The sequence below is a fragment of the Candoia aspera genome, chromosome 7 (assembly GCF_035149785.1).
Source record: "Candoia aspera isolate rCanAsp1 chromosome 7, rCanAsp1.hap2, whole genome shotgun sequence".
Classification (NCBI taxonomy): Eukaryota; Metazoa; Chordata; class Lepidosauria; order Squamata; family Boidae; genus Candoia; species Candoia aspera.
The window spans coordinates 46282944-46526937 of NC_086159.1; the positions used below are offsets into that span (position 1 = coordinate 46282944).

General features: G+C 39.0%; 6 protein-coding genes across 16 annotated transcripts; 1 reads left to right on the plus strand and 5 right to left on the minus strand.

The window, feature by feature from the left end:
• Window positions 1-3055: 3055 nt before the first annotated feature.
• Window positions 3056-40115, minus strand: CPSF6 (cleavage and polyadenylation specific factor 6). 4 transcript variants are annotated; one of them, XM_063309169.1, is made up of 11 exons: window positions 39942-40114; window positions 24402-24611; window positions 23799-23902; window positions 23200-23345; window positions 21062-21235; window positions 19714-20218; window positions 17722-17814; window positions 16655-16770; window positions 14478-14631; window positions 13625-13817; window positions 3056-3484 (listed from the first exon to the last, which is right to left on the minus strand). In XM_063309169.1, the coding sequence occupies exons 1-10, from the start codon at window positions 39999-40001 to the stop codon at window positions 13628-13630; spliced, it is 1752 nt and encodes a 583-aa protein (XP_063165239.1). In that variant the 5' UTR covers window positions 40002-40114; the 3' UTR covers window positions 3056-3484; window positions 13625-13627. The 4 variants fall into 4 exon arrangements, with proteins under 4 accessions (XP_063165239.1, XP_063165240.1, XP_063165241.1 ...); XM_063309170.1 differs by having other exon boundaries at window positions 13625-13814; window positions 39942-40110; XM_063309171.1 differs by lacking the exon at window positions 17722-17814 and having other exon boundaries at window positions 39942-40115.
• A 10976-nt stretch (window positions 40116-51091) lies between these two features.
• CPM (carboxypeptidase M) lies at window positions 51092-101282 on the plus strand. The gene is given in 9 exon segments (XM_063308611.1): window positions 51092-51109; window positions 56479-56638; window positions 75708-75805; window positions 90565-90737; window positions 91628-91812; window positions 94232-94399; window positions 95986-96138; window positions 99392-99540; window positions 101011-101282. Coding segments are annotated over 9 exon segments (1326 nt in total). The 3' UTR covers window positions 101233-101282.
• A 3877-nt stretch (window positions 101283-105159) lies between these two features.
• Window positions 105160-116978, minus strand: MDM2 (MDM2 proto-oncogene). Of its 4 annotated transcripts, none has more exons than XM_063309175.1 (11): window positions 116841-116978; window positions 116286-116373; window positions 114372-114446; window positions 113782-113915; window positions 112070-112119; window positions 111651-111718; window positions 111462-111522; window positions 110452-110606; window positions 108770-108919; window positions 107556-107633; window positions 105160-105992 (listed from the first exon to the last, which is right to left on the minus strand). In XM_063309175.1, the coding sequence occupies exons 2-11, from the start codon at window positions 116367-116369 to the stop codon at window positions 105441-105443; spliced, it is 1407 nt and encodes a 468-aa protein (XP_063165245.1). In that variant the 5' UTR covers window positions 116370-116373; window positions 116841-116978; the 3' UTR covers window positions 105160-105440. The 4 variants fall into 4 exon arrangements, with proteins under 4 accessions (XP_063165245.1, XP_063165244.1, XP_063165247.1 ...); XM_063309174.1 differs by having other exon boundaries at window positions 116286-116376; XM_063309177.1 differs by lacking the exon at window positions 116841-116978 and adding an exon at window positions 116465-116643.
• A 9888-nt stretch (window positions 116979-126866) lies between these two features.
• SLC35E3 (solute carrier family 35 member E3) lies at window positions 126867-136399 on the minus strand. The gene is made up of 5 exons (XM_063309184.1): window positions 135821-136399; window positions 134296-134406; window positions 131800-131958; window positions 130089-130171; window positions 126867-129037 (listed from the first exon to the last, which is right to left on the minus strand). The coding sequence occupies exons 1-5, from the start codon at window positions 136211-136213 to the stop codon at window positions 128851-128853; spliced, it is 933 nt and encodes a 310-aa protein (XP_063165254.1). The 5' UTR covers window positions 136214-136399; the 3' UTR covers window positions 126867-128850.
• A 7599-nt stretch (window positions 136400-143998) lies between these two features.
• Window positions 143999-166350, minus strand: NUP107 (nucleoporin 107). Of its 2 annotated transcripts, none has more exons than XM_063309185.1 (28): window positions 166164-166350; window positions 165039-165115; window positions 163561-163644; window positions 163239-163354; window positions 161577-161709; window positions 160922-161025; window positions 159860-159987; window positions 158977-159025; window positions 158465-158536; window positions 157853-157941; window positions 155965-156043; window positions 154089-154202; window positions 153417-153507; window positions 152523-152599; window positions 151503-151562; window positions 150925-151070; window positions 150778-150826; window positions 150088-150157; window positions 149391-149509; window positions 148068-148106; window positions 147653-147803; window positions 147115-147221; window positions 146527-146629; window positions 146272-146432; window positions 145697-145822; window positions 145372-145485; window positions 144747-144914; window positions 143999-144351 (listed from the first exon to the last, which is right to left on the minus strand). In XM_063309185.1, exons 1-28 carry the CDS (start codon window positions 166169-166171, stop codon window positions 144244-144246), a joined length of 2742 nt encoding a protein of 913 aa, XP_063165255.1. In that variant the 5' UTR covers window positions 166172-166350; the 3' UTR covers window positions 143999-144243. The 2 variants fall into 2 exon arrangements, with proteins under 2 accessions (XP_063165255.1, XP_063165256.1); XM_063309186.1 differs by having other exon boundaries at window positions 166159-166350.
• A 6351-nt stretch (window positions 166351-172701) lies between these two features.
• RAP1B (RAP1B, member of RAS oncogene family) lies at window positions 172702-201713 on the minus strand. Of its 4 annotated transcripts, none has more exons than XM_063309189.1 (8): window positions 201693-201713; window positions 187871-187957; window positions 184975-185043; window positions 184509-184565; window positions 180837-180977; window positions 177551-177694; window positions 175997-176112; window positions 172702-173942 (listed from the first exon to the last, which is right to left on the minus strand). In XM_063309189.1, exons 2-7 carry the CDS (start codon window positions 187925-187927, stop codon window positions 176026-176028), a joined length of 555 nt encoding a protein of 184 aa, XP_063165259.1. In that variant the 5' UTR covers window positions 187928-187957; window positions 201693-201713; the 3' UTR covers window positions 172702-173942; window positions 175997-176025. The 4 variants fall into 4 exon arrangements, with proteins under 4 accessions (XP_063165259.1, XP_063165257.1, XP_063165260.1 ...); XM_063309187.1 differs by lacking the exon at window positions 201693-201713 and adding an exon at window positions 201387-201582; XM_063309190.1 differs by lacking the exon at window positions 201693-201713 and adding an exon at window positions 200483-200502.
• Window positions 201714-243994: the final 42281 nt, after the last annotated feature.

Genomic DNA, 243994 nt, shown 5'->3' on the forward strand with positions numbered 1-243994 from the left:
CTGCAACCATGCACATCAAAGATATGTGACAGTGGCATTACAGGCAGATGTTGGCATATCTAAGGACACTAATCAATTATTTTAGTTCAGTGTTTTGCTTTTCTTTTTTATGGATAAAAACAAAATACTACCTATTTTATCTAAAAACATCTATATACAGAACATCAAGTACCTACTTGCACATATTTTCCTGTCAGAAGCAGAATAAATACAGAAACCCAAACAAACTTCAGTAGGAGCCTAGAAAATATCCAGGTTTTTGTTACTGTCTGGTGAGTATGCACAATAATATATCCTGAGTTTGCTCACAGACATATCACAACTGGAATGCCTTCATTTGTCTTAATATCTTTGGACTTCTTTAAATGTTAATTGAAATTAATAATTCCCATTTGAAAATAAATTTTACTCACAAGACAAACTCTAGATTATTTAGTACTATACATCAGAAACTTTCACACTACATATATAAAAAGTTATCAAAAAAAAACCACATTCATGCTGATTTTTGGCAAATCCATTGCCAGCAATGGAAATCTTGAGGAAAAAACATGAAATCTATATACAGCAATAACACTACTGTTCAATTGTAAAAAGTAAGTTACAGAAAAGTAAGTTATGATTTTAAATTGTTTTCATTTTGGATCCTGGATACTTGAAATTGTTCAAATAAAAACGTATCCACCATGCATATCTAACTTACCTGCTGTTCCTTCAGCTTTTGGTTTTTCCAGTTTTTAGTCCAGATTCTCTGTCCACATTCTAGCTAATTAAAAATGCATACTGCATTGGAGGTCTTAGGGCTGAGACAACCACCCAACATAAACAAGCTGTTCCAAGTGTGTGACCAACTTCTCATTTTCTGATTATACTCATATTCACCTCTGCACAAAGGAAACAACTCAAAACCTTAAGGGTTTAACTTTAAGGTAAAAAAGATTGTATGGACCCAAACATCTTAATATTTTACTTCAGTCAATCTTTCCTTTTGAATTACCCCCTATTTATTTATACATATATGTATAGATGTGCGCACGCGCACACACACAGAGGCACATGTATACACACACACACACACATATATATATATAAATAAAATCAGAGGTAGGATATTGACATTTCCACATACTAATTAGGTAAACTGACCAATAATACGTTTAACAGAAGCCAATTTCACATAAAAATATGTTAGATCAATGAAACAAACCAGGAATGGATCATGAGAATGTTCAATGTACAAAAATATTAAAGGCAGCCATTATAAAAATCTCTTCAGTGAACAGTTTAACATACTCATACAACTCCAGTTATAAACAACTAAAAATACATTAGTTTGAAATAGGCAAGACTATAGGTTAAGTTGCACTGGCTGAAATAAGCACATGATAAACTGACTTCTGCAACACTGTAAATTCAGTCATATTGGACAAGCCTTCTGAGAGACATAATAAATTATTTTTATTTCAGTGGTTCTACTCTGAGCAGGATTATGTATAGAACCAATACAGCAATTTGAGTGCTTCCATGTGCAGCTAATAATGAGTGGGTAGCATATTACTATGCATATTTACTCAAATGTAATTCCATTTTCAAAGGGATTTACTCCCAGGTAAACTGAAACTAACATTATGTACCTCCTCATGTATATAATTGAAGCATATATATATGTTAGTATATATGCTTCATTTATTTTAAAAATTGTAGATGAGTCAAGGATGTTTTTTAAACTTATCTATTATGCAACTATATTAATTAGAAAGTGAAGACTGGTCATGGTTTCTTGTCAAGTTATGGCTGGTTGTAAAGTCAAATTTGATCCTGTAAAATATATATGGTGTATTCAATTTCATATCTCAGCAAATGTGTACTCCAATTTATGATGATATTGATTATATATTAAAACAGCCAGTTTGGTGTAGTGGTTAAGGCATCAGGCTAGAAACTGGGAGACTGTGAGTTCTAGTCCCGCCTTAGGCACAAAGCCAGCTGGGTGACCTTGGGCCAGTCACTCTCTCTCAGCCTTAGGAAGGAGGCAATGGTAAACCACTTCTGAAAAACCTTGCCAAGAAGGGACTTGTCCAGGCAGTCTCTGAGAATCAGACATGATTGAACGGAATGATATATATATATATATATATATATATATATATATATATATATATATATATATATTCATATTCATATTCATGAACCAGTTACAGTAAAATCTGGGGGGGAAAGTTCAGTAAACATTTAAAATGTTGACAGCTTTGAAAGGAGGAGAAATTAGGCAGGTGCAAGTAAGATTTTGAGAACTCTATTTTTATCAACAAAACTCAGGTATAATGCAAACAACATATTGCTGAACGTAAGTGTAAATCTAATGTTGAATTAGTGGAGTATATCAGATCTCCATCTATTTATTAGGACAAACTACATTAATTATTCAAGGAGTATGTATACACACCTCCTGTATGTATGTATGTATGTATGTATGTATGTATGTATGTATGTGCATTCACTGCTTAAAGAAACTGTTGGAAATTTTATTTTTTGTGGGGGGGGGGTTTAGGGAACTCTTTTATACCTACTTTTAGCTGACATATATCTGTGTATACACAACCAGAACATTTGGAAATAGGACATAACAAAAAAGTAAAGAACAGTAATCACCATAATCTGAAAATGCCAAATGTTTTTTTCTAACTTTTTGTAAATAAATATGGGGTATTTAATTCTGTATATTGCAACAGAAGTCTTCTGTACACTTTAATTCAACTTTAGCCTAAATCTTCTCCAATGGAGTTTCAGTCTATTAGGATCACAAATGTTAATTTTTTGGTACACCTTTCAGCACGTTCACAAGCCATCTATGCAAAATTAGCTACAAACTAATGATGTGATTTCTACTCTAGTATCATTAAGTGTTGGACACAACTGCTATTCATTCATCGAATACAATAAAATGATGCATTTTTAAAAAAATATGCATTTTTGTTAGAGACATTTAACACCATTAAATATTGCTGAACACAAGACGCTCCCTGAGGTGTAAACATCAAATAACTTGAACAGCTTTACACATCAGCCCCATCAAACAGTTTATTACAACACTACATCTATTATAATCAAATTGGTGCGCTTTACAGACATTATCTTGAACATTTAAACAAGAACCAACTACTATAAAAACAAGCATTTACTTGACTTTTTTTCAATTGCCTGCACATTTTAATTGTCAAATGTATATAACCAGTAATAAAGTTGCAAAAAGCTATATGGTTTAAATCACACAGGTTCCTTCAAATAAAACAGCTAAGCAACATAAAAAGTAAGAGAGCTACTGGTTACCATATATGCAGATTTGCTTTATTCAGATCTATTCCTGTTCAATTTATCCATGAATCCTTTACAGCTCTGTTCGATCACAAGAAGCAAACTGCTGGACAAGCCTCTTTCCACGAAGTTACATTTCTTTTCTGGCGAGGTGCTCCTCTTCCTTCAGCTGTAATGTGTTAAAATTTGTGATGTAGATTTTGCTAGATCCCACAGCAAGCAAAAATGGTGGTTTAACTATACATACACAAACTGCACACATCAAATCTATTTCAGCATAAAAATAAAATTAAAAATGGAAATAACAAGGATTTGTTTGAAAATCCTCCAAATCGCAGGTTGATCATTTTAGAATAATATTACAGGAAAATATAGATACCTAATTTTGTAAAAAGTAAACATGGATAGGAATGTTTCTTCAGATCAATATTCAAGAAAGTGCACATAGAGAATTATGCATCAGCCATATCGTTTTGGTACATTGTTTAACCACTTTAATTTTAAAAAATGAAACTATGCTGACAGCTAAATAACACAACTGTTAAAAACAGAAATTAATCTGACAGATAAATTATGAACAGTTCATTGCATGTATATAGCCTTTTTGTTCATGCTTAAAAGTCAGATAAACAAACAGAAAGACAACTAGATATATGCATATGAACTAAGAGGAATGTGGAAAAGTGAGAGGACCTTGGCTCACTTCTAAACATAGCTGGCCCTCAAGTATGACTGACTCTTACTTGGTTAAGCACAGTATGCAGGACTTTTATAAGCAGCAGCCACATAATAAGTGGTTGTCACTTTGAAATATCAAAGTCAACTCCGTAACAAAATCACTAAGCATTTCACCACAGTTACATTACTGTGCTATGCTCACATGGAAGACTTATTTGTGCTTCAGACACCATGAATAATGCTTTGATGTGAAGTAAATCTGTACTAAAATTAATAGATATTTAAACAAACAACCCCCTCCTATTTTAAGAAAACCAAAGGCTAACATGTTCTTTCTTTCCTTCAGGCTGTACTAGAAACTACTTTTTAAAGTGTAGTTTAACAAAAAATGTGCCCTAGTACATGAAGTCCAGAAACAAAATACTCAAAATTTATACTCCCTATCTTTGGATTCTAGCTAATGAGCTTTAAAAAAGTTCCACACTTTTTAATAACAATATTATTGTTGCATAATCTAGATAAAAATCTACAATAAATACACAAACACTGCTTGGTAACTATTATAACTATTATTAAAAATGATATAAAATACATTTATACATCACATGTTTGTTCATTCCTAAGGCCAATGCTGGCTGGAAACGAGATACACAATTTTTAATAGGGCTTACTCCTAAGTACGTTTGCAGTCTTAAAACAGAAGTTTTAAACCTTACTCTAAAGTAAGCCTCACTGAATCCAGTGGAACACAATTCCAAAAAAGAATGTTAGGATATAGTATAAAACATCAAAGCAATAATTTCAAAATTTTTTAGAACTTAAAAGTAAACTATTTGCAAAAGTACATATTGGTATGTTATTTTGTATGCAGTTATCTAGATAAAGAATTTCAGAACATACAGTATTATGCAGCTGCCATAAGGTCATTCTTACTACTGATACAGTTCAGATTAGAAAAATTAATTATATTAATAAGAATTTCAGGTGCCCTTTTCTTGAGGTGTCCTTTTCTCCCAAAATTCATGGGTTTTAGGCAGGTGAGAATTCAATTAGTTTTCACTTTTGAGTGTTGAATATTTAGATTCTTGTTCCTTCTGCACAATCAAAATTCTTTTAAAATTGATTTTATTAACAAGATAGATCAAACTGTGCATCAACTGTGGTCTGTTAAGTTAGTTGCCAATGCACAGATAGAATCTCAGTTTCAGAGGAACAAAATGACAGCTGCAAGACTATTAGAGTTTTCCACTCTGAATACAGTACCAATTAAGTATCTAAAGAAATAATAAACATGAGGAAAAACATAGTAATAACTATAATGAACTATTTCTAAAACACTATCTCATTGGTAAACACATTTTTAAGACCGTCAACAACAAATTTAAGTATAAAGACTCCAAATGTATCAGGCATTGACACACGTTCTATCCTAAACTATTTCAACATTTGCTGAAATTCAAAATTTGTGGATTTAGACTAAAATGATTTCCATTGGCATGTAATATTTTTTTAAAAAGCTATGCCAGTATGTTGTGGATTGAGAATAGTATAATACAAAATCAGACTGAAACCTTTGTTTCATATACTGAAAAAATACTGAATGATTTAAATTTGTGTAGGAGTATTGCTATTTAGTGACATTTTCCAATGTTTATATTAAAATTATTACCAGAATGATAGTATGGTTTTGATATTAGAAAGTTACTTTCATAAAAGGGGATTATCATGCCTTCTTTCTACTAAATATCCTAAAGATTCATCATGAAATATTTTCTGCAACTATTTTTATTGGCCAATTTATTTCAGCACAATTTCTACCTGGTGCAATATGTAAGTGCAAGACATAAAATCCAATAGCTTTTCCAATTGGTCAAAGGTTGTACTATGGCTTCACTAAATAGCAATTCAGTCCTTTTGAACAGTTCTCTCTACTTCTATCACTATATGTTAATAAAAATGTAAAGATAAGGCAGGATTAGGAACTGTGAGAGAGATTAGGCAGCTTCTCACCCTCTCAGCCACTTCCTACTTTCAATCTTGAGAGCAATTTATTCCCAATCTAATAATCTCTTGTAATACCAAACGCAGGTAAATTACTTCTTTTGGTTTTGAAAAGGGCAGGTAGAATTTATGGACATGGTGGAGGAGGACAGATGCAGTCTCATACAATACACAATCCTAAAACCCAACCTTATTTTTACAACTACAAGCCCATGATTTTTTAGTTTATTGTATTCAGAACCTGACAAAAAACTGAATTTCAAATAAACTTCTGAATGAGATTAACATCCATATTGTAACATAAACACTTATTTTTCAAGCATACAACATGCAACCTTAGTTGCAAACCAATATTCTGTGAATCTTTACACTTGCTGTTATATTTTAATGGATTTAAGTACGTTAAAAGGAAATGTATACTTTATTTCCTTGCAAATAAGCTATATTTTGGCTTCTCTCTTCCAAGGAAGCATTAGCATTCAGCTTTAGCATTTGGCAGCATTCTGCTTTGGGGAAGGAAAATGTATTCTACCAAAAGTCCAATTATGTATGTCTAGTTTTTCTGTTCTTACTCATTTTTACTTCTACATACAGTAAGTATTATATAGTTGTACATTCAAAATGAAACTTTGGTGATATGTCTTTCTTTGCTTTTACTCTAGTAAGAACAAATTATCTACTAGTTTTGTCTGGAGTTTGTCTATTTATACCGCTACATTACAAGAGTTCTGGTGGGATGACTGAATTCTGGCTAAGTTAAATTCCATGCACCAACATGGAATTCCTTTAGTATGGCCATTTCTCCCTTCATGCAAGGGCGAAGAACCCAGGTAGCCACAATCTTTTTATCTGCAGTCGAAGCTAGCTTCCATATCCTGTCTGGATTAAAAGCTTTTATAAAACAGTTTCCAGTTTGCATTAATGGGAAGCAGCTCCCTACTCACTCATGTGGCAGAAGAAACACAACAGCAAAAAAGATACCTTATGGATGCATAGTTGTGCATAGCTAGGATCCAATTACCTAATGCAATCAGAGTCACAATTTCACCTAATTTCAAACTGTAATCATGATAAACTCCACTCAATGAACAAAAATAGTCTTAAAATTTCATATATTTTTCTGTATTTTCACATTGAGGTATAAGAGAAACTAATAAAACTAAAACTGCAATGAATAAAATAGAACAATTCTGAGGAATTCCTTAAAAAGTTCTCAAACCACAGTAAGCAAGAAATGCAGTCCAATTTGTATTTGCTGAAAAATGAGTTTTAACCCCCTGACCCTTGTCACTTCTAAAATCGAATTACCTCACAGAAGGAAATCAGATCAACCAAATTTTGTTAAGAATCTATCAAACAAGGGAGATTGTGCTCACAACCACAATTATGAGAAAATGAAGAAAATGAATTAACATAAAACCCGTAACACAAATGTAATAGCAAAATTAGTAACATGCACAAGATTGTTATTTACTTTACCAATATAAGTGTGCACAAAATAATTCTTACTAAAACTGGTAGAAGATTAATTATATTTATAATTATGCACATTTTTTTCAACTACCAGTTCCAAAGAGCACCATTAAAATATAAATATTATAGCAAAAAAAGACATAAACCATACAATCACCTAGAATAAGAATTTCAAATACAAATATCAAGACTTTTAGGTTTAAAAGAAACATTTCCTGGCAAAGATTTTAAACAAAAATTTGGATTATAAAAGGGAGAGACATAGCTGTTGCCAACTATCTAATCCAACCAGCTCTCCTCTCTATACATTTCACTGACTTTAGAACAAGCATTGCCTCTTAGGAGAGTAGTAACAATATTGACTAATCCAGCCATATCATATAATCATTTAAATGAACATAGTTATTTAATACATCTATCCAACTCATTTGATATTACGATTTACCAGGGTCATGAACAGAATGTAACCCAGTTAAGTTCTAAATATAGGTTCATTCATCTGATATGCATCTGATACATAATTACTCTGATCTTGTATCTTTCTTTATCTGCATGGAGTTTATGCAAAATAGATAAGGAATGAAGTAGTGCAACCTTTATGCCTGGATATAGTTGTTGATTCTATTCTTCTAGATCGCATTTTATTATGTACAATGCCTATATGTAAAATGCTCAAGAGATGGAGCTCAAATTCTATGCACACATTGATCAATGCTAGGTTGTTTCATCCTCTTTTTAATTTAGTACCAAAGTTGCAAAAACTTAAATCACTGTAAGTAATCACTTATGTTCCCACTTTTCATAAGATATTGCAGCCTTCCCCATCTGGCTCAGTCTACATATGCCGGACTATGATTTCCATCATCCTCAGCCAATATAACCATTTCCTGTGCTGGCTGGAAAATGCAAACAATAACCCAACATATCTTGACGTCACCAGATAGCAAAAGCTATATTTAATGTGAAAATACAAGTATCCTTTCCAGGAATAAAACAATAATGGAACAATACTCTTCAGGCAAAGAAATTTTTTTTTTCTATACATAGAAAAGACAGTTTAAGAACATGCTTTGGGGAAAAAAAACAGAGACAAAGAAGCCACAGTTTAAATTTTATACAAATCTGACCAAGAATAATCTTTTGGTCTGTACATTCAAACTACTCTTATACTTTAATGAGGTTTGCTTATAGTGGTTTGAGAACACAGGTAAATATATTGTCAAATGGAGCTCAAATTCTATGCACACATTGATCAATGCTAGATTGTTTCATCCTCTTTTTAATTTAGTACCAAGGTTGCAAAAACTTAAATCACTGTAAGCAAGTAAGTAAAAACAGCACATTTAAACTTCCAAAATCTGGTAAGTTAGTTAAAAATCTTGTTTGTAATGCATATAATAAGCACCAGAGCTTAAGAAGTTCAAACATTTTGAATTTCCTGCATTTTTAAATGCTTATTCAGGACAAAGCACAATATCAGTGAGTAGCTCATCACATGAGATAATCTACAATTTTCATGCCTGAAGCAATTTTAGGAATTGTGATTATTACTTCTACATAATCATGTTGCTGTTAGATTTTAATCTAAATATGTGTATCATCCAACACATATATCATGATGATCTGCTGGCAGTTTGAACATGAATTGCTGGGAGTTTTGGTAAATAAGTACAAGAAAATAGATACACATCTGAAATATTCACAATTTTCTTGTACTTTTATGACAATTTACAAAAGACATAACAAAAAAAAATACAGAAATTTATGAAAACAACCAAAATAATCCAGTAGCCAGAAGTACATTGTTAAGGCACATTTAAAAAAAACCTCATTAATCACATTAAAACCATGTGAAAATCCATTTGGGATAATTCAGTGTACCACTCATTAACCTCCAAATAAGGCCAGAAAGTTACATCTGATTTCAGAGGAGCTACACAAATACAGTTAATTCCTATAGCTGTAGTAAATGTGAGTGATATCTTAGATTCAATCATAGGAAGGAGAAAACAGATTTCTGCACTTTCAGAAACTCTTGTGCAACGGTGAGCAGTAGAGTTTCTGCAGTGTATGACTCAATATATAGTTTCATACTACTCATAAAAACTGAGTAAGAAAAATAAGGCTGAGTATACTGTATAAACTTCAGAAGGCCATATAGTAATGAATTTTGGTGGTCTTTACAGAAAAGCTTGTACAAACATGAATTCCTCAGGGTTTGAGAAAGATACCTTGCACAATGCTCTTCCACCTAAGTTAGAAATATTTTTTCTCTTATGGGATGAAAAAGATATTTGACACCAACCTAATATGGCTAATTAACATATTTTATTGGAAAAAAGTAAAAATATGCACTGTGTGTGTGTTCAATATCCTCCATATATTCTAGGTTTGTACTGCAAATTCATTAAACAACTGAAGGAAAATTGTGCCACTATGCTACAGGTACATCTAGTTGAACTACTGATTACCAGAAGACACATCCAGAATTTAAGATTATGTACTGGCTGGCATGTATTGCATCTAGTTTAACAAAAACAAAGATGTAGGTAAAAATTAAGATTTAAAACTGTATCGTTTATCCTTCAATATACTCTTTGGATAATAAACTGGAGTTTTAGATGGATAACATGTCAATGTAGATGGGAGGTATTGTCAGTCACATAAATATTGCATAATTGAAATTTTGAGATGAATGCTTGGCTCGTTGTTCTATAATCAACACAGAATACAACTTTGTTCCCTCAACCATCTTCCTTTGTATTAAAACTCTAGTACCTTCATACAACACAGATGGTAAATTACATCAGGTTCAGAACTGTGCCCAAAATATGCATCTTTAAAAAATAAAAATGGGTTTTACTTCAGAGAAACCAAAGACAGCTTTCAGAAAAGATTGCTTTGAATGATGTGATTAATACACAGAACTCCATTTGTATCTCTCCTTGCAGCAGACAACTCATTCTATCTCACAATGGCAAGTGCTGCTTATTTTCATAACGGACAAGATGTAACTATTTTTATGTAAATTTCCCAGTGTCTTTCAAAACCCCAAATTTAAATCTTCATTCAAATTCCTCCTAAGAACTGTAAAGTGAAAGACTGGAATGTTATATTTTATGGTTAGATTACACATGCAAGGATCACTCTACAGTCTATTCAAAATGTTTATAAGATATAACAGTGAAGACCAAAGTATTACGTACCTACACGTAAAACCCTTTTAAATTTCCTATTATCTGACAACTAGGCCAGAAGCCAGTAGAAGTTGTACTTCATTCCATTTATCAACAATAGGTGTCTTAAATGGGATGGAAATAGCTGAGCAAGAAAAAGAAGTTCAAAACCTCATTGGGCATATGTAATAGAACAGATGGAACTTACTAGGCTTTTAACATCAAGCCTTTTATATAAAAAAGCTAGGGTGTATTCAATGTTCTTTAACTGATACGTGCAACATAATTAAATTTATTAGGAAACATGCATCTCAGGGTTACTTCAAGGTTATCAACCTTACAGACACTGTTTAAATTAGCAGGATGGTCACACGGACAAAATAGCTGGATATTAACTGTGATTTCTAAGTGTATTATTAAGCCCCTGAAACCTTCTGCCTCAATAAATGTGATGTTTAAGATGCCTTTCTTTCACTTTGACAAAGAGAAATCATGTGACCTTCCAGATGCTGATAGAGTACAACTCCCATATCTTATAGAAATTGGAGTCCAATACCATCTGGCAAACTCTGGTAATATATCACTCCCTCTGGAATTTGGGGATATGTTCCTCTAAGATAAAAAGACGATTTTGTTCTTTTCCCACCGCTGACAGACACATACTTTCACTGATAAACATGCATAAAAGGGAACAGCTTTTATATTTACAAAATGAATAGAAAAACCATAATGACTGATTCCATATGAAACACTCAAAATGTGTTTGTACAATCACTGGAACCAGTCACTGCACTAAGATCCTAAAACTACTGGCCCCCAAATCTCCCATCAACACATATAAGCCCCCCTCCCCGGCATACTGGCCCCTGTATCATTTAGTAAAATACTAAGCACTAATAAATAAGGCTGGAAGATTATCCTACTGCTGTACAGTAAATTCCTGGAACTTTCATACTTGAAAAAAGTACTACAAATTTAAGTATTTTGGACTGAAAACCTGCATTGCCCATATAAGTTTCCATCAAAAAAATCGAACAAAATCAGAAAGATATGCAAGGTTATCAAGTAAGGAACAGGGCTCATTGAAAAGTCAGTTGTAAAGGAACTTGGACTGCTTTAAAAATACTACAAATGTAATTCTTACTTGCAATTTACAAACATTTGTGAACATCCTACAAAAGACACAGATCCTGCAGATAAAATTAAATAAGCAGAGCATGCAGGTCTACAATAATATTAATTGCCATCTACTCAGAAAAGGTTAAGAGGACAATCTATAGTAAGAAAATCTAATACATTTTTCATTTTGTATTCAGTGTGCTTGTTATTATTCTTGTAAAAGTTCATGATAAATCCCATGTGACAAGTGCAAAAAATTCTGAAACTCAAAAAGATACCTGATATAATGTGTGACAACACCTGTTCATGTTCATTAGCCTGTACTTCATCAGTATGTAACATAAAGGTAAACAGCTAAGCCTACAGAAGTAAACAGACATAACCAGATATCTGAAAAAAAAAATCTGGAAGCCAGGAAATAAATGCCAATTGCTATAAGATAAAAATGGTACATAACAATGCTCTAATGAGAAACTTCAAATAATTTTTGACCATTGACAGCACATTCAAATAATTTTTCAGGCTTAAAGAAAAGAAAGGCAATAAACTGATGCAACTAGAGTCTTAAAGGAATTATAGTGACTTCTAAAAGAAAGTGGTACCAAAAAAGTAGCCTACTCTATTTGAACTAAAAACATAGAAAGCATCAACGTTTAGAAACCAAGTATTAAGCTCATCCTGTGTCTGACATTGTTGACTATACCCTACCTACTTAAAAGAAAACATCAGAAACTATTAATTACATTAAAGACCACTATACTTTTCCTTGGTGTGAAAAAAGCATGCATGGTTTACCTAGAGTGGAAAAATAGCCAAAGACAGCAAGTTGTCAAATAAAAACAGAAACCCGTATTACTGCACAGATCGAACTGTACTGATACATTGAACTAGAATCTCATTACTCTCTAGGCTATAAAGAAGTCTATTAAAAAATGAGAAGTTTATATCACCTGTTGTAATAAAAAAAATCACACTTTGAAAAGAAAAATCAGGAATTCTATACAACGCTTTTGTAGGAATAACTAATATAACAAAATATATCACCGTTTTTCAGAATTTAAACTTTCTAATGTTTAGAAAGTACTGCATTAATCACAGCTATTTTTAGTTTAATCAACATTTAAACAGGGTGTTGTTGTTGTTGTTTATAAGTTCTAAAAACTTTCACAGTGTCTGCAACTTGACTTCCACTTGCTATGGTTTTTTGAAAAGATCAGGCCTAATGCTCAAGTATATGAATGAACCCAGTGGTTTCAAAAAGTTTCAAGTGCAAACCAATGTGATCAACAGTTAAGTTCTTAAAGCCTAACCAGATAATGCAGTAGCTGACAGGACTTACTGGTGGTCTCCTCTAGCAGTGCTAGGTGATGCTTCAAAACTAGCAGCAACTGACTGCAATAGCTGCTGCTGCTTGAACTTCCTAGTTTCAACTTTGGCTTCCTATTACTAAACAAGAATTTTGTAAATACTTTAAAAATCTGTAGTTAAGAAGCAAGACTATTCTGATACTGGCTCCTGAAATCCTAAAGAAAAACTCACGTTGTTCTCCTTTTTCCAGATATTTATGGAGAGGGCGTGTAATAACAGAGCCAGCTAGATCCTACAGATCTGAATTAGCTATGTGGCAATTAACAGCTATTAAAATAAGACAGCCAAAAGCACATATCACATCCAAAAAGAAATTCATGCAATTAGCAGTAGAGGGAAAGGTAAAAAACGGTTGGAGATACCACACTTACCTGACCATACCTCTCAATGAGAACTCTGTTCAGTACAGCATATTGCTACACAATTCAAGAATATATATTCATTAAATTATTTCAAGATTAGTAAATTCATAATCCAGGAACAAATCTGCCCACCTCTTAACGATGACGATATTCTCGTTCTCTATCACGCTCTCTATCGCGGTCTCTATCGCGGTCACGATGCCTCTCACGTTCACGGCTTCTTTCCCGGTAATAATCATCATGGCGATCTCTGCTACGAGATTTATGGCGTCGGCTTTTCTCCCTTGACCTACTATGGTCTCTCTCCCTTGACCGTTCACGTCTTCTAAAAGAAATTACTTCCTTAATTCTCTCAAATCACTTACATATCTTGTAACAATAAAACTAAAGTTTGTTAAAGGCCTTGAATAAGGAGAACCTTGTCCCAGTACAGCTAAGTATGTTGAATGTGTTTTGCTAGCCCTACTTTTCTAAGTTATAAAAATGCTTTCTTATTTTAACTGCAAGGAATGACTCTCTTACTATGGAGGAGAAAAGGCAGAGTAGAATTTTGTAGTACTAATTAGGAATATGTAAATTGTTCTGGACACAAAAAGCTTGATGCATGAAAGAGTTGGTTCTGGATTGTCCATGCTTCTTTCAAAGTTTTGGTCCATCCACAGAATGAAACAAGGCTCTTTTGCTCCATGCATACAATAAAACAGGGATTTTTGCCAGCTGGTGGGCCAGCAGCAACAGCTGAGAGGTAGGATGGCAAATATAAAATATATATTTATAGTAGTTAATATGGCTTGATACACTATTGAATAGAATTTGCATATGGCATGATTAAAAATGAATTTTCAAATTTTATATGTATTTTCCTAACCAAAAAGTGAATGCGTAAAGATAAAAAGGTGCCCAAGAACCTTTCCATTTATTACAGAAATCTTCTTGTCCTACTAAAATTTAAACTTTAGTCAAGATTTTTACACAAAAGGTTTACCTTGACCCAGAACCGTAAGACTTTGATTCAATTCCATGAAGACAATCTTGCAGAGAGCTAATAAGTACTTTGCAGCGATCATCTGCAGATACTTTGGACTGTTTAATTAATGAAATTGCAGTCACCAAGGTTTCTATAGCACTTCCATATTCCGCTGGAAAATAAAAAGTGGGTGAACAGATATATGTTTGTTTAATATAAAAAACCCTATCGTCAAAATAATTTCTACGGGAAGTCCTCACTTAATGACCGTTTGTTTAGTGGTTTCGACTTACAACGGTGCTGAAAAAAATGACTTACAACTGGTGCTCATACTTATGACCGTCAGTGTCCCCACGGTCATGTGATCACGATTTGGGCATTTGGCAACTGGTTCGCATTTTTGACCATTGCAGCATCCTGTGGTCACATGATTGCCATTTTCAACTTTCCTGGCCGGCTTCTGGCAAGCAAAATCAATGGGGAACTGCATGACATTCTTAACGATCAAATGGTTCACTTAACGATTGCAGTGATTTGCTTAATGACTGCCGCAAACAGGGTTGTAAAATTGGGCCGGATTTTAATGACCTTAATGACCGCTTTGACTAGCAACCAAAATTCTGGTCTCAACTGTGGTCATTAAGTGAGGACTACCTGTACTCTTCTTCCAAAATATATTAAACTAAGATTAAAATCATACAAATATCAGATAGGCTGATAAACCTGTTCTTGGCTCATATACCTTAGATTATAAACTAGAACCTAACATGAATGTGTAGGACTCAATCATAAGATTTAAGCCCACCACTTAAAAAAAAACACAAATACTAGGGAAGAAGATTCCATTCTACAATTCCTCCTGACATTAATACTGTAGTCTCTGTATAAAAAGCATACCATCGTATGTGCCCCCTCCCCTTCAATCTGACATCATACAATACACAGATTTACTTATCCACAATTTGTACAAACTAAGCAACATTATTAGACATATTGTGCCACCTCTACTGTTCCCCAAAAAATCAAATCACTCAGTGGATTAAAGAGCTGATGTTACTTGCACTTTATGAATTATAGTTTACAGTTTACAGATGTAGATTACATATGAACAATTACAATGAAGTATGGCTATCCTTTTTTGAAACTGTTGAGTAAAAACATTTTCAACATGCAAGTATACACTTATGAAAAGCTGTTACCTATATTTATAATGCTAATTTTGTTGCTATTACAAGTAACTTCTACTTACAGCCATAATAGGGACTGGAACTTCCATCGCTAAGCGAGGCGGCCATTAAATCATGCCCAATTTTACAACCTTTTTTGCAATGGTTAAGTGAATCACCACAGTTGTTAAGTGAATCATGTGGTTGTTAAGCAAATCCAGCTTCCCCCACTGACTTTGCTTGTTGGAAGCTGGCTGGGAAGGTCACAAATGGTGATCATGTGACCCTGGAACGCCGCAACCATCGTAAATACATGCTGGTTACCAAGCACCTGAAATCCTGATCACGTTATCACAGGGATGCTGTGATGGTCGTAACTGCAAGGACAGGTCATAAATCACTTTTTTCAGTGCTGTTGTAACTTCGACTGGTTGCTAAATGAATGGTCGTAAGTCAAGACTACCTGTATATTGCTTTTTCTTTTAATTATTGTTTTCTTTTGTTCTGTTTTATTAAATAAAAGCAAAACATTTAAAAATCCAAAAAGTATTTCATAATTAAAAGTTAAAAGAATCTATGAAGTCAATGACTGGTAAAGCTTTAAAATAAGGTAAAAATAATGGGGAAAAAATTAAAGTAGCAGATACTGTACGTTAAATGCTTTCTGAAAGGATAGTTTCAGTCAGGGCTGAAAAACTAATAGAGGGGCCAAGCGTCAAGTCTGTGTCATAGAATTACACTCTTTTGGTGCTTCAGAAGAAAAGCCCCACTTCCTTGCCTTTGGAAGTTATATGTAAGAAAATAAAGCCACAAAAATTACCTCTCCAGATGAGTTTGATGTCCCAATTTTTATAGGAAGAAACAGTCCTTTAGATAAGCATAGCAGTAAGCAATAAATGACTTTAAAATTATAATAACTTGACTAGAAAGCTTTATTCCTATATTTATTTTTTTCCAGTACATCTCTCTCTGATTCACATGTAAATATAGGTTATGGAACAAGATAGTCACTAAATTAAATATACTGACCAGCGCTTGCATCTGATACAGCTCTTGAAATGGCACTGCTAGAGATAGCCCTATTTCTATTCATAATTTCTTCAAATTCTGCTTCACTTAAAGGTGTCCTTGCAGCATCTATTTCTCTGCAGACAGACACAAGTTCAACTTTTTTACTCCCGGAAACACAAGTATTTCAATATTTTTAGTATGGAATCATAAGCAAAACACATAAAAGAAAGCATTTTATTTATAATGCAAAACTTGCAAGCTAGAGAAAAAAAAGTATACTATCACAAAAGTAACTCCTCTAATTACAGTTGAAATTGTAATTAGTAATATTTATGCAGTGCTTTCCATCTTCAGAAAGCTTCAGATGCTTACAAAACTTCTGTCAATCATTGTATGATAATTCAGGTACAGAACTGAAGTTTGCCCCAATCAACAAGATATCAAACAAATATGGCCTCAACACATACACTAATTGTTTTTAAGAAACATAATGAGTAAATTGTGCCAAGCATTAATAGTATTCTATGTTCTGTAATGATACAGTACACTTAAGATAACCAAGGTGATATGCTGGCTGCACACTAGACTAATTACTTAAATTAATTAAAACTGGAGATAGAAAATGTTAACTTACTCTGATAGTGCCCCTTTGAACTTTGTGACATCTGTCAATCTCTATCTTAAACAAGATCTGAAGACTGACAATATGAACAGAGCACACTTTTTCTTCCTACAGGCAACTCTGCTATACCCAAGATGTAGTAATTAATTCCCAAGATGTAATAATTAGTCTCCTCCTCCCCTCAGCTTGTCACAAATACTAATCAATATCATGTAATTTCACTGAGACACTTAGAAAGGAGATCATGCCTTAGGACGTGATGTTAGACTATATGTTCTTCATATTCCTTCCAGCACTGTAAATTATATGGCTTTAACTGCTTTTGAGAAATCTTTCTTGCAAATGTTAGTTCTTCTGGTAGAAAGAAAATGCAGAATAAGCAATTCTATCCTCTTAAGAGCAAGAAGTGGATCAAGATCCTATAGCTGATTTAGCATAAGAGGAAATGTCTAAAAATTCATACCTCCCTGCGTTTTGAGTATTATTTTTCGTTTGTCTCCAATACAATGGCATATGTAATTGTTCTCTTATGGACATGTTATTTCCAGTGAAACGCCTATGATATATAATTGACAATTTAAATATAGTTATGGATTGTAGTTGAGATCATCATGAAAATATTGGTCATTATGTGCAGAGACTCTACTTCTGCTTTCACCACCCTCAGCCCTCCTTTGCTTATTAAATTACTATCTCTATATAAAAATAAAAATGTATTATTATTGGGTTCTTTGCATATTCTTTCAAGCAATTATGCATAATGCTTTAACTTCAGAGAAATATGTTTTATAACATTTTATATTTTAAAATTTTAGATGTTAATTCCATGAATAAATTAATACTATTGGAATCAATGTTTCAGAAAAGGCTATGCTACTTATTTAACAAATCATCATGCCCACAAAGCCTCACTGATATACTCACAACATGCAAAGACTTTTATGTATCACAATCTAAAAAAATTTGAGAGGTGATATAACATTCACATAGTAGAAATAGCATCAAAGGAAAAATAAAAGGAAATAATATAAGCCTACAGCATGTTTTAAAATGAAGCTAGAAAACAAATAAGTGGATTTTAAAAACTAAGTATGGACTGGTGAGGCAGTCATGTGAAGTCACCGTAGATATTCATATGGTGAACGCTGATAAGGGACTGTTCAAATACATTGCAATATGCCTGTGGTGCTCCTTTATTTTGTAATGTAAGGTTCCCCTATAAGCTGCCACCTGAAAAGGTTCTCTGACTCTATCAGAATTATTCTAGGTAATAGGTATTGCCAGAGAAAGTCCCTCAATGCAGGTAAACCAGACTGAAAAGAAAAACCTGTCCAACTAAGACAATCCACAGAGGTTCTATTAGAGGCCTATTCAAATTCTGTCCACTTAGTAGACTGTCTAGCCGTCTAGCATTTTGGACCTAAAAGGAAAAAGTGCTTTAGCACTTATATAATATACTCATATAGCATTTGCTGATGACTCCTTAAAACAGCTACTTCTTTTTGCAGGACTGCATGGCTGCCCTCTGCAACTGCTCTGCAACACAGGCTCCAAAGCACTTTTGTCCCTTCAAATCCAGCATAACTATCACTTAAACCTCAAGAAAGCAGATATTGAATTGTATTATATGCTGTCATGCCACTGAGAGCACTGCATCTACCAGAATAATGAAATTTAACTTTCCAGAGCAGATTGGGAATGTGTGTAAGAGGCAGGAGAAAGCAAAAGCCATGTCTGTTATGCAAGTTTAAGTTTCCCTGCATAACACTGGATTAGCTGTGTTTGTGAGTGAAGGAATCATTAAAAGAAGAATATTACAAGTTAAATGCATATCTATAGAAGGCAAGGGAGACATAACATGGTATCTCTTTCATAATATATTCATAATATATTCTTTTAAAGGTTTACATACAATACATAAAGGACAAAAACAAACAAGTATGTAAATGAAGGAAAGACAAAAGACTTAAGTACCATTTTTAATCCAACTGTGTGGTATAGTCCCTTGTGAGGTGGGTGTCACAACACCTCTGGGAAGCAAATACTGTGAGCTACATATAGTTGCTTTTGCAACTATGATCTTCCAATTTGTTTTAGCAGTGTTTCTCTGGTATGCTGTTTTAGAATGTGAAACATATTTTGTTTTTATATCCCTTTCTAATGCAAAATGACAGATTAGTTCCCCACTGCAGAGAACTCTAAAGGTTATACGCATGCTGCAGCACATGAGGATTTCTTCATGCTCTTCTATGGAACAGAAGAACACTGGAAGCCCAGAAGTCATACAGATATTCATGGGGGAGGGGGGGTTAAAAATAGGAAAATACTGTTTTAATGATTAGCCCAGATGTTGAATATTCCTTGATTGAAATGAGATAATACCATCTGAATGGGCATAAACTCTAGAATTCCCATAAGTTAATAAATATGCTATCAGTGCAAAAGAAATACGCACCTGCCTGGTGGCCCATAATCACCTCTGTCATATGGTGGAGGTCGGCCATATGGGTCTGAAGGTGGTGGACCACGACTGTCTGATGTAGGTATGCCACTGTTGGCTGGTGGGGGGAAGAAAGCTGGATTCACGTGTGGGGCAGGAGGTGGAGCACCTGGTGGTGGCCCAGGTAAGTGAGGAGGAGGAGCCAATGTAAGGGGTGGTCCTAAGGGACCAGGTGGACGAGGGGGAAAAGGACCTGGAGGTGGAGGAGGACCTTGCTGTGGGGGTGGAGGACCTGGTGGAGGACCATAGCCTGGAACTGGAGGTGGAGGACCAGGTGGAAGTGGACCCAATGGAGGTTGGCCAAAGGGTTGTCCTGGAAACAGAACTGGCGGAGGGGGACGGTCACCACGATTAGGAGGACCAGTTAGTGGAGGAGGCAGAACCTGGCCAGGTGGAGGAGGACCCGGCGGACCTGGTGGGCCAGGAGGACCTAGAGGTGGACGTGGAGGAGTTTGTCCAGCTAAAGAGGGAGGGAAAAAATGTCTATTATTAATATTCTACTGCCCATGTTTTCTCCAAATATATACAAACATTTGCAATAATTATGCTGTCTCATGTACAGTATTTATAATGTATATATTAAAAAATCCAAATAGCTGTCAAATTCTAGTTCTGCCCTTTCTAGGGAAAAGGAAGGATTAAGATTGAAATAAAAATAACAGTAATATTAATGCCATTTAATTTGTTATTTGTATCCCACAAAAGAGTTATTCAAAGCAGCCTTCTTCCTATGTCTCTTTTATTTATAAGGCTCTCAAGAATAGGCGCAAAAGGGAAGTTAAGTACCAACAGTAGAATACAGAATAAGCATACTGTCCAAGTAAAATACAAATGAAAATTATCAAACTAATACACAAGAAGCCTTATAAATTATAGCTACTATCCCATACTGCCCAGAGTCACTGGGAATCAGGTGGCATATATTATTAATATATTGTTTTTGTTGCTGTTGTTTTATTTTAAAAAAACAATTTAGGAAAGCTTCTAACAGCTTAGGCAGCTTTAAAAGAAGTTTCATTCTATTCTAAATTGACTATGGCCTCAAAAGAAAAAGCAGATTTTCTGTACTTCAATAGAAGAGAGATAATCAGTTCACAGTACAGCAACAAAACATAAAATACTTCACATTTCTTCTCCTATTTACTGCAAAGCTAAGTTATACTATAACCAAGCTTTTATGCAATATCAGTATTTCATTCTGAAATACTCCTAAATTCCAGGAACAAACTAAAAAGCCTCAAGGCTCCTCCATCTGCAAGATAACAAAACTAAGCAAAATATACAATAGTGGGAAACACTTTACCTGGAAAAGGTGGAGGGGGCCCTCCGGGTCCAGCTGGTCCCGGAAATCTGTCCCCTCCAGGAAGGGCACCTGGAAAACGACCCCTCCCTCTGTTACTTGGAGGAAAAGTTGCCCGTGAACCGCCTCCTGGGGGACCAGCTTTTCCTTCACCAGACATCTGGCCTGACTGTGTAGCTGCAGGTAATGAAACAAAGTGCTTTTTGTGTAATATGGAATTAAAAAGACTTTCAAACTGGTTCATTTTCTTCCATTTACATTTTTCCTTGCAATTCTGTTTTACAGGCTACATGTTTTTAAAACATTTTTGTTTTGTTTTGCATGCTTTTGTTAATAATGTTAACAACTTATGTTTCCATTTGGAAAGAAAATTGCACAAATAAATTTTTACAAAGAAAAAAAGAATTTGCCATTCTCTAGTTCTTTTTCTATCTACTAGAGTTTAAGATCTTAAAATAATTTGGCAAGAATTCAAGTTACTATACATATGCTCAAGGAATTAAGCGCACCCAGTGAGATTCAAGGCTTGTTTTTTTTTTCAAAATGACCCATGAGATACACAGTAGAGCTTCTGTGAGCTTTGAAAAAGCAATCCCTAAATCCCTGAACAAATGAATAAATAGCTGCTTAATTTCTGATATGATGGTCTTTATTTCTTCAGTAACATCTAACAACCATTTTTGTAAATAAAGATCACATGATACTTATCTTGATAACCATTTTTTTTAAATTAAACAACGGAATACACTAAATTGCTTAATAAGCTTCAGGTGCCTGGAATCTTCCCCATACCTATAAGCATACTAGAAACTTAGAGTACTCAAAAGATAAACAGCTTTTGGTGTAATTCTGTGGTACTGCAGTTATGTTCTACAAGACAGGCAGTAAAACATACCTTCAGAGAGCAAAGCAACTTACCCATTCAAGTAAACTATTATTTACTTTAAAGAGTTACACAGTGCACATTCTTGAGCCTTACTATTACAACATAGAAGTAAATTAGTAAAAAAAAAAAAAGTTCAAACTCAGTTGTAAAAATCATGAATATATGAACCACCACCTTCTTCCTTTAACAATGGGAGTTTAGATGTAGGGCAGTATAAAACAAAAATAAATAACACAACGTGTTACTTAAAATTACTTAATAAATCCTCTTTCAAGGATGCGCAAAGTGATGTTTTCTAAGCAACAATGTATGGATTTAAGTATCAGGTAACAGGAAAATCAGTCTTTAGAAGCAATTCCTGCTTACTGCCTTCATGAACAGGACTCCAATGGCAATTAAGATGTCTTGATTATAGTAATTAACCATATCCTGTCATCTCCATCAATTCAATGTGATTCTATTTAGAATAACTGCTAAATGCTCCAAACGATTTGCACCATGCAGACTTCAAATTAATCTACCTCTAGTTGTATTACTCATTTAACTGAGAATTATGTAGATTAATCCATTATAATGTTGAAGAAAATGTTAAGAATAAAAATTCTAAATCCTTAATTTTATAGTACCAGTAAGGATAAGATGGAGTGTATTTCAAATGCATAGGCATTCAAGCTCTCATCTTTTTTTTTAAATAGGACACATGAAATAGTAAGACTGTGCACATTTTTAAAATGATTCAGAATAAATGCTTTGGACCTTGCACACGTACAGCACCTCTTTGCTGTTCATTAAAGAAGTGTCTGTCTGACTTCCACACAAGCCTGAAAAAAGATGCCACTGCTTTAAGTGACTTGTTAAAAACACAGTGCTTTAATTTAATTAATTCATTAAAACAGTGAAAGTCAAGAAAAAATGTGCACGCCTTAATGAATGAAAGGTGCTATGCTTGTACACCATCCAAGACAATTCGTAAAAATCATTTTGAGGCATACAGACAACGTTAAAAAGCACTATGAAAACCTCGTTACTAACACTAATGAAACACGTTTCCCTTTTATTTCCAAAACATACTATTTCCAGCACTCTTCAATAGTAGTTTGAACAAAATAGACTTTCAGTAAATCAGATTGAAAGACAGCAGATTATATAAAAATTATAACCATTCAAATATATAATGTGCTAATTGATAATTCCTAACCCACCTCCCCCAAAAGTGCTGTCCACCTCATAGGAAACAGCATAGAACAATTCTTACTTTTTCTTGACTGCAGTTCAAATTGACTTAGAAACTGCTTATTACAAGGAGTTACAACAGGATTTTGACCATGTAACTCTCTTTTAGGCAACAGATCCATCAGCTTTTTGGAAGATGCCTCAGATCCCACACCTACAAGAGCAAACCTGAAGGACAGACAATATAAATTTATGATGAGGATTCTTAATAGATCCCTAAAAGATGGATAACATGCTAAACCAAGCCACATTTTGATTGAGCACAATGTGCGATCATAGACAAACATATGCTCAACTGCTTACATATTCCACTGTAACTCCCAATTATTAAACCCACACATTCCATGTCTTGTTATATCTGGAACTGTTTTCTTCCACCTCATAAATTATCTTTCAAGTTTTCCACAAATACTTTTTCTAGATTCAGTCTTGGCTGTTGTTTGTAATCTGATTCTGTAGAAATCACCGCAGTTTTCTCATTCTGTTCTCTGGTCATCTTCCCACCTATTTCTTTTCCTATTATTCATCACCATGGTCTTTCAAGAAAAACAAAATATACTGTAAGACACTCTTTGTTCTAAAATGAAATGAGATTTGTGCTGAATTTAAATGAATTCTTACCCCTTAGACTGGCCATTAGCACGGTTTTCAAAAAATTTTATCTCCAAAATATCATTTACACCAAGTGAATGAACTGCTTCAGTTAAATCTTCATCTGTGGTCCACTGCAAAACAGTTGTAAATAACATTTTTTAATGTAACAAAACAGCATGGTTCTTTTCCTAACATACCATTCATGAAAATAGTGTTCAACATAATGCACAAATATATGCATTAAAACATGACTTCTATATTTCGTATTAGAATATTTTTATCAAAATGTAACTGTTTGCTTCCTGAAAGTTGTTATATTGCCTACTCCCAGTTGAGCAAACCAGATTTTAAAAATAAATAAGTCACTAGTTCAATACACAAATCTCTAACTGCTACTGATCGCCAACCCCAAAAAGTATGTTACAATCACAGTTATAGTTCAGTAATAGTTCAGGCTCCACATGGAAAAAAATGTTCCATGTTTGCATCTACAAGTAAGTCTAAGAAAAACTCTTACCAACAAATGTTACAGAGCCTCTGCCAGTCAGAATACAGTAAGCAGTTCTGAGTTAAACTGATTACAGACTAAGAATAAATTACTAATGCAGCAGTAACTAACCAGGTACTTACCCAAGTAAGATTCCCAATATATAATGCAATTCTCTTTCCTGTATATGTATAGACAACATTTGGTGCTGATCCTTTGCCCACATCATCTCCAACAGATGGTGGAAGAGAGTCCATATAATCACGATCCTCTGGTGCATCGCCGTTATTGGCAGATGGAGAGATGACGTCGTCATACAGATCTATCTGATCGTGTCCACCATATTCAGCCTCCTAAAAGGCAATGTATAAATATTAATGATCAGTTCATATTGTCCTCTAGAGAAGTTTTTATCTGAACTCCTTTTTAAAAAAAAATTAATATTTTTTTTTTAAAAAGAGCAGCTGCACATGCTCTTTCTTTATATTTATCTTAGGGCATTTTATACTGCAAAAATAAACTCTACATTAAAATTAAGTTCAATAACATACTCAAAATATTCTAAAGCAGGATGAAACATATTTCCATTGTTTAAAATATTAACTTAAAAAGTCAAATACTAAAAATGCATAAATCCTATACAATTGCTTTATCTTATTCTTCGCAAATGGGGTCTCCAAATTTGTATTACTTTATATATTTAAATAATTATTGTATTTATTATTTTTTAATGGAGAGCACACGGGCTGCAAAGTATATACAGTGGTGCTTAAAAGTTTGTGAACCCTGTGGTGGTAAAAGGTACCCTCCCCAACACACATGCAAGCTACATTCACTACCAAACCATTGAGATGCTACCCGCCTCCCCAATATATGAACTGCTGAAAGTGCCCTTGTAAGAAAACATTCACGGCAAGCCTAATTGACCCTGAGTGGTGACAGGGAGGAGCAGCAGTCAGGAACCTGTGGCCCAGTAAACAAATTGCTTCTATTCTCCAACCATATCTCAAAGATAGTACAGCTAGCATGCTGACCTAGTAGGAAGGGATAAATATTAATAAGGTCACATGGATGGGTTTATCTAAAGCAGCCCAACATCACACTGTAAGTTCCACTGTGTCTGCCTTTTTCTCTATCTTGTCTTTGCAATGTAGTGGGCCAAAGTTATAAAAGCTCTGGTTCTGTTTTTGCAGAACGGGGTTCCGTCTCACACTCACTCTCCCCGCTCCCGGAGCTCTCTTCCGACCCAACCTTTTCTTCCTCCACTTTGGCGTACAGCACTGTCCTCTCGGAGGATGGAAGGGGCGATGGCTGCTTCGCCCTGGTTTTCCCATGTTTCGGCATGATTCGTTAACTCTCAACTGAATTACTTTCCCAGGAAGAGTTCCCGAACACAATTAGATTTGCAGCTTAATGTCAGCACCAGTTCATTTGAGCATTCACACAATAACAGTCAGGAGACCAAGATCCTTTAACTGTTTAATGAAGCGAAATGAATAGGACAGAGGTAAAGCTGCGAATGGAGAATTCCCGCTCAAACCTACATTTAAAACTACATTCCCTTAACTTGTTCCCTTTCCAAGGAAAGTATGTCACCCCCCTTCCCATCCAGGTGGTGGTTCTGGTGTATCTCTACCAGTTGGCCTTGATGTCTGCCATCATAAATGTGTAGCCATAATAATATTCACACTCCAACTTCACACCCCGTCCTTCCCAGCAACAGAGAGTCTACACCATTGATAAGGAAATGATGGAAGATGCTCCGATAAGGGGTTCTGTGAACTCTTTGATCAGAGGGATCTGACAGTAATGTACATTTCCCCACATTGTACAACATTAGAATATCTTCAACATAATATAAAAATATAGAATAAGTTAAACAAATAAAAGTAGTGGCCATGAATATTATCATTGTAACATGTCATTGCCAAGATGAACATTCCATATCATATTAAAACTTAGTGCATGCTTTATTCTATGGAAACTCTGGAATAGTTGCTAGGAGATCTATATGGGGAGTTTCCTCAGGTGTACTATTCCAAGTTGATTAGACCCTTCTAGGTTAATCCCAAATCCCTATTTTGACTCAGCAGCACATCAGAAGGCAGTATAACTTTTTCAAGAATGCCATATAACAATAGTTTGTATGGACTAATTCATAAATGTGGGCATTGTTCGCAGAGTTACTTTTTCATCACTGTCGTAACTACAAACAGTCACTGTCCAAGGGCAGTTATCCCTGCTCCTTACACCTTCCATTTTTTCTCTGCCAGGAACTTCCTTCTATTTCTAAATTGTCTATGCTTCTCTTTCTGACTAGGGATGGCAAAGGGAGGCATCTTTTTCCTTCTACTACATCAGAAACTCCCCCTTTTATTTTTGTGTGGGACACTTTCTGTATTTCCCTTTGCAATCATGTAATTGTCTACCCTCCTCCTCAGAGTCAGAACTGCTATCAGGTACAGAAACTTCACTGCTCAGCCAGACAGGCAGCTTGGTCTTGTGAGGATAGTACAAATGAAACTGGCAAAGAAAGTATGGGGCACAAACATCATCTGTCATCTTCCAAGAATATTCCATTTCCTAGAATATTCCATATCCAAGTAGTCCTTCCAATGAATAAAACATTCCACTGTCCTCCAAGTGCAATAAGAGTCCAAGATACATTCTTCCTGGAATTCTTCCCCTCCACAACTGAGATATGAGATGGGGCAGAAATGTGCAGGGGCAAGAAAGGTGCTTTTTGAGCAAAAGTGAATGATTGAAACTGGATATAGTTTCAGGTGACTGGAAGCCACGGGTGAAAGGGCACATGGTTGATCCACAGGTAATGGTCAAATAACTTGGCATCCAACATCTTAGTCCCATGGACGGAAAAAATCTGGTAGAAATCCAGGTGTCATCTCGAACACTGATGGGGAAACCTTCTTTACCATAGTCAACAGAAAAACTTGTAGGAGATATTGGCATGATCTAGTTGATCATTAACAAGGCACTAAGGAGCTTGAGGTTTCTATAGAACACAGGAGGCCTGTGAAATAGGGAAGGGCTAGAAGACATCTGGGAGAAGATGCAGGAGGTAGCCACAGATGACCCGAAGCAGCAACATTTGAGTGAAGGCACGAACAGAGTTATGAGTGAACTCAGCCATAGGGGAAAAGGTTGATAAATTGCCTAGCTGGCAGTTTACACAGCATCAAAGATCCTACCCTATTAAAGATTTTGCTCTCTTAATTTACCCTTCTGACTGTGGATGTTAGGCAGAAGACAGATGAAGCTTCACATCCAGTAATTGAAACAGAGATTCCAAAAAACACCATAAAGTGTAAGTCTGAATCAGAAAGCAGGTAATTGGCAAAGTATTACTCTGAACAAGTTACTGAATAAATATTCAGATCTCAGGAACAGAGAGGAGGCCATGACAGGAATTAAGTTGCCATATTAGAAAACAAATCATCTATCATCAGAACGATGCCCAGGTCTTTGACAAGTGATAGCTCAGCTATAAAGTCAAAGGAAATTGAATCATAAGTCTCAGTGGGAAGAGAAGACTCAACAGACCAGAAGTCCAACAATTAGAGGTTTACTACAGTGACAGGGCATAAAGAAACATAATTCTTATTAAATTATCTAATTTTATAGTTAATAATACTATAACAATCTTAATCCTATTAAACCTTAAAAAATCAAGCCTAAAAAATCATTAAAGAAAAAAGAAATCAAACAAACCTTAATGTCAATCTAAATATATATTCTAAAATAAATCTTAAAAGTTTAAACAAACTTTAAAAGCAGTAAAAGAAATCTTAATCCAAATTTTTAGAGAAAGCCTCAATATCAATCCACATACATATTCTTAATTTCTTATCCCACCTCGAAATAAACAAGAACATGTACTTGTCTCCGTATTTCACATAAAGCGTTTTTCATAAAAGCATCAAACAACCTAACTGCCTTCCTTAACAAATCAAACCCCTCAGTAAAAATCCTCCCACAAAACACAATCATTTCATTCCCAAAACTATCCCTTAGGGAAAAGGAAACATCAGTATCTCGCAAGTCAGACTGTAACTCCTTCACTAAAGTATTTTCATCTCCTGGCATTTCTTCAAAGAGCCCCTTCTCATTATCAAAAAAGATATCTCACTGTTGATAGAACTCTTTCTCTCCTTCTAAAACATCCCCAAGCAGTTGACACATTTTAAAGCAGGTATTTTCTACAATATCCCGAATATCTTGCAGCATGGCTTGGCAGGTCTCATGTAAAATCTCTTGGAAATTAGAACAAAGCCCAGAAGAAAGCTCACTTTCCTTAAGGTCATCCATTGTTTCAGGCAGTAGATTATGGCACCCCCTGGATACGCAGCTAGGACAGACAGAAACTGGTGGTTTAATGAGAGGCTTCCGAAATGTATTAGGCCATATTGACAAAGAAGCAACTATGCCAACCAGCAGCTGTGAAGCCCAGGGAAAGTGACCAAGAAACTGAAAATTCCAAACAATAGATTCAACTGATAGGAAAGTGTTAAATCCTTCAAATTAAGTACAAAAATAGTAACAGGGAGATGATTATTTATTCTCAGTCCTCCTTAAAATTTAAATGGGAAGTAAGCCAACAGTTATAAAAAAAGTTTTAACTTTACTCCAGAAGTAACAATAAGCACCAAGTGATTTGTTTCTTCTTTCTGTGGAGAGCCTCTCTTAAGGTACAAAAAGTCTTTAAAAAAATACAAATTAGGTGATTTAGAAATGAGAAAGGCTCGACCTAGTGTCCCATTGGGGCTGCAGCATGGTCTGGAAGTGATGACGTCTCCGACTCCCCTCTCCTCTTACCAGATTAGCACTGTTGGCAATCCTCAGGCTACGAGGTGACGTTCCAAAGTACGTTCCAAATGGGGTGATTCCGAGCATTTTCTAACAATGAAAATGCTCTAGGGTATCAGGAAAAGCCTGCCTGCACCCCCCAAAAGAGTCCACACTGCCAGATCTGCCCACTGAGCTCGCAGGTAGCCTGTTCAGTCGGCCATCATCTCACTGGAAGTCCTGATTGTTATTATAGTGGCCAGAAATATAGTGGCCAGTAGTCATAGGAAGGAAATATTTAATAAATGGGTTCCTTTGCGGGGGGCGGGTTGATTTGGAGGTTTATATATTTGTTTATTTTTCTTATATATAAAGGGAAGGAGCAAATTTTTTTAGTGATTTTAATGTGTCTTTGGAATGATTTACAGAAATAATGTGATTTTGGTTGGATCGAGAGTAAGGGATTGATTATGGGAATTGCTGTATATTCTTGATGAAAGTCAGAAGTTGTCCTGTAACATTTTCAAAAAATCTTTTTTTCATTTTCTGTTTTTTCACCTTTTTTCTGTAGTTTTTTTTCTTTTTTGTAGTTTTTATCTTTGCTTTAAACTTAATAAAACTTTTATTAAAAAAAAAAAGAAACATAATTCTTGACATTGGCTCTAATGATATGTCATGGGAAAGGAAATGGGCCATTTTAAATATTCCCGAATGTACAGCTGCCCAGCTGTCATGACACAACTGCAATGTATTTTTCCCTCAATGAAGGAGAGACATATGCCATTGTAGCACAGTTCTCTCTGTTCCCAGAAAAAGGGAGAAGACAGGAGACACATTAAAATAATCTTAAAGCAGCACATAAAGATCCTGCTCTTGATAAACATGACTTTGATTTGTTTAGTAAGGAATCTCCCTTCCAAACCCAAGAGTTTCACAGGATGGGCTAGGTGTCAAAGGAGGTTGTCCACAATTTTCTGGGTACAGAATGGAAGTTGGAGGAGCAGCTATAAAGTAAGAAATATTTTTGCTCAAATAATAAGGCCGCATCCTGTTCATTCTGCAAGCTAAGAATGCAGGAGATTCAAAAGTGAAGAACAGTTAAAAATTGTCCCACATGACCTCTAAGCTTTTAAGAACTTTGTAGTGTAAGTGTTCTATGTACTTGTGGTCCATACAAACATCTAAGAATATTAGTGCCTTTGAAGATACAGTGCTAATATTTTAAGGCTCCCTTGATTATCATCGTTTCTTTTGGCTGGTAGGAGCACCAACAAAAGAATGCAGAAGGGAATAGGCTATTCACAAACCCTGGAGTGGTTTGTACAACCATAGCTCGCAAGGCAAAATCAGATGCATCAGCTTGTTCAACACAGGCAGGTAGGATCTGGATGACAAAGAATAGGCTGAGAAGTGAATGCCTGCTTGAATTGAAGAAAGGCTTGCTGATCTTTGGGATCCCACTTAAGGGGAACTCCCTTTTTAATAAGATGAGTCAACAGTTCAATCACTACAGCAAAATTAGAAAACTGGCAAAGTCCTAAAATCATAATGCATCCCTGACACCTGTGGACTCTCTTCACAAAATGGACTCTCCACTGAATTCCTTTCAAATAAATTTAGTGGCCTAAATAATCCAATACAAACACATCAAAGAGCATTTCTATAGCTTAATATAGAGGATGGAATCATAAAGATACTGAAGAACTGATCTAAACTGATCAGGAAGAGCAGGATTCTCGAAGAGAAATCAGCAAGTTAAACAAACTATCAAGAACTTTGCAAGGCTATGGGAGCCCCTGGAGACCGAAAGGTGTTATTCCCCCCACTAAACAATCAAAGGAAATTAATTATTCATGACCCTCTTTCAGGTGAATCAGAATATAAACTTTCCAAGACATTTGGTAAACATTTGTGCTTTCTGCAACCTCTCTAAGAGTTCAGAAAGCTGGTTCAGGAGCTATTAATTATGACTGCACATAGGAAGACATCCTGGGGAATCAAAGGTGATACCATTATGGACTCAGAGACTACATGGATTGTCAAATTGTAGCCAGTCTGTTTCCAGAACGATTTAAAAATGTAATGGAGAGGCTAATTAAAGTTGCAGGGATTTCTGATGGTTGCTAAAAGTGAGTTGTGGAGATTCAGCACACTCTGTGTTGGGTCCTGAGTATAAGAGCCAGCCATCAATAGCCTCAAACCTTAACAGGAGACTGGTCAGGCTGGATAGGCAGAATAAATTTAAGTATGACAAAAAAATCAATGTAGTTGCATGTGGCACCAGAATTTATTATGGCCTACTGTGGCACTCTATAGGGACGCGGTGGCGCTGCGGGTTAAACCGCTGAGCTGCTGAGCTTGCCGATTGGAAGGTCGGCAGTTCGAATCCACATGATGGGGTGAGCTCCCGTTGCTAGTCCGAGCTCCTGCCAACCTAGCAGTTCGAAAACATGCAAATGTGAGTAGATTAATAGGTACCGCTTCGGCGGGCAGGTAACGGCGTTCTGTGTAGTCATGCCGGCCACATGACCACGGAACTGTCTACCGACAAATGCCGGCTCTTCGGCTTTGAAACGGAGATGAGCACCGCCCCCTAGAGTTGGACACAACTGGACTTAATGTCAAGGGAAACCTTTACCTTTATCTACTGTTGCACTCTAGTGCTCGTATAAGTCTGTAGGGTAAAAGGGATGACTAAATATTGATATACAATTTCCCACATCAGGGCTCTACTTTATTCATTTTCTGACAAGTCATAACTGAAGTGTTTAGGACATCTGTCTGCAAAACACTCCCCTCTCTATAAGTACAGTATGTTGACGTTTCAGAAGGGAAAGTCTCATGTCCAAAATGGCCAGGTTCTCCATAATATCAATACAGCCATTTCTATCTAACATTACTTCTCTTGGGCAGTTGGTGGAGATCTGCTGGACCTCTGTTGCATGCGCTGAACTTCTACTGTCCCTGATGTTGGGGGGGTGGAGAAAATGGTCTAGTGGTTAAGGCACCAGGCTAGAAACCAGGAGACTGACAGTTCTAGTCCCGCCTTAGGCACGAAAGCCGGCTGAGTGACCTTGGACCAATCACTCTCTCTCAGCCCAACTCACCTCACAGGGTTGTTGTGGGGAAAATGGGAGGAGGAAGGAGTATTAGGTCTGTTTGCCGCCTTCAGTTATTTATAAAAATAATAAAGGCTGGATAGAAAATAAAAAATAAAAAATAAATAAAAATAAAGTCATGTCCTCGCTGCCCAACTACTCACCACTACAATTCCTCAAGTGTTCCATTAATGCTCAAGCATATCTGAATGTTGTAATGCTAACTGGGAAGTTTTAATGAATAAGCTCATCCTATATTTCATCTAAGTCCCTCTCAGAATTTAAGAACCAATTAAGCCTCTTTTATTCCAGCCCACATCCCAAATTATAGCTGAAACTTAACAAAATACTCCTGCACTGATTGCTTATGTTGTTGTAGGCAACAAAATTCAAGCTTATGCTGTTGTAGTCAATCATTTGCTTGACGAGATCCTCAATGATAAGCTTTGCTATGAGCTTTGCTTAGTTATCCAAATCTGTATTGTTCTGAGTCAGAAAGCAGGTCATCCACTTTGCAGCTCTTCAATCATCTTAGTCTAATTATAAACCCTACACAGGCTTGGTCAGTAGGAAAACCATTTGTCTTAGGAAGATGTGTAGCATATATTGACCAAGGAAGGCAGTAAATTTGCTTAGATTCATAATATGTATCTAGCAGAGTAATAGATACTCAGCATCCCCCACTAGAAGGAAGGCAGTCTATGGTTGATCCTATTCTACATACTGGGCTAGCTGGTTCATCATCAGGGATAATTGGTCTGCCTGGGTTGCCACTTGGTTCTAATACTGGTGACTTGATCAAGGATTAGTGTAGTTGCCAGATGAAAGGTAGCCATCATGTTATTTCTTAAGCTTAAGGCAATGGCTCTTCTCCCAAAGTGACAGAAACAAAGAGTGGGCAGTCAAGCAGTTAGACTCCCACCCTAGGTTCCGCAGTAAATCACACTCTTGATACTCAATGGTTTGATTTCTCAGAAGACTTATAGACATGGTTCAATGAAATTACAGTCTTCATTGCAGACAAAAATGAAGCCATACACAGTAGCCGACTGCCTACTATCAATACAAAATTGATAAAGGACCACAATAAATGACCTTTAACCATTCTAAATTAAGAGACTTCTAGCATAGCACCTGATAGCCATGAACCCAAGCAGCTGTTGTATATTTACATAAGGGCTATCACATGGCCAGGGAACCACTAGTTCCTGTGTCCCTTCCTCAATTCTCCCCTATCCAGATTCTAAGAGAACCAATTATTTGGTTCTAATACATAAGACAGAGAGCCAGTGTGCTGTAGTGGTTAAGGTGCTGGACCAAAAGCAGGGAGACCCAGGAATGGAAGCCAACTGAGCACCTTTCTTAGGAGGTTTCTTAGGAATGGAAGCCACTTGAGTAGCTTTGGGGCACTCATGCTATCTCAGCCCTATACTGGGGAGTCAAAAAAATACCAGCCTACATTGGGCCAGCATGAGAGATTATGGTCCATGACCTTCAATGAAGAGGCCTTCATGCAGTGGATAGATCTGGGCTGATAATACTACTAAAGTGGGTATCTGCTCAGTCTATACCTTCCAATTTAAAAAAAATGATTTCACAAAACAGTGGTAGGTAGCACACTAGACACCCCACTTCAGTCTGTTTAAAATCTAGCATGTAAGTCAGTATAGTTATGAGCAATTTTCTCATAATATTCAGCAACTTATCATAGGTTTCTCAGACTCAAAATACCAAGAAAAATGCTATCAATCCTCAAAATCAAACAAAATTATTTAGACAGATGGCAACTTGCAAAGGCAGCAAATAAGCTTTCTTGGCTATATGCATTCTTACATGCCAAATATAGCCACATGCTCTATTTTGAGTATAGTAACTTTTGCATCAATTTCCCATTTACATTTTAATCTCTTTCACTGATTTTAAATGTGTCAGATGACAAATTTACTAAATATACAGGGAGTAAAAAGCTAAGTAGGATAGAAACTTGTTAATACTTCTATGAAAAGCCACCAAAAAAGCTTATGGCTATAGACTAGACTACACAGTTGAGAAAACATTGTGGAAGAGGTCAGGGCAATATTGCTATATTGCTGCCAAGAAAACTATATGAAGTCACCAGAAGTTGAGGTCAAGGAAGTATTTACATTTTAATCATATTATTTTAATTTAATTTAAATCAAGGATAGTTTTTGTCAAAATTCCACCCACTTCTGGAGCACAGCCCCAAGCCTGCCATTCAAAGACAGTGTACTCTTCAGTATGGAAAAGCCGCATTATCCTGGCTTAGCATAATATGTGAAGTCAGCCATTCCCTCCAATTACATTTGGCAAAAAAACCCTGTCCTTGCCAAAAAAAAAAAGTACTAAACTACAAAAAGAGAAAGAATATATCCAAAAACTATGTATCTTTTAGACATGCATTAAAGTTTAATGAAACAGAGAATTCACAGCATTCCTAATAATGCTATTGTCATTAAGGGTGTAAAAGAAATACCAAGAAACAGAATGATACATTTTGAAATGTTGTATGAGAAATTCCAAGAAGGATAAAGACTTTAAAACATATTCCCAAAAGTAACTTTGAAACTGGAAATGTAAAGTCACATACAAGAAGTATTTCTGTATTACTACTGTTGGTTTTAGTCAGCACTATGAAACAGCAATGACAGAAGCAGGAAATGTGTCTATTGTGGTCCAACTTCAAAAAAAATCCCCCCAAACCCAGAGGCGTAGCAAAATTTTGCTTAAGAGTCCAGTTACAGCAGTGAGACTGAAAACATTAGAAGAAGTGAGAGAGAAGGCAACACAATGAAAGGATGCCTGAGCAGCAAATGGAACTTGTTCACGTAACCCCACACTCAGGCACAAATGAAACTGGAACCCAAAAGAAAGTGATATTTAATCCTTTTTCATTTAATACAAAACAGCCTATAAGGACTTTGAATCCTCACGGAACATAAAATACATCCACAATCAAATCACAGATGGGTATAGAGATCTGGCAAATTTGGAATATCTTTAAAAGCAGAGTCAGAACTGACTTTCAACTAACTGTAAAACAGAGCAAGAAAAACTTCTGGCCTTGGAATTCTTTTATTTTGTCCTCTAGATTCATATGAGGAAGCAGTCAAGCAGTGTTCACAAATCATGATCAAATCAGCAGTAATATCAGTTAAATATTCTTCTGCAGGAAAATTCAAAGATGGAAATCTTTTAGTGGAAACAATAAAAAGCAAAGAAATCTTCCCAGCATTCTCAGGAATCACCTCACAAACAGGAGTACAGGTAGTCTTCACTTACTGACCAGCCACTTAAGGTCGTTCGAAGTTACGATGGTATCCCAAAAGCAGATTTCTGACTGGGGCCCGAAATTACAACCCACACAAGACCTCCGCAATCATGTGACTCAGATTCGGACATCCTGGGAGCAGAAGCCATTTTGGGTCACATGACTGCCCTTTGGTACCAGGAAGTCCTCTGGGCTTATGACGCTGGATTTCCGAGGCACCAGGCCCAGTCACGTGGTCGCAGTACTTCCAGTGATTTAGAAGCTGGCAGAGAGAGCCTTGCGTGTGCCTTACTCTACGGGAAAGGTAAGTATTTTTTCCATACTTTACTGTATGCTTGCCTTTAATTTTTTCCCAGTTTTTGTTTAACTTAAGTAGAGATCTGTATGGTGACATGCACATTCCATCCTCTGCCTAATTTCTGATTATATTTAACAATACTGAATGCTGGTTTACTGTTTTTAAAACAGTTGTTTTATAAAAATCAGGTTTATATACAGTACAGTAACAAAAGCTGCAGAGTTTACTACAGCAGGAAAAAAAGTTACAGTACTGTACAGTACCTTTCAACCCAGTACCTTTGTTCTACTGTACTACAGAACAAAGATTCCAATGAAGACCTTACGGTAAAAGTTTTTAATAATCAACCAGTAATATTAGTTGAAAATAACAGTAATATTAACTGAGAATACTACTACTGTGGCCACAGAAGCATTTCCATAGTCATGTTTTGGTGGAAAACATATGACTATCATACTCTGCCCCACACAGTACTGCAAAGTAACTCCTGGTTCGCTTAACAACCATGCCGTTCACTTAACAAAATCTTGAATCACTTAATGACCGCTCTAACTCACTTAACTGCAGTAAAAAAAAAGGTCATAAAAACTTGTCTGGACTCACTTAACAGCTGTTATGACTTACAACCCAAAATCTGGGCTCAAGTGTGGTCATTAAGTGAAGACTACCTGTACTGACTCAGTGGCATGGTTCCTACCAAAAGAACCAGAGCACAAATGAGTGAGATTGCTTGTTTTTCTGCAGGAAAAGGAACATTATAAAATTGCCTCAGGGAATCAAGATTTATCTCAATCTTAACCTTCCAGGGTACATGTGGCAGAAAAACTTGCTAGATACTCCAAGGTTTTTACTGTACCTGTCACCTTCACTGCAGTTTCACCTCCCAATGAGTCAACTCTACAATCACCATCCACTATTTGAAGATGCACCTGTAGAGCTGGTACTTCTCACTGGGGCTGAGAAACAATATGAATAGCTAGCACAGCATGTAGTTTTTTCTGCAAGTGTTAAGGACATTCCACTCATTAAATGTAACTCCAACCACAATGCTAAAAACCCAGTAATTCCATCAAATCTCATTGAGGACCAGCGCTTTACATTGATCTCTAATTGCAGTGATGTCTATATAAAAATTCCAGTCCTTGATACAGCATGTGTGGAAATCCCTGGTGCAAAGACCCAAGGCTCAGAGATGCCCAGCAGGAAGGAGCTAATCATTGATTCAGCATCCATGGAACTCCCTACAACCACGATTATCAGCCCACTCAGTTAAGGAACCTTCATGAATTTTAAGGGAAATAAGTCAGGAATTTAATTCCCTGCATCCTTAAGAGGTTGCAGATGATACAGTTCCTCTATTCAAGGAACGAGTTTGAGGAAGTCAATATATACACTGACTTGATCATGCACCCATAAAACTCTCCAACCTAGCTTGCTATCCCCAGTCATCTCCTATCCAAGTCCTAAACAGGTCTTTGCATCCTTAGCTTTTAACACCTGCTATATATTGTCTTGGCTTTGCACATTTTTGGAACCGGACTTTAGGCAACTATATATTCACACACACATATTCATATGTATATACACATGTGCCATATATTCATGGGTAGACTGGGGTCTCTAGGATTGATTTCAGTTGGAGGTGGCAACCCTAAGCCGATAAGGTTGGGGAGATATGCATTGCACAAATCTGTTTACAACTTTGTCTAATATTTAGGTTTACCTTCTGTTTGGATCAATAGTGTAAAACTATTGCCATAAGTATAATCTATAAGGGAGAAGTAGAACTTTGAACATCCAAGGATGTATTTGCAATACACTTCTGTACCTTTTAAAACCATTCTTATACTCTGCCTTCCCACTTCCCTCCAAATTTCTGGGAACTGTATCATCTTTTGAAACATCTTTGCAGTATTACCTGCAAGGACTATATAGAAGAAGTTGTAAAAATGTAGATGTTTCCTGCTATTAAAAACATTCAAATTACATTTCAATATGAGAAAGCAAGTATCAAAAACTTAAAGTGTCATATACTACTCCAACAATGAGTATAAATTTAGAATTCATGACATAACATTATATCTAACAATTGCAGATATAATAGTTCAGCTCATACTTGATATCAATAATCGTAATATTTAAAGCAGTGGGTCTATGACTTAATATGCAAACCAAGCCAATTATGCAAAAGCACAGAGTTAATCTTCCTCTGTAGAAGCACCCATACTACAGAATGTTTTTCCTTGGATTTTCTTGCCAAGTTCTACACCTAAATAATCAGCTGGAATTTCAGAGAATATTTTCTGCTAGATGGTAAGTACTCTAAATTGTTCTGCTTTGAATTGGCCACTGAAAATTTATCTTGCCTTTTAAAAAGTTTTGGATGCACAGCTTTAAATGCTTGATGATATAGAGAACAGCTATAAAACTGTAACCCAGTGTAAGACAAGGGGAAGATTATTACTCAATTATTCCAATGTCCTCCCAGTTTGCTGTAGCCAAGTTAAGTTGTGATGCAGATAGATATAGATTATTATTTACCAATCCAAGAGAATATTTGTAGCTCAGGGTTGAACTGTGGAGTCCTTGGTGCTCTCTGAACCTGGTTGTTTTCTTGTGGACGTTTCATTGCCAGACTAGGCAACATCTTCAGTGAGAAAAGGGAGTGGGGTTTGCAAACCCCACTCCCTTTTCTCACTGAAGATGTTGCCTAGTCTGGCAATGAAATGCCCCCAAGAAAACAACCATGCTTAGAGAGCACCAAGGACTCCACAGATTATTATTTCTCTCCCATGGGATTCTTTTAAAAATTATGTTACATTGGTTTTAATGAGGTAAAACATATACGCCAGCCTAATCTTGATGTCAAAAATGGAGGAAACAGAGGACTTTGAATCCTACAAATAAGCAGGATGTATATGCACTGAAATGCTCCCTGTTGGATGAGACAGCTGTCACCTGCCAACATACACCTTGCAGAGCTTTTCGTGCTATAAGAACCTAATTTCTCTAGCACCTATTTTGATAATTTCTCCTTTTTAAAAGAACAGCCTCACAGCTAACTTGTTAAGCATGAAACACAATATGAAAGAAACTGGGTTTAATAAGCATCTTTAAAATATGGAAGCAAGCAAGCAAAAATCTCAAAGCAGACAAGTCAACACATCAAACAGAAACTATAAAGATCCTTTTCTGGACACTTTTATTAAAAACATTGCTATCGTTAAAATAAGTCTCCTATCATAACAGGAGAAAAAAAGAATAGATGACTGACTATTCCAAGGTAGCAACAGAGCCAAATTTATCAGCTTTACATCATAGTGTGCTTACTCCTATCATCGACAGGGAACATAGTAATGCAACTGAACCGTTTTATAACTGTCCAATTCCACAGATTTCACAAGGAAAAATTATTCTCCCACATACGTAAAGATATACCGATTTAACCTTTAAAAATTATTTTGCGGAAGCCAATACTTCTGAAATAGTAACGGAAATGTCAGTCTGGCATAACTGACTTTATTATCAAAATCTGCACATCGAACGTTGCCATCATTAAACCAAACCTTTTTGTGGAAAAAATAAAGAAGGCACCAAGGGAACTGCAAACGATCTTTGGGGGAAGGAATTATTTTTACCCCCTACAGGTTAAAAGCGATCATCTTGATGGATCCGCAACAGTTAGGGACGCCGTGGAAGCACTTTCTCTCCTACAATGATTTTACAGCCTCTAGAGGAAAGACCGCCGTGTTTTTGCGCCGCGGCGTTCCAGCTTCCTTTTCATTAAGGGAGCAGGCGGAATGGGGAACAAACAACACAGCAGCCTTAGGGGCGAGACTCCTCCTTCGGCTCATTGTCTTCCAGCGCTTGGGAGCCTCGCGGAGAAAAGGGAATAGGCGGAGCGGAGGGGGGAAGAAAAGGCGCATTCCAGGTACGATGCCGCGCCTCTGCCGTGCGATCCTTCGGGCAGTAAGCATACCCGGTGTGCAGCCACGCCACACGCCAGGCGGGAAAGTCGCGCGGGGCCGCGGGTGAGCGCCACAATCAACAATGGCGCCTGCTTCCCCCTGCACTGAGAGGCCCGCACCAGCCACCTAGGCTCTGCCCCTTGAAACCGCAGGCCTCTCTCCTCCCCCGAGTGCCAATTCTGGCTTGCAACGTCCCCGTGGAAAGCTAGCCGCGCGGAATTTTATACCTGGTTAAACTCCTCTCCTACATCGGCGTAGATGTCTATGTGGTCCACGCCGTCCGCCATATTCCGCCGCTGTTGCTTCGCCTCCGCCAGCCCCTCCCGGCTCTACAGCTGCCGCAGCCAGCCACCGCTAGAGAGGAGGGGAGGGGGCGAGTTAGCGCTGGACGACGTCACTTCCTGAAACTAACAAGGGAGCATCCGGCGGGTAGAGGTGCGGGTGCTCCAAAGGCCCGCATGGGTGGCCACGCCCACGGGACGATAGGAGTGGGCTTTGTCCTTGTCCGTTTCTCTGGCCCGTTCCACGCGAGCCGATGGCCAAGCGAATGTTGCGTTTTTGCAGCCGCAGATCAGTTTCTCCGTTGCCATTACGGTAGAGTCCCATTGCCTTCTATGATCCTTATGTCGCGCTGTAGAGCGGCTCAGTCAGAATGCCGCCTACCTGAAGCAGAGGTTTCGAAGTTGCTGCTTGTGCTCCAAATCCATAGATGGGGAGAGGAGGAGAGTAAGTCTAGATCAGTGTTTTTCAAACTTAGCAAGCTTAAGATGGCTGGCTGGGGAATTCTGGGAGTTGAAGTCCACACATCTTAAACTTGTCAGGTTTGAGAAACCCTGGTCTTAAATTATACAAGTTTAGCAGTCCACTTAACTGGCAGCCACTTTCCAAGTCAGGAGTCTTTCTAACATCCTTAATAGTACCTGCAACTTTCTTAGACCAAAGTGTGCTTTCAGGTTTTATTTATTTATTTATCAGATTTTTATCACCGCCCATCTCCCTCATACAGGGGACTCTGGGCGGTTCACAATAAAACAGTTTAAAATTCAATAAAATCATAAATAATATCATATAAAATGTAATAAGATCCAAGTAATGGCAGATCTAATACCACCCAAAGTTACTGAACTTCTCTTCTTTTCAGGATTGTGTGGAGTGTTCGAAAGTCATGGGACAAATCAGAAGCAGTGTTGGAATAATGAACAACGTCCTGTGCATTTGCTCCTGGCCCAGTCATCTCCTTTGCAGCTTTTCCTCATCTGATGCTCTCCAGAGGCAATGAACAACAGTTCTTTTAATTTCCAGTCAGCAAAGGGCGAACCCAAATAGTCATCAAGGAAACTCAGACTTGTAATTTGAGACAGCAATAAGGATTTGAGATTAAGTTCCTGTAATACCTCCCTAGGAAATAAGCTCTTGTCAGTTCTTTGATTGTTTTAGCTTTTGCTGGCGTTATGTGTGCATAAGTAGAAAGAGCCTGGGGTGGAGGGAAGAGCAGTAATAGACAATAGTTCAAAGGAAAACACAGTGTTGCATTTCCTTGAGGAATACAAGGTAGTGTACATTGTACTTCACCTCCAGTTTTAGCCTAATAATAATAATAATTTATTAAATTTATATGCTGACTGACTTCCAGTTGGTAACACATTTTTTAAAAAAGGAATAGAAAAAACAAAAAACAGTACAAGTCAAAATAGCAAAGATGGCAAAGAAAATAAACCCAGAGGGGAACCGAAAGGAAGAAAGGGACATCAGTCGTCCTCTCATTCACCAAAGTTACTAATTTTAGTCTACTAATTCTATTGTATGACTTTTAGAGGTGTTAGATGCAGCAGAAACTGGGTCAGTTAATAGGATTTATGAGTGCCAGAACAAACAGTAACTGCATTAGAGTAGTGATTGACGGTATGTCTAGAATGACTTAGGAAGATCCCAGTGGGAGGGCACATTATCAAAAGAGTATTTAAAACTCTTCTAGTACTTTGGCACTAGTTTCAGACAAGTTAGCTAACCAGTCCCATTTCCATAAATATTGCTGTTGAGCTTCTGAGCAAAATATAATAATGCATTTCTCCTAAAGGCAGGATAAAAAAATCTAAAAAGTAAAGATTCATTATTATATTTTGCACAGAAGCTCAACAGCAATATTTATGGAAATGGGACTGGTTAGCTAACTTGTCTGAAACTAGTGCCAAAGTACTAGAAGAGTTTTAAATAATTTTTTATAAATAACTCAAGGCAGGAACCTTGAGTTATTTATAAAATAAATACCTAATACTCCTTCCTCCTCCTATTTTCCCCACAACAACAACCCTGTGAGGTGAGTGACTGGCCGAAGGTCACTCAGCTGGCTTTCGTGCCTGAAGCAGGGCTAGAACTCAGTCTCCTGATTTCTAGCCTGGTGCCTTAACTGCTAGACCAAACTGGATCTCCTTTTATGGTCAATCTAAGCAACCACCACAATTTTCTCCATAAATACAACTTTCTGTTTCCTTTCTCTTTTCTCTCACATACATACACAGCTTTCTCTGTTTTCTTCATCCTCTCCATTCTTGTCCCACTGATGCAAGTGCGCACACACACACACACACACACACACACACACCCCTATGCGGGGTGGTTACTAGGTCTGCCAGGGAAAGCCATTTTGGTGTGGTGGTTCAGGTGCTGGCCTACAAACCAGGAGATTGTGAGTTCTAGGCCTCCTTTAGGCATGAAAGCTGGCTGAATGACTTTGGGCCAGTCACTCTCTCTCAGCCCAACCCACTTCACAGGGTCATTGTGGGGAAAATAGGAGGCAGGAGAAATCAGGTATGTTGGTCATCTTGAGTTGACCAAATAGATACTCTTTAAAAAGGCAAGATAAAAATATAATAATGCGTGCTGCAAAAAGCTGGATGAGTTAGAAGTTTCTATGTAGCTGCTGCCATCTAGTGCTTGTTTAAAATGTAGCCCAGTTATAGCTCTAGCCTAGTAAGGCTGCATCCCCTGCAAGACATCTGAGAGAGGAGACTCCATCATTGCCCTGGACTTCAGTGGGCACTGGCAGCTAGGCTGGACAGTCCATCAGACAGGCAGGAGGACTGCTATCCCTTGATGACAGCTGCTATCAGAGCAGAGTGCTTTTTTCAGTCTCTGCAGCAGCCAGCACCATCATTTTGACTCGCATGCCGTGCCCTGTTCTTCCTCCATTGCTTGGCCTTGGGTGTTCAGTAAAGGAGGCAGGTGCAGATACTAGGTGCAGTATAGGAGATTGGCAGAAGGACAGCAGATGGGGACCATTATATCGAGCAGACCACACAAGGGGAAGGAGTAATATGTGGGAAGAGCCCCTGCTTAGGAGCCACCATTTTTCTGGGGCCCATTGCAGCTGAAAATACAACAACTCATTTAAACCAATTCTGATTGACATAGACCTGTTAGCTCTTTAATTGCCTCTTATGCAACTATAAATAGTTCATTTCTATTGCTTGTTACTTTGATAGCTGCTTTATTGCCTACCATACTTCACTATCTAATTAAACTGGTTCCCTCTCTCTACAAGTGTTTCAATCATTCTCTAATTATTTGGTTCAGTTTTATCTTTCCATCTTCCTTTAGTCTTTTTTTTTCACTCTAATAGATTATTCTGTGATTATTTTTGAATATTCCTACCTTGGATGTAGCGAATATTTTTGTGATTTCTCTGATTTTCTTTAAAAGATCTTGCATTTCCCCTTTTCTTGTTACATTCTGCCATTTGTTGATCTTTCGGGCTGAGTTAACTTTCCTCGTCTTTTATTGGATTATGTTGAAACTGTGTGTTCAGTAATCATATGTCCATATTGTCCAAAATTTTCATCCTCCATCATTTTGTAATATCACAATTACGTGTTCTGAAGCCATTTAGATCTTTTTCTCTTTGAAGGTTTGGAAATATTTTCCACTTAAATTTTCGCCAGAGTTTCTTGAATCTTTCCCTAGTTGGCTTTTGCATATATTAACTGCACATAATCTGTTCCTTACATTGAGCTTACTTCATGTAATAGTCTGCGTTAAATAGTTCATTTTGGTCCACCTTAACTGATTTATTTCTAAGACGCCCACTTTGGTATGCCTTCCTTCTGTTTTGATCGTTCGACCTCTTCCTTGGTTTGTGCTTGCTTTTCATGCTGCAGTTGTTCCAGTTTTGTTTTCTTCTCTTTCACCGTCAGTGACCAGACATCCTTGCAAAATTGGTCTGGTGATATCCTCACTTGCAGATCTACTTGTGTAGTTCTACAGTTTTCCCCCCACTTCTGACACGGAGTGGTTTTGTATTACCTAATTGCCATTGTGATCAGCTTCTTCTGACCTGATTTTGGAACTCCTTCTCTCAGTGGTTATTTTTAATTTCCACATTCTTGCGCTTTATAAGCAAGGGTGATTTTGCCAGCATGGCTGCCAGGTCATTGGAGCTCTTCCGCCGTATAACGGCAATAATCCCCAGAGAAGACTAAGTTAGAGAGGTTTTGAAATTTTAAATTCCACATATGGAATAGGTGTAAAGATTTACAAACTTGCCTCAGCCAGATTGTAAAAAATATAGAAACCTGAAGAAATTAATGTTTAACATCAAATTGTCATACATTATTATTACAGTAGATGTCACTGTAGCTCAAGTCTAAGGAGCCTACTCAGCTCTTTCCCCAGATGAAATCAAACATAGGAAGTCTCCGTAAATTTTGTAAAGAATGTATTTTTGCTCAGGACAGTATTTGCAGCTATTTTGCTAAATAATCATGCAATATCTTACTGATAAATCAAACATTCAGATTTTCAGCTTAAATGTATTTCCACTGAAATATTATGACACAATATCAAAGCTTCAAAATTGCCCGGCAAAATCAAATGGAACTCCAGTTCCTTTTGAAAAGAAGGAAGGGCAATGACATTGGAGAAGGACATTCAGAAAACACTTACTACAAGGTGTGATTCACAGAGGACCACATGAAATGTTCTCAAAATATCCAGTATGCCCAATGCTAGATCAGCCTCTCAATGAACAGACTATTATGCTTCTCCTGCTGCTGCTGCGCTCATCAACAGGGAAGAGTAGAGATCTGGAGATGTCGCATAAATCAAACTGATTATATGAAACTGATGAACAAGAAGAATGTAGGCAGTTGCTACAACAAGATGACTAGCTGAATGATTATATTTGTAGATATTTTATAGGTTTTCTATTAATACTTTAATTTGAAAGCAATTGTAATAGAAGTAATTATCTTAATTTCTAAGAATATATATATATCACAGGATGTAATTTTACTAAAAAATCCGCTTTCATTGGAATTTATGAATCCTTTCCTTAAAATTCTCGTATTAAACTATTTCTATGAGACTTTTTATATTTCTCATGTAAAATAAGTTTTTGTTCATAAGTTTTGTTAGTCGTACATTGCTTAGTATAAATAAATACTAGTCATGTACATAAGGTAAAGGTAAAGGTTTCCCTTGACGTAAAGTCCAGTCGTGTCCGACTCTAGGGGGCGGTGCTCATCTCCGTTTCAAAGCCTTGGAGCCGGCGTTGTCCATAAGACACTTCCGGGTCATGTGGCCAGCATGACTCACGGAACGCCGTTACCTTCCCGCCGAAGCGGTACCAATTAATCTACTCACATTTGCATGTTTTCGAACTGCTTGGTGTGCAGAAGCTGGGACGAGCAACGGGAGCTCACCCCGCCGCGCGGTTTCGAACTGCCGACAGTCATGTACATAAGATATATTTATTATGTATGCTCTTTTAAAAATACAGACACTACATTCCTGTCTCAAGAATCATTCTTAATGTTCACAAAAGGAAATCATGAGTGAAGAGATGGGTCTTTTTTCAGCAACTGCTTAAAACACATTCTAGTAGGGTCAACATTGCATTACTTGAGTGCTATGACAGCAAGAGCTTAGTTGTGGAGAACCACAAGATGGCAGTTGGCAACTTCAGGCACAAGCAGCAGATCAGCTCTGATTATTTTAGCAATTGTCTAGCTTAATTGATACAGGCATATGTTTAAGCTGTGCATATCAGATTAATTTGACGGTGTTCAGCATTAATGGAAGGACTTCAGTAAATGTATATACATGGGAGATTTACATCAGGGTCATAGCGAGATAGAGTGTCATTGAGATTCAGCATGTTATTGTTGCAGTGGCATAAATGATGGCCACGGATTGGATCTCAACCATTGTTTGTGTAGGTATCAGTTCTTAAATTTAATTGCCCTTTCTGTATCAGTACTCTTCTATTTTTTCCTGATGGCACTTACAAGATTAAGGAAGAGTCAAAGGTTCTGCATTTGGAGAACCTCAGACCTGTTAATCTGGTCTTAAAAATTTGTTGCTTATTTTTTTTAACTTGGGTTCAGTAATTATTGAGATTTACTTATGCCAAAAAAGAAAATCTGGACAGCAGCAAAGATTTAGAGTTTTCTACATTTCTTTGCTGCTGTCTAATGATCTGCAGATTTTTGCACACCAGATATGGTGGCCCTAAGATGGTAGGAAAAAAATACTTAAATTATTTTTTTATACTGTGATTAATCTAAGAGCTTACTAAGGCAGCATAATGCCACAAAAGCAGAGTAATGAGCTAAGGAAATAGGTAAATGTCCTTCACCATGGATATATGAACTCTTAACTGGACATTAAAAAGAAGGTGAAAGAAAGACTAATGAGGACAAGAAGTGAAGACAAAAGAAGAGTAGGCAGGGTGAGAATACAAATTAGCTCTGTCATAAAAATTTATTTAGGTACCACCCAACATTAGCCTTTTGGTATCTTTGTCTCCCACCTCACCATAGTTAGCTGCTGCTTTTCCCCCAGAATCAGACATAAAGCACTTTGTCTAATTTTCCTCCAAATTCATTGGAGAAATGTCTATTTTGCTAACTCCACCAGTAGCAGAGAGGGAAAAAAAATCTCCTCCATTCTTAACTTCTGTTTCCTGCCACCCTGGAGTGGCAAGTGTTAATCAGTCATCAATTGTTAGATTTTCAAGCAAATACCTTCAAATTATGAAATTTCAGGCTTGGGTGATTGTTTTTGCACCATAAACCAAGCATATTTGAAGAGATAGATCAAGATCGTTACACCAACAATCTGTAGGCTCTGGGGACTCGGGTGTGAAGAGATGCTGGAGCTGAAAATTACATACAGTATTCTCAAGCAAGAGGTTACCATCTGCAGGTGGATATTACCACCCTTTCTGGTCAGGGCATGCTCTGAGCTGAGTCAACATACTAATTGCATTTATTCTGTCTTTTCCATTAGTATGTTCTTGAGGGTAGTGAGAGAAGCTTCTGTCAGTGTAGTCACACACTTCCTTCATCACACAAATGTAGGCTCCTACTTCATTGCAGAATATGCTGTTCTCCTGTGCCACAGGAAGAATAGAACAATCTACTAGTTGTTTGTGAACAGCAGATGTTTCCAAAGCCCCCCAAATGAACAAATGCCTGGAGACTGGAACCCATCTTCCCCCAAACAGACAGAAAATGACTGAGGGTGTTTAGTTGTCACAGAATTCTGAGTGACTGTGGCAGGATGGAATGGCCAGTGACCTAATTGAGACATAGCTAAGCCATTGTTTAACTGTGATTTGTTGAATAAGGTGCAAGTCTCTGATTTCACACAAACCCTGACCAAGCCCATTATGCTCAGGATGACAGAAGTCAATGTGAGTATAGAAAAGGAATTTGGAGTAAGTTTCTGCTTCTTCTACTGGTCCCTGTATTCAACAGTCTTTTAACAGGGGTGTCTCTGTGCAATGACCTGTCCGCTAACCCTAAGCTGTCTGTTCTATTTTAAGGCATTTCATACACAAGTTGTCAGTTGTTTCAGTTTGCTCATGTCATAAGATTTCTTTCATCAATTCATTACATTTCTTTCTTAGTTACAATAACTCAAGTATATTTTGGCAGACAGGAAAAAAAACCCTTTAAATAAAAAGAACATGTTGCAGAGTCAGTTCCAAAAATGTACCTCAGAGCATGCAGGGGCACAAATATATCATTCAGCTGCAACTCTTTAAGGCAGCTGTGTTTTTCCCCAGGACAATGGTAGCTGCATGATTCTGAGAAAAGATACCGCTGCCTTAAAGAGTTGCAAACAGATTGCTTACATTCTTCCAAGTATCTGTTTGGAATCAAACCTGAAGCCTTGCACAACCGTACTAAATAAGAGAAAAATAAGATCAGTAGACACTATCTGTACTATATTCAGCTATTTAGAGAATTCTTTTTTCCCCCCCAATTTTATCTTTTTGTGAAGGTTCCAATAGTCACTCTTTCCATTCTGTTTCTCTAATAAGAATATTTCAAACCTAAGTATATCTCCTCATAAAAATTCAATGCCAGTTCAAAAGCCAACATGGTCCTTTGTTCAAGAGCAACCCAACGTTGGCTGTGTTCAAGAGCAAAGCCAATTTATTTCTGGCTTGGCTGCAAGTATTTTAAACAGGAGTAAAATCTGTCTTTTCTTCAAAAGGCTATGGCTCTGTGAAACTTGTGGGCAGTCTGCCTACCTATTTGCAGGAACTTTTGCCTGATCACTCTAGCAAATTTTTAAAAGGTAATTGACAGCTTGCACTTCCCATCATGAGAACCACTCAGATTTGTTTGTTTGTTTATGTGTCAAATGCACACAATATGAAATATGGACATAAATTGGGATGTAGGTGCAGGTAACTTCTTTTATTTCCATTTGTGTGGAGGGGTGGGAGAGAATTTTTTTCCCCAAGATCTGTGGCAGTTTGGGGAAAAGCAAGGAATTCTTTGCTCCTTGTTTTTGGTAATATGAAGTTAACAGAACAGAAGAAAGTTACAGCTTAGGAAGTGGACACAATCACTGTGTAAGCATGCTCTGAAGCAGCGTTTTCCAGCCTCAGCAACTTTAAGATGTTTGGACTTCAACTCCCAGCATGGTGGCTTAAAGTTGCTGAGGTTGAAAAACACTGCTCTGAAGGATACTTTGCCTCATTATATTACTCTAAGCAGCTAAGCTTGATGTAATAGAGAAAGAAGAGTGTAATTTTAAGGACCCCCCTCCCCCCAGTCACTAGATAGCCTGATCTCAGCCATTTCTCTCTCAGCCTTGTCCTCTCTGTTAATTTGTTTCCTGAATTCCTTTCAGACCCTTCACTCAAACATCCTTCCTGGTTTTGACATCAACTTCTTTCCAGGCACCCAACAAGGTAAAAGAAGGAGAGCAGACCACCACTATTTCAACTGCAGAAGAAGACAGGATGCATTTACCTGTATATTTATTTGCAATTTTTCTTGTCCCTGTCAGCTTGAATCATTTCATGCACATGCACTGCCCCAGCAAAGTAAGAGAGACAGCTGTTCAGCAGCTATAGTAGTCAGTTTCTGTTCTCCCCCTCCAGGACCTGGGTTGTTGCACAATCACAGCAGAGTCTGCTTTTCTCTACTTTGGGACTATTTCTGGCCTAGTGCCTATCTATCTGTTCTGTTGAGGAGGTGCCCCAGTAGAGTATGAGAGGGGAGGCAGACAAGTCAGCCTAGCGAAGTCAGTCCTAAAGTGACCTCACCTTTACCTGTTGCAGTGCCCTGATTGTTGGAAGCTTTCCCCACTGGCTGGTGACATGCTGAAAGGGGACATCAGCAAAGGCAGAGGAGAAAAACAGGCGCCTTGCTTATGATGGGCACACACCAATCAGGGCAATACCATTCAGCAGTGCCTGGGGATAGATGTAGGAGGGTCTGGGTGGGGATTGGCAATGGTGACATCAGTGTGATGCTGGTATTATGCTAACGCATGGCTGGTGGATAGTATTTTCACTCAATAATAGGGAGAGGCCCAAAGTAAGTGAAAGGCCCACCGTGTTCAATAAGTAACTGCAAATGCTATCTACCTGGCTATTATCCACCAGCTTGTAAGAATCATAGAAGCAAAAATTGTAGCAGCAACAATGTAGTTAGCTTGATTGAATCAAAATACACAGAGTAATGAAGTTGCTTACAATTATCACTGGCTTTAATAATTCTACGAATTCTTAGGGAATGTTTTTTAGGGATAAAAACACTAGAGGGCTATGGTCAATGTATATTGAATAAATCTGTTATAAAGCCATAGTCCTAATAGCAGATTTTACATATACAGAACTTAAATATAAATATATTTCATATTCATATATTTCATATTTAGTATTAGTATATTAGAAACATTTGCACTTTTATTATGGCTCTGAAACCATGTTTTATTTCCTTGAAGAGTTTTGTTGGCTTTCTTACTCTTCCTTTCTAACAGACCTTGATAGATAGTTATGCCCACAGAAACAAGATAAGGTGTACATTCCAAAGACAGCTTCTCCAGAGGAAAGGTATTGTTTAATAACCGTCAAGGGGCCCCAGCAAGGAAGGAAGGAAATTCCTAATATGGAATGATGCTAAGGTGGAGTATGGGTAACTGAGTAAGGGGTGGTATTCTAAAGGAGGAGTTGAATGGAATGTATATAATGTGGTGTAAGGAGGGGGTCCTGCGCGATCGCCCACTTAACAGCTTGCTGTCACTGCTTTTGCTCTTGGGTGAAAAATAAAGAACTTAATTTCATGCAACTGCCTGTTTCTTTGATCCCGGCTCAGAAACAAACCTGGTAAGGAAATAAAAAAATTCTAACAGTCCAAATGACCTAAGGTAAGTGAGTCCGTCTACAACTGAGCTGGTTCCTGCACAGTCAGAATGTGAATCACAACCACAAGGGCTTAGAAGAGACAAGACCCTTCCACACAAACTCTTAAGCAAAAGGCAAATACTTCAGCACAAGTTACTAGATGGAGGCCAAATATCTAAAGGCCAAATAAAATAAAATAAAATAAAAGCAGCTCATAGAGCAGTTTCACTGGGGTTAGAATGCCATGTCAGGGCAGCTAGAGGTCATCTGTGCAAAGTCTCATAAAGAGAGGTTTATGAGACTTATGAGGCTTATGAGCTAAAAAATTAAAGCAATATTTCATTGTTTTCAATGGGCTGGAGGAAGGGCGAATCTCCAAAAGTCAGGCTTATGATTATACTGTAGTCTCATAAACTGGATCAATAAAAATAGAAGGAGGTACCAAACCAAAAGGAACAACCAAGTCTTACAGTTGTTAACTGGTAATTTATGATTTTGCATATTGGGAGAACAAAACCACCTAAGTGCATTTTTATCCATCTCTGAATCTCACTCAGATATAATTACTCACATTTTAAAAATATCAGTGGAATATTCTACACCAGTGTTTTTTAAAAGTGTGGTCCTGGGACCCTTGGGTATCCCAAGACCGTCTCAAGGTCTGTGCAATCAAAATTATTCTGCTACCCTATGTTGAAAAATAATACAATATTAAAATCCCATCAAACAGTCATGAGAAGTGGTAGTGGCGTCAATTTAGATTTTTAATATGGGAAGTATCAATCAATATAACCCATACAAAAAAAAGCTCTTTTGGAGTCCTCCATAATTTTTAAAAGTGGGAAGGGGTCCTGAGAGAAAGACGTTTAAGAAAAACCATTCTTAAAAACTTACCCTTTTTGGTGGCATAAGGACATACATGTAGGTTGAACTGGGAAGCACAGAACTCCCAACAGCTCTCAGTGACTCTCTTGCCACCCCATACCTCCCCCAATTCCATTCATTCTTCATATTTGTGCTAATGCATTCCTGCTGATACAGAGGCTTATAGTGTGACTGTAGCTTGGCAATGCAATGTTATGGCTACGTTCGTGTATTTTTCTTCTTTGTGGTGCTGTAAGGGCAAAGAAAATTGAATGTAATTCACAATACAATTTATCCAGAAAATGTAACTCACGATACAATTACTCTTAAAAATTCTGTGTCAGACAGAGCAAAGCATTTGAAATTTGTTTTGCTTACCTGCAGGCTGTAATAATAGTAGATTTTGAAATCTGTGGTTCAAATCTCATGTATGGTTTATTGTTTCTTAAGAACCAACAAAAATTTATCTGATAATGGAGTCAGAAGTTGCAACGTGAGGCCAGACCTAGAAACACTTTTTTAAAGCATTTAATTATGGATATGAGTGTGTTAGCAATAAGCATGATAAATAATCTGCCAATAAAATGGCTTTCAGGAAATGCCAACAGATGATGAATGTTAATAATATTGTTAGCATTGCAGTAATAGATAGTTGTCTAGATTCATCTGTACTTGGGATGAAGAGAGAGAAAAAATTAGTAATTGTTTCTTTTAAAAAAAGAAAGAAAAGGTGCCAGTGAACAAAATATATCTTTACGGAGGTAGAGATGTGAGGTAAGATTTTTGCTGTTCAGTAGATTATTGTGAATTACTTGAATGTGACAAGGAACATTATTGCACACTTGATGATTTAGAGATAACTTATGAAAATAGGCTTGATTTTTGGAAATTTTATATATGTATTAAAGGTGGTTGCTGAATGCAATAAAAACCAACATACAATGGAAGTAAAGCATTCATTAGAATAAATGGAATCTTAGTGAATGGTTTTTAATAGATATACTGTATAAATAAATTGATAAATAATGTTTTGGTGATATTAAAAGTATGTTACAGTAGTTTGGAATGTGAATGCTGTGTACCTTTGTATGTAAACCCATATTGTGGTGTTGGCTGAGAATGTGAATTATGTGCAGCTAATGCAGTAGTGTCTGCAGGGAGGTAAAAGGAGGCACAATTGTAGTTGCAGCATTGCGATCAACCCCCACCCCTTTGGACATGCATTTGATGCCAACATCCATCTAAAAAGGATAAGGCTTTAATTGCTTGAAGATGCATCAGCTTACTTCTGTTTATCTCATGTGCTTTAACCTTTCTATGCAATTCAGTGCAAGCAGATTACCTGCATTGTTGGTTCATCACCATGCAGATGATAGATGATATTTCCTCCCTATCCTGATGCTAAAATTAGTCAGCCAGCTTCTTTATCACAAGAATAAAGAATTGAAACTCCTTGAGCTAATGGTCTATATTTCACAACAGGAACAACTCTTAAAAATGCTTCATATATGTCCTATTGTTCAATACATTTGTGACTATTTGTTAGAACAATAGCTTTGTACATCATGCATGTGATTCCAAGTGTTGGTTGCCTTAATTCATCACTGTGTGACACAACAATAATGCATTGTTTGAAAAACATTTTTTAAAAAATAGAACCAGGTATTTTCAAAGGCAAGTCATTTCCTTATCACCACCCAAGCCAGGGCAAGAAATTACACAATCTGTAATGATTACTGCTGGATTACCATCCTACTTTCATTATAGAGCTTTTAGTATCTTCTGTTCAGTATCACTGTCACAACGTATTTTACTGCTGTTTTGTTTGCTCTTCCTTGTCTTCTGCTAATCTTTGTGTCTTTCTCTTATCTATGTACTACAATAGAATTTATAGTGGTTTCACTTCCTTATAAATTCAGTTTAGGAATGACTGGGAGAAATAAAGACTTTTTCCAAAGAATGCTGAGGGGATTTATTGAGGTAATCAATGCAAGCCTGAATATACATGTCCAGTTTAATATTGCTCTCAGTTGGTCTCAGGAGAGCAGAATTGGGGAGCAGAATTGATGCAGACCATGCATTCTGCCAGCCCAATTGACTCGAAAATATTTTTGCTGCTGAGATCTGAAGCATAACGCTGTGATATATACTTGTAACCTTACCTCAGGAAAGGACTCAGATCTCATTTCCCATTGCTAATAATCCTTTACACTTACAGTAACAATAGGCAGGCTCTTGGTTCAATTTTACTGCTAGCACATTGTCATTAATGCCCATTTTTCCATGTGTGATTCTCACCTTGAAAAATGTAACACATCAATATACACATTAGTTCAATTATGTATTTGACTAGACAACCTGTGACCCATTGGGTCATCGTTTCAGAGATATTTCCTTACCAGATCCCTCAATGCCTTCAACAGTGGCAGAGCTTCTAATGTACTGCCTTCAACAATGGAAAAGTTGTTCCAAAGCCCAGGAAAGGAAAAGATAAATTACTGTATAGAGCAGGGATGAGAAATTCTAGTTTGTGAGCCAGGTTCAACCCAATGGGTAATCCCATCTAGCCTTCTTTGCTCAAAGTCATTTTTCTCCCCTAAACTGAACCTCCCAAAATGGGGGAAAGACAGGGTCTTTATTCCATCACCAGATTGTTGTCCTCTCTATACATGGATAAAGGGGTTGCCATTTGCCCATTTCTCTATGCTCGAACAGTCATGGAACAATCTGATGATTGGGGGGAATTATTTTCCTTGTAGGCAGATGGTGTCATGTCTCTGTGTGTGCAGAGAAAGAAGCTGTCCTTTTTGCTACTTGTGGAATAATACAGTAATCTGGCTATGAATAACAAAATTATGCCATTTCTTTAATGGCCCCATCACTGTTTGCTTTCCCCATGTACAACTATCCATGGAAGGGAAAAAAAACAGATCCCTGCCTCTTTAACTAGATCACTATTCTTGTGGGAATATTACTTTGGGAACAGGGAAGATTCAGGAGGGATCCACACCTAGCCAAAGATTTCACTCCTTCCAGAAGACAGTTCAGCCTCCTGGGGTTCTCCATGATTATTACCTAATGACCCCTGAAAGTTGTTGCCTCTTAGGAATCAAACATCATAAGGGTTCCGTAACAATGCCTGGAAAATTCTATAGTTGCCATTAGCTGACCAGTACACTCTTCGTGTCAGTAAGAGGGGGACCTCAACAGTACATAGTTTTGTGAGTTGAGTTAGGGTATCTATGAATACTGTGGGAGTAGATTTTGATGTTGCTACATTTCTGGTCTTTATACTGGCATATCATAATTTATTTCAGCAGGCCTTTGAGGGGTAGATGATATGAGAAGGATTTGGGCTGTGCCAGAATATAAAGCCATTGGGATTATGATTCCTCAGCATAGGTACATACCTCCTCTTCTGCATCAGTGGTTGGAACATAAACTTGGATAATTATTATATCAAATGGCTATCCATGAAGTCTAATGGATATTATTTAGTCATTGGTTGCATTATACCCAAGTACTGTGTTTGTTATATCCTTTCTGGGTATGAAATCAATGCCTTTTCTTCTTTTTGTTTTGTGTGTGTGGGGGGGGGGTAGGTCCTGAACAGTAAACACTATGATCTTCTGACTGAAAGTATCCTGTTTCAGTCCCTTTCAATTAAATAAGATATCGCTATGGAGTTGATTCATTTCCTCTTTCACTGTGTTCAGTGTTCCCATGTGCATGTTTCTTGCATTCTATGTTCTCATTGTAATTCTGTCTTTGCAGCTTCAGATTTCCTTTTCCTGCATGGCAACTTCAGCAAATAGATGTCTGATGGACTTTATTCTAGTTGTGTCATAAACACCATTAGTACTCTGAAATATCCTCAGCACTTCCTTAGTAGCACCTTGAGTGCCCTAACCTAAGAAGCCCAACATCCAGCACTATATTGTAAATCACTTTATTTTGTCTATCCATGTGGTTTTCTTGGTAAAATACAGGAGTGGTTTACCATAGCCTTCTCCCATGCAGTATGAAATGATGTATTTGCTGTTGTCTCTAAAGGGATCATCTGCCTCCAGCATTTTCCTATATCACTGAAGCCCAGTGCCTGCTTGTTTTAGCTAGGCAGCTGAGGTGACCTTCGTGTCTAGGCGACCCTGCTTGGCATAAACACGCAGCATTCTTTGTTCAGCCCTCCCAGTACACACACACAAACACACACACCGTCACAATGAGGCAGTATAGTAGGACTTGAAAGGGGCAGATAACCATACTGGCAAACATTTGCTGTCCCTACTCCCCATTCCTATCCTGCAGCTTCTGACTTGCTGTCAAATGGTGATGTTGTGATTTCAGATGTCCAGAGTATATTAAGCCATTAATGCAGTGTTTCTCAACCTTGGCAACTTTAAGATGTGTGGACTTCAGCTCCCAGAATTCCCCAGCCAGCATGCTGGTTGGGGAATTCTGGGAATTGAAGTTCACACATCTTAAAGTTGCCAAGGTTGAGAAACACTGCATTAATTAAACCCTGGTTTGATGCCCTCCCCTATTCTAAGCATCACCAGCTGATGGAAAACCATCTGCTAATCATAGCAGTGCTGTGGATTTAACTTTCTGTCAAAACTCACCATCTCTTTATGCCTCCTGATCAGCAGACTGGAGGGCAGTAAGACCCCTAAACCAGCCGTTGAAGCCACCGCCAAAATCTGCTGCTTCCCCAGTCACTGGATAACCGATCCACAGGCTCAGAAGCTTGCAGGTTTGAAACACATATTTTCACGCTGTACCCATCATGTCCTCAAGCAGGGCAGCGGATTGCCTTCAGGTTAGCTCAGTATAGGTTACGGGGGAGATGAAGGCAGTGGCACAAGGACCTGGCAGAAAAAAGAAGTTGCCAAGAGTGTTCGTCCTGTGTTCTCCTGTGTCACTCGTCAAATAAGGGCCCGCCCCTCCCCGCCCCGCCCCTCCCCTCCTGTCGCTGCGCCCAAGCACTTTGGCTCGAGAAGCCGGTGTCAGGTGCTGCCGCAGGTTTTGTGGCCACCCCAACAAAGCTCCTGGGCTGCCGCCGCCTCGGTAAGAACAAGGCAGCGCCTGGCGAAACTTGTCCCGTGTCCCTTCTCCCAGTCTCCTTGCTGCTCCCAGAGGCCGCTGTCACCGCCGCCTTGGTGCGCTCTTTCGCTCGACTAGTCTCTTAGGTTGGGTCTCTGCCCTGCGGTGCCCTCGTCCCTCCGCGCTCATTTCCTCTCTCTCCTTCTTTCGAGTAGGAGATGGGCATCTTCTCCCTGCTTCTTCTGCTGCCTTTGGTTTCCGGCTTGGATTTCCGCTACCATCACACCAAGGAGTTGGAAGCTTTTCTGAAGGAGGTGCACAAGAAGTACTCTGCCATCACTCATCTGTACAGCATTGGCAAGTCGGTGCAAGGTAAGGCTGGGCGGGCTGGATCTTACTTCTTCTCTCTCCGGGTCCGCCCGTTTGTCCAGCGCAGAATTTAGCATTTGTAGAAAAAAAGACGATAGCCTGCCAGAGGTCTGGCCTAAGCTGGGTTGCTTGGAACAGCGTGCCCTGAAACCATAGTGCAGCAGCTCTGGACACGTTGGGCTACAATTCCCATCATCCCCAGTCAGTCCTGAAGGCTAAGGGCTATCATGGGAGTTGTGTCCTCATCTAGCTTGAGGGTGTGCGAGGTTGCTGTAATTTCTCCATTTCAGGGAAAGAGGACAGCTGTTGCTTCTTAAACTTGGCATTTTACAAGTGGCCCACATGTGTCCCTCTCTCATAAGTAATCTTCCTATTCCCAGCTTTTTTCTTCACCCCCCTCTCCAATTAAAGATGAAATAAGTGAACCCTCCCTTTTTGGTCAGTTGGTTTAATCGCTAAGGATGAAATCCACAATGCTATTTTTAACAAATACCTGTGCAAGATCAGTTTTTCTTTGTTCAGAGCCAATAAATTTAAGACTGAGGTTTATATTTTATGTAAACTTTAATACAGTGTAATCCTGTTTATCTGAATGAGTGACATGGTGGCTTCCATAAATTTTGGAAGAGCATAGGCTTCTTTTAGAAGAGTTTCTGTATGTAGGTATGTTTTGTTAATGGAAGGGATTCAGTCCCAATATTACTGTGTACCTTGGGCATGGATCAGATTTTATTAATTTTGGTCAGTGACCAAAATTTGGGCATATGATTCTGAGCCTTCAGTATGACAGCGGCAAATTCATTGTTCTTTGGGAAGCTATCATATTCTATTTGGAGTGCTGATGGAACTCCAACTATTCAGTGCATTAGGGAATTGTTCTTATTTAGTATGTTTAGCCTATTCAGTACTGTCTACAAGCTGGCAAATTCATGTGCAGAAGGGAATAATAATTGTTATGTAATTTTAATTAATTGTCCTGGTGATAAAGTTTGATAAAGTTTGATAAATGATTAACTTTAAATGTTAATTAAATTAGTTTTTGTCCTGGCCCCACTCACTTTTTGGCATGCAGCCTCAGAAAAGGTTCTGTACTCCCAACTTAAGTAGATTAGTTCAAGTGGAGCATGATCTTGTTTTGCCATAAGTCATCCTGAATATGTATTGAAACCTAACATATTTGAAGGCTGTCAGGTTGGAGCTCCATAGCTAAGCCCATTTTAGTACCAGATTCTTGATTCATGCACATATTTATAATGGGTTCTGTTAACTACAATAGAGAAATTAAGCTCAAATAGATTTTACTTTCTTAGTGAATGATGAAGTTATTCTAAGAAAATACAATATAACATTATATTCTTGAAAAGTACATCATTATCCACATAAATCTGCTTAAACCGATTTGCTAAGAACAATCAGGGAGGGAGGCCATTTAATCAAGAATCAGCTACAATAATTTTGTTTTGAGAGGGATAGAAAAAAATAATAAAACATTCAAACATGGATATTGTATTTGCCCGTAAAATCAGTTGTGCAAGATAAAATTTATTTTAAAAACTCTAGGTTGCTTTTGGATTTCTGAATAAATGAATGATATAAGTGACAGTTTGTGTTTCCCCAAGAACTATTATTTACTGGCCCATTTATTTAAATGGGCAGTAAGCGTGAGTGGAATAGGAGTTTCATTGATATAGGACACTGTGAGAAAAAGGCTCAAATGAATCTTTTCTACCTAAGCCTCTCGGAGACTTCCTAAGAGTAAAAATGTATAATAAATAATACAAAGCACATATCCAAAGATAAAATAATATTAATCCACACTTTATTCATTATGTCAAGAATTGTCCTAACAGCCAGGAACCACAATGAGACAAGGAATAGGTCTCTAGTGTTTTATTACTGCTACATAACAGAGAATCCTAACAAACTGAAGAAGCGTGGGAAAACCCAGACATATAAACCCCAAAGACTAAGGTGGGCCCGATCTGTGTCTCTTTGAATGGCCACCTAATTCCTCAGTACTATGCATGCACTTTACAGGCTGGATGGGAGCCCCCTGCTCGCCATCCTCACTCATGACATCACCCTCCCCTCCAGATTTACATTCCATTTCAGCCCCCTCCCTTCCAGAGTTCCTTCCTCCCTCCAGAGTCTCATGAGAGTCCATCTCCCCCTCCAAGCTCCCATGGGAACTGGGCAATGATGGAAAGTCTTCAAAGGAAAACTCCTCCAGGGACAAATCAGTGCTGCTCTCCAGGTCTGATAACGCGTCTGGCCCAGGTGGCCGCTGCTGGAAAATAGCTAGATAATTAGAAGAGTCGTCCCCCCTCCCCCCTGGGAAATGCAGGCCTGAGGTGGAGGGCTGCGGGCCCCGCCCCCTCTTCTGTAACTGGAGTCAAGGCTTCAGGCGGGGGTGGAAGGTGCAAACTTACCAATTCCTCTGCCTGCTCATCCAAGTGAGGAATCTCTGGTAGAGTGCGAGGCTTGGGTTTGTGAGGGAAAAGCTGATGGAATCGATGAACCAGTGCTGGAGCATGTACATCTCTGGCATTCTCCCACGTGTGCTCTTCCTCAGGGTACCCTTTCCAGTGTATGAAATATTGGATGCCCCTTCCCCTCCTCCTAGAGTCCAGAATTTCCTCAACTTCGTATTCCTCCTCCCCTTCCACAATTACTGGAGGTGGGGGGGCAGTTGCGATCGTAAGGCACTTGGGGGAGGGTCTTTGGCTAGCAATGATCTGTGAAACACTGGATGGACTTTCATGGATGCTGGTAGCTGTAAACGATAAGCCACTGGATTTATCTGCTGTACCACAGTGAAAGGGCCCACAAACTTAGAGTCCAATTTCTTGGAGGGTCTGGTAGAGTTCAAAAACTTGGTAGAGAGCCACACTCTGTCTCCTACTGCAATCTCTGGCCCCTCTTGTCTGTGAGCATCTGCAGCTCTCTTGTAAGCACTCTTTGCCCTGTTCAGCTGCTCCTTTAACAACTCCTGTGCAGCTTGTTGCTCTTTAAGAAAATCAGCCGTGGCTGGAACAGCTCCCTGCTGGGAGGAGGTGGGCAACACCCGAGGGTTAACCCCGTAGAGTGCCTGGAAAGGGGACATCTTGGTAGAGGACTGTACAGAATTATTATATGTAAATTCTGCCATGGGGAGCAGGGCTGGCCAATTGTCTTGCTGATAAGTAGTGTAACACCTGAGATACTGCTGTAACCATTGGTTAATTTTCTCAGCTTGCCCGTTACTAGCTGGATGATGCACTGATAACAGGTGGATCTGGACCCCTAATGACTGGAAAAGGGCCCTCCAGAACCTGGAAGTGAACTGTGGGCCTCTGTCACTCACCAAGTGATTCACCATGCCTCTATACCTAAAAACATGGTCCATGAACAACTGCACTGGGGCTGGTGCAGATGGGAGGCCCTTGCAAGGAATAAAATGCGCCGTTTTTGTGAAAACGTCCACCACCACTAGTATGGAAGTCAGCCCTGGACCGGGGGTAAATCAGTGATGAAATCCATGGAGATTGTATCCCAAGGCCTGCTGGGGGTGGGTAGGGGTTGCAAGAGTCCTGTGGGCTTCCCTGGGAGAGGCTTGGCTCGTCTGCAGGTGTGACAAGAAGCAACGTAACCCTTTATGTCTGCAGTCATCTTAGGCCACCAGTAGTCTCTCAGAGCTCTATGGAGAGTTTTGAAAATGCCTCCGTGGCCTGCTGTTTGGTGGTCATGGCAAAGTCTCAGTACTTCTTCCCTCAATGAAGGGGGAATATATAATCGCCCACTATGCCAGAGGATTCCTGCCTCCACATTGAATGGGGGGGCAGTGTCTTACGGGCCCCTCTGGAGGTCATCCATCCTGGCCGTGGCATACGGGTCCTGTTGCTGCTGAGCTCTGACTCTTGTAAATAAGTCCTCTGCTTGTCTGCCTGCTGCTAAAATCTCTGTTTGGTTCCCCCTCATAGACTGATCAAAGTTGTGAGGTTGTAATATAGTAGCCTGTACCTCCTGGTGAGTGGTGGGGGTTGCCTGAAAGGATCGAGACAGGGCGTCTGCCAAACAGTTTTGCGCCCCGGGCATGTAAGTAATAACAAAATTGAAACAGGAGAAAAACTGGCTCCATCTGATTTGGCGTGGGGTGAGGGATCTGGTGTTTTGTAGAAGCTGTAAATTCTTGTGATCGGTGCAAACTTTCACAGGAAAGGTCGCCCCTTCTAGCCAGTGCCTCCACTCTTGGAATGCTGCTTTAATTGCTAGCAACTCCTTGTTAAAAACGTCATAGTTTCTCTCTGCTGGTGAGAGCATGCGTGAAAAAAAGGCACATGGAAGCAATGTATTCTCTGTTTTGTTTGTATATTGCAATAACAGTGCCCCAATGGCAATATCGGAAGCATCTGAATGCATTATGAATTGCTTCGTGGGATCAGGGTGTCTTAACAGCGGCTGGGATGCAAAGCGTTGCTTAAATTCTTGGAAGGCTGCTTGCTCTCTCTCCCCCCAAATGAATTTTGAACCTTTCTTCAAAAGCTGTGTGAGGGGTCTAGCCCTGTCACTAAACTTTTTTATGAACCGCCTGTAGAAATTGCAAAATCCTAGATATCTTTGTACTTCTTTAACATTTCGGGGAGGTGGCCAAGAGAGAATTGCCTGGACCTTAGAAGGATCCATGGATATGCCTTCTGTTGATACTTTATAGCCCAGGAAATGTAATTCAGTTAAATCGAAGGCACACTTCTCTAGCTTGGTGAACAGCTTGTTCTCTCTCAGTCTTTGTAAGACATTATGTACATGGGTTACATGAGTTGTAGCATCCTCAGAGAAAATTAATATGTCATCTAGATAAATGACCAGATACTTATCTAGTAAATCAGAGAAAATTTGATTCATAAATCTGGAAAATATGGCTCCTGCATTAGACAAGCCAAAGGACAAAACAAGGTACTCAAATTTACCAAACCTGGTGTTGAAGGCAGTTAGATATTCATGCCCCTCTTTCATCCAGATCAGATTGTACGCATTCCTGAGATCCAACCTGGTAAAAATGAGTGCTTTGTGTAAACGATCCAGCAAATCAGAGATTAAAGGCAGTGGATAAGTTTCTTTTTTTGTTTGTTTATCTAAAAAACTGAAATCGTGGACCACTCTCATGGGTGTCTCCTGGGTTGCAGGTGCCAACGGGTCAGGCTTCTTTGGTATGAAGAAGGTAGGAGCAGACGCTGGGGAAGTAGATGGTCGGATGAACCCCTTTTGGAGATTAGAATCCAAGTAATCCTTTAAGGTGGCTAGTTCTTTGGGAGACATGGGATATTGTTTCCTTGCTGGAATCCTGGCTCCTGGTATCAACTCAATGGTGCAATCACAGTCCCTATGGGGGGGGTAGTGCTGTGGCGTCTTGTTCGCTGAAAACGTCTGCGAAATCTGCATACTTGGCTGGCAACTGGACCCCCCCCTGCTTCCGTGACTGCATTGGCTGCTGGAGAGCGGAGAGTGGCTTGAATCTTGTGGTGCTGGCATTCCTTAGCTGGGAAGGAGATTGCTCCCGTAGCCCAGTTTAGCAATGGGTTGTGGATCCTCAGCCAAGGCGTGCCTAGGATTACAGGCACATTAAGCGATGCAGTAACATGAAGTTGGATCCACTCAGTGTGGTCTCCCGTAGTCAGTTGCACCGGTTCTGTGAACCTTCTAATCGGCCCTGCCTTGAGGGGCTGGCCATCAATGGTCTCCACTAATATGGGACATGGCAATTCTATGGTCGGGATGTTGAAGTCTTGTACGATCTGCACATCAATAAAATTGGTTGAAGCTCCGGAATCCACGAGGGCCTCTAGCTTGACCTGGTGCTCTGGGTTGATGTGCATTATTACTGGTAAGTAGTAAAAGGATTGCCTGGAATCCTCGGAATGAGCCCTCCTTAATTGATTGATGGTCTCCCTGCTGAGCTCTGTGGAGGGAGACTGACGGAGTTTCCCTGGTTGGAAGCAGAGGCGGAGATGGCTCTTGTTTCAGCTGCTTGCCCTGGGGGTCTTACTGAAGTTGCTTGGCTTCTCGCTGGGCAAGCTCTCACCATGTGCCCCTGGGCTCCGCAGTAAAAACAGAGGGCTCTCTCTCTCCTTCTCTGCCTCTCAGCCTTGGAAATAAGCCTCCTGCTCACCCCGATCTGCATCGGCTCCTCTGGTCCTGAGTGAGTGGATGCCACGGAGAGAGCTGGAAATCCTGGAAGCGCTCTGAGGGCCCTGTTTCTCCCCGGCTGCATCTGTCTGAGCTCTTCTAGCCTGGCATCTATGACCACAGACAACTGATATAAGACTTCTAGGGTAGCTGTGTTCCCTGGCGCACTAATTCATTTTTAATTTCTTCATCCAGCCCCTGTTTGAATTGGTCTTTTAATGCACTCTCATTCCAGTCCAGATCTCCTGCTAACAACTTGAAATCAGCAATGTAGATTCCCACCCTCTTGTTACCTTGCTTGAGCTTCCGAATTTCCCGGCTGGCAGTGACCTCTCTGATCGGGTCGTCAAAGTGTGCTCGGAAACTTGCCAAAAAGTTCTGGTAGTCGTTGAGAATCGAGTTGTTGTTCTCCACCATGGGAATAGCCCATTTGGCTGCTGGTCCCTTTAGCAGATTTAGGATGAAGGTGACTCTGGTTCTGTCGGTGGGAAACTCTGCTGGTCTGCTGTCGAAAAACATAGTGCACTGTGTGAGGAAGGTTCTCAACTGTCCTGCTTCTCCTCCAAACTTCTCTGGTAGACTACCCTGGGATCTCAAGACTACTGGCGGAGCTGCTGCTGCTGCTGCTGGCGCTGGTTGTGGGTTAATCGGAGCTGGTTGTTGTAACTGCTGTAGCATGGCAGCTTGTAATGTGTTGACCTGTAGATCTACCTGTTGTTGGTGTTGCTGCAGGGCTGCTGCCAATTGTTGGATGGCGAGCCGAATTTCTTGGTTTTCTGAAGACATTTCCAAATGTCTCCCCTTTAAATTCTTTGTTCCTCCCTCTTTCGATGGAAGTAGGAATTTGTTAGGATTGATGTCCTAACAGCCAGGAACCATGCTGAGACAAGGAATAGGTCTCTAGTGTTTTATTACTGCTACATAACAGAGAATCCTAACAAACTGAAGAAGCGTGGGAAAACCCAGACATATAAACCCTAAAGACTAAGGTGGGCCGATCTATGTCTCTTTGAATGGCCACCTAATTCCTCAGTACTACGCATGCGCTTTACAGCCTGGATGGGAGCCCCCTACTCGCCATCCTCACTCATGACAAGAATTCATAGAAAAAACAACTTTAAAATATGCCCACATACTGTAGAGAGTCTTCAGCAAAGGATCGTTACCTTGTTATGGTGCTGGAACTTGAGCACCTCAATGATGCCATGAGCTAAACCGTGAAGGGCCACCCAAGACGGGAAGGTCATGACAGAGGGGTCAGACTAAATGCGATCCCTGGGGAAGGTAATGGCAACCCACCCCAGTATTCTTGCCGTGAAAACTAAATGGATCAGTACAACCAGAGATATGTCAGTATACCATCGGAAGATGAGACCCCCAGGTCGGAAGATGGTCAAAATGCTACTGGGGGGGAACAGAGGATGAGCTCAACTAGCCCCAGACGTGATGACGCAGCCAGCTCAAAGCCAAAAGGACGGCTAGCGGCCGACAGTGCTGGTGGTGAACGGCGAATCCGATGTTCTAAGGATCAAAACACCATTGGAACCTGGAATGTAAGATCTATGAGCCAGGGCAAATTGGATGTGGTTATTGGTGAGATGTCAAGATTAAAGATAGACATTCTGGGCATCAGTGAACTGAAATGGACTGGAATGGGCCACTTCACATCAAATGGCCACCAAATCTACTACTGTGGACAAGAGGACCACAGAAGAAATGGAGTAGCCTTCATAATTAATAGTAAAGTCGCTAAAGCCGTGCTCAGATACAATCTAAAAAATGATAGAATGATCTCAATTCGAATTCAGGGCAAGCCATCTAACATCACAGTGATCCAAATATTCGCCCCAACCACAGATGCTGAAGAAGCTGAAGTAGAGCAGTTCTATGAGGATCTGCAGCACCTACTGGACAACACGCCTAAAAGAGATGTTATTTTCATCACGGGAGACTGGAATGCTAAGGTGGGCAGTCAAATGACACCTCGAATTACAGGTAAGCATGGCCTGGGTGAACAAAACGAAGCAGGACATAGGCTGATAGAATTTTGCCAAGACAACTCAATGTGCATAACAAACACTCTCTTCCAGCAACCTAAGAGACGGCTTTATACATGGACTTCCCCAGATGGACAACACCGAAACCAGATTGACTACATCCTTTGCAGCCAAAGGTGGCGGACATCTATACAGTCAGTAAAAACAAGACCTGGAGCTGACTGTAGTTCAGATCACGAACTTCTTCTTGCACAATTTAGGATCAGACTAAAGAGATTAGGGAAGACCCACAGATCAGCTAGATATGAGCTCACTAATATTCCTAAGGAATATGCAGTGGAGGTGAAGAATAGATTTAAGGAACTGGACTTAGTAGATAGGGTCCCAGAAGAACTATGGACAGAAGTCCGCAACATTGTTCAAGAGGCGGCAACAAAATACATCCCAAAGAAAGAGAAAACCAAGAAGGCAAAATGGCTGTCTGCTGAGACACTAAAAGTAGCCCAAGAAAGAAGGAAAGCAAAAGGCAACAGTGAAAGGGGGAGATATGCCCAATTAAATGCAAAATTCCAGAGGTTAGCCAGAAGAGATAAGGAATTATTTTTAAAAAAGCAATGCGCGGAAGTGGAAGAAGACAATAGAATAGGAAGGACAAGAGACCTCTTCCAGAAAATTAGAAACATTGGAGGTAAATTCCAGGCCAAAATGGGTATGATCAAAAACAAAGAGGCAAGGACCTAACAGAAGAAGAAGAGATCAAGAAAAGGTGGCAAGAATATACGGAAGACCTGTATAGGAAGGATAACAATATCGGGGATAGCTTTGACGGTGTGGTCAGTAAGCTAGAGCCAGACATTCTGAAGAGTGAGGTTGAATGGGCCTTAAGAAGCATTGCTAATAACAAGGCAGTAGGAGATGACGGCATCCCAGCTGAACTGTTCAAAATCTTGCAAGATGATGCTGTCAAGGTAATGCATGCTATATGCCAGCAAATTTGGAAAACACAAGAATGCCACCAGATTGGAAAAAATCAACTTATATCCCCATACCAAAAAAGGGAAACACTAAAGAATGTTCAAACTATCGAACAGTGGCATGCCAGTAAGGTAATGCTCAAGATCCTGCAAGGTAGACTTCAGCAATTCATGGAGCAAGAATTGCCAGATGTACAAGCTGGGTTTAGAAAAGGCAGAGGAACTAGGGACCAAATTGCCAATATCCGATGGATAATGGAAAAAGCCAGGGAGTTTCAGAAAAACATCTATTTCTGTTTTATTGACTATTCTAAAGCCTTTGACTGTGTGGACCATAACAAATTGTGGCAAGTTCTTAGTGGTATGGGGATACCGGGTCATCTTGTCTGCCTCCTGAAGAATCTGTATGACGACCAAGTAGCAACAGTAAGAACAGACCACGGAACAACGGACTGGTTTAAGATTGGGAAAGGAGTACGGCAGGGCTGTATACTCTCACCCTACCTATTCAACTTGTATGCAGAACACATCATGCGACATGCTGGGCTTGAGGAATCCAAGGCTGGAGTTAAAATCGCTGGAAGAAACATTAACAATCTCAGATATGCAGATGATACCACTTTGATGGCTGAAAGCGAAGAGGAACTGAGGAGCCTTATGATGAAGGTGAAAGAAGAAAGTGCAAAAGCTGGCTTGCAGCTAAACCTCAAAAAAACCAAGATTATGGCAACCAGCTTGATTGATAACTGGCAAATAGAGGGAGAAAATGTAGAAGCAGTGAAAGACTTTGTATTTCTAGGTGCAAAGATTACTGCAGATGCTGACTGCAGTCAGGAAATCAGAAGACGCTTAATCCTTGGGAGAAGAGCAATGACAAATCTCAATAAAATAGTTAAGACCAGGGACATCACACTGACAACAAAGGTCCGCATAGTTAAAGCAATGGTGTTCCCCATAGTAACATATGGCTGCGAGAGCTGGACCATAAGGAAGGCTGAGAGAAGGAAGATCGATGCTTTTGAACTGTGGTGTTGGAGGAAAATTCTGAGAGTGCCTTGGACTGCAAGAAGATCAAACCAGTCCATAGTCCAGGAAATAAAGCCAGACTGCTCACTTGAGGGAATGGTATTAAAGGCAAAAATGAAATACTTTGGCCACATAATGAGAAGACAGGACACCCTGGAGAAGATGCTGATGCTAGGGAGAGTGGAAGGCAAAAGGAAGAGGGGCCGACCAAGGGCAAGGTGGATGGATGATATTCTAGAGGTGACGGACTCGTCCCTGGGGGAGCTGGGGGTGTTGACGACTGACAGGGAGCTCTGGCGTGGGCTGGTCCATGAAGTCACGAAGAGTCGGAAGTGACTAAACGAATAAACAACAACAAACTGTAGAGAACCTTGGAGATGGTCTTGAAAGGAATATTCAGAAGCCATTACAGAAACAAGGGCAGAAGCATTTCTTAAACCCTGGGAAAGGAGATCATGTTAGGAAGAGACTTAATCTGGCTCCTTCATGACTCAGTGGGGTATAAGAGGAAGGAAAGGTCAAACACAAGCAGAGTTGGGAGGCATACAAATTTTAATAATAATAATAATAATAATAATTCTGTTACTATAGCCTATGTCAATAAAGTATAGTTATAGACTTCCTGTGAAGTCAGTTTCTTGATCTGGTGTACCTTGTAATGCTGACACATGCACATTATTTAACTTTCTTGATAGAGGCAAAGACTTGGATCATGCTTTGGAGTTGGAAAATGTCAGCAGCTTTGGTTAAAGTATTAGCCTTTCTTTCTTCATTTAGTGCCCACAAATTAGCCCTGACAGAATGTGGATAGATTGTTAATTATTCCAAGCTATGGACTCTTTATACATGTCAGAGATACTAAAACTTTGTGGGCTAAAGAAGCCCTTTATTTACTGGGGACTAAGAAAAAGTGTTTTATAGTTCTGCAAGAAACATAGTGAAAGATCCTTGGGTTAGGCAATATGAGCATGTGTTAATTCTGCTTAAATTAGAGATGGGCAAGTTTTAGCTCCAGAGCTGCAGGCGGTACATAACCAGATATCATACCCCTCTCTGCTTACTTTCAAAAACTCTGAAAGAGATTAGTTCAGCCTTTGGTGATAAGTATCTCTTCCTTCCCCACAGCATAATGCATGGGAGAGAGAGAGAAAAAAGTGTCACAGAAGGAATGAGAGAGAGAAATAGATGTCACAAAGGAGAGGAAAATGTATATGTAATATCATCCTGCATATACAGTACTTGTCTTCAAGAGCTTGCATGCAAACAGTTGCTTAACATTTTTCAACTGAACATTAATTCACAGTGTAACAGAGTGAGAATAAAGGCTATTTTACTTTTTCCTGCTTTCCTATACACTTTTGGGATGGAGCCAACTCCATCTGACAGTCTAGTTTGTTGTGGGGTTTTTTGCCAGAAGCCTGTATAGATATACTATGTCCTGCAGTTCTTTTGTTCCAGTTCACCTTGTCTTTCATATTGCAAACTACAAATCCTTCAAAAGATGTGCTTCAGAACACATAAGCATGTGCAGAGCATTCTTTTTAATTGTTAAAGCAGTTGTAAGAGTTGGTTCCCATACTAAAAGAGATTCAAGAGACAGTTATGTAAACAGCTACTGCAGACTTCCCCTTATGAAGAGATCTGCTTCCTTGCTGGTTCATCAGAAGGCTGTTAGAAGGAGAATCAGAAAGTCTCCACTCTAATGTACATGGAGATATATTGGTTCTAAAGCAGGGGTCCCCAAACTCTTTGGCTCAACGACCCTTTCATGAAGTTTCATGAACCCTGGGTAATCCTGTCTTGCCACTAGCCATCTCACCTTCAGGACTGGTGTGGAGCTTTAAGAAGACTCCAAAAGATTAATTAACCCCAATCAACCTTCCATCATTTATCAACCACCTATTGACCCCCAGCCATTTCTTGACTCCCTTTGACCCCCAGCCATTTATTGACCCCTTGGATAGTCCCATCAACCCTTGGGGGGGGTTGATGTTGACCATGTGGGGAACCCTGTTCTAAAGTATAAATAATTCAGTTTCTGGAATTCTTGTAACCTCATCCCTTTCATGCTAAAGAGTACACTGTGAGAATCATGCTTGGAATAGAATCACTTTCATTTAGGCAGCTGCCATAGAGCTTGACAGAAGCCATGTCCTTTTCCAGGCAAATGCAGTTGTTTCAGAAGCTGTTTCTGGCTGTCTCTGCAAGCAGATGCAAGCACAGTTACGTTGCTATGCAGGGAATAATATTCCCATGCATTTCAGTCTTCTGAAGAATTTACATTACCGTAATCCAAACTCCTCAGAATTTGGATCCATATGTAGCCAAGAAGGCATGGAAGAACTCAATTTTTTGCAGACAAAACACTTCTTAAGAACAAGCAAACAAATAAAATCCTAAGAGCAAACTGGTAAGGCAACATTTCTTAAACTTTCCCTGAAATATGGCCACCCAGACCCTATTTCAACACTTCTGGTAAAAAAGAGTCCCAACACATCCCAAGCAGTTTGTGCCATTATTGAACAGCTTTTATTGTTTGGAAATTTCTCTATGTCCAGCTGAAATCCACTTCTTTGTAATATCAGCAGTCTTTATTGCGGTCATTAACCAGCACAAGGCTTCTTTGTAATACAAACTCATTGTTTCATGTGCTGTTTCTGGAACAGCCCTGCGTGATTCTGCCCTGACTTCTATATGACAGCTTTTCAGATACTTAAAGAGATAATAAAATATACTATCCACAGCATTCCCTTGGACGAATAATCTGCTTGCTCCATCAAAAAAGGAGGTTTGTTTAATAAATCCATGCTGGCCGCTGCCAAAGTGCTCTTGGCTATGGAGAAGCTGGTGCTTCAGAACTCTCACTCCATCCTTTGCTTCACACATTGCTTGAGCAATCCATCTTGGCCAGGCAGTTTGTGACACCCCATTCAGTGTTGCTTACAACTCCAAAGGGGGTGTTACCCACTGTTTGAGAAGCCTTGTAATAAAGATAGAACATACTCAAGTGCTCAGCTGCAGGAGAAACAGACAGGAAGTACAAATAGGCTGGCTTACTTTGAAAAAAGACAGGGCAGGCTAGAACTTTGAAAACAGAACATACCAAACTGCAGTATTTAGTTTCTGACTCAATTAATAGTTTATTTAATGAGAAAAGGGTAGAATTCCTTTTTTAAAAAAAATTCTGTTTTTATTTCTTTCTGAGGCCTTCAGAGGCCCCACATAGTCCACAGTCTTAATATTAAGAATTTTTGGTGAAGGATAAAAATAGTGATAATTGATGTATGGTGTGAGGCTTGGGAGAAAGTTGCTAAACAGGTTTCATAGGCCAAACCTTTCCTGCAGATTAGTGGTAAGAATGCCTGTGCCATGTGGAAACAAACTGGAAACACAAAGGCAAAACAAAGAGAAACCTGTCACAATTAGAATCAGAAAATGACCTGGTAGAGATCATGCAAATACCACAGGTTCAGTTCAGTTCAATTTTATTACGGTCACTGACCAGTACATCAGGTTGTTTCTAATATTCAGAGGGAAAGGGAGATTGCAGGAATGATAAAAATAGTCCTACAGAAAAAAGTTTCTTGCCAATGATACTATAGAAGGTTATTGAAGTAGATCTGAATATGTAGAATTGTATCATTTTGAAAGTATTGTTCCTGCTGCTTAATTAATACCTGTCCCAAGTGTAGTAATACACACCTTTGCAGATTTTCATAACTATATCCGTAACTGCATGGGGAAATACATGCCTGATCTGATTCCACATTCACAGTTTACCCGCCCAACCCAAGAGGAAGGCTTGTATGTGAGCAGACAGGAAAAGATGAAGGAGCATCTAAGTCCAAGACCCCAAAGTTGAGAGAGACAAAGCCTCAAAGCAGGGTTTTTGCTTTTTATGTCTTGTTTTGCAAAATATTACTCCCAGCATGTATTCTGATGTAGTCTTTCAGGAGAGAAATTTCCTACTGCATGAAATATAGTAACTAATTTCAGGACATTTTGTGTGGAAACTTTTGTTTTCTGGTTTTGGAGTCTAGGTTACTCCCTCCTCCTATTTAGAATTGCTTTCTCCAACAGTGCCATACTCTTTGGAATGATGGGAGTTGTAATTCAGCATATCTGGGGGGCACCACTTGGGAAGAAGATAGCATTAGAGTCAGCAGCTTCTTAAGGTATACTGTTCATTGTCCACTCATTGCTTAAATGTTCATATATTTTTCTATTTTTCTGTATTCCTCAGCAAATTTTATTGCCTGTCTAGGACTCCTCCGAAATTTAAACATTTCTATTTCATTTCTTGTTGCTGATCGTCATTTCTCCTTGGTTTTCTTTCTTTTTTTTTCTGAGATACTTGACAATTTCTGCTTCTTTTGCCTGAGATTTCTCAACCCTGTTAAATGAGAAGGGGAAGAAGAAGACAGACCTAAAATTAAGATCTGAATGAAAGTTAAGCTGTGTTTGCATAGTGCAGGAAATCATAGTTAGCCATTTGTTTAATTAACCTTGTTTGTACAACACTCTGAATCATATATTAACCACACTTGGTACATTGATACTACATGCCTGGCTATATGTGCCCAATGTGTTACTCCGTCTGTTATGAGAACACAGCCCGGGGGCTTATGCATTATTTGAAAGGACATGTTTTTTTTCAAAGACATTAATAGCAAAACTTGGAGTGATGATCTTGACTGAGACTACAATATACGGGGAAAGGAAGTTTAATTCTTTCTTCCCAGCTTAAAACCCACCAAAAAGCAGTCTCTTTCTTCCATCTGCCTCTTTTAAACTTAGGAAAACTCCTTGGAGGGAGTAATACTGGGTTTCACCTACAGGGTCGCTGGGAGGAATATACTGAGCATCTGGCAGGTAAAGTCACTTGCATCTGCTCTGTGTTGAATTCCAGCCCTGATGCAAGCCCAGTGGGGGCTACAGGGTTTGAGTCTTGCATGGTTATCTGGGAGGGGTTCGAGCTCATTGAACCTGAGGAAGTAGACAGGATTCTTATAGCTGTTGGTTTGGCCACTTCTGTGTTAGATCCGTGCCCCTCCTGGCTGGTCAAGGCTGCCCAGGAGAGGACATGTGATTGGGTTTGGGCGGTGGTTAATCCCTCTTTGAGGGAGGGGGTGGTCCCGCTGGCTCTTAAGAAGGCAGGGTGCACCCTCTCCTGAAGGGGCCATTGCTTGACCCAACTAGTTTGGATAGTTTCCTCCAGTCTCCAACCTCCCCTTTTTAGGGAAGGTTGTTGAGAAAGTGGTCGCACGGCAACTTCAAAGGGCTCAGGATGAAGCGGATTATCTGGACCCCTTCATTCAGGAGTCAGGCTGGGATATCGGACAGAGACAGCATTGATTGCACTCTTGGATGACCTCTGGTGGGAGTGGGATGGGGCCAGGTGCATCCATCCTTGCTCTTCTTAACCTCTCGGCAGCCTTCAATACCATCGATCATGGTATCTTTCTGGATTGGCTTCAGGAGGTGGGGGTGGGCTGCACTGTGTTGCACTGGTTCTCCTCTTTCCTCCAGGGTTGGTTCCAGTTGGTGTTGGTAGGAGGGGTCCAGTCCATGGCCCCTACTGTGTGGGGTGCCCCAGGGCTTGGTTCTCTCGCCCCTCTTATTTAACATCTACATGAGGCCGCTGGGTGAGGTGACAATTTGGGGTGAGGTATCATCAGTGTGCTGATGACATCCAGCTTTGTATCTCCTCTCCAGGTTGTCTGAGTGATGCCGTGGATGTCCTATCTCAGTGCCTGGAGGCTGTAGGGGCCTGGATGGGGCGCAATGGGCTCCAGCTCAACCCAAGCAAGACTGAGTGGCTTTGGGTGTTTGGGCCTCCCAGTACCAAGGTTTTTCCATCTTTGGTCCTGGATGGGGTGCCACTGCCCCAGACAGACCTGGTGCACAATCTGGGGGTCCTCTTGGACTCATGGCTCCTGCTGGAAGAGCAGGTGGCAGCCGTGGCTAAGAAGGTCTTTGCACACCTTTGGGTTGTGTGCCAGTTGCACCCATTCCTGGAATGGGAAGCTCTACTCACTGTCACTCATGCCCTCATGACCTCCCGTTTGGACTACTGCAATGCACTCTATGTGGGGTTGCCCTTGAAGAGCATTCGCAAGCTTCAGCTGGTACAGAATGCAACTGCACAGGTTGTACATAGTGTCGGCTGCTTGGCACATGTAACACCACTGCTTCAGGAGCTGCATTGGTTACCGGTGTGTTTCCAGGTGCAATTCAAGGTGCTGGTTGTCACCTTTAAAGCCCTTCATGGCTTGGAACCGGGTTACCTAAGGGACTGTCTTTTCCCAGTTGTTTCTACCTGTCCAATTCAGTCCGGCAAGATGGGCATGCTCTGGGTCCTGTCAGCCAAGGAATGTTGGCTGGTGGGGACCAGGAGATGTGCCTTTTCTGCTGTGGCGCCTGCCCTCTGGAACATCCTCCTGAGATTAGGGTGGCCCCGACCCTTTTGACTTTTCAGAAGGCCTTGAAGACCTGGCTTTGTGCCCGGGCCTAGGGCCCCGAGTGTGCAAAAGGCCCTGTTTCATGGTTGTGCTGACACCAATGGTTTTAAAGATCTCTTGGCTGTACTTGTATTTACTTTTCTGTGTTGTTTTAATTGTTTGTTTTTATTGTTGTTAGCCACGCAGAGTCCCTGGTCTGAGATGGGCAGCTATATAAATTGAATGAATGAATGAATGAATGAATTAATTAATTAATTAATTAATGAAAGAAATAATTCCCTTTGCCAATTAATTGCTCTGAGGCTCACAGTTACACTGGGTATAAGTGAGTGATTTTGCTAGGTTTATAAATAGGGTTAAACTTCATCTTCCTGAATACTGCAGGCTTTCCATTCATCCAAATAATGCTTTTAGTTCAGAGAATTATAGTGTACTTTTTTCCTCTCAACAAATTCCAAGCACTGATATAAAGGATGGTTACTCATCAGGATCTTTTCAGATAATATTTTGGATTTTAAGGTGGAATGAATGGCGGTTGTAAAAATAAATTAAGCCTATCTTGTGACACATCTGAATGCCTATGGTGCTTTAGGACAACAAGTACTTGTTTGGATAGGTAAGTTTGAAATGCCTATTGAAAAAGTTTTTAGAGCAATGCCTGCTATAGAAGTCTCTGGAGATTCCAGGTTGATGTGTAGACTTTATTTCAGGTTTCTCTCTCATTCTAAGGCTATGAAGTTTTAAAACTCATAGCCTTTTAATGCTTCCTATACAGAAAAATTACAACAGTATAGCTTTCAAGGGGTCTCTAGAACTTATTAAGTGTTATTGCATACATTTAAATGCAAGCTAATGAGTAACATGAGCAGAGTTTAAAATTATTGGCTAAATATTTTGCCTTGCCCTTTCATCAATAATGGTCCTATGCACTGACCTGCTTCCCCAACTTGTCAATCTGGGGTTGCCAACTCCAGCTAAAACCAATCCACGTATTCCCCACATATGTGCATATATGTCTGTGTTTCATAAATACCTCCTAGAATATACAACCGCCCCCACCAAAAAAGGGCAGGGTTAGGACGGATGACATATATTTGGTGTAGTGGTTAAAAGCACCAGACTAGAAACAATGAGTTCTACTCCTGTCTTAGGCATGAAGCCAGTTTTGAGCTAGTTCTCATTTAGCTATAGGAAGAAGGCAAAGGCAAACCATTTCTCCAAAAAATGTTGCTAAGGAAATAAGATGGACTTGTCCAGGCAGTTGCCAGGAGTCAAGACTGATTTGAAAGTTATATATATTCCTTCTAAAATAAGGTATCCCAAATTAATTGATCCCAATATCTATACCAACTAGTCTTCTCTCATACTATTTTAGACACAAACACACAGTACACACTTATGCACGTTTCCTTCTCTCCTTCTAGAAAAAACAGGAGGAAAAAAAACAGGTTGGAGATGAGTTAGATGGTTTAACATGATATGAACTCCTGAAAGATGGGTTTAATGGCTTTTAGTTATATATTTTATGTTTTAGGAAATTAGGAAATGTTGTCAGGTAAAACTTCCATCTCCCAAATTATATGTCACTAGTTACTCTGGAATTATAATTACAATTATTACAATTATTAATAGTTTTATTATAGCTGCCCACTTCCCTATAGTGCAAAGAAGCCACTTCATACTCTGCCTGTAGGTTTCCAAAGGGCATGGGGCTGATAGGTTTGGGAAATTCAGCCTGCCTAATTTCCTCTGTAAATACTATTAAGAGCTCTAATTCATTTTAATAGGGTGTGGAGTGAAAGGACCTCCCAATTATATGGGTCCCATTTAAACTGAAGTGCTACTTCAATTTTCTATCTCAGGCTTGGTCCAGATCAAGTAAGCCAGTAAAAGATGTTTTAAAAGGGAGTTGTTTTGATGAGTTAAATGTTTCTCTCAGCTACCTCAGGAAAAAAAATGGTTTGTGCAACCCTTCCAGGTACTTCCAAGTGTCCAAACAAGAGTTTATTCCATTTTAATATTTGTTGCATATGAGATTTGACCTTTTAAACCTTTATGGTCCTCTGTTGTCTCCCACTAAGCCCTATTGATTTCACTTCTTGTTTTTATCAGGGTTTTGTTTTTGCAGATTTCTTGTTCATATGTTTTATGTTGTTTTATTTGATAAAAGTATTTAGTTATTATTAATGGATTGTTTTAGGACTGGATAAAATTTTTATATATTTTTTAATTTAAAATGTTTTTGGTTTAAACTAAAGAAAAAGAAAACATTGGGCTTTAATTCACCTGAATAACTGCCTACATTTAAATCCCATTTATTTGGTGTCATGACAAATGAATTAAAGAAGAGACAATTTATTCCAGCTCTCCATTGTTTATTTGTATTACTATTTTACAACTGTGTGCATACGTTCTGTATCTATGTGTGTGTAAAATTCTTTTCCACTTAAAGGTAGAGACCTCTGGGTTCTTGCTCTGGGAAGGTCTCCAACCCAGCATAAGATTGGCATACCAGAGTTCAAGTATGTTGGTAATATGCATGGGAATGAGGTACGTTTATAACTTCGGTTATTCTGGTTTCCTTACAGCTCTGTTTACAAGAAGCACCCCAACTTATATTTATGTGGGAAAAGTTTAAATGGGGTGGGTCTGTTTCATTTATCTAAGCAGCCCAAAAAAGAATGGCATCGTTTCCTTTCTTTCTGAAGGTTGTACAAAGTTATAAAAAGTGCCACAAGAGGGAGAACGGTCTGCTAAATGTTATGTGTTTTTTTCAATTGCACGAAGCAGAGTTATATTTTGCTATTGATAGTGGGCATAATCTAGTGAAAATTAGGCACATTTAAATCAAATGGGTTTCAATAAGAAGGGCCATCCATGAAATATCCTGTTGAAATCTATGTCACTTAATAGATTTCCATTCTAGTACTGCTTATGATTAGAAGTAGAAGTAGAATTATAGTGTCCTTAATGTAGTTTTATTAGCACTACCCTTTACCATTGTCAAGAACCTTCAATAATGATTTCCCACTGTAAGTTCAATTTTGCAATGCTGCCTTTCAAATTCAAATAAAAGTTTATTGCATTCAAATGAAAGTTAATTTTTTGCTGGTTCTGCTATTTGTATTTTTCTGTCTGTCTGGAGCGCAAATACTTTTATAGTTATAACATTTTTTTTTCTACCACATTCAAGACTGAAAAATTCCAGAAAAAGATCACAAAAAAGAGTGGAAGCCATTGATTTAAAAATAATCAAGGAAGATCATTTCAATCAATCAAATCAAAATCAAAATCAATCAATCAAAAAATAAAACAAAGTCAAAATCAACCAGGAGACTGAGTTCTAGTCCCGCCTTAGGCATGAAAGCCAGCTGGGTGACTTTGGGCCAGTCACTCTCTCTCAGTCCAAGTCACCAGGGTTGTTGTTGTGGGGAAAAGAGGAGGAGGAAGAACATTAGGTATGTTCCATGCCTTGAGTTATTTATGAAAATAATAAAGGTGGGATAAAAAATCTAAAAAAAAAAGTCACCTGGTTCCTTTTTAAAGAATGAGTGGAAAAAAGCACAACAATTTCAAAGAAAATTGAAGAGTTAAAACATTTAAAAAAATTTTTTAACCCATGTAGCCCTTATTGTAAGAAATATTTAAATTGTTATAGAAACCAGCCATACACTTTCAGTTAAAATGCTTAGCGAGTTTCAATCAAGGAACTAAGGGAGATTTAACAATACTTGTTCTACCTGGACTGTACTTGCATAATGCAGCAGATTCCTCTTTAATTTATGACATTCCTTGGGTTAGGCAATACAGTACAGCTTCTTATTCTATACACACATATATACACATACACACACAGACCCTGGTCAAAGCAATGCTTATCAGTAAAGGGACAACACAGAGGAAGTCCTGTCATCACTGGCAGCCCTTGTCAAATTCTGGGTCCCTGCAGTTCCTTATGCTTCGCCTTGCAATGGCCAAATACCTTTCCCATTCCTTTCCCATAAATAGACACATAATGACATATAAAGGTGAGAGAAAAAGCTTGTCTGTGCTCCAAAGGTTTGCATTTCTCTGCTTCCCCAAAGAGAAAGAGCAAGGTGATAACAATTGGATCAGACATATGTGTTAATTAAATTAACTAAAGCAATGGCTTTTTTTCTTTGGTGTAACTTTATTTCTTTATTTCAGTCATGAGACTCTGGACAGAGTATAGTACATCAATTCAGGAAAACAAAAATAACCAATCAGAATGGATGGAACACTGACAGTCAGTCAATTAGGTCCCCAAACACCATGGAATAAGAACGTCTTAACTACTTCACAGTATGCAAGGAAAGAGGGCACAATTCACTTATTCATTTGTTTGTATATTTCTATTTTGATGCCACCCAACTCCAGAATGACTCTGGGTGGCTCACAATATAAGAATAATATACAAGATAATACAAATACAATAAGGGAAATAACAAACTGGAATTAACAGAAAGGCAATCCCGACAATTTACATCAAAAGATATGACATCTCTTGGAAGAGAGTCATATTCCAGAGAATGGAATTCCTATTAATCCATTAGATGTCACAGATGGACCATTCAAATGATCCCAGTGCCATGCAGAGGTTCATGATGTCATGATGTCCAGTGTAATGAAGTACTGATCTGACTATGGCAAAGGGTAGTTGTAAATTTCTCCATTCTCAGTTCATATCTCATCTGCTCTGAAATAAAGACTAGGTCAAGTGAGCCAGTTTGGTGTAGTGGTTAAGGCATCAGGCTAGAAACTGGGAGACCATGAGTTCTAGCCCCACCTTAAGCACTAAGCCAGCTGGGTGACCTTGGGTCAGTCATTCTTACTCAGCCCTAGGATGCAGGCAGTGGCAAACCACTTCTGAAAAACCTTGCCAAGAAAACAGCAGGGACTTGTCCAGGCAAGTGAGAATCGGACATGACTGAACGAATTTTAAAAAAAGTGTGCATCTACTTCATGTTTTGGGACTGCAGTTACTGTGACAAGCCATGGTTGCCATGCACCCCTCCCCAGAACATGGAGGTTGAAGTCACCCAAGACAAGGAGCCTTGGGAACTTGCAGTACTAGCCTCAAGATGACATTTAGTTCTTTGCAGAGAGTTGCTAGTAGTTGATACACCAGCAGTGGCCAAAGATTCTCATTGTGGCCCAATTCCATTCAAAGGCACTCATAACTAGTCACCTCTAAAACAGTGCTTGATCCCTGTGAGTCTCTTATTTTTGACCATGTGTGTCATGCGCTGCCTGCCTCTGAATAATACTCAGACACTGGTTCGATGGATCAGGCTCTGGTTTATTCACAGCGCAGTTACAGCGTCGGAAGGAAAAAAGCTGAGAGTGACAGGAGCGCGCCGGTGCGGGGTTTAAATACCCCGCGCCGGTCAGCGCCCCCTCACTCGCGGTCACGTCACCCCCCTTTGTCCAATACGTTGCCCTGCCGGTGGGTGAGGGGTTGTGAGGCCCCGCTGGCGTTCCGGGATCGCCCATCATCGGGTTTTCTATTCATCCGGTGATTGCTGTCAGCTGGGCGATCCCCGTTGTATTGGCGCTGATGGCTCGGGTGTGCTCCGTGATCCGTTTAGTTATTGTTTGTTGGCCGTTAGTCGTTGTGTGTTGATGGCTACTTATCTTGAGCCCCTTCTCCTGTTTCCTTGCTATTGTCATGTGTGCCATTGCGCTGATGACTTCAGCTCAACGGCACTCATGACATACTGCCCCCTGTCCGAATAGTGCTCCCCCCCGGTTTTCTGGGGTTTTTTTTTTGTTTTTTTTTTTTTTTTTTCGGTGGAGCTGTCAAAACGGCACTTTTTTTTTTTTTTTTTCAAAATTCCCGCCGGAGTAGTTGTCGCCCCTCCCTTTGCTCCTCCCTCTACCACGTGCCTTCCCAGGGTGTGTCCATGGTGCGCATGCCCGGGTCACGCCCTGGCGTGCGCATGCGCCAGCCACACCCTGTTTGTTTGGCTCAGTTCGGCGAGGAGAGAGGCGTGGCTGGTCGGGTGCTTATCAGCTCCAGGTAGGGCCCTTCTTTTTTTCATTTAAAGTGCGTCGCCTTTGTTATATCTCCTGGGCGTTGCCCCCAGGTTGCCCTGTTGACTTGCTTGCCACTCCCCTGCGGCCGGGGGGCGGGGGGAGGGTGCTGGCGAACGCTTGTCACCACCTCGTGGGCCCGGGGCGGGGGGAGTGAGTCCCGGGGGGGGAGGTCCACCCAAGTCGCGGGCTTGGGGGGGCCCTTTCCCTTGGGGCACGGGAGGCGGGGGGGGCCTGCGGGGGGGGGTTTGCAGGGGACGGCTTGCTGACCTTGGTTGTGGCTTGTCGGGGTATGCCCGGTGAAATGCTCTGGTTAGGTCAGGCGCATTAACGTTGTGCGCCGCCACCCATTCCGGGTGGGGGAAGTGTTTCCACCTGACCAGATAGTGTAGAGTTCCTCGTTGCTTGCGGGAGTCGAGTATGTCCCTTATCTCGAAGTGGTGTTGCCCGTCGATCATCACCGGTGAGGGCTGTGGCGTGCTTGGGTGCCATCGAGAGGTGGTTGCCGGTTTCAGGAGGCTGGTGTGGAACACCGGGTGGAGTCTCCGTAGGTTGTGTGGCAGGTCCAAGCGTATTGCTACCGGGTTCACTATTTGGGTGACTCGGAACGGCCCGATGTACTTAGGCCCGTTTTTTCGAGGGTTGGGTTGACTTTAGGAACTTGGTGGATAGGTAGGCCATATCCCCCGCTTGGAATGTCGGTTGTTGGCGCCGGTGCTTGTCGGCTTGCTCTTTGTAGGCTGCCTGTGCATCCTTCAGCGCCGCCGTGATTATTGGCCATGATTCCGCGATCTTCCGTCCCCAGTCGCTAGCGTCCACCTGGGGTTCCGGGGGTTGAGGTAGCTCCGGTATGGGGACGAAGTCGCGCCCCGAGACTACTTCGAACGGAGTTTTCCCCGTGCTCGTGTGGACGGCGTTGTTGTATGCGACTTCGGCGAACGGGAGCAGTTCAGCCCAGTCGTCTTGGTGATAGTTAGTATATGAGCGTATGAATTGCTCTAAGGTGGCATTAAGAACCTCTGTGGCTCCGTCCGTCTGGGGGTGCCAGGCCGTAGATAGGGCCTGTTGGGTCCCCGTCAGCTTTAGGAAGGCCCGCCAGAATTTGGAGGTGAACTGTGTGCCCCTGTCGGTCACCACACGTGCGGGACATCCGTGTAGCCTGTACACGTGGATGAGGAAGAGTTTGGCTAGCTGTTGTGCGGATGGGACCGACGTGCAGGGGATGAAGTGGGCCTGCTTTGAGAAGTAGTCCTTCACCACCCAAATGGCTGTTTTCTTCTGGCTGGGTGGGAGGTCCACTATAAAATCCATAGAGATTTCCTCCCATGGGCGGGAGGGTTCTGCCACCCGTTGTAATAGCCCCGCGGGTTTGCCTGGTGCCCGTTTGGCCCTAGCGCACGTTGGGCAGGACGCTACGTATGCTTTTACGTCTCGCCTGAGCGCGGGCCACCAGAATTGACGCCGTGTTAGGTGTAGGGTCTTGAGGAACCCAAAGTGTCCCGCTTGTTTGGCGTCGTGTGACCTATGCAAGATCGCCTGGCGTTGCGAGTCCGGGACGTAGATTCTGCCTTCCCCCCATGCTAGGTCCTGTGCCATCGTTACCTTGTCGGGGTTTGCCAGGAACCAGGGGTCGGTTTTGAGGGCGGCGGCGAGGTCCGTGCGCATTCCCCCTGGTAGTTGCGGTTGGCTTCTTCCGGTCACCGGTTGTCCCGCCGTCGGCTGCGCCGTAGAGTCGAGCTGCCTCCGAGCGCCGCTTCGGGTGGTCACGGCCATCCCCAGTTGCGAGGCGGATAGGACCGTCCCAATGGTGTCTGGGGCGGGCTCTTCGTCTTGGGGCAGTCGGGAGAGGGCGTCGGCCAGGAAGTTCTTTTTGCCCGGCATGAACTTCAGCTGGAAATTAAAGCGGCTGAAGAATTGGGCCCATCGGACCTGTTTTGGGCTAAGGCATCTGGGCGTTCGTAGGGCCTCGAGGTTCCGGTGGTCGGTCCAGACCTCGAATGGTTGGGTGGCTCCCTCGAGTAGGTGTCGCCATGTCTCTAGCGCTGATTTTACCGCGAAGGCTTCTTTCTCCCAGACGTGCCATCGCCTTTCTGTCTCGGAGAACTTCCTTGACAGGTAGGCACATGGTTTCAGGAGTCCCGTGGGGTCTTTCTGTAGCAGGATGGCCCCCAGGGAGAAGTCTGAGGCGTCGGCTTGGACCACGAACGGCCGTTCTGGGTCCGGGTGCGCGAGGATTGGCTCCGTAGTGAACAGCGCTTTCAGCTTGTTGAATGCGGTCTGGCACGCGGGAGTCCAATTCAGCACTGTGCCCGGGTTCTTGGCGCGTCGGGTGTCCCCCACCCCTTTGGTTTTGAGGAGGTCCGTTAGGGGGAGGGCTATCTCTGCGAACCCCCGGGCGAATGACCTGTAAAAATTCGCGAAGCCGAGGAAGCTCTGTAGTTGGCGTCTGTTGCGGGGGCGCTCCCAGTTTAGCACCGCCTCGACTTTTGCGGGGTCCATTTCTATGCCGTCCCCGGAGATTCGGTACCCCAGGTAGTCTAGGCGCGCTTTGTGAAACTCGCACTTTGTAGGCTTGGCATAAAGCTGCGCCCTTCTGAGCTTGTCGAGGACTTGCCTGACTAGGGTCACATGTTCCTCGTGCGTTTTTGTGTAAATAAGGACGTCGTCGATGTAGACCAGGACCCCTTTGAACAGATGTTCATGCAGTACCTCATTGATGAGCTGCATGAACACCCCAGGGGCCCCCGCGAGTCCAAAGGGCAGTACTTTGTACTGGAAGGCGCCTAGGGGGCAGTTGAACGCAGTCTTCCATTCGTCCCCCTCCCTGATTCGGATGCGATAGTACGCCTCGCGAAGGTCCAGATTGGAAAAGACTTTGCCCGTGGACAGGTGGGCGAGCATGTCCTTCACCAGGGGTAAGGGGTATTTGTTGGACAGGGAAGCCGCGTTTAGGCCCCGGTAGTCGGTGCAGAGCCGTAGGGTGCCGTCTTTCTTCTCCCGGAATAAGACGGGGGCTCCGACCGGTGAGCATGCTGGCTCTATGAATCCCCTGTCTAGGTTTTTATCGATGAACTCCCGGAGGGTTGCCATCTCCTTCAGGGTCATCGAGTAGATCTTTGGTCTAGGTAAGTGGACGTCGGGCAGTAGGTCGATCCGGCAATCCGTCTTGCGGTGGGGGGGTAGTTGGTCAGCTTCTGCCTCTCCGAAGACCTCGGAGAAGTCGGCGTATTGTTCCGGTAGGTCTGCTGTGGTAGCGGCGTTGTCTTGTGTAGTCGCCTCCGCTCGTCCTACAGTGGGGTTGGTTCTGCCCGCTGGAACTGGTGCTCGATACTCGCCGTCGCCGAATGTGAAGGTGCGGGTCTCCCAGTTGATGCGCGGGTTGTTTGTCGCGAGCCATGGCATCCCCAGGACTGCAATGGGCCGTCCGATGTGAGTGACGACGAACGATGTGCGTTCGGTGTGAGTGCCCATTTGCAGGGTGACCGGCTCGGTTTGCAGCGTGGCTGCTTTCCCTCCCGCTGTGGAGCCGTCCAGCTGGTGGAATGCCAGCGGCGTGGGGAGGGGGAAGCAGCGGAGGTCGAGTTTGGCGACTAGGTCGGGGTGGATGAGGTTTTTTGAGCACCCCGAGTCCACTAGTGCCGCGGCCGTGGTGGCTCCGTTGCCGGCAGAGAGTTTGATTGCCGCCATTATTACGGGGCTTTCGTCGTTCCGTCGAGGTGGTCCGGGCTGCTGTCCCACCGCCTGCCTCGCAACGCGTTTCAGGGCAGGCGGGGAGCTTTTCCCGCCGGCTGGTCGGGGTCTACGTTATCCTCTTCCCCCCAGTAGGCGTCCCAGCCTTCCTCTGGTGTCGCTGTGGCCACGGTCATTCGGCGGTGAGGGGGCGGCCCCAGGTTGGGTGGTTTGGGGCTAATTTTCGGGGTGGGTTTAGGCGCACTGGTCGGCGGTCAGTTGGCGAAGCAATCCACCATCTTGTGCCCTAATTTGCCACACTTCCCGCAGGGCTCCCGATTGAATTTCTTTTTTGGGTATATGGGGCCGGCCATCCCCACGTGTGGTGCGGGTACCTTTTTTCCGGCATAGTTTGTGTCTTCCGTGGTTGTCATGAGGAAGGTGCGGTGCGCGTGTTCGGCTTTCCCCGCGAGGTGGATCCACCCGTGTAGCGTTTCTGGGTCGTCGCGGTAGAGGGCCCATTGGAGAACATCGCGATTGAGCCCCCTTTTGAACATTTCCAGCAGGGTGGTCTCGGACCAGTCGCTGACCTTCCCCGCGAGGGCTTTGAACTCCAGGGCGTAGTCAGGGACCGTGCATGTGCCCTGTTTAAGTCTTTGGAGTGCGCTTTTCGCCCTTACTTTGGCTAGGGGGTCTTCGAAGTAGTTTTTCATCTCATTGATGAAGACAGGGAAGGTGGCGAGGGCGGGGGAGCTGGACTCGTACAGTTGGACGTACCAGTCCGCCGCCCTGTCTTGTAGCTTGATCGCCACGGCGGCGATCTTGTCGGCTTCGGAGTCGTAGGAGTGTCCGTGCCTCCCCATGAACTCCCTGGCGTTCGTTATGAAGAACGAGAGTTTCGTGGGGTTCCCATCGAAGAAGATGGGGAAGTCCTTTGGGGCCCGGGCGTTTTGCGCGGCCCTGCCTCTCGCTTCCCGGTCTGTGGTGTCGTCCGCCTGTGCCGTCTGCTGACCCTCCGCTGGCCTGTGGGGGTTCGGTGCTTCGCTCGGGGTGTGGGCCTGTGCGGGGACGTCGTTGGGTGGCGCAGGGGGCATAAGCGACTGGAGCATGGTCCGGAGTTCCGTCAGTTGAGCCCGCATGGCCGCGAGTTCAGCTCGTGCCTCCTCGTCCACAGCCTGCGCCGCCGCTGGGGCCGGTTCCGTTGGTGCGTCAGCGGGGGTGGGTTGCCGGCGGGGTTCATCCTCCCTCTGCCGCTGGTCCGCTTCCTCCGCCGTCTGCTGGGTGTCTCCATCGTCCTCCTCCGTGTTGACCGCCGTTGGGCTGTCGCTCCACGCCTGTTGCTGGGGTGCGATGTGGGGCACGGGGTCCTCCGCTGGTTTCGGAAGGCATGCTGCTCCCTCCCGCGGTCGGGTTGCCTCCGTCGCCATCTCCCCTTGGGGTTGGAGCTGAGGCTCGGGTCGGGTGGGGTGGGCGTCCATGGCTCCGGGAGTCCGCGGTGCCTCTGGCCTTGGTCGGTCCTCCTCTGTCTCTTGCCGCGCGGCTCGCCCTCCTTGCCCGCGTCGCTCCGGCTTCATCTTGCTGGTCTTCTCGCCGTCTATTCCTCCCGCGGCTCGTTGTCGTCCGGTGGGGCTCGGCGAGGCTGAGTTTATGACTCTCAGCTTTATGTCATGCGCTGCCTGCCTCTGAATAATACTCAGACACTGGTTCGATGGATCAGGCTCTGGTTTATTCACAGCGCAGTTACAGCGTCGGAAGGAAAAAAGCTGAGAGTGACAGGAGCGCGCCGGTGCGGGGTTTAAATACCCCGCGCCGGTCAGCGCCCCCTCACTCGCGGTCACGTCACCCCCCTTTGTCCAATACGTTGCCCTGCCGGTGGGTGAGGGGTTGTGAGGCCCCGCTGGCGTTCCGGGATCGCCCATCATCGGGTTTTCTATTCATCCGGTGATTGCTGTCAGCTGGGCGATCCCCGTTGTATTGGCGCTGATGGCTCGGGTGTGCTCCGTGATCCGTTTAGTTATTGTTTGTTGGCCGTTAGTCGTTGTGTGTTGATGGCTACTTATCTTGAGCCCCTTCTCCTGTTTCCTTGCTATTGTCATGTGTGCCATTGCGCTGATGACTTCAGCTCAACGGCACTCATGACATAGTGCCACCTTCCTCCTCAGCTTTAATGTCACAGCTGCTGCAGGACCTGAAACCCAAGTGGCCAGATTTCTATTCATGTTTCATCTCTGCCATTGCCTGATTCAATAAAGCATACCAGGTCCATATTTTTATTCACCATCATATCATAGATGGACATGGCCATCTTCTGCATAGACCTGGCATTTACCAAGCCACTAGGGACCAAAATGCCCAACAGTTAGGCCACCTGGACTGAGGAAAATGGCTTAAAACAAGATTATATTACTGAACAGTTATATTACCGAATTTCAGTATCCAATTCTATTTGAGTATGACAATGAATTATAGTTAATTATAAAGCAGTAACATTAATTAGCTCTGCATTGCATCACATATTGGCCCTGTTGGCAACATCTATAGAATCCGAGTGTTTAGGGTTGTGAGAACATGATATAAAGTGGTGGTTAAGATGCTAGACTAGAAACCAGGAGATCATGAGTTCTAGTCCACCACAGAAGTGACTCTGAGTCAGTCATTCTTTCTCAGCCCAACCCACCTTGGAGGGGTTTTGTTGGGAAAATAGGAGGAAGGAGCATTATGTACTGTATACTGCCTTGAGTTGGACAAAGTAAAGGCAGGATTTAAGTGTAATAAATAACCCAATTGTTTAATATGTGTTTATACCAAAGCATGTTTATTCATAAAGGAGTGCTTGTAGAAGACATTCCCATTATCTTTTAGTACAATGGATAATGTAGGATCACAGTCATGAATAATAAGTCAGTTGGTCATCTGAGCATAGATAAAAAACTGATAGATTTTTTTCCCTGCATAATTCTAAAAAAGTACTAGAGGAAGATAAGCAATTATCCAGTTCCTTTTGCACTTTGACCTGTAGCAATATGTGTGACAGCAGAGTGAAGGATAACTATTAAAATTCATAAATAAAAACAACAACTGAAGTATTTTAACTGCACAATAGGTTCTTTCTTTCTCTGTCCTAGATTCACACTACAATTGCTGCTTGTGCTGAAGTGATCATTGTGCAGATGAATAAATGTCAGTGCAAATATGGAGACAGAATATTTTTCTTTTGTTCTCAACAACACAGACAAAAATACTGTACATTCAGTAGACATCTTGATCAGGTAGAGGAGGAAGACAAAGAGATGAGAGCTAGGCAGTTGCTAGGGAAAGCAGGGTTGAAGAGACACTGATCCCACTGAAGGATAACGGGCAACTGCTTTTGAGCTTCACCTTGCTTTGGCCATGGCCCAGTAAGCGACTAAAACAATTGCTGACCGAGGTTCCCCAGAGTCTGCTATGGGAAAGTTTTGTTTTACCTGTCATAATACCAGAACTCAAATTCTTGACCTTCAGATACTTTTCACATCGATAAATCTCTGAATTGAAGCAATGCATGTGTGCAACTGATTACTTAATTCATTTAAAGGGGATCAGTATACATATACAATAAGCTTTGCTGAAGGAACAGAGACTCTCATGTGTGGAGTTCTGTGCATATGTCAAATGCACATTGAACCATAGTGGATGTTTAAGCAAAGGATCTCTTGCAACTGAGAGGGCTAAAAGCAATTAAAAAAAATTAACTGCTAAAAGGATAAGATTTGGGTAGAAGTGACTATGCTATAGATGGAAAAGGGATTAAGTAAGTGCCAGAATGATTAAACAGCTATATAAAAAACTACTATTGTTTGCTCCTTCATTCAGTCCTGAGAAAGGAAAAAACAATAAGTAAATTGTAATTTTTTTAAACAAGTCTCCTTGTTTTCTTCCTTGAAAGTATTAAAGCAATAACATAGTGCCATGGTGGAACTGACTGGCAAGTCTTACCCTGCTGGCAAAGAGGCATCATTTACAGCAATAATCTACCATGAAAGCATGGTGCTTTTAAGTTGTATATAGCCCATTCCAGGGAAAATAATGATTTGGGAACTGTCTATCTGCTGTCTGATGATTTAAATTAATATTAGTGCTTCTAGGGGCCCTTGTTATTCCTTATGATTTTTGACTTTGCTGTCAGAATACTTGAATAAATGATAACCTTATCTCTTAAAAATCTGATTATATTGGCTTTGATCTAGGATGTTGTGCATTTCTATCCTCTTTTGAAGGATTCTAATCCAGCAGAACCTCAGTAGAATAGGAAGGGGCCCTCTTCACCAATTCCTCCCTACTTTGGTAGCCCACATTCTTTCTCTGCACCCAAACTGGGCTCAAAAATTGCTGGGGAAATACAGTTATGATGCCAGGGTTGGACAATCAGCCAAGAGAGTACCCCAGGCATCCGGACCAGACAGAGCAATCTGAGCAGGTCTCTCAAGGAAGGTATCTTCGGTCAGAACAATTTTCTGTATCTAAGTCACAATCTGTTCTATATGGATCCAAAATAATATCTCTGTTCTTAACATTTTTCTTCTTTTTTGCTTTAGTTCAGTTATTAATTGGCCTCTTTAATTCTCTTGTATTATCTTTCACTACTTTCGTACCATTTTTAAGTTTACTCCAGTTTATCTGATTTTTCTGCTTTCCTATTATCTTCCTTGGTAAACTTAGTTAACTTAGTAAACTTTCAACCCTCATTATTATGCGGTTGTTTTTTTTAATTGCCTTCATCTAGAGACTTATTCTTTTGTATTTGTTCAGGCATTTCAGTATGATAGTGGTTATTTTCAGTAAATATTTTGTGCTTTGGCCTGATTTAATGTTTTATTTTGTTTTTTAAATTTAATCTGTATTCTTTAGCTTTATTCTACTATGTGAATACTGCCCTAGGTACTTGCCTTTAACAATAATAAATAATAAGATATTTATATTTGTCCACTTAGGCTATGTCTTTTTTCTTATGTTCTCTTTTTTTTTTTCTTACTAGTAATTTAAATGTTTAGCAGAAGTACTTAAAAATGGTTAAAATCACACATGATCCAAACTCTTACAAGATTTTAACTATTTTAATTAAATATGTATGTATATGTATATGTATATGTATATTCTGGGATACAATGAATGTGGCAGATTTGGTTTGCCAGGTGTGGTCCTGCAGAAACAATATAAGCTTTTCTTTAACTTCTTAGTCACTTGTGGGACAGGCAAAACTTTCTTTCTGCTCTCTTTTCTTCTAGGGTTTTTAGATTCTGAGTCTTATAGGCAAAGATGCATATTTTATTCACATACAGGAATACTTTCTAGAATACTTTCAGTAATGTAATAAATAGGACAATGATCTCCTAGTCCCTAGCTTAATTTCACTGCAGTTGCAAGTTTGAGGGTTGATACTACAGGAATAACTAAGATTAAATTTAGCAAGCATTATTAGGAGAAAGTAAAAATCTCCCCACTTCTTTTAATGACTAGTTAAATGCCAATAATTATTTATTTTTACCAAAAAGATGACATATTCACATTGTTTCTGGGAAAGATTCCATGGTTTGAAATAATTGAACATCTCATAACGTTTTGTTTTTGTGCCTTTGTGGGATGTGATCAAACACAAAATGTGGGCTACCTTTTCTAATTTGGTACTTCCAGGTATGCTGAAGTACCTAAGCCTGGTCAGTCCCTGTCAGAAAAGCATAGCTATCAAACTGTGTATGTCTGGTGCTGGGCAATCTTGACTCTAAAACTGGGAAGATAGCTTCATGTTAAACACATGTTTGTGTTCATCTTCACTCCAAGGAACTATTTTTACAAATTATTTAGATATTCCTGTTTTAAGACATTAGATTCATCCATATTGACTTATATATACACACCCATTTTTTCCTGATATCTTGCTTCCCTGATCTGGCTAGCTTTCATCTGGCTAGCAACATTTAACCTTTAGTGATGGAATGAACAGGGAACACTTTACAGTAACACTTAGAGGAGGTTTGTGATACATCCTAAGTAAGCTGAGCAAACTTTTAGCACGTGTCACATAAACTGCTGAGGTCTTTTGAGTTTTCTCCATTCTCAGTCCCTTCATTTTCCCCCTTCATTTTTTATTGTTATTTCCCTTGCTTGACCTAATATCGCTTTTTTAGAAATTTGACAAGAATGAAGATGATCAGTTACTAAGTGGCAATTTGCCATAACATACACTTATTCATTTGGCACCTGCTAAATTATAAGAAGAATTTTAGAATGTATCCAATTAAGCCTAATCCCATTAGAATTCTAAAGAGACCTTTCATGAAAGGCATTTACTTTACTATGAATGTTCATGTCTGAACTTACAATATGCACCCAGTTTTAGCATGACCTATATATTTTATAAAAGAATGAGAAACAGAACTTTCCCTGGGGTCTTTAAATTAGGGCTGCCACTTCTGGGCTGCACAAATTCACTAAACAGCAGCAAAAAATCAGAGCTTTCTGTATGCTGTAATCTAGTAGTTGCCTGGATTTCTGTAGCTGTGTTTAAATCCAGAAACCATATTACATCTGGCAACAGTTAGGGTGTAGAACTCCAAGGTCACCAAATCACAGTTCCAAGCACTGTGGCTGGTTGTGTATGTTGCTTGGAATTGTACTTCAGCAACATGTAAAGAGCTATAGCTGTTCTACCATTAAGCTAAAGGATAACACTTAAGCCAGCCTTCATTAATGTAGCATCTCTAGAAGTTTTGGGAGTACAATCCTTATGATCTTTTGCTAACAGAACCATTGGTTAGAGGAATTGAGAATATGGAATTATGGTCTGTTGGGGTACAGCAGTTGAAGAAAGCTGCTATAAGGCAGTAGCTGTAAAAACCTAAGTCTCATTCTCAAGCATGGAATCGTACTGACAGCTGCTGCTAATGAAAAGAGCTGGCTTCTGTTATGAAACCTGTTTCTCTCAGTGGCTGGAATCATTCATTTTGCTAAACCATTATGTGGTTTGTTTTTGGCTTGGCAAACTGTGTGACTCCAGCTACTGTGGTTTGTAATCCATAATTGTGGTTTAGTACATAGTTAACTCAGCTGATTTTGGCTAATCATGATTAAACCAAAGTTTATCACAATGCATGAATCCACTGAATCTAGGATGTATGTATATAGTTATATGAATATCCTTGAATAAACTAGCCTGACCATAAAGTTGCCATTTTTTCTATAAATGCTGCTTTGTACACATACCTGCTGTACATACATACATATATATCCATTACCACTAGGTACTTGTATTATGGAATTTCTCTGTATGTGGTATTATAGGGACAGTGGAAGCTAAAGCAAATGTTTCATGTAAATCAGCTAGCCCAATGTTCAGATCTGCTGAGTTAAAGCTACTAGGACAGTTGCAATATGTTTTTTCTGACTCTTCAGTTTTCAGGGTTATTATTTATAGATTGAAAACATTAGTCATCACATTATTTGCTTGTTTTGTGTTACTTCTGTATTATGTGATTTTTGCCAAATAACATCAGTTTGCCACCTCTTATTGTCAATTTCATCTGAGTACTTATTCCTATTTCCCATTACAGGCTATTGGGCGGGAACTGCTCCTCCATTTGATTGAATTTTTGGTGACAAGTGATCAGCATGATCCAGTCATTACAAAACTCATTAACCACACACGGATACACATCATGCCTTCAATGAACCCTGATGGTTTTGAAGCATCAATATTATTTCACTGTTTTTCCATGACAGGCAGGTAAGAAGAAAGCAACTTAGGACATAGTGGGGAATTTCTTGAGTGTACTTTCAACATAATCCTTAACCCACAATACATTCGGCAGAAGAACAATTTGGTAGGTTCTTTTCTTAGCTATCATATAGTCAAATCAAGTTACAGTCTCTTGAACAGGAGTGGAAATTTGATCTGGTCTAGTCTTTCCCTTTGTACCTTTACATGAAGAAAGGAAGGCTTTATTAACTCAAAAGCAGGCTGGGAGCAAGGGAATTGTAGTTTGTGAGTTTTCACACAGAGAGATTTTAGGATTTCAAGTGATCCTGCCCTCAGTCCTGTTTCCACTTGCCAGAAGAATGAACATTCCCCACCCCTCTTCTAATACTTGGATCTCTTTGGATACTTCTTCAAAACTTATGTGCCTCTCTGAAGTAATCAGTCTCATGTCCTACTTTATCAAAACCTCTCATAATCATGTCCATCCTTCATTCCAGATTAGCATGAATTTCTTGCCCAGTCTTTAACTTTCCTCTGATTAAAAAAAAATCCCTCCCCCATGTCCCTCTAAGATTACAGTTTCTATTACTCTTCCCATTGGCTTATGCCTTCTTTGCTCTCCTTACAGGTTGTCTCTTTGCTCCTTAGCTTTACCTATTTTATTATCTACTCATCTTTGCTCTGTTTGCTTGGAATTGATCTCTTCTTATCATCTGTTTGATAACAAACCACCCTGCCTAGTCACCAAGATACTTTTAGACCACCATTCCTGGTAAAGCCAGTGCAGGTACTGCTACTTATCTCCATTACAATTCTTTTAGCATTAACATAGCTCCTAAGATTCCATTCTTATGGCCTAAACTCATTTACTCAAAAGTATATTAAAGGTTATATAATAACAATGTTATCTCTTCAAGGTACAATGCTAATAAAAAAGACCTGAACAGGAATTTTCCTGATCCTTTTACCACCAATAAAGAAATTATCCAGCCAGAGACTAAAGCAGTTATGCACTGGATAGATACTGGGATGTTTGTCCTTTCTGCTAATCTGCATGGGGGAGCACTGGTTGCAAATTACCCCTTTGATAATGGCAATCATGGTAAGCTAATGCTTGTATGACCGTAAGGATACTACAGTAAATAGTTCTCAATTCTTAACTAATGTTACATGATTCACATCTCAAAATAAATTCATGATCTTATTAACAAGTATTATAGTAAATCAAAATGTAAGCTTTGGATCTGATATGTATACTTCAATTTACCTATTAACTTACCTGTGCATTTATTTGTTTACTTATACATGTTTTCATAGATCACCCACTTCCAGGACTTGAGGTGGTGTTCAGTAAAAAGGAACTATAAAAAACATAAACAAGTATTCAGTTTAACAAACTTAGTTCCATGATTTATCTAATGCAGAACAATCCCTTGGCAGGGAACAATTAGAAAACTGACATTTTATATATATGTACATATACACATCTTCATCTAGATTACTAGAAAATTGTGAAAATGGAGATTTTTTTAATGTCTCATCTGGAATTTGCCCCATGAAATCCACCTTATAATAGCAGCCAGTGCTCCTACAGACAACAAACCAAGCTAAACCTCCACTAAAATACAGAAGAATTTTCTTTTCATCCTGAATTTGCAGAGGGAGGATTTGCTGCAGCAGCCAGCATGATAAATGTACAAATGTGAATTGCACATGAAGTGATAGTAAGAACAATGCTACTAGAAAAAGAAGGAGGGATCTGCTGCGACATCCTAGTTATGAAAATCCCTTCCCACCACCACCACCAGGAAGGCAGAAGAGCAGCATGTGAATCACAGAATTGGAAGTCTAACCCCCTGCTCAATTCAGGGATCCAAATTAAAGTATCCTGAGCAAATTGCTGTTAGCTACCATCTGGCCAAGTCTGGTGAAAGAGAGCTCACCATTTCCCTCAGTAATTGGTTCCCTGGTTGAACTGCTCTTACCATGAGTAAGTTTACCTGAAGGAAATTTAGGGAAACATTCAACTGGAATCTCCTTTCCTGTAACTAATGAACATTAATTTGTGGTTTGCACTTTGAAACTAGAAAAGTAGATCTTGACATTTTCTGCAACACTCATTTTAGTATTTGTCTTTTTTCACAGTTAGATATACCCATTCCCCTCAATCTCTCCTCATTAGACTTTGTTTCCAGTTCCTGGAGCATCCCTGTTTGGTGTGTGTGTGTGTTTTAATCTGCTCTAATTTATCTGATTTTTAAAAAATGTGGTGCCCAGAACTGGAAACAGACCTAAAGTAGGCTCTGACCAATGTAAAATATAGTAGTTTTTTTATTTCACATGACTCAAAAGCTGTCTTTCTGTTGATACAGCTTAAAATTGTATCAATCTGAGATGTGGAAAAAGCATGTAACCCTGATTGCGTGATTGAGCTGGATGCACAGGAATATGAATTTCAATCAAATTACTCAAATAACAGAGTATTCCTATGTCATGGCCCAGAAGGACAACACCTGCTGTTTGAACTAGTAAAACTCCTGAAGATCCAACCAATGGAGAAATTGGTGGACAGAAGTAGGGGTAAATCAAGAAACGTCCAGGACCACCTGGATTGCATTGTTCTAGACTCAAACCAAAAAATGGAGAGCAAAGTTAGGAAAGCATGCCAACAAACCATTTCAATGAGACATTACCAAGGCATAAACTGTGTGGCCATTTCAACAGTAAGAAATGGATAGATTCTTTGGACATTCAGGAGATAAACACTGCAGGTTTTACCAATCAAAGGCTTTAGATAAAATTTCTCATTCATAAGAACTCCCAAATCTCGCACCACGGGTGATGCTACAACTGATAGTCCTGAAAAGCAAAGAAAAAAGAAAAAAAGGGAGAAGGATGATCAGGATAAGAGACAATAAACATGGTCTTGTCCAAATGTAGTTTAAGGTGATGGGAAATGTATTCAACTCCAAATTCAGCTGGGGAGGCAGTAGAAAAGGGATGATCATGCTGTATGATTCATGATCAGAATAGAGAACTACATCTGGATGTCATTAGCATAAATATTGTATGATCGTCTAACTGAAAGAAGAAATGAGAGAACCCAAAGACAAAGTATACAAGGTGAACAGAAGACCGAAAATTGAACTCTGAGGAATACCCACTGATTAAGGCAATGGTTGAGAGCAAAATAGTTGTGGTCTTATTCTTGGGGTGTGGAATGGCATGGGAGTGTTTGAGATCCAAGGATCCATAACATCTTTTCACATTCCATACCTCCAAACATTTTTATTTACTTCTGATGTAGAAATTCCAAATTTAGAGAGGCACCAGCTGTTTTCAAGATACAGTCTGTTTCTAAGAACAATCATCTTTCTGTCCTTGAAGGAGAAAACTGAAAATTCTATGGCCTCTGGAAGACCTGAAAAAGTGTTTCTAATTATTACATATAATTGTGTATTTATTAGTTAAACTGACTAAACATTAATATGAATTTCACTGTGACCACTTTCTTTCTACAGTTACAATTAATGCAAAAGGTATTAGCAAAACACTGGATGATGATGTTTTTGTTCACCTTGCAAGCACATATGCTAACAACCATCCCACAATGCATAAAGGGGCGACGTGTAACAGTGATTACTTTAAAGATGGCATTACAAATGGGTATCACTGGTATAAAGTGAAAGGTACAATTTTCCATTCTTTCCTTGCATCTCTTCTCTTTCTTTGACAGTATAATGCTTATTGATTTTAAGATCATTGTCACCCATAAAGCATTTGAAAAGTTTTGTTTGAATCCATCACAGTAGTGAATGTAGAGATTCATATGGAATCCACTATGGCCTAATTTTATGCTAAAACTATAGAGACAGTTTTTTTGCATACTTTTTGGGGCCAAAGATGAAGATAGGGAAGAGAGGGGAATTATTTATGCCATATGAAGTGGTAAATTAATTTGCATTCCAAAGCTACAGCAAGCAGTATTTCTACATAAGGAGTGCTTGTGGCTCTGAAAAAAAATCATAACAGTATCTCACTAAAATTTGAACAATTGTATCAACTATATGTTGGAAGATAGGATGGTACAGCATGTGCTTATATAGATGCTTCAGGTTTCATAAATTGTTTGGATTTGTTTCAGTATACATTTGGTTGAATAAATATACACTGACTAAATTATTTGAACTAACATCTGAATTGCATCCTACATTTGTACATAGTATTATAGTAGAAAAGAAATTCAGATACTTTTTTAGCATTTTATTTAGCAGTGAGGTCATTTTGTATGCCTAATCTTATGGGATATGTTGCTCAACAAAAGAGGTATGAGAAGAAGGCAGGAGGAGCAGTAGTCCACTGCTCCCATTGTCTGTCTCCCTATGAAATCACAGCTATTACTATTACTAATAGTGCAGCCTTTTATAATTCCATAGCATGCCTGAAACCATTAGCCACTGTTACAGACGTGACCTAATAGCGATAGTCCACTAGCAAGGGGGACATATTCTTTCCTTGTAGTCCTCGACGTTCTTCTGTTCCTCTTCTTTCATGACTACCACAGTTCATTTTTCACCTTCCTCATACAAGCAGCTTACTTCAGATTTGCTGCATGAAAACAAAAGCATATTTTAATTCTTATCTTTGTTTAAATAGAAGTGTAAATCTCAAGTCTTATTTAAGAATGTAGACATTTTTGAAATCTATCTATTGCTTCTTTGTTTGCATCAACTTTAGTTGCCTCCACATGCAAGTGTGGATCCATCTGTAGATGTTATTTATTGTGTGCAATCAGAATAATTACAGGAGGTTGTGGTTGATTGCCATCAGCTAGAAAAAAGTGCTGTTGGCACCTCATTACATGAGTTTTTTAGTTTTTAGAAAGTTTGTGAAATCAAGTGTAATGGGGAGGAGACACAAGTGACAGAAAATGCACACAGTTTGCCCCCACCTGGCAGTAGCAGCTCACTGTAGTTACTTGTGCACGCACTTCCCCAGTGGAGCTCTAGGTGGAAGCAGCCACTAGGAGATAGCAGCAACAAAACTAATAATTAGCAATAGTTCATCCTGGAGTTGCAAAACCTGATGGTGACATCCGCAGAGAAGTTCAGTGTTGGGGTTGTCCTGCCTCATTCATGATGCAGCAGTGCTTACTCACAGATCAAGAGGACATATTGGTGGATGAGTAAGGCAGTGTGGAAGTGATCAGGAGAGTAAGATGCGTGTTTATTTTTTGACTGACATTTCAGAGATGTAATTGAACATTTTACTTTAGGTAGCATGCAGGATTATAATTACGTTTGGGGACAATGCTTTGACATTACATTGGAGTTATCATGTTGTCGCTATCCATCAGAGGATATGATTCAGTCTTTCTGGGATGACAATAAAGTTGCTCTGATTGAATACATTAAACAAATTCATCTAGGTAAGTCAATTCTACTGTATTTTACTTTATCCTAATCTGATATAAATCTTGTGGAATAAATTACTAAAAGGACAATTAATAGAATGTTTTTGTTGGGTTGTTTCTACAAGGATTTTTGCTTTATTAAAAAATAAAGATGTTCCAGGTTCTTATGAAAGCAAATGGTAATAGAGCAGCATATAGGTTCTTATTGTTGGGGAAGAGGGAGGAAGTAAAAAATCCCCAACATTTGGAGATGAAAGCAATTTTATCCTGTAAAAGAAACATGGGACTCTGTAGTGACTTAAAACTGAAAGGGGTGGGGGGGGGGGAGAGAGAGAGAGAAGGGTTCCTTGAGTCATTTACTGACTCCTTGGGGAACACCATTTTCGCAAACGTTTTTCTTGGCAGACTATACAGTGGGGTGGTTTGCTGTTGCCTTCCCCAGTCGTAATTACCTTTCCCCCAGCGAGCTGGGTACTCATTTTACTGACCTTAGAAGGATGGAAGGCTGAGTCGACCTGAGCCGGCTACCTGAGAAACCAACTTCTGCTGGGATTGAAGACTACAAATTCTGCCTGTCAGTAAGGTCTTCAGGAATCACTTCAAGTTTATCTTCTCCCACAGTATCATCAAGTTAATCATGGTCACAGGCAATGCCAGAGGGCATCAATCAAATGGCCATAGAGTAGAGAGAATTTTATGTATGTCCTGTGCCTATCCTGGAGCTTCTGTAAGGAATAACATTTCTCAATGTATTTACTGTCTCTAAGAAACATTGATATATTCAGATTAAGCTGTCATGCATGGAATGTTTTAATCACTGAAAGTACTTCTTTAAACAAAGGCAAATGAAATTATTTCTGGATTAGGATCATGCTCAAAGTAATCCTAGAACATCCAGATTTGTTGCTGGCTATTTATCTAACCCAGGGCTCCTTGTATAGTCCAAATCTGGAAGGGAAGGGTCCCTTGAAGTAAACTATCCATTCTGAACACAGAGATGGAAGGCTAGAATGGACCCATCCCACCCCAACATTTCTGTGGTGGCTTTTTTACCATCCCCCAAGAATATGCAAGGATGTGAAATAAGCAGAAAGGAGAATAGGAAGCTAAATTTCTTCTCACCTCAGCTTCAATGGCTTCAACACCAGTCAGCAACTGCAGATTTTTATTTTTATTACCAAAGCATTGCAAAATGCTTCCCTTCAGGGAATGCCAGCCTGCCAGCCACTGCAAAGGTAGTTGTTCCCAGTGTAACATTAGTTTTGTGCAGTGCTTTGCATCTGAAGAGAAAAAATGCTTTGGAGCACACTTTTGAAACTAAATGAATCTTTCCCAGGAATCATGTAGTGGCAGATATCTGTGATATCTGGAAAAGGCACAGCTGCTTTGGAGTTGCAGACAGATAGCCATATGAGGACCCTTGTGAACTCCAGCACACTCTTTCCCCTTTGAATCTGAAGTGCTGCATAGGCCTAATCACTAGGGCAGTCTTCAGTTGGACAATATTCAGCAGTCATGCCTAGTATTTTCCAGAAATGTCTTTCAGTTGCCACAAGTCAATCTGAGACAGACTGCTTTGATACCCTGCTGTCTCCTTGTGGGATTTTAAACATATCAAACACTCTACACCTGGTCATACAACAACTCATTGCTGTGCCTCTTCTGCTCTCAGCAGGCAATCAACATAAAAGCAGCCAAAGGATGGCCTAGGTGACCCCAAACTGATCAAGTGTTGCCACAGTGATGGAGGGATGTTTGATTGCTTTTTCATAAGAGACAGGGTGTTCTGGAACATTTTGGAAGTGTTCCAAGCTCAACATAATTCCAAAATGCTTGAATTAGCCTGTTTTAGTTCAAGAAGAATGTTTTTTATAGTTCATGCTCAGAACATGTCAAAACAAAATATTTTGTACACCCCTTTGGATCCCAAGGAGAACAATAATTCAATACTAGATGAAGCAAAACCAGATTACTTACTTGAAGTCATCAGTCTCTAATACCAATAGTAGAGAACAAATCAGGGTTGATCTGTTGGGTCTTGGTGTTCTCTGAGCTTCGCTGTTTTCCTGCAGGCATTACCAGACTAGGTAATGAAGAAAGGAGCCACACCTCAGCCTAGACTGGCTGGGCAAGCTACTATATGTAAACAACCAGCAAACCCCACTCTTCCATGCACTGATGATGCTACCTAGCCTGCTAACAAAATGTCTACAGGAAAACAGCCAAGCTCAGAGAACACTAAGAACGCAACAAGCTCTGATAAATGGAAATAATAAATTGAAAAAGAAGCTGACAGAAGATAAAGTGGCTGATAATATCACTGACAACATAAACAGGATCAAATAAGAACTCAAAAAAGCAGTTACTGACAAGCCATCCTCGCAAAATCATGTCCATCTAATTACAAAGAGTTGGAAGTAGCTGAATGACTGAATAATAAATGTATATTTACAATTACAAATTACAGTTTACATATGAACATATAGTATGCTTCTTTTTTGAATAAGTATATTTATGTTGTCTGCTCACTGATATTCATTCTATATGCTCACTTTATTTTAATGTATATATGATAGATAATGATACAGATATAATGCCCCTTCCAGAATGTCCTTTCTAGGGAAAGACTGTTTATTTATTTGTCTGTTTGTTCATTCATTCATTCATTCATTCATTCATTCATTCATTCATTCATTCATTCATTCATTCATTCATTCTTTTTCCCCACCACAGTCAGGAGACTCTCAGTGGGTCACAATCATCATAATAAAAACATCTACAGTACAATTACAAACTACATAACAATAAAGACTACGTAGTCCCCTAAAATTAAGCCACAAATAAAATCATAAAATGACCAACCCCAAAGCAATAAAAATAGATGGTAACATCTACTGTATTTATCAAAAGCCCTCTTAAACAATCCTGCTTTTAATAATTTTCCTGAAGCCTAACAAGGAGCTGATCAGATTTCAGGGGCAGGGAGTTCAATAGCACTAACAGCATCACATGGAAACAACATAACATCTATAATAACTCTGTCTGAGATACTTTGGAACATATCTTTGGGTGTTACGTATTGATGGTTTGATCTACATTGGGCTAGTTCTATTGTGCAACCACAGCCAAGAAATTCCAACTTGCCCTAGTCCCAGTTGTGTCTGAAAAGAGTCATCCCTGGGTTGTGATCACCCGTACCAAAGGAAAGTCTCAGTCCCAGGCTGAAAAGTAAAGAAAAACATTACCCCCTCTTCTTTCTTCCTTATAGGTGTAAAAGGTCGTGTTTTGAATCAAAAGAAAGAATGCATTGCAGATGTGATAGTGGAAGTTCAAGGAAGAAGGCATATATGTCCTTACAAGACTAATAAAAATGGAGAATATTACCTCCTCCTCCTGCCAGGGGTCTATATTCTTAATGTAAGTACAGGTTATGAACCTTTGGGTTACAAACAACCCCTGGATATGAATGGGCTGCCGGCAGTACTCAAAATGGCAGGTGGCGCTCCCCCCCATGAATTGAAGAACCGCTGAAGCCACACAATGCCTCCACGAGTATCACGAAGGAGTTCGTGTGTTTTAATATACTGTACAGCCTGTTCCAGCACTTCCTGAAGGCATTGGGTGGCTTTGGCAGTTCATTGGCTCAGCGAAGGAGTGCGCCAGCTGTGATTTTACCTCACAAATGCCCCTTTCAGTATGCAAGACATACCCCTTCCGGTATGCAGGACAAGATGGAACGAGAGTACTGTAAGTGCTAATCTTTAATCATGATCTTTTTGGTACGCTACCAAGTATACCTACACACATACACAGATTCTTTCTCTCTCTCTTCAGACTAACTGATGCTAAATACCTGTTCTGGCTTACGTACAAATTCGCTAGTCCGACAGCAATTGGGACAGGAATTTCCATTGCTAAGCGATGCGGTTGTAAAGCTCAATGTCACGTGACTGCATCGCTTAGCAATGGCAATCCCTGCAGTCCCCATTGCTGTCATTAAGTGAGGACTGTGGGTGGTTAAGTGAACACCTCCTCGCAACTTCCTGCCAGCTTTCAACAACTAAAGTCAGTGGGGAAGCCAGCAGGTAGTTGCAAGTCCCAGATACCTTGCAGGCAGGCCAGCAGGCAGCTAAGTGGCTCCTGCTGGGTGGGAGAGGGGGTGAGTGGGTGACCGGGGAGGCACGAGCACAGCAGGGCTTGGGATGGCTGCTACCGAGTGGGAGAGGGTGTACAAGTGGCTGGAGGGGGGGTGTCGGTGGCTGGGGAGGTGTGGCACAAGCTCACAAAGCTCCGGGAGTCAGGGAGACTTATCTGAGCAACTTGCAACCTTCCCTTCTGGTTTCCCCATTGACTTTGCTTCTAGAAAGCTGGCAGAGAAGGTTGCAAATCATGATCATGTAACTGTGGGATGCTGTGTGAGCCAGTTGCCAAACACCCAGATCGCGATCACATGACCGCAGGGGTGCAGAGGCAGCCAGAACTTCAAGGATCGGTCATAACCACCACTCATTCAGCACCACTGTAATTTCAAACAGTCGCTGAATGAGTGGTCATTAACTGAGGACTACCTGTACTCTTATCCAGCTTTGTGAACTATTGTTTCATTACAGATGGCCAAATTATAGAAAATACTTTTGTGTATACATACACAAATGCTTGACTAGCTTTTCCATCTGGTCCCAGCCCCTTGAAATATATTAGTTAATCTGAGGGATTTGGAGTAATTTGTAATTTGTATTTCATATTTATGATAGGGTATGAAATGAGCATTCTGCACATGGAGCAAAGATTCACATTGATATTATGGAACTTCTTATATTCAAATTCCACTCTGAAAATAAAAGTAGTAAACATCTTCATACTGACAGACTGAAAATTGTTTTTCAGGCAACTCTCCCTGGATTTATGTCATTACAACAGGAAGTGGTTTTACCAAATGGTGTAGAAAAATTCAGTGCCTATGAATATGACTTCATTTTCTCCCAGGGGCCTACCAGAACAAAGCGTATTTCATGCCCATTGAAACCACATTATTCAAATAGTGGTAGTAAATTTACCATTACAGTGCTTAGTATTAACGTTCTATTTTTTGTATACATAGTCAGATAAAACCTTGTATTTCTGTTTGCTTTTTGACAACAGTTGTGTGTACTTGACTATAGAAGACCTTAAATTGTACTGAGATAGTATTCTGTGATAATAAAGCCTTTGAATGTAACACTGTATTCTTTCTCAGCCTCTGAGGGTAGGGAAATGATTGTGCACTCAGGTCAAAGTGGTAAAATTATTTACTGTTAATGAAACATCCCCTTCGCCCTTCACTTAAAATAGCATTACTGGCACAACCGGCTTTTATGGGTAAAAGTGAGAAGACAGAAGAGACCAATGGCATGTTCCACCTGGTCAGTCTTTTCTCTTTAATGAAAGTAAATGAATGTAACCACTGTTTGAAGAAATTCCACTTTTTCCATCCCTCTAGGGTATCTGTGTACACATAGAACCTATTTTACCAAGCTGAGCCAATGGGATTATTTTATTAGTACCTATTAAGCATCTATAACAAATGCTATTGGATATGGTGATACAGCATGATGCATTGCCTTTATACTTTTCATTGTCTCTCCTTGGAATTGCATTTTAGAACTCTGCTGTCAAGACAACTCTAGGGAAAATATTTGAATGATGAGCTGTTTTTACATTCCAGGTAGAGAAAAAAGGTGCAGTATCAATGCAGGCAGTTTGGTCCCTGCATTTGTGCAAATAGGGAAACACAATTTCTTTTATGTGTATATATGTTTATACATGTTTATACCATATATATATATATATAGAGAGAGAGAGAGAGAGAGAGTATGCATGCACAAGTGCACGTATACATACATACATATGGCCCTTGCTCATGGTTGCTCTAGACTGGATTACTGCAATTATTGGGGCTGTCCTTGAAGAGTATTCAGAAACTTCAGCTGGTGCAGAATGTGGTAGCTCCTGTTATTTGGCACGTGTGACACCACTGCTCCGTGAACTGCATTGGCTACCAGTTTGCTTCTGGGTGCAATTCATGGTGAGGGTAGTCACCTTTAAAGCTCTTCATGGCTTAGGACCAGGTATAATGTAAGACCTTGGGAGATGGGGCAAAGAGTTGCTGCCTAGGGAACGGTCAGTTAAGAGAGGGCATAGCCTGCAGCTGGGTAGTGGGAGGACCAACAGGCTCAGAACGGACCCTTCCTAGCTTCTCGGGCTATAAAGGAGACAGCAGGAGATTTGTACTTTCAGACTTTCAAGGTTGATGTCAGCTTTCCCAGGTAGACCAGACAGGAAACGACCAGATGAGCTAATTCTAGTTTACTGTAAGGCTACATTAACAGAATCTTGCAAGTCTGAAAGTACAAATCTCCTGCTGTCTCCTTTACAGCCCGAGAAGCTAGGAAGGGTCCCTTCTGAGCCTCTTGCTCTGCTTACTATCCAGCTGCGGGCTATGCCCTCTCTTATCTGACCGTCCCCTAGGCAGCAACTCTTTGCCCCATCTCCCAAGGTCTTTCCCACATACCATTACAACAGGTTACTTACCAAACCATTTCTTCCTGGCTGTTTCTACCTGTCCTACCTGATCCAGCAGGAGAGGTATGCTCCGGGTCCTGTTGCCTAAGGACTGTCAGTTTGTGGGGCCCAGAAGGAGAGCCTTTTCTGCTATGGCACTCACCGTCTGGAACATCACCCCTCCAGAGGTCAGATTGGTCCCAACCTTGCTGGTCTTCCATAAGGCCTTGAAAATTGGTTTTGTGCCTGTGTCTGGTCCCTGGATGTGTCAGAGCCCATCTCCTAGCTGTGTTGATGATTGTTTTATGATTCTGGCCATTTTATTTTTTATATGGTTTATTTAGTTTTTATCTATCTATATTGTAAGCCATCCTGAGTCACATATGTGAAATGGGCAGCAGTATAACTCAATTGTATTTTTTTTATGCCTTCAAGTCAGGGTTGACTCCTGGTGACTGCCTGGATAAGTCCCTGCAGTTTTCTTGGCAAGCTTTCAGAAGTGGTTTGCCATTGCCTCTTTCCCAGGGCTGAGAGAGAATGACTGGCCCAAGGTCACCCAGCTGTTTCATGCCCAAGACACGAGTAGAACTCAGTCACCTGGTTTCTGGCTTGAGGCCTTAACCCAATGCTTCCCAAACTGTTTCCTTCATTACCCAAAATTGCTTATCAGAATGTTATTTTTACCCAATGTAAGTAAAAAACTTTAAATGTCCATGTTGTGATTGGGTAATGGGTTTGTGTGTCGTTACCCAAAGAAAAACCACTTTTACCCAATTCTGGGTAATTTACTGAAGTTCCGGAAGCACTACCTTAACCACTATACCAAACTGGCTCTACAGACTAGCCCTTTTTATTTGATATAAAATCCACCTGGTTCAATGAAATCCTCCATCTATCTACTGCTTCCTTGCAAGTTACTGGGAATATAGAATCTGAACCCACAATCTTTGATAGAGAAAGAAAATTGCTTTCGAACAGGGCATCATGATTTACACTGCTCTTCAGTGTTATTTAATAAACCCTGAGTTGGGAAGAAAATGCATTATTTTATCCCATTCATCTTCTTGTAGTTGTGTTGATGGTTGTAAATAAACTTTTCTAGATGTACCCATAGGGTGTTGGCTATTGATAAACACAGTACCAGAGCTTTGTGTAAATAAATATATTTAATATTCAGTCAGCAAAAAATGCTCACTATATAGAAATAAAAAATATGGGAGTCTGATTTTTTAAACCATCTCTATGAGAAGCAGCAACCCTGTTTTGATTCAAAGGCATTTCAGGTCCAACCAGATCAACTGACAAGCTTTCTGATGGACTGATGCCAAAGACAGCAACCCAGTCCTGATTCCTGATGTGTACCGGTCTATGATGCTCAAGAACAGACTGCTGTCTCCTGTTGTATTGGACAAGTAATATCCTTTCATAGGACACTCAGAAAATGCTACCTGCATGGCGAATTTGCATGACAGCTATTTGATATAGCTGGTGGAGGATTCATTCATATCACTATTTTCAGAGAGAGAAAGGGAAGTGATACTGTAACTCCTGGTCTCCATTTGCAGACATCTGTATCACTTATTTGTTATAGCTTGCTTTTCCTGTAGGAGCTCAAGACAATGTACAAAGCACTCCTTCCACTCCCAACAATCTTGTAAAGTAGGTCAGGCTGAAAATGTGGTTAGCCCAAAGTTGCTCAAGGAATGTCAGCGATTCAGAGTGGACTTCAACTCTAGTCTCTCCAATCTTAGTCCAACAACCTAACCACACACCCCAAAAGTATAACCCTGCCAAATAGCCCCCAAAATACAACCTATTAGTGGAAGGTCTTCTTTTCCAGATCCCATTTTAGAAAATCTATCATGGCTGTAAGTAAATTGATCACCACCTACAATCTTTAGGTTGCAGGGGTAGAGGGAAAGAGCCAACACTACACATTGCTGCCCTTCCCCACTACCAAAGACAGACTGGAAACCAATAACCTATGGCTGCTGTCAACTGAGGAACTATAAAAGGAGAGTAAAATACGAATGGGTCAATGGTCTTATTAAAATATAGAAGATAAGCAAAGGCAAAGATGGACTACCTATCGGAAAAATTTATTGGTAAATGATAATTTGCAATTCATATATTGTACAATAGTATTTGCTTACTCTGAATGTGTTATTGTAATAGGCAAGTGCTTGGAATGCTAACTCTTATTTCAGGGACTTTCAGAAGTACAGTTCTTTTAAAAACCCTTTTAACAAAATTCTTTCCCATAGCATTTGGTCACAGCACAAATTTAAGTAGGTCTTTATAATTTCACCAGAGAAATACAGATATGGCCTGAAGAACACAACTTGAATAGACCTCCAAAACTTCACTGTGACAAAGGTGTAAGATTTCATGCTGGGGATCTTCAGACATTGGGAACAGGTCATAAGCTTGAAGCTCTACATTGTACATAGCTTCTCCTATAGCATTTTGGATCAGCATAGATAGGTAGGTCAGCAGTTTTCAGTTTTAGAATAGAATATATACTTTATTTCCATTTACCCCAAGAGAATAAAAGAATAAGTTCTGAAAATCACAATTTGCATGTCATTATGTATACATGTGCTTACTGTTTGGGCAAATCACAAAAAACAAAATTGGAGAATGTCATGATCACACTATCAATTGCAGTGCAATGTTTAAAAATTTCTGTATTTTAGAAGGTAAGCACATTTCTGTAAACATTCAAAATTGCATACTCTGTTACTCTACATATGGGAACAGTTCTGTTTGTACCGCAGCTAGCAAAAATAAGTTAGCAATATCATTTCAATTGGCTGCCTGCAGACTGGACAAGGCTTGTTCCTTTTCTTCAATTTTTTTGCACATACGAAACATGACATCAGATGTCCTGTCCTTCCATGTACGATGCAACCATTTTTAGGTCGTGTTTGGCATATGACACAAGGCTCTACACTGGAGACAGGCTGTCCAGGTTCCAGTCTTTCTTCTTGGTCTTCAGTGTCTTCTTTCTCAGATTCTTTACAAACTTCTTGGCTACTGTAAAGCATACTGCTAGATGTAGATGGCTGTGAATATGCCTCGCTTTCCTGAGATTCAGGGCTTTGTTCTGCATTTTCTTCTTCTTTATCCTCATTTATTTTCCCTTTCTTACAGTCAGGAACATCAAAGCCCTCCTCGGGATCTAAAGGTGGGGTATTTAGAAGTTTGCACTTCTTGAATATCTCAGCTTTTTTATCAGGGAGCCAATCCTTCCGAAGAGTCCAGCATCTTGGGCAATGGGATGGAAGAGGTGGGTTCATTTCATTGCACTTTGAGCATTTCCAATAATCCTTTGGTAAATTAGACAGAAATAATTTGTGTTAAGGAAAACACTTTTATCAAAATAAAAGATCAACTATGAAGTTCTTTGTGCACATGGTGGGCTGTAAGAAATTCCCAGAAGGGACAATATTTCTAAGACAAACTTATGAACTACCCCTCTGATTATTACAATCCTTACTTGCACAAAATAGACACATGAATTCAAAGCAGGGGCACTATGCAACAGATGTGTTGTCATCTAAAAGAATTTTGAAGAGCTACTCATGTTGGATGTTTTCACAGATATAAATATGTACAGGTAGTCCTTGACTTATGACAATAGGGACCGGAAAATTCGTAATTAAATGGTGTGGTCGTTAAGCGAGGCATCACATGACCGCACCCGATTTCACATTTGTGGTGGCCATTAAGTGAACCATGTGGTCATTAAGTGAATCACACGGTTCCCCATTTATGTTGCTTGTTGGAAGCTGGCTGGGAAAGTCGCAAATGATGATCACGTGACCCTGGGGTGCTGCAACTGTAGTAAATACATTCTGGTTGCCAAGCACCCAGATTCTGATCACGTGACTGCAGGGATGCTACAACGGTCTTAAGTGTGAGGACTGGTTATAAGTCACCTTTCCCAGCACTTTCGTAACTTCAAACGGTCGCTAAAAGAATGGTCATAAGTCAGGAACTACCTGTACAGCCTGTATTTCATCTATATCTACTCCTTCCAACTCTCATGACAGATTGAAGCTTTGCATATAAATAGCAATTGACTGGAAGTGCTAAGTCAGATGCTTTGGCCTCTGGTAAGATGTGAGGTGAATATATTCTGAAAGGCAAAATGTCCTTGGCTGGAACAAAACTTCATGTTACAAGTGTTTCAACTGGCCAGGGCTGCTTAATATATTTTATGGTACAGCTATCTACAGCAGCTTGGTTTCAGGGAAAGAATAATTATGCTTAGAGAAAAGTGATTTAAAATTGATAGAACATTTTCACCAAGATGGTTTCAGAAGAGGAAGATCCCTGCAGGATTTCAGACTTGGCATGATATTTATTATAATGCACTCTGCAGTCAGAGGTACTTGATCTCCTGCAGACTGATTTGGTGATAGACTCAATTCTCATTTAGTTACCTCAATGCAACCACACCAGTTGTTATTTTGGAAATTATTCTCATTTAATGGTTTGGGGAAAGGGGCTGATATACATTCTTTCCTAAGGTGCACTCTTAATATCCCACATGTGACAAAATGATTTTAAAAAAAGATTTATGAAGTATGTTTTTTTTAGTTAGGTTGTTATATTAGTATTTATTAGAGAAAACTATACCACTATAATTGGCACCTGAAAATAGAACATAATCCTCCAATTCATTGAAATAACACTCAATTAAAGCTGAAAACACCATTTTTGAATATCATGTTAGATGCATTTTAACCTCTTATTTGAGTTTTTGTATGTACAGTATGTATGTATGTTTCCAGACACATGGGCCATCCCCTGGAATTTGCAATAAATTAAGGAATATGTCGCAAAATCAAAAGCTGCAATTTGTCTCAAACCAAGAATTTACTTACAGCTAGTGAAATTTCAGGGTCTCCATCAAATGAATCCATATCACTGTCTTCAGTCTGATATATAGTAACTTGATATACCTAATGAAAATGGTTTTTAAATTATCTTAAATTAAAATTCACACAAAATACATGTTTTTATAACTCTAGATTAAAGTTAATTTGTAAAATTTTAGTTCTCTTCCATCAATGATTATCAATTTTACAAGCAATTGTTTTGCTGTCTGAGAAGAAAATGTTGTTGTGGGGAAAATAGGAGGTGTAAGGAGTATTAAGTATGTTCGCCGCCTTGAGTTATTTATAAAAATAATAAAGGCGGGATAAAAATTAAATAATAAAATAATAAAATAAAATTTCTTCTCAATATTTAATGTTAGCAGAATAATTTTAACAATCAATAAAACCTTATTAGCAATTGTCCTTGGGAACAAGAATGAAGTAAGATTTGAAACAGTTACAGCTTCCAACTCTTTCAGAATATTTCCAAAATCAGCTGCCTACTGTACTGAACAATTATTTGTTTTAAAAAGTCAAGGAGATCCATTTCAGAAGATTATGACATTAACTAGGGTATACAAGATAGAATGTCTGGCTTCATACAATGTGTTAAACCACACCAAATAACTCACATTCTAACTTTGCATAATGAGTGAACCCAGCCTTTGTCTGAAGCTTGGGGGGAATAAGCAAACATGGATTTAAGACAGAAAGCTTCACAGGCACTACACAGTCTTCAGTATACTGTTTTGCCACTATTAGTTATTTTTGTATTTCCCAACTTCTTTTACTAATCTTCAAAGTTTCCAGGACTTGTCAGTACACAGCTCTATCAGACACATTTGAAAAGGGGTCACAGACTAATGATAGAATATTTTGCATTGAAAAGTCCTAGGTTTAACATCTGGATTCTTTTTTCAAAACTGAGTAACAGAATATACCATTCAGTGAGTAAGTATTTCCTCCCAGCACCAAACTTTGGTTTATTTCTTCATTCAGACTCCTTTTATATATCAGAGCTTCATGTGGGTCCTTCTGATAACACTGAGTAGTGAAGATAAGCAGAACCTCTGAAAGGTTCTGAATACTTTCTCACAGAAATGTACCTCTAGGTTTTGAGAGACTGATAGCTGACTCACTTGTGTCAACTTTTAAGTGTTCATACAGAAGTTACATTTCTGAAACAACATTCCATCTGATTTTGGCTTAAATATACATACTTCATCATCCTCATCTGTTAGCTCAAACCCTTCTTCGTTAGGACTATAGTCTTCTGAGTAGATAGATTCAACTTCAAACTCTACACTGAACTGATCTGAAACCGAATCCTCATCTAACCAGTCTGAGTTTTCACTTAAACTGGCATGATCCTAGAGAGAGAAAATGTTTGTGATTAGAATAGTAATGAAATTTAAAAGCTGAGGTCCCTAAAACTGTATGCATTTAATACATATATGGAATGAAAAGAGTATCTGAAATAATGGAAACAAAACTATGTTGATAGGGAACTAACTTCTAGTAAAATTCTAAGCAAGCAGGTAATTATATTTACTTTCCAATCGTGGTAGCTGCCACACTGAAGAGATAAAATGTATATTTCTTGAACAATAAGAGCGTTGTTATGGGAAAAATATTTTTCTTTCTTAAAAAATAGGCTACCTGCATAATTAAAAGTTAAACACACATCTTTTTAAAGGAAGAACATTCTTGATTAACAGTTTCAAAATGGCATGAACTGAACTGAGTAAGAGACAAACTGTGTTTAAGCAACAATGATTATACGGCATCAGCTGTCATACAGTGTTAAAGAATTGTCCTACCCTGGTTGTGTGTGGAATGTTTAGCATTTTAGCAGGTCTCACCTGCTGTGCTACACAAATCTTCGAAGAAATTGTTTTGTCAGCATTATAATAACAATATTTTACTGTGTTACCCTGCAGCTTGTACAGGCCAGTTCTGATATTACGAATACTGCATTGCTGATTTACTATTGCATTATACTGATGCTTTGTCAAACCATGTATGTTGTGGAAAATGATAGTTCAGCCAGAACTGCTATTAACCACCCTGCAAATTCAAAATCTTATTTTTAATTCCTCTATTTTAAATACCTAATTTAACAAAGCACTGGCTTATTTAAGCAGAATTTAAGCCATTATTTTGCAAAATCTGTAATGTGACTGCATTTACAGAGAAAGGCTCCAGATGTATTAATGTAATACTAAGTAAGAATACATTGCGATTAAAATAGGTCAAGCCCCTAAGAGAGGGAGTGCGCAAATGGAGGCTGGAAGGACACAGACATAAGTTTCATTACATATGAAGGGTGCAGGTGGAAAAAACACAACATCCTGAAATATGCAACTCAGGCTGCTCACAACAAACTTCTCAGTGGTAATTCCATCCTACAAATTATGTAAATTCATCCACAAAAAGAGAGTTCAAACTATGAAAGCTACTAGTCACAGTATACACATATCAAAATGACTATCTTTTTGGAGGGTGTATTCCTATGCAACAGAACTGGGGTTTGAATATAAGAGTGTAATAAGTATCAAAGGGGAAAAATTTCCTATTGCATCCAGTACTATACATGAGAGCTAATTGTTTCAAGTACTTGCCTAAGAGGCCTTCCAGCTACTCACTGCGTGAAAAAATTGCCCAGTGATCTACTGCCTTCAGAATACAGATGTTTAATTTAATACTCTCCTATTTTTGATGGAAAGGCTCTACAGATAACAAATTAGAATATTACTGAGAAGCTTTGGCTAGTTTTCTTCTTTTTGACATGTCAGGTTAGTGCCTACATGGTAGTACTTTCTCATACTATCCCTTACTTGCAGTGGTACAGATTTAACACAGTAAGTTTCTTGTTTAGAAACTCAAACTAGTATTTACTTACTGGACTTGGTGGAGAATCTATTGAACTGCTGCTGTTGCTTCGTTCACAATGTACTAAACACCATTTAAGACTTTCATCAAATGTAAGGGAAATACTGTCTGATTTGTGCCTTTTTCTTTGTCTTTCATAATTCATATCTTCTGAAGCACTTTCTTCTGTTGGAAAAAAAATCTCTTAAGCAAATTACCAAGTTTGTATAAGTAATCTCAGATTTTGTGTTAGAAAAGAGTTGAATGAAGAAACTCTCTTTGCCATGCAAATCCCAAACTTCAGAAAGTTTAGGTGATGGTTATGTCTTATATCTCTCATTATGAGTACTGAATCTTCTTTCCATGTTCTGAAGGGAAATCACCAGGTGCTACTTAAAATGTTAGCATAAAGTGGTAGCAGCTCACTAAGGCATCTATTGACATCCCTATGTAAAAAATGTAATATATTTTCAACGCAATTCCCAAATCATAATGGGAAATTGTTCATAGGATTGCTATCTTAAAAAGAAGCAGTCCTAAATATTTTTAAAATTAGGCACTATTTTACAAAGATTAAAAAAAATCAAGCTTTCACTTGACAGTAGTAATGGTATAGCAATGACTTTATAAAATTTGTATTATCTCACTATGTTTTTAACTAGATTTAAATTAAAACGCTTCTATATTGTAGTGCAATTTGCTTTTCACTAAAACAATTAGAACAGTATGAAGTAATCTGATCTATTGATATAAGGATGAATGATAGCCTGGATACAGTAGAATGAATAAAGCTGTCTGCATCCCACTTAGCTGTATTTCTACATCTTGCTGTATTAGACAGACAAATTAAACTCCCAGTGTTAGATTTGAGGCCAAAGAGTATGATAAATCAGATCTCAGTCAGAGGTCAGCCAACAAATAAACAATTCTACTTCCACACAACATATACAATTGTATTACTAGTCAATAATTAACTTTGAATATTCAAATGACTATAAGTACTGAAACACTGCAACAAACACTATATACACATTTATGTACCTGTTTCACTGTATGTTCTTCTTCGGGAAGTAGTTGCTTCATTTGCTCCTTGTATTGTTTCCTGCTTAATAAAATAACTATTTTATTAAAGTTCATTTGCTTCTTGTAAAGTTTCCTGTTTAATAAAGTAACTATTACAGATTTACAACTGAAAGAGCAGAGAGGAATATACCATGTAATATAAATTACCTTTAGAATGTTTCCATTTTCTAGCTGGCATCTGGACTGATTCATAGCTGTGTTAACATTATTAGAGTCTTCAAAAGAAATACATATTGGAAGTCACCAAAGAGGGACAGCAGGAAGTTCAGATATACATTTAAAAAATAAGCTAATAATTTGCAGTTGCGTAAGTATGAATTGCTTAAAATTCAGAAATACATGCTGGACAATGCAGTTAGAATAGGATTAAATAAACTTTTATATAAATTACATTTCAGGGCATATTCTCTTTTCAAAATTTTAAGCATGCAACAATTCAGTGGATTTTTTATTTGCGCTTTCAGAAAGAGCAAAGTAATTCTTATTGCACAATTTAACTTTAAAAATTCTCAAAAGCCCTCTGTCCATCAATTGTAAGTGCAAGCTTATTAAAGCAATCAACTTACCTTGCTGGCTGGCTGTTACCAGGTTTTTGGAAATCATCAAATATAATTGCCTTTTAAAAGATAAAGCAAGATCGTAGCGTTAGACATAAAGAATAGTGAACAAAGCAATGCTGAAAAAAGTTTGGATGTATTCAGGAGCTTCTGGGAAAGAAATGGTGAACTGAAAACAGCTCTGCTAAAAGTGGAACCAATGACTGAAGTGGAATGAAGAACAAGACAGCAGTCTCCAGCATGTTTAGAGCTCTGGGAGATGAGGGAATAGCTATCTTGCTCAACCCGTGGTTGGTGCCTTTAAGGACACAGGGTTCACATACTTCCTTTTCTAATCACTTTCAGAAATTGCTTGTTAACTGCTTTTCAGCTATTAGGAACCTTTGGATCGACAAGTTTTACAGCACCGGCTGAGTTTCTTTCAATCCTTAGCGAAAGAAGTTTTAAACGCAAGTTTAAGGACTTAATTTTTTTTTCCTGGAAGAAACAGCAAACAGGTAATTAAGACTTTGATTTTACAGTAAACTCCCATAATGGGAGAGTGACAGAGGAGATGATTCTCTTTTGCATGCCAGAAAGGAAAGCCTGGTCAGTGAGGGCATATTCAAGAAGGGTTCTCTGTCTTAACTGGACAGGCTTGTAATGGGACAGGTGGTCCCTGTGTTAGGCTCTAAGCCAGTGTTTCTCAACCATGGCAACTTTAAGATGTGTGGACTTTGACTCCCAGAATTTTCCAGCCAGGGGAATTTAAAGTTGCCAAACTTGAGAAACACTACTCTAAGCCATTCAGAAATCAGTACAGATCTTCCAGTATACAAGTAGGTATCATATGATCTCCCCCACCCCCATTTTATGCCTTTGAATCAGTTTTGACTCCTGGCAGCTGCCTGGACAAGTCCCTGCAGTTTTCTTGGCAACATTTTGGGAAGTAGTTTGCCTTTGCCTTGTTCCTAGGGCTGAGAGAATGTGATTAGCCCAAAGTTGCCCAGCTGGCTTTGTGCCTAAAGTAGGACTAGAACTAGGCAGAATTAGAACTCAGTCTCCCTTTACTTTGATATCATTACTTACACCAATTAAGAGCCTAGCTGACACATTTTAACCATCTGTCCACCTTTGAACCTAGAAGAGTTTGTTGCAACAGCATATTTTGTTGTTTTTCAAGCCTGGATTCTAAATAGCCATATTAAAGCTTCTTCCAGATCCAGATTGTGTAAAGTTAGTATAGCCAGTGTGATATAGTGGTTAAAGTGTTGGGTTATCACTTGGGATCCAGATTCTAGTCTACCTTCAGCCTTGGCCCAAAGTCATCCAGGGTTTCCAAGGCTAAAAGGTGACTAGAAGCTGGATCTTCAGTGCCAACCCAGCACCTTAACCACTGTATCACACTGGCTATAGTACATTAAAAAATCTGGATCTGGAAGACACTCTTATCCCCCACTCCCAATAATCTGTTGTGAGCTCTCAGAGAAGGATATAAATGCAATAAATAAATATGCCAAAATCTGGATGCTTTTCTTGTAGATAGCATTTTCACATTACAGTATACTTATTACAGCTACTAAGGATAGACAATACAGAAATATAAAAGGTTAGATTTCTACATAAAAAATGAATTAACTATAATCATATAGACAATCTAAACTGACATACGTCTGGCACATAAACTCATGCCAACAAAGCTATAGCACAGCATTTAAGACCAAGCTACAAGATTTTTTTACCTGTGTTCTTTTATAGAAAAACTCTGTACTCCAAACAGTTCGCCCAGAAGGTCATTTGCACAGTGGACAATATGCTGTTGCTTTTCATCATACAGACGTTTAGACATAATATATTGACCAATATAGAACAAAATCTACAACAGCAAACATTAAACAATTTTATAACACAAGATTTAAAAAGTAGAATTTGTACTGTATTTACTACAGACTGTTCACAGAATCATTACATCTCTTAAACTGAAAGCTAGTTTCCAACGCTGGATCACATCCCAGCACGGGCATGAAAAGAGAACCTAGGATATGGACATTATATAAATGTCTCAGTTATAATACTATTCTGGGGCCCTTCTGAAATTAGAAATATTCACTGAATGTGGAAAATAAACCTTTGAAAATTGGTAAGTCAGGAAAACAGAATATGGATCTTGCCTTTGCCTTCATATATAAGGCTAAGATAAAATCACAACCCACCATCTCAGCTGTGCAGTATTGTTCACTCTTCAGTTATGTTACTGTAATTCCAAATGTTGTTCAGTGTAAACACCTAATCCATTTTCACTTCCTATGTTGACTGCAATGAATATATTTACCTCCTTCATGGTAAAAGTATCCTTTTCTGCACCAGCAAACTGTAAAAGTTTCATAAGCAGTGGCTTGGGCTTAATCTGAAAATATAAAGATGTAATTTGTTTAGTTGTGTTCTTGTTCAAAATATGGGAAGTGTTTCAAAAACTAACCTAGCTCTAAAGTTTTTAATATGCTCAACAGTAGCAAATGTTTGTGAGATCAACTGCAAAAAAGGTTCTCATGGTTGTATCTAAAAGCAGAAGGAAAAAAAGCACAATTTTCTAGGATATATTTCTATCATTCCCCAAGATTAAAAATCTTGCCCAAATAACAGAGAATTTTATTTTATTTAAAATCTGCTTTCTTACCATGAGATCAGCTGAAATTGGTTCTTCACATATTTTTATAAATATAAATTATGCACATAAGACAGCACAATAACATAACCAAACTAAGTAACAGAACAGCATTAAACATGTGAAATGAAAAACATACAAAGGCCTTGACAACCAACTGTATCTTATTCTGATGCCTAAAGGAATGTTGGGGCTTGGCAGATTCTACATGATGCCACTGCTTGAAAATGCTTTCTAGGCAGTTGATCAATGCAAACAGAATAGCTCCTTATGCACACATTCCACATTTTTACAAAAATGACTGAGGAGACCTAAGGTCTAGTTTTCCCTTAAAACTTTCAGCCAGCCACTCTTCAACCCTGAACTGGGAAGTTGAAAACATCCTTCAACCAACCCACTGGTAAATAGGTTTGCACAATATTCTTAAGCCAAAGGTAAATTACACTTTACCACAAAATGGGTACCCACTCATAGTTAGCATCTTCAGCCTTGAGCCTGTCTCAAAATGAGGATAAAATTATTCTCTAGGGATCTTCACTTTGCCTCAAAAATGTCTTACAGTCTCAAACACAGAATAATATCTAAATATTGCAATTCTATCCTAGCAGTCTTTCAAGCCATTCAAGTGACAGGCACTACCCCCCTTGTGCCGGAGAAATTTATCCTGAGAAATCTGACTAGTCTAAAATTCCCAGCACACTTGTGGCTTTTCCCCTTGGGCTTTGGCTCCACGATAACAATCATCTCAGGCATAGTTACACAGAAGTAAGCTCTTTCAGTCCAATGGAATTTATTCCCAAACAATTTTTTTTTTAATCTGTTCAATCTTGTCCAATTTTCAGAGACTGCCTGGACAAGTCCCTGAAGTTTTCTTGGCAAGGTTTTTCAGAAGTGGTTTGCCATTGCCTCCTTCCTAGGGCTGAGAGAGAGTGACTGGCCCAAGATCTCCCAGCTGGCTTTGTGCCTAACGCGGCACTAGAACTCAGTCTCCTGATTTCCAGCCTGATGCCTTTACCACTACACCAAACTGACTCTCCCCCAAGCAAATTAATATAAGCTAATGTTAGATTTTTTCTGAATTTCTAGACAGAGAGATTGCAAAGGATTCTGAACAATGAAGTAGGTCAGACTTCTCCAATTTTAAAAGGAACCTATTGGGCCCTTTTTAAAAAAAAATAAATTAAAATTTTTTTTAAAATGTAAAAAATTAAATTTAAAAAAAATTAAAAAATGTAAAAAATTATATTTAAAAATTCCCACGTTGGCTAAATCCACCTGTCATTTGCTCACCTGTGGCTTAGGATGTTGATAGAACCACATCACTGTGGTTCCTAAACCATGGTTTAAAGTTTAAAATGTGTGAGCCACCCAACTTGCTTAACCATGTTTCTTCCTCAAATTACGTTTACCGAACCTTTGTCCTAGCATGGTGCACATACACACAGAGTAGCTTTTTACACTAACAAGCCGCCCTTGCCCCTCCAATTAACGCTATCGCCATGGGCGCTCAAGAGCGGGGACTCGCGATCCTGGAAAACACAATCGCTTCGGAAGCGCCTCGGCATCGCCCCGCATACTGACCAGCGCTTCTTGATCCAAGCGGCCAATGGCAGCTGTGCCAGCCGCGGGCTGGTCGGTCCCAGAAGCCATTTTAGTATTGCACATTTGCCTGCTAGGGAGGAAAGAAAAGCCAAGTAAGCTGAGGCGGTGCATTAGGCGACAGGAGAGCAAAACCCAAAGAAGCGCCTTGATCTCCTTACCGTGAGGGGAACCGCAGCTACGAGAGTCGCAACTCCAAACGCCACGCAACTGCCTGCCCGGAACCTCCCAAGGGCAGAGTATAAATAGCGGCGCCCGCGAGTTCGTTTACGGGCATGCCTGGACTTCACTCTTCCAAAAAGAGCGGCCCGGCATGTCCGAGCATGACTCGAGAGAGAAGCTGAGTCAACAACGGGGGGGGGAATGGAGAGAAGTCGCCGCCGTCACCGCCGCCCGTCTTCGCCTTTTCCCAACGATCTCTCCAAGCTGAACGCGACCCCCTGGGATCCTAGGAAACCCCTCTTTCCGCCCAACTCCCGAGGCGCTCCCCGACTCCCTCACTTGCGTTCGTTCCCCCTCGCCCGGCTCCATACGCGCCTCTTCCTCCGTTTAGCGAAAGCAGGCCGCTTCCGCCCGAAAGCGGAGGCCAAATTTCACGGCGCGCGTCGCCATTTCGAACCCAAGCGCTTGAAGCTTCCTTTTCTCCGCGGCGGCAGGAACCCCTTCCTGGCCGCAGTTGCGCGAGGAGCCTGCGTGGCGCCCCCACCCGGGCCTGCTGACGCTCGCGCCGTCTCCCGACTTCCCCCAGCCGAACGCGAGCAACCGGCCTTGCACGGAGGGGGTCCTTTTTTCTTTAGGGGGCCTGCCCCGCGATATGGTTCAACGTGCATCTTTAAAACAGATAAGCGTAGGGGATCATCTGCTGCTGTAGACTTCCTGCATTGCATTGTATTCAGTGAGTTTAATTTTAAATAACTGCACAAGGTTTATAGCAAGACAGCCATCCTATCAGCCTGTTTGTTTTTGTATAGAACTCAGTTTGGCTTCGGTTACTTTTGGGTCGACACACGAACATAAAATCTGATGCATGTTTACTCGAAGTCTTTTTTCCACAACCTGAAAGAGATATTTATATTGACATTGCTGTGTTGGTCTAAATATACAGCATGTGAAAGAGCAGCTCAAAGGAACATGCCCTGACATGTGCTGTAGTAGATTTATGCTTCTAACTTCACTCAGCCTTTGAAAGATAAAGTCCAGCCTCCCTCTAGTGAAGCTCAGCTCCAGTTGGCTACGTAGACACATCCTTGCTGTTTACTTAACAACTGTAGTGCAATGGTTTGCCATTGCCATCTTCCTAGGTTAGTTTACAGCCCTGAGAATTCCTGGTGGCCTCTCATCCAGGTTGAAGTCCACCCTCAGCCACAGCAGCTCACTGGATGACTTACGGCCTGTCATTCTCTCAGCCCAACCTACTTCACTGCAGTATTGTTGTGGAGATCAACAAGAGGAAGGAGGGTTGTGTATGTTGCCTTGAGCATCTGAACAAAAGGGAAATCTGTCTGGGGTGATGACCCCACTAAACAGCAGACAGCTTTGCACTTTTCATGCTATCGCAGCTTACATTTGTCTTCTCAAATAGGCAGCAATGCTTACTCTCCCTGTGTGATCTTGAACCTCTCAATAGTGAAATTCAGTACCGTAGTATAAAGGAGATGTACAATTTTATCCTTGATATGTTGGAACTGTATTCTTTAGGTGTACGCCAGTGTTTCTTAAAGTGTGGTCTGAGGATTCCTGGGGGTCCCCCAAGACCCTCTCAAGGGTTTGTGAAATCAAAACTATTTGCCAGATATTGAAGATATTTGCAAAAATTCAAAACAATGTCACTGTTCTCATTTTTTGTTTTTAAAAATATAGGAAATATAAAATATAATTAAAATGTAAAGTATAATTAAAATATAAAATATAATTAAAATATAGGATTTTTTTCATTAAAATATTTATGCTAATATCTAATGGGTTTAATATTTTTATTAATATTAATATTATAATTTGGATGGAGAGGCAGGCAAAGATTCTGAATCTGTATAATGTTTTGAAGGAAGATCCTCCTAGTTTAAATTCAGAAGCCTGTGCAAACTGGGCAGCCAGTAACCTTGAACTCCAAGGACTAATTATGAGTTCCTTAGGTGGATCAATGTTGGTGCAGATCCAGCAGAGAGAAACTACAAAAGGAATGATGGAGGAATTGTTTAAACTCTTTGGGGAAGGAGGAGATTCCCAAGTTGTTAATTTGGTGAGAGAGTTATCCAACGTAAAGCTGCAACCAGATGCAGATACTGATAAACATATTTCCAGAGTACAGTCATTATTGAACAAGTTTGCTAGTAATGATGTGATTTTGGATAATAGAATTCAGGTTGGATTTTTATTAGGATCTCTCCCCCAGAATTATTGAAGCTTTGCTGCAAGTTACAGAGGGTCAACACAACCTCTCTCAGATTTAATTCAACAATTAAAGTCTGAGCATAGCAGGCAGGCCTTCTATAGAAATTCAAAACAGACCCATCATGAGGCAGGCTATTTTTCAAAGCCTCAGGGCAAAGATGGTGGTCAGAAGCAGACAAATGATTCAAAGACAAACCCATCAAGTGTCATTTTTGTGGGAAGAGTGGGCACTTAAAGAAAAACTGCTGGGCCAGAAAGGCAGATCAGAAAACCAACAGAGAAAAGGTTCCAGAAACAACTCTTGTTGCATTTTCAGCAATTAATAAAAGTTGCCCTTCTTTTATTATAAACAGTGGTTGCAGTACGCATGTGATTAATGATCCAGATTTCTGTATTGAATTGAACCCAAGTTCAAAGGAAGAAATCGGTTTGGCTGATGGAAGAACAATCCCAGTAGAAGGGGAGGGGTGTGCCCTCCTAAGGTGTGGAACCACCCAGAGAAATATAATTGCAACTAATGTTTCGTATGTTCCAGGACTGAAAACGAACCTGATTAGCACATCTGCCCTCATGAAAAAGGGCCATACCCTTCTATTTAAAGATGACAAATGCAAAATAATGGATCAAAAAGATGTCTTTTTAACAGGATTCCTAGATCAAGGTTTGATTTTTCTCAATTGTGAGAGGCCAGACATGGCATGCGTGGCTAGTCACCAAGGAAAAGAGAACAACAGCGCCATCCTGTGGCACGATTTGAACACAGAGATTTAAATGCAATTCTTCAGATGAAGAAAAACAAGCAATTTGGAAATCAAGGATGCAAGGTGCAAAACCTGCATACAGGGAAAGGCCACTAGGGCTGCAATTCCAAAACAAAGCACCAGGTGCTCCAAACAGCCCCTGGAGCTAATTCACACTGACCTGTGTAGGCCAATTCAAGCATCTGTTATGGGTAACAAATATTTATTAACTATGATAGATGATTCCTCTAGGTACTGTGTGTCTTATCTGCTAAAGGAGAAGTCAGAGACCATTGACAAGCTACAGCAGTATGTGGCAAGGATGGAGAAGAGATTTGGAAGGAAACCCCAAACTCTAAGGTCAGATAATGGGGGCGAATTCACAAGCAATAAAATGCAGACGTATCTCAAAGAGCAGGGCATAAGACACGAGCAAACCATAGTTTACACGCCTGAACAAAATGGTGCTGCAGAGAGGAAAAACAGATCAATCATGGACATGGTCAGGTGCATGCTCATGGAGGCTCACCTACCCAGGAAATATTGGGGGGAAGCAGTGATGACAGCTACCTACCTACAAAATAGACTACCAACAAAAGCAACAGATAAAACACTATTTGAACTGTGGCATGGTAGGCAACCAAGTGTGAAGCACTTGTGGGTGTTTGGATGCAAGGCATACATCCACATTCCAAAAGAGAGAACCAAATTAGATTCTAGAGCAAAAGAAGGAATCTTATTGGGATACCACTGGGAAGCAAGGGATACAGAGTCTTAGATTCTAAGACTGGGTCAATTCACACTTGCAGAGTGGTGCATTTTGATGAAACAGCCAAATAAAAGGCCTCTAAGCAATAGCACTGCAGAAGGGGGAGGTGATGGTGACTTGTTCAAAGAACCTTACCCAGTGTTTCCAGATGCAGCGAGCAGGCAAGCCCAGAGAGAGGACATTGAGATGGAGGCTCCGCCTGAGGCAGATGATGAGGAACAGAAGGGGCAGATGCAGTATCATCCAGTAACCAAAGCTTGGATATCAGTGGGTAATGCACTGATGTCAGCCCAGGACAAGTACCCATAGAGGCACAGGCATCTCTACATAGAAAGCCAGTTTGGTTTAGTGGTTGAAGGCACTGAATGAGAAACCAGGAGACTGCGAGTTTTAGTCCTATGTTAGGTGTGAAGCCAGCTGGATGGCTTTGGGCCAGTCACTCTTTTTCAGCCTCAGGAAGAAGGCAAGGGCAAACCACTTCTGAAAAATGTTGCCAAAAAAGATTGCATGGAATTGTGCAGGCAACTGTCAGGAGTCAAGACTGAAAGCATGCACACGCATGCATGCACACACACAATTTACTAAAAGAAAAATAATACTTCTGAAAATGGATCAGTTTTTCAATTTGAGTAGGGCATTCTAGATATAACATAATCTACCTTCCTCTTTTCAAGGACATAGGTGCAACCATAGTGATTAAAATCAGAGCCTAGATGAATAAGCTATATTTAGTTAAAATATTCCTTTTTTTTTGTTAGAGAAAATTTTGTCATGAAGTTATTTTAAACAATGCTTGGGATTTTTAAAGAGGTTTTACTAGTTCAGGGAGAATTTCAAGTTAGGGCATTAAATTACCTTGTTTCTTGGTTATAAGGCAAGAGATTATAGCTTGTGAAAGAAGTCATAAGACCTTGACAAACTATCATCACAACAATGTGACTATAGCATTTCAAAATTTCCTGACTTTATCCCCAGTAAACTAATGTAACTTTAGCAAGAACACCTTGTGAAAACAAACAATATATCAAAATGAGAATAATGAATTCAAGATCAAGAAACAGGGAAGTACTATACCCTGCATATCTGAAATTACTTTTACTCTGTATTTATTTGAGTTGCATTTTTAATCTGCGAAACGTAGAGGAATTTAATTAAAATTGTATCAATTATTAATATTTCGTTGCTCATCTGAATCAATTTGGCCTTGATATTTTTTATAGGTGTTCCAGATGTTACAAGTAATTTTACTGACCACTAGGATGTTGAGACCATTATCTTATATGAAAATAGTTGTGGTTTTCCTTACAATAGCTTTCAGTGGGGATCCAGTTCCCTTAATACCAGCACCACACTGAGGTTTTTCTCCTGTGTAGTCAAGAAATACCTCTTTGAAACCACTCACAATCCGTTGCTCCGGGGTGCCATCCTTTCACTACCCAGGACCTACCTCTACTCCTTCAGGTTCTAATAGCCACTCCATCTGAACTCATCATGCAGGTCCAAATTAATATTTTCACATGGAAGATGGCATTCCTTATAGCTTTAACCTCCATAAAGGGGGAGGAAGGAAACAGTTTACTGTTAGGGGACATTTATGAATGTTCAGATCGGGTAGTCTTCAGGAGAAACAGAGCTTCGTACCCAAGGTAAACTCGACCATTCACAGATTGAATTACTGGATTTCTACCTAAATCAATCCCACATCATAGAGCATACTTGATATAAAGTAGACATCCATTGGGCTTTCAGGGCATATCTAAAACCATGCTAGCTTCCATCATTGGATACCCTGTTTACCTTCTATATACCTGTGAGTACAGGGAAAAAGTGTCCTGTGATTAGTTGTTGGGCCAGGTCTGACATACTCTACCAGTGGCAAGCAGATCTCTACAGGGATCACTGTCAATTCAGTAAGGAGGGGGGGGGGGTGGGATTTGACAGGTATAGGTGGTGCTCCTATCTGAAACTACAGGACAGTAACTTGGGCTCAGAGAGGGTGGGACCAAAACGTGGAGCTTTCATTTTTGTTTTTCAAGTGTCCGGAAAGTTAAGGGGCAAAATGGGTGTGTTAAGCCTCTGTAAAGCTTAAGGCACATTTTATCCTTAAGAACCCTAAGAATTCTAAAAAAATTGAGCTCCCTCCCACTGAAGATTGGCTCTTAGCATTCTACACAAAACCTATCAAAGGCTTTCCTAGACAGAGTACACCTGGGATGAAATGATAGATTGCTGTTTTGTAGAATATAAGGAAAGGGTTAAGCGGACATTTGTATGGAAGGCAAGCAAAAAGATCCTGAGTAAATGACAATATATTACCCTTCCTTCAATGTTTAAGGTATTATACCAATAGGAAACTGAAATAAGATAGTATCAGTATAAGAACGTTTAAGTTTACATTTTGGGGCAGCGTTTCTTAACCTTGGCAATGCTGGCTGGGGAATTCTGGGAGTTGAAGTCCACACATCTTAAAGTTGCAAGGTTGAGAAACACTGTTTTGGTGTGATGGAAATGAGACTTTAAAATGTATCTCCCAAATAAGCACAAAATAAATGATGTAATTTCTGACCAAAATCCCTTCATGTAAATGCACTACCTCTTCCATCGAAATTAATAAAAGGTTTTACTTCTGAAGGAGAGGTAAGCAACTGGTGACTTTCAGATATACTTCTAGTAGCCTTAGCCAGTAGGGGCAATGGCAAAAGATTGTAATCCAACTCCCTATTGAAATACGTGTAGTGAGTGAAGCTGAGTCCACACAGTGGCAGGCTGGAGGTCTTAAGCCTCTTCTCCTAGAAACTGAGTTTTCACACCCTGCTCCCACTTCTGCCCTGGGATAATGGCTTGGTAGTTCCTGCCCACCAACCTCTGGTATGAGAGAGAGAGATTATAAAAAGGTAAATTATGACATTTTTGTTACAATGCTACCTCCTAGCCATACAGAAGCAGAGCATGTGACCACATGTATCAGTCTTTCTACCATTCTGCCCCTTGGGAGGTACATTAGTTTCATAAGAAATGAAGAAAATCAAACTTTATTTAAAAAGAAAAATATAAAGCCAATTTTTAACATTAAACTCTTAAAATTGTAAATATGCAGTGCTGCAGGATCCAGAGTACAGAACCGTCCAATTTACAATATACAGCAGTTGGTAAATTAGTTGAACTAAAAGATCCAAAAAACTTGCAAGATTGCACTGCTCTGTTACAATTTCACTAGATGACAAGTGTTACCAAGCTCAGATAATATCTCAAGGAAAAATTATGATTTCAAGAAATTTGAAGGAAAAAGGCAGTATCTTCATGTACAACCATATATACAGTTGCTGAGCATCTACAAAGATACAAAGAACATTGCACTTAAGCACAGACAACTTTTCAAACATGAATTCTGCCTAAAACATATTTATCTATTTCTTAAAGATAACCTGAATTCCAAAGCAAGGTCCTCCATTCTTCTTATCTTCTCCGGTTGCTAGAGGTAATTTCACCCCCCCCCCCGCACCTTCCCAGAACCATTGGGAAGATGGTACATCCCAGCTCTGGTTCAGCAAATTCAGAGCGTAGCGTAGAGTGGAGAGATTGGAGATTAGAACAGTGTAAACAGGCACACAAAATACACCAGGCTGTTTGTGTAGCATGCTCATGACTCCCAGCCCTGAACACACTGGGGGCTGCTGGTGCCACATTGCTTTCAATGTGTATTCCCCATTGTGTGCCTTACTCTTTTGTAATCCCTTCTTCTCCAAAGAATGTAAATACAAATATTAATTCCCTTCTTGCTAATTATCCCAGTGCCAGGGTGAGCATTCCAAAGGGTAGGGGAGTGGGGAAAAGGAAAGCAGTCAGTCATGTCATTTCCCACTTAGTGACCACTTCACTTAACAGAGCTGCCGGTCCCAATTGTGGTCGCTAAGCGAGGACTACCTGTACTGTAGATGTATATGGCTGCCCATCCTAACGTCTTGAGTGCTGGGTAAATTATGATATGCAATATGCCCAGTAGACCTTTACTGTGTCGTACAGTAGAAACATTATATTGGGCAACAAGACATTATAGCATGTAGATTACCACTGTTTATATGAAAGAAGCCTGTCTACTGTAATGTACCACTAAATAAGAATGGAAAAGATTATTAGGAATGCTGATGCTAATGTTGCCTTTTTTACAGAAATGGAAAAATGGATTTATGTTAACAGGAAGGCATGTTCTGATTGAATGCTAAAAGAATAAAAAATAATAAATTCAGAAGAGTAAGAGCAGTTTGTGAAATCCATTACCCAGAGGGGTGGTGGTCTACCTTTCATTGGATGTGTTCAAGTGGAGGCTAGATAGCCATCTGTAAAGGATACTTTTATTTGGATTCCTGAATGGATCAAAAGGGTTGATTTAATAACCCAAATTGGCCCTTCCAGATTTTAAGTTTATTGAAATGGTTATTAAATGTGTTAGAAATAATCTCTGGGCAGAGAATGCCTTATAAGCACTCTAAGTCATTTTTGTGCTATACTGGTTACGCCTAATTCTATTTTAGGCTTTTTCAGCTTCATGCTTAATTTCACTTTACGTTAGTGGGAAGATTATTTGCTTGGTCTTCAGGAATAAAGCCAGGCCGTTGACCATTGATGAGCACTAATGTTGCAGTTAAAAATAAGATGTTTGTTATATGAAACAGGATCTTCATTCAGCAAAGTGACCTTATGATCAGCTACAGTTTTGGGTCTTGGGGAAAACCATTGACTTAAACAGTAATATTAAATATATAGTTATCTATGTAAGGATCAGATGTAATTATGAAAGTGGATCATTGCAGGAATATTAGTATCACACTAGCATATTTTCCTTAAAACTGACCTTTTATTTTTCAGCATATCAGCACCCCATTTAGGGTTTTTTAAAAAAAAATTAGGAGTATTTAAAAAAATTAATGTGTGGCACTTAATCTGCTGCATATTAGGGGAGATATTCCAGATATTAAACAAGTTAAAACTATTCCAGTTTGCTAAAAAAGCAAAAAAGAGTCCAGAGGCAAGACCAATAAAGATCTATTTATTCATAAAGAAAAACATCTTTCAATAAAAAAAACCCTGTTGTTCTGTTTATTACAGAACCAGGCCCATATGTATGGAGGACATATTCTGTTTGAAAAAAATCCCATCTACACCTTTCTACTAATATCCTGTACATGTTTGCTGTATGCTACAATTACATTAATAAGGGGATGAGAAATTACTAGGTCTCTAGATATTGCTGGATTACTGTTATTCTTAAAACCCTGTAATTCCAACAAGAGGTGGAATCTAGTAGTATCTAGAGATCTACAAATTCCCCATCTATGACTAATTGTTTCACAAATGTGACAAATGTTACAGTTGAATGAGATGTGAAGTTACCATTCTCTTCTCCGACAATACTTGAGTGAGCAGAGAGGAAAAAATACAGTGAGCCTGGATGGACAAAGATACTGTAAGATTATTGTCCTTTATGTTACCCTTTCAGACACAAGATGCAAGCACTTGAGTTTCTCTTGTATTTTAAATCAATGTGTGATGTATTTACCTTTCAGAAAATACTCTGCAGAGCACAAAATTGCTTTGTTATGCACAATGGAACTGCACTGGTCATGCTGTCTTGAATGTTACTTGCTAACAGGCTGTTATGAATAATAGCTACAGCTATCAAATATTGCATTTAAAGCATTCTTCAGTTTGAGTAATAGCTAAGACCCAGCTGGTCATGACATGAAATAGCTGAGCTTTCATAATACTGACAGAAATCCACAGGAATAGTACAAGGGTGATTCACTGAATAAATTTGGTTTTGAACACAATTGAACACTTTTAGAATTGTATCAACAACAAAGTAAACACAGACTGTGTTCTGTGCTATCACTTTTGTGCATCTGGACTGTAATTAATGCTCCCCTTTAAAAAAAATGAGCCACATAAGGCAGCCTATAAAATATATTGGTCAAATTACTGAAAGCCTGTTAGAATTATAATCTTGATGACATTTAAGAGACATTTTATTGGAGGAGATAGGTTCAGCTTTTTTTTCTTGCTCATATCAGTTTCCTAAATGACATGGACAAAAAAAAGTATGGATAATATATTAAAAGTTCTGCTTTATAGCATATTTTGTAAGACCAAAACAAAACAAAAAACAAATATTTACAAAATATCTTTATTCTAAAATGATGATCAAATGAACTGTTTAGCTTTTAAAATAAAAATGAACTCCCTTCCAAAATCGATACTTTTGAAAGCATAATATTCCAACTTCGAATTTTAGGCACAGAGGAGCCAAGCTTTGTGGGAAATATCTACTTGTTACAGGAAAGCAAAGGCTCTGTTCCTCATCCGCATTTGGGGTTTTTCTCTGTAAAAATAGAAATTGCCAAGGGGTAGATGGATAGTGGGTAGAAGAGCACATTTAATACAGACATACACCACACATACGAGCCAGTAAGTGGTTAAGGTGCTGGACTAGGAGCCAGGAGACCAGTGTCTAGTCCTCCTTTAGGCACAGAAGCCAGCTGGGTGACTTCAGGCCAGTCACTGTTTCTTAAGCTTGGATTGGAAAGTCAAAAAACAACTGTAGACCAACCCACATTGAAGCAGCGTGGTTGATTACGTTCAATGAAGAGAGCTTTATCCCAAAGTGGATTGATTCAGGCTGATTTTATATACACTCACAAATGCAACATAGACCCATAAGGTCATTTTCCAACATAAATGTATACAGTTTAACAACTACATTTTTCTTCAATGAACAGTGCAAATGAATCAACAGTGCAAAATACCGACTGTGCTTGCATTTCCAGAAACATAAGTGATTTAGAAGTCATTATATCGGTGTACAGCATGGCTATTTTTTATCATTTCTGCAGCTTTAGATTCCACAAAAGTACATAAATTAGATATTATGTCTAATGGGTACATAAAATCAGCTATGGCTCTCGAATCATAGTATAATATATTTGTCCAGTTCATCCCAAGTTTTGCATTCTCTTCTAGAATTGTGGCCAAACAGTAAATTAACGGAGGTGATTAACACACCTTTTGTGTTCGTGCATGCCTCTCTCTCTCGGCAGCGAACATATCTACTTCTCCTGCCTTCTATTTTCACTACCACCACCACCCTGTGAAGTGGGTTGGGCTGACAGAGAGCGACTAGCTCAAAGTCACCCAGCCGGCTTTCATGCCTAAGGGAGGCCTAGAGCTCACAGCCATCTGGTTTCTAGGCCAGTACCTTAGCCACTACACCAAACTGGCTCTCAAAAATAAAACAGAACATATCACTTTTCAATGTTTAAAAAAATGATACCAAGATTTGTCAAGTATATTCCCAGACTCTATTTTCATTAAAGCATTCTCATCTTTTTGTTAAACTTCTGTTGTTCCATTTTACAGAGCTGACAGCATAGAATCCAGAGCATGGTTACATGACATCTTACTCTAGCCATCCATAGCTTATCATAATCCAACTATGTTGGACTAACACTCCTGTAACTTCAAATCAGCATTGGAATTGCAGTTCATAAAATAAGGAGGGCAGTCATTTGGGTGAAACTGGATAGCAGTGGCCAATGACAAGACAAATTCCCTATCCTGGTTTAACCATGGTTATCTTTATATCACCAAGTTTAAATTCAATGAGGATTTATCCTTAACCAGCATTTGAAAGAAGGGGATGAAGCTGATTAAAAATCCCCACAATGTTATGGAAGTTATATCTTAAATATGTTTAAAACTTAGCAGAAATTATATACAAGTTGCAAGAAAGTTTACAAATAAAGTTCAGAGTAACACTACATCTGCACTGGCCCAACATAATTAGAAAAGAAACCTCTTGTATAAATTATTGAATCTTGTAGAAGGAAAACACTTTCAAAGTACAGGAGCCAGCCCTGCACTGAGTTAGGTAACACTTATGAACTTAGAAAACTTAACAACTTGTAAAATTCTCAAGTCTTAATAATTTTGGAGTACCAGAATTTTGCTCAACTGTGAATGTAATTTTTAAATACGTATCAAAATTTAAAATATACAGAAAAAATGTAACAACATATGAGACTATTAGAAACAAAATCCCAGACGGAAGCTGAAATTCCAGGAAAGATAAAGAAACATTTGGTTTTTCAGTATTTACCAGATCAAGAAACTTCAATGTTCACTTGATCACAAAAAAGCAGTCTCTTTTAATACTGACATAATCATAAGGACATTAATTTTCTAGCAAGAAACACTGTATCTGTCTGAAAGAGTTCATTTGGTATAAATAGGACAGAAGTTACACTGTAATTATAAACAGCCCTTTAAAGAAACAAATTATATATATGTATACACACACACACACACACACACAATCTGGACATACGCCAACATCCATGAGCAGACACCCATCACCTTACCAGGCTTCTTTCTACTGACTCCTGTGACCCCTCGATGTAATCCAGTCCATACCCCAACCTGCCAGAACAGATGGGGACGGTGCATGGCAGCTACAAGGTAGAGAATACTTGCTCTGCTTGGGATGGTCCATTCTGCTGGCAGATGGACAATTTTACATCCATCCATAGACAGTGCATTGCTTTTAGAATCAGTGCATACTAAAGCAATTCATTTGTTATCTACAGCAATACTTAATTTATGGACGTTGAACCAGCTTGCTTTTGCTCCCATCTTGCTCGCTAAGTTTGAAGTGTGTATAAGCTAAAATGCCAAACAATGTGCATGTAATTCCAAGGCCTTGATTAATTGACAAAGGATCCTTAAATAAAAGGTACCCTCCCATGAGGGTGATGCAGAATTTGAAGTGTCCAAACATATTGTATCTACATTGTTCTGTTAAGGAAGATCATAATTAATCCAAAATGATCAAATAGCAAATCCTGTGCCAAGTTTGGCTTCTTAAATCCTACTGCTGTGAAAGTGTCAGCCCTTTAAGGTAAGCTAGTCAGGAAACACATTCCTCAAGAATAACTGGAACTCTACTTTATTAATATAGGTTACAGTAATAGACTCATGAAAGTCTCACAGCGTTTTCCTCCCTCCCTCTTATTCCCAAGGAACTTAAAGCAAAGTCAGGTTCATTCTAATGTTTTCTTCCTCTCCTGGGCTTAAACCATGTTTTTGTTACTGGTGGCACAGAGTTTCACCAAGGTCATCTCCCTGATTCCTTACAGAATGGTACTTAAAAACTGCCTAAAATTGAAAGCAAGACATTCCCATGTATCTGTTAACTCATTTTTGGCTTCAAGGAAAACTTGTCCCACTATTACAATATTCATTTTATGTATTTTCTCAATAAACAAAACATTCATCATTATTTTACTGCTACTGTGGAAAGTAAATCCAAGCTTTGGAGATGAATCATTCTCTCATAAAACAATGGGATTACTTAACTGCTCTTATTTTCTAAGATTATATAATGCTTTCAACGTATTAATATAGTTTTAATATATTAGAATGGAATTCATGTAATTGTGAATATGGCTGTAACACTGACATGTAGCTTCAGTCAACTATATTTAAAGATTTTAATACCACTGATTATATTGATTATATTGTCAAGATACCTAATCCAAGCAATTCACTTTTAACGGTGTAAATAAACTTTTTGCTATTTAGAAAGTTCCTAAAACATAGTGTTTAAACCCAAAACTGTATGATCTTACAGTTTCTGAAAGTTTTAGTTAAAAGATTTTATTGGTGACTCACCTGTTGTTTCAGATTTCTACACTTTATTACCAGTGTAGAAATCTGAAATAACTGTAGTTATCAGACATAGTTTGTACCTATCTTCACTTGATTAGAAAGCAGTCTGAATAGTACAGAAAATAATTTTGGAAAACTGGAGAAATAAGTTTCCAGATGAAAGGATACGTAACTGGTGACGTATTCCCAATGATCCAGTAAATAGACAAGTTCACCATAAATGCTATTATTCCAGAGACCAGCACCATAAGCTGTGGGTTAGTAAAACAAAGAAACAAACATGAGCACTTTCTCTGTAACTGATTTTTAATAGACATTATCCTCTATAAAATGACACAAAGGGTTGCTAATGGTATTCTGACCATTCCCAGTTAAGTTCATGACCTGAATTTGGTCAAAAGGCACAGTCCCATTCTTGTCTTTCCGATCACTTCACATTCACAGTTAAGACCTACTGCCTTATAACTTTATTGGAGCTTGTGCAAAGGAGTTCTTGGTCATGGTACCTTACATCTTGTATGATAGCATTTGATCTTCATCGAGCATTGTTGCTCTGAAAGTTGGCTGCCTGTCCTTGCAAACAATTGGATCTGATTTCTTCTCCTTGGCTTTATCTGCTTTGTTTTATTATTCAGTTTGATAAATTTTAAAAATCTGAAAGCATTTTGCTTTGGCATTTAATTGCGACCAGAAATATGGAGTATAAAAGTTAAGAAAACTATATAAAAAAATTTCTTTTAATAGATTTAACCCTTCACAATACCTACTCCCAGGAGTATTTTAAGCACCATCTCCTAAGCAGGTTCATTTATTTAGCGTTTACTGAATTTATAAATTATGCCTTTTGCCCATATGGTGCATGGAGTGATATACAATAAAAATACAAATTAAAACTTACCATATCACCACAAAATATGGAGTAAAAATAGACAAAAAGCAACAAGAATGCTGTTACAATTGAAAAGTGACCAACCATCAAAGCATTAAAAACTAATGATACTATAGTCTTTACTGCCCTTCCAAAACAAGATAATAAGGAGCCCCTTTGACCATTCTTGGAAAACAGTGTGTGGCCCAACTCATTGCATATTTTTACTCAGAAATAATCTGTTTGCTGTGTGCTGGTTGTGTTGCTGCTCCCAAAACTCTACTGTGTAGCTGGCCAGAAGCCAAAAGGAAAAAAAAATAGGCAAAGTTCAGGGCAAGAGAAGAGCCAAGGTATATCCCAAGCCACCCCTCTAATCAAGGCACTTATCCACAGCACTCATTTTTGACACCCAGACATTTTGGCCACTTATGACTACCATTCTTGTGTTTCAAAAGGTTCAGTACAAACATGATGAAATCAAATAGCTAGTTCTTATTTACTTTTAAGATGCTAAGCGATGTGAATTTTCAGAAATTTTAAAATTTATCACATTTATAGCCCAAGTTTCTCAGCTGTTGCTTAAAGTAACATAAACGGATCAATCAAGACCTGCTTTTTTTATTTCAGCAAGATTGCTTCGTTCACACAAATGCTTGAAGAAGTTTGAGAAGCAATTTATATATCTATATATCTCAGATTTATTCTCTGCCCATCTCACTCAGAGAGTGACTATGCAGTCATTATTTGTTGGACTAATTTATCTTAGTGCATAAAGTAAAGATTACTTTAAAAAATAATTCATTAGTGAGTGACCTTTTCACACAGTCCTTCAATTGTAATACCTCACACTTGAAAATTCAGTGGCTAGCAATTGAATAATGGAAAACATCCTTTCAATACAAAATTTCCAAGCTTAGGATTATATTTGTCCTATATTTGAACCTGAATGCTTTTTGTTAAATTTTAAGAGCATTTAGAACAAATAGAATGAAGAAAAGAAAAACAATTTACCACAGCAGAGAGAGTCCAGGGACCAAAAATTCCACCTTCTCCAAATACTGGTTCAAAGAAGGGTACAACACACAGCAACATGCCACATGACATTGGCGCTTGATAGTATAGTAGCTGCATGGAATTCACTTGTAATTCATGTTGCTTTGCTCCTACCCACTGAAACAAAGAAAAATATATTAATAGCCCACACATCCAACGTTAACATAAATATTACAATGTGCCTACTAAACTGCTGTATTGGTATGTACTTTAAGAGAAGCATGTACAGCCCAACACCATTTATTCCAATTACACAGGACAGCTAAAGCATCTGAAAGAAAAGACAATCAAGTTCTTCTGTTCACCCTGATACAAAGACATAAAAACCACTGTTATCTAGATTACAGGTTGCTTAAAATGCCAAGAAAAATGACTTAATTTCCAGCCACTGAATGAAATATTTCCAAAGCAAACAGGCAGATTAATATATAAGCTTGCTAGCAATGACATTGTATTCAAGATGGAAGGAATGTAAGCCAAAACCTTTGAACTTGCAGTTGATGCAAGCTACAAACTGCAGAGTACAGATAAACTGAAGATACAAGAAAGTATAATTCTAGTTATAAGACCTTCCCAGTGTGGGCATCTTCCATATATGAGGACTTCAACTACCAATATTCTTAACTATGGCCATGGTGGCTGAGGAATTCTGGAAGTTATCATTTACAACTGGAGGGTATCCAGATGAAGAAAGGTGATTTCATAATATACAGAATAATTTCTTCTGGATCTTAACATATGTACAGTATTGACTTACTGCTCCCAAGGTCAGTAGGAAGCCCACAATAAGACATGCAAAGTCTTCTAAAGACACTCACTGTTTTGTTTAAATATATTTAATGAAAACATGATTTTAAACTAAAAAAAAATCAATAAATTTTTATTTATCCTGAGGAAAAGCAATTTAAAATTCATGTTCAGTCTTAAAACCTCCAGCTACTCTGAGAAGTCTTTTCAACTCCCTTCCCATTCCAAAAAGAGGATGTCATCTATCTCTTACCAAAAAGTTATTATGGGAAAAAATTATGCATACAAACTGGAGTGAGGCAGTGATCAAGACTATTCAAAATCATTGGGCTAACAGGCCACTCACAGACAGAACATTTGATATTATTGCAATGTAGTAGTTTGCATATCATCTCAGATATGCAGATGATACCACTTTGATGGCTGAAAGCGAGGAGGAACCGAGGAGCCTTATGATGGTGAAAGAAGAAAGTGCAAAAGCTGGCTTGCAGCTAAACCTCAAAAAAACCAAGATTATGGCAACCAGTTTGATTGATAACTGGCAAAAAGAGGGAGAAAACGTAGAGGCAGTGACAGACTTTGTATTTCTAGGTGCAAAGATTACTGCAGATGCTGACTGCAGTCAGGAAATCAGAAGACGTTTAATTCTTGGGAGGAGAGCAATGACAAATCTCGATAAAATAGTTAAGAGACATCACACTGACAACAAAGGTCCACACAGTTAAAGCAATGGTGTTCCCCGTAGTAACATATGGCTGCGAGAGCTGGACCATAAGGAAGGCTGAGAGAAGGAAGATCGATGCTTTGGAACTGTGGTGTTGGGAGGAAAATTCTGAGAGTGCCTTGGACTGCAAGAAGATCAAACCAGTCCATAGTCCAGGAAATAAAGCCAGACTGCTCACTTGAGGGAATGATATTAAAGGCAAAACTGAAGTACTTTGGCCACATAATGAGAAGACAGGATACCCCGGAGAAGATGCTGATGCTAGGGAAAGTGGAAGGCAAAAGGAAGAGGGGCCAACCAAGGGCAAGATGGATGGATGATATCCTAAAGGTGATGGACTCGACCTTGGGGGAGCTGGGGGTGGCGACGACTGACAGGAAGCTCTGGCATGGGCTGGTCCATGAAGTCATGAAGAGTCAGAAGCGACTGAACGAATAAACAACAGTAGTTTGCTGCAAACAAAGCTTTTCATCCTTATGCACAGTTTCTTGTTGGAGTACAAAAGAGAATAAGCTACAGTTTCTCATCCCTGTAGATCATCACACAATCCTACAATACTTTTAGAAAAAGAACTAATACACCACTTCTCATCATTAACTATTTAAAATAATAATATTCCAAATATTTTGGACTAAAACTCCTATTAATCCCAGACAGCATCATCCATGGTCAGGAAGGATGAAAACCATGGCCAAAAACAACTTGGCACCAGGTTGGGATGAACTCAGGAGTGCATATGCCAGCCTACTCTGAAGAAAACAGTTTATATACTTACGTACAGATTTACCTGTTGCTTCCCAACAGAAAATGGTTTTATCCAGTTAAATAATACATACTTAAATAGCGAGAAAGCTATGTACAACAAACATTGTCTGCTCAGAAGATTGGAAATTAATAGAGAAAGGAAGACATTGAATAAATTTACAGATTACATAAAATATTACTCTAAGGTTGCATTTAATAAAAGGCCATATTTAACTCACCACTTGATAAAGAGATGTCACTATAACCCCAAGAGCAGCAAATATCATTCCAAGAAAACTAAATTTCACGTCATAATAGGAATTTAGAAAAACACCTAAAGTAATAGGAATCTGTGAAAGAGAGAAACATTTGCTAGTACAACTCAGCACAGTAAAATCTGCCTTACCTTCACTGTCTCAAAATCCTGAAATAACAAATGTTTACTGCCACATTTAGTGATGCCAATGTACCATATTAATTTATAATTTAAGAAAGAAATAGATGACATTTTATGCTATTGGTGTTTTTTTAAAAAAGCAAAGTAGCATCACCTAATAGTTCAGCTATGGAACATTTTCAACTAGAAATGTAAGGAGGGTTGTGCCTAAGGAAATATGGTCAAGTTTGAATAATAAATTGCCCCCAGCTATTGACATCTTGATTAAAACACTGTGGTCATCATAAAATAGGCACTTCTGCTACAGTAAGCACAAGTATATCAAAACAGAAAGCATGCCTTTTGCTTCAAAATTGAGGTATCTACATACTTCTAATGCAAATTTATTATCAGCTAAAACTGGCGAGATTCAACTAAGATTTCTTGATCATGAATTCACTGATCTAGAAGTATATCCCAACTTTCTCCCTTCTGCTATTTATTGGAAATCTAAGCTCTCATTCTCCAATAACGTCTGAAGCCAATGTATAGTTTTAAGAAAAGAAAAAGTACTCATTCATTTTATTTAATAGGGTCAGTCCAGAAATATTAATAGCGTACACCTAAGTATTCCAGTACTATTTCTTAGTAATGAAACAGCCTTCATAAATTTTGTGGTCTCCAAATGATTGAAATTTCTATAGCTTCTAGCCAGCATGAACAAGACAAGGCTGGCAGAGGCTATACTCCTGGTTTTTCATAACACCTTTATTTTTTAATTTAACTTTTAATTTATACAGCCACCCATCTCACAGAACTGCCTGACAAACTTAAAAAAAAATGCACATCTTTTTGGTTTTGTGACTGACCTAATATATTACAATTTTAGAATGAAAGGGGGTCATTTTCATTCTATAAAGCTTTTGAGTCAAAGCCCTTACATTGTTAAACACAGTCAACTATGGACATTCAATATTTTAACATTTTTGTACATTTTTAATATACAATAAGGTGACTCAGCCAGTACAGCAGCCATCACCAGTTCTTTACCTTTTAGGTATGTTGGCTTTCATAATCGCTACTCAGCGGATCCATGCTGCCTAGAATTTATGGGAACTCTAGCCCATCACATCTAGGAGCATCGGACCTGGAAGGCAACTGACTGAATTGATTACCTTAACCAGCCTTCACAATCAACGAAAAGGCCATCTGGACTACAGTACATACTATTTATGGCAATACTTCACGCCCAGCATTTCTCCTTGCTCTAAGACTGCAGGTAGCTGCCCCTGTTACTTCGGGAGCCCTCAGTATGTGCAAGCAAAGGCAGCCCCCTTCCTTTGGGTCTGCCCACCCGTCCTCCCCTCACACCCCGTCCTGCTTCTCACCAAAGTGAGCTTGATGCGTGTGGCAAAGGTCTTGCCGTAGGCTACGGTCTGGATGAGCACGATGACCGGCGTGGTCATGGCCTTGGCCAGCTGGTAAGTGCCGACCGTGTTGTTCTGCAGAGAGAGATTGGTGAAGACTACGAAGCCGCAGAAGCTGAGCGCTAGGGAAAGGATTTGGCGCGGCCGCAGGCTTTTGGGGGCGAAGACGCCCAGCGCCTGGCACACATACAGCCCCAGCCAAGTGACCGCGAAGTGCACCAACGTGAGGCTCAGATTGGGGAAGCCCATTCGCACGTACAGCCACTTGTTCAGGAAGACGATGCAAATGGACGCCGCCAAGTTCACCAGCAGCCCCGCCACCAGCCGGCCCCGCTCCGGGAGCCACCCCGCCATACTCGAGCTCCTTCCCAGTTCCACGTCCACCTCCTGGGGAGCAGCAGCAGGAGAAGCCACCGCCCCCGGGCAAACAGCTTGCACAACTGCCGCCACGGCCTTTCCTTTGCCCGCCCACGTGGCTCCGTACAGGAACTTCCGGTGCCGCAGGCGGCCGGCCCCAGTAGGACAGAAACCCACGCAGGAAGTGGGGGACTTCCCTTTCTGGGCCGGCAGCTCTGCCTGGGCTCAGGGTGGGTACCTCTTAACCTCCGGCTATCGTTGCGCTGGCTGATGTCATCGTGGCTCAGCGCGAGCTGCTGGCAAATGCAGGTCAGTCTCCATGCCTGTTGCCTGCTTCGGCTTAAACAAGTGCTGTGGGAAGGATGCGAAGTTTAGTGCAACCCGGCGCCGGGTTAGAAAAGTCCGCCTGTAGGAGGTTTTGTTGTTTATTCGTTTAGTCGCTTCCGACTCTTCGTGACTTCATGGACCAGCCCACGCCAGAGCTTCCTGTCGGTCGTCAACACCCCCAGCTCCCCCAGGGACGAGTCCGTCACCTCTAGAATATCATCCATCCATCTTGCCCTTGGTCGGCCCCTCTTCCTTTTGCCTTCCACTCTCCCTAGCATCAGCATCTTCTCCAGGGTGTCCTGTCTTCTCATTATGTGGCCAAAGTATTTCAGTTTTGCCTTTAATATCATTCCCTCAAGTGAGCAGTCTGGCTTTATTTCCTGGAGGATGGACTGGTTTGATCTTCTTGCAGTCCAAGGCACTCTCAGAATTTTCCTCCAACACCACAGTTCAAAAGCATCGATCTTCCTTCGCTCAGCCTTCCTTATGGTCCAGCTCTCGCAGCCATATGTTACTACGGGGAACACCATTGCTTTAACTATGCGGACCTTTGTTGTCAGTGTGATGTCTCTGCTCTTAACTATTTTATCGAGATTTGTCATTGCTCTTCTCCCAAGGATTAAGCGTCTTCTGATTTCCTGACTGCAGTCAGCATCTGCAGTAATCTTTGCACCTAGAAATACAAAGTCTTTCACTGCTTCTACATTTTCTCCCTCTATTTGCCAGTTATCAATCAAGCTGGTTGCCATAATCTTGGTTTTTTTGAGGTTTAGCTGCAAACCAGCTTTTGCACTTTCTTCTTTCACCTTCATCATAAGGCTCCTCAGTTCCTCTTCGCTTTCAGCCATCAAAGTGGTATCATCTGCATATCTGAGATTGTTAATGTTTCTTCCAGAGATTTTAACTCCAACCTTGGATTCCTCAAGCCCAGCTTGTCGCATGATGTGTTCTGCATACAAGTTGAATAGGTAGGGTGAGAGTATACAGCCCTGCCGTACTCCTTTCCCAATCCTAAACCAGTCAGTTGTTCCGTGGTCTGTTCTTACTGTTGCTACTTGGTCGTTATACAGATTCTTCAGGAGGCAGACAAGATGACTTGGTATCCCCATACCGCTAAGAACTTGCCACAATTTGTTATGGTCCACACAGTCAAAGGCTTTAGAATAGTCAATAAAACAGAAATAGATGTTTTTCTGAAACTCCCTGGCTTTTTCCATTATTCAGCGGATATTGGCAATTTGGTCTCTAGTTCCTCTGCCTTTTCTAAACCCAGCTTGTACATCTGGCAATTCTCGCTCCATGAACTGCTGAAGTCTACCTTGCAGGATCTTGAGCATTACCTTACTGGCATGCGAAATGAGTGCCACTGTTCGATAGTTTGAACATTCTTTAGTGTTTCCCTTTTTTGGTATGGGGATATAAGTTGATTTTTTCCAATCTGATGGCCATTCTTGTGTTTTCCAAATTTGCTGGCATATAGCATGCATTACCTTGACAGCATCATCTTGCAAGATTTTGAACAGTTCCGCTGGGATGCCGTCGTCTCCTGCTGCCTTGTTATTAGCAATGCTTCTTAAGGCCCACTCAACCTCACCCTTCAGGATGTCTGGCTCTAGCTCCCTGACCACACCGTCAAAGCTATCCCCGATATTGTTATCCTTCCTATACAGGTCTTCTGTATATTCTTGCCACCTTTTCTTGATCTCTTCTTCTTCTGTTAGGTCCTTGCCATCTTTGTTTTTGATCATACCCAGTTTTGCCTGGAATTTACCTCCAATGTTTCTAATTTTCTGGAAGAGGTCTCTTGTCCTTCCTATTCTGTTGTCTTCTTCCACTTCCGCACATTGCTTGTTTAAAAATAATTCCTTATCTCTTCTGGCTAACCTCTGGAATTTTGCATTTAATTGGGCATATCTCCCCTTATCACTGTTGCCTTTTGCTTTCCTTCTTTCTTGGGCTACTTCTAGTGTCTCAGCAGACAGCCATTTTGCCTTCTTGGTTTTCTCTTTCTTTGGGATGTATTTTGTTGCCGCCTCCTGAACAATGCTGCCAACTTCTGTCCAGAGTTCTTCTGGGACCCTATCTACTATGTCCAGTCCCTTAAATCTATTCTTCACCTCCACTGCATATTCCTTAGGAATATTAGTGAGCTCATATCTAGCTGATCTGTGGGTCTTCCCTAATCTCTTTAGTCTGATCCTAAATTGTGCAAGAAGAAGTTCGTGATCGGAACTACAGTCAGCTCCAGGCCTTGTTTTTACCGAGTGTACAGATGTCCGCCACCTTTGGCTGCAAAGGATGTAATCAATCTGATTTCGGTGTTGTCCATCTGGTGAAGTCCATGTATAAAGCCTTCTCTTAGGTTGTTGGAAGAGAGTGTTTGTTATGCAGAGTGAATTGTCTTGGCAAAATTCTATCAGCCTATGTCCTGCTTCATTTTGTTCTCCCAGGCCATACTTACCTGTAATTCGAGGTGTCATTTGACTGCCCACCTTAGCATTCCAGTCTCCTGTGATGAAAATAACATCTCTTTTAGGCGTGTTGTCCAGTAGGTGCTGCAGATCCTCATAGAACTGCTCTACTTCAGCTTCTTCAGCATTTGTGGTTGGGGCGTATATTTGGATCACTGTGATGTTAGATGGCTTGCCCTGAATTCGAATTGAGATCATTCTGTCGTTCTTTGGGTTGTATCCAAGCACTGCTTTAGCCACTTTACTATTAATTATGAAGGCTACTCCATTTCTTCTGTGGTCCTCTTGTCCACAGTAGTAGATCTGGTGGTCATTTGATGTGAAGTGGCCCATTCCAGTCCATTTCAGTTCACTGACGCCCAGAATGTCTATCTTTAATCTTGACATCTCACCAATAACCACATCCAATTTGCCCTGGCTCATAGATCTTACATTCCAGGTTCCGATGGTGTGTTGATCCTTAGAACATCGGATTCGCCGTTCACCACCAGCACCGTCGGCCGCTAGCCGTCCTTTCGGCTTTGAGCTAGCTGCGTCATCACGTCTGGGGCTAGTTGAACTCATCCTCTGTTCCTCCCCAGTAGCGTTTTGACCATCTTCCGACCTGGGGGTCTCATCTTCCGATGGTATACCGACATATCTCTGGTTGTACTGATCCATTTAGTTTTCACGGCAAGAATACTGGGGTGGGTTGCCATTACCTTCCCCAGGGATCGCATTTAGTCTGACCTCTCTGTCATGACCTTCCCATCTTGGGTGGCCCTTCATGGTTTAGCTCATGGCATCATTGAGGTGCTCAAGCTCCAGCACCACGACAAGGTAACGATCCTTTGCTGAAGTGTAGGAGGTAGGAGAGAGGATGTTTTCCGGAGCTGCTGACTCCGTAAAGTCAGCCGCGAAGGTCTCCAAAAAGGCGAGAACTGGCCGTTTAGGGATGCGGGTGGCTTTCAGGAATAGAAGCCACCATTTTTGAACCGCTTTTCTATCTCCGTTTGCGCTGTATTGGCACATATTTTGTGACTGAACGAGTTGTGCGAACACGGCCGGAAAGAATCATCCCCGTTACTTCAGAGGCACGGCACGAAGGCAAGACCTTTCTAGTTCCACTTTTAAAAAAGACACCGTTAAATTCATCTCCTGGCGACTTTATGAATACGTTTATGAGAATTATAGGTTTGGAGGGGAACTTGGAGATTTTTTTACCCTTTGCCCAGGACAGAAATCTTCAGGCCATCTGAGACACAGGACTGTCCAACATTAGTTTGAAAATCTGTAGTGAGGGAGCCCCACCATTCCAGGAGCTGTTCTGTTTAATAACTCTCAGGGTCAGGAAATTCCTACTCGTTTTGATTTTGCATCTCTGTGTAAAGTTTCCACCTGTTAGTTCTTATCCTACTACTGGAGAACAAATCCACATCCGCTTCCTTGTGACAGCCATCCAAATACTGGAAGATGGCTATCATGACTCACCTTAGCCTTCTCTTCTTTAGGCTAAACTAGACAATCCTGTGACCCGTTGGGTCGTCCTTTCAGAGAAAGGTACTACATTCTGATGTGACCAGAATGAACATTAAATTTTAGGCTGACCATATTTTGTTTTACCCCCCAATGCTGGACGGCCCCATGATCATCTAAGAAGAGTACATATCATAAATAGAAAAATAATTGTAGTGGCAAATGAACTTCAGTAATAGGTCAATATTTACTTACCTAAACAGATGAACTGAATGACCACAGATGGGCAAAAAAGCAGTGGGAGCGACTTCCCACTTCCTGCCAGCTTCCCTATTGACTTTGCTTGTGGGAAGCTGGCAGGGAGTGTCGGAAATTGATCATGTGACTGTGGGGATGCTGAAACAGCCACAACTTTGCAAATAAAACTGGTGTGAACATTGTGGAAATTTCAGTTCCACAGGAGTAACAGGTCCTGGATTTTTTACACATTCTTTAAGTTAGCAGATGTTAGGTATCTTGATTCAAAAATCGTTGCGGTATAATACACCATTTGGACTAACATGAGGGTGCAAACAGATAAATACAATGAGAGTTTTTGTACTGTGTAGATATACGCAGTTCTTTTAACTGTTCTTTATAGGATTTAGCCTTCAAGCCATCTTTGTTGCTCTTCTCTGTACTCTTTCCAGTTCCTTAGTATCATTTTGTATTGTGACAACCAAACATGGATATGTTATCGTAGGTGTGGTCTGACCAGTACAAGGTAGAGTAGAACTACCACTTCTCATGATCTTGACATTATACCTCTGTTGATGCAGCCCAGGATTTCATTGGATTTCATTTCATTTTGGCAGCTGCAGCACACTACTGCCTCATGCTTAATGTGTGGTTACTCTCTAGCACAATGGCCATAAGAAAGGTTTGATGAATGTGTGGTCTACCAGGACACTTAAATACTTCTCACAAGTACTATCGGTGAACAAGGTACCACCTGGCTTGTACATCTGATTTAATTAATTAATTAATTAATTAATTAATTAAAAAGATTTGTACGGCCACCTATCTTAAACAACTCTGGGCAGCTCACAACAGCAATAAACCAATAATTATAAAATGTAACAATAAAACAGTAAAGCAATCAAACCAAAACCAAAACCTGTGCCTTAATCATCCCCTTAGGATGCCCTGCAGCAGCTCCGATTACCCTTTCTTCCCATCCCATCCCATCCATAAAAAGCCAGGTCTTGATGGCCTTCCAAAAGGCTAGAAGGATGGGGCCCTGACAAATCGCCGGGGGTGTGTGTGTGTTCCATAAGGTAGGAGTACCCATGGAAAAGTCATGCTTCTGAGGTCCCACCAGGTGGCAGGATTTCAGAGAAGGGAACTGGAGCATGCCTACCCTATCTGATCTAGTGGGATGGGCAGATATTCTTAGGGAGTCCCACAAATAACCAGGTCCTGTGCCATGAAGGGCTTTAAAGGTGATAACCAGCACCTTGAATTGTACCCAGAAGGAAACTGGGAGCCAGTGCAGCTCGCACAATAGAGGCATAATGTGGGCAAACCTATGCCAGTTGTAACTTCCGAGCGGTCTTCAAGGGCAGCCCCATGTACACGTTGCAGTAATCCAAACAGGAAGTGACTAAGGGGTGAGTGATCATGAGCAAGGCCTCCTGGTCCAGGAAAGGACGCAATTGGTGCACAAGATAGATCTGTGAAAACCCCTCCTGGCCAAGGCTGCCACCTGTTCATCAAGCAGGAGCTGTGAGTCCAGGAGGACCCCCGAATTGCGCAGCAGCTCAGTCTGGGGGAGTGCAACCCTGTCCAGAGTCAAAGATGGTAAGTCACCAGATCCTGGGGGGCCAAAAACCCAGAGCCACTCTGTCTTGCCAAGGTTGAGCCAAAGTCAGTTCCTCCCCATCCAGACCCTTACAGCCTCCAGGCACTTGGATAGCACTGCAACAGCATCACTTGGGATAGAGGTGTATAGCTGGGTATAGATGTATAGCTGGGTATCATCAGCATACTGATGATATTGTGCCCAGTGCTGTTGGATGACCTCACCCAGCAGTTCCATCTAGATGTTGAGGAGAGGGGAGAGACCTGAGCCCTGAGGTACCCCACACTGCAGGGGCCTAGGGCTCAACCTCTCCTCACCCACCAACACTGACTGGAGCCGGCCACAGAGAAAGGAGAACCACCACAAAATGGTGCCTCCCACTCCCAACCTCCAGAGCCGGTCCAGAAGGATACTCACGGTCCATGGTATCGAAAACTTCTGAGATCAAATTGAATTGCATTTTGTAGGAAAAGGCTCAATGTTCAAATCATTAGATCCTTTTGACCCTTAAACATGTCTTCTGAGGTGTTAGCAGTCCCCTCCGAGCTTTATGTCATCTGCAAGTTTGCTGATCATCCCTTCTGTCCCTCTAAGTCATTTATAAAAATGTTGAAGAGTGCTGGTCCCAGGAGAGAATCCTGAGGTACCCCATATCTCTCTCCTTGTAGACATGGATCTTTTAAGTTCCACACATTTGGTATAGGTGTTCAACTGAATCCATCTGACAGTGGGAACGTCCATCCCACATTGTTCCTGTTTTATCAAGCAGCTGTGGTCAACTATATAAAATGCTTTACTGAAGTCTAGGTATGCTACATCTATAGCATTCCCTTGCTCTACTAATCTAGTTGCTTTGTCAAAAAAAAAAAAAAACCCAGTAAGATTAGTCTTGCACCACCTAATTCTAATAAACCCACACTGATTTCTAGTAACAACCCTGTTCCTTTCTAAATGCTTGCTTCGAGATCCATTGCTTATCTTTTCTAGGATTTTCCCAGGTACTGATGTCAAGCTGATTGGTTTGTAGTTTCCTGGATCCACATTTTTCAAGATTGCAACAACATTAGTTCTTCTCCAATCTTTTGGCACTTCCTCTGTACTCCATGATTATATCTAGTATTTCTGAGATCACATCCACCAGTTCCTTTAGCAACCTGAGATGTAATCCATCCAGCCCCAGCAATGTGAATTCATTCGAACAACTAGATGTGCTCTCACCACTTCCTTGCCTATTTTGACCTTCTCCCCACCCCCCCACGCTGCACCTTCTCACAGGTTGGGCTGCTTTTTCTTTTTGCAAAAAGACACGAAAAGGGGAATTAAGCAGTTCAACCTTTTCCTTGTTTTTTTTTAATACTTTGCTATCTCCATCCAGCAGACTGGCCATTTCCTTGACTATCCTCTTTCTCCGCTTGTGACTGAAGATGGTCAATCCAAACAATGTGAAAAAATAAGCTTCTCTTCTGTGAAAAGGTTCTCAGAAGAGTGGCTTTTAGCTACCAGTTTTTTTTTTGCCATAGTGCTTCCTTGATACAGCTGTAGACCCACTTCATAATCTGGCAGGTATGAAGCTCTGCTTGTCTCTAGAGGTAAGTGTTGTAGTTAACATTTCTTTACTTTCACTATCCATAGTGCTGTATAAAACCTGATGCAAATTACTTCCTTATTTCAAATTAAATTGTTGTTTACAGTTTTATTGAGAAAAATATGAAGTATTATCCATGCAATTCTTCATTTTACATATACAAAAAGAAAAAAGAAAAAAAATCCAAGGTACTGTGCGTCAATGCCAATGAAATGCTTAAATATTTCCATATAAAACACTGGAGGTTGAATCCAAATATTCTCTATTTCATGGAGGCCAGGAATCTGGGATCCAAACCTCATACTCATTTGTGTCACTAGTTTTATTTGTATTACCTAGAATGGTGCAATTAAGACTGAATTTCATAGCCAAGAGGATCAAGACCTTGATCCAAAAGCATGAGGGAAGATTCTCTCAACTTCTGTAAGAGCTTCCGGAGTTCCTCCTTGGAAAACACCTGCAGGATAGGGAAAAAAAATAAGCATAACCACAATTTGAAATAAAACATGCTACCTTCTTTACCTGGAAAGTAGGTTACCAAAGAGAAAACTACTTTAATGAACTATTCATCTGGCTTCTTATTTCTCTGGATTCTGTAACAACCAGCGTGGTAATTAAATTCATTTTTGTGGTTAGCCTACCAATTTCCTATATTATTCAAGTGCTTAATTATATTCTATATTTTAATAAAAACTGAAAAAGGTAGCTTATTCATACTTTTTAATAGTTTGCCTGTGATCTTTGGAATTTTTTATACAGTACTATGGACAGTGAAAGTAAAGAGCTGTTAACTACAACACTTAACTCTAGAGAGAAGCAGAGCATTAAAAAAAATTCCAAAGAGTATATTACCATATAGAGTTTGTGCCGATCTGAAGCAATCAAGTCAGCAAGTCTTAAGTCTTCCTGATACTGTCCAGTGCTGTACAAGACTGTATGAAGGAGGAAGCACATCATTGGCAAGCAGAGTTTTCGTAGTGTGATCATCTGATGAGAACGCTCAGGGTCATCTTCAGCATCCTTGGTTAAAAAGTATAGGTAGGTATTAAGCAAAAGTCCTATGTAAAATCTTAACCCACTCTCTCCCAAACCTTTGAAAACTCACCCACTCTTAAATAGAGAAAAACCAAGTAAATGTTGTCTTGCAACTCTTCCAGTTCTAATCCACAAAAACTAATCTGGCTACAGGTCTACTAAATTTGACCTTTTACTATAGTGTAAGATAGTAGAAGATAATTTTAAACCAGAGAATTTATGATCTTGCAGTTCCATTTCTGTTTATGTGTAGGCACTATTCACATGGCTAGTTTCTAGTGTTTCTGTGTAATGATAATTTAGAATCAGGAGTCAATACAGAGGAAGTGAGGCCCTGAGAACTACATAGTAGCATCAGATTGGGAAAAACTGCAGTTATTCTATTCTAGAATTCTATTATTATGTAGGACTAGCTTTAAATGTTGATTTAACATCTACCAACCTCTCTGACATCAACCATCCATCCTCCATCGATAAACAATAAGACATTATACATTTTTTCTTTCACATCAGCTGTAAGAGCATCTAAAAGACCTTTCCAAATACCATAATCTACCTGAAAAAAAAGGAAAGAAGAAAAGATGTGAGAGCACAGCAAAGAGAAGTGAAAATCCTAACATAAATTTCTGGCTACGACAGGCCAGATATTCACACTAATAAGATTATCCACATTTTATCCATATGGATAACATTTATGGGTAAGATTTATATTTCAACACCTTATAAACATATTTATATTTCAATATCTTATAAACATATTTATTTACCTCATACTTCTTCTCTTTAAGTTCATGGGCAACTTTTTCTGTGAAACTTGCTTGTGAAAGCTGACCTGGCTTCTGTGGAACTGAGTTCATGTGTTTAAACCATTCATTAAAAGCTTCATGGGCTTCCTATATTGAGTTGGAATTATTTAGTTATTGTCATATACATAAATCTAGAAATATCTAGAAGATTATGTGCTTATGAAGTGCTCTGACATCTCTGTCCTTGAATATATTTAAACAAATATTTTGAACATCTAGCCAGTTCAGAGAATCATTGTTCCCTCTTCCTCATTGGTTGGTAAGAATATAGAGAGAGTTAAGACTATCAAACTCAGTTCAACATATTTAAAAAAGAAAAACAGAGCTGACTTTCAGTTGGGTTCAATCTGAAATAAGATTCAGTCTCAGAATGGGATAAGATTTTACTACAGTGGACTGAGCTCTGGATTAGATTGTTTGTTAAAGTAATCCATATGCTTGAAAGAATTTATTCTCACATCGAATACTAGAGCACTCACACATTTTTCAGATTAGGACACAGGTTGTCCTTTTTTGGAACTTAGTCACATTCTTACCAGGTATGCTCTAACACATAAATGCTCTCTAATAGCATTGTCATCTTCAGCTGGAAGTGGACTCTCCATTCCTTGTTCTTCCCACTGATTGTATATTTCAGCTATAGAGTCTTGCGGAATCTTTATAAATACATCTTTGGCTGCTTCGTGCTTCTTAGATGCTATAAGATATTATTTAAGAACATAAATTGCTTTCAGATTCAATATGCCTTATCTATTTCTTTAGTTTCAAAATCATGCATAATACTGCAGTACCCAAGAATTTCCTCATTATAGCATTGCTTTGCTTAAGTGCTTCAGCTCTCTGAGCATGATCAAATACTAGCCAGTCAATCACATCAATCTTCAAGCGATCATCCTGGAAAAAAACAAACCTATAGTCAGTATCTAGGGTAATCAAATGTACTAAATTGGTTTTTAAGGCTAGAAGAGAGACTTGTTAAGATACTGGTTATAATCTAGAGAATTTAATCACCCATTATCTATTGGAGAATCACAAGTACCTGGAATATTTAGAGTTACTCACAATTTATATTAAATGATACATTTGACTTTTCAGCATTTCAAGAACAGTTTATAAATATAAAATAAGGATTGCTATTTCAAGTCATTCAAAGCATTTGAAAGAAATTGTGTGTGTGAGAACACAAATGTGCAAAGCATCTCTATGAATTATTAAAGCACTTGCAACTTTTGCGATTTTTAACTGTTCGGGAGCTGTTGGAAAAAAAGCAAAATGAAGTGGCTCTGTGTGCAAATTCATATAGGAACAGCTTCTGCGGCTAATAGAGAGAATATGCTTGTTAGTATTAGAGACAGAGCACATTAAGCACTACTACTCACCTCTGTTGTGCCTGTCTCTATTGCAAGATCATGGTGGAAGAACTCACTAGTATCTTTTTTGCAAATATTTTCAACCACTGTTTTTGTTATAGTTGCAACTTCCAAACCTGTTTTGAAAAAAGAACAAGGATTATGTCTCAGGAGCAGGAGGGGTTTATAAGACCACTATGGATCAGAAGTGGCATTAAACAGAAACACTGAAACTGACTGAGAAGTATTGTTAGTAAAGTGAGATGAAACTAAATAACTTTGAATGGAAATATTCCTAAATGTCTCTACTTCAGTTACAGTGGTAATTTTTTGGAGGCAAAATTTCACTGCCGATCTTTTAAAAATCAAGCATTATGGTACATTGAATAACTAATATTACAAAAATCACTCCCATTATTAAAATTTCAAGCTACAACTAGTTGTATTGTACATACTCTGTTTAGAAATATGATAATCAGATTCATCCACTTACAAATAGGTGCCAGCCAGAGAAAGAGAGTTAAATGTTCCCTAAGAACATGTTGTCCAATTCATCATTTTTTCTTACCTGCTTCCTTTGCAAGCTCCAGACAGTGGTGGCGTTGTTCAGTCTCTGTGACATCTTCCAAGAATGCAGCATACTGAGCAACAGCTACCTCTTGAGGCAGGTGACTGACATAAAATGCTATGAGATCAGTGTGCTTCTCACATATTAACCACTGGAATATAAAATAAATGCTACTTTGGGTGGCAACGTAACAACACAACACAACCACACGCATGCACACACATATTCACATTTACTTGAAAGGGAGAGTGAATGACAATGCATCAGTCTACATGTGCAATTAAAATCTAATAATGCCTTCTTTCAACTACTAACTTGATATACTCCATTTATTAAAAAGAGTAATAATTGGGTAGTTATGAAGATCTCTGCTCTTTATTCATGTGTCTATTTGTGCAAGTAATGAAACATTTACCTGAATGTAGGCCTTTAAAACATCAATAGATACTTCCTCCTATATGGGAAAAGAAATATTTCAAGATAATTACATAAGAATACTAAAACTGTTATTTTGCTACCTTTTCTAATGAATCTGAAAATACTTGGTGCAAACACTTACATTTTAAGATACACTAGATGACCCCTGACCCATTGGGTCATTATTTCAGAGTTATTTCCTTACCAGATTCCTCAATGCCTTCAACAATGGCAGAGCTTCTAATGTACTGCCTTTACTGGAAAAGTTCTTAAAAATTCAGGGAGATATTCAGAGATGTATCTGCCTTGAAAGTAGCCAATGTTGAACTGTATAGCCCAGTCAAACATGAAGAGTTAACCACAGGAAATGTTTTATGACAACTTGTATTATGTCATAAAAGGTTTTATAAAATTGGCCAAATTCCAATTCCACGGGAGTCATGGGTCCTGGATTTTTGATGCTAACTGTAAGTTAGCTCATTTGAGGTAACTTGGTTCAAAAATTGCTGCCCTACGATGCACCGTTTCGCCCAGTTGAAGGTTAAGAAGTACAAACATACATGAGAGTTTTAGTAGTATATAGATGATGGGCCAGGAATGGTTACTTTTCATGGCCACATTTATTATTTTGAGGGATTTTTGTTTGTTGGTGAGTTGTGATATGCCAACTCTGTGCTTTCACTACAATGTTTGTGTATTTCCCACTTCAAATGGGGAGAAAGTATGCTGTCAGTTTTTAAGAATCATGATCAGAGGAGCCTTTGAGGACCATAAAAAGAGGATGAGGGTCACAGATCATGCACTCCTGGATTAAGCCAAAAGATTGTACATGTGTCACAAGGGTCAACATATTCTAAAAGGATGACTTTTAAATAGGAAGCATTTCATAACACCACCTGTTTTGGAGGGAAAATAGTTTTATTCTGTCATCAACTGCTGGAAGATTCAAGACATTAATCCTATACATTTCAGGCATGGAGAGAAAACAGACTATCCAGTTAATGAATTTAGCTTTCATGCAAACATCTTTTGTTGACCAGGAAATGAGTTGTTCTATTTATTTTGCTTTAAACAGTAAATGCTTGTAGTACTTACAAAATCTGTTTTTACTTATCTGCTAGCAAAATAAAGAAATCAGATCACTGGAATTTATGAGCAAGAAGATCCTTCTTCCTTGTGCTTGGATCTCCCCCCCTGCCAATCCTAAATTCAGCTTAGTGGTTTGGAGAAAAGGGCAAGACTCGAGTAAACATACAAGATGAGACAATTCTTTTGCTTATTCATATGCTTTCAGAATAGCTGAATAAATAAATCCATTTACTTTGGTTTGAAGCCCCAAAGTATGGAAAAATAAAATCAGGTGAGTCATGAATCGAAGCAGATGCCCAGGGAGTACGTTTCTGCCTTTGGAGAGCCATTTGTAAAATTCATCCATAAGACCTGAAAGATAGTAGGAAGAAATTTAAAATGATTACAACTGCCTATCACAAAATTGAAGAAACGGTATCTTGAAGTTTCCCCCCACAAGCTCCTCTATTCCTCTGGGATACACCCCACTCTTCTCAGCCAAGTTTGTCTTTTCTGGAGAACAGGAAAGCCTATTTCCAAACAAAGCACTAGGCTGAAACCCTCTACATTTTTATTTTCTTGTGGAGCTTATAATAATAAAGATTAAATAAAGATGTTGGTGACTGGTACTTTTGTAGTATGCCAACTTGTTTTAATTAAAAGAATCTTATGGGTACCTTGAAAGGATGCCTGGAGACACCAAGCTGCATATCCTTGCTGTAGTGTTTCAAAAGGCAACACAGACACAAGTGCCTCTTTAATGCATCAACTACATTCCAGTTTTTCCCCCAAATCTATGAACATGTGAAATAACTACAGACTTTTCTCTCTCACCCAACACTACTGCAGAGAATAGATTCCTAAAGCCTTGCAGTTGTTGGCTACTCTATAACAGTACTACTAGAAATGCAGGGAACTGAGTAATGAAAAAGACCTGGTGCAAAACTTACCATCCACGTCTCCTAGGATAACAAACTTCTGAATTATGTGATAGTGCTCTTGATTCTCTTCCAAAACTCTCTGAAAAAGTTTATATGCTTGTGAAGTTATAACATATAATCATAGAAAATTATCTGTAATCAAGGTATTTAGGCATCTTTGAAAAAGATTATTTTGCAGCACATTTATGCTGAAGGGCAATATTTCTGTGCAGTAATAAGGCACATTTATTGGCTGATTCATATTTCATGCTAAATTCATTATGTGATTTGCTTGTTCTGATTTAATGATGATGTGTAAAAACCCATCACGGCCAAACATTGTGTGCAAGACAGGTCATTCAAGCTTAGTCAACACAGTTTTAAACACCCTGGTTTACAATTATATGTGAATGCATCCATTGTATAAATGATAATAAAACAGTATTGTAGTCACTGCATCAGATTTTTAAAAATTAGTTTAATCTTTTTGACTAATAAAAAATGTGGTGTTGCAGATTAAGGCTATGGCTTAATCCAATGTGTTTACTCATAGTTAAGTCCTACCTTGCTCTTAGTCTTTTTCCCAAGTAAATAAATACACTATTACAGCTTTACCTGGAAGTTTGCCCTTGAGAACCCTATGGGACTTAGTTATGAGAAAATACATGTAGGATTATGCTATGACCTACACCTTTAATTTTGAAGAGGTCTCAGAGTTACCTTTTTGTCTGTTGCTTGAAGTTCTTCAAATACTTTTTCTAAAGTCCAGCTTCAAAAAATGGAGGAAAAATATGAACAAGAGAAATGGCAGTTAGCATTGACTTCAAAACTTCATAACAGCTATTAAACAAACAAAAAATAACTCACTTTGTTTCTAAATACTCTCTGGGGAGTTCTTCCTTCTCCTCTGTGGTCATTACAGATGAACGAATTTCCTGTTCAACAAGTGTGTCTACCATGACCCTGAAATATGCCCAAACAGCATCTTCCCAGGTATCGCAAACTGGAAGAAGCTTTAAGGTTGCAAAGAAAGCAAACAAAACCCCCAGAAATTAGAAGTTTTGGAGGAAGTATAGTATTAAAAACACAGAGCAAACTAGGCTTACTTTAATTACTGATACACACAATGAGAATGAACTGTAGCAAGCTTTGGTTTCTTAATATTTCTTTTCCCCTTAAGCATGACTAGAGAGAAGAACCTGGAAATTTTTGCCAACTGCAGTTAATATTTGCTACAATTACTTTCAAAGAAGCCAACCTATCCCTAAGGGTAAGATTCTTCTCAAAAGACAGTATAACATATGGGCTTGCTTGTAAGCTTCAGAAAAGCTACAAGTATGCTACTCTATTTGCAGAATTTCTGGGTCTCAATTCCATTATATGCCTTAGAATGATAGCAGTGTGTTGAACTCTTTCTAAAAGTTATTTAAAAAAAAAATTCATACCTGTTTGAGATTCCCACTGAGGGCTGCATAGATTGCTCTTTCATACTTGTCAAACTGTTCCTAAAAATATTCAGTTCAGAAACATTTTTGTTTGATGACATTATATTTAAGAAATGTAATACAAACTAGTACTAAAGCATGGCATTTGGTTACATCTGAAGCAATCAAAACAGTTAGTAAAATAGCATAAGCAGTTTCTGTGGGTGAGACAGGGAAAGGGGATGCACTTGTCCCACCAAAATATGAAACTCCTAAGAGTTGGGGCTTGTGTGAAAGAAAGAAAACCAAGGAAAGCCTGAAATTTAAGGCAACACATCTAGGTTCTATTTCACCCACTTGTTTTGTGAGAACTTAGATGGTTAAACAATTACTCTGACAATGCAAATATAGTGAATTAACATTATACTGATATTAAAGAGATGAGGCTGATGCTCAGGCTGCTGTTAACTAGTTAAATATTGTAATGCATGATTATTGTCACCTAGTCATCAGATCACCCCAAAATGGAGAGAATTACCATTCTCCAAGAGAAGTTACATATTTATATGCACTCTGCCATCCTCTGCCCCCCATCCTGGAAAACCAACATGCGTAATAAACTATATAATTCCAAACCAATTCAGAGTATACTTAATTTTGCAATATTTTATTCAAATAAACAAGAAATAAGAATAATTGATTCATTCTATAAAATGTGCAATAAAATTGTACACCGGTCTCCCCCACCTGGCACCTGTTGGCTGGGGAATTCTGGGAGCTGCAGTCTGAACACATCTGGAGAAAACCAGATGGGGAAAAGCTGCTCTACAGAAGGGGAGCATGCAACATTTAGTTATAGAATGCTTTAACCCTGGGATGACCGACAGGAAGCTCTGGCGTGGGCTGGTCCATGAAGTCACGAAGAGTCGGAAGCGACTAAACGAATAAACAACAACAACCCTGGGATGGGAAATGTATTAAAAATGCTACTGGTAATATCAAAAGTGAAGGGTAGAAGATTTGTAAGTACACATTTTTTACCTTTTCGGCAAGTTGCCAGCAACTTATTTTCCAAATGCATCTGTATGGGTTTCCTTCTACTGGCTCGAGCTCTTGCCCTATTTGTAAGAAGTAATTTTATAACATGGTATAACATGAAGAAGGGGTACGAAATAGCATCCTGAAAAATCAAGCTTGTCCCTACCCCAGAGAAGGTAATCATTCCATCTAAGAAACCTCTGAGACAATACAGCTTTAATAGTTCTTATCCAGTCAAACCATCTCTGTCCTTGCACAATCCCTCTAATAGCAGAACGTTTAATTTAACTGGTAATCTCATAGCAAGATTAAATGATAGTGTGCAGTTACATCCAAACTCTTGGTAAAGTGAGCATTCTAAACCAAGATAAATGACTATCTCTTGATTTTTATTATTTAAAACTGCAGTCTTCCAGTTTGGATGCAGTAACAAACTGAGGTTTCACCAAACTAGGAAAGTGTTCTCTAAATGAAATGTAAAAGGAAAGGAGGGAAACTAAAAGGTATAAAGCTCATTATGGATCCTTCAAATTGTTACCGAGCCACTGAATTTGAAGCAGGCAGTTCCTGGAAATTGTGATAAATTTTCATGAACACTGCAAATAAGAAATCTGGACCCATTATGTCAAAGAAAATTCTGAGATAAAGCTAGATTGACCAATAGTTCTTTCATACCTATTATAATTAAGGACACAATTCACTTTACATTATACTTGTTGACTATGTTTTATGAATATGTAACCTTAAACTGAACTGAGATAAATACTTTTTCCCTTTCCAAGTACACAGAGTTGCAGAACACAGCTAAGGGCAAACATGTTAAAATAAATGAACAAAACATTAAATCTTGTCATGCTTCATTCTTAGCTGTGCTTATGTCATAGTTCATTTAAATACCTCCATTCATATTAGGATCATGATACAGTTTCCATCCTTCAAGGGTTGCAGCTCTCCAGGCCTGGCCACACCTTTTGCACAGTCTTTGGGCCTGTAAAATAACCCAGGAGAGAGAGAGAGTCAGTTCTGCTAGTAATCACATCCCATTCATTTCTAAATAACGTAACATATGGGAACCTGCAGCAAAATAGAATAGTAGATCTTCATTTTCTTTTACTTTTGTTTGTACATTTACTCTAAAACTATCATATTTCACATTTATACAGCCAAAGAGCTACACACAAGTCTTTTCATTCGAAGTTCCACTCAATGCACCAAGCATTAATACATACTTTACAAAGTAAACATTGTTTTTTAATGTAATGCATGACCAAAAGATTATGTGATCTTGCTGTTAAAATTTTCTCCTAAATGCTTAATGGGTTGAATGTTGTCAGTATTATTGTGAAGCAAGAAGAACTTTTTATTACTTTAACTAATTTTCAAATGTGAAGAAACAGTGTTCATAGATACTGTTTATGACATAAATTCACAGTTCCACTGTAAAAACAATGCCAGTTTCAGCAGGGTAACTGATACTGTAGCCGTTGGCATAACTTTGTATTTGAGCTAACTGAAGAGTTATACATTTGTGTATGGGTTAAAGGAGAATAAAAAATTTCCCTGGCTTACCTCATCTGTCATTCCTGCTCTAATGAGAGTAAACAGGAACTTGAGCAATCGTGCATCATCTTCACGATCCAAATCATCAAGTGGCATTTTCTGCCTTATTGGAGCATCTGGGTCCTAAATATAGATATCAAACAGATTCCTCTATATACAGATTTTAAGGTAGAGTAACAGTAGGCAAATTTATACAGTAGTATCCTCTGGGTTATTTTACAATCCTACTCTTTAGGAAATTAGACAGGATCTTTAAAAATCTTGTCATCAACCTACAGTACTTAACAGTTACAATGCCTGCTTCTCTCCATTTTCTGAAATCACCTCTACCCATAAATCAAAGATTCAGTCCTATCACTACTTTCTTTTAAGTCTTCTCTATCCTAAAGTTGTTTAGAGATAATGCTTAGCCTATCCTGTCTCTTTTAAACCAGACTGCTTTTTTAAGATATTCTGGAAAAAGCCTGCAATACCTCTAAGGATTCCCCTCGAACAGTGACCACCTACTGATTTTTAAAAACATTTTCTTTTATTTAACTAATATTTAAATACAACTAGTTAAGACAAACATTTATTTGTGGAGCATAATATTCAGAACAAGTCATTTAAAGATAGAAAGTAAAGCCCTATCTAGTCATTTAATATATATCCCTTCTACTAAGTTTTTATTATCAAATTGTCAGATCCCATTGTTTCCTTATTATTATTAGTTGCTCCAATTAACTTTATTTTTTCTAACTCAACAGTCTCATTTTTTAAATTAACTGTCTGTCCACCTTCCATTCTACTCTGGCCTATGTTCTAATTTTTCATTCATTCATTCTGTAAGCACCTGCTCATTCAAGCATTCACACACATAGTCAAGAAACTGGAGTTCTTTGAACTGGTTTATTGAAGTGTAATGAACAGTACAGAAGGCAAGCTGTGAATAAAGACTTCCCGCCAAAAACCTACTTTAAACTACATTCCCTTAGCTAGTTCCCTTTCCCACAAAACGTGTCACTCCCCCTCCCAACCAGATGGCATTTCTGTCGTATCTCAACCTCCTGTCCTTGATGTGCTTATAGCCAAAACAACCCCTTACATTCCAACTTCACATACCCCCTTCCATCTCCTTCCCATCCTGCAACCTGTCAGAATGACACAGTGGGAGATGCCCTGATAAGGGTTTCTGTGAAACCTTTGATCAGGGAATCTGACACATTCATTCATTCCTTATTTATTTATTTATATCTCAAATTTGTACTACTGTCCATCGCCCCCTGAGGGACTCTGAGCGGTTTACAATAATTAATCAATGAAAACATTAAAACCATAATAATAAAACATACAATATAATAGAATATAAGATTAAAAAATAAAATAGAAATCCAGATGGCTATATATTCTTACTTAACGCTATTAATACATTTAATTATCCCTCAATAATGACTAATCTGTTTAATTAGAATGTGTATCAAAGATGACAATAAAATTGTCATGAGTACTGATGGTGAGCAGGAGGGGGCCCCTATCCAGGGGGGAAAACGCATGATGTCCTAACAGTCAGGAACCACGCTGAGACAAGGAATAGGTCTCTAGAGTTTTATTACTGCTACATCAGACAGAAAATCCTAACAAACAGAAGAAGCGTGGGAAAAACCCAGACTGATAAACCCCAAAAGTTAAGGCGGGTCTGATCTGTGTCTCTTTGAATGGCTGCTTAACTCCTCAGTACTACGCATGCGTTTTCCCGCCTGGATAGGGACCCCCTCCTGCTCACCATCAGTACTCATGACAAAAATATTGTCTATTGTAATGGTTTTTTAACAAATTGATTTTTGTGTAAGAACGTTTGGCCAGTAGTTTAGCTATTTAAGGCCTGGAAATGGTGCATTGTACTTACTAGTTCAGTCACCAATGGACGTAAACTCCCAGTGAATGTGTTTAATTGCCGCTGCTTCAAAATGTGTAGTGTATTCTCCCTGAAAACAAAAAAGGTCACTATTTCATCAACAGCATTTACTGCATCAAATATTCTATTGCTGTAATTACATGATAGTCAGTTTGGTGCCATGGTTAAGGCACCAGGCTAGAAACTGGGAGACTGTGAGTTCTAGTTCCACCTTAGGCACAAAGCCACCTGGGTGACCTTGGGCCAGTCACTCTCTCTCAGCCCTAGGAAGGAGGCAATGGCAAATCACTTCTGAAAAGGCTTGCTAAGAAAACTGCGGGGGCTTGTCCAGGCAGTCTCCAAGAACTGGACATGACTGAACAGATCTTTAAAAAATTACATATTGATCTATTCCAATAGTTCAACCTTTGATCAAATGGAATTCAAGGTGTCTTTGTTACATCCACCATCAGCCACTTCCTTGATCACTATCACCCATCCTTAGTCTTTAAGGCAATAATTATGTACTTATTTTTCCACGACTTTACTTCAATAATTTTTGCAATGCAAGGTTTCCATGTATGTATGTATGTATGTATATGTGTATCAGAGACTTATATTGGAGACATATATAGTTCCTCTAAATAAAATCTAATGATAAAATCTTCTTTATAAACCAGCAATCCAGTTCTTTCCATTTACCAGCATTCTAACCATTTCTCACCCAAACAGGGTTTATTTCTGCCACCTACTTTCTGGCAGTAGCAACTATCTCATACCTCCTCTTACATGGCATACGGCATATAAGATCCACTTATAGGATCCTTAGATCCATATCCTCTTATATGGCATGTATAGCACAGGGACTGGATACCCGAGAGACCGCTTTTCTCCAATTGTTTCTGCTCAACCAGTATGTTCCAACAGAGTGGATGTGTTCCAGGTCACCTCCATTAAATGTTGCCATCTTGTGGATCCTAGGAAGCATGCCTTCTCTGTTGCAGCCCCCACCCTCTGGAACAGCAGCCCCCTGAGATAAGGACAGCACCCTCTCTCCAGGCTTCTGGAAAGCTTTGAAAACCTGGCTTTGGCCTGGGGTTTATGTTTCTTATTTGTTTAATGGCCCTTGTTTTGTTTTGTGGATTTTGTTATTAGAGTATTTTAGTCCAGGCTGCCTGTTGATTTACTGTCTTCAACTGTTTTTGTCTTTTTTGTTTTGTGCACTGCCCAGAGTCCACTGGAGTTGGGCGGCCAATATATTTAACTAACTAACTAACTAAATAAATAAAAAAAAATATACTCATAAATAGGGATACATTCAACATCAGTTCAAAACAACAATAACTCAATTCTGTAAAAATATAATTTATGCTAGGACACAACCACTACAGTTTCCAACATATAACTACAATAGTAAATACACCTAGAGATATTGGTCCCTTAGTAGAGGGCAGAAACCAGTATTGTCTGCCTTACTTCTGCAAATCCAAGACAACAGACACCTGGAATAAAAGTAGAAGCAAGCTTTTTGCAGCTGCTTTTTCTGCAGCTAAAGGTGAACCCAATCAAGAGAAAGTTGTGATGTGTGTTCATATTGTGAGACATAAAGACATTTTAATATTTTATATGCCTTTATCAGTTTAATACATACTGTTTTAATATATGCTATAAATTAAAATCCAATATATTTTTAACAATTCATCTTGGGGTCTAGAAGTTATCACAATTTTGTGTTTTGGCACAGAGTACATGGATTTTACAAGCTTCTAATATTTAAAATATGCGGATTACCTAACAATAATTATAGACAAAACAACTGTTTGATGTATTTATCAATCAGATGATACAAAGTATCAGTAACAAATGCTCTTGAATGCTCAATAGTTGGTCAATAACTTACCAGTATACAGTCTTTGCATAAAATTCAATATTATCAGAGAAGTCTCCAATTTCATCTTTTGCAATGCTCTCTAACCAGTCTACCACCAACTGAAAATTAAATTTAAAAATAATCACAAAAACAAGATAAGTAATTTACCTCCAGCAACACTCCCACTATGGGATAGTCAAAGATGCTTAAATCCAATCTTTACACAGAGGTGAATTCCATTAGGCTTAGCTGTATTTTCTCCTGAATATGTGCTGATAGGACAGCACAGCCTATTTCAGATCACTTCCTCAACTCCTCACACTCATCCATCCATTTCAATCCACATTTAAGTTTGGGTTTGGCCTCAAAATGGCTGGCTTTGTCAATGGCCTTTTTCAGAGTCGTGGAGAGATGGGAATGCAACATTGCTGTTTCCCCTTAGCTGCCTCAGTGACACTGGCTGTATGAAAACATGGTATTTTGTCAATCAACATTAAGGACAGAATGACAGAGTGGTTTTGCTGCTATCTGTCAGTCCTAGGAAACAGCACTGAGAGAATTTCTGCTAAATTCCACATCACAAGTGTTGTGAAGGCACTTAATTCAGCACTTAAGCTCTTTATAAATCTTCCTTTGTCATACCTGGCTTTGTCGAACCAATGAGTCTCTCTGGAACAGATTGTTCACAACAGTCTTTTCACTGGCATTTATAACCTATGGAAAAATAAATCCATTTTCAAATGACTGAAATAGCATTCATATAACATTTTAATATTTTCCATATCTATTCAATAGTATCCATCTATCAACACAATGGCACTCAGCAACAAACTAGACTACTACTCTCATAGCACTTTCCAAATCTGCTTGTGGAGACGGAATCCTGAAGTGCAGCTTGGGGCAAGAGAGAAGCGAAAGTTCTATTTTAGAAACGGAAGTCTTCCAGCATACGGCAGTGCTGGAGGTTACTATTTACCTTTTGGACCTTTCAGCAACATCTGAAAAAATTTACAGCTATTTTAATTATTTAATTCCATAGTTTTGTCTAGTTGTACTAGACATTTTGAAGAGAGCAATATTTGGTTAAAAAATAACATAGTTGTCTTTAGACTTGTGTGGTTTTTCATAAAGAAAATGGGGTTGACAAAACTTACTGCAAGATCAAACATAGTTTCATCTTCCATAGCAGACTGTATCCTATCTCTAGGTTTAAAAGACAGAGGAAAACATATTAAAATTATACATTAAAAATCTTATACATTTACATATACACACATACATACATATACTGTATATATATAGGGATTCTGGAGAAGATGGCAATAGAATGACAGCTCTTTAATGAGCTATCTTTTAACTAGTTCTTTTATCAAGTAGTTTTAGTCCTTTTTTTCTGGTTTTATTCAGCACACACACACACACCTTACTGCAGTGCAAATTAAAACACATAGGCTAGGATTCACGTACACTCTAGGTGCAGTTTTCATGAGATCCTTATAATTCTATTTCTCTCTCACACAGAGAGTTTCGCAGAAATTACGTGTGCCTCTTCCATTTTCCCACGTAGTCTTGCTTTTGATGCCTTACAAGTAGTTTGTGCTACGTGTTCCAGAGGGCTTTAAAACAGTACTGTTGGAAATCTTCAAGATTATTTGATACACTCTTTCACATTCTTCAAATTATGTGACATAAGATCTTATTCAGCTAGTACATTCTACACTGATTTACCTGTATCACCCAATCACCAAGATAAATAATCCTAAATCCATTTTAGACTGAAAATACACTTCCTAAGTAATAATCCCCCATGAATGCAGTAGGAGTCAAGTACAGAGAGGATCGCACTGCAAATTTAAGAATAACACTGTTTCCCTGAGTAATATTCTTTCTGAAATGGAACAAAACGAATCTTTTCTTAGTGTTTCTTATAAATTGTTTACTTCATGTAAGAAACATTTATTTTTCATTCGGGTATGGATCTAACATAATAAACTAATAAGCTGAGGAAGGATTTGAGTGGCTTTTTTAGAGAGTTACCTGTAAATTGATGACAACAGTCTCCATGTTACCATTTCTTGCTTGAGAAGCCACAATATACTGGCAGTTTTTGAAAATTTCTGTTGTCCAGGAGTTGCTCGATACACTATTTTTTGAAGAATGTTTACCTGATATTTGAAAAACAACGAAGAGCTACTTTATTTTGATTATGCTTTATTTTAATATATTTTATTGTTTGCATTATAATTTATTATATTGTTTAGTATAAAGTAACAATTTATTGTTTCTTGCATTTGGCATCCTGGGTATGTGTATGTTCCTCTTAGTTGGTGGGATGCAACCAACAGTTTGCAGGATAGATTCTAGAGCAGAGTTCCTAACTTGCACAGAATAGCGCAAGCACATTTGGACTACAGTTGGGCTTTGATTCTATGGGGGATATTGGCCAAAGGGTGTGAAAACTGACTATGCTATCCTTATCATTAGCAGGGAATGCTGCATATGGCATGCATACTTCTAAGACTGGTAACCTAGTCTACACTGTCTTTATGTTACTAAAAAGTATTATGTGAAAGCCTTGTTTGACCAAAGCTTTAAACACTACAAATCAATATCTGTAAGCCCATCTACTTATGACCACAATATATGGAAAACTCTTGGAATGTAAGAAGTGTAACTGAAGGCCCCAAGAGCTGAATATTTCCTCACCTCTGCTTTACAGCATAAACCCAAAAGAAAAAAGAGGGAGCAAGTTTCCTTTCAAAACAAGCTTACAATCAAAAGTCTGATAGGAAAAGTACAGGTAGAGGGAAGAAGATAGATAATAAAGTGGAAATGGTGGTGATGATGACTAATATTATTTAACCCTTCCCTTTAAACCACACATTTCAAGTAATTAGTTCTATCTGTACCCAATAAAAACTGGGAAGGTGTCTCTCTTGATTATCTACAGACTCTCAAAGATAGAAGAGTAAGCGTCCTTCCATGTCCTACAGCATTTGATGAAGGCCAAACTTACTACTCATGCTCTGTGCATATTCAGAAGAAAATGATTTTGGTTAAGCAAGCAATTATTGACAAAAATAACAGAATTCTATATACCTGGCTACTGCAAGTATCTTCATACTCATCTATAAGTTCAAAAACCGTATTTGAACTGTGCTTTAACAGGGAATGAAGAAAATCAGAATACATGCTCCGAGCAGCTAGAATCACAGAAAAAAAGTGTTCATTAGAATGATTTGCTTTATACAATTGTTGCTTGCTATAGGTTTACATTTAAATTAGACTTTTTATTCATAATACTATACATTGAAGTAACTGAAATTTGCCTTAAAAGGGAAAAATACATGCATGAGAAAAATGAAGTTAAACAACAACTGAAGTTTTAGAATGAGAAACTGTGTACCAAGTAACATAGCCAAAAGCTGAAGCACAAAATAAAACAGAAAAATCCAAATGAGTGGAAATACATGCTCTGGCTTAACGTAGAATTTATCCATTTAATATCTAGTACATATAGGACTAAGCTTGATTATGACTGTCTTTTCCAAGAAATTGCTTCCCTATTGGTATAACCCATGAGAATACATGAAGAAAAGCTTGTCCCTTCTGTTCTGCAGAGTCCATTGTACATTAAACAACTCACAAAACGTGTATTTTATCTTGTTCATAGGCTCCTTGATCAATATCGTTAAACTGTTATTCATAAAACATAAACTGTTATTCATAAAACATAAAGATAACCATCTCTTACCAGCTTCCCCAGGATCATCCTCATTCAGGAGGACAGCACTCTTTGTGACATCTTCTGCTGCACTATAATCTAAGTTTGTGAACATGACTGAATGTGGAGGTGTAAGTGCAGCTCTCCAGTCACTGTCATCTAACTAAGACACAAAGTATCTTGTCAGTAGCAAGGTGGATTTGTTTTCTAACCGCAGTCCATTGTAAGATACATATAATGATTTAATGATTATAGTACACCAAAATGCTAACTAAAAATTGGGAGAAACGTGTGGTAGCCATTGGCTTTCACAGAAATGATTTTTAGCAGAACGTTAAAACATATTTTATTGACACTCAGAACACTACAAATGGCCATTTTGAGCTTAGAACCATATCCCTACTATCCATGTAGTAAAATGTAACCTAAAAGTTCCTTTTTCTAGCTGCAAAAAAGCTCTTATTTCAACAAATATAAATTTCCTATTATTTTTAAAGGGTCTATATATCAAGGCAAGGTTTTGTGATAAAAAAAATAAAAGACAACAAATCAATCAATCAACAAAGTAAGGATAATGCACCTTCCAAAGCAGTAGAGAACACTGACTCTACTTCCCATCCATTAGGTTAAGGACTGACAAGATTTTGCAGCCTTCAAGGTGACAGAAGGAGATAAAGTGATTCTTTAGTTTAGTAGCAGTATCCTTACTAGCAATAACTAGAGCCATCCTATCTGGGCTGCAAAACTCCAGACAACCAGGAGACAACAGCAAAGAGTACCGGTAGCCTGGATTTTACAGTCAATACAGAATAGCCATGGGAATAAACTATAGCAACCAATCATATTCCTCTATGTCATAACCACATAATGGGGAAGGGAGGGGTTTTCCTGCATATTTTCAGCCTCTTTTGATTCCAGGCAAATACTGCAGCATAACTCATAAAATCCACAGTAACTATGGTGGCAATTGTGATTTCTCTACTTACTGACCAAATGACTCATTCATGAAAACTATACTATATTCTTACTCTGCTATCTTATGTTGAGGAATAGTTATGATCAGATGAGCTCTTATAAAGTTTTTCACATTAACTTACTGAAATTTAAAAACACACTGGAAAGGGAAAACCCTACAATGTTGAAAGGGCTGAATATACACTTTAGCCAGAGAGCATGGCATATCACTTGGAGAAAATAATGTGGTGAATGTTCTACTAGGAGAACATAACAAACAGGTACCTCAAGCAGGATCACTTGTTAAGTGGAAGGATGCACTGCCACAATTTATTGCAGATCCCACTTCTACTATTCCTTTCTCTTAGAACTGTACAATACCAATCTTTCCAAAACCTCTTATAGGAAGAAAAGTCGGAGAAAGACTCTTACTCTGCAACTTTATGCATATCTATTTAGGCATGAAAGACGGCTGGGTGACCTTGGGCCAGTCACTCCCTCTCAGCCCAACTCACCTCACAGGGTTGTTGTTGTGGGGAAAAGAGGAGGAGGAAGGAGTATTAGGTATGTTGCCGCCTTGAATTATTTATAAAAAAATAATACAGGCAGGATAGAAAATAAATAAATAAATATCTCCATGAACACATTAAATGCAGCTGGATGGATTTCTGAGATTACTACTTCATGAGTATAAGGGTAGGGGGTTCAGCTATCCTATGCCCCACAGTATATTCTTACCACAGACAAATTTCCAAGGTGCCCAGGAGTATTCACAAAGTAAGGCGATTTCCTCCCTGTACCTAGGTTGGTAGACATATTTGATTGCTTCGTAACATTTTGACTTCGTGGAGTAACTGGAAAAGAAATGTTTTTGATATTTTTTTTCTGAAAAGCAGATATCTTTTGGGTTCAAAACTTTTAATTTTATATTGAAAAATGAATTCTAGATGACAGCTAGAATACAGTAAATTTAAAGGACTATTTTATTGAAGGAATTTTACTGTATGCTAGCTGTAATTTTTAATACCTATAACTATGCATTAAGTATAAAGAATCTTACCAGAATGAGAAAACAGCCCTGGAGTCCTGGGAATTAATCCTCTCATTGACATGCCACTTAAACTGTCATCCAGAGCAGCCAAGACTAAGAAAGGGAGCTAAGCTAAGAAAATCCACATAAAGTTCTGCCTCAGACAAAGTTCTTGCTACTGTATCTAAGTTTCGTAAGCACAGCCCTCTTTCATCAGATCCTTAAAATGCCATTTTTTCCTAGTTAGTTAGCTACTGAGGGCCAAGCCAGTTGATGCTATTCACAAAGTTTGTTTCTTTTCTAAATAAAAACCTTGACTCATTCCATGAACTGGGAATAGGGATAACCTGATAATTAATGGCAGACAAAAATGGAATTTAGCTTTTTATTCTCTGCTGCAGTTCTAAAGGGGTAAAAAAAAGCTCTCAGAAAAGACTTGCTTTCCAGAAAAATTTCCACTGGATTTATGATTAAACATGCACATTTCTCTTCCATAAGCAGGAAAAGAAACCTTTATCTATTAGAGTTTTACTATGATTAATTCCTGACATCCACCATTTGTAAGCCCTCTTAATAAAGTCTCCCAGTGTTGAAAATTAGCTCACAAGCTATCCCAACCTATGTAAGGCTTTTGTTTTAATTTTGCTTAAGTTATTTTACAGAGTGGCATTATAAAATAACAAGTTTCCTTTAATGAGAACCATAAATGAGTCCAAGGAAAAGCAAGTAGCAGCAGATTTTCTACTATTCTACTATAAAAAAATATTCTGTCTCATCACCAGATTACAACTTTATCCAAAATTTCACACAATAGTTATATTATTACCCTACAATTTGAATTATTTCTTTTAAAAAGCTTCTGATTTTAAAGGGGCCTCAGTCACTTATTTCTCCTACTTGCAACACGGTAGAGAGTTCCCAGGAGTTAGGCCAACTCCTTAGCTTTCCTTCTTGGCCAAGAACAGAACTGGATAAAAAGTTACATAAAAGAAGAAAATGCTCACTCTATGTTAGGAAAGCCTAAAGAAAAAAAAATGCTTTAGTTTATGCTAAGCAGTTTGTTGAACAAGCCATAATAGTCTGATTTATACATGATGCTAAGCCAGAAACATGGTTTACAGAACATAATGGCTGTGTTCACATTTTATGCTATGCCACAATCAAGAAAGCCATATTATAATTAGTGCAGTATATAAACAGCCATTCTCTGTGATTTTATCATACAAAATGTGTATGGTAGTTTGAATATTAGATTAAATCAGTAAGAAATGCTTGCCATCTAATTCATATCTACATAAATTCCAAACAAGGAGAAACACTGCAAGATTTTAAAGTTTGAAATCACATAGAACTTTGCACCTATTTTAAGTACAGGTGAGAATTATTTTTTTTTTAAAGAAAAGAAAGGGGACACTATTTTTTTGAAGCACATAAAAATAATGCGTATCTTCCAAATTACATCGTTTGTAGGATTTAAGTTATATCTTAATGACTATAACAAAGGATACTAGAAACTTTTTTTTGAGTATTTTGCTTTCGAACTGGCTGAATCACTTCTTGTGAAGACATATTTTGAAAATCATTCCTGAAAAGAAAAGAATCAAATTATTTTGAACTTTGCTCAATTTTTTGCCCCTACGGACATAGGATGGATAGCTCTGCCTCCTTTCGATTTCTTAAAAACAAAAATATTTGGGAAATTTAGACTTCACTGTATCTAAATTTCTAAATTTCTTTTTTCCTTCATGCAAACAGTATTCACGACCAACCACATGTCTATGTGAAGACTTCTGCAAAGAATGAGGAGTGAGAGCCATATCCTGTTAAATCCAGCTTCTGATCTGATTTCTATGTTTGTGTATACCCGTACCTATGTATGTATACACACACACATACTATTTATGACAGGGGAGAATTCAACATATCCTTTTCATCACCTGCAGGACTATAATATGGAAGTGGAGAAAAGAGTGAAAAAAAAGTATCATCATCATCACCTAGATGATGAAATAATCCCTGAGTAGGTTTTAATCATTTACTTTTTATATCCAAAAATGATTAAGAAAACAGTAAAATAATCCAAAAGATATAATCACTGGGAAACTATTTACGTTAAAAATATTAAGATTAGTTATTCTTAGAACTCTAGCAAGTGGAAATAGTACCAAATAACAAATGTGATATTCCAAAGACACTTCAACCAGGTAAAAGCCCCCTTTTTTACCAGCTAACACGGCTGCCTTTCAAAAAGCAAGGCATCTAAAGAATAGCTTCAGGAGGATAATCCTAGCAGACTGATGTGGGTGGAGGTCCAGCATCTGTGGTGCCTACACCATGTATAGTTGGGGGGGGGGAGGTCTTCAATTTCCCCGGTTTTTTATAAAACTTGATGCCAAACATACCACCTCAGGCCACTAAAAGTATGCCAATAATTGAATGAGAATAAAAATTAGACCTAGCCCTCTTGAGTTATATATAAAAAGCGGGATAAAAATCCAGTAATAATAATAAATCTGCTACTGTGCGTCCATTAAGCAAAATTATCGTTGAATAAATTTATGCAATAATAAACATGTCCACTTTTAAGGCGCCCACCGAACCCTTCGTTATTAGCCTATTCCAAAATACCTCACCGGTCCATTTCTGCATTTCAGGCCAGAACCACCAGTCTAACCCCAAGTCGCTGCTTGAGAGTTCCCGCTCCCGGAAGTAGGTACGGAGACCGGAAGTGAAACACATAGTTTGGAGGAAAGGGGAGGAGTTGGAGCCGGGAGACGATGTCTCTGGTTCTGAACTAACTGCCTTGTGAAAACCCTGTTGGTTTTTCTAACGCTAGCTGTAGTTCCCAGAATGCTAATGTGCTTCCGGTTTGCGGAGTGGAAAGTAAAGATAGAAATTCTACAAATCCATTAGAACCATAGACGCTAATCGAGTTCTGCTCCCCAGAAGGGCAGGTAGGACGCCCCTACCGCTTTGGAGGATTATATCCCCGTCTGAACACCAATGGGGTCAGTATGATGTTTCCTGTTGCTTCGATAGGCGAGAATTTGACGCCCGCTAGTTTTGAAATCCTCCTGTTTGGGAATCAGCATCTGAAGGCAGAAACAATGGGTTATCATCTGGACTCTGTAGCAAGAAACCGAGTTGTGTGCAGATAGATTCTGTGCTATATTTGGAAAATTAACGTAGGAGAGAGGTGGATTTTATCTGCGGCAGTCTGGAATTTCTTACCCAGAAGTAAATCACTAGCGACCAAATTTGGGCTGCAAAAATCCAGCTGATAGGATAACCTAAGTTATTCCCTGTACTGCCATCTAGTGGTTACCGGATTTTTGCAATGCAGATTTGGTAGCCCTACTTGGAACCAAACCCAGTGAACTAGATACCCATAAAATACGCTTATGCTAAGAGATTGAAAAATATATACTCTATGCTTTAACTACTCTATCTTAGAAGTTTTAGGCTGGGTTCATACAAAACCCTAGGCTAGAATATTCATGCTGTGGTGAGTTGTGCAAAGCCCAACAGCTTAACAGCAATGACTGGTTCAGTTAACTATGGATTCACACATTATACACATCTAGCCTACAACATGTGAGAGAATGGTCAATAGAGTATATGGCTTTTCTTGTTTATTTCAAAACCTCAATATAACAGTTTAAAAAACATAAATATTTTTCTTTAATGGAAAGATGTACAAGTTTTCCATTCAAAATGCATATTTGAAGGCCCAAACAAAACGTTGTGTGTGTGTGTGTGTGTGTGTGTGGAGTTAAAAATAAAATCATATAACTTAAAAGTGATATACATGCACCTCATTTATTAGACTTGCTTCATATAACACAGTTCACTAATTCTTTAAACGAATTAAGTTGCTTAAGACTTAACATGAAGACAGAAATAAAATAATCCAATCTAAAAATGTAGTGGCTTGCATAAGAGAGTACAGTAACAGGTATAAGCAGTATGTGACAAGTCTTTCATAGAAAGGGCATGTATAGCTTAATAAATGTATCAATTCAGCCGTTTCCCAGGAGAAAGCGACAAGTAGCACTTTTACTGCTAACACTCTTGTGACTTGAACTTAGCTGTATCAGTTACATTTACCATCTTAGGAATGGTGTTTAAAAAAAAACAGTTGCTTATAAATTCCACTGAATAAAGTAGGACCACAACTAGGAACGTTCCCTGTTTCTTCAACAAAGAGTGGAGTACACAAAAATGTTTTGTATAATAGAAATGGCAAAAGTAGAAGGCACAATCTATAACATTCCCTTCTACATTTTAATTTAATTCTAATTGTGATACACATATACTTGTATTCAGGTTAAAACAATTGGTGAATCCAAAGCAGAAATTTGATGTTTTGATCAGACTGTTGCTTCTCAGTGTTTTAAGGGCAGACACATCTATAGCAAATTAAACTGAGCTAATATTAAATTAGAAATGCTAGTTGCTAAAAAATGAGAGCCAGTTTGGTCTAGTGGTTTAAGCATCAGGCTAAAAACCAGGAGACCATGAGTTCTAGTCCCACCTTAGGCATGAAAGCTGGCTGGGTGACCTTGGGCAAGTCACACTCTCTCTCAGCCCTAGGAAGCAGGCAATGGCAAACCACTTCCAAAAACCTTGCCAAGAAAACTGCAGGGATTTGTCCAGGCAGTTGTCAAGGATCAGACATGATTGAATGGCCAAAAAAAAAAGTCTAAAATACAGAAGGTTCTTTGTCCAGGATTCAGGAGCATTGTGAAGTTTTACAATTCCATGAACAGAGTACCATAATAATTTCCACTTTGATTTGGTCCCATTCTTTTTTTTTATAAAGCTTCCTGGATTCTCCTTACCTGGAGAATTCTTCAGGCTGCAGGGACCCAGCCTGTGCCCAGAAATGCTGTGCCATTGGTGCTGCTTAAAAAAGCAGTACTGCTCAGTCTGCCATTCCCCACAGGAAGCCCAATTTGGTCCCATTCTCAAAGCTAGAAAATGCGAAAGAACTCAACACTCCAACCATAATTCAGTCAGAAAGCATAGTATCGTGTCACCTCTTTCTCTTAAAATGGAAACTAAGCATTGAGTATTTTGTCATGCAGTTAACATTAACTTTTTTTTTGAGCCAAGACTGGATAGAAAAGGAATCTTGTGATAGCATTATAAACAGAATACAAACTTTGTTCCTGATTCTTAACTATTGTACTTTGGTGGCAAAGGTAAAACACTGATATAGTTAAAAGAAAACTAAGTACCGAGAGACTAATCACCCATGGGACGCTCCAAATAAATGGAGAAAACTTAAAGAAGGTGGGTATCTTTCGGTACCTTGGCTCCCATCTCCAAGGTGATGGTGGCATCAGCAGTGATGTGCAAGTGAGGGTGAATGAGACCTGGTTGTGCTGGTGAGAACTCACTGGTGTGCTTTGTGACAAACAAATACCAACCCATCTCAAATCTAAGATCTATAAGACGATTGTTTGCCCTGTGGCACTGTATGGAACCGAGTGTTGAGCAGCAACAAAGGGTATAGAGAGCCACCTCCGTGTTATGGAAATGCGTATGCTCCGTTGGATATCGGGCATCTCCCTGCTCAATCACGTCACAAATGATGCCATCCAGCAACAACTAGGCGTGTCATTAATTACAGAGATGAGAGAAAGCCAGCTTCGTTGGTATGGACATGTCCTTAGAGCGGAAGCTTCCACCGTCGCCAAAATAGCTTACCATCTTAAAATCGGTGGCCGGCAGCCACGTGGGTGACCAAAACAGAGATGGCAAGACACCATCAATAAGGACATGCAAATTGAGGGTCTGTGCCCTGAGGATGCAGACTATCAGGCAAAGTGGCGTTTCAGGATCCAAAAAGCAGACCCTGCGATAACGGGAGAATGCTAGGAAGACAATATTAATAACTGGGTTACTTGGATATTTCTATATTGCATATATTGCACAAGTTTTTCAAACGTTGTGATAGCAAAACCTCTAAAATGACTTAAGATATACTACTATACAACATGCTGGAAGTCACTAGCCAGCAGGAAACCATCTACCAGTGGGTAGATCCATAGATTTAGCCATCACTCAATATTCACCCAGGAATTTACTTTCTGCTTTGCCTGCAGTTGTGCTTTCCCTCTGCATGCTTGATCAACTGTAGAAAATCCTGTAATCCACCCAGCTGCTGACATTTGAACCCCCCCCCCCCCGTGTAATCTAGATTTATAAACTATGTAAAATCTGCCTGAGGGCATTTTGGGCGCACATTTCAGCTATCACACACCACTTCCTAAAATGTTTACAACTAGTACCTCAATTAGACTGATATTTCTACAATGGCAGGGGAGTTAATGGCAGATGTCCCTCCTTGCACCTAGGTTAGAAACAGTTAATCCAAAGAAACAAGAGTCTAAAAATGCTGATTAATAGTATTTATTAGAAGGAAGGTTAAGATTACAAGAGAAGATTCCAGTGAGTACTCTACTTTTAAATGAGACACCTATATGTTTATATATATGTGATTTATGGCAGCAAAACTTGTTTTTTTTTCTCCATTTTTCCAATATAGGGGGTGGAGGCTTGCTTCTTTCATGAAGGAGATGCTGTCTGAATCTGTTGGTTGTCCTGATACTGCTCATCTTTTTAACATTATAAGAACCAATAGTTACATTTGAATACTTTATCTTAAGATCTCTTCTAAATTCATGATTTTGAAGAATGTAAAAGCTGTTTTTTTCCAATGTACAGAGAACTTCTGTAAATGATCTAGAAATAAGAATTTTGTTACTCTTGTATTTATAAACTTAACATAGTTCAAGCTTTGGCATATTCCTCTACTTTGTCTTAAATGTTGATACTCTTAATAACTTTTTCTTTTATTTTCTTCAATCAGAAGGCAACATTGGAAAATAAAAATATTCTGAATATGAAAGATGCTTCCTCTTTGTGTGGAAGATGCATCCACGCAATAATTTCCCAGTACAGGAAAGTGGATTTTTATCTTATTTGGCTGTCAGGCTTTTCATTCCTTCCAGTCCTTTTCATGGCACAGCTGCAACTAATACAACGGAAGAGCCCATAATCAAGTTATGAAAAGCCAGAATTCCCAGTCAATAAGGGCATTTTATGTCCTCAGAGTTTTCTTGGGGATGGATATCCTTCAAACAGGAAGCAATGTTCATTGTACGTAAAGACTTTTCTCAACTTCATGTGAGGGAGACAGCTTACACAAGAGGTTGTGTACAAAAGCCAATGATAGGTGGATTAGAAACATAAGTAGTTCATATTGAAGTTGAAAGACCTTTTTTGGAGCCAATGGAATTCAGTGAGAAACCACCTGCTTTAAACTCTATGAAAGAAGCCACTGCAGAGACATAAGTATCAATCCCACAATGCCTTATAAATGTGGAAGTTGATGAGTCTCCTTCACATTTTTGAAGGGGAACAATGCTGAAAAAACCACCGTCACTAAGTGAGATGGGCGGTGGCTAAATTTGATATATAAAACAAATACCTACCAATACTTTGGCTGCCATAGTGGAATACATTGTATTTCTCTCATTCATGGAGCTACTGAATTCAAATTAGAATGTAGGAGGGATATTGGGAATTCAAATTCAAAATTACCGGTAAAAGATTGGATCAGTGATAGTCATCTCTCTGAAAACCATGGTCACCATGGTAAGGAACTAGCGGGTGTGCATCTGTTCTCTGCTCTGCCCTTGAGGACTGGTGAGAGGAATGGAACTGGAGGAAAGGCATAAAACCCTGCCCCTTGGTCAAGAAATTTACAAAACATACACAACTTCTAGTCCTGGAATCCAAAAAAATGTATTTTGCCTTGGCAATCTGTTTTAGGTTTTGGAAATATAGCCTGAAACTTCATTTTCCGAGGTCTATTAAGCGGTGACTCTCAAGAAACCCACCTTTACATTGGATTCCCCTCAAATGTATTGCAGTGTTTTTCAGGACATATTGTATTTTGTCCATGAAAAAAGTGTCATTACCTATAAATGAAAGATCATGTCCCACATTTTTGCTATCACAACCATCTTGAAGTTCCCAAGTGTATTATGTGAAGTCTCCAACACCTTGGGTTAAATGACTCTCACAGTGAACCCCCACCCCATAAACAGCAGTATTGGTAACAATTATTCTTGGGAGTTCTTGAAAGGGCATTTGCTTTCTCATCATAATAAGGACTTTTTGATTTGGGAGCCGCAAGAAATATTTTGAATTATCATCTACAGACATGGAAGTATCAGCTTATCGGAGTACTGATATACCCTAGTCCTAAGCAAGAAATCATGAAGCACCCAGGACTTGTGCTAAAATTATGAAAGTTGTCAATTCCTATAGAGCCAGATTGAATCTTATCTCTATGGGTAAGCAGTTAAAGTCCTCTTTTATACAGATTTCTAGCTCTGCATACAAGTGTATGCTTGCATGAGTCAAAGAAAGGTAACTTTTCTTGCAATTGCCTAGAAAATCGTATGTAGAAAGACAGAACAAATGTACAGATGTGATTTTTTTCCTTAGAAAAGAGGAGTGGGTGGATACAGAAGCAGATAATCACAATTCTGATATACATGAATGTCTTACAATCACAGATGTGCTACCACTAATCCATTAGCTTCAAAAAAGCCTGGGAACTGAGGACAGTCCAAGGAAATAAAGCAGTCAAATAAGGTACAAAAGAAACAGTTAAGAGAAACAGAACATTATCCAGGATAAAGGAAGGGAAGGAATAAGGAGCCAGATATGATAAAGATCTGGTTATGCATTCTCTTTCTCGGACAATAGAGAAAACCAACCTATTGTGTTGATTTCTCCAGTGCACCAGCCATGGAATATTCACATTTCTCAATAGATGCAGATCCAACTCTGCAAAGTTTCTATTGAAACAAATCATTGGAACATTAGTAGTTTGGTGTAGAGCCATGATTATCTTAGATATAGACAGGCAACGGGAGATCCTTCAAATATTTTATACTACTGTTCCCACAATGTTTCATCACTGGCTAGTGCTTATGGAGTTGATACACTAGTTGGGCTACCAATTTGGACAATGGTAAAACTGGTCTGAGCTGTATAAATCTGACTTATTCTATTTCTTGGATCATTTTAACATTTTGTTACTGATACCATTAAAACATTACACAAAACAATCTGTTACAGAACAGGTAGTTGTAATGCAAGCCCTTGCATGGCAATCCAAATTTATTGAACTACTGATGCTAAGTCATACAAAATTGCACCACTTTTAATTAAGGCTTTTAGTTTACATTTGGCCACCTCAAAGCAGTTGTAACATTAGGTTGTCAATTTAAATACTGTGGCTCCCTGTTGGATTTTACACGCAATCTTTACACCCAAACAATGCATACAAAGCAACAAGGCATTGTTAAATAAATCTGCAAAAAGGTAATTACTGCAACTTAGGCCTTGGGACCAATTACACATGATTAAAATTACTTCCCACATTCACATCCACAGTACTCGTCCACCATTTAACATCTCAACCAAAACGTTACACATATAAAACAATCACTAACAGGCAAAAGTACTAAACCTGTATATTTGGTATTGCAAATACACTTATGCATGAGCAAGCAAGGGAATTCACAGTGAGAATCTACAGCTGCAGAAGCCCAAAAATGATTTACAAAAAATTGTTAAATCATTAAAAAATTGTTTTAAAATATACACTTCTTGTTGTAGACCCCCACTGTACACACAACTATAAACACTGTTCCCTATGTAAACAAGGAAAAGGAAACATACAATAAAAGGTTGAAAAATCTGGACATTTCCTTCCCAACAGATATTAAAGGCAATGTCTTTAGACAGACATTATACTGAAAGGACTCATTTTAAAGACTAGATCACTGTCTCCACAGGTTTTTTTATCCTAAAATTAAAAAACTATATAGCTGTTGTGTTAATCAAAGCGCTTTTGTACAATACAATGATGATCCTGTATTTTTTCTTAAAAAAGTTACAATAAGCTACAAATACCAATGAAGCAAAGTTATCTGGAGTAGTCTATATAGGCGCTCTTTGGACTTTCTTTTATTATGCTAAAATAGTGGTGCTTTTAGGATTTACATTATTGTACTCTCCAATAGGAAGTATGGGGTTTGTTGCAGTATACAGTACAGGTTTCATACATGTACAACATTGGTAGATGAACAATGTCTCTCACTGGTAATACTGGATGTAGGCTCTGGTTTTACCAGTTGCATACACTTAGATTATGTATATGTAAAAATCCCTTCTGACACTGGAAAGTGATTAGAATGTGCAAACTGATGTAGCTGTCATCCATTTTATAAGGGTACCACCACAGGAAAGTCCATTTAAGATGTTGGTAGGTTTAATAAAGTTGGAATGCTGGCACTGTTGTAGTCGGCAACAGTTCTTCAGACCTACAGCGAGGACAAACAACAGAGAATTAGCTGCTACGTTTACCTAAATAGTTAAAGGGTTCTTGCATTTTAAAAAGTATAGAATAGTTTTAGTTTGTGTAACTTGGGTTACCTACTGCTGTTCAATTAAACTTGGTTCAATTGCTCATGCATGGAATCCACAATAAACAAGAACTTGCAAGAGCTCTTTGCAGCCAACAGATTTTGTGAAAAAAAATGTACTAGTAACCCCTTTTATTTACATTATACTTATTTAAATTAAGCACATGGAAATTTTACCAGACCAAAATTGAAGGACTACATCCCATTCACCCACAATAGGATTCTTCTTTAGTCTCTTCATTTTTCCCTCTCAATTTTTTTTCTATAAAATCCCAAACCTTCTAGCATGTATCTATATATGCAGGAGATGAGGAATCCATTCTTCTGGCAACATTAGCTTGTGGATACCAACAGATAAAAGTTCAAACACTAGCTATACAGATCCTGACATAGGTAAATAAACAGGAACATAGCAATGGAGCTTATTTAACTAATTCACAGAAAGAACAAAAATAAAATGTATAGGAAGGTAAGCACCCCAAGGATAATAGGCCTGGATAAAGAACTGAGTACCAAACTATAATGCTATTTTGGGTTGTGCTAGTAACTAGGAGAACAAACAGCTGCTGGTTAAAATAGAAGGTATTATTATTTCAGGATAATGTAGCAAGCATGGTACAATAATATTCTATTCAATTTTTAAAACTTCAGGAGATAATTACAGAACCTATGAATTGATGTGAGCTGCTCTGAAATATTTAATTGCTGAGCGGAGTACAATTTAAAGTAAGATATAAATACTGCTATACTTCCATCAACAAAAATAGTTTGTGGTGTTAAATGGGGGGGGGCAGAGAGAGAACACCTACCTTACCTTATTAGTATCTGTTTCAGAGAGCTTGGGGTTGGGGGGGCAGAGAGAGAAAGAGAAAGTACCCTTGTTCCAGTGAAGTCCACTAGGATGATACTGGGTATTACCCAGTTGGGAGTTTTAACTAATTTGTTCTTTCTACTGCTGCTAGATCTTCTGGCAATGAGAAGCTAATTGGCAGATAGAAATCTACCCTCCTTGCTCTTACCCAGCCCTGTCCGCTTTTCATACATGGCCTTCTGCTTACCACACAACTGAATGTGAAGTTCTACTCAGCAGTGACTCTTCGTATAATTTTTCTGTTTTCCAATTTCCTTAATTATTATTTTATCATAATTACAGGAAATATCTGTGCTGATATCTAAACATTTATGGTTAAAGATATTGTAATTCTTCTAATGCATCCCAAAATAGATTTTACTTTTCACTCTTGTTGACTACTTGATACTAGAATACAAGTTATGCCATCTTGCTAATTCTACTTACGAGTATTACTGTTTTCTTACTTGAGTTTTTTAATTCTTTTTTTCAGACAGTTATTGAAATCTAACATGACTTTTATAGCCCAAATATCAAAGCAGAATTCCCTATTATTGTCATGAGTACTGATGGCAAGCAGGAGGGGGCCTCTATCCAGGGGGGAAAACGCATGCGTAGTACTGATGAATTAAGCAGCCATTCAAAGAGACACAGATCAGACCCGCCTTGACTTTGGGGTTTATCTGTCTGGGTTTTTCCCACGCTTCTTCAGTTTGTTGGGATTCTATTTAATGTAGCAGTAATAAACACTAGAGACCTACTCCTCGTCTCAGCGTGATTTCTGACTGTTAGGACAATTATTGAAAAACTGCTCCAAGGACCTAACAGAACAGCATGGAGCTTTGCAAGGGTTCTGCTGCGTGAAGGAGGACAATTGTAACTATTACAACTTTTTCCTTTATATTTGCATAGAGGGACATTCGGATCCAAAATCTATTCTATAAACAGTGTACAATTTCCACCATATTAAATGGATGCATATTGTTAGTTAAAAGATCAGAAACACTTCAAGAGGGATTTAAAGATATCAACAGGAGAATATTTTATAATTCACCACTAGAAGTAACTTTTATAGCAGGCTATGTTCCACTTGCAAACTTACCTGGCTCAGTGCTACAGTACATACATGTATTAAAGTAACTGACATGATGACTTTTTGCGTGCTTTTCCAGGCACAGGAGTTTTTCTGTTAATTTGTCGCACAAGGTCATAAAAGATCTGTAAACAAGAATTCACTTCAAATATAAGATATAATGAAAAGTTAAATCCTGCTATGCATATCTTATAATCTATTAAACTGAATCCCGATTAGCCTTAGGAGCAGTCTCATTTCACTTATATAACATTTTAACATTTCTGTTAGAGTAAAATAGGTACATATTACTTCCTCTCTCATTTAATATGAAAACACACTGAGATGCAAAATTTCCATAACTATGAAATCCCAAGTGTTGTTCAAGAAATGAATAGACCTACTATAAAATTATATAGCACTGTATTACAATTAATGATATTTGAGAATCTTTATTCAACAATTTCCTGTCTTTTCAAATATACTCTTCATGACATATGCTTTCTAGAAGAGTATGTTTGCAGATAACAAAACCTTTTTCAAAGACTCTCCTCTTTCGCTTAAAGAACTCCAATACCCAATGTGAATGTTCTCTGAGAAAAATGGGGAAAATAATGCATGCAAATGCAAGTGATAGTTTTTCTTAGTGCTTAAATTAAATCCCCACACTGAAACAGCATCTGCCCAATGTGTTTGTATGACCAATTGTTAAGAAAAAAGTCTGGAGAAAAAAAAGATTAGAAGCATAGTAAAATGTTACATTCATTGTATGTCCCTTGACTGTTGGTGAAGATTACTGTTTTACTTAGGAAATGAAACTAATTGCACTACAAAAATATTATTCTAAAACCCTTAAATAGTACCTATTTTAATCTTAGCAGAAGACATTTCTAAAGTGAAAGAAATCAAAAAGTGAATTTTAGCAAAGCTTTTAATACATACCAAGACTATTTCCTATGAAAACTCATGACATTAGCTAGAGCTTCATAAATGCAATTTGCCTGACAAGACCACCCCATTTTCTGTTACACATTCCTGGACTAAAAAACACTGTTTCCAGAATTCTCTGTAATTGTAGAGACTTATACAAAATGAACATGGCCACTTCCCCAGTTTCTGTTAGGCTTTTGCTTTCCTCTTCTGTGAAATCTCAAGGCTGAAGTGCCCTTATCCTTTCTCCCAGTTAAAAAAGACTAGGGAAAAAGTGATTCATCTACCATTCATTCATTATAAAAGCAAGTTAATTCATAATCCAAAATCCTAATTTTAAACTTCTAAAAAGGGCATGTACTAAAAGCACTGTATTAAATAATCTCTACTTCATCATAAAAATTAATTACCGCTTACACTCATTGACATAAAATAGAGCAGTGCTGTTTAAACAGAATTCCCAGGCTCCGCTTAAGTACTACTAAAATTAATGATTAACCTAGCTCACTGAATTAATCATCATTTTGACAAAAAAATGTCTTACATTTTAGATTAGAAAAGCATATATGGCCATTAACATTCACAAATGCTGTTAATGATGAAGATGTGAGCCTTGGACAAATACAAGTATTATAAATACTTTATTCTCTTTACCTCATTAACATTTATCTTTGATTTTGCAGAAGATTCTAAAAACGCACAGTTATTCCACTGCCTTGCTAAATTTTGTCCTTGTTCCTTTCCCACAACTCGTTCATCTTCCAAATCACATTTATTGCCAACCAGAATCATTGGAACCTGAAATGGCAAAACATTATATATATATACATACATACACACATAAATATATATATAAAAATATAAAAATGATATATCATTTACTGAATGGCTATTATTGTGCAATGTCATTTCTACTTTTTCAGTTAAAATATGTATTTGAAGACTTAAGTGACAAATATTTACAACTATCCAACAAGAAAGTGGGAATTACAAGGAAAGCAATGCATTTAAAGATGCATGTTAAGATGAATTTACAAAATAAATCATTTGAAAATTAAACAGTAAAGTTAATAATAGATGTTGGGTTTTTGAATAGTCATAGTGATCTTTAGCAAGCACAAAATAAACCAAGTTAATTGATAAAACTGGGCACTCACGGCTATCAGACTGGGCAACAGAAGGAACTGTATACTTTTTTAGTATACAGCAGGGCTTCCCAAACCTTTTCCTTCATTACCCAAAACCACTTATCAGAAAGTCCTTTTTACCCAACGTAGGTAAAAGACTTTAAGTCTGTTCAAATGTCCCTGTTGTGATTGGGTAATGGGTTTGTGCGTCATTACCCAAACAAAAACCATTTTTACCCAATTTTGGGTAATTTACCAAGCATTGGGAAGCACTGGTACACAGGAAACAAAAGTCTAATGAAATTGTTGTGGCTACAAGGCAAGAATGTGCAGATCAATATTTCATTTCTTTAGATAGCCAAGACCAGCTGAGAAAGGGGGAGAGAAACAGACTTTTCTTTAACTTACATGTCCTCTAGATCAAACTTTGGTTCTACAAAGGCAGAATGATGGATCCTAAGGTTACTCAAGGAAATATACCAAAATTTTCATTTTTTTCCCCATTTGCACACTCTTATATAGTTTTCAAAACAATCTCCCAGCTTTCTGCAGACACCAGTTTGACTTATCTAGCCATCACATTACATCTTTTAATACGTCAAGAAATGTATTTATTAGATATGTATCAGCCTTTTGTAACAGGAATTCAAAGTGGCATACCTTCTGCTCCCTTCTCCTGTTTCTCCCTACAACAGTCTGGCTCAAAGTCATCCAGTGAGTTTCTGTGGCTAAGGCAGGACCAAAACCTAGTTTTCCTGCTCCTAGTCCCACATCTTAACTACTACATCACAATGGTCTTCTATATTTTTTGTCTTATGATGCAGACTTTTTAAAATAAAGTTTGTAAGAAAATAACTTCACATCTCAATATTCAAAATATGGCTTTCTTAAAAGTTTCAAATCCACTAATCATTCTACAATAGGTTCAAATTCCCCACTTAAATTAAAATAATTGCTGTAGTACTTGTTTTGACACTATGCAAGAAGTATTTAGGAGTTTTTAGGACAACTCCTTTGCTTCCTGGTTAGATCATTTTAAATGTCAACCAAGCATTTGTTTTGGGTATATCATCACACTAGCCATTGTGATATGCATAAATAAAACTGTTAAAGCATGATTGAATTCATTGTTTATGATGAAAAATCAAGAAGTCTGGGTTCTGTATGAAAAAGTATTAGAAGATAAATGTCCCAACAGAATGAATGGAAAGTGGAACTAAGGAAGGAAAACAGAGTAATTTCACTTATGCAAAAAGACACTTGGTGAAATGATGAACTGGCTGTAGATAACAAAAAATGTATATAAGAAAATGGTGCAAAAAATGATCAGAGAAAAATAATGTATAGTACACACAGGCAGAAAAAGGTAATTCCAAAAGATATAGTCAAACAGAGCAAAGGACAATTAAAGGAGACAATTATCAAAGATCTTAATCTACATATGTAAAAACTTTATAGCAATTTCATAAATATTCAGGATATACAATAAACTGGATTATTATGCCAGCTGGTAATATTCCTACTGTCTTGTTAAACAATCAGGATTTATATTCTGTGCTAACTTTAGTAAATAGTTGGAGATAATTATTCCTAAGAAAATAGCTTTAGTCGAAATTAATATTTTAAATTATATTACTCTTATGAAAGTTGATACTGTATAGCAAAATGAAGGAAGTAACACTCAAAATCTGTGGGGAAGAATAAACGTGGTGACACATTTTGAAAGCTACGCCTATGTTGGTTCCAATTAAACCTTTTTAAAAGTTAAAACTTTATTAATTCATCTCTAAGGATCAATCACCCAGGATTTCTCTTTCAATAATGCAGGATGAAGGGGTTGCAAGGGAAGCCTCGTGTGGCACAGAGTGGTAGGCAGTAGTATTGCAACCAAAACTCTCCCACGACCTGAGTTAGATCCCAGTGGAAGTTGGATTCTTGGGTAGCTGGCCCAGGTCGACTCAGCCTTCCATCCTTCCAAGGCTGGTAAAATGAGTACCCAGCTTGCTGGGAAAGGTGACGACTGGGGAAGGCAATGGCAAACCATCCTGCTATAGTTTGCCAAGAAAATGTCACAAAAGTAGTGTCCCCCCAAAGGGTCAGACGTGACTCAGTGTTTGCACAGGGGACCTTTCAACTTTTTTTTTCCACACAAGGAAAGGAAAACCAAGAAACATTGATGGAGTTGGTAAAGAGATTAGATGTGTAAACAAAATAAAATTTATGAAGTGGTGTATGCTCTTGCTGGAAGCAAGGACAGAAAGTTGTAGTGAAATATTTGAATGAGGGTATAAAATACACATATTTCCTTTTCTTATTTGATGCCTTTAATTTCTTTGGCTTTCTATTTCTTACTCATTTTCTGTGCTTTGCATATGGATATGTACTTATGCATGTATGTATGATACCAACTTCACCAAATTGCAAGCCAGTAATATTACAGAACTTTCCATGGTAATTTTCAATTTCTAGATTTTTTTCTGTTCTCATGGCAATTAATATGCTTTTTAAGAGGCATATTGCTATTTTTGACTAGTAAGTTTATTTACACTTTTTAAAACACTCCTTCAAGAATGTGATTGATCAATTGGGTTCTTACTCTCCATTTAAAACTTTAGTACTGAACTTGTATTGTTTCCATTACTGTTATGAGAGTAGGGAAAGATCTTGTTGGCAATGTAAATCCAGGAAGATGACTACCCATTTTATTCTGTCCTAACTGCAAAAGGCTGACGTTAAAAAAAAATCTGCTGATTGTGGCAGCATTTATTAGGGAAACCTTTAATCATATCTGAGAATGTTAGAAAGTTGCATACATCATCAGTGTCTTTGACTCGAAGAATTTGTTCTCTTAGATCCTGCAAATCATTAAATGTGGATTGTGCTGTAATGGAATAAACTAAAGCAAATCCTTGACCATTTTTCATGTAGAGGTCTCTCATTGCTGTAAACTGTTCCTGTAACACAAAGAGAAATGGAGAATTCAGAGCTTAAAAAGTCAAATTGACTTGTTCTGAGCAATTTCCTTTTAACACCATTATTCTAAACATAAGCAGCTGTTGTTCAAACAGAGAGAACTATTTATTGGGAACATAAAGTCAGTATTAAAAGCTGAGAACTGTCCCCAGTGAGTTGTCTGACTTAGTACTGTCTTGGTCATGCAACCATGAGAGAGACACACACATATATACACAACAATTTGATATACTGTACATAAATACACACACAAATAATTTGATGTGTGTATATATATGTAATTGTGTATGTATGTTTTCATTAAAAAGAATGAGAGAATACAAGTTGTCAGGTTCCTGTCCTGTTCAGACTATGAGGCAGCCAGACAGATTTATTATCAAAACTCTTTATTTAAAACAACTATTTACAACAGTAAAGTCCTGGTGAATAATTAAGGCAAGCAATTTCAATCAAGACCACCCAGGCAATGACGGATGAACAGGCAAGGCTGCAGGATCAGACTGTGGCAGAACAGCAAGGCAGAATTCAGCAAGGCAGAATTCTGATCGAAGCTGCCAGGCTCGGTGAAGCTAGGGTGCGTGCCAAGGCAGAAGCTGGAGGCAAGGTTCTTGGAGCTGGCATGCAGATAGGATGGGGATGACCTGTGGAGGCTAGGCAAGACTGGACTGGAACCTCTGTGCAAGGCTAGGCTCTGGAGGCTAAGCTGGGCTGAACTGGAGAGTCTAGGCGAGGCTGCAGACTGGAAGCAATACTGGACTGGGCTGGAGAGTCTAGGCAAGGCTTGAATCTGGGAGCACACCTGGATTGCGCTGGAGCAAAGCGATGAGGCTTGGAGCTGGACGCAAGGCTGTGCTCAGCAGGGACGGCAAGGAGAGGCTCAACTGGAGTGGCTTGTGCAGAAGATGGTTCCACGGTGGAAGACGACGCTGGCGCTGGTTCCTCTGGCTACAGGCAAGGCTTCCGACGCAGGTAATGGTTCTTCCGCAAACGCTGTGAGCTCAAAGAATCAATTGTCTCCGGCAGCTTGCACCTTGCGTGCCTGCCTTTTAAAGCGATCCCTTTGTGCCTTTTCTCTCCTGCAGCCAATCGAGCTGCCTTCTGATTTCACGCTTCTCAGCTCTCCTGTCTTGAGTGCTGATTGGAGAATTCAAATCCCCCTCTGGAGTCTGTCCAATCTGCGTTTGAAAATTCTCCCGCTCTGCTGAGTCACTTCCTGGTTCAGCTTCTCCAATTCTCTCCTGATGAGTTTCGTTTTCCCCTTCTGACTCCATATAAGTTTCGTTTTCGGAGTCAGAAGCAGGCTCAAACCTCACAGTTCCCTCCAGAGACAATAATTCAGGCTAGGAAATATTTCTTTATTATGCAGGTAGTCCTCGAGTTACCACCATTCATTCAGCAACCGTTCAAAGTTATGGCAGTGCTGACCAAATGGTAGTTAAACCCAGTCCCCGAAGTTGCAGCGCCCCCACAGTCACGTGATCAAATTTTGGGGACTTTGCAGCCTGCCTACACTTACAACTGCAGGGGCACTTCAACTGCCTCCACTCGCCTATCTCCCCTCCATCTCTGCCCTTCTGGCTGCCCTGCACTCGCTGGCCCTGCCACCCCAGGAAGTCCCAGCAGTGTGGCACGAAGAACAGCTGCCCCTGGAAGCCCAAGCCTAGCACTGCAGCATGAAGTACAGCCATCCCAGGAAGCCCCAGCAGCACAGTGCAAAACTGCAGCTGCCCCAGGAAGCCCCAGCCCAGCCCAGCCCAGCCCTGCAGTGCAAAGTGGCAGTCACCCCAACTGACCTTTGCAGTTTTCTTGCTCCCGCTATTGATGTGTGCTCAGCCTTGCCCTTGGCAAGTCACCTGCTGGCTGTGCCAGGCTTTCTTCCTGAGGCCGCATCTTCTTTTTTTCCAAATTGTGCTGGGGCTTCCTAGGGTGGCTGCACTTTGCACTACAGTGCTGGGCTGGGGCTTCCTGCGGCAGTTGCAGCTTTGCATTGTGGTGCTGGCTTGGAGCTTTCTGGGGTGGCAAGGCTGGCAGGGCCAGCAAGCGCAGGGTGGCAAGGCCAGCAGAGGCAGCCAAAAGGGCAGAGATAGGGGGAGATAGGCAGGTGGAGAGAGTTCAAGAGGAGGCAGTCCCTTACTTCACCAGCTTGGGACTGGGAGGGACCAAGCCAGGAATGGCTTGGATCGGGGTGCATCCTCACCTAATGACTGGTGGGATTCAGTTAATGACAGCAATGGGGAGTGCCAGGAATGCTGTCGTTAAGTGATATGGTCACATGACATCATGCTTTACAATCATATCATTTAGCAATGGAAATTTCAGTCCTAATTGCTGTCGTAACTCGAGGACTATATGTATACAAGATACAGCAGGCATATCAAATAATTGACAGTATCTGAGTGGACAAGAGAGATATTGCAGAATCATGCTTCAAATCCTTTGTGCCATTTTGTAGTACTACCCCATGAATTGAAATCTTCATTTCATTTGTTCTCATCCCATCTGTAGGAGATGACTGCATATTTACATTCTCTGTATTCCTGCTCTCCTGGCTAGATAACTCCCTTAAACTGGGCTGGGATCTTCCTGCCATTATCAGAACCATGACACAAGTGTAATGCAAAAAACTGAACCTACAATAATTTTTAAGATGCAGTTCACATAACAAGTGGATCATATACTACTATCTGTAATGTAATGTACTGTATTGGCTCTCAAGAATATTTGTTCACTTTTGTCCTTTCATCTAAAACATCACAAATGAATAGAAATTGAGTCATATTACTCTTTGACAGATACAAATTTTTGATTATCTTAATAAGAAATTAATGTTTCCATCTTTATTCAAGTTCCTGTCTTTTTAAGGGGTTTCTTTCAAATCATTCAAGTTTCAGTGCTATTTTTTTCAAAGATCATTAGTTCTTAATAATTTATTATTAAATGATGAAATGACATTAAATGAACTCAAGTTGCTCAATCAGATAGAAACAATATCAAATTTAACATCACTGTTCTAATGTTCAGGGAGTATCCCCAAATAACACTGATGTGTGCACAGGAATATCAAACTAATATATTAAGCTGTTTCCAATGCGCAAAGGATTCCTTCAATCTTTTGGACCAGTTCTGGGAAACTTGAGATGATGGAGAGGGGAAAAAGAATGCCAATAGAATAGTAACATTCTATATAATATCTGAAACCATTTTTAAATGGGTACTAAATATCAAGATAGTAGTGCAACTGAAATTTTAAATGCTAATCCAATCACCTTTCTACACTGAATAGAAAACTTAATTTGCTATAGCTTACATCCTCTCATTTTCTCTTTCCTTCTGAAATTAGTCCTATTTTTCAGGAATGTTCCTGGTATGTTTCTAACTAAGTAACAGGGATAAAAATATTTTGTGTTTTTTTAAGTTACATGCTACCTGAAATCAGAAATACTAACAAAACCTTATTCTGAAAGCCTCCCATTTTATTTATAAAGTTGTACAGTTAGCTTTATTTTACATACCGTTCCTGCCGTGTCTAGGATTTCAAGCATACATTGTTGCGCGTCTACTTCAACTTGCTGTCAAAAGAACAGAAGCAAATTTGTACCGAAGCATAAATAGTTTCTTGCCTTTACTAGTTATACCCACAATGCAAGAAGTTTAGGCCCTTACCATTTCAAAAGCAGTTGGCAGGCTGTTAAAGGTTGATATAATATGATACCAAAATGATTGCTACTGTAATTGAGTCCCTCCATCTTGTTGCTGATTGTCTTATTCTTCTCTTTCCTTCTACGTTGCCCAGCATTATGATCTTATAGCACTTTCCTGGTTTTTCTTGAACCCCCATTTTTTTTACCATGCCCCATTCCTTCAGCCAATAGCCTCTGAGCTCCACGTGCCCCTTTATTACCCTACCAGGCTTACTCCTTTTAAATGATAGACCATATTAAGTACTAGGTAAATTAATAACTTTAAAAATGCACATACCTTTCTGTAGGAATCTTCTATCGTTGGATCATATTTTTCAACAAATATTCCTTGAACGAATTGTACAGTCTACAATAAAAGGCAGTGTGTACATAGATACACAGAGGTTATTTGCAACTTTGTTAACAATACCTCTATGAAAATGAACATTGTACTCTGGAAAGTTCATAAAACTTTCAGGACAAATAAACCTCTAGGTTACTGTCTATGTTTTAAGTAGTTGCTTCAGACTGGCTCATCAGTTTATATTGAATTATGAGAAATGCTTCAGGACTCCTCAGTGTTAAAAGAATTTGTCCTGCTAAATTCACCTGTTAACTCATATTTCTAACTAAAATTTACTCAGGCAGTGTCACAGAGTTCACATACATAAAAATTATATGTACATACAAATTATAAGATTAACATATTCAAAGATAATGAAACCATGGTATATTCTTTTTTCAAGCACTGTAAAACAGGAAAGGAAGAAAACCTAAGCAAATGTTAATTATTTAAGTACATAAAAGAAAATTTGGAATTTGAGTAGTTATCTCATTTATATTTTACCCCATACATATCTAAGTCAGTGAGTTTCCTATGCTGCAGTTGTTTGCACATTCAGTTTTACAAATTGCTCATTCTTACATGAAGTATTTTTAGGCATAAAGGTAGTCCTTCCTTAACAACCATTCGTTCAGTGACCATTTGAAGTTACAACAACACTGAATGAATGGTAGTTATGGCTGGTCCTTGAAGTTATGGCCATTGCAGTGCTCCTGCAGTCACGTGATCAAAATTTGGACACTTGGCAGCCCACTCACATTTACGACTTCAGGGTGTGCTTCAATTCCCTCCACCCACCTATCTTCCCCCAACTCTGCCCTTTTGGCCACCCTGCCCTCCCCCAACCTTTGCTGTCTTCTTCCTCCCACTACTGATAAGGCATGCCCGGCTTGGTCCTTTATGAAGCAGCTGTTGGCCATGTGAGGCCTTCTGCGGCAGGGCAGGAGAAGCATGAGGTCCTCACCTAACAATGGCGTGGTCCTGGCCCAGCAACTGCAATCAGGACTACTGAAACTGCTGTCACTAAGTGGTGCAGTTACGTGATGTTTTGCCTAACAATCACATCACTTAGCGATGGAAATTCTGGTCCCAATTAGGGTTGTTAAGCAAGGACTACCTGTATGTCCCTTGTTGCATTCTAATAGACAATGTAACTCACATTGCTTTAGCCTTGACATTTTGAATTGCTACATAGTTTGTCTATAGTAGCTATCATTCACTTTAACTATTCTGCCATTCTCACTAATTTCTCATACTATAAAAATACAGACAATAAAATCTGACATTTAAAAAAATTTAAAATGTCACTTGTGTTTTAGGTACACACGCACAGATGTTTATGTGTGCTTTTTTCAAAAGTAGAGAGAACTAATAAAGATTTAATTTTCTTCTACTCCAAATGGCATTATCACTGACGGTGTACATTGTGAAACATTCAAACTCCATTTTGCAACACATAACAGACTACCAGATTTCCAATGACTTCAACAGTACCTTGCAATCTTAGGTGCCCTTCCAAGCTAATTTTAAACAGTGAAACAGGTGACTTTATACTCCCAAGAGAACCCCTCACCAACAGCCAATGTTCTTTGTGTTGGTTTGTTTCTGCTCTGTGGCAGATACTTTTAAAAAGTAATTCCTCTGAATTAAATGCTATAGTTTCACAATGTCTGTGTGTGTACCTCCAAGTCAGTTTTTGACTCCTAGCAACTGCCTAGACAAGTCCCTGAAGTTTTCTTGGCAAAATTTTGGAAGTGGTTTGGCACTGCCTGCTTCCTAGGGCTGAGAGTGACTGGTCCAAGGTCACCCCACTGGCTTTGTTCCTAAGGTGGGATTAGAACTCAGGTATTTTGGTTTCTAGCCTGATGCCATAACCACTACATCAAAGTGGCTCTCCACTCTGTCTTTAGATCAATTTAAATTCTTCCAAATATCTGATCATTAGGAAGTATTACTAAGTATCACTAACATGTATAAGTACTTGCAGTAGCTCAGATGACTGGATTTTTTAAAAGATAAATAGTTATTCCAAGTCCATATAGGGTCCTATAGACAATAAGTGAGCCCAACCAGAGTCCCAGCACTCTCTTCACTTGATTCTGCTATGTGCATGTTCATAGGAGTAAAATACTTATTTTGAAGACTTGCACAGATTATTTGATTTCTTCATTAATTACAGCTATTTATTTATAGTTCCATTCTAGGGTTGTCAAAGATCTAAATCAAATTTGAAAAAAATGTCTCAGAAGGGACCTTTTATTTGTTTGAGTCCTAAACAAGAGGCAAGCTTCTGAAGCCTTCAAATTTTCCATTTGCTTGAAGGGAACTTAAGAATTCCTATATTCCCTTGCTGACAATACTTGAATTACTTGAGCACCAAACATAAGAATAAACGTGTTTTAGATCATTTGCTGTCAGCCTTGCGAGGTAGTCCAAACAAGAAGCATACCCAGAAGTACTAGCTCTAACTTTATTGTAAGGCTACATTAACAAAACCTTGCAAGTCTGAAAGTACATCTCCCCCTCTTGCCTTGCCTGTCCAATAAACTAGGGAGGGTCTCTTCTGAGACATTTTCCATGTCCCCATGGCTTCTGCAGACTAAGCTGCCCCTTATCTGACTATTGTCAAGTCTGTGGCTCTTCCTCCTGTCTCCCAAAGTCATTCCCACATACCATTACATCTGCCCTGTTGTGCTGAGTTATTTTTTTTCTCTAGAAATTGAACTTCACAATCGAATATAATATTCTTTTGTGTAGAAGTCATCTAAAATTTAGTCACCCTGAGCTATAGATGGAACATACTAATTTTCTATACTTATAAATCAGTAAGATGGAGGTAAATATTACTTACCAATGCAGACTTCCCAACACCTCCCGAACCAAGAACTACTAGTTTATATTCACGCATGATGTAAATGTTGAATCACCACCTTAAAACCTATAATACAAAGAAATATGTTAAGTCGCAAACATACATGTTTCAGTTTGGCTGATGAACATGCACTCCAACATGTACTGCATATGAAATTTTGGAACTGTTCTGCTAAATTTAAAAAACGAGAGAGAGAAATACGGCCAGGCACATGCACATATACTCATGCCAAATTAACCTGAAACTTTTGAACAGCAAACTCACATTATCTCAATTTATAAAATGTTCAAAGTTTAAGAGTTCAATAATAGAAACCATTTTTAATCTAGAGTTAGGATCCAAGAAATAACACTATATTATTCCAAAAGACTCATTCCAGGTTTTCCATAATGCAACTGTACAATCACATTAAAAGCGAACATTCTAGAAACTGTGGCATTATCTCTTTTATGAAGAGCTTATATAGATAAACAATGGGTAATGCATTATCTTTTCACTCTGATGAGCACTGCCTATGGAAAGTATTAATTATAATCTTTCGTATTCATTGATACTGAGAGCAAGCTTGGGATAATAGTTAAGGTGCTGGACTAGGAACCAGGAGACTCTGAATTCTGGTGCTCCCTCAAGCATGAAACCTGGCTGGATGACTTTGGGCTCTCAGTCAGCTCACGTGGTTGTTGGTGTGGGGAAAATAGGAAGAGGAAACATTATGTATGTCACCTTGAGTTTTCAGAAATAAAGGTGGGATATAAATCAAATAAATCAATACATAAATAAAATATTCAGCAAGGGTCCCTCCCAATAACCAGATAGTTGAACTTCTGTATTTAGTAGTTGCCAGGTCCACTATAATGTAAGTCAGTAGCAGTTGAGCATGCTTTATTTTTTACTGTATCAATGCATAAAAACCAAAGGCAAGCCAAAATCTGAAAAAAAAAAAACCCACCTATTTTACTGTGCAAGTTGAACATTGGGGAATTCTTGGAAACACAACTGGAAAGCACACTGACTGCATTCATGCAACATACTCACTGTAGTTTATGGTTTGCTGTGAACATGCCTAATATACATGTACAGCATCATCTACTAACTTCTACCCTTGCTAAGAAGAAGACCTTAAAGAAGAACCATGGCTTCTTTGAGGTAGCAATCCTTAGTGAGATGCACTGGAGAGCAAGCAGATGCAAAATCAACCCCCCGCAGCAGCATTGGTCAAATACTAGTGTCTAGTAAATGATTAAACAGTTCTGTAATAATTTAAAAATGTTTTTAAACTGTCACTTAAGAAACGCAAGCCATAAAATACACAAGTCCGCATACTATTAAAAACCAAACATCTTGATATTAGTGTGTTTATGAATGCACATTTATGCATCATAAATTAGTGCTATGGGTTGTTTTAGATAACTCCCGAAAATAGACTAGTTCTCCAAAATGTTAATACAATAAATAAGCACTCTGAGGTTGAGTCACATGTTATCTGTTAATCTCATACATTAAACAAGGGAAGGAAGAATGAGTTAGCTTTTCTCCTTATTTTAAAATTGCATATTGTACTTCACTTACTTCTACCCCCAATTCCCCTCCATTACAGAAACATATGCATGTCAGAATATATGCATGTGTACAATCCAGGAGAGTTGCTTGTTAATATTTGCTTCAGCTACATGTAGTTACCAGCAAGTGAATTCATAGTAATCATTTCACTCCCTAAATCCCATAGGGTATTTAGATGTCAACAGAAAGATCAGCTATGATGAAATACTATGATGAAATATCTTTTTATTCCCAGTATACTATATTAATGGGCCAAAGCAATGGCCATATGTGCCAATTTTTTTTTAACTTACCTCAGCTTGGATGACCTAAACAAAGTCCAAGTGAGCATACTGGAATTCATGCCTGTCTTTTACCTTAGATAATAGAATTATATTTTATTCAAACATTTAAATAGCACCACTATGATGTTTCAAAATTTAAGTGACTTCTAAAGCTCAAATATCAAAACCTCATACTGCTGTCCTAGTAGTTGCCAGCAAAACTGTAACAACTGTTTAAGTAAGCAACAGCATTGTATCTAAACAGATGCATGATAAGGAAAATAAAAAGTGACAAGTTGAAAGGGGACTCAGTTACACTTCACAAAAATCAGCTAATTGCTCACTTGTGATTCCACTATCCCATTTAGCCTAATATAAGTATCAAAAATTTGCATGTTTTCATTAAGTATGGATTGTATATGTTCATTACCTTGCATATTTACACACAGAGGTTTTTATTCTTTTCAACCCAATGGAACGCTGGAAATATGTAAAGCAGCTCAGGACTCCGTCCATCCCTCAACACAGTAGCTCTCCAAAAATGGTACAGAACAGGGCCAATTTGGTGGGGGGTGGGGGAGGAGCCAACAACATAAAGGGTAAGAAAATGGGATAGATCCAATTAGGGGCTATACAGAACACACATTCAAAAAGTTTCACCACCATCTCTCTACCAGAAAGGGAGTTGGCCAGTGGCTCAGAATGTTGCTACGTCCATTCTAAGCTCCCTCCTAATCACATAAGCCTGAAATGGTGGGCAGAGGAAGTGTTCAGCATTCTGTATAATGCTCACCATTTTTCTCCTGCAAATGACAGGGGGAAGAAGGGTACAACTAGATCTAGGTATCTAGAATGCAAAGTTTCTTAGAAGCAAGTAGGAGTGCGCAAATTATCCCAAGGCTGAAATCTTCAGACCTCATTGCAGAGTAGTGATACCAACCGAGTCTACATTATTGGAGTGTTTTGATGTCCTCAACTGTATTTTAATTTCTTTAACCATGGAAACTTGGAAAGTGCTTTTGCCAGTAAAACGGTGTGCAAGTTCCATCATAGTTGTCTTTGTCTAGAGATAGTTAAGGGGAGGCAGAAGAATCAATTAAACACAGGTTCAGAGATTAAGGAGAACTATTGGCTTCCAGTGAGGATTCAGAGAACTAGACATCCCTGGAGAAGCAGGAAAGCATTGTGGCAGAGATTGGCAGCCAGACAGCGAATTCTGGCCAGCAAAGTCTCTCCAAAAAAAGGAGAGATTGTGAGATTAAGGAGGACTATTTTGGACACAAGAAAGTGAATCGATAACCCTAGAGGTTCACATACGTTTGCCACACACAAATATCTAGCTTTGGATCATTTTCCTCAATGAATAAATGAACAAGTATAATGTTTTTGACTCATTTGTTTAATTGGGTTCTCTTTATCTAGTTTTAGGACTTGTGTAGAGAACAGATAGAGTTTTAGGTCATATTTATGCAGAAATATTGAAAATTCAAAAGGTTTCATAAACTTTTAAGCACCACTGTATACAGCTTGTACACTGCATTGAAATGATTCAACTTTTTTTTTTTGCTGGGCTCCGAATTTTATGGGTTTATGCAAACACATTTTACATTTTGTCCATACTGATAAACCTGAACAGAGGAGAGAGAGGAGAAAACACAGAGTTTTTTTTAAAAAGAACTGATGCCTATTAGTTTATAGACTCCTTGTCCTAAGAAATTGCCAAAAACCCTACTTCCAATAGTCCCTTTTCTGTGCAACATCAAAAAGTTATATCCTAGGCACAAAAGGTTCTACACCTTTGTTTGGGTGAGCTATTTAGGAAAAAGATCCCTACCATCTTAGAATAGGTACTCATACAGCCATCCAAAGCCAATGAGAAACTGAAGTTCTAGAAGCCTTCAGGGCAAAAGCTGTGCAGAACAAATAAACCAGTCTTGTTGAATTTTATATGAGGAATGCCAAGGTACAATGCTTCAAATTAATTTAGTCATGGTGTGTGCATGTGTGTGTGTGTGTGTAAATGTTTGAAATATCATGTCAGAGGGGCAAAGAGAAAATATCTACATTAAAGAAATTATTACAAATAAAGTGGAACATGCATGTACCAAATTTAATCCAAAGAGGAAGAAACAGGAACAGAGAGAATTCCAAAGAACACAGCGGGGAATAAAATTTAGTATTCACAAACCTCAGACTGGTAAGAAAAAACAGAGAGGATAACAAAAACTGATGAAGTTGATCCAAAAGTCCCATAGAATATACAGTATAACTCTATTACCAACTACACCATCTCAGATGATAGATCCTGAATCACACTTCTCTACCAATTATCAAAACCTCAATCACATCCCTCCCCAAATTAACTACATCATGCAGAATATCATTAAAGCAGCAGTAAAAATCAAGAAACATTTTTGTAGCTCCAAAAGGGGCAACCTACTTTAGTATCAGTCCAGCCAGGGATTGATGCACTGTTCAAGGCAGTATTCATTTTAAGATGTGCCCCAGCGAACGGATGTAAGCTGTTACAAGCAGGGGCTTACAGCTTATATGCTTAAGATTGCTGGAAATGTTAAGTCAGACCCCTGCTAGTTTAGGATACGAAACTAACTCTCTCTGGAGAAGCTTCAACATATAACAAAAATTTTATTGTATACATATTCTGAACAAAGATTTGTTTCCTGTTTTTAAGGAGAATGGGATAGAGCTATCCTACTGCCTCACACAAGATATTTCTATTGCAATTATCAGTAATCATTCTCAGGGCTATTGATATTCATATCATATTATTCAAGCACCATAAATGGGGGAAGGGGTGCCTATTAGAGCAGAATGCCTATGAAATCTAAGTTGAATTTTATACAGTTATATTTTACAAATTTTATACATGAATATAATGGGAATGTGATTTTATGCATGTGAATTTTATTATAAAACAGTAAATGCGATTTTACATATGTGCAGAAGCATACAGTGTATGGATAAATTTTGTCTGCGGCATCCAAAGTCTACTAGACTGAGGTCCATTAAATTTCCATCATGAAAATACTCCCTGTACCCACTGTATCTATTAAATCATAAAACCGAATTCTTGCTATAGTTAAAGACTAAAAACAATAACAAATACAACACTCGGTAAAAAGGTTGCAAAAGAAAAGACAATTTTCCATTTCTATCCATGCTAAGAAACCAGTAGAGAGATTTTCAGAAAAACTTCTTGGTGTAGTATTACAGTATGGATGCTACAGCCAAGGCAGCCTCGTTGTGGATTTTCCCCACTGAGTTCATACCAGTGGTGATGTCCAAATTTTGGGGCTCCAAATATTAATCATTTGACATAGTAATAATCAGTATTACTTCGTTTTAAACATGTTTGATGAAATGCATGCTGTTTTAAAAATAGCAATATCAAATGTGTACAGTACTTCCTTTGAACAAACAGGTTCATTGGGCAAGATACAAGTAAGTTAATTACAAATGTTAGCATCATTGCATTATTCAAATTCACTGAAGGACAACTAGGACTAACTAAATTTATTTTTATAACACAATGCAAAAACAAAATACAGTGCAACCTCATTTTACAAGACCATTTCATTAAATCAAGGTTTCACTGTATTTTGCATGTGTGCTTAGATATAGGAGTTCCAAGCTGCATAACTTTACAGTCTTGAGAACAAGACATAAACAGATTGCCTTTTCATCTACATCCTTTATCTAGAGAAGTGAGAACTTCCTCTATTTGCTTTATCATTTCTTCACTAGCCATATACATAAAAGTTTGTGATCACCTGTCCATAATTTGTCATTTTGCTTCAGTGTCCCCTGCTATATTCAAATATAACATAGCCTTGTTGGATATAAATATAGGTTTTAATGAAAGCAAACTGTGACAGCTATTTTTTTTTTCCAGAAAGCAAAGCCACCAAAAATCTAAAAGCAAATTATATTTTTAAGAATCAGCTTGGACATTTCTGAAGAACTGTTATTTAAACCTAATGCCTTTATACATAAATTCAGATTTGGAAATATAAATTATAGCCAACTGCCTTTATAAGCAAAGCTGAGCTATACCAAAAATTAGCAATTATTAGACTTTTATGCAAGTTTCACAAAACTCATGGAAAAAACACATTTGCTAAATAGACTTTAGTGTCACAATCAGTATAAAAGTAACAGCCATGATTTTTAGGAATAGTGGATCAGTTTAGCTTTTTCTTTTCGTAGAGAAACTGTGCAAGCTTAGTATTATTAACTGCTGAAACAAATAAGGTCTCTTCTCTAGATCAAGCATGCTGCATCATTTAATTGCCTGTTCTAGCTTGTGATATTGATTCCCTGCTTTGGAAGAAAGCTTTTGTGTTCAATTCCCTTGATGTGAATGGCCTTTATTGACAATAGATGATGCTCCATTCAGTTCAGGGATTCAGATGGTATTTTATTTTGTTTTGTTTTATAAAAATTTTTTATGCAAAATAATCAGATGTCATATTACTACCAAGCACTAGTAGTGTACTTCCCTACCCTACAGTGAGTGAGCAATCTGCCAACAAGTGTATTTCCTCTTATTTCTAACTATTTATCATAGTCCAATATTATAAATGACTCTGTCAACTATTTATAATAAGTCTTAACAGCAAAGCCTTGAATCAGTGCATTATCTCTAAGAAGGCCTGCTGAAACAGAAAAGTCTGAGCCTTCAACATTAAAGCAATATGGAAGGATGCAATTCTTGAAGCAGATTGTTTGTGGGCCAGTTAGGTTTTTAAAGGTTAGGCCTACTGGTTGAACTGAATCTACAGGCAAGCTGATACCCAAAGTTAAAGTAATGTCATCTAATCTGCAAAGTTCAGGAAAAATTCAAACAGCTTCATATTGAAAAAAACTGCAATTTTTCCCAGGCCTTCCAATTAGCTCCAGAGTACTTCATTGTAATCCAACTAGTAAATTAACAAAATACTTTGTCCAGGAAAATAAGTAACACATTTTATAAGAAAAAGCACAAATGAAGCTAGTAGAAGATGTCTACCCATCACCATCAACATTACTTGCTCCCCCAAATATCTCCAAATTGCAAAGATCACAAAATGCCAAAAACATTTTTATATAGAACCATTTAAATAGCATTGTCAATTCTAATAGCAGATTTAGTACTCCTGGAACTGACTTGATTTCAAAACTGAATAATAGGAGGCAAATTGGTAAGACCTATTTATTCTGTTACTTGGTTCCTCAATCTATGAGCTCCTTTCTCCATGGATTTATATAAACAACTTGTTCACTGACCTTGCACTACAATTAGTACAAAAGATTTCTTAAGAGTTTATAACCAATATGATTTTTTTCCCCCAAAAAGGTACACTATTTGTTAATTCTACACTCTGACATTTAAAGTCTAGGATTAGAACTTTCAGGCTTTGCCTTACGTAAAGGTAAAATATACATGACTGCAGGGAAGCATGCTACACTAATCTGTGGAATGAGAAAGTATGGGTGTATAATATATGTAGTAGGAAATCTTTGTATAACATATGTATTAGGTAATCTTTGGAAGGGCAAGAAATTACTGTAAGAAACCTCCTAATTTCAATACTGACATATATTTGAGTCAAATTGCGTGTTTTTAATAAAAAGGTATTTTGTCTTCATGAATGAGTCAAAGATAAATTGCTGTATCCTTATGACTGCAGAAGACATATATTGCAGAAAAGTTTGATGAGCGTTTTTCAAAATGTTCAATGTGACCAGTAAGCCAATGGCGTAGCTATACAAGGTGGCACTATGAAATTTTTGAATATTGATTACTAGCCCATACAATGGTGTGGTTAACAATATCAGGCACAAATCACAACCAAACTTACTCGGATTGGGATGTAATAATCGTATTATTTATTTAAAACATACTGTCATCTAACCTACACAACATTCCGGACAGTTAACAAATACAAACGTTATTCTGAAATGCAAGTATATAAAACACATCTATATTTATTGTGATGCTGTGGATGTTCTTTCATGTGCCTGGAGGCTGTGAGGGTCTGGACAGGGAACAACAGGCTTCAGCTGAACCCTGGCAAGACAGAGTGGCTGCAGGTGCGGGGCTCCTCAATATCTGGGAATCTACCATCTTAAATCCTTGATGGGGTTGCACTGCCCCAGATGGACCCAGTGCGCAATTTGGGGGGTCCTCCTGGACTCAGGACTCCTGCTCAAGGAGCAGGTAGCAGTCGTGGCTAGGAGGGCCTTTGCTCAACTTTGTGTTGTGTGCCAGTTGCGCCCTTTCCCAGACTGGGAAGCCCTTCTTTCAGTCACTCATGCCCTGGTTATCTCCCGTATGGATTACTCCAATGTGCTCTACAAAGGGCTACCCCTGAAAAGTATCCAGAAGCTGCAGCTGGTGCAGAATGTGGCGGCGCGGGCAGTTATAGGCTCCTCTAGGGCCGCACATGTAACTGCTGCATGAGCTGCATTGGGTGCCAGTGTGCTTCTGGGTCCAATTCTAGGCGTTGGTTATGAGCTTTGAAGCCCATCATGGCATGGGCCCAGGTTACCTGAGGAACCATCTTGTCCCAATTACATCAACCTATCTCACCCAATCTGGCAGGAATGGCATGTTATAGAACCCGTCGGCTAAAGAATTCTGACTGGTGGGGTTGAAAAGAGCCTTTTCTGCCATTGCCCCCACCCTATGGAACATCTTGCCCCCTCAGATGAGGTTGGACAGGAAGAGTGTCCAGACCTGGCTCTGCCAACTAGGTTGGGGATCTAAGAGTGATAGGCACTCCTGGGTATGGTTGGTAGATTAAAGACAGCCTCCGCCTTTTAGTTTCCCTCTTCTATCTATTTTTTTTTTCTATTTTTCTATTGGTTTTATAACTTTTATTTGAAAGCTGCCCAGAGTCACTTTTATAGTGAGATGGGCGGGGTATAAATTTAATAACAAATAAATAATAAAATAGCTGCAAAAACTGAAACAATAGCAATCAAAAATATTCATACTGAAGACAGTACTTGTTAACATCAAAAGGAAATTATAACTATATTCTGAAAAATATGGGAAAATAATCTGTTGCAGCCTGATTTTTCATGGTAATTTTCATAAATACAAAACATAGTTCTGATAAAGAGATTATTTTAACAATACAGTTAGCATACTGAATATTTGACCCAAGAAAATGAAGCCAATGTAATAAAATATTATTAGGAGAAAGAGTTACATGGCATTATATGAGAAACCTACAGCAGCTTATATTTTTATTCCTTTATGAACCATTTACATTAACACTATTTTGCATATTCAGAATGCTTACCTGCTGAGTCAGCTTTCTCTTTTTTAAAAAAGAAAATCTGTCATGCACTATAGCAATTTTTTTTTACAGTGAAATTAAATGCATTCCTCTAATAAAATATTAGATTCCACCACAAAATTCCAAGACAGAAACTCCTCAAACAGTATACATTGCTCTGTATGCTGGCTGGGGAATTCTGGGAGTTGAAGTCCACACATCTTCAAGTTGCCAAGGTTGAGAAACACTGCATTAAGATAATAAAGCCATGCTTACAAAAGAAACCATTATATACTCTGAATAACATATAAGCAAAGCTAATGCACTGAAGCACAGGACCAACATATTGAATTCAAAGGTTTCCAAGTCTATGCAGTTTTAATGCTCACTCTGTCATTGTCACAGACCAGAGTTTACAAACCATTCACCTTCTCATTCCATTCTATTATAGTTTCAACTCCTCTTCTGCCTACTGTATCCACTTCACAAAAGTCTTTCACTTGTAGCACACTCCTTTTTTAAAATGTAATGTCCTCCCACCTCCAATACATTACTTCTATATGGTGTTTTCTCTTCAAGTGTCTTTCTGCAACACATCAGGCCTATTTCCCAGATTTTGCTTGTTCCTCTTCTTCCAGAAAAGGTTCTTACCAACAGCAGACAACAATGTTAAGCACCTGGAAATGTTTAATTTACTTGAAGGATTTTTTTTCCTAATCTAAAAGTGTTTGATGGCAAGACTAAAAAGTGCTTTCAGTAATCACATTAAAAAATAAAGATGGAGAGGATATTACTTTTTTAAAAGTTTTGCAGATGAGAATTATTTGAATTATAAATCAATATTCCAGAGGTCTTTTTACACAGCACGGTCCATTTTAGATAATTCAAAGAAGACTATAGAACATCTAAGGATGTAGTTGGTCTTGCATTTAATTTTTTTCTAATTGTATAATAGAGACTTAAACCAGATCCAGATAACTGAATAGATGAAGAAAAACAGCTTATCCACTGAATTAGAAAAGGTAGGTTTTAAAATGTTGGTCCCACTTATTTCAGCATGTGTCCTCCAACACATCCTTCTCCTGTTTGAATAAACCCTTACTCTAGCTTTTAATTCTATTTAAATTATTACTGGAGAGTTTATGAAAAATATTTATACACCACAAACTATAAAGCAATTCCCTAATTATGATAACAGCATATTATTGCTATCATTAGCAATTATGTTGCTGCCTCTTCCCAATTACCTTTAATGCAGTATTTATTTTAAACAAATATATTCAGTTGTATTTCATTATCTTATGTTTATGGAATTTGTTAAATAGCAAATGAATTATAATATTATTACCTCTAATTATCCCTCAAAAGTTTTTTTCTTTCTAAACAAGTTTCATTTAAGAGTTCACTGTATCAACACTTCAAATGATAACTTACAATATTAGTATGCTGCCTTCACTGCATAATACTGGGTAGCTGACAATAAAACACATTATAAAAACATCATAATCTCAAAATCATAAAAGCATAATAAACCATAAATGGTTAAATACAAAATAGTCAACTCTAACCCTAAAATATAATCACAAGAGATAGCATGCAGCAACCACAGTTCCTATCAATCTGTTCTCCAAAAACTGGAAGAAAGAGGATGGTCTTCGTCTGTTTGCTTATTTGGAATGAAATATGAACAATTGCTTCTGTACAAAACAGCCATCACTATATCTTGATTATGGGCACTTTATAATCCTTACAAATTATAAATATCTAGTTTTTAGATATACAAATACTTTTTCTATTTTTTTTAACTTAAATAACACAACTTAATTTGGAAATACTCCAAGCTACTGCAGCACAACAAAGCAAAACATGTGTAAATGGGCACATATAAAAAAGTGACAACTGTCTGGAAGATGAAGCAACTATGTGCTGAAGCCCATAGCAAAATTCTTGAGTATTATGTTCAATGAATCAATTCATCAGGGTACCATCCAAATTAAAAAGGAGATAGCTATGTTCATCAAAGCAAACAGGTTACATTTTTGCTAGGTTTTTTTCCCCCTTTAAACATTAGATGGGCCAGCCTTTCTTTTACTATTCCATTACTTCAGCCCCAGATCTGTCCTGGCATCAAAACTGGTTTCAGTGAGAAATGACCAAGCGTGGAGAGTTAAGTCAAGGTGGATTCACACATCTACTCCACCCGACTACCTAATTATGCAATGGTTCACTTTCACTGACCGCATAATACATAAACAGATTAGACATAGATAGGCACTTTTTCTGATATATAGAAAACTAATTTACATCAACATACACTAAGAAAAATAATGAACAATGCAATTTCAAAGTATTTTTTCCTGGAAAAAACAAGGAAAGTTAAAGGTAATATTTCCATAAATAAAGTTAGCAATGTTAATAATAAATTTTATAATTTAACTTTATTCTGTTCAATTCTCTTGCCTCCAGATAGTTCATATTTACAATAAAATGTTACTTTAGTGGCTTAATTATGTTACAAAGATTAACAAAGATAATTTTTTAAAATGCTGCTACATTCATTTTAATCTTTTTGGAGTTTATACTTTCCAAAGTCTCTTCCCATAATACTTTAGCATTATAGTATTTAAAAACTGTTTGGGAGAAGTGGGTGTTAATTCACAACTATTTTGGTTTTTGGTCACTTTATAAGCAAGCAAGGCCAACCCAGAGAGTATATCCAGAAAGGCAGATAAAACTATCTGGTGAACAACCCCCAACTAAATGTACTGCATATGTGCGAAGACTTCAACAAGTTGTCAGGAAATTATAAGAGTTGTAATTCAACTCATCTGTAGGGTGCAACACTGAAGATGACTGATAACATTTTTAGTGATTTTTGTATCAGAAGAAAGGTTTGTAATGCCTCTACATTCTATACCAGCTGAAGGTTTTCCAGAAAGACCTACATTTACTCAACATTTTAGCAACTTAGCCTCAGAACTACTATTGGGACACAAAAATGAATGGCATTTCCAGGATTACTACATCTTACTTCCTAGACTTTGGTACTAGGTTCAAGAGCACCTCAAGGCCATAGTATTATCCAGAGAGTCATTCTGCCTAAATATGAGGTTAAGCAATCAGTACTTCAGCCATATCTAGATTTAGTTCAAGACTGTGAGTTACTTAAATAATGAATTGGATCATGCAGATTAGAAACTCTATGATTCAATTAACTAAAACATGTACAAGAACTTGAAGGTTACCATATCTTACCATACTGTTTTAAAAAATCAGAGTATTTAAAAAGTATGATTATTTAGAAAAATATGGTATGTTGAGGCTTCTTTTTTAAAAACCCAAAACTAAATGCACCACTTTGTTTGCAGTCTTAAATATAATTAAAATGAATGCCAAATGATTGATGTTTGTAAAAAGCACTGTTTATAGATCCAGGGCATGAGATACCCAATCGATATTAGGAATATCATAAAGCAAAGTACCACAGGTTGCTGCCATTTCCCCATCCAAATGTCTCTACTCCAGTCGATTTTCATAATGGCGAGAATAGCACTAATAGAACTATAGCCGATACAGTATTCGCTAATTATCTTTCTTCGTGCAGGCGCTGTTTCCCCCTATTTTATAGCAATCTGAATTCAATCCAGCTCCTAAAGAACAAGGGTCGATCCCAGAGCAGCTCCTTCTTCTTTAAACGGAGGACCTGGTTGAATATGATCTCCGTTGCTATCCACCCTTTAAAAGCTGAAAAGAGATTCTGGCAGGAGAATGGAAAGCGGAAGAGGCTTATCGCAGCCTGAGGAGCGGCCGCCCAGCTTCCCGCTGGGGTAGAGAATGGAAACAGTGAGCTGCTTCAGCCCAGCCGGACTAGGCGGGGCTGCGGCTCCCAACTGAGGCCGCCGCCATCCAAGTCCGGCCGGCAAGAACTTTTTTTTCCCCGCAGCGACAACTAAGGCGCGAGTTACTTCCTCCTCCGTGCCCACGTCGCCTTCTTCGCCGAACAGTCCCAAGTACGGGTGGCCTCGGACAAGAGGCTCTAACTTTCCCCTTCCGCTCAAACTTATCTTGGGGAGGCAGCCATAACCAGGGGACGGAAGAGAGCGAGGGCTGGAGCAGCCTTTGCCCTGCTTCCCTTCCCTGCAGGGAGCGGCGGGGTTGGTTCCGCCTCCGCCATGTTCTCTCTCAAGAGCCTTGTCCCGCCCGCAAAGCGCCGCCGCCGCCACCGCCGCCCCCTTCCTAGCCAGCCCTCACCCGCTTCGCAGGCGCCCGTTGCCGGCCCGCTTGTGTCAGACCCTCGCCGACACCCGCGCGGCGCCGCACACACCCCATTCACACAGCCCCACGGGTCCCTTCCCCCGCCTCCTCCCCATAACGGCCTCTACCTACCGGACGGCGCTTCAGCTCCCCGCGTCCGCCGCCGCCGCCGCCGCCTCCCTGACCAAACCCTCTCTGCCCGCGCGCGCCCTCCCTCCTCTCTGGCTGGGCGAGGCTTCCAGCCGTCGCCGTGACGCTGCACGCCCAGCTTCGCTGTGATTTCCCTGGCCCAGTCCAGTGATGCTTAAGAGGGAAAAAAAGGGGGGGAGAATGACCTCTCGGCTCTACTGGGAACGCGCAAGCGCATAGCACAGCCTGGAAACACCGCAACCCTCCCCCGTCCTTCCTTTCTCTCCTCCTCCTTCCCCATAACCTTACGCAGGGCCCCATCCTGTCGCAGCTTCTGAGATAGAAAAGTCGTTCGAAGCGCGTGTCCTGCCGACGCGGAGCTGAGAAAAGAGAGGACTAACGGCTTAAGGAGACTTCCTTCCCCCCGCCTACATAACCCCCCACACCACTACCAAGCTCCTAGGTATGGGAGGAAGTGATGTGCAAGGAACAAACGCAGCCACCGTGTGCTGGGCGAGGCGAGGGCAGCCTTCTTGGGCAGAGAGGAAGAGCTGCAAAAACTGTCTCTAATTCTAAGTACGCTCAACTTGGTGGAGGCAACTTCCGAGAAATCACGTACCAAACGGTCAGTCTTTTAATCATGGCCGCTCCGTTCAGGACTCAAATCATCGTAATTAACATAGATGAAGACCGTTCCTGATAGAAAGCCATGCTGCTCTTGAATCCCCGCCCAGTTTGGTAACCATGTCAGTTTCCGCTTTGGGGGTGAAATTACTTCTGTAGGCTTCAACGACGGACAGCAGCTCAACTGCAGGCAGAAATAGTTGGCTAGGTCTTCTTAAGGTGGATGAAAAAGAGCTATCTGTTGTCTGTATGTAGTTAAAGAATGATATGTAGCTTAGTTCGCTGCAGAATCAGAGTGAACCCAGTATGACACAGATGGGGATGGATGCTAAGAGCTACTTTCCCTTTGGCCTGCAAGAAGTTTCTCTGGAGTCCTTGGTGCTCTCTGAGCCTTGTTGTTTTCTGGCAGAGGTTTCATTGCCAGACTAGGCAACGTCTTCAGTGCAAAAGCTTAAGGCTTTGAAGAGCTACAAATATTTGCTTCGATAAGTTACTCTTTTGTTCTTCCTCCTCTAATGTAACAAAAGTTAACTATGAGTAATATTACTGACTTATGCATGTTACTGAAAAGTAATTCTGCTTTGAGGCTTACTCCCAGGTAAACATGCATAAAGTTGCTGTTTTCAGCTGCAATTCTGCATACTGCTAGTTGACACTAGCTATGTACAATTTAACTGAGTATTTCTGAGCAGCCCTGCACAGGACAAGACTGTTTGCTTGTCACAATTAACCTATTTGCTGCTGTTAGTAGAACCAAATCATGGGAACCTTTAAGTAGATTATGTTTTATACCAAATTTACAGAAAGTCGCAGTAATGATGTTCCCAGGAAAAGGAATGAGTATGGTGGAGGAAATCTAGCATTAGGAGAAGGCAAACTACATGCATATTGTCAAAATGTATTCCTGTTCTTAATATTTTATATGTGATGTTTGTAACTAGTCCTAATCTAGTAACCTATTCTGAAGGTTATTGGATACAGCAAAGGAATTTACTAGTACATTTGGTTAGGATTGTCAATACTCAAAGCCCTTTACAGGTATTGAAAGATTTATATTTGCCAACAACTCTCTGCAAAAGAATACATATACATATATGTATAATATACGGAGGCTGCACCCAAGGTTACAGAAAGTGTTTGTTGCTAAGGTAGAATGGCCATATCAGTAGCATCTATAAAAATTATTGCTGGTTCAAAATAAGGAGACAGGTAGCACCTTTTCAAACTAACAAATTTTATTATAAGGCATAAGCTTTCATAGTTTGTAGTAGACTGACATGGTTCTCCTCCTACAGGGGTTTCAGAATTCTGAGTGACAAGATGGTTGAAGCTCAACCCCTTTTACACATGTTCAGTTGAATGTGTTTAGATTATATTCTTGGAACATAATAATTTAGATGCAAAGATATTATGGGTAAACAGGAAAGTTGGAAGACACTTGAGTAAGGCTTACATTTAGGATTCCTTACCTTTCTTCATGCTGTTGCAAAAAATGTCTGAAGAGGGTTGGTTTTATTGCATAGAGCAGTTTTTCTCAACTTTTTGACCCTGGAAGAACCCTTGAAATTTTTCAGGCCTTGGGGAACCCCTGCACATTCGGGCTTAAATATAGGCCAGAAGCTACAAAATTGTATTTGTTTCATGTGTAGGCCTGCATATATGCATTAACAGTGTTCTTAAACTAAAAATAATGAAACTTACCTCCTTAATATATAGTCTGAATTTGAAATAATTTTTTAAGTAAACTGTGATCTTCCAGGGAACCCCCAGTGACCTCTCGCGGAACCCTAGGGGTCCACGGAACCCTGGTTGAGAAACCCTGGCATAGAGCAATAGCGAGGAGAATAATCCTATATTTACAGTGCTGGGATAAGACACATTACTATTGCATCCAGTGTGTGGAAATAAGGATGATGGATTAGGCCGAGAACAGAAAGGAAAAACAGAAGAGGGGAATTTAAAACCTGTAGAAATAAAAAATATGGAGAACTTTCTGGAACCCCCCCCAGTGCTTATCAACCAGGCCCACGCAGGCAGCAGTACCCTCATGCTGCTCCCATGGGAATGAGATAGTGCACTCTTTGATGAGAACATGGCCTAAGTTCATCCCATTGCATTATAAACTAGAAGATGTTGCCACAATCTTTGAGTCCCAATGCCACAGCTGACAATGACTCCATTGCAAAACCCTACTCAGCATTCCAGGCAAGGTTTTGACTTTTTTGTGTTCTTCAGAGTAGCTTCCTTGCAGGACACCTGAAGAGATCGTACAAAGTCCTCAGAAGAAAGGGATTCCAGAGTCAAACCAGGAAATCAAAAAATAAAAGCAAGGGAGAATTTCAGCCAAGCAGTAGAGTTACCTCAGATATGCTCTGCCATCAGCAGCTTCCAAAAGCTCATTGCAAAAGGTCAGGAATCAAGAAACAGGAGATAGAAGTCCCCACTTGGAGAAAGTTTTTTTTACTCCTCTCTAAAAAAAAAAACAACACACCTCCATTTTACCTGCCTGACTGAAAAATGTCAGGTTGGAGAAGGAACTTCCAGAACTTGGATCCATCCTGCAGCTTTGGCAGAGCTATTAACCTGGCTAGCAATGCACCAAAGGTCCCCAGGTCTGAGCCAAAGAACTTGTTGCTTCTCCTCCGTCACACAAATACTTTCCTCTGAAGGTCTTTTATCAGAGCAAGACCTTGCAAGGGCTGAAGCTGGAAGGGTGAAAGGAGTGACTCTCAGGCCAGTCAGAGCCATTATGTAAATATTGAGCAGATGTCTCTGATTCTCAAGGGCAGGAAAAAATGGTCAAAAGTCTGTTGATTCAGAATGGTGGGAGGAAAAGGTATAACGTTTAAACCCTGGAGCAGATGTACATAGGGGCTGATTTCTATATTCTGCAGTTGGCAGAACTTCTGCATGTATATGACTTCTTTCTTATTTGCCAAAAAGTGTAACTTATTCAGCCATGCCCTGTCTGTGATTCTTCTGCTGTAAGCAAGTTCCTGATACAGTTCAGCGTCCGGAGGGTTGAAATGTATCACTGTGCCTGCTGTGAAGCCTGACGCCATGTATGCTGCCATAACATTATCTATAATGCCTTGTTCCGAGTCCAGTCTCTGGTGCGGCTCCAGAAGTACTGGCGGATGATGTGGCTCTCTGCCCACCTGCCTCATCCTGAGTTTCTTAAAGTGATGTGTTAGAGTAGCCATGCTAGAAGCACCAGCATCTGGCATTATAGAACCTCTGTCTACTCTGATACCCTGCTCTGCCCTACTGTTCAGTCCATCAGAGTGAGGCATTAAGCTGAGCAGGCCTCCTGGAGATAGACATGAAGACAAATGTACCATTGGCCACTTCTCTGAATCTGTTACCTGATTTCACTTTGCCTCGTAGTAGAATCAGTCCTGCACTTAACCACTCATCTCTAGTTGCAAATAAATCAAGCACAACAGAAGGCACTGATTTTCTTCTCAATCAAGCTCGAACCCTCAGCCACAGAAACTAGGAGCACTGGGAGGTATAAGAGAACTAAAACAAAAACAAAAAAACAGCTACAGAGTAGATTTTTTTTAATGCTTCTTAGTTTTTAATACATAATACATAAGTAATGTTACACTGAGAAGGTGTAACAGATGGTGTGATGGGGGAAACTGTATGTGATAAGAATGTACACAGCCCAGCTTTAAAGCCTGTAGATAGCTTTTAGAAATGGCTTAAATGGTCTTGTGGAATTTTAAGTTCTTTGTTGTATTTGTTGTAAGAGACTAATATGATTATTAGCTTTTTTTTCTTCGGAATTAAAGGGCAATGTACAAGGTTATATAAATATGCAGAATTGGTTGCATCCAAGTTAAATTAACTTGTGCGTGCATACTTTAATTTTTAGAACATGGGCATTGTTTGCCTCAAATATTTGATGTTATGAATGATAAAAAAATCATAATAGATGAGCTTTACTAGGGTTGTGCAAAGATCTGGAATCAAAAGGTTGGACTGCGATTCAGAGAACACTCAGCATGGATACATCACCTGTTGGGAACACGTTAAAGCAGCTACAGCTTTTCGTAGGATCGTGGCTGCTTTCTGCAGCTGGCATGCCATTCTGGGAAAAGACACCAGAGGTTTAACATGTTCTTAACAGATGTTCCATGTGTGCCCACGTGTGCTCCAAACCACATTTTGCCCTTGAATCTGGGATCACTGCACAGCCTTAATGTTTACCATTCCTTACTGCTGACAGTGACTATCAGTTGTTCCTTCCAAGTATTTACTCAACTTTATGAGATCAGAATATTTAAATGTCAACATATGCGGCAGCTTTTATGAACAAAAGATATTTATTCATTACTACTCTAGTTGAAATTTATCCATGGATTGTCAAGGTATTTTATCTCTTAGTCCCTGTCATATCTCTCTGAGGTACTACTAATGAGAATACATGTCTAAAGAAAAGATGTACCTGTAAATCAAGTATGAGAAGAATTTTCTTTTAAATATTACAGGATATTCCTGCATTCAAAGAAAGGAGTTTTCATGAATTCATAGCACATTTTTCAAGTAGTGAGGAAGAGTTGAAATGAGGAAGAGTTAAAAGTTTGAATTTTTATATTAGTCTTGAATAGTATTAAACATGGATGAAATGAAGCCTTGAACAAATCTCACATAGCCTTATGGCTGCAAAAGTATATTCTGGGTCCAATATTAAAGAGATACAAAAATAATTGTTAATCATGGCCTTGGAAAATTGCAGAAGTAGACAATTGGCAATAAAAGTTCTTGCTAGAAACGGTCTTCCTAATTCAATAACAAATTGATATTTTTACGTATTAGAATTTATCCTATGCATTTGAAAGATTGAAGTACATTTTTGGTGAGTAGTGTTCTCGCAAAATATAATATTTTGAAAGGACATTTCCTGCATATTTCTGTTTTCAAATAAGGAGTTCTGCTTTTTAATTTTTTTTTAATCATTCCTCCATCTCAGCTCAGTTTTTTCATGCTCTGCTATGACATGCCATTGCCATGCCATGCTATTTTAGAGTCCCCTAACTCACAAAAAGGGTGTGTGTGTGGAGATATTGGTTTGGAATTGCAGTGTGGAGGAGGGGTGGGAAAAGTATAGCACACAAGCAGCCTTACTCTTGCATAAGCCTGGATATAAGCCAAGGACATTCAAGTCTTTGGTCCTCAAATATAGAAAAAAAATCATTTAACGATACACTTCCCTGTTTTGTATCCTTTTTTGGATATCATTACAGTTCATTTGCTTTCACTGTTGCACATGAAATAAATCGTGCTAGTATGTGTAAAATGTAGCTTTCTAGACAGATTTGGACAGAGACTGGACAGATCCAGTTTTCTTATACCTGAGATCTCCACTGAAAGTGGTAACTTTGATATTCAGATGGCTTAGAAAGGTGTGAAGAATTTTTTTGGACAGAGCAGGATTTCACTTGGCCTTGAAGTGATATATTGGCTGTTACACTCCAAAAACAAATTGAAAGGGCAGGACAAAAGTTGATTTAAATTCATAGCATTAAATTTAATTAATAGTAAATATAGTTAATATAATTTTCTGCTAGTCACATACTTAATTCTTTTTTTTAATGTCACATTAAAAATTACAATTATGTATTCTTGGAGTCTTCCACTTCCCCACAAAAGTCTTGCAGAGTAGAGTAATTGTACTAGTTCCATGAGGCCCTTGGCCTCAGGTTTCTATGCACCCCTGATTTAGGACAGCAAATCTTTCCTAGATGGATCTCCCAGTAGGTGCCCTCCAGACGTTTGGGAGTACTGCCAGCTCTCGTAATCTTTACCTGTTTGTCTTGCTATCTGGAGCTGATTTAAAACACACAAAGGACAAAAAGTTGTCTATCCTTGCTAGAGATCAATGTTGTAATTTCACACCTACAGAAATGGTGGTGGTTTAATACTTCTAAACATTTTACAGTGCCTAGTCTACTATTACAATAAAAAATATTTTCTTTGTTTTGTGTTTATGCCTGATCATAAAATGACAGAAGAGGTTGCTAGTATGTCAGCCTTGTAAATAATATTGGGAAAGAAAAGGACCCTGAATTTAAGATGATACTCCCTCCAAGAGAAGAATAGATATAAAAAGAATTATCAACAGGGACAAACACCTAACATTGTACCTTGTCAGTTCCAACTGAATGAGGACAATCTTGGAGATTCTTTTCCCCTCCATAAAAATGTATATGTGACGTGTATGTTTGTGTACTGGGTAAAGGCCATACTCAAATCAAGCTCAGGGCTAGAACAAAAAAATATACAGCATTTGTTGTTTATTCATTCAGTTGCTTCTGACTCTTCATGACTTCGTGGATCAGCCCATGCCAGAGCTTCCTGTCGGTTGTCGCCACCCCCAGCTCCCCCAAGGTCGTGTCCATCACTTCTAGAATGTCATCCATCCATCTTGCCCTTGGTTGGCCCCTCTTCCTTTTGCCTTCCACTCTCCCTAGCATCAACATCTCCAGGCTGTCCTGTCTTCTCATTATGTGGCCAAAGTACTTCAGCTTTGCCTTTAATATCATTCTCTCAAGTGAGCAGGCTGGCTTTACTTCCTGGATTATGGACTGGTTTGATCTTGCAGTCCAAGGCACTCAGAATTTTCCTCCTGCTAATTAAATTTAATCTGATTTATTAAATTAATTGATCCCTCATCTGCATATACTAACCCTCTCATTAGAACTACTCATACACGAACACAGACTGTACCCATATTCACCTCCCTCCTTCCAACCAAAACAGCAAAAGAAGCTGGAAAAAACAGGAGAGATGTAGATTATAGGGAAGAGATGCTGCACTGGAAAAGGATGAGAAATGAGGAAACTGAATGGAGATGAGGCAAGGAGAAGAGGTAACTGCCCAGGGAACAAAATCAGGAATCTGGTAGCACCTTTTCGGATTAACATGTTTTATTAAAAGTCATAAGCTTTTGTAAGCTGCAGTTCACTTCATTGGATACACAGAATGGCTAGATTCCAATTTAAATTCTATTATCGGTCTATCAGTTCTCCTAGAGAATAATTGCCACCCTACTTCCCCAGCTTTGGAAGCAAGGCTGGTGAAGAACCCCAAAACCAGTCAGGCACATCTTGGATAGAGATATTTCTCCATCCTCACCCAACTAGATAACTGTAATGTGAGCCAGGTCCATTCTGTCTGCCACAATTGAATTGTGCATTTGGAGCTCTGAAGAATAATGAATTAGGACTGCATACATTTCATTAACATTTATAAAACACACACCAATACACAAACCCTGAAAAATATTAGACAAAAAAGGATACATTGGCTGGTGATAATATATGTTACAGAACAACAGGTATGGAAAATCTTGATTTTAGAAAATAAAGTAGGAAACTGAAGCAAGAACGTATTAGGATGTTGTATATCGGGTGGACAGCTTTTTACTGGCTAACTTTATTGATCATGGTTTTAATTTCCTTAGCCTACAAGTGGTGGGTAAGGCTATAATACAGCAGGGCCAGGAGAGTAGTTTAAAAATCCAGGAAAAAGTTTGAAAAATCCTGGAAGTCCAGCTTTAAAGTGTAGCACCTGAATCAAATTAAAAGAAATCGAAGTCCTTTGGGTGCTCAAGGACAGTAGTTCACTGTCAATTTTGGATGGCATGCAGCCCTGCCAGATTTTGGCAGCAACCCCTGCGCTAATTTGTAGTGGTAAATCATAGCACTAAACTTTGGTGGCAAAAGTAGAGCAGCAGAGGACTTCACACACTGGCATTATGGGCTCTGTTGATTGTCCACCCTTGTTGTGAATGTTAGCCTATTAGGGATTTCCAAAAGAGAAAGGATTTTGAAAGCAGTACAGTGGACCCTATGTTGTTTCTCTGGGACTTACAGTTGAGTGGCAGATCATTTTTAGGTCATGTGAAGTACATTTCCAATGTTAGAAAATGAGACTATGCAGCACTTTGGATTTGATTCCAAAAAGATGCTTTGGAGCAGGCCAAGACATGAACATAACACCTCTCTGCAACTCTTTATGACAGCTGTGTCTTTTCCAAAGACTACACACTGATTCCCTTTCCCCAACAAGAACAGAACAGTGATGGAAAAACCAGATTCTATCCAGGTGTAATTGCCCAGTGTCACTAATGAGTACATTATATAGTGATATATAGTACACATTTTCGAATACTACCACTGATGCAAATTAGCAACCTCATGAACATTGTTTCAGATTAAGAAATCGTGGTAATGATGAAACATAGTTAATGAAGGTGATTTAGCTAAAATTACAAATTGAGAACAAGGTGAGCTAAATTACATAAAGAGAACGCAAAAGGCAGAAGTTTTATTATATACTAAGGTGGCTCAGAAATGTTTTGAAAATGAAATAGGAAAACTTAGCTTTTGTTTAGATGGATGGTAGGTATTTTAATTTTGTTTCCAGCTTTACAACTGTTTGTTTAGAAAACATGCCCAGATAAATGTCACAAAGTAAAATTGAGCAAACAAAATAAAAATGTGAACTGCTAATTATTAGTCTTTATGTATTGGGCCAATGTCATTATATGATATCCATTGGAAGTTGCTCTTGCCCCCAGGGTCCCATCTGTGATGTTTGCTCTGGGCTTCCCTTAAATAGACAGGTCTGGCCCATGCTCCAAATAACTGCAAACGGGTGAATCCATTCAGTCTGGATTCATATAATATACTCAGCCATAATGTGATTGATTTCGTTTGAGTTCAGTATATTGAGAACCCAGCCATTGTGATTCTGAAACTTTAGCATATTTTCTAAGCATTATGTGAATTCAGCCATTGTGGTTTATGCCACAAATCATGTTTGGACTTTGTGTTTTCAGATCTGGGAAAGGTGACCCACTGCCAACAAATGCTTTCCATCTTGCGGAAGATTTTGAACTGCAGGCATGTCTGAAACATATGATCTAATCTGGGGACTTCCTTTATCCCTATCTACTATTTTTAGTAACATCTTGCCATATATTCCTCTATGGTATTTGATGGGGTCTAGCATTACTTAACTGGATTTGGGGAGTTCTCTGGGTTGCCATCCCAATTCAGGGCACTAGTTTAGGGATGCATTTTATTAAACTAAGCTTCAGTGCTTCAGATTGTTTTTGGGCCTTCAGTTATTTGTGACTGCAGATTATCTCTTCTATCCATAAAACCGCTCAGAGTCCCCTTTTCGGGAGAGATGGGCGGTGATAGAAATTTGAAAAATAAAATAAAATAATTCTTTGCTGTCCCGGTTCATTCCTTCTTCCTTTTTTCTGTTATGAAAGCTGATGTAAAATGATTCATGGTGGTCTTCTGAGCATCCCTTGGGTGACTCAGTATGGTCACAACCTCAACTGCTATCTTGTGGAAGAAACAGAATATTCCTTCCCGCATAATGAGGTTGAAGCTGTCCTGGTTTCCCATTGGCGCAAAGGTTCTTTGGCCTCACTGATGGGTGGAAGGAATGGGGGTGTCTGATCATGTTTCACTGTTCCTTGATGGCTCCAGGTTTTTTGGGGGAGGGGAAGAAATGTGTTCCTGAGGCTGTAGCTGTGGCTAGGGTTGTGGGAAAGTACTGACCATGATGGTAGCTGATAAAATGATGGTTGACTGCTGCAGTAATCCCTTCCTTGCCATTCACTGGTGCCTTAAAATCTGTGTAAGATCCTTGGCTTGTAAAATAGGCCAGATATTTTGAACTGCCATGGCAGCAGCTTCGGCAAGGTGTAGTTAAGCCCAGGAGGATCACAGTTAAAAGGCATCTGGAAACTGTAGGGCTTGTGGCCCTTCCATTCTCTGGAAGGGAGTTGTTAGGAAAACATCTCAACAGTATGTGAAACCCAGGTGTGATTGTCTCTGATGAACACCCATTTTTCTAAGAACAACTGTCAACAATGGAACAAATGTAAGATCAATCATAGTAGAATCATGGTCCTTTAAAAGTGCCATATTACCATCTCAGCCCCCCATCCCATGTTCAGTCCATTTATTTCAATAATCAATATAATAAAAATCTAAAATTCAAGTCAAAAAGCTCTTTTAGTATGTTTAAATGTCATTCAAAAAGTGTATCAGGTTGCCTTGCATCATTAGGGTAAGCAGAATAAAACAAAAGTACTGCGGTAAGCTTTACTGTATAGAAGAGCCAGCCCTATTATTCTCAGCTTATGTAGATGAATTTCTGACACAAAGCTGATGTGCCAGCCTGGCTGAATGAAGACAAAACAATTCCTTTTATTTAATAGAACAAAAGAATCTTGGATAACATTTCATGTGCATTTATACCTTGAGGAAAAATATTGAACTGTCTGTTCATTCCAAACAGTAGTACAGGAGCATTTCAAGACCTGAAGCATAAGCCTTCATTAAATGGTCCATCATTGCTCAGAAGTACTATGTTATTAGCTAATGGTCAAACAGCAACTGAAGAATAATCTGAATTTGGCAGATAAACTGAAAGTGATTTGTCCCTCAGTTTTTTGAACTGCTATACAGAGATCCTTCCATTTGTGGCATAAGCTAGTGTTACTGGATTAGATCACATCTCATCATTCACAACTGTGTCAGCAAAACAGAATTCTATGGTCTATCTTCCATTTTCCTGGGTGATAGAAATTTCAAGATAGCTCTGGCTAGAAAAAGCAGTGAATACTTTTGATATGATGGGTCAAATTGATACACTCTCCAAATATTTCTTATATCCCAATTCCTTACTCAACATTTGGTTGTAATACATTAGGAGCCAAATTGTGCATGCTAAATCCTTCTTCCTCTTCCAATGGTCTCTGCTAAATTGTGCTCCCCCAACAAGACTAGAACCACCAGAGGCATAGATGAAAGCAGTCCAGGAGGAAAACTGGTAGAGCTTCTTAAATGTTAGGGTGCCTGCCTGAATTTCAACCTTAATTAAAGCAGAAACTATTCAACTATTAGAATCTAAATAATAGATTCTAGTTCTAAATTGATGCTTTACTACTGTTCTGTAGCAACTTGCCTCTGACTGGCTCTTGCTTTAATTTTGTGTGTCTTAATACAGTTTTTCTCAGCTGGTACCCTCCAGATGTGTTGGGCTACAACTCCCATGATCCCCAACAAATATACCCAGTGAAATCCAATATATGTGGAGGACATCAAAATGGGGATAGCTCTGTTAGCTTTTCATTTATAGCCCTCTTATTTGCCTAATCCAGTAATTCTTAGATGGAACTTTGTACCCAGCTGGGAGGGTTTTACAAATTTGGGAGGGTACATTCATAAGTTTGGGGGCTATTGGGGCATTTGGAATATTACACACACTCTTCTTCCCACTTCTAATTGTTGAGAGCTAACAGATAAGAACTGTTCAATGCTGCTGACCCTAATCCCAGATCTTATATGTATTTCTTCCCAAAGTCCTAAACGGTGAAACAAAGAAAAAGGAACGTACAATCTACTTGAAGGTAATAGATCTCACTGAAAGGGTACCTGAGATATATGTATCAAAGTAGAGTCTCCTTTGAGTCATGCTCAGCTTTATGGACTGTTTGTTAGATTTATACAGCTGCCCAATTCTCAAAAAAGACTCTGATCAACTTAGAATTTATAAGATTATAAAAACAAGGAACTAGAAAATAAATGTTATAAATATCCAAAACCTAAAAGAGAACAACAGAGTAATAGAATAACAAAAATAGTAGAATTAACTGAGGCCAACCGATGTGTTGAAGATCTTTCATGCTAGAGGGGCTCATCCGGCATTCTTCCCTTGAGTAAGAGCCAGGTTTTGAGGGCCTTCCAAAAGAACAAAGAGTTGGGGCCATTCAAATCTCAGGAGGCATGTGCTGCAACAGAGAAGGCACACATCCATGCCTTTTTCTTGGCAACAATACAGAAATGGTTTATCATTACCTTCTTCAGAGTGGTCTTTGACTTCCCAATCTAACCCACAACCCTGGAGTTCCCTGCAGGTCTCCAACTACTAGCCAGGCCTGACCTTGTTTTACTTCCAAATGCAAGTAGGGTCAGCCTGTTGCTGCGACGTGTCAAAAGCATGTATCTGTATTATAACTATGTAAAAATAAAGTTTTTTGGGAGTGAGATTTTTTAGTCTCATTTTTTGATTTTCATTTAATGATAGGCTGACCATATTTCCTTGAGACAAAAATGGGACATTGGGATGGGGTTAAAAACGAGATATTGGGATGGCAAAATGGGGCAGGGCTGGGCGACAGGCTGGATCGGCAGGCAGGAACTACTCCGTTTTTCTTGGGCTGGGAATCTTCGGATTCCTTCATTTGCGAGAGGCAAGGCTGGGCTGGAGAGTCTAGTGAACAGTTGTCCCCGACAAGCTGCTCCTCCTCTGGCTGTGCTTTTATGTTCTTTTCTTCCCACCATTTCAAGGCAGGAACCAATCGGCTCGCCCTTTGATCACCGCCTATCAGCTGATTCTGTTCTTTTTCTTTTTAGGTTTCCCACTGGGTTGAGTTCTGCAGCTTTTTTCTGCTGTTTCTGCTGAGCTCCCCCTCCTTCCTCTCAAAGTCAGTCTGCATTCTGACAGATTTGTGGGAACTTTCAAATTTTTAAGTAAGGTTTTTAAGAAAATGGGACAAAATGGACATTTATATTAAAATGATGGAATGGTCTGGATATGTTAAAAAAATGGGACTATCCCATTCAAAACGGGACTTTTGGTCAGCCTATTTAATGAGGACATTTCATTTATTGAGGTACTGTAGGGCATTTGATAGCAACGTTTTATATTTGATGAGCAGTACTAAATTAAAAGTTAAGAATCACTGGTTTAACATAAAACCACCAGTATAAAAGTCACTTTTAGTTTTATATGCAACTGTTACTATAACTTCTAGGAAAGTTGCATGATTTTTAAGTAGCCTATCAGCCAAGCGGTGAGGGACGTGGTGGCGCTGCGAGTTAAACTGCTGAGCTGCTGAGCTTGCCGATCGGAAGGTTGGCGGTTCGAATCTGTGTGACGGGGTGAGCTCCTGTTGCTAGTCCCAGCTCCTGCCAGCCTAGCAGTTCGAAAACATACAAATGTGAGTAGATTAATAGGTACTGCTTCAGCAGGCAGGTAACGGTGTTGTTTAGTCATGCTGGCCACATGACCATGGAAGTGTCTATGGACAAACGCTGGCTCTTTGGCTTTGAAACGGAGATGAGCACCACTGGACTTAATGTCAAGGGAAACCTTTACCTTTACCTTTATCAGCCAAGCAGGATTGAAGAGGTTCTTTGCTTCAAGTAAAGTTACCATAATGTAAAAGGGATATGACTCGTCCTGTGCATTTTTGTTTTATATCTCTGTCTGGAATACAGTAAAAGTATTTCCCTCTGTGTGAAAATAAGTTGACTCCACAGTAGGAATTTGTACATTGTTTTTCTGATGGAAATGAGAAAGTTCCATTTCACAGCATAGGACATAAGCTAATGTAGCATCCTACATAAGCAACATTCCTTCAGATATAACATGAACTAAGTAAAGAGATCCAGAAAGGGCTGCCAGGAAGTTTCAGGGAAGGGCCTTTGTGACCCTCCCCCAGACTGGGCACCAGAAATGAATAGACACCTTTCAAGCCTGTGTTTTATATCAATGAACACAAGTGGTTTTGAATGATTGATTGATTGATAAAATATCTATACCACTCACTTGTATAGACTCTGGGAAATTTACTCTATAAAGTAAAAGTGGCATAAAATCAAAAGGTTTTCCAGACCATAACTCCCACTCCTCAGTTAAAATAATAATCAAACCCTAAATTGCTACCTGGACACTATCAGATTAGCAATTCAGCAGCTTTTGGAATGGCAGAAGTGAGGGACGGCAGATGCATTTCTGGTGCATCATGAGTGATAAAGATGCATCCATTATGAAAAAGGCCTGGCTTTTGGTCCAGTCTGTTCTTGAAAGGATGGGAGATAAGCAGGCTGTCTCTAAATGACCTCATAGGTAATACTTTTCAGTAAGGTGGTTCCTAATATAGCCCAGTACTGCAGCAGGTAGAGCTTATAGGTAATAACCAGCACTTCGCATTCAGTCCAGAAACCTACTGTCAGCAATGTAGGATAGGTGTTATATTGAAGTAAAGGATTCCACCCACTAGCAGTCTGGCTGCTGAATCCTGGATGAGTTGTTATTTCAGAGCTATCTACAAAAGCAGTCCCACATAGAGTGAATTGTGGTAATCAAGACAGATGGTGATAAGGATGTGAGTCACCATCAACAAAGTTTTCTAGGTAGGGCTGTAACCAGCATACCATCTGAAGCTGAGCAGGGATTTCCCTGATCATGGCCTCCACTTGCTGTTGAAACAAGAGATGTGAGTCTAGGAGAACCCAAGGGCATCTACAAAAGTTACAAATGCTGTTTCTTTCCCAAGTCTGGGAGTAAACTCTGACTGAAATAGATGCAGATAATCCACTTCCTATATGATGTTTTGTAGCTGATTCTCCACCACATTTTTCTAAAAAGAAAGTTTAGAGACTGGGCAGAAGTTGTGTAATACTCCTGGACTAAGAAATAGCCTTTTCAAAAGAAGACGTACTGTACCACTGCCTCTCAAGACAGGTAGCATCTCACCCTTCCTAAGAGGTATTCATTAACTGAATCCAGCAAGAAATATTGATACTGTTTCATAACAGTAAATACATCTACACAAATACAAAAAAATACAAAAAACATACACTTGAATCAGAAAGAATAGGAACTATGACACAATTATATTTAATGTTTCCTTTGCATTGTTGTAATGCCTAACATTAATTATACACAATTTAAATTGCTTCTATCAATGTATCCCTCTTTATGTATGTCTACATGGAATATTGCTAATATAGAGAAAATATTAAAAAAATAGGGAACTATAGTCTGGAAAGTTGAAAAATATCCCAGAAGGCTGTATTGCTGTATTGCTGCACCCCTCCATGCATGGTTGTGTCCACTTAACCAGGAGTCAACTTAACTTGACAGTGTATTCATAATGCATATGAAATGATAAAAAGAACTAGCAGAGAAAGATTAATTAATTTTTCATTTATAGGCCTGTTATAAAATTAATGTGTACCTACAGGAGCCAAATTCTCACAAGTAAGCTCAACTGATTTATTTCAAATAGGTGTACTGTATATAAACTAGCCTTTGCCATTCAGATAATCTCCAAATGTGTTGTACTAAATAGCAACATCTCCCTTGATCTGAGCTTCACTCTTGGTGAACTCTTGGCTGGGTGTGATGGGAATTGTAATTCAATATATTGTATTTGGAAGGAGTTACATTGCAGGAGGCTGATATATAGTATAGCAGCCTCAAAACATATTTCATTCAATGAATTCTTAGAGGCATTTAACAGGAATAGCTTGCCACTACATGTACTAATCATTATTACCTTCAGTTTAAAGCATTTTGTATCCTGTTACTATTATAGCTTAATATAGAAATCAGTGAAAACTCCAGTACCAGTTTCTTGTAGTATCGTAAACTATTAATTTTCAAGAGTTTGGGGAGTCATATAAATTTGAGTTATTATGGAAACTCTGCTATGGCAGCTGACAGAGAGAGATGAAAATTAATAGAAACATGTTTAACTCACACAGTTTATTTAAAACAGTTAAAATGCATAATTAATTTAACTATATGCCCAGCTTCTTCAGCAAAGGATCGTTACCTTGTTGTGGTGCTGGAGCTTGAGCACCTCAATGATGCCATGAGCTAAACCTTGAAGGGCCACCCAAGACGGGAAGGTCATGACAGAGAGGTCAGACTAAATGCGATCCCTGGGGAAGGTAATGGCAACCCACCCCAGTATTCTTGCCGTGAAAACTAAATGGATCAGTACAAGCAGAGATATGTCGGTATACCATCGGAAGATGAGACCCCCAGGTCGGAAGATGGTCAAAATGCTACTGGGGAGGAACAGAGGATGAGCTCAACTAGCCCCAGACGTGATGACGCAGCTAGCTCAAAGCCGAAAGGACGGCTAGCGGCCGACGGTGTTGGTGGTGAACAGCGAATCCGATGTTCTAAGGATCAACACACCATTGGAACCTAGAATGTAAGATCTATGAGCCAGGGCAAATTGGATGTGGTTATTGGTGAGATGTCAAGATTAAAGATACACATTCTGGGCGTCAGTGAACTGAAATGGACTGGAATGGGCCACTTCACATCAAATGACCACCAGATCTACTACTGTGGACAAGAGGACCACAGAAGAAATGGAGTAGCCTTCATAATTAATAGTAAAGTGGCTAAAGCAGTGCTTGGATACAACCCAAAAAACGACAGAATGATCTCAATTCGAATTCAGGGCAAGCCATCTAACATCACAGTGATCCAAATATACGCCCCAACCACAGATGCTGAAGAAGCTGAAGTAGAGCAGTTCTATGAGGATCTGCAGCACCTACTGGACAACACGCCTAAAAGAGATGTTATTTTCATCACAGGAGACTGGAATGCTAAGGTGGGCAGTCAAATGACACCTCGAATTACAGGTAAGTATGGCCTGGGAGAACAAAATGAAGCAGGACATAGGCTGATAGAATTTTGCCAAGACAATTCACTCTGCATAACAAACACTCTCTTCCAACAACCTAAGAGACGGCTTTATACATGGACTTCACCAGATGGACAACACCGAAATCAGATTGATTACATCCTTCGCAGCCAAAGGTGGCGGACATCTGTACAGTCGGTAAAAACAAGGCCTGGAGCTGACTGTAGTTCAGATCACGAACTTCTTATTGCACAATTTAGGATCAGACTAAAGAGATTAGGGAAGACCCACAGATCAGCTAGATATGAGCTCACTAATATTCCTAAGGAATATGCAGTGGAGGTGAAGAATCGATTTAAGGGACTGGGCTTAGTAGATAGGGTCCCGGAAGAACTATGGACAGAAGTTGGCAGCATTGTTCAGGAGGCGGCAACAAAATACATCCCAAAGAAAGAGAAAACCAAGAAGGCAAAATGGCTGTCTGCTGAGACACTAGAAGTAGCCCAAGAAAGAAGGAAAGCAAAAGGCAACAGTGATAGGGGGAGATATGCCCAATTAAATGCAAAATTCCAGAGGTTAGCCAGAAGAGATAAGGAATTACTTTTAAACAAGCAATGCGCGGAAGTGGAAGAAGACAATAGAATAGGAAGGACAAGAGACCTCTTCCAGAAAATTAGAAACATTGGAGGTAAATTCCAGGCAAAAATGGGTATGATCAAAAACAAAGATGGCAAGGACCTAACAGAAGAAGAAGAGATCAAGAAAAGGTGACAAGAATATACAGAAGACCTGTATAGGAAGGATAACAATATCGGGGATAGCTTTGACGGTGTGGTCAGTGAGCTAGAGCCAGACATCCTGAAGAGTGAGGTTGAGTGGGCCTTAAGAAGCATTGCTAATAACAAGGCAGCAGGAGACGACGGCATCCCAGCTGAACTGTTCAAAATCTTGCAAGATGATGCTGTCAAGGTAATGCATGCTATATGCCAGCAAATTTGGAAAACACAAGAATGGCCATCAGATTGGAAAAAATCAACTTATATCCCCATACCAAAAAAGGGAAACACTAAAGAATGTTCAAACTATCGAACAGTGGCACTCATTTCACATGCCAGTAAGGTAATGCTCAAGATCCTGCAAGGTAGACTTCAGCAATTCATGGAGTGAGAATTGCCAGATGTACAAGCTGGGTTTAGAAAAGGCAGAGGAACTAGGGACCAAATTGCCAATATCCGCTGGATAATGGAAAAAGCCAGGGAGTTTCAGAAAAACGTCTATTTCTGTTTTATTGACTATTCTAAAGCCTTTGACTGTGTGGACCATAACAAATTGTGGCAAGTTCACAGCGGTATGGGGATACCAAGTCATCTTGTATGCCTCCTGAAGAATCTGTATAACGACCAAGTAGCAACAGTTAAGAACAGACCACGGAACAACGGACTGGTTTAAGATTGGGAAAGGAGTACGGCAGGGCTGTATACTCTCACCCTACCTATTCAACTTGTATGCAGAACACATCATGCGACAAGCTGGGCTTGAGGAATCCAAGGCTGGAGTTAAAATCTCTGGAAGAAACATTAACAATCTCAGATATGCAGATAATACCACTTTGATGGCTGAAAGTGAAGAGGAACTGAGGAGCCTTATGATGAAGGTGAAAGAAGAAAGTGCAAAAGCTGGCTTGCAGCTAAACCTCAAAAAAACCAAGATTATGGCAACCAGCTTGATTGATAACTGGCAAATAGAGGGAGAAAATGTAGAAGCAATGAAAGACTTTGTATTCCTAGGTGCAAAGATTACTGCAGATGCTGACTGCAGTCAGGAAATCAGAAGACGCTTAATCCTTGGGAGAAGAGCAATGACAAATCTCGATAAAATAGTTAAGAGCAGAGACATCACACTGACAACAAAGGCCCGCATAGTTAAAGCAATGGTGTTCCCTGTAGTAACATATGGCTGCGAGAGCTGGACCATAAGGAAGGCTGAGCAAAGGAAGATCGATGCTTTTGAACTGTGGTGTTGGAGGAAAATTCTGAGAGTTCCTTGGACTGCAAGAAGATCCAACCACTCCATCCTCCAGGAAATAAAGCCAGATTGCTCACTTGAGGGAATGATATTAAAGGCAAAACTGAAATACTTTGGCCACATAATGAGAAGACAGGACACCCTGGAGAAGATGCTGATGCTAGGGAGAGTGGAAGGCAAAAGGAAGAGGGGCCGACCAAGGGCAAGGTGGATGGATGATATTCTAGAGGTGACGGACTCGTCCCTGGGGGAGCTGGGGGTGTTGACGACTGACAGGAAGCTCTGGCGTGGGCTGGTCCATGAAGTCACGAAGAGTCGGAAGCGACTAAACGAATAAACAACAACAATATGCCCAGCTTGGCTTGAGAAGTAATCTATATGAAACTCAGGTTTTTACATACTGTAAATAAAAGTTGAGGGAAGGTAGGTGTGACTGGCTTATTGGTGAAAGTATTTCTCTTATTGCAATCTCTCAGAAATAGTGATTAGTAACTACTGAGGGAGAAAGAAAAACTGAGGTTTAAAATGTAATGTCCCCAAATTCAGGTATTATCTGAATACAGATTCTGGGCCTACCCAAAAAAGAAAAAAAAATCCAGCCTCATTAAATCCCAGCACAATGGGATATACAGTATTTCCACGCCAATATCCCTTAAATTCCATGGCAACATTACAGTAATCTAGTCTGCCACAAAACCTATTGTACAAGGTAAATGAGCCTCAACTTTCACTTGTCCTTCAGTGGAACTCTAGTGAAAGTAAACCTCTAAAAAAAATTTCCACTTTTGTAAGATGAGTGTATGATTACAGTATTTTATAATCCAGTGGTGAAAAAGAACAACAACAACAACTTGTTAAACTTGTAGGCTGCCTGACTCCCTACAACTCTGGCCAGCTCACAGCAATCAAGACATTACAGTAAAACTGATAAAAGAATGCAAGAATGACAGACCGGATGGAATGAAGCAAGGGTTCTCATTCTCCCTCGCCAAAGTCCTGGGTGAAGAGCCAGGTCTTCACAGCTCTTGTAAACAACAACAGAGTGGGGACCATCCAGATCTTGAAGGTAATCTCATTCCAAAGGGCAGGCACTGAGAAGCATGACTATGAAACTTTGGAGAAGACCACAACTTGGATCTTGGATTATCGAAGTTGCCCCATCTGCTGTTCTTCTTGCTGCCTTTCCCCCCCCCAGAAGCTAGAGATATTGCAAATTCTCTGTAAAAATGTACAATGTGGTCTCACTATCTTTTGGATTTTGTTTATATTACTGCAATTAGTAATAATTTGAGATTATGCTCCATACACAGGAACTAGATCCACAGTGTATGTAGGCATGATGGCTTCTTACATTTTGCTTGAGCTATTATTTCAGCAGAGAATGAAGGGAGGAGCATCCATAAACAGTAGACTGTCAGCCTTACCAGGTGGACCAGACAGGAAACACAAGCAGATGAGCTAATTCTGCTTTATAGTAAGGCTACTTTAACAGAATCTTGCACATCTGAAAGTACCATTCTCCCTGTGTCCTTTATACCCCAAGAAATTAGGGAGGGTCTTCTGAGCCTCTTGCCCCACCCACTAACCAGCTGCCGACTATGATGTCTCTTACCCGACTGTTCCCTAGGCAGTGCCTGTGGGCCCAGTCTCCCAAGTCATTCCCACATACCATTACATCAACTGCCAAATATTCAAGGTGCTGGAACTGGTGAATTAAGAAGGTTCCACCTCATGTACATATTGTCTAGGACACCCTGCGGAGTCTGGGAAGCCATCATTAACCAGTCCATTGACATTAAATAAGAACTTGTTTCAAGTCTACATTTGTGTTCTGTCATTGTATTTTTAATAATAGGTGAAAAGAAAATCAGTGGGATTTACACAAAATGTTGTTAATGTGGAGTAGCTTGTGTTTAGACTATCCCATTGATTTTTAGGAATCTCTTCTGTTACACACCACCACACACACACCCATCCCACTTTCAATTTCTTCCCAATAGACAGGCAATGTTATATACCCAATCTTCCTAAAGCTGCTTCAGGCTGCTTAATGAGTTTCCCCTCCCAAATGTATTTTTGTTTGGCAAACCCTGGGGTTTTCTCACTGTTTGATGCACTGATGATGCTACTTTGACCATATCACATGGAAAATGATGCATTTGTATATACAAATAATGCATCCCTCTTTTGGGGGATGAGTCCCTCTTTTGAGGGAGATGGGCAGTACCAAAATTGAATAATAAAAAATAAATAAATAAACACTTTCATAACTTCGAAGTACTCAGAGCCATATAAATTAAAAAATCTTAAACTGTCTGTTCACCAAGAGTCCAGCTGTAATAGGTAAGGTAATTGCAAAAGTATGTTACCTGGCTTAACTTCCACCACTGCTCCAGCCCCCTTCCAACTTCAATCAAAAGATTCTTCCCAGACTTTCACATCCTTCCAGTCTCCTTGTCACAAGGGAACTTGAGGGTTGATCCTTTTGGATGAATGGTTGGCAATGGGCTTGAGAGGAACTCTCCCAACTGACTTCCCCTCTAACTCATTTAAACTTGCTGCAGACAAAGAAGTGGCTTTCTATTCCTGGCAGCTTGACTATATCTTGTCTGCTCACTCTCACCCTTGGGATTATAGGGATACTGCTAGGCAAGCAGTTAGTTGATTTAATATTACATTGCATTATATTTACAAAACTCCGACAGCTGAGATTAAGCTTTGTGAATATGATGACATCAGAGAAGGCTGCCTAAACTCTCTGGCAAACCATTATAATGTGTGGGGTAAATTGTTCAAATTATTTTAATAGAAATATTTTCATATAAGAGCATTTGATAGTACCTTTTGTTTGAGAGAGAAAAGGGACTGAAAGAAAACAAGTGCTCCAACCCAATTTTCTTTCTGAGAAATCTGAAAGGTGTCAGGTTGGGGAATGGGCAATTGCTTTTTTTTTCCAGACAGGATCCTTACTTATTTACTTGCCTTTGGCCTCTGAGACCCACAGAAGAAGTGGCAGTGAGGTCATGGAATGGGTTGTGCTTAAATGTTCAGTGTTGGGGGGGGGCAGGGTTTCAAGAGGAGTAAATGTGCAAAGCCAAAAGATGTTTAAGCACTTGTTTTCACTGTTTCTGAATTGTGCTGCCAGATCTTGTATTTTGTTACCAAAATTAGTGGGGAGAAATGCATGTCTGATGTGAAGGGGTTCAAGGTCTGCAGAAATGGAGTTGCAGGTACTATGCAGGCTGCCCAGGCCTAGTGAAGTGTACATCCCAGATACAATCTGTTAATCATGTGAAAAGGACTTTAAGGACACAGCTAATGAATGCACAATTAATATTAAAAATATAAAGTACAAGAGACAGACATAGTGTTAAACAGTAAATACCTAATTGCTTTTATCTCTTAGTAGCAATAGGTATAATAAATGTGAATTGATTCTTACAGGGATCTTCATCATGTAACACTAGCAACAACAAGTGACAACCTCTGTATTAGAACAATCAGAAAACTGTTCATTGATTTATTTTTTTATTGTGGGCTGCTTGTAATAATTACAAAAATCAAGACATAAATGATGCTTCAGCCTGAATGTTCATGTCACCTTTTATCACTAATGGAAAGTGGAGCCAAAAGGTTCCATAATCTTCCGTGTTGGTGGGGTAAAAAAAAAAGTATGAGGGGAAAAGTAGTGGAACCCAAAGCTTGCTAGAGCTCATTTTGTTTTGCTAAACTCAGCTTTAGTATATCTTGCTAAACTATAGTTTAGCACTGTTTGCTTGTTTGCTTTTGACTGGGTAAATCATGATTTATGATTCAGTAGCATATTAGATGAGCCCAGCCAGTGCTTGCGCATGGTGTGCAAACCCAGCCAGTGTGAAACAGAAACAATTATAATCTTTGAAGCATTTTCACGGCCACCTTGACACTCCAAGCGGTAAGTTCAGAGGAGTGGCCTTTGTTTCCTGAATCCCTGTTCTGAATTGTTTGCACAGCTCAGATGGCTATCTTTACACAAAAAGGTCCATTAAAGGTCCAGTAAGAACAGTACATTACCAATACCATTTTATCCTCTCAGTGTGTAGCTTTTTAATGATGTTTCAAGCTTACCATATTGTTTGAACCTGGAATGGCTTCCATCTTGGATTACCTTAACCCACATGATCTAATTTACAACCAGCCTAAGATATAGCATCCAGATTGAAAAGATTCAAGATAGAAGATTGTTCAGGTTTGAAAAATCATGGTAAACATGAAACATCAGTTAAAGAGCTGCATGAGGAGCCTAACTTAGGTTTCTAGGGGAGAATATGAGAAGGGGTACATTGTGGGTATGCACAGTAGTGAATATTTGATGATGAAACACTGAGCCAGGTGCATGAGCTATGACTTAGAGTCCAAGATTAGGAGTAGTTGCTTGTTTGAATTTAGACCTAGAATATTCCACATTTGTTTTCTGCAACATTTATAGTCCAGGCACAAAATGAGGGTTTTGAAGTTCTGCGGGCAGAAGATATTACTCTGCTGATTAGGCCAAGATGAATAGCTAAGAATCCATGTAGGGGCCATTTATTGCTGACTTGGCTATCCCAAGATATCACTGAAAAATCTCTGGTTTTAGTGGTACTAATTTAATATTTCTTAACAGTGATCTGCAGAGCAAGGTCTCAGAGGCCAAAAGCTCTGCTGTAGTTTTGAAATAGATAATGCTTTAAAAAATGCAGGATGTTATCCCAGTGCAGCAGTTCAGGATGATGCAATTGTGTTAGTTCAGCTGTACAGTGCTAATAATTTATACAAAACATAAAACAGCTTTTATAACTTTCCAGGCCTGGACTGGATCATTTCAAGAGTTCAAGTTTCCTGAACTGCTGGAGAAATGAAAAGGGTGGGATTTCAGTTGTGCTGAAGGCAGGCTATCCTACAATAAAGGGGATAGCATGAGAAAATAAGTCATTCTGGTGGAGAGAACAGCATGTCAACAAGTACTCAGCAACTGATAGGATTGCTCATGTTTTATGATTCATGAAATTATCTATGATCCTCTTCTCTTATTTCCCAGTTTTCAAGTTTTCAAGCATAAATTGCATCAGTTAAGTAGGGTAGGGGGAGAGTCAAAGCAGGGTGGAAAAGGTATTTAACCCTTGCAATGTGAAGCTGATATTTTTGATTGAGAAGAAAATTCATTCCATGGATGCCATACTGTCTAGACTGTGAGAGAACACACCTTTTGAGGCACTCAAGTGGAACAACAGGACAGACTTTTCAGACAAGTATTGATAAGTATCCTGCTGTCGCACACTCCCCTTTTACAATTCTCCAATACTTGTGTCTTTATTAGTCCCATTTCTGAGTTGTTGGACTGCTGTTTTAGCTCTCATTTTTGCTACTGGGTCTTCAAAATGTTCTTTGAGAGCTCTCATGAAATCATCTAGGTGCTGAAGTTCAGGAGCTTCAGCATCATGCAGCTGTACTAGCCAGTCAGCTGCTGGTCCCTTCAATCTGGAACCTACTAGATTCACTTTAGAATACTTGGTGGGAAAGGTGTCCCCAAACTCTTTCATAGCACTCACATTGATCATGAAAAAGGACAATTGCTGGGGATCCCCATTAAACTTAACATGTAAATCCTGGCTTCCCTCTCTGGGGGAAGGGAGACTTATGTGTCCTTCGAGGGGCTCTCCCCACAAAACTGAGGGTCTACTACTCTTCTTGACTTCGGTGGTTGGGGACTGTAATCCTTTTCTTGGCACCGCTCAGGGGTAGACCTCCTTGAAGACATGCCGGAAGCCACTTCCATTTGAGTTAACACCCTATCCAGAGACAATGACACGTTTTGCAATATTGTCTCCATGGATGTTATTCGGGCTTCGATGGTTTGTATCTTCTTCAGGGTGATCTTTCGTTTACTCTCTGAGTCTTGGAGTCTGGTTCTTTGGTCTTTCGATCGCACCTCAGTTGATTGGTGAGGGGCAGAGGTGACTTCACTCCCTGTCCCATCTTGCCGGTCTTGGTGGTAGATCGTTCATCACACAGTGGTGTCCAATCTACTTCCGTGAGGTCTGGGTGACTGGACTGCTGGAGCCAGGACTCCTGTACTCCTGATCCTCTGGTAACATCCAGTGTTATTAGTTCTGTGTCTATTTCCACCACACAGCTTTGGGTGGGTAAGGAGATTCTCACAGCTCCTTCTGTCTCCGAATCTCCATTCAATTAATCTCTCAGCTCCCTCTCCATCTGCTCATTTGGATCTTCAGATGTCAAATTTGACATTTTGTAGATTTTGAACTCTCTTTTGGGTATGAGTGTCTCCAGGTAGAGTTCAGTAAAATTTGATTTGCAACTTTATGTGATGACTGCAACACTCTTATTACCATTAAATCCAATTCATATGTAAATACAGTAGAAATCTTTTTAATGGAAGCAGCATACAGAATGGCAAAAAAGTTGCAAATGAAAGTTCCTGCATTTTCTCTAACTTAAACAGCCCAATGAGTACATGATTCCCCCTGCCTCGCTCTGGTATGCAGCCCCCATTTCCCTCAGTTCATGCCAGTCTCTTGCAGGTTTCTCCAACGGCTCAGCCAGTTGACTTTGGTTATGAGAGATAGTCCAAAGACGATGTCTTTTCACTCCTGAATGTTCCTTCTCCCTACTACTGACTTGCAAGTTTCTACATGTGTCGACTTCATTCATCCATGCGAGTCCAATCAGATGCTCTGGGAACGTTTGATCGGGGAGCATGACAGTGCAGTCAATTTATTTCATCTTTCACTGTGTTGAGCTTACTCATGTCCATGATTTTTACATTCTATGTTTCAGCTGTAATTGACTTTCCAGCTGCAGCTTTTCCTGCATGACAACATCAGGAACTAAACACCCTGAGGATTTTAAATTAGCCACATCATAAGCACCATTTGTATTCTGAAAGATCGTCAGGTCTTCCTCAGTAGCATGTTGAGTGCCATTCCCCACCCCCACCATGATGAGGCAGTATAGCAGGACTTGAAGTTGGGGTGGGGGGAGGATTTAGAGAGCAGATAATTTGCCTGACACCCACAAGCATCTTGTCTGCTTTGCATCTTCATCATTGGAACTGATTCCACAAATTGACCAAATGGCACTTCTATCAGTTCAACAGATTTTTCATTATTTGTAGTATCTCATTTGGAGTGGATGAAAGCTACTTTATCCTGAAAGTGTTTTGCTAATACAATAGACTACCAAGTGACCAGCTGAATCTGCTTCAGGACCAGCCTTCAGCAGCTGAACCACCACTTGGGCAATTCTGTTCTCTGTTGCTGAGGATGCAATGATGTGAAAATGTTACCATTACTGGATAAATGCAGCTCTGAACTGGTTTGTGCTAAGTCATCTTTATACAAGTTTTACCCCACCCTCACTTTACTTATCTATTAGAAGAGGATGGTGAAATAGTACTGGTGGACCTGGGAGAAAGAACCTCTTCCTTTAATTTGCTAAACTTAGTTTCTTCATATTTGAGTTACATATTAGTTAAAATAACATCTGGATTATCAAGTAATTAAAATCCCATCCAACACTCAAAGAACTAAGAACTATTAGCCAAGATTAGCTTAATAATGGTTTATTAAGTTACAATTGGCTAAGCTAGGTTTGAACAACCCATAAGCTACATGTATTCCCCAGCATTCTTTTGCAGCCACCAGAGTAACTCTGGAACAGGTGATCCCAAAACATTGGTCAGCTGATCCAGATATCTTGGTGTTTTGAGTAGAGCAGCAGTGAAGATAATCATGGGTCAAGGTGAATAGATTTTTGAGAGTTGGAGGAGTAAAAATAGGTTATGTGGAAGTACTACAAGAAAAAATTAAACTACATTATGGCTTCATGCAATGTGTCTATCTGCCTTTATTATTGTAGCTGCAGACTAAAATAACAGTACAAATTAAAATGAAGAGTTATATGATCTACATCATTTAGCACTGGGCAGACCAGAGTTATGAGAATGGCAAAGTACAATTAAGAGCAAAGACAGATGGTAAGATGTTAACTATTAATGCAAAGCATGAATCTACTCTGCATATTTGGTCTGGGGTATTATTAGTGAATGAATATAAATGAATTATACTTAGTAAATTAATACGAGTCCATGAATAAGGTTCCTTGCTTTTTGATGGAAACATGAAAATTGCTTTTAGAACTACCTTGGGGCAAAGATAAAATGTTTTAAATGAGCTTGAATAGCTTTTGTAGTGTTTCTTTTAGTTCTTTTATTTATTTATTTATTTATTTATTCACTGAATCTACCAATGAAGAGAACCCACTACTTCATTGGGTAGCATGGGGCAGCTAGATTAGGAGTTTCATTGATGTGTCACATTGAATTGCTATAAAATCACTGCATCAAAGGCTGATTACAAACTTTATTTTCTATGCAATATTATACTATATTGAGGTGGGCAGTTCCTTTTCTGAAGCTTCTACCACTCCCTTTCATCTCTGTTTTCCCCCAGTGGCACTGTGATTTCCTACCATTTTAAGGCAAGAAACACATGAATATTGTAGGTAAGTCCTACATTCAGCTTAATTTTTTTTTAAAATAAAGAATCCTTCCTCCCAAGTCTTTGCAAAACTGAAGAAATCTCCTCGCCAATCTTTACCCTGCCCAATTTGCATGACTGCCTTGCTAATTTTAGCTGTACCCGTCCTATGTTGTTGCACACCTCTCCAGCCACCAAAAGATTGCAGATTCTTATTGTATGTATTTGCCTAATGTTTTCTGATGTTAGATCTGAAAGTTAAACATGAAACTTAAACAATGATTCAGTATAAATACTGTACCACTCCTGTCACTTCACCATATCTTTTGAGTTCTAAGAGAAATGTCAAATTAGGAAATAATCCATAACCTCTAATGTACTAAATATAATGATATATAGCCTAAACAACTTGAAAGGAAATGACAAAGCATGTACTGTCATATGGACAGCATGATTAGCTTTAATTTTCTATTTCAAAATAAGCTCTAGTATTCTAAAGAAAAGTTTTGGCTTGTTAACTTGACAGTCCTGGCAATTTAAAATACAGAATCAATTGACAACCGGAAATATAGATACATGACTTGTCCATTGATATGGCAACATTTTTTTAAACTTTATACCACTTAAAGGCGGCACTTACTAGCAGTAAAATATCTATATATATCTATGTTACTAAACAGCACAGGCTAACTTTTCAGGTTGTAATGGAATGTTATTCTACCCAATTTATGCATTTTTTGTGAAGTCAGGTAAACTTCTCAACATCTTGGAAACTCTGAAAGTATGCACTACCATGTATCCAATGGCTGCAATTAACGTTTGAAAACAAAATGTATGTCAAATGTCAAATAATGATTTCTTGATATGTATAACAGTTAAGAGGTATATAGTGGAGTAGCAGTAAATAATTGTTAATTAAGGGCAGAATTCTAAGGCTTATTCTTCCACTGTATAATTTTCTCATCATTTTAATATATTTCTTGAGAACTTTGGCAAGGGTGATTGAAGCCCCCTTTTTTCTTTGTTCGCATCTGGTTTCATAATTTCTGCCATCTTTATTCTTTTTTGTTGTTTCCTTGTTTTTAAATGTCTTTAACCATTCGTAAACTGCCCAGAGTTGCTGGGAGTCAAGTAGCATATAAATTTAATAAATTATTGTTGTTTTTGTTTTGTGTATTGACCTATTTGTCACTGAATTACAGATCTGATACTTCATGACTTAACTGCTGAGTTTGACTTGGCTGAAAAATCTCATGCACCACTCAATTAGATTAGAATCTTTATTACAGAGAAGAATGAAGAAATACACAGCAGTTGATTCCTACTGATAGTACCAAGATGTAAAAAACTTGTGTACTCTCAGAGGATTTAACTTGTGACATTTTCTAATTCTTAATTAAACGATACTTGGTACAATAGTGACTCTGAAACTATTTTTTTTTGGTATGTTTACATAATAGCCACCTCTGATTTGGGAACCTTTTCTTCTCACCATACTTCAACTCTTAACTGAGAGACAATAAACTGAAACTGAACCCCAGTAAGATGGAAGCTGAATGGATAGTTCCCAAGTACACAAACTGGGAATTTGTTATAAATGGGATTGTTTGGTGCACGGTGTGAGGATGATCTTAAGGTTATGACAGTCATTAGAGACCCAAGTGAGCTCTGTGGCCCAAAGTGCCTACATTATTGCTAGTTTTAGTTGGTGTACCAATTATATTCTTTCCTGAACAGAAACAGCTTAGCTATTATTGGTCATGTTCTGGTAACCTCATAGTTAGATTACTGTAATGTGGTCTCTGTGGGTCTATCTATGTACTGTAACTAGAAACTGCAGCTGATGCAGAACACTGCAGCCAAGTTGTTTGAGAAACACTGCATCATACACTCCTCTGTTGAAGCAGCAGCATTCATTGCCTGTCAGCTACTAAGTCAAGTTTAAAGTTTTGCTTATGGCATCTAAGGTATTAAACAACCTGGGACCAGGATATTTGATAGACTCCTTTGTCATTTTTGACCTGGTTGGTAGACATTCAGAAGTTTGTAATTCTTTGTCGCCATTACTGGTTATATGGATCCCTGCAGCCCAGATTTGGTAGCTTTAAGGTAAATACTATGGATTTTGATGGAATTTTCTAATAAGCTGCTCAGAATAGAGATTGATTATTTGTCATCACTTCAGTGTTGACTGTTCGCAACCACATAGATTTTAGATTTTCTTCAGGAGGATCTGTCCCCAATCTCGTCCCTTAGGCCTTCCAATGGTGCACCCAATGCTACTGTAATTGAGTCCATTCACTTTGCTGCTAGTTGTCCTCTTCTTTCCTTCCATCTTTCCCAGCACTATAGACTTCTTTAGAGAGTAACTTCATATAACATGTCTGAAGTATGATAATTTGAGCCTGATCATTTCTGCCTCAAGTGAAAATCCTGGGTTGATTTGTTTAGTGATCCATTTGTTTTGTTGGTTATCCATGTTATTCTCAGGAGTCTTCTCCAACACTGACTTTCAAAATCATCAATATTCTTTCTGTTCTGCTTCTCCAAAGTCCACCTTTTGCTTCCATAGACTGTCACAGGGAAAAACATTGCCTGCATTAAATTGATCTCTGTAGGTATAGACACATCCCAGCATCTGAATATCTTTTCCTTCATTGCTACTCTGCCAAGTGCTTCACTGCTGGTTCCTTTACTGTTGCTAATTGATCTTAAAAGGCAGAAACTATCTACCACATCAATATCTTCATTGTCAGTTCTAAGGCTTCTTGCTGTACCTGTTGCCATTAGTTTTTTAATTTTAGTCTTCTTTAATTTTAGTCCCATTTTTTCACTTTTCTCCTTGACTTTCATTACTACAGCTTAGAGATAATTTGCATTTTCAGCTATCAAAGCAGTTTCATCAGTATAATGCAGGTTATTGATGTTTCCTCCTCCAGTTTTAAAACCATGCTCATCTTCTTCCAATTCAGTTTCCCCCAATATATATTCCACATATAGATTGAATAAATAAGGGAGAAGGCAGCCTTCTCTCACTCCTTTGCCAACCTGAAGCCAGTCTGTTTTGTCATGTTCTGTCCATACTGTGGCTTCTTGTCAGCCTAAGTAGTGACGACCAGGAAATCAACTCCACATGAAGGTTAAAACTACTTTTATTAGGATTGGTTATAATAACAATCTTGCAAGTCTGATTATGCTATACTGCCGCCTCCTCCTTATTCTTTGGTGAATTAGGAAGGCATCTGTCTGAGCTCTTCTGAATGTTATTGTATTGTTTTGGACTTCAAAAATCAGTTCAGCCTCTTTTGCCTAGGTAACGTTTCTGGCATATTTCTGTAAAGGTCATCTTCCTTACTCTCTACACTTCCTAACTTGTGTATAGTTTGCATGGGGACAATGAGATGTTCTGGGATTCCCATATTTTTTAGCACATTTCACAGCTTGACCTGATCAACAGAATTAAAGGCTTTTCTATAATCAATGAGGCACATATTGACTTCCTTTTGATGTTCTTTGGCTTCCTAAATTGTCCAGTGTGCAACAGCAATAATGTCTCATGTTCCTTGGCCTTTCTAAAGCCAGTTTGAACATCTGGCATCTCCTTTCCCATATAGAGCTCTAATATACATTGGATGACCCTAAGCATTATTTGCTAGCACCCAAAATTAAGGATGTTGTACAATAGTTTGCACACTCTGTTAAGTCTCCTTTCTTTGATATTGTTACGAAGATTGACCACAATTGGCCATTGTGTTGTTTTCCAGATTTCCTGACATAGTTTGGTTAGAACCTTTACTGATCCTTCTTCTGTTGCTTGCCTTATTTCTGTAGATATTCCATTAAATCCTGGCAGGGGAGACACCATGATCATTAAATCCTGTAGCCTTCCAAGTTGGTAATGATTAGAATGCTGATCTAATTTCATTTTCTAGTACTAGAAAGGTTCTTGTAAGTAAAGAATATTTTCTAAGTTATCTTGGATGCTGCCATCTCTAATGTATAGAATTTCACTATATTCCTTCCATATTTGTTTGAACTTCTTGGAATCAGTTATTATCTGTCCATCCATTGGCATTCTTTAGCACACCAATTTGTGGTTGGAACTTCTGAGTTCAGAGATCTTTTGAAAGTTTTTCCTTGTTTTTCTGTGTCTGTTTCCATCTTCAGTGTTTTTACAGATGTTGTAATACTGCTTCTTGTCTCTTAACAGTTCTCTGAAAATCTGTGTTAAGCTCCTTCCTGAGATTTTTGTTGTTCTTGGCTTTGGCTTCTCTTCTCTTCTTAGCAGTTTCCATGGTCTAATATCCAGTTTGCTTTCTTCTGTTTCTTGATCTTTGGCAGTCTCTTTTCACATTCATCCTTAACAACTATAGTTCATTCCACAGTTCTTGTGGTTCCCAATCAATAAGGTTAAGGACTTTAAAGTGATTCTTAATGTTTTCCTTGAAAGTGATAGATATAAGCTCAAGATCATATTGAGGAAACTGGTGGCTTTCTTCTTCTGCTTTAGTTGAACTTGGAACTTGCACATGACAAATTTGTGATCTGTTCCACAGTCTTATCTTTATTGCGATAACTAATCTCTTCTACCTCCTTCTACCAATACTATAGTCAATTTCATTTGTGTGTACTCCATCTGATGATGTCCATGTACATAAGCATCATTCTGCTTGTCTGAAGACTGTCTTAGCAATGAAGAAATCATTGGATTGGCAAAAATTGATAAGTTATTCTCCTGCCTCATTTCGGTTTCCTAGACCATACAGTCAAGCTAAATTTTCCCCTTTAATAGTTCCAACTTTGGCATTTCAGTCCCCAGACACAAGCAGTACATCTTGCTTGCAGGTATCATCGATTTCAAATTGAACTTGATCATAAAATTCATCAATCTCCTCTTCTGCATCAGTGGTTGCAGCATAAACTTGGATAATTATCATATTAAAGGGTTATCCATGAAGTCTAATTGGTGTTATTTGGTCACTGATTGCATTGTAGTGTTCTTGCTATAATCTTCCTAATTATGAAAACAATACTGAACCTTGTTTTTCATGTCCTCAGTAATAAACAAGTGTAATCTGAATGAGTTTGTGCAATTCCAGTTCATTTTAATTCACTGATGCCTAAGTGTCAATGTGTAGTTGATTAATTTCATCTTCACTGTGCTGAGTTTTTCCGTGTGCATGCTTCTTACATTCCATGTTCCCACTGTAATTTTATCTTTGCAGCTTTGGATTTTCTATTCCTTCATGGCAGCATCAGCAACAAACTTCCAGAAGGCTTTAATCTAGCCACATCATAAACACCATTAGTACTCTGTACAACCCTCAGCTCTTCCTCAGTAGCATGTTGTGTGCCATCTGACCTGAGGGACACATCATCCAGCCCTATATTGTCATTTTGTATTTTCTATCCATGTGGTTTTCTTGGTAAAAATACAGGAGTAGTTTACCATTACCTTCTCTCATGAAGTATGAATTTAAGCCTTTGCTGTTGTTACTAACCCAATATAGGTGTCTGCTTGCTTTAGCTGGGCAGTTAAGATTACCTTTATGCCTTGGGTGACTCTGCTGGAAGTAAACTTTTCCCGGCATTCTTTGTTCCTCTCTCCCATGAACACCCCCCCCCCACCTTGCCCCCCAGCAAAGCAGGACTTGGAGGAAGGGGGAATAGGAATAGAAGGTGGTTGAAATAAAAACAGGGATTCCCTACAGTTATTCCAGTGCTGTTGTAGATCTCAAGTACATTTGAGGCTCCTAATATGTTTTGAGTAATTAGTTGTGGGAATTGGTAATTAAAGAAAACACTTAAAGACTAGAAATCTAACTATCAAGAAAACTATTAATGACTTTATTTTCAAAACTGGAACAATTGCTGTTGTGAGAAAATTAGCTATTACATATTATTTAATATTCTGATTACTTCACACAATTGTCTAATTTATGATGGCAGCAATTAATTAGCTAACAGTGGTGGCCTTAGGAATGGAGGAAGGGAGATCAGAGTGATGAAACAGCATCATAGCATCAAGATGAAAGCCCTGCCCCTTTTCTATGTGCATTGCAACACTGCATGGACATTCAAAAGAGGCACAATATGACCCTGCTTTCATAATTCTGGCAAAACCAGCAAGAGCCTGAGGGTCACTGCTTATTAAGTAGGCAAATTTTGCATTTCTCTCCTTGTCTCCTTCTTTCACATACATTGTGCTCTTCCTATGTTTCAAAATGATTAAGAGACTGTTGCTTTGCTAAAAGCAGAACAGTTATAAAGAAAATGTGACTTGATCTGGATGTTTGCATTCATAGATGTTGTAGGCACAGGTGAGAGCAATATGTGGGCAGAGAAGCAAGTATGTGTCGCCAATCAGCCTGTGAAATGATGCACACAAATAATTTTCCTAGGATATTAATGATCCTAAGATAAGGAAAAGCTTTATTGGAGTTGACCTTGTTAAAACACTATCCTTATGTTCAGTTACAAAAAACAAGAGTAAGCAGAACTGTTGTAGGCAGGAGTACTGTCATGAAGTATTTTGACAGAGGAAAATAGTCTCCTCAGGGAAAAATCATCATCTCATGCCACTAAGAAACCAATTTTTGTACAGATTATCTACATATATTTCTAGAACTGAAATCTTATTTCTTTGGAGATTTATATCCCACTTTCTAACTTAAATATGTTCTCAAAGTGAAGAGTGATTATTATAGAAAAAAACTTTACAAAATACAGTTTTTGCAATTTAGAACAATAAAAAACTAGCAGAATCGAACAATATCACTACTAGGAAAGCTGGCAAAATGTATACTACCTAACTTCTTAACATAGTTAGCATTTAAAGTCCTGCTGAAAAAAAATAGAATGCACTTAAATGGGTCAAACTGGTGAATTCCAGATAACAGTGAGTTCCAAACATTTATGACAACCCTCAAAAACATTCTGCTAAACAAACCACAATTTATCTATTTGACACAATGTACTTCAGACACTTCCACACCACCACAATTTCCATTTCCCAACCTTTCTTCCAAAGCAATTTGAAACCAACTGGCAGTTGTCTTCACTTCTACCAACCTTGAAATGCATAGGACATGGAGTCAGCATTTCATCTGACAAATAGGAGAATGCAAAAAAGAAAAAAAACACCCTCCTTCAGTCTTCTGAAATTCAAAAAAGAAAACACGCAAGTTGCATGTAAAACGGAACGGGAACATGACACCCTGTGAGCTGTGATGGTAAAATGGCACTTTTGCAACCAAGTGCTGCTGCAGCTGAAATGAAAGACAGTAAATAATATTGCTGGGACCCACTGTGGCAGGTGGAAGCCCAGAAGCTGTAAGATGGGATGAGTCAAGTGTAAGAAAATGAATTGCAAATGTTGAAGAGCCATAGTATTGTAAGAAAACACAGCTTTGCTCCCATTTTTTGGCTGTATTTACTTAATAAAACAGAACAAAGAGAAAAAAATAACAAAAAGGGAAAAAGCAAAACAGTAACAATAACCAAATATCTAAGGGTTTCTCATACATGTGTATCTGTATGTTTATGGAGAGAGAAACAGAGTCCTTCTCAACAGTTTCAGCGAAAGATGACCATATTTCATTGAAATCATCTATACGTAATCTATGTCTGAAAGCAACTTATTCATATGTCACAAGTAGCAGATCTTCAATCCACTGAGTAATTGGAGCCATAAAATTATCTTTCAAATGGTGAAGGACTAGTCTCTTAGCAATAGGAAGGACACAGAGAATTACAACATTTTCATCATTAAGTTGAACTTGTGTGTGATAAGCTATTTGTCTGTTTTGTTCCAGATCACCAGTAGAAGTTTAAGTAGCAAAATGTCATTTATTTTATTTATCAAACTTATAGCCTGCACATTCCCAAAGAACTTAGCTTACAGTGATTCACAATAAAAATTAGCATCATTAATCAAATCAATAAAGGCAGTCACAACAGATAATAAAATTTCAAAATCCATTATACAAACCATAAATAACAGCAAAGACAGTAAGATAATATAAAATTTCAGACACCAAAAATATCAAAATCACAATATTAAAAACAGATTGCTAAGGGAGAAAGCATGCATATAAAATAGGTCTTTAGTCTCTTTAACAAACCAAGGAAGAGGCTCCATAGGTCTGGTGCTGCAGTGAAAAAAAGCCCAACTATAATCAATTCTAACTGGGTCTCTCTCTGAGGCAGCCCCTGTATAAAACCCCTCAAGGACAATCAGAGCTCCCATAACATAAAAGGAAAGCTGTACTTTCAGATATGCATGGCTCAAAGCATTGTACATAATGTGCCATCCTCCTATTTTCTCCATAACAGCAATCCTGTGATGTAGGTTGGGCTGAGAGTGACTGTTCCAAACTTATCTGGCCAATTTCCACATCTAAGGGAGTGCCAGAACACACAATTTCCTGGTTTCTAACCCAGCATCTTAAGCACCACAGTGAATTAGCTCTTTTGTCAGGTAATATATATACAAAAAATATTATATGCTGTGACACCACATGTTGTGCACATTTGAATTGTCCTTGCAAGTCAGAATTCAGTACAGAAAAACTCTTGGATAAGGTCTTGCTGCTTTATTAAGGCAGGATATAATATGAAAATGCTCATTTTCAGTGAAGAAATGATCAAATGTATATACTAAACATAATTAATTAAAGTAATTAAAAGGATCTCCTAATGAAAGTTGTGGTACAATTCCCCCCAAATTCTGTTATTCAAGCTCAGGCATAAATAAATGCATAGGTAATGCACTGAAATGGCTTTGCTATAAATAACAAATTTAGAAAATAAAATAGGCATCTTAAGGTATTGTAACTTGGTGGAGTATTTTTTCCACTGGTTCTAAATCGGTTTTAGAAATTGACACAGAACAAGCAATTTTAATTATTTAAATAGTAACAGTATACTTTATTGATTAGTCAATTGACCATATCAAAGCATAGGCACCAGACACAGTAAGATACAATAAAACAAAACAAAGTGAGATACAATAAAATGAGATAAAATAGGCTATGATTATGTAAAATAGGTAAAATATAGTAAGGTAAGATAAAATAAAGATAAAAAGATTAAAAAAGTATGAAATAGAGTACAGAGATGTATAATAAGATGAATATTAAATTCAAAAACAGTATGTGTTTAGGTGAATTCATCACCTTTGCATGCAACCCCAGTGTGTTCTATAAAACGTGTTCTCTGTTGGACAGCCCTGACTATAACCTTAACAGTTCTAGAGACTACATATACGTTTGTGCCCTGAAGGAAGTAAGATAATCTTTTGTTAGAGTCCCACTATGTGGTTCTGTCAAGTAGTCTCTACAAGTACTGAGCCCTTGCTGAGGCATATAATTGACAGTTGAACAGGACATGTGCAACGTCTTCCATTTCTGATGTTCTACAAACACATGTTCTCTCAGAATATGACACTTAGTGGAATCGTCCGTATTTGATCATAGAATCTAATCTTGCTCTGTTAAGAGCTATCCTACGGTATTGAGTCAAACTCATTGTCAAGTATTTTTCTGTTTGGAAGGACATTTTATTTTTGGCCAGCCATTTCAACAATCTGATGTTTGCAAGTGGCTCAGTATCTGTTTGGGCATTAACATCCAGAACTCTTCATTGAATATTTATTTGGCCTGATGTCTGGCTGAGAATAGATATTGTGTTGAGAAGCCAAGATGTGAGATGATTTGGACATGCTGATTGTTCCATGTGGTGGGTTGAAGTGTGCCCATCTGTTCTTCAAGGCACATTTTTGGTGGTCTGTCAGGTTCCATTGAAAGGATCCTCCACCAGTAATTAAAAACTTTGATTACTGTTAGACTATAGATGGAGTGGGTACCTGTTTCTGCTCTGACTGCTGCTGCAGGTATATTCCTGTCGGTCCCTAAAATAGTTCTTAAAAAGCATCTTTGATTTTGTTCAAATAAGGAGGCCTTTGAAAGTCCACACAAGTCTGCACCATATGTTAGCATTGGTTCAATTTTTGCTTCATGGAACTTTAAAATGGGGAGCAGAGTACTTGGGTGGTTATAACTAAGAAATTTAGTTAGTGTTTTAGAGCTTGCTGTTGCCTTTACAGAACTTCATTTGAAGTGGTTGGCCCAAGACCCTGTATCTGTAAAAACCACCCCTAAATATGAGAAGGAATCTATTTGTTTTATAGGCTCTCCATCCAAGTGCCAATTGTATTTGGGCCTTCTTTTTCCAACAACCACCACTTTGGATTTAGTCTTACTAATATTCAAAAAGTTAGCAGCACAGTAGGCACCAAATTTCCCCATCAATCTTCTCAGGCCTACTTGGGAGCATGCCATCAAATCCATGTCATCTGCATACAAAAGGATGTTGATATGTCTGTTAAGGATCTTTGGCATGTGAACATCTGTAGAATGAAAAAATCCTGGGATGTCATTAACATAAAGGTTAAACAACCTTAGGGCCAAGGTGCATCCTCATCTTTGTAAGTGGGTATGCTATGTGTAAGAGAGCCAATGACTCCCGTACAGACTTTCAGGCATGTATTTGTATAGAGGGCCTTTACCAGGTATAGAAGTCTAGGTTCCATATTTAGCTTAGCAAGCTTCTTCCATAAGTTGTCTTTATGGAGTCAAACGCTGCACTAAGATCTATGAAATATGTAAACAGATGTTTACTTTCTGTTGTATATTTGGTGATAAGATGGTATAGCATGAAGCAATTGTCTATTGTGGAGTACCCAGGTCTAAATTCAGCCTGTTCTTCTACTAATATATTCTTCTCGATTGCCCAATCCTCTATTTTATTCAAGAGATGTTTTGCATACGTCTTAGCTGTTATATCAATAAGGCTTATGGCTCTGTAATTTTTGGGGTCTTCCTTGTCTCCTTTTTTGTGTATGGGTACTACACAAAATGGAGAGTTCCCAACCTGCTGGAATACAGCCATCGTTGTCTATATATGTAAACAGCCCTGCCAGCAGTGGAGCCCACTAGTCAATGTGTGTCCTGAAAAGTTCTGGGGGTAGGAAAATTTAAATAATACATATGAAGCTCCATCTATTTTACCCTGCCATCTACTGGCAACACTTAGTATTTTGCTCATTATGCCGATTTAAATTGGTAAATTACCAAATTTTTAATTTAGAAGAGAAGAATGCAAGTTTATTGAAGAAAAGCTTCACCTTGTAAGCAAATGAAGCATCAATTGCTTAATATGAACACTTAAGACACATGGACACTATGTTAGTATAAGCCAACTTCTACCACTTTTTATGAATATGAAAGTTATATTAAGGAATATATGAGCATTAACAAATTATTTCATGATATTTAGTATGTCCAATTTCATTCACATTATGACTAATTTTACAAAAGATAACTTAATAGGGCAACTATAATTGAGTACATATTTTCTCAGAAATAAGTCTTTGAAAGACTTAATAGGGCTTATTTTTAAATTTGAATATGAATACAAGTTCAAGTAAGAGTATAAATCCAACTGAAGTCAACAAGGCTTATTTTTAAGGAAGCAAATATCAAAGTATTATGTAAATGATTAATCAAATAGCCACTAAGTTTGCTTAACTAGGCTAAAATATGGCTGGCAAGTTTGTGGCTCATGTATTATAGAAATCCAGATAACTGTGTATGGTAATCCTGGGTACATGTTTTGTAGAACATAGTCTCCAACTCAATTAACATAACTGTTACTATTCCAGGGATGAAAACTAGGATCTTTTCCCCTGATATGTTAGCTATACAAGGATCTTATTTTCTTGTTTGTTCAGAAGAATATTCCATAAGGAAGCAAGAGCACACAAATTTTACACATGCTGTACACATTTCTTTTCTTTGCAAGGCACTCTTTTAGAAGATAACAACTGAGCAGCTCACTGTACTCTGTAAGATATAATACACTAACTGTGCTCAAATGAATCTGTGTTCAAATGAATCATGAACTTGCCAGTTATATTTTAGCACAGAATTTGTACCAACCCAGTTAGTGGTTAATTTATGGTTCAGTATATTGTGCAAAATGAGAAAATTGAATTGAGTACCTATAGCCTAGGAGTACATAAAGGAATTACTGTATTTTTTCTATTGGGAGAGGGAGAACAACACTGACTGAGTCTTCTGAGAATATTTTTCTCTTTCATACAACTGTTCAAGGCTTCCCTTTCCCTTTCCCTTTTGTTACAATGGACAGAGCAAAAAAATTATGCATATGGCTAATATTTATTAATACACAAAGAACTTGACCTGTATTTTGGTAACCTTGGATAATTTTATTTTGTTTAAATTCCAGATTTTTTTAAAGAATAAAAATATCGTAATTACATTATAAAGCATTTTGTTATTAAATAAAGGAGAACATGCAGGGCTGTGCAGTACCATTTAATAACCTGGGTCCCTGACCAAAGCAATGATTGTATACTTACATCTACAAATTGGATATATTCTTAAAGAACAGCTGCTATTTTGCACACCTCTAAAAGTAATCATTAGCACAGTAAGTGGCACATCAGCTATATTCTGCTCAGTTTTACATCTGCTGAGTAATATGAAATACAGCCAACCAGCATCTCTTCTCCACAGAATGTTACTGCATAGTAAATTCGACATTACTGAATAACAATGAGATCATAGCTTCTGAAAGAATATGCTGAAAGGAACAGTCAGCAGAATTCACTAAAATGTATAATACATTTTACTCCTTTTGAACAATGCGTTGTTCCTAGTAGGAATTTAGTCCTATGCTTATCATACCTAGATGTAAGTCCCCTTAAACTGAAGGGACTGTTGGAAGTCCTGGCAAATCCAGCATGCCTCATTAGCATATGGATGGTTGCTCTAAGATGCAAACTCTCTGTGCTATTGAGGAACCTGTTTGTTGCCACTCCCATTCCTCTCTCTCCTCTTCTTCCTTTTTCCACTTACTGAGGAGGCAGCAAGCATGCTGCTCTCCTCTGTCTCCATTTTGGGCCTAAAGCAATGTGTCTAGCCCTTTCTTACATGCAGCTCTTAGCAGCTATAGGGTACTAGAGATCACTAAGTATAGTTAAAGAACAGAAGAAACAAGGAACATCTTTTTTCCACCAGAGATGGATGTAACAGAACCAAGAATAAAAATCAGTAAGACTCTTTTTACTTTACTTTTAAACCTGCTATGTCTAAGTGTGTGATTCTTTATGCTTGGGAGGGCTGAGTGTAAGATCAATAACCTGTGTTTCTCTGACATGCTTATTGAAGCTGTTTAAGATAATATTCTTTTTCTGTGTGCGCAGCTCCTTTGCTGTGTTAAGCTCTGCTCCAATTCAGTTGGTCATAGCTGTTTACTAATTGGCTTTAGGGGCAAACTTGTGATCAAACATGTAGAGGATCAGGCAACAGGCTATGTTCCCAGGACTCTTCCCAGGTTTAATTTAATCAGAGTTTTTATGATTAATTCATTTTTCTGAGTTTCTGTTACAAACTGAAAGGCATGAGTTGGTTCCCATAATATCTTAAGCTAAAATGTAGTTGGATGGTTTGAGGTTTCGTGTATCATAAGAACATAACCCTTTGGCAGCCATTTATAAAACAGAATTTTGTGGAGATAAACTGCATGGAGTTTGGCCTGAGCAGTTTTAAGCTAGAATAAAATAAATATTTAAATAAACATACAGCATAATCTACTTTCAAATAAGTATGCATAAACACTACTTTAGATATATGCCTTTCCCTGCTTCTCAGAAGAGTTGTATATGCTAGACATCTGCATAGAGATACAAGCCATCTGGCAAAAGGAGAACATATCCTCCGTCTAGCAGGCATAGCCTTAAAATCAAATATTGTCCAGCTCTTTCAGTATTATTGTTTTGGACTGTTTTAACAACAGTAGCCATTCAAACTTTCATGCATTGTGATCTTGTAAATTGTTTGTTCCTTTCCCTTGTCAATTAACAGCCTAGTTTAACATTATTTATTTCCTGATTCCAGCAATCAGCTTCAATCCAGCTCCTTCAAATCTATGATCACTGTAATCTGTAGATCACTTGTCATAAGTTTCTATGGTGAAATCTGAAAAGCATGTTGTCCTCAATTCTTTATTATCGCAAGCATATGTTCTTGAAAATAAAGATTTGTTGGAAAAATATTGCAATCAAAAAATGAGTTTTGTTTTGCTGGGAAAAGCGATTTCATATACATGTAGAGATGGAAACCACAGAACATGTTCTTCTTTATTGCCCTTTTTACAGAGACATTCGAACCAGATTCACTCTACCTCTGATTAGTAGATATGCTGACTCAGCCTATGCCCAGAGGCTAATCATAAATGAACTGTCTTCTGTTACAAGGTATGTGGCTAGGTTTTGTGCAGCAGCATGGAAGATCTGCCAGACCCTGATGGGACAATCTTCCACTAGCCAAATGCATTCTATGTAACTGTAATTCATTTAAATTTTAGATATTATCACTTTTTTGTAATATTAGATGTGATTATACTTTATATGATTTTACTGTCTATTTTATAATTTAAATGTAGGCTGCACCCAAGACCTCACTCCTAGATATTAGGTTGTTTTATAAATGTATTTTAACTTTGTCTTACATCTTATTCTGTTTATTATCTATTAAGATAGATTTATATATATTCACTGAGCACTCTGCTTGTACTGGTCCATGGCCATAATAAATTGAATTGAACTGAATATACATTTAGGCCTGCAGATGCCAAGAAAGTTAAAGTTAGTGTGTCCTTTCCCCCATTTGTCCTCCTTTCCAATTGTCCAAGTCCTCCTTTGCCTGGTCAGATAGCTTGTAACCCTCACCTGCATCTCTTTTGAAGACTTTTACAGCTAAGCTAGGAAGAAGGGAGGCAGTATTAATTACACATCCAGAGTGATGCTCGTCTCTGCCTCATTTTATCCTCCCAAGAATCTGATGGAGGACAAGTACACTAAG

Excerpts from the sequence above, each read along its gene's own strand:
- CPSF6 (XM_063309169.1), bottom strand. The coding sequence starts at position 40,001 with ATGGCGGACGGCGTGGACCACATAGACATCTACGCCGATGTAGGAGAG. Across the intron at positions 20,219-21,061 it reads GCCCCCTCCACCTTTTCCAG|CTGGACAAACTCCTCCACGT; the intron begins GTAAAGTGTTTC and ends CTCCCTCTTTAG. Across the intron at positions 17,815-19,713 it reads GATTATGGGCCACCAGGCAG|GCGTTTCACTGGAAATAACA; the intron begins GTGCGTATTTCT and ends TATATATCATAG.
- MDM2 (XM_063309175.1), bottom strand. The coding sequence starts at position 116,369 with ATGTGCAATACTAAAATGGCTTCTGGGACCGACCAGCCCGCGGCTGGC. Across the intron at positions 114,447-116,285 it reads GCTTGGATCAAGAAGCGCTG|ATTAAGCCCAAGCCACTGCT; the intron begins GTCAGTATGCGG and ends TTATATTTTCAG. Across the intron at positions 112,120-113,781 it reads TTTTCTATAAAAGAACACAG|GCAATTATATTTGATGATTT; the intron begins GTAAAAAAATCT and ends ATCTTTTAAAAG.
- SLC35E3 (XM_063309184.1), bottom strand. The coding sequence starts at position 136,213 with ATGGCGGGGTGGCTCCCGGAGCGGGGCCGGCTGGTGGCGGGGCTGCTG. Across the intron at positions 130,172-131,799 it reads CCTGGACTCTCTCTGCTGTG|CTTATGGTGCTGGTCTCTGG; the intron begins GTAAATTGTTTT and ends ACTAACCCACAG. Across the intron at positions 129,038-130,088 it reads GGGAATACGTCACCAGTTAC|ATACAATATGTTTGGACACT; the intron begins GTATCCTTTCAT and ends AGAACAATGTAG.
- NUP107 (XM_063309185.1), bottom strand. Across the intron at positions 154,203-155,964 it reads GTCCATTGGTGACTGAACTA|GACCCAGATGCTCCAATAAG; the intron begins GTAAGTACAATG and ends ATCTATATTTAG. Across the intron at positions 150,827-150,924 it reads AGAGAGTATTTAGAAACAAA|CTGGACTTTAGAAAAAGTAT; the intron begins GTGAGTTATTTT and ends CATTTTTTGAAG.
- RAP1B (XM_063309189.1), bottom strand. The coding sequence starts at position 187,927 with ATGCGTGAATATAAACTAGTAGTTCTTGGTTCGGGAGGTGTTGGGAAG. Across the intron at positions 185,044-187,870 it reads GTGTTGGGAAGTCTGCATTG|ACTGTACAATTCGTTCAAGG; the intron begins GTAAGTAATATT and ends CTTTTATTGTAG. Across the intron at positions 176,113-177,550 it reads CAAAGATAAATGTTAATGAG|ATCTTTTATGACCTTGTGCG; the intron begins GTAAAGAGAATA and ends TCTTGTTTACAG.